We start from the raw sequence: 288358 nt of genomic DNA, 5'->3' as shown, positions 1-288358 counted from the left end.
GGTAATAATAACTTTCAAGGACCAGAAATTTGCACTACATTATTAAACGAGCTATATAAGTACAATACCTTGAACAAGATTAGAAATGTGTCTACAGTAAGTTCTAACAAGATCAATCTCAAATTTGCACCAATAAACAAAGATCCATATCAATGTAAAATATTTAAAACAAGCAGCTATTTTTAAAGGCAGACTCAATAATCTACCCTTCTATCCTATCATTTCTATATCCCCATTTTTTCTTTTCAGAAGGGACTCAATAATCTACCTTTTAATCCTATCATATTCACATCCTTCACTTTTTCTTTTCAAAACAAGAACCCTGACTCTAAATTCCTCTGCTCAGCTCTTTTTCTGACCATTGCGAAAAACAACTTGTAACCAACCCCTCTAAACAATGACAAATATCCATAACTCAATGAAAGACCAAAACCCATTTACCCCATCTTTTGGGAATCTGGGTATTATGTTCTTAAATTTACTTCCTGCTGTCTGTGGCCTGTGGCATCTTTAGGGGATTCGGAAAAGAAAAAAAAATTGGGTTAATTGTCAAGTCCTGGGAGAGGTAGCTGTATCATTTGTTGTTCAATCTCTGTGTAATGGGAGACTGCAGGACTTCTTTCAAGTCCTGACTAGAGTAATCTGTGACGCTGGATCATCTCAGCTAGCCCCCTCGAAATTGTCCTGAGAAGTTTGTAGTCCTAAGCCAATCTTTAGGTGATGTTTGCTTAGTGTTGCTATCACAGTCCTGGTGGAATCGTTGTTGTGGGACTCCGATCACAGTCCTGGTGGAATCGTTGTTGTGGGACTCTGATCACAGTCCTGGTGGAATCGTTTTTATGGGGCCCCATCCTCCTTTCATAGACTTCAGAGGTTGCTGTTAGGTATGGTCTTGGTTCACTGCAGAAAACTTAAACATTTTAAATGTCATATGTACCAGGTCTTAAAGAGGTTAAAGGATGGCACTTCTTTATGCACATCCAGAGTACAAAAACTTAGCTCCTAGTTACCTGACAGAGACTCAGACCTGAAATCATGTACAGGAAGCTAGATGAAGCCTTATTCTAGAATTAGTTATTACTCTATATGACATCATGATAAAAGTTTAAAAAATATACTAATCTTATAAGTTTTGAGTTAATATTTACTCCTTAAGAAAAATTTTAAAGAGTCAAAATAAAACCAAAAGATTGTGAGATTAGTGGCAATAAGTACTTCCTTAATTTTGTTTTTTCTTCTGTCCCATGTCAGGTGGCTCTTCTGACATGAAACAGAGATTTTGGGTTTTACTTTAACAAACATGCTTGGGTTTAAAGAAGGAGAAATTCACAGTTCAATTCCAAAGACAGCTTTAAATTTTAATTTGTACTGGGACTACAGAAAGATCATTTGCATTAAATGTCTGTGGAGAAGCTCAGAAATGAATGTTTGGGATGAGCTGTGGCTATTGAGTTCACATTGGATGGATGAAGGGGTCTAATGATGTGCACAGAGGATGAAGGGGTCTAATGATGTGCACAGAGGATGAAGGGGTCTGATGATGTGCACAGAGGATGAAGGGGTCTGATGATGTGCACAGAGCAGTGGTTTTCAACCTGTGGGTTGTGACCCCTTCGAGGTCATATATCAGATATTCTGCATGTCAGATAATTTTATTACAATTTACAAAGTATAGTTATGCAATAACAATGAAATAATTTTATGGTTGGGAGTCACCAGAACATGAGGGACTGTATTAAGTGGTCATAACATTAGGAAGGGTGAGAGCCACTGCTCTAGAAGGTTAATGTGCTCACAGACACTCCCAGAGGTGTGTCTCCTTTATGTTAAAATATTGTATTATTATTATTGCTTTATTATTATTATTTGTTTGTTTTGTGTGTGTATGTGTATGTGTGTGTGTGTGTGTGTGAGAGAGAGAGAGAGAGACAGAGACAGAGACAGAGACAGAGAGAGGCAGAGGTCATTAAGGAGGCAAGGACTTGTTTTGGCTGTGCTGTGCTGTGCATTCCAGGCTAGCTGGCCCCAGAGCTTCTGGGAGATTCTCTTGTGTCTGCCTCCCATCTTGCTGTAGAAATGCTGGGATTACAGATGTGTGCCACCCCATCTGACTTTTTTTTTGCGGGTTCTGGAGATGGACTCAGGTCATTAGATTTGCAGAGCAAACACTATTAAAATTACCCACTGAGCCACCTCACTGACTCTCTCGTACATAAGTCTAATCCTATCAAGTCGATGACCCCTAAAGATGTATATGACAATGGGATTTTATGGTCTTGGTGGCCCTACTCTTTGGGCTTAGGTTTAATTCATGGTGTATGGGGTACATAGAACTGGACACTTTTTCCTACTTTGGGCTCCGGAAAACTCAGTCTGATCAGCAAGCCAGGTCTTTGTGGTCAAGGGCCAAGTAACTCCACCAAACTGCGTGTGAGGCCAGAGAAGCACATCATTTGTGATTCATACACACCGTGTAACTACACACTGACCACCAGCTCTCGCTCCATCATCCCCCAAGGAGGGGACTCTGGCCCAGAGCAGTGTGACATTTAAATGAAGGGATGGCAGGGCCCTTACCACGATTCTTGCTGTCGTCAGCATTGGTTCCTCCTTGCTGAAGAGCTCGTGCTAACTGCTGACCAGTGTGGTCAGGTGGACCATTTCCCTCCTGTGTGTTCCCTGGGGTGTTCTATGACATCCTCCCTTGCTGGCTGAAGCTGCACTCAATTTCCCTGCCTGATCTTTTCTCCCTTCCTGCTAATAACTGGCAGCTCATTCTGTGTGGCTCTGAAGACAAAGGCTGGGGCTGCAGAGTGAAGAACTGGACCTGGGGTCTGTGGTGCTCCGCACTCCTAACTTCACTAGTCTCCATGGAGACACAGAGGGAACAGGCCTGGGGAGAGAGCAAGTCCTCTGTCTCCTGCCGCTCTCCTTCAAAGCTGCTTCCTTGCCTGTTTCTCCTCATCCACGGACAGAATCTCAGGCAGGATATCCCTTCCTGATCCTATTAATATACTATAAATATCCAATAAAATAATCAGAAAAGCTCAGGCTCCCATCAGCTTAGCGCCTCTCTGGGTTTTTGTGATGGGGTCTGAATGATGGCCCTGCTGGTCCTCCCCTCTGTGCTCCCCTCCTCCAGCCCCCTCACCTGCCTCGCTCCAGATGGCAGACAGAGTTTCCTTGTTTGGGAAGGCAGAAATCTGATCTTTGCAACTTCCAGGTGGAGGGAATTCTAAATGACATTCTGGTTGATTAGTGGGCACCAAAGTGACATTTACACAGGAGCCAAGGTGGAGAAGAGCGAGTATGTGGCTACATGATATGGCAACCGTGTACGATGACTGGGCTTCAGGGAGCTAGGGGAGCTGGGTGTGGTGGTGCATACCTTTAATCCCAGCAGGTGGCAGGTGGATCTCTGTGAGTTTGAGGTTAGCCTGGTCTACAGAGTGAGTTCCAGGACAGCCAGGGCTACACAGTGAGGCCCTGTCTCAGGAAAAGAAAAAAAAAAAAAGCTAGGAACAGGACTTGGAATATTTTCACTCCACAGATCTTTTAGCAGTTTAGAAACACCACGTGATTTTCTGCACACCTAAAGCACATGCACTTAAGAATGCTGACTCGGGAGACTGGGAGATGGCTTTGTCCAGCAGGAAAGTGCTTGCTGCCCCAGCATGAGCACCAGAGGTGGACACCCAGCCCCTAGGCGCAGCCGCAGTCCCTGCAGAGGGTGGGGGCAGCCGCAGGCGGATGCTCTGAGCTTTCAGGCTAGCCAGGGGAGCTGATCAGTGAGCTTCAGGCTTAGTTAGAGACTCTGTCTTAAAATGTAAACACATAAGGTGGAAAACAAGGATCTCTGGTCTACACGCACGCACATGTCCTGCCTGCATGATATTCATTTTTATAGGCACGGTTCTGTTTTCTTCTGGGTCCCTCCATTGTTGGGGGTGTGTCATGGGCAGTTCTCTTGTGTGTAACTGGTGCCTCTACTGGCCACCTCCTAGCCTCGTCCCCAAAGCCTACTGCCTGGTTATCCAACCGCCCGCTCCTCCACGTAGTCCTTATTGTACACTCTGGTAAATTAATTGAGAATAACTCCCTTCTGGGAGTGGCCAAATCTGCTCAATGACAAACTTTCACCCAGTTTCACATTTCTTTCCCTACAAAGGACAGGGGTGGTAACAACCTACCCTCTGGCACACTGCCACTGTTACGTATAAATCCATAAAAGAGGGACTCATTTCTAGGGCCAAAAGCGTCTTCAGTTCAGTCTCCCCTTCTATCCAGATGAGAGCTCTTTCTGAGGGCAGGGTCTGCAGCTGCCTGTGTCCTGCCGTTTCTCCTGTACCCATTAGCTTCTTCTTCATTTTGCTGTCCAGCACTGGGACACACCCAGAGGGGCCTGGGATCCCTCAGCTGTCTGGAGTCTATGGGGTGAGTTCCTGTCGGGTCTTATCTAGGGGTCGCTCTAGGCCTGGGGATAGGGCAGAGCCTTGATTGTCTCCTCTCCTCCCCTGTCACCCTCTCCTCATCTCTCCTGCCCTTCCTCTCTTCTCACGTGTGCTCACTCTCCACTAACTGCCCAGTCCTGTGTCCTTCTTGTTTGCTTGATCACCACTCCTTGGGGGTGACTCTCAGTACTGTTGAGCAAGTATTTCAAATGACTCGAGTCACTCTCATTCTCCTCTCCTCCTCTCTCTCCTCTCTCCCTAATTTCCACAAGGTCTCATGGAGCCCAGGCTGGTCTTGAACTTGAGGTCTTTCTGCCTAGAGGCTCTGGGATTCCAAGCACTGGGATTCCAGTTCAGGTTGATGCAGTGCTGAGGCTCAAACCCAGGGCCCTGTGTGTACGAGGCAAACACTCTACCAACTGGGACTTGTCCCCATGCCCCTGAGTCTTGTTTCCATTCTTGTTGGTCTTGCCCACACTCCATCTGCAAGCACAAGGCTAGCTCATCTTGAGAAGGGAAGAAATGGCCAAGCTGGCCCCTTCTCTGCCCTCCTCCAGAGGAAGTCTGAGAACCTCAGGAACATGGCAAGGGGAAACAGAAAAACGGGCACAGTCATCTCTTTTTTTAATCACAGTGATTTTTGATCTCTTGAGGTTTAGGCCGAGTTCCTCTTTGGTTAGAAAGAGCTGGTTTGCTTCTGAGAATGTTAAGAGAACTGGTGCCCTGACTGAAAGCCACAGTAGACATGTTGTTTCCTTAGTCTCCTCTTATGGAGGAAACCAGTAGCCAGCACGTAGGGGTCAGAAGATAGGTGCCTGCAGGTAAGGACCAGCAGGTAGGGCCAGCAGGTAGGGACAGTAGGTAGGGACAGGAGGTAGGGCCAGCAGGTAGGGACAGTAGGTAGGGACAGGAGGTAGGGCCAGCAGGTAGGAGACAGGAGGTAGGGGACAGGAGGTAGGGACAGCATGTAGGGGACGGCAGGTAGGGGACAGAAGGTAGGGCCAGCAGGTAGGAGACAGGAAATAGGGGACAGCAGGTAGGGTTAGCAGGTAGGAGTCAGGAGGTAGGGACAGCAGGTAGGGAACAGCAGCTAAGGGACAGGAGGTAGGGACAGGAGGTAGGGAACAGCAGCTAAGGGATAGGAGGTAGGGACAGGAGGTAGGGACAGGAGGTAGGGACAGCAGGTAAGGGACAGGAGGTAGGGACAGGAGGTAGGGACAGCAGGTAGGGGACAGGAGGTAGGGACAGCAGGTAGGGGACAGGAGGTAGGGACAGGAGGTAGGGACAGCAGGTAGGGGACAGGAGGTAGGGACAGGAGGTAGGGACAGTAGATAGGGGACAGGAGGTAGGGACAGGAGGTAGGGACAGGAGGTAGGGACAGGAGGTAGGGACAGCAGGTAGGGGACAGGAGGTAGGGACAGGAGGTAGGGGGCAGGAGGTTGGGGACAGGAGGTAGGGGCCAGCAGGTAGGGCTGCTCTGTGAATTCCAAAGGAAGAGGTCTTGCATTCATTCCTCTCCAAGGGACAAGTGGGAAATGGACCTTCAGTGGCCTGAAGCTCCATCTCCTGAAACCACAGGTGTCTCACTAGCCAAGATTCCCTGCTTCTTGGCATTTTCACACTGGTCAGTCTTTGGCTCAGAGATCAAGAGGACACTGCCTTGAACCTGTTTCCATTTGGACTAAATATCTGCACCCTACCCTTTCAATAAAGGGGCCTCTAGCCTGGTGGGACCCTTATTCTGTAGGTAAGGGCTCCCTGATGCCTACTAGGACCTCTGGGATCATCTTTAATGCAGAATTCAGATCTGCTTCCATCTGAGAAAGTCAATTTTTTTTATTTTTAATTTTTCTACTTTTGAGACAAGGTTTCACTGTGTAGCCTTGGTTACCCAGGTACTCAATATGTAAACCAAGCTGGCCTTGAACTCACAAAGATCTTCCTATCTTTGCCTCTTGAGTTTGAGGATTAAAGATCTGTGCCACTACGGCTAACAGAAAGTCGTCTTAAAGAAATTAAATTACATGGCTGGAGAGACAGTTCAGGAGTTAAGAGCATGGACTGCTCTTCCTGAAGGCCAGGGTTCAATTCCAAGCACCCACATGGCAGCTAACAACTGTCTCTGGCTCCAAGGATCTGACGCCTTCACACAGACATACATTCAGGCAAAACACCAATGTACATAAAATAAAAATTAATAAGTTGAAAAAGAAATCAAGTTACTTAAGCTTTTGCGTATGTGTGTATCCTATGTTGGGCATGTTCTCCTTGACCCCCCTGATGTAGGAGGGTCATCTGTCTATGTGTTACTTTCATTGGTTAATAAAAAAAACTGCCTTGCCTTTTGATAGTACAGCAGCTTAGATAGGTGGAGTAGACAGAACAGAATGTTGGGAAGAAGGCAGTGAGGTAGACGCCATGCTTCTCCTACCCAAGACAGACGGTGGTTAGAATCTTCCCGGTAAGCCACCACTTCATGGTGCTACACAGATTATTAAATATGGATTAAAACAAGATGTGAGAATTAGCCAATAAGAAACTGAAACTAATGGACCAGGCAGTGTTTAAGTGAATACAGTTTCCGTGTAATTATTTCGGGTGTAAACTAGCCAGGAGCTGGGCGGCAGGAACGCGGCCCACTACTCCTATTTACTACAGAGTGGTGCCCAACGTGTCGGCTAAATCCACTTAAAAACCTGAGAGGGCTTAAAAAGGAGAGAGAGAGAGTTTAACACAGCTTTGTGCTGTTTGTTGGCAGTGCTCCGCAGAGAAATTTCTCTGACTCAGCAGCCCTAGCAGGAAAAAAGCTGCACGGTTTTAAAACGCGGCTTCCTGGACTGAGCCGCCAGTGCGAACTCCAGCTATCAAGTATTTCAATGGCTTTCATGGCACTGGATGTTTGTGTTCCTGCTCGGGATCGGGAAGAAAGTACTCTGAGACCAGGCCAATGGCTCAGGGTTCCCCGCCTGTACCTGGGCAGACAGCAGAATCAGGCTTAGGCAGGCGGGAGAGCATGGCGGATTTCTGCCGCCATACAGAGAGATGTTTCCAGGCTGTGCAGTGCTCTGCCTGTCAGATTTGGCTGTAACCTGGATGAAAAGAGTTTCTGTGCTGCACGATCAGTCTCAGAGTTAAACTGCTGAGTGTGGTTCCTACCTGGCGGCCCCAGAGCTAGCAGAAAATGGTACATCCACCATTTTGAAATTGGAGAGAGGTGAAGCCAACATCCAGACCTGCCCAACCAAGCTACTCAGCATTTTAAAAGTTCTTCAAGACAGTAAAGAATTACAGATTCACAATAGGACAGATTCAGACATAAAAGACCTCTAAATGGGTCACAGTGTTGGATGACTGTACGTAGGCTTGGGAGAGAGAAGAAAAAGAACATAGAGAACAAAGTTAATGCCTTTAAAAAAAAGGGTAAAGTCTTTAAAGAGACAGAGTACAGATAGTTAAAGATTAAAAGAAATAAATAAAAATAAGCCACGTAAAAATGGAAAATTCACAGAGAGTCTGGATTACGTACATTGTGTTTTTTTTTAAAATTTTTGACTGTGAAGGAGCTAAGAATAGAGAGACATTTCATTATATGGGCTACCAAGCTAAACCAGAATGGATATTATAAGGGTATTATGACTTCAGAATTTGGATCTAAGGATATGATATTTTGGAAAAGAGATTCTTCTTTTGTTTTCACAGAGGATGAGATCCTGTGGATTGCTTCTATCCCAATATGGTATGACAGACCACGCCCTCCTGAAAGATTGCTGTGAACACCCTCAAAAATTACTTCACACAGGATACACCATAAAAGACCTGATTAACAATGCCCCTATACAGCAGGAAGACGTTTGGAAAGAAATAACTACGTCCATATTCCTAGATATTGTTTATAAATGTTCTTTTACATTTAAAGGGGGATATGATATAGATATAAATAATTTGCATTGGCATGGATTTTAAGGTCAATTTTGTTATATGTATATGTACTTCTGATCTTGATTAAGGTATTGTGATTGTGTAGTTCATTTAAAAATGTAATGTATAATTAGGAAATATAGGTTGTTGATGGAAAATCATCGATAATAGTTGTCTGTAGTCATGTTAATTAGATTTTCTAGGTATATAGAGTTATATTTCAGTTAAATAGGCATTCTTCATATCTTTCAAAGACTACAGAATATGGCATTTAATGTTTTAATAACTTAGGGCTTTTCATGACAACGAGACACGTCTGCTCCTGGCAGCACCAGCTACTTCAAGAGGAAGATGGGCATTGAAGAGGCTCCTTAAGGAGTTTGATAACCATTTGGGCGAGAAACTGCTCTTGCCTGGACTGTTGCATAAACTGGACACAGAGAACCCGCAGAGAGAGAACTGCTGAACTTACCTAACTGTGAGATAGTCTTTCGGGGTTCCTGATTCATGAAAGAGTCTGCGAGCCATTCTACAGAACACAGCAGATAGTGACTGAACTGCCTTTGAAATTTCTTGCTTCATGGAAATGTCTGCTGGATACTATGGGCCTGTAGGCTGAAGATGGATGTCCCAATGGTACAAAAGAACTTTGGGTGACTGTCCAGGCAATGAGATGTCTCTGTCATTTCTAGAGTTTTGGAAGTTGCTTACTTCTTGTTTACTTAGGTAATATTATATCCTTCTGGAGTCTTTGATGGAGTTGAAGAATGGTTAGTTATAGTTATAGTTTTCCTTAGTTATGATAAAAGATAAAATAGATATAGATATTGTAACTATAATTCTTGCTTTATAACTGTTTTGCTATATGTAATTTTACTATGTTAAAGTTAAAGCCTTCCTTTTTGTTTAAACAGAAAAAGGGGAAATGATGTAGGAGGGTCATCTGTCTATGTGTTACTTTCATTGGTTAATAAAGAAACTGCCTTGGCTTTTGATATGACAGCAGCTTAGATAGGCAGAGTAGACAGAACAGAATGCTGGGAAGAAGGCAGTGAAGCAGACGCCATGCTTCTCCTGCCCAAGATGAACATGGGTTAGAATCCTCCCAGTAAGCCTCAACCTCAAGGTGGTATACATATTATTAGATATGGGTTAGTCAAGATGTGAGAGTTAGCCAATAAGAGGCTGGAGATAATGGGCCAGGCAGTGTTTAAAAGAATACAGTTTCCATGTAATTATTTCGGGGGTAAGCTAGCTGGGATCCAGGCAGGAACACAACCTGCTGCTCCATTTGCAACAACCCCCCCCCAACCTTCTCTTTTCTTGTTCTTCTCACGTCCACTCATCCCCTTTGTTGGGAGCCAGACTGACAGACTCAAGTTTCTCAGCGGCCTTGAAGAAAGGACAAAGGGAATGTAAATTCTGTGTCCTTGTCCAGGAGTGGACTTAGCAAGTCCAGTGCACCTCACACAAGTCAAGGTTCCCAGAGATCCACATGCCTCTGCCTCCCGAGTGCTGGGATTAAAGGTGCACCACCACCGCCCGGCACTATGTGATTTTATATAACTATATAAAACCTAGGATCCATACATGGAGGAAGACATACATTTGTTTTTCTGCAACTAACCTAATTCATTTAATATGTTGCTTTCTCTAGTTGTATCCGTTTTCCTGCAATAAAATAATTTATTTTTTTAAATATTTAGTTTTTATTCATATGTCACTCTGTGTTTGTCTCTCTGTGTGTGCACAGGTGTCCTCTGGGGTCAGAAGAAGGTATTGGATCCCTTGGATCCTGACTTACAGGTGGTTGGAGCCACCTAATAAGAGTGCCAGGAACTGAACTCTGGTCCTCAACTACTGAACCATCTCTCTAGCCTTAATTTTATGCTTCTTCATGGCTGAAAAGAATTGTATTGTGTATACACACACCTTCCTCATCCATTTCTCTGTTGAAAAATCAATGTCTTGCTAGAGGAGAAAAGGACCAGATGTCCCACATGTTGTGTGGCAGCTTTTTTTTTTCCTCAAATGCCCTGGGATACCTGGGCCTTTCTGTCAGGGTCTGGTGCTATCTTCCACTTCCTGTCCCAGGGTCCGGGTTGTTAATGCGGGGCTGGGAGCAGAGGATAAGAGTGGTTTGACTTATATAGGGCACTGGGTTGTAGTTTCTTTTCTCACTGCTGACAAGAAGCAACTCAAGGGAGCTTATCATGGCTCTCAACCCAGTGGTACAGTCTACCCAGATGTATCAGGAGATGCTGGTTCCTGTCTGGAAGCAGAGGACTGCTTGCTCACCTCTTGGATCAGGAAGCAGAGAAAAGGGAAAGCCAGTTCTGTTGACTTTCTCTTTTCCCCCTTCTACTCCAAGTCTGTTTCTGCATCAGTGGGATGGTATCACCCACATTCAGAGAGGGTCTTTCCTCCTCAGTGAGTCCTTTCTGGAAGCTCCCTCACAGACCCACCCAAAAGAGTGCCTCACTACTGCCTTAGGCGGTTATTAATTCAACCCAATTGGCAATTAAAATTAACCATCACAGGTACCAGGCAAGGAGGATCAGAAAGGACATTCTCATCCTCATACACTTGACTGGAACCAAGGTAAGCAGCAGGAAGAGACAGGTCCATTCTTGAAAGTTCAGGGCAGTCTGGCTTCAATTCAGTTGACTTAGGGTGATGCTCCCACTAAAGGCTGAGCAGATGGAATGCTGGCGGCTACAGCCAGTGGATGCAGGATGACTGGAGACAGGCCTGGAAGAGCTCCATCTTTGCTTCCTAGCTTCCTTTCTAGAGCTGGAAGGTCAATCTTAGCATCCTATCTGTGTAACATGAGGGCCGGCTTGTTGGGGTTTCTGTTCCGCCCGGTACCCCACAGCTGGCAAGTCCCAGAGAATCAATCACACAGAGATCTCTATAAGCTATAAAGCTGATTGGCCCATTAGGTCAGGCTACTTATTAGTTCTTATGACTTATGTAACCCCATTATCCTTATCTATGTTAGCCACATGGCTCAGTACCTTTTCCAGTGGGGCAGCTTACATCTTTCCTCTCCGGTGGTCTGGGCAGAACTGCGGAGGCAGCTTCCTGCTTTCTAGAATACTCCCAGTCTCTTTGCTCCACCTCTACTTCCTGTCTGGCTTTCCTGCCTATACTGCCTGCCTGACCAATCAGCGTTTTATTAAAATATGATTGACAAAATACAGATAATTCTCCCGCACCATTTCCTTCTTTTTTTTTTTAAACAAAGGAAAATACCCATAGTTCATTTGTTGGGGATGTGGGCGTAGTATTTCAGGCTACTTCCAGCTGGTTGGGGGCGCTGATATTCTTATGGGGACCTAAAGAAAATTTAGAGTTATAATCAAGTCCTGACTGGAGTATCCTGGGAGTCTTGATCATCTCAGGCAGCAGTCTTGAATCTATTCTGGATGTAGAACTCTGTCATCTGGGTCATCTGTTCCTATCGGAAATTTCTCAGGAGGTCTTCCTTTATCGAACCTGATTTTTCTTAACTCAGGATGAATCCACAGCCTCTCATTTTCTGTGGAAACAAAAGCAAAATCTCTTCTCCAAAGTAACATACCTTTTGACTTCAGTTTTGAAGTCAGGGTATTTTCAAAATATCTATCTTGGATTAATTCAGCAGCATTTATAAGCAAATATCTTTTAGCAGCTGTTGCTCCTTTCTCAGCATTCAAACAATTCAAAGAGAGCATAATAGCATACAGTATCAAGATTCTCTGTGTATTTTCCATCTTTATGTGGCTTTACTTTAACCTCTATTTCTTATATTTTTACTTTTACTTTTAGAGACAGGTTCTCTGCATATTTTTGTCCTGGAATAACTATGTAGACCAGGCTGTCCTTGAACTCACAGACATCCCTCTGTCTCTGCCTACCCAGTGCTGGGATTAAAGGTGTGTGCTACAACACCTTGAACTCACAGAAATCTGTCTGTCTCTGCCTCCCAGGCCTTGGGATTAAAGGTGTGTGCTACCACACCTTGAAGTCACAGAGGTCAACCCACCTCTGCCTCCGGGGCATAGGGATTAAAGGTGTGTACTACCACACCCAATTACTCTCTTTCTTTTTTTTTACTTTAAGAACTTTTACTTTTACCTTGCATGTATTTTAAACACACTGTAAACCATTAAGAGGTCTTCTTCAACTTTGAATCTTTCTTTTACTATATATCTCTCTTTTTCTGACTACAGAAGTCTTTAAGGGGAGGATGAAAGCCGTGGCTTTGATGGCTGAATCCAGCCCATTCCTTAGCTTTCCAGCCTCATGGCAGAGGTACCGGCTGTAGCCATGTTTATCACCACAACTCTACAGTGTTTCAAGCATTCTGCTCACAGACCACACTCAGTTGGACTGCCTGCCTGAAAGAGTCAATGTTTGGCCTGGCAGGATAGCCCAGAAAGTCAGCATTTTAAGACAATGTGGCTTTTTTTCCTGCTACAGCTGAAAACCGAAAAGCATGCATTCAGCTTTTCATTGACACCGTTTAAGTGTTTTGTGGCAGGACCTCTTAAAAGAGCTGCAGGGTTTTGCAGCTAAAGCTGAGTCAGGAAGCCTCTCTTAGATGAGAGCATTTGCTTGCCTCTAGCAAGCAGAGCAGACCCGAGAAACTGCTGCTACCAAGAAAACATGCTTTATTCTTTTCTAAGCTTTCTCAAGCTTTCTGTGGATTCAGTTATCCACGTTGGGTGCCATATGTAACATGAGGGCTGGCTTGTTGGGGTTTCTGTTCCGCCCAGTACCCCACAACCAGCAAGTCCCAGAGAATCAATCACACAGAGATCTCTATAAGTTATAAAGCTGATTGGCCCTTTAGGTCAGGCTACTTATTAGTTCTTATGACTTATGTAACCCCATTATCCTTATCTATGTTAGCCACATAGCTCAGTACCTTTTCCAGCAGGGCAGTTTACATCTTTCCTCTCTGGTGGTCTGGGCAGAACTGCGGAGGCAGCTTCCTGCTTTCTAGAATACTCCCAGTCTCTTTGCTCCACCTCTACTTCCTGTCTGGCTTTCCTGCCTATACTGCCTGCCTGACCAATCAGCGTTTTATTAAAATATGATTGACAGAATACAGATAATTCTCCTGCACCATATCTGGGTTTCCCACCCAGAGACTCAGCTCTAGGATGAGCTCAGCCAGCCAGCTCTTGCCCAGTGGCTTATGTTTGCCACAGAGAAAGTAAATTCCATGTGTAGTTTCTTTGATGCCCATTATTTTGTCTGAAGTAGAATGGTGATGACAGGAGCAGACGTGCCTCATTGTCTTAGAAGAGCCTATGTTATTAAAACATCTTAAATGTCATATTCTGTAGATCTCTGAGATTTTTGAAGAGGACCTGTCTATCTATAATGTATCTTTGTTTGACCTTGAAAACATACCTAATATGCTACAAGTTTGATTATAAAAGGTGACTAATTACTAACCTGCATTTCTTTATTATCCTAAACAGGTGGTAATAATAACTTTCAAAGTCTAGAAATTTGCATTATGTTGTATAATAGAAATGTATGTACAGTATATTCTAACAAAATTAGTCTCAAATTTGTATCAATATACAAAATTTGTATACAATATATCAAAGACCAATCAAATGTAAAACATTTAAAACTAGTAGTTGCTTTCTAAAAGTAGATTCAATAATCTACTTCTTTATCTTATATCTATATCCTCCCTTTTTTCTTTTCAGAGTAGATTCAATAATCTAACCTCTTATCCTATCATATCTATAGACCCCTTTTTTCTTTTCAGAAAGACAGATTCAGATGGAAAAGAGAAGCCTCTAAACAGTTTATAGTGTGTTTAAAAATATACACAGGCTTGGTCGATAAAAGAAAAAGGATGGAGAAAGTCATTTAAAAATTAGAAATAGAGTAGCCAGGTGTAGTGGCTCATGCCTTTAATCCCAGCACTCGGGAGGCAGAGGCAGGAGGAACTCTGTGAGTTCAAGGACAGCCTGGCCTACAGAGTTAGTTCCAGGACAGCCAAAGATACACAGAAAACCCTGCCTCAAAAAGTCAAACATTAAAAAATAAAAATAAAAGAAATAGAATAAGAAAAAAAGCCACGTAAAGATGGAAAATATACAGAGAATCTGGATACTGTATGTTATTGTGTTGTCTTTGAATTGTTTGGCTGTTAAGGAAGGAGCAACAGCTGTTAAAAGACATTTGAATATAATTGATGCTGGATTAATCCAACCTCTATATTTTGAAAATGCCTTGACTTCAAAATTTAAGTCAAAAGATATGTTACTTTGGAGAAGAGGTTTTGCTTTTGTTTCCATAGGAAATGAGAAGCTATGGATTCATTCTGGGTGAAGAAAAATCAGATTTGATCAAGGAAGATCCCATGAGAAATCTTCGATAGGAGTGGCCAGATGATCCAATGTTTTAGAGTATCTCTGTTGCATTTTTCTCTGAGTTCTGCATCCAGAACAGATTCAAGACTGCTGATTGAGATGATCCAGCTTCACCGAAAACTCCAGTAAGAACTTGACAATAATACTAAATTTTCTTTGGGTCCCCGTAAGATTATCAGTGTCCCCAATCAGTAGGAAGAAGGCTAGAAAACTACACCCACATTCCCAAAAATGGATTATGGATGTTTGTCTTTGTTTACAAGACTTGTTTGGTTACAAGTTGTTATGCATAATGGTCAGGAAAAAAGCTAAACAAATAAGATTAAATTCAAGGTCTTGTTTTGAAAAGATAAAAAGGAAAATTGTCATGGGATACTCTTGTACGCTGTAAAGATTCATCACTCTTATTGGTTTAATAAAATGCTGATTGGCCAGTAGCCAGGCAGGAAGTATAGGTGAGACAACAAAACTAAGAAAATTCTGGAAAAAGGAAAGGTACACAGTCACAAGTCAAATGCAGAGGATGCAAGATGAAAATGCCTTACTGAGAAAAGGTACCAAGCCATGTGGCTAAACATAGACAAGAATTGTGGGTTAATTCAATTTGTAAGAAGTAGTTAATAATAAGCCTGAGTTAATAGGCCAAACATTTTATAATTAATATAAGCCTCTGTGTGTTTCTTTGGTACTGAATGACTGTGGGACTGAGTGGGACAGCCAACAAAGGTAGCAAGAGCTTTGGGTACCAAGGGATGCTGAGCAAGAAGGCTGGCTGCTTCCAATTAGGGAATCCCCCTGTAACAGTAGACAGCGATTTCCTTGGCCTGCTGATTAGCCTGCCACCCTAGATTTTGATATTACACTGTTACTGAGCCTCAATACTCAGGGAGGCTAGGGCAGCATTCCAGCCCTGTGGCCAGAGCTTTTATTAGATTCTCAGTAAGGTATTAGCCAGATCTCTTTAAGTCTTTCCCTTACAAAAGAGAACTGGATTCAGTGGTGAGAAGTGGAAACTTCTAGAAAACAGATTCCTGGCTATTGACTGTGGAGAGTTCTGAACAATTATCAGATCACCCATTCATTTATCATCTATTCATTCATCCACCTATTCTCTATTGCTGCTCCATCCATATCCATCCACTCTCTGATCGTCTATCCACCTACTCATTCATTGTTTTACAATTCATCGATCCGTTGATTTCCATTCATCTTTTCATACATTGTCCATCCATTTGCTGATCATCTGTCCAACCATTGATCTATTTACATTTTTCCATTCATAAAACCATCTGCTTCTCTCCTACTCATTCATTCTGCTGCTTATCTTTCACCCATCCATCCACTCATCCATCTGTCATCCATCTATCCATCCATCATCCATCCATCATCAATTTATCCATCCATCCATCCATCCATCCATCCATCCACCCATCCAATCATCCATCCATCCACCCATCCAATTATCTGTGCCAACTCCTTAATTTTCTTCTTGTTCTTTTTTTCTTTCCTCTTCACCTTCTCTCTTTCCTACTTTCTGAGAAATATTTGTCTAGAGTCCACTATGTAGCATGGTTTTAGATTTAGCAGGCTTCTTCAAAGCATGAGGAGCTTCTCAGGAGAAAAGTTACTCTCACTGAACCTAAATTGGCTCCTCTGTACCCTAAGTTTCTCCTCTGTAGGGAACTCTGTTCATGATTCCAGGGGAGTAGAAAGGAGCAGAATAGAGCAGAGAGGAGAGAGAAAAGAGCAGTTTGAGACAACTGCTGCAGAGCCATCCTACTTTATGTGAGATACCCAAGCTTCAAGCAGCACGGAGGAGAGCCAAAGCCTCACACCTAACAATGTTAATCTCTATGTTGCATTTTATAAAATTTCATAATTGTATATGAGAATGTTTTATTGCAGTGGTCTCCTAATCAGTCTCTCTGCTTCCAGACTCCTTTACCCAAGTCTATGCTCTTAACCATGGTCAGAGGGATCTTTTTTTTTGTATATACACACAAATAAATATATACATATATATTTGTGTGTGTATGTGGTTACATATGTATGCATATGTCATATGTGTGTGCATGCTTTTAGGGGCCAGAGGTCAATGTCCAGTGGCTTTGTCGACCAATTTCCACCTTATTTTTAAATCATGGTCTCTTAGTGAACTTAGAGTTCTCATTACCAGACTGATTAGCCAGGGATCTCCATGGATCCTCCTGTCTCTGCCTCCTTAGCCTGGGGATATAGGTGCCTACTGGTGTACCTGGACTTTACATGGGTGCTGGAGATATGAACTCATGCTTAGATGTGGCAAGCACTTATCTCCCTACTCCCTCAGAGTGCTTTTCCTAACCGCTTTCCTGCCTGAAGTCCTCTTTCTGAACCCACAGGAAGGAGGTAAAACTCCTTAAGATGATGCAAAAGGACCTCATCATCTGACTAGATGCCTCTTTAGACCCACGCCCACCCCTGCCATATACGTCACATGCACATAGAACCAGAGCTATCCACAGTTCCCCTAGCATCCTATTAGTCTTGATTCTCAGACACTAAGTGTGCCCGTCCCTCAATCAGCACCCCAGTCACTCTGCTCCCTGAATGTTCTTTGTTCCCCAGACACTGAGTGTACCCGTCCCTCAATCAGCACCCCCATCACTCTGCTCCCTGTATGTTCTTTGACAGTGCATATCCATCTTCTGCCATGTTTCCCACCTCAGATTCTAATTTACTAGTTCAGGTTATTTTTTTGGTCAGGTTGCAAGCTTCCTGAGTTAGAAAACTGAATAGTTCATCTTTGGGGTCCTGGGTTGGGCTCTGAGAAGTCTCTCAGTGTGTCTTTGTAGGGTGGGTGAATAGATGTTGGATGAATGATAGATGAGAGACTTTTTTACAAGAGAAATATAAGAGCCGTCAGAATAGATGATTAAAAAGTCTGTGTTCTAGGGAAGAAGTCAAGTGTCTGCCCCACAAAAGCCCAGATATTTGAGGAGGGAATGAAGCTGTGGCCTCAGCCAGGCAGTGTCTAAGTCAAGAACAGGGAACTTGGGCATGACATAGTTACCTGCTCTGTGACTCATTTCCTGTTTCCTTCTGGATAAAATGCCCCTGGGGAGACAAACAGCCAGAAGCTCCTGCACTCGAGGTGGAGATGAAGGAGAAGGAGGTCCCCGATGCACACTTCACCGTGGACAAGCAGAACATCTCCCTCTGGCCTCAAGGCAAGTGCCAGCGACTGCTGCACGCCCAGTTGGTGCTTATACCAGTCACCACTCTTCAGTGATCCTCTACAACCCTCTGTGTCTCCTTCCAGAGCCTTCTCCCAAGTCGGATCTGTCTCAAGTCCTGAGGAAAACTCTCAACCTCCGCGTGGCCTTCATCTGTCTGTCACTGGTGCTGGTCGCCTCGATTGTGTTTCAAGCTGTCTTCTGTAAGTCACCTGGTCCCTGGAGACCCAAATGTTTTTTTTCTATTTTCCTTGGTGTTTTCAGTGTATGATGTTTCTGGAAGTTTCCTGATGCTTCTGGAAGCTGACCTGCTGCTCCTCCTATCCCCGAGTTCTTGGATTTTTGACTGGCATTAGGAAATGTCTTCTCATACTCTTCAGGCTTGAGGAAAGAGTCACCAATCTTTTTATGTCTGCCTTTGACTCCCTTAGCATCCTGTCACTCACAACTCCAATGCCCTTGGATTCAAAGCCTTGTGGGCAACTCTAACAGTGAGAGTGATGTCTCCTGACCCTACTAGGGACCAATTCTCCCCTGAGCAGAGAGAGAACTTGGCCAAGCCAGCAAATCTCCCAGATGATCTCCTCACTCTCTTGTATGTCCATACCTGGAGCCTTCTTATTCCTCTTCTAGAAGCTTCTTGGTTTCTACTGTGATCACACCCTTCTCCCTTCTGACACATCTTTAGAAAGTATAGGGAAGGAATATCTTCTCTTTTCATGGCCTATATGTGTGGTCTCAGATTCTTGGCCACACCCTTCCAGGTCCCTAACATGGACCTTGACCATATCCTGGACTCCTCTTCTCTTCTCTTCTCTTCTCTTCTCTTCTCTTCTCTTCTCTTCTCTTCTCTTCTCTTCTCTTCTCTTCTCTTCTCTTCTCTCTTCTCGCCCATTTCTCTCTCTCTCTCTCTCTCTCTCTCTCTCTCTCTCTCTCTCTCTCTCTCCCTCTATCTGTCTCTCATAGCCCTGGCTTTCTTGGAACTCAGTAGATCAGGCCTGATCTACTGAGATCTGCCTGTCTCTGCTGGAATTAAAGTTGTGTGATACCATGCCTGGCTGTTCCTGGCTTCTAGCAATGCCTTTTTTTTTTATAGGATTCTTTTTGGAAAAATCTCACGTTTTATTTTATTTTGTTTTATGTATGCAAGTGTTTTGCTTGCATGCATGTTTACTGCATGCCTAGAATACTTTGCTTGCTTGCTTGTACACCACAAGCCCTGGTGTCCAAAGATAGAAGAGGGCATTGGGTCCCCCTGGAACGGAGGTTATAGATGGTTATGAGCTGCCACATTGTTCTGGGGAGTAAAGCAGGGTTTTCTGCAAGAAACAGCTTCCTGTGGAGCTGTTTTCAGTCCCACGGGAGTTTTGATAGTTATTGGTTAGTTTTTGCTCACATGCCTGTGATCTTGGTAGAGTATGGAAGATGGGGCCAGGGAAGGGCAGAAATAGCTTTAATGCCCTTCCCATGTGTCCTGGAGTCTGCATGAATATGCCCCTGCCCATGGCCATAGAGCAGCTTGTGAACAGACAAGGGAGGAGTGTGCTGCCCTAGCTGGTGGTCGTGTCTTTAACAGGAGATGGCTAGGGACTAACTCATAGGCTCAGAGGGGGCTCGGTGATGGAGTGATGAGGGGGTGACTAAGAGCGTCCCTTTACCGAGTTCACTCTGACCACACTAAGACATTTCAGGGCTGGGCTCTCCCTCTGCTTGTTCACGAGGCACCTTGGTCTCTTCCCTGCCTGTGCCAACCAGCGTTCCTGACACACAGTGGCACATGGTGTACACATGTGTATGCTAGTGAACGAGTGGAGGGTAGGTGGCAGCTCCTTGGACGTCCTGGTCCTTTGGGATCTTGGTCCTGCAGTTTTCCCTTCCTTGGGACAGCACCCTACCTCTGTGGCTAAAACCCCTCAGCTGACCTCCTGACTTTCTCAAATCCAGACCCCAGGATGATGGGCAAAATCTTGGAAGTGAAGAGTGATGCCCAGATGTTGAGAGGTCGTGTGGACAACGTCAGCACCCTGCGTTCTGATCTCGAGAAGGACAGAGGCCGTGTGGAGGAGGCTGAAGTTCAGATGCAGATGCTGAACACCAGCCTCACCCGGGTGCGTTCTCAGATCCTGACTTTGAGGAACAACATGGAGGTATTCGGAGCCCAGATCACTATGTTAACAGGAAGCTGGGAGGAGGTTGGCAACCTCAATGCCAAAATCCCAGAGCTGCAAAGAGATCTGGATAAAGCCAGTGCCTTGAATGCAAAGGTCCGAGGACTGCAAAACAGCCTGGAGAATGTCAATAAGTTGCTCCAAAAACAGAGTAAGTAAACGAGAAGATCATCCTGCAGGCAGAACAGTGGCCACAAAACCCTACCTGTCTCAAACAGGCAGCAGGCTGGCTTGTGGGTGGGCAGGAGAAAGGGAAGTGGGTGGACTGGAAAGTTAACAAGGAAGATGTCCTCGTTAGGGCTTACTAAGGCTGTCCATGGCAACTCCTATAAAAAAAACATTTAACTGAGGGTGTCTCACAATTTCAGAGGTCCAGTCCATTATCATCATGATGGGGACCATGGCAGCATGTAGGTAGACATGCTGGAGCAACTTAGAGACCAACATCTTGATAGGCGGGCAGCAGGAAGTCACTTGACTGTCACACTCAGAGAAGCTTGAGGAGAAGCTTCTCAAGCCTGTCCTCACAGTGACACACTTCCTGTTAATAGTGCCACTCCCTTTGGGGGCATTTTATTTCCAGCCACCACATAAAGTCTATTGGTCTGAGAGGACTTGGGGCAGTGAGGAGAGAAAACACCAGGCCTAACTTGGGTCTCTACACTAAGGTGCAGAGTATAGAAGCATTTGGGGGTATCCTGGCGTTCTGTATGGTCTGGAAAATATATGTATTTTGGGTTTTGAGTGAGTGAGTTTATTTTTAAAAAATATTTATTTATTTATTTATCTATTATGTATACAATATTCTGTCTGTGTGTATGCCTGAAGGCCAGAAGAGGGCACCAGACCTCATTATAGATGGTTGTGAGCCACCATGTGGTTGCTGGGAATTGAACTCAGGACCTTTGGAAAAGCAGGCAATGCTCTTAACCTCTGAGCCATCTCTCCAGCCCCGAGTGAGTGAGTTTAAAAGTATATAATGAACTAAAAATAAAAGAATGAATGACAAATGATATATGGATAGATAATTGATAGGCAGATAGACTGATATATAAGTGATAGCAAAACATAAAATTGGACACTCAAAACATTCAGCAGAAATCACCTGGGGAAGCTTTGCTGAAGCCGTCTGCTGGAGTTTCTGTTAGAGGGTCCCTCAGGAGCAGAGGGTCCCCGAGGAGCAGAGGGTCCCTGGGAGCAGAGGGTCTCCAAGGAGCAGAGGGTCCCCGAGGAGCAGAGGGTCCCCGAGGAGCAGAGGGTCCCCGAGGAGCAGAGGGTCCCCGAGGAGCAGAGGGTCCCTGGGAGCAGAGGGTCTCCAAGGAGCAGAGGGTCCCTGGGAGCAGAGGGTCCCCGAGAAGTAGAGGGCCCCTGGGAGCAGATGGTCCCCAAGGAGCAGAGGGTCCCCGAGAAGTAGAGGGTCCCTGGGAGCAGATGGTCCCCAAGGTGCAGAGGGTCCCCGAGAAGTAGAGGGTCCCCGAGAAGTAGAGGGTCCCTGGGAGCAGAGGGTCCCCAAGGAGCAGAGGGTCCCCGAGGATAAGGCTTTCAAGAAAAGGAACAAATTGCAGCTGGAAGGTGACACCATCCAATCCAGAGCTACAGCGTCCAGCAGAAACATGCTGGGGAAGTCGAAGCAGTCAGCTGGAGTTCCAAGTTGAACTTTCTCTCCTTAGATGGCACTTTGAGACAATCATATTTGGATTTGAAATCGGGAGGAGTGAGCATACCCTGTCCAGGACCAGCTTCTCGTTGAGCTCACATAGTGATATTTTATTAATAGAATATGTTACACATGGCCTGTATCTTGACCTTTACCATGAAGTTCATTACTGTGAGCCAGGTCCTAGGACCTCTGTGTTCCTCTAATATTCTCCCCTCCCTGCCACTGTACCTTTTCTGGCTTCAGGTGGTCTGTCCACAAATCTCAGACCTTTAGGGTTCCAATAGAATCCTTTAGGTGTCCCCAAACCCCAACTCCAGGAACCCAAGGACTCTTAGATCTGGATCCATTCACTGCTGTCCCCAGGATCTCACTGAACAAACATCCCCAGTCAGGATGCAGTGGAACCAGGAGCATGGCAGTTACCTCAGGCCCTGTTTCCAGGTGACATTCTGGAGATGGTGTCCCGAGGCTGGAAGTACTTCAGGGGGAACTTCTATTACTTTTCACACACCGTAAAGACCTGGTACAGCGCGGAGCAGTTCTGCATTTCTAAAGATGCTCATCTGACCTCAGTGACCTCAGAATCAGAGCAAGTGAGTACAGTCATCACTGACTCTGTGAACAGCATGCCAGAAAGGCTGGGCAGGAGTTTGCTGCAGTAACAGAATTCCTCTACTATCCATGAACTAACAATGAAGGCTTATTTTTTTTCTGTGCATGTGTACATCTCTCTCTCTCTCTCTCTCTCTCTCTCTCTCTCTCTCTCTGCGTGTGTGTGTGTGTGTGTGTGTGTGTGTGTGTGTGTGTGTGTGTTGGGGGGTATATGAATGTGTGTATGTGCAAGAGCATGCATCCGTGCATGTGTGGAGGACATCAAATGTACTGTTCTATCACTGTCTCATTCCCTGAACACTGACTGGTAGCTAGCCAAGTAAGTCCCAACAATCCTCTGCCTCTACCTTCCACAGGGCTGGAGTTGTATGGATGCCGGGGATTTGAACTCAGAAACTCATGCTTGTGTAGCAAGTTCTCCTACCCACTGGGTCATCTAGCTTCCAAAGATCCTGATCCAAAGGTTTATTTCTCTTGAATATTACACATCTCGCAGGGGACAGAAGAGGTTCTGTTCATTGTGGGTAACAAAGTCCTAAACCAAGAGGCTTTATTTCAACATACACCCACAGTTTCTGAAGCAGCAAGGAGACACTGCCAGCTTCATTGGCTGTTAAAGCTCCTGCCCTCAATTAACATGTCATTTCTACTTACATGTCCCCAGCAAGAGCCAATCACACAATCCTGCTAGCTTCAAGGAGGACAGCAAGGGGGCACTCTTTCCACATGCTAGAACATAGAAATATTTGTGAACAGCATTAATGATACCCCGGCACCCAGGAAGCCTCCTTCCTGGTGGCAGAGTGTAGACTGGGCTCATTGATCTGGGAGGTGGAGAAGTGAAGCAGATGAGGGCCCAGATCTGTACTAGCTGATGTCACTATCTGCCACCAACCTTGTCCTGGAGCCTTGGGGAGATGGCTTTCTTCCCTAGGCATTACCTTAGTGAATTGATGAAATCGTGCTTGCCCTGGAGGGTAAAGGAGGGAAGGAGGCACAACACACCTTCCAGGGGCCGGCACAATTTTGGTCTCCTGTAATTTAGGTATTTCCACTCAGGCCTTTCCCTTGATGTCCCTTGTCTGTAGTTTAGCTGATTTTCCATCTTTCCAATCCTTCTTTCCTTCCGTTCTGTTATTCATTTGTTTTTAAGACAGGATCTCAGTATGTAACTCAGGATGGCCTTGAATTCTCAATCTTCTGCAGACGCCAAAGTGCTGGGATCACAGGCCTCCGCTGCCACGCCCGGCAGGTTGCGTCCCCCTGTTCTCCAGCACCTCACTTAAAAGCACAAGCTCCAAGTTTGTTAGCTGATAAGCAACAGGCAGTTAGGATGTGGAAGTGGGCTCTGAGCTCCAGGCCTGGGCATGGAGGCACTGAGGGAGGATGCTGTACCTGTGAGTCTACAAGTCTCATGGGGCATCATCGTTAAGTTCAGGGGCCGCCGCTGTGCACAGGTAAGGAGTAGCCAACAGGTAGGTACCAAAAGGTGTGGCAGTGGCTGGGCCTTCGCTCACTTCCTCTGTGCTCCCCACAGGAGTTTCTCTACAAGACGGCAGATGGCCTTCCATTCTGGATTGGTCTCACCAAGGCAGGGACTAATGGGGATTGGTTCTGGGTGGATGAGACCCCATTCAGCATGGAGCAAAGCAAAAGGTGAGTGGTCAGCTGTAGCCTCCTTCCCAGCCTGGCTTACTGTGGGGTGAGTTCCTGTGAACACAGTGGCAGCCCTGGAGGGGACATCCAGCTAAATGCTGCTGCTGCTCATTGGGTGGTACCTGGGGCCGCGTGTCCCATGCGGCTGGGCAGCAAGACCTTCTGCCCTGCTGGGGTGAGGGTCTGACCTTACAGGCCTGTGCAGTAAGGGGGTGTGAGGGCCCTGAGAGGAGCGGGGTGGGGGCACAGCAAGAGGCTTAGAGTTCAAGGTCTACTCATCTTCTTAGGTTCTCACCAGGGACGAAAACTGATCAACACTGCATTGAAACTCAATTTTGGGATTGAATTAACTCATCAAAATTATTTATTTATTTATTTATTTATTTATTTATTTTCTTGTGTGTGTACATGATGCATATATGAGAACCTGGGGCACATGTGTGTAGAGGTCAGAGGACGACTTGTCTGAGTCTGTTCTTTCCTGGCATACGGGTCCTGGGGATTAGACTCAGGCCATCTGGTTTGGTTGCAGGTGCCCTAACCCACAGAGCTATCTTTCTAGCCTCTAAAATAGCTAATTTTAAAGGCAGCATTTCAGGTATCCCAGGTTGGCTCAGGACTTGCTATAGAGCCTAGGATGACCTTGAACTTCTGGTCCTCCTGCCTCATCCTCCTGAGTGCTGGGATACAGGCGGTGGTATCCCAGGCCATGGCTCTGAGGCAGAGCTTCCTGCTGGCTAGGCAAGCATTCTGACAGGGGCATAAAGTGTCTTTGTTTTCTCCCTTGATAGGTTCTGGATTCCGGGCGAACCCAACAATACAGGGAACAATGAACACTGTGCCAATATCAGGGTGCCCTTCCCGCAAGCCTGGAATGATGCGTCCTGTGATAGTAAGCTCCCTTTCGTCTGCAAGCGGCCCCACATCTAGACAATCCCACGACAGGCCTGGCCCCGCGCTCAGCATTTGTGTTGCAGCAGTGACCCAGATTGAAGCCATGTCGCTCTCTCTGACACTCCAAGACTGCTCTGTGCCTTAGCGTTTGTTGCTTGAATATTGTCCCAAACACATCCCGGGGTCCATCTGGGTTGGCTGAAATTCTCTGCCCTGGAGGGACTGCAAGGGGGTTGAGTTTAATGGGCAAAACCATGCAGAGGATGTAGAAGTCCCCACTGCCCAGGTGAGGCAGGTGAGTACCTGTCACCTGCAGATCATTTTGTCTGTGTTTGCCTGACCCTTCTCAGAAGCCTTGGATGACCACATGAAAGCTACATTCGCATGTGACCAGTGCTGGAGGAGACAGGCATGTTTAGCTCAGTTTCAATACTTTATAATTTATACATGCATTAGAACAGCACCTGGTACTATCAAAATGTGTAACTATTTCATGTTTTCATGTATCCATTGCAAATACATTTAAAGACATTTTTTTTTCACACGTATGTGTGGGTGATCCCAGAGTTCAGAAGAGGGTGTCGAATCCCCTGTAGCTGGAGTTACAACTGTTTATGAACAACCTGATATGGGTGCTGACATCCAAACTCTGGCCTTCTGATAGAGTAGCAAGTGCCCTTAACTGATGAGCCATCTCTTTAGTCCTGTAAATTTAAATTATAAAAAGAGGTGAAAAATATAAAAACATATGTCAGAATGCTGGAGGTGTGGCTCAGGGGATAGAGTGCTCCTCTGGCACTGGTGACTCTGAGTCTGACCAGCAGGACCACACAAACAGGTGTGGTCATGCACCCCTGTGATCCCAGCAGCGAGGAGGTGGAAGGAGGAGGATCAGAAGTTCAAGGTCATCCTCAACTACATAGTTACATTTGAGGCCAGCCTGCTATGCAAGATCCTGTTTTGGGAGAGGGGACAATTTGCTTCAGGATACTAAGCAATTCTTCCCGTATTTCTATGAGACTCTCTCTAGTTGTCTGTTTAGGAGCACTGACGGGGCCTCTGGCTGTTTTCCATGGGAATAGCTGTTCTTAGCCACCCTGTCCCCACCAGGTTCCATCACCTCCTTATCCACATTCTTTGAGGTCGGAATCCCCAGTTCTCAGAGTGAGATAACTCAGTGCAGGCTGGGGCTGGCAGGTCCTCTGCCTTCATTTGAGCTGCTTGGTTCAGCTCCCCCTCCTCCTGCCCCCAGGCCATCACAGGCCCAGTACTCCCCCACCACAGCAGCCTGGGTCTCCCACCTCTCCTCTACATGGGGTTCCCTCTCTTACTAAGCCCTGTGCAGACAAAGTTCTCTTCTACTCTAAACATCTCTTGGCTCAAAGCTTCCTTGGAGTGCCTGTTTCCATTCCCAGGGCCACTGTGACCCTAAAGAACATGCAACTTGGGGTACATTCAGTTAGAGGGCAGAAAGAATAGGGGCTTTTGTTTGAACATAGTCCCTTCCTGGAGTTCCTTGGTAGTCAGCCTTCTGTTCGTTAGCTCTGTTCCCAGGGGAACCTTGTTTAGGTACTCATTCTTCACAGAGGCTGGGTTTCCAGATCCAAGCTGGACTATAACCTGGAGACTAAGGCCTGAAAACAAGGGATCACCAGCAGGGGGCAGCAGAGAGAGTGCAGGCGGTGTGAGCTGGCCTCCGTGGAGAGTTCCCAGGAGAGGCATGGTCTTCTTACATGGGCAGTCATTATGGTACTGGGGAGTGAGAAGGAGAGCAGGCTTGTTGTTGCTTTCTGTTGTTTTGTTTGTTTGTTTTTTTTTTGTTTTGACACGGGCTTTCTATGGGGTCCTGCTTGACCTTTTGAGTGCTGGAACAAAAAGCGTCACCACACCAGGATATAGGCTTGTGTATAGTGTCAAGACATCTTAGATCCTCCCAAGGCCCCAAAGACCTCAGCTTGAGGTTCCTTGCTTTTACCAGTAGTCCCCACATTCTGAAGGTTCCCCTTCTGGCTAGCGTACCCCCACCATGGGACCAACTGCCTTCCATTCCGTTTTCAATGTGATAGCTAAAGAAACTCCATTTTTGTGCTTGGCATCCATCTGGGTACCTAACAGCCATTTTGTCACTGACACAAACTCCTGGAAGTTAAGTTTCCTGCAACCTCGACTCCTTGACCTCCACCCAGAAGTGTATGTCCATGATGTGACTGTCTGCTTGTTATGATATGACTAACTGCTAAATTTTGGCTTCTGTAACCTGCTTAGTCAGACATTCAAGGGCTGTTTTTAAGGTCATCTTGATCACTTAATCTTGGCCAAGCAGAACAGCTCTTGTGGTTTTTGCCTTTAAAAGCCCTTCTTCATCTGCCTCTGGGTGGCGTGGCTCTGATTTGGGTTAGAGACTGCAGGCCTGCTAGCAATTTTAATAAATTTGGCTAATTACAATCTGAATTGAGTCTGGTGGCCTTTCTCCAGTAGTCTCAAGCTCCACAACATCTGGAGGCCCCAGAAAGATCCTGGGAGAACACAGATTCAGGACCCGGGGTCCAGGATAGGTTCTAGTGGGGGCAAGTCTGGGGTGGATGTGGAGGCTCCAGGAAGCCTGAGACCATGACTGACACAAATTAAAGAATCACTAGTTAGGGAGGTCAGGTCCTTAATGGGGTCAAGTAACACAACTTAGAAGCCCCTGGAGTGAGCAGTCCTGGTTGGGGGCAAGCACATTTGTGAACTTGGAAGACTGGGGCTGCCCCAGCCTGTGACCCCTGCAAATTTGCAAAATAGAATCAAAACAAAAGAATTTCTAGCTTAAAACAGGACTGATCATGAGTTTTTCTAGATGTCTGGACATTTGGGGACTCAGAGGGGAGATGAGAAGTGACCATAGACCCGGTCTCCAGACTCAGAGTATGAGATATGCTTCTGGTGTACTTCTAAGTTTTCTTGTAGGAACTGAGCACAGCCAAGTTGCCATCGAATTGCATGCTGATTGCAGAACTTGAGGGAGCTCTGCAAGGCAGACTACAGAGCTAAGATGTGACCTAGACAGCTCCTCACTCTCTGTGAACTAGAATGGCCCCCTTTTGATGTGGGATGGCCAGATGAGGGCCATTTGACCTTCGAAGTGCCAAGGAAGCCTCGCACATAGTCACAGGAACCCAGGCTACCTGGACAGTCCTCTCACATTGACGGCTTCTCTTCCTCCTTTTCAATCCCCTCCTTGGCAGAAAGGTCATAAACTTTAAACAAGGCTCCTTAGCTTTAGTCACCAAGTCAGAGTTGGAGTCAGAGTAAAACAGTCAACGAAATGCCTGGACACTCTGTGGTGGTCCTGGAAGGAGGAAGAGGAGGAAGAGGAGGAGGAGGAGGAGGAGGAAGAGGAGGAGGAGGAGGAATAAGATGAGGAGAAGGAGGAGGAGGAAGAAGAGGCAGTGGCAGCAGAGATTCTCTCACCTTACAGTCCCCTCATCCAGCCAGTCCAGAACCTGACTGTCTGTAGGGGATGATGCATGTGCAGTCCCATGAATCTATCCTCACCCATACTTACTTCCACACCCCAGGAGAGAACCGGCTTATGCTCCAGTCCAGCTGAGCCTGACCCCTGCTGCTCTCTCTCCTAGAGAAGCACCCTTAATGGGCACCCATCCTTGCCAGAGTAAGGGACTGATGGGGAGCAGAGGCCCAGACCTTTTTTTTTCTAGTTTATGTCCTTTTTGGACCACTGATTTGTGTAACTGGAGACTCAGAACACTCCCTTCTCTGAGAAGCCTCATGTTATCATCAGCCTCTTGGAAACGGTTTTCTCTACCCATCAACTCACCTCGGCTGATGGTCAGAAGTTTCTCGGTACCCTTTTGACTGCATAGGTGAAGAATTGAATAATGACTGGAGCTAGCAAGGCTACAAAGGGTCCTAAGGTGAGCGGGGTAGATGCCAAAAGAAGAGCTGAGGAAATATTGTCTTCCACTCTGCCAAACTGGAATCCCGACACTGATCAATGTAAGGGAGCACTAGACACCTATTGCTGGGGCCTCCTGAACAGGATGAGAGCAGCAGTTAGAAACCAACTAATCTTAATGGTGTCTGAGGTAACTCAGGGAAATCAGGAATCTCCTGTTGGATTCCTGGATCATCTTCAAGAGATTTATTGGGTATTTACCCGCATTGATCTGACTGCTGCAGAAAACCTTCAGGCCGTCTATATTGGTCTTGTCATCCAGTTGACCCCAGATACACTTAGAAAGTTACAGAGACTTGAAGAAGTCAAGGGAGTGAATAGGTCAGAGTTGGTAGAAATAACTCAAATGACTTTTAACAATGGGGATCTAGGTGAGAAGAAAGACAAGAATGTGACTAGAATATTGGTGGCCATTGTCTTAGTTAGGGTTTCTATTGCTGTGATGGGACACCATTACAAAATTCAAGTTGGGGAGAAACTTATTAGGCTTACACTTCAGCATGGCTGTTCATTATTGTAAGATGTCAGGACAGGAACTAAAAGAGGGCAGGATCCTGGAGGCAGGAGCTGATGTAGAGGCCTTGAAGGGGAGATGCTTGCTGGCTTGCTTCCCCCCTGGTTGCTTAACCTATTTTCTTATAGAATCCAAGACCACCTGCCCAGGGATGGCACCACCCATCGTGGGCTGGGCTCTCCCTCAGTGAATATTAAATGAGAAAATTCTTTTTAGCTAGATATAGAAGGATACTGCTCTTTTGTTTCCCAGTTATCCAGACCTGAATAATCACACAGAAACTATATTAATTACAACACTGTTTGGCCTACTAGCTCAGGCTTCTTCATGGACAGCTCTTATATCTCAAAATAACCCATTTCTATTATTTCTGTGTATTGCCTTACCAAGTAAGGTTCCAGCGACTGTCTCCTTTGGCAGTTACATGACAGCTCCTTGACTCCTCTTACTCTCTTTCTATATCTCTATTCAGATTTCCTGCCTGGCTTTACTCTGCTAGGCCATTGGCCCAAACAGCTTTATTCATTAACCAATAAAAGCAACATATATACAGAACTTCCCATATCAGATGGATCATGGAGGTATTTTCTCAACTGAGGCTCTTTCCTCTGTGATGACTTCTTTTGTGTTGACTCACAAAACCAGCCAGGTCAGCCAAGTTCAGAAAAGAGACGAATAGAGTCCAAAAGTACACCAGGTGACCAAATCCACCTTGAGCCTGGCTGGAGAAAGACCAATGTGCATATTGGAAAGAAAAAGGACATTGGAAGAATGAGTGCCCATAATGCAGACAGGAGAAAGAAAGACAAGTCCTCAATCAGCAGACACTAAGGAGCCTCAGGAGCCATGGTCAGCGGAAAAGTTTGGGGCATAACACTGTGATTTCTGATGGATCTGGGTGCATTCCATTCAGTTCTAATCCAACCTTTGGAACCCTTTATTAAGAAAAAGACCACCATTCAAGGGACCATAGGGACTGGAATCTATGCTTAGACCACCAACCAAGAATTGGACCTTGGAAAAGGTGCTTGACTCATTCTTTCCTTGTTATACCAGATTGTTCATAAGTCCTGATTGGTAGAGACTTGTAGAGAAAACATGGTGTCAGCATCAGGTTCAGTGAGAATAAAGCCACCTTGGACCTAGGGAGTCCATACTTAGCCATCCTGGTCACTTGTCCCTTGTTAGAAGAATATCTGTATAAGGTTTTCTGTTGCTGTGAAGAGACACCATGACCATGGTAACTTTTATAAAGAAAATATTTAATTGAGGTGACTCACTTACAGTTTAGAGGTTCAGTCCATTATCATCATGGTGGGACATGATGTTGTATAGGCAGACATAGTGCTGAAGAAGGGGTTTCTATATGTTAACTCAAAGGCAACAGGAAATGGACTGAGCCACTGGGTGGTATATTGCCCATGTGTGGGACTTCAAAGCCAGCATTAACAGTTAGATCTCCAACAAGGTCACACCCCCAATCGAGACACTCCCTAAGAGATTATGGGAGGCAATTATATTCAAACTACCACAATATCAAATGACAGAAAGGAATACTAAAAAACTTGGAGGGGATATCTTACTTTAACAGAATTAATGCTAAAATTTCCTGGAGTATGGGCAGAGACTAATTCCTCTGGACTGGCCTCACGTTGGCCACCAGCTGTTGTTCAGGTCTCTAGCACAGCCTTGCCTTTAAGGGTTGAAGGGTACCTATCTCAAGAGCAGCTAAGGTGGAGATTAGAAAGCACATCAGCTGCCTTAGGATGCAGGAATTTTGGTCCCCTGCCACTCACCTGGACCACTCTTACTCCCTGTTTTAAGCCTGGCACTACAGACTATCATTCTGTTCATGACTTAAGGAAGTAAATAAGAGAATGGAAATTTTCTCCCCATCTGTGCCAAACAACTGCACATTGGCTAGCCTATTGGATTCAGTAAAATCCTGTATACACCTGAAAGATACCATTTTCTCTCTTCTCCAGGACCCTGTGTGCCAACCGATATTTGCTTTATAATGGACAGATCTGTTGACTGAGTTTTCTGTCCTGCCTGATTCCTGCAGTTGTTAGGTCCCAAAGAAATCTCACAGAGGTCTACATTAGTTATAAACTAATTGGTCTAGTAGACCAGACTTCTTTTTTTTTTGTTTAAATATTTATTTATTTATTTATGTATACAATATTCTGTCTGTGTGTATGCCTGCAGGCCAGAAGAGGGCACCAGGCCTCATTACAGATGGTTGTGAGCCACCATGTGGTTGCTGGGAATTGAACTCAGGACCTTTGGAAGAGCAGGCAATGCTCTTAATCACTGAGCCATCTCTCCAGCCCCTAGCTCAGACTTCTTATTAACTCTTATAACTTATATTAGCCCATTATTCTTGTCTGTGTTAGCCACGTGGCTCGGTACCTTTTTCGGCAAGGCAGTCACATCTTGCTTCCTCTGCAGTTGGGTAAAGACTGAGGACCGAGCTTTCCTCTTCCCAGAATTCTCTTGTTCTCATTGACCTGCCTCTGCTTCCTATCTGGTTGTCTCCTGCCTAGCTACTGCCCAATCAGCATTTATTTAAAATATAATTGACAGAATACAGACCATTGTCCCACACCACAGACCTAAGTCAGGGTTTAATGACCTACTGATCTGAACTTAACTACCACAGGGGTTTAGGAATCCATTACTCTGTTTAATGAAGCCCGCAGTGCAAACCTGCGTGAGTACCACCAAGGGCACCCTAATGTTGCACTCTTCCAGTATTTGGATGATCTTCTCATCACTGCACACACTCTGAATGAGTGCCAAAATCTATTGAGGGACTGCTTAAAATGCTCCAGCAGCTCAGCTAATGCATGTCTGCCTAAAAGGCCCAATGTGCTTCTGTAAGGAAACTTATCTGCCATATTGCTCAGAGGGTAGCATCAGGATTCTGTCCTTGAGCAGACTCCAAGCTATCTTAAACGTCCCAAGCCACAAAATAAAAGTCATGCGAATTCTTGGGTACAGTTGAATATTGCAGATGATACCCAAACTTGCAGAAATATCAAAGCCATTATGCCAGGGCTTAGGAGAAAATGACCTCCTGAACTGGAAAAACAAAGACAGGGAGACATTCTAAAAACTCAAGGAGGCTTTGATGTCAGCCCCAGCACTTAGGCTACCTGGCATTACTAAGTCTTTCTACTGTATGTGAATGAATGGCATAGGGTGGCCAAAGGTATACTGACCCAAACTTTGTAACCCTGGAAAAGGCCTGTGGCCCATTTATCTAAATGTCTAGACCCTGCAGGATGACCACCTGTATCCAGACCATTGCCACCACAGCACTATTGCTAAAGGAAACTGAGAAACCGACCACGGGACAGGAGCTGGTTGTCACCACTCCTCCCTCCATTACAATGCTCCTCTGAGCTTCTGAGAGCTGGATGTGGAACACGTGCCTCACCCTTTATCAAGCTCTCCTTTTCGATGCACGCAGGATCAGTTTCTCACCTTCTGCAGTGTTGGACCCAGACGTCTTCCTTCCTGACCCTGAAGAACAGCTTTTTGGCTTCGATAACTTCTTTATACAGATACTCAAGGACTTGTGGTTTTTGCCTTTAAAGCCCTTGCCTCAGCTGCCTCTGGGTGACTCATTTGTGATTTGGGTTAGAGACTACAGGCTTGCTATCAGTTTTAATAAATTTGGTTAATTACAATCTGAATTGTGTCTGGTTGTCTTTTCCTGGTGGTTTTGACCACCATAACAGCAACTTCAGGGGTTCCCTTGTTAGTCTGGGAAGTCCTCCAGCATTCCAGGGTCATCTTGGGTTGGGGGTCACTCTGTCCTCCCTGTAATGCCTCCCTGCTCCACCCCAAGCCTTGCTGGTGGCTGTGCTCCTCTATGCTACTCTGTGGAACTCTGCAGACTCTGTTGAGAAGCGTCCTTCTCCCCCAGACTGTGAGTACGTGTGACTGGTCAGCCTCTGCTGGTCTATCTGTTCTGTGTCAGGTGTGGTTTGCCGAGTGAACATGGCTACACTGACCACTGGGAGAAAGAAGGGGCCGACAAGGGTCTGTGGTTGCTCCTAATGAGCAGGGATGAGCTAGGGGAATCAGATAGTTTCTCTGGGAAAAGAAACTGAACCAGAAAGTACCAAGGGGATGAGTGAGGCCACCAACGGGGGAAGATATGCTGGAGGACCTTGTATTAGAGCAAAGTTGGAGGCATCACGGAGACCCAGCAACAGAACATCACAGCCCTGCACCTTCACATTCTGAAGCCCTCACAGCTCTGAGTTCCCATAGTCCTGAAGCCCTCAAAGCATTCAGGGAAGGGCTTCTCTTTTCTAATGGTTCTGACAAAAACTCAGGGCTGGGTCACATGCTGGTCTCTGAAGCCATGCAGAAGCAAGGGCAAGGGGTGCTGTAGGTCAGCCCAGTTTTCACTCCTGGTGCTGGCTCTTGACCCTGCTGTGGTTACGTGTGTTAGACTCATGATGCAGAAAGGCTGTTGCCAAGGTAAGCCCTAAGCATGCAAACCTGGAGCTGGGAGCCATGCCAGCATGCATGGGCACCTGTGGGCATCTTGCTTGGGTTTTTCCCCTTCATCAACCGTTGACCAAGCCACCAGTAGACCAACTCTCAAGTTCTGGGGTGTTATGTTTTGACATCGTCAATGTTTCAGCAGCATACCTATAGTTGATGAACTCAGCCATCTCTGAGACCGGATGTGTGTCTCAGTAGTAGAATAATTGCTTACTATGCATAAGTTCTGGATTTAGTCCCTAGCATTGCTGGAGACAGGCAGACAAACAAACAAACGATAAACACAACAAACACTCGAGAACCTTTAAGAGTAAGCCCCTGGGAATGTGTAGGAGGAGCAGAAAAGTAAATGTGTGGATGACATTCTTCATGCTCATGTGCAAAAGGCCGCTTCACTTTTCCTTGTCTGAGAGTAGAGAAACCTCTAAGTGAGGACAGAACAGTATCCTAGATCCCTTGCCTGCGGATGGTGTTTCTGGGGGAAACACAGCGGGACCCTGGAGAGGAGGAGTGAACAGGAAAGGCGAGCAAACCCGACACCTGGTGATCACAGCCTGGGGGATGATGCTCCTCTCCTGCCCGGACTCTGCCCTTCTGCTGACCAAGGGATCCCCAAAGTTCTTCTTTCCAGGTCCTTTCAGCTTCTCAGGATGTCCGGGGAAATAGTTCCTGAGTTGAGTCGTGCTTGACCCTTCTTGTATTTGGGGAAATAGAAACCAAGACCAGCCCTTTTCTCTCTCTGTGATGGCTGGGAAAGTATTGGAAGGCTCCCAATCCCACAGAGAGAGGGACTTGGCAGACCCTGCTGGGGTACCAGAAGGGCTTCTGACTGACTTAGAAGGGGTGCCTTCCTCGCCCCCACACCAGTCCAGCATTCAATAGACAAGAGAAAAAAGGTCAGTAGTCAGTGGTTTGAGCTTTGTATTCTGTCTTCTGTTTTTCCCTGAACAGTTACACAACACACACACACGCACGCATGCACGCATGCACGTGCGTGCGCACACACACACACCAAGAGTTGAATGAAGGCCACTTATTTCTTTTCTATCCAGCATATCCACCTCCACAGGGCTAATTCCCACTGAGTGGACGGCAGCACAGCTCCATGACACAGGCTCCTCCTTGCCTAACAGGGCCATTGCTAGTCCCTGCCAGAAAGGCTTCTCTGTTACTGGATTTACAGGATTCCCAGTCACTGCCCATAGGCCTATGGGAGGGTGGCTCCAAGATTTTGGGGAAAGACATGGGAATGAGATATGGGAACTAAGTATGAAAACTGCACATGGTATGTATGGGACAAGGCGTCTGCAAGCTTGTGATTGACACCTCCTGAGAGCGGCTGTGAGACTGGCCGCCCACTGTCACCAAGACTGTAAGTGCCCTGAGGCAGGGGTAGGGGAGCAGGGGATTAGAATCTTCCAGGCTCCTCCGACTTTGGAGGGATGTCTTGGTTAGCAATATTAGCTCTACTCCTGGTTCTGGCTCCCTCAGTGTGGTGGGAACACTACCCTGAAGAATGCCATATTCTGTCTGTCCCCCGGAGGCTTTCCTTCTCATCCTATGCCCAATGAGCAGCAGGAGGCCCTACAGCAGTATTTGTTTTCATGTCTTTGTTTTGTTTTTTTGGGACAGGTAGCTCACTCTGTAGTCCAGGTTAGCCTCAGACTCACTATGCAGCCCAGGTTGGACTCTAGCTTGGTGATCTTCCTGCCTCGGCCTCCTGAATGCTGGGATTGCAGACCTGTGTTATCATGTGTCTTAGTTATTTTTCCACTGCTGTGATAAGACACCGTGGCCAAAGAAATTTATGAAAAAAGACATTATTTGGGGCCTCACGGTTGCAGAGGGCTAGAGTCCGTGATCACCATGGTGGGGAGCACAGCAGCAGACAGCAGCCGTGGTGCTGGAGCAGTACCTGAGAGCTGGATTCCTAGGCATAGGGAGGGAGAGCTGGCTGGGAACTGCATGGGCTTTTGGAATCTCAAAGCCCATTGCCAGTGACACCTCTTCCAACAAAGCCACACCTCCTTCCTTCCCAAACTGTTTTACCAACTGGAAACCAAACTTTCAAATATACGAGCCTATGGGGACTGTTCCTACTCAAACCGCTGCACCATGTGAGCTCCAAATCAGTGTTTGTTCTCCTGGAAGAAGTGTTACGGGTCTCATTTAAAGCAACAGAACATGTCAGTCCTGAGCCTTCGCATTCTGAAGCCCTCACAGCTCTGAGTTTTCATAGTCCTGAAGCCCTCAAGGCATTCAGGGAAGGGCTTCTCTTTTCCAATAGTCCTGACAAAAGCTCAGGGCTGGGTCACATGCTCGTCTCTGATGCCAGGCGGAAGCAGTACTTTGGGCCCAGTCTCATCTGTTTCTTTTAAATTCATTCTGGAAACCCCAGAGACATCACCAACATGGATTCGATTGCTAATGAAGGTTTTATAGGTCATTCTCAACCTGTGGGTCATGACCCTTTTGATAAACCTCTATCTCTGAAAAATATTTCCAATTTGTAACAGTAACAAAATTATACTTATGAAGTAGTAACAAAAATAATTTCATGGTGGGAGGCACCACGACATGAAGAACTAAAGGGTCGCTTATTAGGAAGGTTGAGAACCACCGGCTTAGACGAAGGTGGATCCTACTTCATATTCTCTGACAGCTCTTCTGATATTGTTGTCTTTGCCATCAGCCCCTTTCCAACACCATTTGTGAACCCATCATTTGATTTCTCTGATGTTAACTTCTTTTATTATTTTATTAATAATAAAATGGTCGTGAGTCAGGTATTAGGACACAACCTAATAGTTCCACAGAGTGACGGAGAAAAAGATCAGTGACTTCTACTCTCCATGCTTCCGCCAACCGTGCTGGTGCATCTCCTTTGGCCCCTCCTTATTCCTCTTGTGTGTCTGTCTATCTATCTCCTCTGAGTCCTCCAGAAAGCTCTATGGTCTACTCCGGTCTGCTGAATGTGGACCCAGTCCTCCCTCCGACTTTGGTGGTGGTTTCTGAGCAAGAGCACAGACAAATCTCCTGCAACACTAACTCCCCAAGGTAGCAGAGACCTCCCAGTCTGAGAACTCTAACCCACACGTCTGCCCCCACTTCAGAAACTTGGGACTGTTGGGTTGCCAAGGGACTCACTCTTCTGCCTGTCTTATAGCCAGTGTCATTCTCTCGGTTTTGATGGTTCCCTAGAACAAACCATAGAACTATATAAACACTAGGTAGATTATTAGAGTTTATGGAAAGACCTGGGTTAAGGTTTAGCAGGTCCTGAGCACCGAACTTCTGTGTCTGAGGAGTCAGGGTGGGATTGATCCTTCCTGTACTTTCTTTCTTTCTTTCTTATTTATTTATTTATAATATTCTGTCTGTGTGTCTGTCTGCAGGCCAGAAGAGGGCACCAGACCTCATTACAGATGGTTGTGAGCCACCATGTGGTTGCTGGGAATTGAACTCAGGACCTTTGGAAGAGCAGGCAATGCTCTTAACCACTGAGCCATCTCTCAACCCCTCTTTCCTCTATTTTCTTGTTCAAGCTTTTTGTTTGTTTTAGACAGGGTCTCCTGTGTCCCAGGCTGGTCTCAATGTCACTATGCAGCTGAGAGTGACTCTGAACTTCCGATCCTTTCCTGTCGCTGTTTCCTGAGTTGTTTGATCTTTGGCATGAACCCCAACACCCTTTTAAAGGCAGCTTGGAATGGAAGTCAGGGCCTTATGTGTGTCAGACAGTGCTTTACCAACAGAGCCACAGCCTGAGCCCTACATTATATTAGGTATTAGAATTCTTGTGTCTCCTTTTGAAGTGCCTCTCACAGGGATGTCTGAGAGTAGGGGAGGAGGATGAAGGTTTCTAACCACATATGGTCTTTCTGGGATCAGTGGCTATCTAGAGAGAGCCTGAATCATTTCATCAATGTGAACTCAGGTGTGCTCAGAGGAAGCTCAGTATGAATATCCAGGGGCATTCCTGTCACTCAGGAGTCAGGGTTGCAGGAACTCTGAACCAGGACTCAGTCAGAGACCAACTACAAAGCATCTCAGGGCTTTTCCTCTGCTCCATCTGCAAAGTTCTAGAGTTCTGGGGGGGGCAGTCACCTACACTGTCCTGCCACAAATCCCCCCCACCTCATGCACTGACTGTTATTTGTTTTTGAGATGGGGTCTAGCTATGTGACCCTGGCTGCCCTGGAACTCACCTATGTAGACCGGGTTGGCCTCGAACTCACAGAGATCCTCCTGCCTCTGCCTCCCCAGTGCTACCTTAAGCCTAACGGAAATCAGAGGTCAATATGGGCTGTCTTCCCTATTCTCTTTCCACCTTTATTGAAAACGAATTTCTCGCTGAACCCGGTGTTCACTGATTCAAGTAGGCAGGCTGACTAGAAAGTACTAAGAATCTTCCTGCATCTGCCTTCCCAGTCCCATGACTACAGGCACATGCTGCCATGTGGGTGCTGGGTAGCCAAACTCTGGTCGGCATGCTTGTGTGGCAAGCGCTTCACTGACTGGGCATCTCCTCAGCTCCAGAAGGATGTTCCTCTGTAAGCTCCCCTTCCTTGGTGTCTGTCCCAGACCCCACTGAAGAGGATGGGGAGGGGTATGTGACTCTGAGGCGCACTGAGTGGGGAGGGGCAGAGAGGAAGAGGGCTGCTGGGCTCTTGGCCTCTGGTCCTCCAGGAGGAGAGGGCAGGGGTGACACAGGGTTTCTGCAGAGTCAGAAGGAAGGAGGCAGGGCTGGGGAGTGGTCATGACCTTCTCAGGAAAACATAAACCAGTTGTCTCAGCTCCCACTGCTGCTGGCTCACAGGACAGGCCTTTGGGGACCAGTGACAGGAGCAGCGCCAGAGGATGAAGGAGGCTGAGTTGAACGGAGATGTGGCTCGATTCTGCAAAGACAACCAGTATGTCTCCCTACAGCCCGGAGGTGAGGACACTTAGGGTTCCCGCCTGTACCCTGCCCTCTGACTCCATCCTTGCCAGTCCAGAAACTCTTCTCATCCCCACGTTGGTCAGGGCGAAATAAATGGGTCAACAGATGCCCAACTCTGAGAGCCCGGGCCTCTGTATGGAACCTTCAGGAGCCCCTCTACTGGGTACAGTAACCCGAAGGAAGAAAGGGGCTCACTTAAAGGTCAGATGGCCTGGTTTTGAATCCCAGCTTTGAATACTGCCTACCCCCGTGTCCTCTGGGGCGGGTGGTTTCTGAGGTCATTTGTGGGTGCATCCTTGCCCCTTAACCGCAGTGCTAAGAAGGCAAGGGCCCTGTGACAACAGTTGAAGTTCTGTGGGAGGCTCCCGGAATGCGACCATCCATCCCAGGGGCTACCCTGCTTCTTTTAGTCAGGTTTGTTAACAAAACCGGGACCTGGAGGTCTAGGCCCCTGACGTGGAACTCCTTTTCATTCCCCCCTCACTTTCTTCTTTCTTTCTGATCATACTTCTGTATCCATGCCCTCTGGGGCAGGTTTTCTGTCTAGGACACCACTACAGCTTCTACGTGGTGTGGGCTGCTGATCTTTGCCTTGTCCACTACAGCTTTCTGTGAGGTGTGAGCCCCTGATCGTTGGCTGTTGCCCTGTCCACTGAGAATGCTTCCTTTTCCTGTCTGTAGCTCCACTGTGAGAAGTATGGTGGCTGTTCTCCTCTCTAATGGACAAGCCAGAGGACTGTGCCAGAGAGTGGCGGTCCTAGCCCGCCCAGCACGTACCCCCACAGGCCTTGTCTTCTCCCCTGCAGGGCGGGACCCTGTACCAGCTGTTTCCGTGGCGTCCAGGATGCTGAGGCTTGTCCAGGCCTTCTTGACACTCATGGCTGTGTTTTTCTCTCTCCTGGCTCTTTTTCTGGTGGGTAAGTTCTCAGGTGACCTGAGCCACCACAGATTTTCCTTTCTGTGCAAAGGTCCCAAGAGACCCACAGGGCAGGCCTCTGGGCCCTTATGCTCTCTGAAGCAACAATTTACCACCTGTCTCAGCCCAGACCTGGAGCCCACTGTGCTTTGAAATGACTCAAGAGAATGGAGCCTTTCCAGGGAAGCTGTGTGGGGTGGTCCTTGGTGCCCCTCCCTCTTTCTGGTCCCTAGCTGGCGTGGGGCAGCCTGTTGTGCCAGGGCTGTGGATTGAGCTGACCCAGGAATGGCTATCTCAGCTTTACAGACTTGGAGACCCAAGCAGAATGAAGATCCTTCCTTCCAAGCCTTGAGAAACTCTACTATAGAGGAGCCCGACAGTGAGTAGTCACAATGAGAACAGGTCTGGGAGCTGGGCATGGGGGAGCACGGGACCCGGGTCCAGCTTCTATTGTCACATCCTAGTTCTGCCTCCTGCTTTCCTCCTTTAAAGAACATCCTTTGAACTCATTTGTATTTTTGATACAAGGTCCCATGCAGTCCAGGTTGACTTCAAATAAAAAAGCTAAGGATGAAATCAAACTTCTGATCCTTCTGCCTCCACCTCTCTAATCCTGGAATTACAGGTGTATGGCACCATGCCCAGATTTTGTGGTGCTGGGGGACTGAACCCATAACCTTGTGCAAACTAAGCAAGTATTCTCTCAAATGAGCTATAGCCCCAAATTGTTCTGTTTTATGCACAGCTTTATTGAGGTATTGTAGCTGTAAATGTTGGGCAAATTCTTAAAACCTACACTCTGATAAATCCTGGTGAAGAAGGGTGTTCCTGAAACCATCTCTATGGTCAAGGCGAGGAGCCAGTTCACCGTCACTGTTCCCATCCCCACCTCCCCGAGTTTACTTGTAGCCTTGCTGATCCTTCCGATTCTCTCCTGACTTCACCCTCAAGTAGCCCCTGCTTGTCGAGACTAAAGAGTAGTTTAGTTACAGGGTTTCATGCAAAAAAGGGATAAAAAAAATCATGTTCTTTCTCTTTGTAGTCCTTTTTCAGTTCTGTGATCATGAGTAGTGCTGGGAATTAAAGCCAGGCCAGAACTTCAATTTTTCCTATTCCTTCGTGTGCGTGCAGCAGCCAGCCCTCTCTCCATCCACCTTGTTTTTAGAGCTGGTTTTAGATGGATCTGGTAATCCATCCCCAGAGTCTAGGAAGCTGCAGGAACCCGTGGGCCGCCCTAGGAACACTTAGAGATGTGTCTGGAGGTTTATCTAATGGATCCAATGTGTCTGCTATCTAATGAACCTTCTATCCAATGTATCTGCTCCAACACACACGTTACAAACGCAGCTTAGGGAGGAGTTTGTCTTAGCTTACAGTTTGAAGGACAGTTCATCACGGCCAGAAGGTGGAAGGCATGGACGCAGGAGTTGATCACATTTGCATCAACAGTCAGGAAGGAGAGAGCTATGACACTGGCGCTCAGCTCTTGCTCTTTTCTATTCAGTCTAGGACCCTCCTCACCCAAGTCCATGGATTGGTACAACCCACATTCAGGGTGGGTCTTCACATCTCAGTCCAACCTTTCTGGAAACTATCTTATAGACACAACCAGAAGTTTGTCTTCTAGGTGATTCTAGATCCTTTCAATTTGACAGTATTAACGTATAACCCAGAACATTCTGGGACATTCTGATTGGCCATATGAACTTCCCTACATAATGGGCTTCAATGGTACCCCTTGTTTCCTCTTTTCAGATCATCTCCACTCTGGCACGGTGGCAGAAATGCAAGAGGCTACCCAGAGGGTTAGGGACTATGTTGAGAATTCTAACACTTGGTACGAGGAGATACAGATGCTGAAGTACCGAATGGAGAACGTTAGTTCTCAGGTCAAGTTGCTCGGGGACCACCTGGAGGATGCCAGTGCTGACATCCAGCAGGCAAAAGGTGTGCTGAAGGACTCAGGTTCCTTGGCTTTGGAGACCCAGGCACTGAGAATTTCCTTGGAGTCGGCCAGTGCTGACATCCACAGTCTGAGAGGAGATTTGGAAAAGGCAAATGCTATGACTTTCCAGACCCAAGGTCTCTTAAAGAGCAACACAGAAAACACCAGCGCTGAACTCCAGATCCTGGGCAAAGGCCTGGAGGAAGCCCAGACTGAGATCCAGGCATTGAGCAGAAGTCTACAGAGTTCCAAGGACCTCAGCTCCCAGACTCAGAGCTTTCTCCAGCGCAGTGTCGACAACACTAGTGCTGAGATTCAGGCCATGAGAGATCATCTGGAGAGGGCTGGTGATGAAATGAGTTCATTAAGGAAGGATCTGCAAACAGTCACTGCTCAGACACAAAAGGCAAGCAGCCACCTGGAGCAGACAGATGCCCAGATCCAGGTGTTAAAAGCTGAGCTGGAAAGCACCAGCTCCGTTACCTCCCACATCGAGGCGGTCAGTGATCAGCTGAAGGATGCCAGCAAAGAGTTACAGACCCTGAAAGGAGACCTGGCGGATGTCGAGGCTCTGAAATCCAAGATCCAAATGCTTCAGAGCAATCTGCAGAAGGCAAAGGCAGACTTGCAGAGTTTGAAAACAGATCTGGAGGCTACCAAAACTCTCACTGCCAAGATTCAGGAGGAACAGAGTCACCTAGGAGCCCTGCAGAAAGCTGTGGGTTCACAGGAGCAGGTGCAGAAAACTCAGAGTAAGTGAGAAAAGTGTGTGTGTGTGTGTGTGTGTGTGTGTGTGTGTGTGTGTGTGCGTGTGTGTGTAAGAGAGAGACAGAGACACAGAGAGAGAGAAAATAAATCTGGGGAGGTGTAGCCTCTGGGGCGGATGATGGCCTTTGACCCTTTAGCCTCTTCGTTTACCTCAAAATCTTGGGAGGAAGATCAGTACTTTAGGAAAATCTAATAAGTGAATCTAGTAGAAGAAGTCAGGCTGACAGCCATGTCTTCAACTTTCCTCCTCTTCCTCGTCAGTGTGTGTAATGTATGGACACATTACATATGAGTGCACATGAATATAGATGTCAGATTATCTTCCTTAGTCTTTTCCCACTCAATCTGTCTTATATAGCTTATCTATCTATCTATCTATCTATCTATCTATCTATCTATCTATCTATCATCTGTCTATCTATCTATCTATCATCTGTCTATGTATGTATGTATGTATGTATGTATGTATGTATGTATCTATCTATCTATCTATCTATCTATCTATCTATCTATCTATCTATTTTTCCTTCCATCCTTGAGATAGTCTCTTATTCCTAAGACTGTCTTTAAGTTTTGCTATCTAACCATGGATGACCTTGAATTTCTTATCCTCCTTCCTTCACCTCCATGACTTTTGGGACTACAGAAGTGCCCTACTATGCCTGGTTTATGCAGTTCTGTGGCCAGAACTAAGTGCTTTCTGTAAAATAAACTAGCACTCTATGCAGTGAGCTACATCCATAGCCCTCCTTGCCTTATTTTTGGAGACAATGTTTCTGACCAATTCCATTAAGCTGATTGGCCAATGAGCTTAAGAGTCTCACCTGTCTTCACCTCTGAACACTGAGACTATAGGCACACTAAGTCCCACACTGGACTTTTATGTGGGTGCTGGGAGTTGAACTAGGTCCCCATGCTTGTGCAACAGCCACATCATTGATCAAGCCATCTCCCAAAACTTGAACTTTCTCTTTAAGTGAAAACAGAGAGCATTTTTAGGCTTCTGCGTTCTAAGGTCTCTGTCTAACTGCTTCTGGCTACCATATTGAGGAAGCAGCCACAGAAACCGCAGGGCTGGGCTCCGGTAAGACTTTTGGAGAAGAGGCTGCTGGGTACAGTTTGCCTATCTCCGTTTCAACCTCAGATCTCAGAAAAATGCAAGAATCACCCACAGAGCAGGCACAGCCTTGCGTGCATGGTGTGTGCTACAGGGCATTCGGGAGTTGAGCAGAGAAGAAGCATGCATCTCAGCCAGTTTCCTGATGCTGCTGGCTCAGCCAGGCTGGGACCATATGTTGCGAATCCCCGTTTCACACACTCACCCTCTTTCATGGAGACTTCCGTTCTTGTGCTATCATTGATGTTTTCGCCTGATTAAAAGTGCCTTCTTCCTGGGTGGGCCAGGGGGCTCAGCAGGTAAAGCGCTTGTTACCAAGACTGGTAACCTAAGTTTGATCCTCAGAGCCCACACAGTGGGAAGGGAGGACTGCTTCCTGCAAGCTGTCTCCTGGCTTCCACATGCGTGCTGGGTCACATACATGTGACACTCTTCTAATAAATAAATTAAAACAGTGTAAGCTCTGTCTTCATCCTGTGTTGTCTTCTCCAGTTTGAACATTCTTCTAGAGAATGTGGGGCTGTGTTAGAGTCAGTGGGTGGGGATGAAGTCAGGAAGTGAAAAAGGATAACTTGTGGGTTGCAGGACTGGAAGCGGACTGACCGGGCCTGTGACAGTTAGGAGTGGGAGAGCATTGCATACCAGAAAGCAGCCATCTGCGAGAGCGTTGATGTCTGACAAAGCTGAGAGAGAGAGACACCTAGGTGTCTTGGAAGATGGCTTTTAGGATAGGGCCATGGGACTGGGGTATGGCATCCCAACCCTGCTCCTGGAGCACGGAGCATTGGGAATTGCCAAGGCTTGTGGCCATCCAAGGTCAGACCTGATACAGTAGAGGCTGACTTTGGGGCATCTCTGTCTGCTTCTGATCTTCACCCTCCCTCTCCTGACCTTCGTTCTAGATCAGATTCTCCAGCTGATCCTGCAGGGCTGGACGGCCTTCCATGGAAGCTTGTATTACTTTTCTCAGGAGAAGAAGTCGTGGCATCAGGCGGAGAATTTCTGCGTGTCCCAAGGAGCGCACCTGGCATCAGTGACCTCTCAGGAAGAGAAGGTCAGAGCTGCAGGCTTGGGGCAGGCTAAAGGGTGGTCAATGTTTAGGGACACACAAACTTAGCCATTTGTCCTCCCAGTGGGTGGTGAGGAAGAACTAGTTACTGGACTCCTAAGAGAACTCTGTCCTGAGGTGAAAGCACAGGCAGCTACTGCCACCTGCACAGAGAAGAACAACGACCTTCTGGGAAGGACCAGGGCCCAGCAGATACCATCAGGAGGGAAAGGAAAAGATGTTTGTCCCACTCTTCAATTTAAGGGATGAGCCTCTCTTGCTTTCCTTCAGCTCCTGCCAGCCTTCCCCTCTGGGCAGCAGTCTGCATGGATATACCCAGTGGCTGATAGAGGAGACTGTGACTCTGGGAGCTTGGCTCACTCCTAACCTTCTGGGGACTCTCAAAAGAAACACTGTCCTTAGAGGGCCTTCTGCTCAGGGCCTGGAAGGGGCTCACTACGCTAGCAGTTCACTTTAGTTCAACTTGCAGAACTGTCCCTTCCTTGCCGCTCTCCCAGGACTTGTTACAGTACTGCTCAGAATAAACTATGAGTAGAACTTTCGTCCCAGCAAAGCCACACCCCTTCTCAGGGGTGAGAATTATTGAAAACAGTCAATATGGGGAAGCTGTTCTTCCAGAAGGATGTTCCTGCTATCCTAGATAGTAGATAAACCATGGAAGGTTCTGGAAGCCCCTGCACTGAGAAGGGCCTCCTGCTCAGGAGTCAGGGAAGGGATGGCCCAGAGAGTCAGCTCCTCACAGCCTTGTCTCCTTTGTGCAGGCATTCCTGGAAAAGATCACAAGTAAGGAGTACCATTGGATCGGGCTCAGTGACCAAGCTAGGGAGGGCGACTGGCGCTGGGTGGATGGGACACCGTTCAACCATGGCCAGAGCAATGGGTGAGTCTAACCTCTGTCTAGCACTGTTTGGGAACTGTCTTGTGGTATGGGAAGTCCTTCTGTATATGTGTTGCTTCTATTGGTTAATGAATAAAGAGGCTGCTTTTGGCCAATGGCTTAGCAGAATATAGGCAGGCTGGAAGAGATATAGATAGAGAGAGTAGGTGGAGTCAGGAGAAGCCATGGAACCGCTGCCGCAGACTGGGCAGGCTTTACTGTCCTATGTGTGTGGTCCTGTCCACTGAGTGTTAGTTTTGGGTGTGCTTGTGTGACATATGGAGTGTATTTGTGATGTGTGCATGTAGCATATATGTGTGTTTTTCTATGTGATATATGTGGTGTGAGTGATGGGTGTGACATGTGTGATGTGCAATGTCTGTGGTGTGTGATATGACATGTGGTATGTGGCCCTACGAGACCAACAGAAGAGCATCAGGAAAGGACAGGCCCTGGGGCTTTCAGACCACTTGTCTTCTTGTTTTTCTGTTTCATTTGTTCATTTGTTTCCTGCTTACTTGGCCCTTGTCCAGCGATGGAGCCGAGAGCCTCTGAGAGCCTCCAAGAGCCTCCGAGAGCCTCCGAGAGCCTCCGAGAGCTCCCGAGAGCCTCTGAGGCTCCGAGCCTGAGTTCTGTAGAGGATGGTCCTGCAGAGTCTGGATCAGAGAGAGGGCAGTTTCAGCAGGGTCACTCTGCAGGCTCCTCTGTTCTGAGGTCTCTCTTTATGCATGGGAAGGAATCCTGCCTTCTCTAGCAGAGTAAAGCCATTTTCTTCCAGGTTTTGGGGACAAAACCAGCCCGACAACTGGAGACATTCAAGCGGAGAGGTTGAAGACTGCGTCCACATGAAGCAACTGTGGAATGACATGGTCTGTGGGGCTGCCTACCCCTGGGTGTGCGAGAAGTCCACAGGTCAGGCTGCGGCCTGAATGGGCCAGAGCTGAGACTTTCCTTCTCGAGACTCCCAGAGCCTTGGACTCACTGCTGACTCTTGTCCTGCTCTGCCGCGTTGTTTAATCATGTGAAACAGGCTTGCCTCCTGTGGCCCCTTCAGCGAGATGACTTCTTAAAGATAAACCCTGCATGTTCGTGTCCCCTCAGTGCCCCACACGCTTGCCCAGTCAGGTCTTCAATAAACACTCCCAGAATGGACGAAAACTTGGTACTCATTCGTCCCTGTGGGTGCCTTCACACTCCTGTCTCTCGGTCACACTCCTGTCTCTTGGGACTGGCCCTCCTCCCGTCTGGGTCTTTCTGTTCCTACAGGCACACTTTCCCACAGGCTTTGCTGTGACTGTGCAGACAGCAGTAGGGGGCTAACAAGAACTCCAGGGCCTTCTTAGGTCTCCCCAGTGTTCCATGGGTTTCTTCCGGGTGCGGATGGGGTCCTGTTTCTCTCCCTTGTCTTCTAGGGTGTGTGGTCTCTGCTCCATCCCCTCATTCATCTCTCTAATCTTTACAGGGATTCTACATTCTGCTCACCTTAGGATGAGCCCCACAGTAGCTCTCTGTTGGTGCCTGTGGAGCACTCTGTCCATGCACAAGGAATCTCATGCAGGTTTCTGCATCTCTGTCTGTCTGTCTGTCTGTCTTCTGATCTCTTCATACTCTGCCTACAGTTGCAGTAAGTTCTCTTTCCCCAGCATGGGTAGAATGCCATGCCTTGGTTAATACTATCTTCCCTGTTCTGTGGAAGAACCTTTAGAAAGAAAGCCATGGGGGCTACAGGCTCTCCATTTGCTTCCCAGCTCCATAACTTGGCCCAAAGTTTTAGTCAGCCTGTGGTTCAGTATCTGGAAAGAGTGGTTTCCTGCATGTATGAGCCTTTTAGTTGTTTACAGCCAAAGGGCTCCTCCAGCTGTGTCCAGAAGTGAAAGTTTGGGGGATGGAGAAATGGCTCTGTGGCTGAGTGAGTGCTGCTCTTGTGGAGGATACTAGCTCAGCTCAGCACTCTTGTTTGGAAGCCAGTAACTGCAGCTCCAGGGTCTGACTCCCTCTCCTGGCCTCGTGGGCACCTGCACTCATGTGCACAGTTTGATGCACATACCTATAATTAAAATAAATATTATAAGAGAAGTGGAATATGTTAGATCTGTTATATTTTTGGCTGAACAGAACTTTGTTTTGTTCATACTTGTTCTTTGCATCTTTTTTGTTGATTTCCTCCTCCTTTTGTTAGTGTGTGTTAGTAACCATAGAAGCCAAGTGACTCCATGTTTTATCTTATTATTACTGAAAATTCATACAACATATTCTGTTTCCCTTCCCCCATCTCCTCCCAGATTGTTCCCATATTTCCACATATCCAGCTATATGCCTTCTCTCTCTCTCTCTTTCCTTCTCTCTTTCTTTTATATACATCATTTATTTGAAATGTCAGTTATACGTAGGATAAAGTCAGTGTTACATTCTTACCAGTAACAGCAGAAAAATAGAACCGGTGAAAACCTCTGTACAACTGTTAGTACTCAAAAGAAAAATGTATCGTTTACAGCGCTTCACACAGATGAGTTCAAGTTTGGAGGTACCTAAATAAAAATACTATATATTTCTTTTAAAAACACTATGTACAATCAAAGAGTAACCAAATTTACAAAGTGCTGGTTTGTATGTGCCAGTTGTGGCACATACATGACAGGGGGAACTCGGGTTTTCAGCCCTCCTCCCCCATCTAAGAGCAGAATTCCCTAGGGCCTACTCAGATAACCTGGACAGTCATGTGCAGGTCACTTGAGGACTCTCCCAGAGCATATGTGATCTCAGCGCTCACACAAACACACAGATAACCTGGACAGTCATGTGTAGGTATACCAGCGGACTCTTTCAGAGCGTGTCTTATCTCAGTGCTCACACAAATACATAAGTAGGAAAAGATATTCCCAAGACGTGAACTTGCAAACAGTCATTCTATAGAAATGGCCACGGTAATATAGTATTCTGAATACGACAGATTGGTACAGTCATGAATATATTTTTTAGGGAAAACAAAATCAAAAGTCTTGCCCAGACAATAACCACATGAAAACTAGGACAACTGATGGAACAGGAAACTCACACTTCACAGAGCACTGTTCACACAGCAGAGTTGAGAGAAGATTGTAAAACACCTCTAGTGCGTGAAGAATAGCTCTTAGCAAGATTATCTGAATAAGTCTCGAAAGTACCCACATGGTAGACACTGTGAACCACTGCAGACCCGGGACTAGCACCCATCACAGCCGCATTAACAGTTTATTGGCTACACAGAGCCTAACTCAGCCCTGAGAAACACGTGAATGCCTTATCATTGTAAAACAATGGCCTTATACAAATTTCGTAAAGTGTTATTTTCCCTTGAAAGGAAAGTTCAGTATTCTGAAGACATGTCCCCTTCATTGTAGACACTGGGAGTGTCACTCCTCCAGCTCCAGAGAATGCGCCTATGGTCAGCCTCGGCTAGCTGACGCCACATGGCATTCACCGGCTTCCATTGTGGTCTGTAGCATCAGCTTCATTCAGAAGTACAAGGGTTGTGCCCATTGCGAGAACTTCAACAAGTCAGGAAAGAAGAGGCAACACAGGATGACAAATGTTTAAAACAAAACAAAACACCCCCAAACCACAGAGGACAGCCAATGAGGAAGCAGAAATCAAGAGTCAGGTTTAGTTACATAAGAGGTACAGAAAGGTAAATAGCATCAACACAGTGTCGCGAATATTTCGGCATGGGTGTGGGGTGCATGTGCGTCCATGACATGAAGACTCAGAGACACAGGAGGATGAACTTTGCCTCTGTGGCTGCAGCGGGATCAGTCTCAGTGAACTGAAGTCTTCCCTTCACCTCCCAGCATCCTTATTTTTCCCCATATTTACAGTTAGCTAGTAGATTTCCATATCTCAAAACAAACTGATAGAAGCTTCTGACAGTCCAATGCCAGCTGTAAATTCCTGATTCATGAGGTTCCAAGATTTGCATAGGCTTTGTATACACGGGAAACTCTCAGTCAAGATTCATATAAGACAACAAAATGTATTTGTAACACAAAGGAAGGCCTAGGGGCTGTGTGGAAACTTCCCAGCCAGGCCTGGTATAACCCTGGCTAGTGGAGGCTGCTTGCTATCTCTCTGGTGCCAGGTCAGTGGGACATTATACCACATTAGTGACCTGTTGAGCCCTAAAAGGTCAACAGGTCACTAAAATGCTAGACCATCTTGGGCCTAGGGACTGCATTCAGAAATAAAGTCAGTGGGTGTTTAGGGGAATTTAAGGATCTGTGTTTTGGATGATTTTTTTTAATCCTTATGAGCCACAGTCTTTAAGTGCAAGTTATTTTTCAAAACTAAAACAACAATCAAGAAAAGGATCAACAGCATCCTGATAACCTAAGCAACAATTCTCCAGCCTCAGCACTCGGCTGAACTGCAATGGTAACTGTCCAAATGGCCTGATTGTCCCTGGTTTGGTTCTTATTAAATCACTATACTAAGAAAAATTCCAGTTCCTGTGGCCTAAATTTTTTTTCTTTCGAGACAGGGTTTCTCTGTTGCTTTGGAGCCTTTCCTGAAACTATCTCTTGTAGACCAGGTTGGCCTCGAACTCACAGAGATCCGCCTGCCTCTGCCTCCCAAGTGCTGGAATTAAAGGCCTGTGCCACCACCACCTGACTCTAAATTTTATAATATGCATAAATACTTTTCTTTGAGACCAGCTCTACCCAGACTTCACATTCGTTAAATACAGCTTTAAAAATCTTCATAGGTGGGTTCACACAGAGGCACACAGTCTACTCCATCCCACTAACCCTAGGTGGGTTCACACAGAGGCACACAGTCTACTCCATCCACTAACACTACCCTGTCACAGAAAACCACATCTATCTTATCTTCTCAAAGTCACACTAGTTCATAATGTTATGGTTCTAAAAACGGTGGGTGTACTGAGCGGGGGGCGGGGGCAGCAGCAGGTGACCCAGAGGTTACCCAAGTAGCAGAGGTTCCCTGAGGGCCAGTGTTGGCCACGAGGGGTGTTGAGTCCCAGGTGGGGGAAGGCCGGTCCTACAAGGAGCCGTGGAGGCCTCTGTGGGTGAGAGGAGGTAGACATGCCATGCAGAGAGAGTTTGGGTATAGTTTATTAGTGGGCTATGGAAAGGAAGAGGGAGAGGGAGAGAGAGAGAGAAGCAGCTACTTCTTCAGAAGTGGACCTCCTCAGGTTGCTGCAGGTGACTGTGGCACTGTGCTTCTGTCTCTTCTGCTATTGACGTTATTTTAACACAACAGGCAGAATTGGTCATTATTGACAGATGAGGTATCATTGAAGTGTTGAATATTCAAGATTTTTTTTTCTTTTTCATTCGAGCCTGGCTTCAACCTTTTTCTGCCTCTGCCTCCTTTGTACTGGGATTAAAGACATGTGCCCTAACACCTGGCTGTGGTATCTCTTAAATATTTTTCTAGTTTTAATTTCTAATAGTTCATCTGTCTTTATCTCATATCTGCAGCCATAGTAAGATGGCTTGTTTGTCTGTCTCTGTACACATAATGGCTTACAATGGTATTTTAATTAAAAACTAATTAGTCACAATTTCATAATATGTATATTTCTATGTAAAATATTTTGATCATATTCTTCCTCTTCCATTACCCTTTCCTACTTGGCAACTCTTTCTCGTCTCCTCCTAATTTTGTGTTATTAATTTAGGATTGCTTGCATGTGTGTTTTTGCCCTGGATCATGGACCACTAACCAGTAGTTACACCCCTGAAGAACAATGGCCTCCAATTCTCCAGCAGCCATTAGCTACCAAGAGCTCCTTAGCAATGGGCGGGCATCAGGATCACCTTTCCCATCCACACTAGAGGCTGGATGGCTTGATCCTGTGTTGATTTTGTGCAAATAACCATGGCTGTCAATTCACAAGGACAATGGTCTTGACAACTCCAGAAGACAGCATTTCACAGCCCCACCCCATTCTCTGACCCCTAGATTCTCTTCAGCCCTATGTTCCCCAAGCCTTGCTGGGGTTGAGGGTGGTGATACGAATGTTTGGTTTAGGCCTGACCTCTCAATAGTCACTTCTTCTCAGTAACTGTTATATTTTCCTTATATGTACTTTTATTCTTTATTTTAGGACTTTCCTAGCTTTGTAGCTTCAGAAGCCAGAATTAAATAATGTCCTGTTTTGAGGAAATTTTCTGAGCATAAAACAATTTTTATAGATGTACTAGGAGCACATTGTATAGATTCATTTTATTATGCAAATATCCTACACTATTTATGCTTTCTCAACTCAAGTTAGGAATTTATGTGAATTAAAAAAGGTTCATTTATTTTTTCAGTTTATGTGTATGTATTTGGTGTGGTTATGTGCCCATTTGAGGAATATTCACTGTGTGTTCTCTGTGGGCCATGTACTTTCCCTAAATTCTAAGAACTCAACTGTGAACCAGTATCACAAGCCCAGCTCTCCCAGTGCCAGTGCTCTGATAGGGAGGAGAGGAGAGGGAGTCGGGACATTCGCTCATAGGAAAGACCCTGTGGGCTAGAGAACCTGTGGGCTGCTATTCCTGATCCTTTAATCCCAGGACTCAGGAGGCAGAGGCAGCAGACTTCTGTGAGTTCGTAGCCAGCCTGGTCTACACAGTGAGTTCCGGTACAGCCAGGGTTACGTTTTAAAGAAAAAGGACAAGGGGGTGGAAGGAAGACAGGATTGTTGCTAACTCCCCAGGGTCGCTCACGTCCAGGCTGCCGACTTCTCCTCCAAGGGTGACAGAGGCAGGGGGTGAAGTTCTCCACAGACTGGCTGGAGCCATCTGAGTAGACGGAGATCCTCAGCTGGTTTGGAGGAAGTGGCCAGCCTGTCACCCTGGAGTGCTTGTCCACCCTGTCTGTCCTATAGAACTTCACACAGTTGCTGTCTGTGACATGGATTGCTTGGGGTACTGCTGGCAATGCCAAGCAGATGTGTTGCTCTGTTGGTATCCCAGGGCTCCAAGTCTGAAGCTTACAATAGACAGATGTTGGGGGTCTACAAATAGCTGGGAAAAGCATGACTCTAAAAGACACTGTAGACTTCATAGTTGGTTTTCTTGGGGATGAAGAGCTGTTTCAGAGAGAGAGAGAGAGAGAGAGAGAGAGAGAGAGAGAGAGAGAGAGAGAGAGAGCGCACATTCTGAAGGAAAATATCTCAGCATTAAATAAAAAAAATATTCTTGTGTGTGTTGCTATGCCCATAGTGGACAAAGGACAACTCTGTGAAATGGGTTTTCTCTTTCCTTTTACATGGGTCCCAGGAATTGAACTCAGGTCAAGATTGCACAGCAAGTGCCTTTGCCCATCTCTGAGCCATTTCTCCAGCTTTGTGTCACGTGATGAGGAAGGCCAGCCGACAGAAGAAAGGATGAAGCAACTCAGCCCTCCAGGAAGTCATCCCCACAGTGTGTGCCGCAGAGTTGTGTACTCAGTGTCCAGTCCTGACATAGGTCCCGAACTGCTCCTGCCTGAGTGCTGGGTGGACAACACACCCGTTAGAGGGGTCTTCCCTCTCCACACCCTACAGGTATAACAACCAGTATTAGTGATTCTTCAGTGGGCAGCTCCTGATGCAGTTCAAATGCCACCAACCCCCGAGACCCAATCCAAGATCTGATACTCAGTGAGAGTCAGAGAGGAGAGCCTGGGCTGCCTGTGGGAGATGGTGAGGAGGCCACAACTCTCCTGCTGTAGAACTAGGCTGTGATCTGCAGTGTTAACGGCACAGTTCTGTCTCCCCATTACACCTCTGTCCCCAGTTTGCATTTGCGTGGGCATGGGTGCACATGTGCATGGAATGCAGATGTGGAGGTCATGAGATAACCATAGGCGTCAATCCTCAGGCATCTTCCACCTTTTGTTTGAGACAGCCATGTGGGTCAGACTGAAAGCTCCAGGTGCCCTTCTGTCTCTGCCCTCATCTTCCCATTTTGGGACTGAAGAAATGGAACCTGACTTTTCTGTGAACTTCAGAGATCTAAACCGATATCTCCAGGCTCCTGAGTACTTTACCGACTGAGCCTTCTCCTCTGCTTCCTATTGCCTTCCGAGCCTCCCCAAAGTCCTGCCTTTCTTGCCACCTTTCCTCTTAGCTCTCCTATAGACCCCGGGACTGGCAGTCTAGGCCCTTCTCAGGGTGGCCCTTATGTCTTTTTCATCAACCACTGAGAACGTCACCTGACCTGAGTCATGCAATTCCCCTCCATGCCGGGAGAGCCTTCTGCACCTGTGCCCTGGCCGCCTTCCGCCTGGGCCCTCTCCATCTGCCTGGACAATAGCACAGCTTCTGCGTTGTCTTGTTAGAGTCTGTCTTTGCTGTCAGAGCCTCAATTTACCTCCTGGGCTGTGCCAGGCAAGAGGGATGGGTGCAGCTCCACCTTAGCCTTTGTAGCTGGGAGAACAACACCCTATGTCTCTTTCCTCCTCTATGGAATGGCAGTAGCTAGAGAAGACCCTCTTGGGGCTAATGTGGGAGATGGAACCACTGCATAGAACCCTGCTGGAGTACATGCCTGTGATTCCCCACTTGGGAGGTGGAGGCAGAAGGACCAGGAGTTCAAAGTCATCCTTCATGATAGCAAGTTAAAGGCCAGCCTGAACTGCATGAGATCCCCTCTACAAAAGACAAGTTACTGTATAGGATGAATTTAGAATTGAGTTTTCCACATAGATCCCACCATCCACGTGAGCAGTGCTCAGTGTTTTCCACATAGATCCCACCATCCACGTGTGCAGTGCTCACGGTGTTTTCCACATAGATCCCACCGTCCACGTGTGCAGTGCTCACGGTGTTTTCCACATAGATCCCACTGTCCACATGTGCAGTGCTCACTGTGTTGAAGATGTGCTTTCTGACTCCCTACTCACTCTAAGGAGAGTTCTCTCTAGCCCGGCCCTCAGCAGATGGGAAGACGATGCTTCAGAGCTTTAGAATGTGCACAAAGTTTATTCCAGGCTTACCTGGCCCTACCTTCCACTGTGACTCCCGGTCCTGCTTGAATGGCAGCTCCTCTGTGGCCAAAACACACATGGATCTGTGCATTGGCATTGTCTTGTGACTCGTGGCTCTGAAAGACCACATGGAAAACAGGAAGGGTCTGTCCTGAGGGTTCTTGTGAGAAAATTATCTCTGGCTGTTCCCAAGGGAGTAAACTGGGGCCAGCGCCTGTGTGTCTGTTCCCCTTCTCTGTCTCTGCTGGAGATGCACTTTTGACTACTGTGAAGCCTGCTGGTGGTGTGGCCAAGAGTCACCCCAGCTTGCACGTGGTGAAGGTGCAGGAAGGGAGCCAGGGAGGGCAGAAGATCGACTCTTTACTGCCTTCCTTCTCACTCCCCAAGTAAACAAACAGTTTTCCTAATTTTATCTCATTTTTTATTACTTTCTCCAGAGGTGTGGGTTGACCTGTCTGTGACTCCAGTACACTAGAGCCTGAGGCAGGAGGATGACTTGTGCCTAGAAATTCAGACCTATTCTTTGCAGTGTAGGATGAAATCTCAAATAAAAAAAATTAAATAGTAAAATTATAGTACCAATATTAGCTTAAAGCAGAAAATTCAGGAGCAAAGACAAGCCCTACCGCACAATGACAATGTTCAGTTATGCCAATAAACTAAACAGAAAGAGAGGTGAAACATCCAGAGGCACAGGAAGCAGCTCTGCGGCTTTAGGCCAGTCTGTGATTGACAGTGAGACCCTGTCCCGAAAAAGACCCCATGCAATAAAATGCACACAGAAGGATAGAACCAGGGTCGCCCCAGCTATATAAGATGTGCAGCAAAGAAACAGGCAGCATATTGAAATGCAGTCACCATCAACAGTGACGCTACACTTTCACTGCCCTTTCTTTAAAAAGTCCTTTGTTGGGCTTGCTATGAACTTCCTGCTGTGAACAGCAGAACCTGAGGACTAACGGGATGGGGAAATGGTGTTTGTGCTGTCTAAAGCCCGGGGAAAGAGTCCACAGAAGCCAGCAGTTCTCACTCGGTGTGATTCACTCACTCAGCACGGAGCGTCTAGGAATCGGAGGTCATTAGGGTTAGGGCTGGGGCGGAGGGGAGGTGATGGGAATGGGAAGAACAGTGTTTCATGATTACAGGGTAGACTTGAGGAGGAGGAAGAACCATATTTAGGCACAATGAGTAAACACTGCAGTTCCATTCCTGTCTCTTCTGTCTCTTGTTTGTGTCTCATGATCCTGTGGGTACACACATGTAAAGGCCGAGGGTCAACCTTGAGCATCCTTCCTCAGGAGCCAACCAACTTGCTTTTTGAGATAAGTGTCTCTGACTGACCTGGACCTCCCTGAACAGGTAAAGAACTTTATTGACTTAGTTATTGCCCCAGTCCTCCTCCTTTCTTTCCCCCAAATGGTTTCATTACGTAGCCTAGGCTGGCTTTAAAGTCATTATCCTCCTGCCTCAGTCTCAAAATCCCAACCTCCATTTGAGATAGCAAGTAAAAAACATATAACTAGGAAACTCCTGCCAAAGATCACCCATGGGGGGGAAAACCAGATTTCACATTAGTACAAGATGGAAACCAATGAATTCTCAAAGAAATGAATATTTAAAATACTAAAACAGAGTTCTGGGGATGAAGAGAAGTCTGGGTGTTCCAGAGAATTCGCTATGCAAGGATGCAGACCAGAGTTAAGCTACCAGCAGCTCCTTAACAATCCCAGTGTCCTATGTGCACCTGTAAGCCCAGCCCTGACCAAGACGGAGACAGAAGTGTTGTGAGTCTTGTTGAGCTCTGGCTTAGCAGAAAGGCCTGTGAACTCCAAGATCCAGGAGAGATCCTGCCTCAAAGGAGGATTTTCAAAGGAACAGGGAAAGAGTGATAGAGATGGACATGTAATGACCTCTGCTAGTCCACGTAAGTGCACAGGCAGACCTGCAGTCATGCACACACTACACTCAGATAAGACAAGTACACCAAAAACTCCACCAACATTCTTAGAAAACAAGTGTTCTGCTGAACTCTGTTTTATGACAGCATTTAGTACATGTCAAATTAATCCTCAAATCTTATTAAAATTCTCTGATTTTGTTAAAAGAATCCAAAGGAGAAAAGCATTCTTTCGGAACAAGCTCCACTTTAAACTTCTCTTAGGGCATGAAATAAGAGAGAATAAGCATGTGTTCCAAATCCTCCACTGCATCGTGTTGTTCTTCCAGCCCCATGAGATGGGCACACAATGAGGCCCATAAAACGGGCAGGCTCCTCTCTTATGGAAGCCCCATCACAATCTCTCTTCCATGCTGGGAAGAGAGAAAATGCACATTCAGATATATGTGAATGTCTTGTGTAGCTTGGGGGAGTTTATATGTGTCATAGAAGCACATATATGGGTGCACACAGTCATTCCCATGTGTGTAGAGGGCAGACAGGATGTCGGGTGTCTCCCTCTACCGCTCTCTATCTATGGCCTTGAGAAAGCTTCAAGGAAAGCTGGTCAGCCAAATCACTTTGGCTAGTCTGGCTGGTCAGCAAGCTCTCAGAATCTTCCTGACTTCCGCTCACCCTCTAAGCTGGGATCACAGGAACAAGCAGCCACGCCTGGCTCTTTAGCCAGGTGCTCGATATTCAAACCAAGCTCCTCACGCTTGCACAGCAAAGCTCTCTTACGCCCATGCTTTCTCCAAACCCTCATTTTGGAGTCTTTGAAACATTTTTCTGTAGCCCATGTTGGTCAGGAACTTGTTTAGAAGATCAGGCAGGCTTAGATATCGTGATCTCCTCTGACCTGCCTTCAAGTGCTGCAATTACACTCTTAAAACACAATGCGTGCTGTGATACACATACACACATGGAAACATATATTCACCTATGTATTTCTGTGCTCATTTGTGTCCCACTCTTGAATGTGTTTAGAATATGAATATTAATACACGAAAGAATTCCTATTTATCTATTCTTGAGCAAATAACTCCATTTCACAAATGTTCATAACATTTTGTTCCCTGGAACCTTCATTTTCATGAGATTCCAGTAGTAAGCACCTTAGTATCTTAGGGAATACTATACTATTTATGCTTCCAGTGTAGTCAACCCAACACAGTCACACATTGAAACACATTTTCATAAATTTGGTTTAATCTTTATATCATAGTTAGGGTATTACATTTAAGGCCTTTCCTTAAAATTATATGAAAGAAGGTCATATTGATCAGTGAGTTTCATTTCTGGTTAGCAAATTAATATACAGTCACCTTACTGTAAGAAAGGCAAATGGAGAGTAGCCTGGTTGAGAGCTGGTATTCTCCGTGGGAATTGAGGGTTCTGAAAGAATCCTGAGGTAACTTTCACTTACCTTTCACAAAGGAACTTGGAAATCAGCAAAATGGGTCCAGGCTTGTGCACTGGAGGTACTCTTTCTACCTGTGACATGGGCTTGTGGTTGGCCAGTTTGCTTGCTGCTCTCATCTTTTTCATTGAATGAAGGCGCCTTTAAGATGGGCGGCCAAGCCCACATGGCATGTCCCTTCTCTCGGCTCTGCCTTTTAGCACACAGCTCTTCTAATAACAGCCTATACTTTCCTCCTCCTTCTTCCTTTGTCTTGAAAATAGATACAAGGCAACAAAACAGTGCAGGGGGCTCCACCAATAGGCAATACCCCAAATCAGGGATGGGCAGAACTTCTGTATCCCTGATAAAACTCAGCCTGGCATCCAATACTAAGGTGGTATAAATAGCATGATAGGAAAAGGTGATTTTGTCAGAGGAAGAAAGGGTCTAAAAGGAGGGGAGGGGCAACGAGAGATGGAGCTGGGGACAAAGGAAAGGCAAGTAGCAGTGGTTTCTGACACTTAGAATTTAAATTTATACACATACACTACACATATATGCATACACATATATAGGAATGAACATTTAAAATTGGGGGAGGGGAATCAGTGAGACGTGCAAAGGACACAGAGGAGAGCAGCGGGGGAGTTAATGTAGGCAAAGTGCAATGATCGTGTGCATGAGAATGTAACGAAACCTTGTGTCTCGTATGCTAACTAAACTTTCAGTGGAAATGCTAAGGAGTGGTGATGCGCACATTCACCCCAGCTGGAAGAGCCAAATTCTATCCTTTCACGTTAGTATTTTTAGTCTCCACACAACTGACACCAATTCAAGCTGCAGAAAACTCCAAATTCTGTTATGAATAGACAACTTCCACCATGCAGGAGGTCAGCATGGTGGAGACAGAGCTGAGGCAGTTTATGTCCATGAATCACAGTAAGCAGGGCTCGTTCAGTATAGTGAAGATCAGCAAAGTGAGGACTGAGTGCAAGAGGCCAGGCTGGAGATCGAGGACCTGCGATTGGTAGAACTTAGAGTCATAATCCATGACAAGGAGTTGATTATTAATTTGTGAAAAATGTAAGGTCTTGGAGCTGTCTTCCAGCTTGACTTCAATTTTAAGTAATTCACCATATTTAGGCTTTCTTGTGCAAAAATGTACAGAGGAAAGCGAGACTAGATAACCTGACACACACAGGGCTCTTCTGCCTGGGTTAGGTAACATCTACACTGGGATCCTCAAAGAGGGAAGCTGCCAGACTCTAGAGACATTCAGAAGATAAAATAAACGTGTTAGCAAACTCTGGGAAGGGGAAGCAGAGAGTTGTTGGAAGTAAAGGGGTCACCAGCACCAGTGGTTAAAAAGCCATAAAACCATCCACAGACGACAATGTCAGGGGAAACTCCCTCAAATGACACCCCAGCCTCCAGAGTCCTGGAAGTGACAGAACATTCTCAGTTGGTCCCTAGCACAGGGGGTCTCTAACTCAGACTGGATCTTTCAAGCTCTCTGTGTCTAAATAGCAACCTGAGGACTGCGGGTCCCTGTGATGAAGGGGCGATTCAATACCGTCAGCCTTGTCCACAAGGCGCCCTTCGGTGCTGGACCAAGCTCCACCGACAGATCTGAAACCCCAGAAAGCAGGGCGGCGCGAATAACTCTGGGAAGCCGAAGGGACCGAAAGTCACGGAGATCATTGAGACCTTAGGCCAAGACTGGAATAGAGCGCCTTCCCATTTCGGGATGTGGTTCTGCACCTGTTCTACGGTGTGGCACAGCCAGCTTCATCTAGCACCCACCAAGGCCACTGTGGCCGTGATGTCATCCAGGATCACGTGGGCGACATGACACCGCCCACTCCACCGCGGGGCGGTCACCAACCGTCAGAGCAACGGTCTCAGGAGCAGGTTCTACAATAACCGCACAACAAGGCACTACTGGTCTTGTTCCTTTCCAGTGTGCCTGCCGCCTGGCCAGCTCTGCTAACCTCGGGACATGGATGAAAAAGAGCTGGATTTGCCAACAGCCCTTGCGGACCACAGCGCCCTCTGTAGCTCAAGTCCGGTAGGGCAGGTATGGAAGATAGAGCTCTCATCTGCTAAACTCCATTTGCTCAGGATAGGAACAAAAATTCAGTTCTCCTCCCACCCTGCCCCAGAACAATTTTGTATATTGCTCAGGTGTTTACTTTCACATATACATATCCTCTTTCTAGTCAAAGCAAACACTATACATCTACAACGTTTTCCTCCTCTGTTCTAGCCCATGGTTGATTTTGCAATTGTATTTACAGGTACTAGTGACCCCTTTACTTCTTGTGAATGTCTTCAGTAAGGCCGTTATCTTCTGAACATCTATGCAATATGTTTGTGTATAATTACATACATTTTTATGCCTGTTCTAGTTTTAAAAGCCTCAAGGGATTTCACTGATTATAATTAATACAACTAAAAGTACCAAATTCATTTAGCCTGTCCAAACAGGCATGCCTCTGCCTGTTTGGGAGTGAGTTTGTTTGCTTGTTTGTTTTGGTTGTGAATTTGATCTCCTGCTACAGAAAATGCTGAGGCTTTATGAACATCTTATGACTCTAGCAGTTTTCTAAATTCAGAGACATGGAGGGAATGAAGGAAACACATGCTAACTTTTTAACAATCCCATCTGATTGCCAAAAAAATGGCATCAATACATCCATCCACTGAGAGCCAGCTTTACCGGTGTCACACGGCAGGTGCCATGACAGCTGTGCACAGCACGGCTCTATTCTAGCAAACACCAGAGAGACCAGAGAAGAGGAACTTGAGTGCAAGATTCCTACAGCTCCTGGGCCCGCTACAGAATCTCTGATTCACCTACAAGTGGAACCAAAGGACAGGGCATCTGATGTCAGGGCAGTGGAGTGAGTCCCAGAGCAGACTGGGCAAAATTATGCTCGCCATTAGCAAGAACATTGACCTTAGTTTGTAATTTCTGAAAGTGTCTTCCATCCACTCATGGGTGATATTCCCAGCAAACTTAGGTCAGTGTTAGCAGACAGAAAAGCCAAAGGTAGAATGAATGAATGAATGAATGAATGAATGAATGAATGAGCAAGCAGTCACTAGGCAAATCCTTTGGGGAAAGTCACATTTTAGTCAATTTTAAATCCACATGCATTCACCAGTCTGAAAATCCCCATATAATGAAAAGCAGGTCAATATCAGTCCGTTACTAACTGGAAAGGCAAAAGCCGTAAATTAACAGAACAAAGTTTGTTTACAACTGAAGAGACTGTAAATATAAATTAGGCACATTCCAAATTGACATTAACTGATAAAATAGTTGGTTATGTGCAGAAAGTATGAGCCTTCAGAAAACTCAGTCCTAAATGGGATGTCTTCATCAAACCCTTCCCCAGGGCTCAGTTAGCAACTTGGCAGAGGAGGCAGAAAGGTTGTAAGACCAGCACTTTGGAAATTATGAAAAATTATTTGTATGTGACCTAAAGAACAAATAAGAGAAATGCTATTGTTATGGTAGTAATATGCAAATATCTAAATTTATAAGGAACTACTAGAGCCAGATTAGTCTTTGTTATGTGACACAGTTTTCTTGGGGAGACTCAAATAACTCTCTCTCTCTCTCTCTCTCTCTCTCTCTCTCTCTCTCTCTCTCTCCTTCTCTCTCTCCCTCTCTGTCCTACTCACCCCAGATAGGGACCCCATGACAGACCTAAGTATTGATACCTCTAAACTCCAACTTGGTGAACAAATGAGTTCTATTGGGGTTACTCACAGGAATGAGTGTGAGGGTTACTCACAGGAATGAGTGTGAGGGTTACTTACAGGAGTGAGTGTGAGGATTACTTACAGGAGTGAGTGTAAGGGTTACTCACAGGAATGAGTGTGAGGATTACTTACAGGAGTGAGTGTAAGGGTTACTCACAGGAATGAGTGTGAGGATTACTCACAGGAATGTATTAACGAATCAATCCCACACCAGTTATGTTTTAAGGGGTTATTTATTTGGCGGGGGGTAAAACTTACATACACCATAAACCGTCAGGAAGGGAGCCTAGTCGCTGGAGCAGGAGCCGGGAGCAGCAGCCGAGACCGAGCACCGGAACCAAGAGCCGGAACCAAGAGAGACCTTATCCGGAACTGCTTCTCTTTTTAAAAGAGAAATATACCACGCCCCAGTGGGCTGGTATTTCAGCAGCTATTGGCTGACGGAGCGGAAGTCGCTCCCCGCTGCACTGTGGGCTCCTGCTTCAGTGATTATTGGTTGAGGCAGCGGAAGTTACTCCCACAACACCTCCCCCTTTTGTTTAAGTAAGAGAGTTCTGAGCCTACTACGAAATTATATACAGTAAGTACAAACCTACACAATTATATACAATAAATACAAATATCCTATTCTAACTAGCTTAAGTCTTATATAAGAAATAACTTGGCCACGTCATAAAAGGAAAGTAATTACGTTTATATAATCTTCAATCCCATCAAAGATCTGAGAAGGGAAATAATGTTACCTAAGTAATTAGGAAGTGCAATCAAACTTCCAGAACATGTAACAAATCACAGAGACAACTGGCTACCTGGGCAAACACCCAAAATCACGTTTGCAGCGTTGAAGCAACCAACTTTGGCTAAGGCCTAACGTAACTGACATACCATTTTCAAAGGCAAGGAACTTTTCAAAACTATCTTATCCTGTCTTGGCAGGATATGACAGTCCTGTTTTATCCATTTACGGATACTCTGTAACTCTGTCAGTAGTTGAGGCATGGGCATTTCTTTACCCAAAGGCCAATTCTACCAAGAAGAAAGGCTCCAGGTGGAGTGTCTTTGGTGCTCAACATTCTCTTGGGAATAGATCAGTGTTGCCAGGAAGGATTGTGTCTCCCTACCACAGAACTCTGAGTTAGATTAAAGGCCGTTTTCTGCAGCTCTTTGAAGAGGTTGAAGATTATCTATCTATACTGAATATAATCTCTATGTATCTAAAGAACCTGATTAGTCTAATTATAAATGACAAACTTAGATGACTATTGATCTATATTATTCTCAATATCTATCTAACTTAAAGACTGAAATAGTAAACAACTGTGCAATAAATGGGGACAATATGACCTCCAAATATAAACAATGTGCAAGTATACATTGCAATATGGTAAATATATATATCAATACATAAACTATATATAAGTATCTTAATCAAAGGTAGAAGTGTACAATGCAATATGGTAAAATATACATATATCAATACAATATATATATATGTCAATACATAAAAATGTTTTAAACAGAGGTAGAAGCATGTATGCATAAAATAGTCAACATAATTTAACTTTGTATCAATATATAAGAATCAATACCAATACATTTGTCAAAAACAATAACTCACAAGTACAAAGCTATTATCCCATAATCCAATTATCCCTTTTTTTTTTTTAGATTCCTGCACTTATAAAATTCCTCCCCCAACCCTCAACCCTATACTAATTATAACCAACCCCTAAATGATGTCCCTAAACCCAAGGACAAACTTTACTGGGAGAGGGGACGTCGTTCTCTAGAATTACTTCCAGCTGTCATGGGGGCGACGTTCTTTCTGGGGGATCCTGTGAAAGTAAAATGATGGTTAAATTTCAAGATCAATGTCTTTTAAAATTGCAAATAGTCTCTGAGTATTTTGTGGAGGTCTGGCCAGAATGTTGTACAAGATGTGCATCATTTCAGCTAACCACGTTGGCATCGTCTTGTGCATCTGGTACCCAAAACAGGTCTTGTAGTAGCGCTATCAGTATCATGATGTCATCTCAACCAGGTGGAGTTGTTGTTATGGGGCCCCATCTTCTTCCTGGAAACTTCAAATGTCACTGCAGGAAAAACTTATTGTTCATTGTGGAAAAATTAAACATTAATCATATATATTAATCGTATATTAATATCATATATTATATGATTATAATAATATATAATCGTATATCAATCATATAGACATATACAGACATACATATATTCAATGAAAGACATGATAGATATATTCACTGAAAGGTATGATAGATATGAAGAAAAGTAAAAATGTTTTCTAAACTCATATTTCTTTCTGTCCCATATCATGGCTCTTGACATGAGACAGAAACTCCAGAAATTCTGGGTTTTTCTTTTAACAACAGGCTTGGAATTAGAGAGGGACTGAGCCAGAGTCCAACTCTAAAACCAGCTCTATAAATTTAGAAATATGATTTAGTATATTTTACTTACAGAACCTATTCAGTTTTCTTGATAGTCCTTATTGTGCCATTATTTTCCATCTGTCAGTATTCAGATATCCAGGGTCCCTTGAACTTTTCAAAAATCAGTGTTTTCCTGTGGAGATAAGAACAGAACCCTGCCCCCATTCTATATGTTTTTCTTACCAACTGTATGAATATCATCATTGTGGATGAGCTGTCATTTCTCCTTTCCAAGAGGTTTCTCCTCTTCAAATCGAACCTTTATTAATTTTGATGGTATCCACAATTTTTCTTCTCCTGTGGAAACAAGAGCAAAACCCCTTCCCCAACGTAGCACATCTCCTGGCCTCCATTGAGAGGTCAGCACGTCTTTGAAATAAACAGGTTGGTTTAGTTCAGAAGTTTTTTCCATTATCCAATGCCTCTCTGCTGCTGTTGTTCCTTTCTCATTAGCATTAAGAAAATTCAAGGTTAATAAAGCATTATGCAATCTATTTCTGGGGGTATCTTTCGTCCCTTTCTGTTTGTTTAGCATATCCTTTATAGTACGATTTGATCTTTCTATAACTGCTTGACCTGTAGGATTGTATGGTATACCTGTAACATGCTTAATATTATAATAAGCAAAAAATCGTTTCATTTTCCTAGATACATAAGCTGGACCATTATCTGTTTTTATTTGTGCAGGTATACCCATAATGGCCATAACTTCTAATAAATGTGTGATTACTGAGTCAGCTTTTTCTGAGCTTAAAGCGGTTGCCCACTGAAAGCCTGAATAAGTGTCAATGGTGTGATGTACATATTTTAACTTGCCAAATTCTGGAAAGTGAAACACATCCATCTGCCAAATTTCATTCCTTTTAATACCCTTTGGATTAGTCCCTGCAGGCAATGGTGTTTGGTTATAAAAAGAGCAAGTAGGGCATTTCTTTACAATCTCCTTAGCTTGTTGCCATGTAATAGAAACTCCTTTTTCAAGCCTTTGCTATTGACATGATGTTTTTTATGAAATTCAGATGCCTCCAGCACACTACCAATCAATAATTGATCAATATCTGCATTACCTTGTGCTAGAGGACCTGGCAGACCTGTATGGGATCGGATATGCGTTATATACATAGGGCAGAGCCTGTTTCTGATCATGTCTTGTACCTGGATAAACAATGAGGTCAGTTCTGTATCATCAGGTATAAATTCAGCAGTTTCAATATGCAAAATAACTCTTTCTGCATATTGTGAGTCAGTAATTATATTAAGAGGTTCTTTAAAATCCCTAAGCACCATAAGGATGGCATATAATTCTGCTTTCTGGACAGAATCATAAGGACTTTGTTCCACTTTACTCAATTCTTCTGATTTGTAACCTGCTTTCCCTGATTTATTAGCATTGGTATAAAATGTATGGGCTCCGGTTATTGGAGCATCACGGACAATTCGAGGGAGGATCCAAGAAGTTCTCTTTATAAAGTTAAGTCTCTTGCTTTTTGGGTAATTGTTATTGATTTCTCCCAAAAAATTAGCACAAGCTCTTTGCCATGGTTCATTGTCTTCCCACAACTTTTTTATCTCATCAGCAGTGAAAGGCACTATAATTTCTGATGGGTCTATACCTGCTAATTGACGAAGTCTCAATTTTCCTTTTATAATCAATTCAGAGACTTTTTCCACATAAGTTTTTAATTTTTTACTTGGTTTGTGTGGTAAAAAAATCCATTCTAAAATAGTATCTTCCCTCTGCATTAAAATTCCTGTAGGAGAAATTCTGGAAGGCAATATAACTAGAACGCAACTAAAATTTGGATCCACCCTATCTACATGTGCCTCCTGTAATTTTTCCTCAACCATCATCAGTTCCTTTTCTGCTTCAGCTGTTAACTCTCTGGGACTATTCAAATCTTTGTCACCATCTAAGGTTTTGTTTAAATGAATTATTAGATCAGGTGTTATCCCAACAGCTGGTCGTAGACTGGAAATGTCTCCTAATAATCTTTGAAAGTCGTTAAGCGTTCGTAACTGGTCTCTCCTGATTTGTGCCTTTTGAGTCTTAATTCTTTGTAAGCCTATTTTATAACCTAAATAATTAACAGAATCTCTTCTCTGAATTTTTTCAGGAGCAATTTGCAATCCCCATTTAGGTAATACTAGTTTTACTTCTTCAAACAGCCTTTCTAAGGTATCTTTGTTTTGATCAGATATCAGGATATCATCCATATAGTGGTATATTATGGACTTAGGAAATTGTTTGCGTATAATTTTCAATGGTTGGCTTACAAAATATTGGCACAGGGTGGGAGAGTTCAACATTCCCTGTGGGAGGACGGTCCACTGGTACCTCCTTGCAGGCTGAGAGTTATTATAGGTAGGCACTGTGAAGGCAAACTTTTCTCTATCTTTTTCTTGTAATGGTATAGTGAAGAAACAATCTTTCAGATCAATAACTATAAGAGGCCATCCCTTTGGTAACAGGGAGGGCAGAGGAATTCCAGATTGCAGAGGGCCCATAGGTTGAATAACCTTGTTGATAACTCTAAGATCTGTCACCATTCTCCATTTACCAGATTTTTTCTTAACAACAAACACAGGAGAGTTCCAAGGGCTGGTAGATTCTTCTATATGTCCAGCATCTAATTGCTCTTGTACCAGCTGTTCTAAAGCCTGTAACTTTTCCTCAGCTAAAGGCCACTGTTTAGTCCATATTGATTTCTCAGTCAACCATTGTAGAGGCATGGCTGTTGGTACCTCTGAAGAGCCATCAATTGTGTTGTGTTCTTGTATAGCTCTAATGGCTGGTTTCTGCCATCTGTAATATCTTGTAATATTGTCCTCAGAAATATGGGCTCTGGAAGCAGCAGGAATGTTAATTTGGGTATTCCATTGATGCAATAGGTCACGGCCCCATAAATTCACTGCAATATTTGCTACATATGGCCTTAGTTTTCCTATTTGTCTGTCTGGACCTATACAATTGACCCATCTCGTGCTTTGTCTTACTCGAGATAGGGTTCCAATTCCTAAGAACTGAATATCTACCTCCTGAAGAGGCCAATGCGGATGCCAAGACTCTGGTGTAATGATACTTACATCCGCACCTGTGTCCAGTAAGCCAGTAATAAGTTTGCCATTTACACACACTCTTAGCTGTGGCCTTTGTTCATTTATAGAAGTCTGCCAGAATATTCGTTTACTTTGTCCTCTTAGATTTCTTGATTCATTCACCACATTTAACTCATCCTTCAGGCCGTTATTGCTTTTAACAGCAGGCATGGGGCATTCTAATTTCCCTGAAGAGGCATGTTCTCTGCAGTGATCGGAAATGACTGGACCACATTTGCCATGGGGGCCTTCGAGAGGCCCCCTATTGAGTTTCCCGATGGCAACGGGTTGCCCTGTTTATCTCTTGTTGACCTACACTCATTCGTCCAATGCCTGCCCTTTCCACATCTCCTACATAAACCTGAAGGCTGAGTCCTCCTATTCCTGTTATTCCTATAAGAGGCATTATTCCTGGACTTCCATTGTCTGCAGTCCCTTTTCATGTGTCCCATTTTGCCACAATGAAAGCATTTTGTAATCTGATGTCTTCTTTTACCTTTGGAAATTGCTTCTTGTACCCATGTTTCATTTCCATAATCAAATGTATCAACATTCATTGTATGTAAAACCCATTCGTCCAAAGGCGCTGATCTGAGCTTTAAAGGCCCCAGGATCCTTTTGCATTCTACATTGGCATTCTCATAAGCCAAAGACTCAATTACTATATTTCTTGCTTCTGGATCAGGTATCCCTATTTGTACAGCCTTAGTTAGTCGTTGCAAAAAGTCACTAAAGGGTTCTCTCTGACCCTGTTTGACCCTGACATACGATTCTACTCTCTGACCTGAGTCTTGAACCCTGTCCCAGGCCCTTAGAGCTGCTGTAGCACATATGGATAAAATGTTTTCATCATAAAGAGCTTGTTCCTGAGGATCAGAGTAAGGTCCTTCCCCTAGAATTTGATCTAGAGAAACCTCAATTCCTTTCGCTGATTCTTGTTGTTGTAAAAGTCTGGCCTCTTGTTTGAATAGGCATTTGAAATGTCATAAAGGTCCGTTCTCAAGGACAGCTGATGTGAGCTGGTTCCAATCTTTAGGGGTGGCCCTGTTGCTCAGAGCCCAGGATTTTAACATCTCCCTAACAAAGGATGAATGTAGTCCATAATTCACAATTGCTTGTTTAAATTCTTTCAGATCATTCATACGTATAGGCTCCCATGTATGTTCTTTAACGACCTTAGGGTTTTTGGAGCCAGTTATCTTTTCTGATGTTATTACTGGAAAGGCAGGTATAACTCTATGTAGACTGAGAGTTTTTTGAGGTGAAGGTTGCCTTTCTACCTTTTGCTCCTGTTCATCAGAGTCTATGATTTCCTCAATCTTATTAAATCTGCTCACCATTGCCTTCTGTAAGTCCTGAATCTCCTGTCCAGTATTATGCTCCAAAGCCTTCATTAACGATTCTAAGGCATGGAGCTTGTCCGTCAGAGACACGATATCCTCCTTGGACATAATCCTCATGGCATGTACTGTGCCTTCTTGTATGGAAATCCTGTCAATTAATCTATCATACCCTTTTGATAAAGTACGATTTTCACATTCAATGGTTATAATCCTCTCAGCTAATGTTTCAGCACTTACAGTCATGGACTGGAGGTTATGCGTCATTTTGGTTGTCCCCTCCTCCAGGGCAGTGACGCTCCCTTCTAAAGAAGCAATATCAGACTGTACCTTCTTGATATTTTGGCCAGTTGACCGAGTCATATCAAACAAAGATCTATTCTCCTCCTTGAGAACTCCAAACTCTGATCTAGTCTCCTGTTTGAAAACTCCAAACTCTGATCTAGTTTCCTCCTTGAAATCTCCAAACTCTTTTTTGAGGAGGTTGGTATCAGTCTGAATTGTTCTTAAGGTTTTAATCTCTGCCCTCAGCATTGTAGATTCAGTCTGTAAGGACTGTATCTTTCTTATAAAATAGCCAAACACCAGAAAAGCAACAGATCCCAGGAATAACAAAGTAAGAGGAATATCTGAGACATCCTTCAGAATATCCTCCATAGCGCAACTGAAAAAACCATTGAACTTTTGGATAGTAATATTTTCCGACATTTTCAATCAAAGGAAATTGTACTTGTATGTATGTATGTATGTATGTATTTATTTATTTTCAACCGAAAAGAAAAATCTTACCTGTAATGACCGTTGCCTGCCAGTAGGAGGTGGGGGCGCACCTGAATCCACGTGGCAGTGGTGTTGATTGAGGAAGTAAACTCTAGAATATATACACTCAAATCCAGAGGTTAAATCCACAGATCACAAAAGGTCAGAGAGCTTCTAGTGGCCAATAAACAAGGCAATAAACAAGGCCCTGCTGCTCTGTTCAACCGGATGCAGAGGGTCGTGACACAGCCACTGCGCTGTTGCTAAAGAGGCCTAGTGCTTTGGGCCCCGTGTCCCTGTGCTGGGATTAAGGGTCAAGCTGCTTTCAGCACTCCTAATCAGTTATGGGTTTCAAACAGCTTGCTGGAACTTCAAAGGGAGCTTGCGCTGTGAGCTCTTTGACTCACGTTGCAAGGAGAAATTTAAAAATCCGTGCCGAACAGGGCAAAGTAAGCTGGCAGAGACTGTCCGGACCTGTGTATCCTGGGAGGCCGAGCTGGGGGTGGGGGGGTGGGGCGGTTCTTAAACCAAACGCTGGGCGCCAATTATTAACGAATCAATCCCACACCAGTTATGTTTTAAGGGGTTATTTATTTGGCGGGGGGTAAAACTTACATACACCATAAACCGTCAGGAAGGGAGCCTAGTCGCTGGAGCAGGAGCCGGGAGCAGCAGCCGAGACCGAGCACCGGAACCAAGAGCCGGAACCAAGAGAGACCTTATCCGGAACTGCTTCTCTTTTTAAAAGAGAAATATACCACGCCCCAGTGGGCTGGTATTTCAGCAGCTATTGGCTGACGGAGCGGAAGTCGCTCCCCGCTGCACTGTGGGCTCCTGCTTCAGTAATTATTGGTTGAGGCAGCGGAAGTTACTCCCACAACAGGAATGAGTGTGAGGGTTACTTACAGGAATGAGTGTGAGGGTTACTTACAGGAGCAGAAATTACTCCAAGACTGCTGCGTTGCTGAAGCATACCTCGGCATGGTGATTGCTCACAAAAGCTGAAAATCTGGTGCACACACACTGCACAGCCTGCAGGCAGCTCAATATATGGAAAAGTGTCCTTTCCTGGTGGCTCAGCTGGTCTCATCTTTTCCTGGCAGCTCCACTGGTTTCTGCTTTTCCCGGCAGTCGATCTGGTCACATGCTCCTTTGCAGCTTGCCATCCAAGAGCTACAGCGGTCTTTGTTGTTTACTATTGGGAGGAAGGGACTTAGTGAATCTGGTCAGTTTAGGGACTCCCTGAAGCTATTTGGGGTTGTTATGTTTCTGTCTAAAGGATCTTTCTGGCAGGATGGAATTATCTTAGTTTTGGAGTAAACTGCTACACGGCAGCATTTTACTTCAAATATTCCAGAACCTCCCCAGTTGAGGGTGAGAAAAACTCATCCTACAATGGCCCAAGAAAATCAAACTTGCTGATAACAGAGATGTAAAAAATTGTTCATAAACATACTTGCAAATGGAATTCTACAAAGCATCAAAACAGTAATTCGCCACAATGAAGTCGTCTTCATCCCAGAATTGCAGGGATGATTTTAAATATGCTAGTTAATTAATGTAATATGTCAAATAAATGACCTCAAAGGCAGAAGTCACATGGTCACTCCAGTTCGGGTACTAAAAGCTTTTTCATGGTGAAAGCCTAGGAGATACTTGGAATATAAGGAATAGGTCTCAACATAGTAATAGGTATAAATTGGTATGTGACAAACCAAGAGCCAAAATTAGACCAAATAGGAAAAAAAATCAAGCCATTGTCACTAAATATTGTTGTGAAAAATTCTCTTGTACACTGTGAAGATTTGTTGCTGTGATTGGTTTAATAAATAAGCTGACTGGCCAATAGCTGAATAGGATAAAGTTAGGCAGGAAAGCCAAACTGAGAAGGATAGGAAGAAGAAGAGCGGAGTCAGAGGAATCATCAGTCAGATGCAGAGGGAGCAGGAAAATGAATGTGCCATGCTAATAAAGATATCAAGCCACATGGCAAAGTATAGTTAGAAATATATACTAAGTGTAAGAGTTAGCTGGTAACAAGCCTGAGCTATCAACTGAGCACTTTATAAGTAGTATCCAGCCTTTGAGTTTGTTATTTGGGACTGGGCAGACGGGAGAGAAACGTCCATTTATCAAACATGGACGAAATGAGGATGCTCACTTTCTTCACTCTCATTCAGTGTTCCACCTGAAGTCTGCGCTGCAGAAAGAAGATGAGGAAAAGAGATGAAAGGGAAACAAGTGAGAATGGAAGGGGTGGATCCAAGATTTGCAGAGGGTGTGATGCTATGTGTGTCATCTAAAGACTCCATCAGAAAACTCTTGGGCATGATAAAAAAAACCCCAGCAGAACACAAAATTAACATAAGAGAGTAAACACAGAGAGTGTAAGCTAGAATTAAGTGTTGGAACTATGGATAGAAAATGTTATAGATGCTTATTGTAGAAGCTAAGGACCAGGGAAGGGCACACAGCAATTATCTACATGGAACTGAGCATAGCAATGTGATAGTCACATGTGTAAACATCAAATTCCCATGAAAATGGCCCCTATGGATGCTATATTTGGATCAGGAATACTTCTACAGCTCCATGTAGTTCAGGATTAGTCCCCAGCTGAGTTCTATTAGAAGGTGATGGGTCCTTTGGGAGTGATATAGGCATCTGTCCATTGAGGGCATGCCCTTCAAGGGATAAGGTGCTCCAGCCTACCCCCTCTCTCCTCTCTCACTCCCTATATGGTTAAACATAGGTCTCTTGTAACTCCATCAGCCTTAAACTTATTATGTAGCAGGGATGTCCACGGACTTCTGATCCTCCTGCCTCCACAAACACTGGGGTTTTGGGTATGTATCACCATACCAAGTATCATAGGGTGTTGGAGGTGGAACAAAGGGCTTTGTGCAAGCTAGGCAAGTCACTGCAGTACATCCTCAGTGCCCTCTTTCTCTTGTTTGTCCAGTCTATGGAGGAGAAACTTGCTCTACTGAGTGCTCCTTGCCATGACAACCCTCCCTTAACACAGGACAAAAATCCCCAGGACCAAATGACTGTGGACTGAAGCCTCCAGCACTGAGTCAAGATAAGCCTTTTCTCTTTATAGTAGGCTCTCTGGAGTTTACACGACAGAAAGCTCACTACCGTACCACCTTCCTCTCGATCTTCCTATCATACCACCTTTCCCTGTTCGCGACGCATCTTCTCCCCGAGGGCTCGTGTCTCGCCTTTTGTCTCTTGCATCTACAGTGTGCTCACAGCAAAAGTATCAATACTGTTAAGACAATGCATCACACTTCTCACAGACACACCCACTCCCCAGCAGAGTTCAATACTGGCATGCGCAGTGTTGTGGTACAGGGAGCTCACAGCTCTCAAAGATTTCTTTCCCTCTGCTGCTTCTCAGCCCTAGTCCCTGGAGTCCTTAAACAAGGTTTTCCTTACAGTCCCTGGAGTGTGGCTACAGACTTGAGTAGGATAGATACTTACTAAATTAATGAGGTCACCCAGCCTTGACACCGTTTGCTTCTAGCTGTGATTATACTGTAGTAGGCATGAGTTGGGATCCTGTCCAGCTGAGTTGCCCTCTATAGCCTTGGTGACACCAGGAAAAGCCCATGTTTGGTGACTGCAGGGTTTATATTTATACACAACCCCTCAACGTGTGTCTTACTCATAGCTACTTAGTCTTCTAGTGATAATCTTAATATCGAGACTGTTCATAATATCACTTCTAAGTTTTACTCAAGAGCTACTCTATTCTACGTTCTCAAGTGACGCAGCCATCCCTGGTGCCCACCCCACCCCTCTGCTTCCTTACTATTAATGTCCCCAGCTGGATTTGTTCACTAAATTTATTTGAGTAGTCACTGCATCAGTGTTTTATCTGCTCTGATATTTTGAGAAGAGGTTTGTAATATTCACATATTCTGTGCTATACCACTGGAATGGCTGCTGCAGAACTTAGATGTTATCTCCCCCTCTCTCTTTTGTCTCAGAATGACCCCATCTCTGTCTCCTGCCACAAGAGTGAATGAAGAACTTACCCACGAACTTGGCCACAAAATCGAATTCAACCAAGGCCTTTCTTGTGCTCGCCATGTTAGCTGTGGAAACACCATCATCTGCATGGCGTCAGCCCATAAAGGGCAATGCGGACGAGGACTTCCCCTTATAGGACACATTTTAACGTGAGAACCTGCAGTTTTCATCCCTTCCTGTGACTGGTCCCTCACTCCTCTTGCCCTCCTGAAAATGCTTCTCACCTTTGCGGACAGTATGGAACTTGACAATGTCATTTTTTAATCAGATTTCTGGCTGCTCACACACATGCTTGTCCTTATTCAAAGACATGAGGACCAAAGGTGGTGTTGTCATGACCCAGGAATTTCACGAGTAGGAGACTTGGTTGTGTCTGTGCCCACATGGCCCAGCTGTGAGACCAAGCAGTCGGCAGGTAAGCAGGGTGGGTCCGCACTGGTGAGTGTTTTCACTGCCCTTTCTCTGCTCAGGCGACCAGTTAGAGGCTTGTCACTGGTGTGTGACAGAGCCCAGCTCCCTCCTCTCCTCTTCCTGTAATAGGAAAGGGATTTCCTTCTTAGGCTTCACTGTAGTCACACAGTCACCAGGTGACTATGGACCAATCGCTGTCTGTGTGGATCGCCACAGTAAGACCGTTCCTGACCTGTTCATCACCTTCGGGGAGGCATACACGTATGACATTTCAGAGCTGTCACAGGGAGTGAGCCCCGAAGCCGTAGCGAAGACTGCGTGGTATCGGTGACAACAGCGCTCACAATCCCAGTCTCTCCCGACTTTACCCAGAGCTATCTGAGGGGGAGTGTAACATGCCCAATTACTGTATGAGCAGAGATCCATTCTGTGACTCGAGAGTGGCGGAAAGGGACAGATGTCTTTATTTTCTGTTTTGAAGTGACGAGTGTGGACTGTTCCCTCTAGTTCTCGTGGCCCACAGCCTCCACCCACAGCATCCACCCACAGCCTCCACCCACAGCCTCCCGAGCACTGAAATGACAGGCGCGAATCATTCAGATGCTGGAGCCCGATTTTAGGGAGGACCAGAGGCCTCTCTCTTTAGGCACGGCGAGGAGAGGGACAAGGGCATCCAGAGTGTGCCTCTTCTCACTTCAGTGACCTCTGGAAACCTTCGTTCAGGGGCCAAGTCTCTTCGGGGCATCTGCACATTTTCTGTGCACCTTAGTCATCCTGGTCTCTTCCTTAGACTATAGAGAAATTGCTTAATGTTACAGATATTGATCATCTGCCACCACCGCAGCAACAAAGAACATCCTCAGGGTGGTTCTTCATTGTCACTGTGTTCCACCTGAAGTCTGCAGAGTGGAACAGAGTACCTGAGACCAAAGCCACAGACCCTGAACATGGCAGTGGAGGGTGGGGTGGCGGGGTGGTAGTGGGAGGAGCTAATGCTGTCTCTCCATAGGGATGAGCATGGTATGACAGGGCAGGGGTTCACATCCTGTGGGAGACACTGACGCCTCACCTCTGTCTTCTTTTCCTTCCAGCTGACAATAGAACTCTTCTGATCCTTCGTTTCTGCTTTGTATCACAGACTCTAAATACAATCATCTTTCCTGAAGCTGAGCAGCTGAAGTCCCAGTGCCCACGAAGGAGTATGATTGGCATGTGTCAGACAAGGTCAGTGTGAGCAGCACAGAGACATGAGGGCAGTGCTGGCTTCCCAGAATGGCCCTGGCTTGTGCTGTGCAACACCAGTAAAGGTTTATATTTAGTGGGAAAGTTCATTTGGGAGCTCAAAGGCCAGTTGCTCACTAAATTGCTCACTAAGTGGGGATACGGAGATTCCAACAGTTTGAGCCTCTGTGCCCAAGAGGGTGACTGGAGGGCAGACACTGTGACCCATCTGCCACATCAAAAGCAAGAAATCTGACCACAGTGACCATGGTCACCAGAGTATAAGGCGTTTCAGATCTCAGGAGTGGGAAGTTTGGGTCATGCACTTATCCCTAAAGCTTGGTGTAGTCACTGGCTTTCCAGTGGCATGCTTTAACTAAATCTCTTTCTAATTATGAATAAGACTTAAGATTCAAAGGCTGGGGTGAAAACCTGCTAGCTCACAGAGGGTGAGTACCAGCTTGCTGGCATCCACAGAAGACCCATGCTTCAGCTTTGCCAAACTAGAAAAACTGGCATCACTCCAAACACCACCCTACTACTTCCTGTATTTCTCTTTCCCGGATGCCCTCTGAGACTCAATGATTACTTTCTGGCAACTAGTGGCTAACACAGCCTCCTGACTGAAGGTTAATTTTATTTAATTAACACAAATGCAGAATTGGAGTTCACTGGGTGACCAAATATCCCCCAACAATGCAGACAGTGTGGAGGCATAGGGAAATTCTGCATTAAATTTTGTTACCATACATTGGACTTGGCCCAGATAGATCTGGGGTTATGATTTTGGGCAGAGCATTTCCACTCTCACTAAATAGATCTCCACCTTCCACCATGGAATAACAGGGAGACTCTGCCCTGCACTCACTGGGGTAGCGAGTGTTTAGGAGCACAGAATAGAAGGAACCCAGGGCCTCCCAGAGCACCTCAGCAGAAGCAGAGAAAGAGCTGTGTATAGATAGGCACCCTCAGAGCATCTTGGGATGCTTCACTGCAGTGGCAGCCCCCACTCAGTTCTCCTCAGCAGCATTTCCAGGTTAGCGCTGCTCCACAGTGGCGCTGGGTGTGAGGGGAATTGGCTGCCACATCTGTCACCCCTCCATGAGCAGGGGTTGCCTTGGCTGGCGTGGATGGAGAGGCAGCTGTGTCCTACTCAGGGCTCAGTGTGCGACCCTCCTGGACCTGGGGTTTACAGTTAGAACTGGACCTTCAGGAGAGAGAAGGGACTGTGTTTGATGTCTCGGGAACAGGGGTGACCGTGTTCCCTGCTGTGAGCCTCCAGACAGACTCTAAAGTAGTGCCAGTGCCAGGACTGTGTTCAGGTGTGTCACCTCAGCACTTGGGGGCTGAAGTAGCTGGGTCACCACTACTTCATGGCAGACCTGTTTCATAATGAGCTCCTGGCAAGCACACTCTTTAAAGTAGAATTCTGTTGTGTTTTAAAGGAATCTCTTCTTCAGGTTAAAATTCCTTGTAAATTTGTGTTAAAAAAGGCATTGATTAAATCCCATTTTTTAAAAAATTAAACTTGTTTTTAAGAGTTGTCACTCTGCAATGCTGGTGTGACTCCCCTCCTGCTCAGCCGAGGAACTGCAGGTCAACAAGCCTGGATCTCCATGTCCATAGTCATCATTACTTTAGCAATGTCCACATTAAAATCAATGAACATAAGTTCCCAGACAAGCAAAGGAACTTGCTTTCCTAACTACCTGTTTATCTGGTGACAGGCAGTAGCCTTATTAAAATCCGGAGCTCAGACCACCAGAACCCTCAAGTACTGCAGAGTGTCTGACAGCTGGAGCTTCAAATGGGCTGAATCTCACTAGAGTTAAAAAGAGAGGCAATTTGCATGCAACCATTTGTGGCAAGTTTAAAGGCCCCAGTGCCCTTTTCTGTGTTTAATCTAGTTAATGCCACATTTTTTTTTTTCATCCAAGAGTTCATGTCTCACTTTTTCTTTCTTTGCCAGTGGGGTCAGAGCAAACAGGTCAACACTGTGGCCAGCTTGCCGTCAGAGTGCACCACACTCTTACAATAAAACACCTGACTCCTGAGCAGTGTTCGGGACAGGCTTGTGCAGAGCTCTGGGGCACGGTCTCATCTGTGGTCTCAGAGGAGCGCTCCCTTCTCCTGCCTCCCAGCCCTGGACCTAGATAGCCTTAGACAACAGGGACTGAGTCTGCCTTCCTCACTGTCCCTCAAGTGTGCCTGCCGACGTCAGCTCGATAGACACTGAGTTGATGAGCACTGCCTGCCATCACAATGCCCGAGTCCCTACTCTAGCACCTTACGACCCCAGTGAGACTATCCCAGGCTGAGTTTGTTCACCAAATTTGTCGAGTTGAACCTTCCCATGTGGTTTTGTTTGCTCTAATTTCTTTAGGGAGAGGTCTGTCACACACACACACATACACACACACACACACACACACTAAACTGCTGGAATGGCAGGATGGCAGGAGATGAGTTTTGATGTTCCCTGCCTTTTCTTTTCTCTCTTAGAACAGCTCCACTTTTAGACATGAAGATGTCAGTCTCCTGCCCCTAGAGTGATTCCAAATTTTATATGCTCTTGACTAGACTGTCGAAAGAAACAACAAATTATCCTGGGCCTCCAGCATTGTCCTGGGAATGGCAGCAGCCCAGCACTAACATGGACATCTAAAGAAGCCTTCATGCTGCATCACAAATTTCTAACATGAGAACCTGCGCTTTCATCTCCTTTCCCGTGACTGGTCCCTCACTCGACCTGCCCTCCTGTTCATGCTTCACCTTTGCAGATAGTACGGAACTTGACAATGCCATCGTATTAATCAGGTTTCTGGCAGCTCATACACGTGCTTTTCCTTGCTACCCAAAGGCACAGGAACCAAAAGGGATGGTATCACAAATAAGGAATTTTATGAGTAGGAGACTTGGGTCTGTCTGTGTCTACCTGGCCCAGCTATTAGGCAAAGAGTTGTCAGGAAAGGTGTAAGCTGGGTGTGTCCACACTGGTGAGTACCTGCCCTTTCTCTGCTCAAGCAACCAGTCACAGGCTTAACACTGGTGTGTGGCAGAGCCCAGATTCCTCTTCTCTTCATCCTTTAGGTCACTGAGTGTTATAGGAAAGAGGTTAGCCTTCCCTGTAGCCACCAAGTCATTAGAGGACTGTGAAATATCAGTCCCTCGGCTGTTCATCATACTTGGGTATGCAGAATAAATACAAGATTACAGAACTGTCCCCAGACAATGACTCTTATAGCTCCAATGACAAGAGTGCTTGTATTTGGTGAAGGGAATAAATGGTCTAGGTGTCACTGGTCATGTCTATACCTGAGTTTGGTAAAACAGAACCCGAGGAACTCAGGCCCTGGGGAAGGGTTTCCTGGGCATGACGTCACTGATCGTCACAAGGCTGTGTATGCTGAGTAGGCGCGTCACCTTCCTGTTCCATAGAGGGGGAGCAAACTCAGGTTCAGGAAAGAGTTCAGGTCCCACACTCTCCATTTCCCAGGTTGTGCAGTTCCTATATCAGGGGTCATCTAGAACATGGGTTCTTCTTGTTTTCCATTTTTCATATTCTGTAAGGTGAAGGCATTCACTCAAGATCATAAAAAACTCCCTCATGTCCTCCCCACTCCAAAGACAAGTCAGTCTTAGCAGGAACTCACGGGTCCTCCCAGACACCTGTTTGTCACACGGAGCTTCTGAGCACACCCTCCTCTGAAGCAGTTTGTGACACAGTCGTGAATCCTTCCTGGTTCTTGGACTGATGTGTTGATGCAGGTTAGCAGCATCCCTGGGTCCAGCATCCCACTAGGGTCACCAGGGCACACGGCCTCATACCTCTGAGCACCCCTGGTGACTCCTGTCATCATCACTTGATCTCTAAGGTGAGGCTGTGTCCTGATGAGAAACAAACACCAAGGTGCTGCATCAGCAAAGTTCCATATTGTTATTGGGAGTGGAAGAAAGAGGCCGCTGTTTTGATTTCCTGTTTTGAAGTTGAGCAGTATAGCCTGTTTCTTCGAGGTTCTAAGGATCACTAACTCTTTCCTCAGTCTCCTGAGTGCTGGGATGACAAGCAAGCACCATGTCAGCTTAGCTATACTTCTTGATAGCTGCTGTTTGCCGAATGTGCTGGTTGGCTGAAGAGTGCGAATCTTTCTGCGGGAATGAGGATGGAAGGGAGTTGGGATTTCAGGGTGTGCCTCCTCTCACTCTAGGTGTCTCTGAAACCCCGTGTGCAGAGACCACACTTCCTCGGGGCCTCATTTAGGCATTTGGAAATTTTCTGTACATCGTAGTCACTCTGTTCTGTTCCCTTAGGCACTTTGTTGAGAAACTGAAAAAAAGGCCTTGAATATGGGAACACTGTTACCTCTGGTAGAAGAAACAACATCCTCAAGGTAGGTCTTCCTTGCCTCTGTGGCCAACCTAAAATCTCCACAGCAGCTGAGAGCTGCTGAGAGGAAAGCCACAGATCCTGACTGTGGATGGGAGGGAGCTGACGCTGCCTCTGGTGAGCAGTACAGAGGCGTGGGATGGCAGGGAATGGGGCTCCAGTCATGCCTAAGACACGGCTGCCTCTCCTGACCTGTCTTCTTTCTCTTTTCTGTCATTAGAACTGTTCTAATTCTGTACTTTGGTTTTTTTTTCCTCAAAGTTTATTAAAATACAAAAGTCTCCATTTCCGCCCCTCCTCCCAACCCCCTCCCACTCCCCCCACTCCCTCTCCTCCTCCCTCTCCATCCCCAAGAGCAGTCAGGGTCTCCCACCCTGTGTGCAGTTCAAGCTCCTCCCCCCTCTCTCCAGGTCCAGGAAGGTGAGCATCCAAACAGACTGGATCCCAGAAATCCAGTATAAGCAGAGGAAACAAGTCCCAGTGTCATTGTCAATGGCTTTTCAGAAAGACTCCGGGCCAGCCACATTCAGAGAATCCGGCCTCATTCAGAGAATCTGGCCTCATTCAGAGAATCTGGCTGGGTCACGTGCTCGCTCAGTCCCAGTCACTGGCCTTGGTGAACTCTCATTAGATCAGTGCCCTTGTATCAGTGGGTGATCGCACCCCTCGCGGTCCTGATTTCCTTTTTCATGTTCTTCCTCCTTCTGCTCCTCATTTGGACCTTGGGGGACTCCGTCCGGTGCTCCATTGTGGGTCTCCGTCTGTATCGCCATCCATCCTCGGATGAAGGTTCCCTCTGATCGTGCCTTCCTTGCTCACATTCTCTTTCCTTCTGCTTCTCATTTGGACCTAGGGAGTTAAGTCCAGTGTTCCAATGTGGGTCTCCGTCTCCATCTCCATCCATCGCCAGATGAAGGATCTATGGTGATAAGCAAAATATTCATCAGTATGGTTATGGGCCAAGGCCAGTTCAGGCACCCTCTCCTCTGTCCAGAGAAGAATCTGGGGAATCTCTCCTTGGACCTGGGATCCCATTTATAATCAAGGCTCTAGTAAACCCTAAACTGACTCCCTTAGTTGAGATATATTCTTCCCTGATCCCATATCTATCCTTCTTCCCTCCTCCCCTCCCAGTCCCCTCCCCCTCCCCCCAGCATTCCCCATTCCTCCCCTGCTCCCTTCTCTCTAACCCTCTCCCCTTCCAACAACCCTCCTACCGCCCCATGCACCCAAGGTTACCTGGGACTCTTGTCTATTTCCAATCTCCAGGAGGAAAACTACCCGAATTTTCTTCAGGTTCACCCTCCTATCCAGCTTCTCTAGGATCACAAATAATAGGCTCAAAGACCTTTAATTATGGCTAGAATCCATTTATGAGTGAATACATATCAAATTCCTCTTTTTGGGTCTGGCTTACCTGACTCAGTAAAGCGTTTTCTTTTCTTTTCTTTTTTAAATTTCTTTAATTATTATTTTTTATTTTTTTATTTTTTATTTAATTTTTACTGGGAACCCCTCCAGAATCAAGTCTCTTGCAAACCCTAAAATGGCTCCCTTAGCTGAGATATAAACCTCCCTGCTCCCGCAACCATCCTTCCTCCCTCCTCCCCCCTCCCATTCCCCCAAGCCTTCCCCAATCCTCCCCCCTCCCCTCTCCCTGACCATCTTCCCTTACTTCCACCCCCCACCCCCCATACACCGAGTTTACCTGGCAATCTTGCCTAGTTCCACTATCCAGGAGGATAACGATATGATTTTCTTCAGGTTCACCTTCTTATTTAGCTTCTCTAGGATCACAAATTATAGACTCAAAGACCTTTAACTATGGCTAGAATCCACTTATGAGTGAGTACATACCATATTCCTCTTTTTTGGTCTGGGTTACCTCACTCAGTAAAGCGTTTTCTATTTCCATCTATTTGCATGCAAAATTCAAGATGTCATTGTTTTTTACCGCTGAGTAAAACTCTAATGTATATATGTTCCACACATTCTTTAACCATTCTTCTATTGAGGGGCACCTAGGTTGTTTCCATGTTCTGGCTATTACAAATAGTGCAGCTATGAACATAGTTGAACAAATACTTTTGTAGTATGATAGTGCATCTCTTGGGTATATTCCCAAGAGTGGAATTGCTGGGTCCTGAGGGAGGTTGACTCCCAGTTTCCTGAGAAACCGCCACACTGATTTCCATAGTGGCTGCACAAGTTTGCATTCCCACCAACAATGGATGAGTGTTCCCTTCACTCCACATCCTCTCCAGCATAGGCTATCATTGGTGTTTTTGACTTTAGCTATTCTGACAGGTGTAAGATGGTATCTCAAAGTGGTTTTGATTTGCATTTCCCTGATTGCTAAGGAGGTTGAGCATGACCTTAAGTGTCTTCTGGCCATTCGAAGTTCATCTGTTGTGAATTCTCTGTTCAGTTCAGTACCCCATTTTTTAATTGTGTTAATTAGAGTTTTAGTGCCTAGTTTCTTGAGTTCTTTGTATATTTTGGAGATCAGACCTTTGTCTGATGAGGGGTTTGTGAAGATCTTCTCCCAGTCCGAAGGCAGCCTTTTTGTCTTACTGACAGTGTCCTTTGCTTTACGAAAGCTTCTCAGTTTCAGTAGGACCCATTTATTCATTGTTTCTCTTATTGTCTGTGCTACTGGGGTCCTACTTAGGAAGTGACCTCCTGTGCCTATATCTTGTAGACTACTTCCCACTTTCTCTTCTATCAGGTTCAAAGTGGACAGATTAATGTCGATGTCTTTAATCCATTTGGATTTGAGTTTTGTGCATGGTGATAGATATGGATCTACTTTCATTCTTCTACAGGTTGACATCCAGTTATGCCAGCACCATTTGTTGAAGATGCTTTCCTTCTTCCATTGTATACCTTTAGCTCCCTTGTCGAAAATTAGGTGTTCATAGGTTTGTGGGTTAATATCCGGGTCTTCTATTCGATTCCATAGGTCGACTTCTCTGTTCTTATGCCACTACCAAGCTGTTTTCAATACTGTAGCTCTGTAATGCCTCCAGAAGTTCCTTTATTGTATAAGATTGTTTTGGCTATCCTGGGTTTTTTGTTTTGCCATATAAACTTGATTATTGTTCTCTCAAGGTCTGTGAAGAAGTTTGATGGGATTTTGATGGGGATTGCATTGAATCTATAGATTGCTTTTGGTAGAATTGCCATTTTTACTATGTTGATTCTCCCAGTCCAAGAGCAGGGGAGGTCTTTCCATTTTCTGGTATCCTCCTCAATTTCTTTCTTCAAAGACTTAAAGTTCTTGTCAAATAGGTCTTTCACTTCCTTGGTTAGAGTAACCCCAAGATATTTTATGCTATTTGTGGCTATCGTGAAAGGTGATGTTTCTCTGACTTCTCTCTCTGTTTCTTCATCCTTTGTGTATAGGAGGGCAACTGATTTTTTGGAGTTGATCTTGTATCCTGCCACATTACTAAAGGTGTTTATCAGCTGTAGGAGTTCTTTGGTAGAGTTTTTGGGGTCGCTTATGTACACTATCATATCGTCAGCAAATAACGAAAGTTTAATTTCATCCTTTCCAATTCGAATCCCCTTGATCTCCTTATGTTGTCTTATTGCTATTGCTAGAACTTCAAGCACTATATTGAAGAGGTATGGAGAGGGTGGACAGCCTTGTCGTGTTCCTGATTTTAGTGGAAAGGCTTTGAGTTTCTCTCCATTCAATTTGATGTTAGCTGTTGGCTTGCTGTATATTGCTTTTATTATATTTAGGTATGATCCTTGTATCCCCAGTCTCTCCAACACCTTTATCATAAATGGGTGTTGAATTTTGTCAAATGCTTTTTCAGCATCCAATGAAATGATCATATGGTTTTTTTCTTTCAGTTTATTTATATGATGGATTACATTGATAGATTTGCGTATGTTGAACCAGCCCTGCATCTCTGGGATGAAGCCTACTTGATCATAATGGATAATTTTTCTAATGTGTTCTTGGATTTGGTTTGCCAGTACTTTATTGAGAATTTTCGCGTCGATGTTCATGAGTGAGATTGGCCTGTAATTCCCTTTCTTGGTTGTGTCTTTGTGTGGTTTTGGTATCAGGGTAACTGTAGCTTCATAAAAGGAGTTTGGCAATGATTCTTCTGTTTCTATATTGTGGAATACATTAAGGAGTATAGGTATTAGCTCTTCCTGGAAGTTCTGGTAGAATTCTGCATTGAAACCATCTGGTCCTGGGCTTTTTTTAGTAGGGAGATTTTTGATAACAGCTTCTAATTCTTCATGACTAACAGGTCTATTGTTCACCTGTTCTTGGTTCAACTTTGGTATATGGTACTTATCTAAAAAATGTCCATTTCTTTTACATTTTCCAACTTTGTGGCATATAAACTTTCGTAGTAAGATCTGATGATTCTCTGAATTTCCTTTGTGTCTGTGGTTATGTCCCCCTTTTCATTTCTGATCTTATTAATTTGCATGTTCTCTCTCTGCCGTTTGATTAGTTTGGATAGGGGTTTGTTGATCTTGTTGATTTTCTCCAAGAACCAGCTTTTTGTTTCATTGATTCTTTGGATTGTTTTCTGTGTTTCTATTTTGTTGATTTCAGCCCTCAGTTTGATTATTTCCAGTCTTCTACTCCTCCTGGGTGAATCAGCTTCTTTATTTTCTAGAGCTTTCAAGTGTGCTGTTAAGTCTCCAATGTGTGCTTTCTCCGTTTTCTTTAATTGGGCACTTAGTGCTATGAACTTTCCTCTTAGCACTGCTTTCATAGTGTCCCATAGGTTTGAGTATGTTGTGTCTTTATTTTCATTAAATTCAAGGAAGACTTTAATTTCTTTCTTTATTTCTTCCTTGACCCAGGGGTGATTTAATAGTTGACAGTTCAACTTCCATGAATTTGTTGGCTTCCTGGGGGTAGCATTGTTGTTGAATTCTAACTTTAATCCATGGTGATCTGACAAGACACAGGTGGTTACTAATATTTTTTTGTATCTGTGGAAGTTTGCTTTGTTACCAAGTATGTGGTCAATTTTTGAGAAGGTTCCATGGGCAGCAGAGAAGAAGGTATATTATTTCCTATTTGGGTGGAATGTTCTATAGATATCTGTTAAGTTCATTTGATTCAATACCTCCAATAATTCTCTTATTTCTCTGTTGGGTTTCTGTCTGATTGATCTGTCCATTGGTGAGAGAGATGTGTTGAAGTCTCCTACTATTAGTGTGTGTGGTTTGATGACTGCCTTGAGTTCTAGAAGTGTTTCTTTTACATAAGTGGGTGCCTTTATATTAGGGGCATAGATATTCAGGATTGAGACTTCCTCCTGATGAATTGTTTCTGTTATGAGTATGAAATGTCCATCTCTATCTCTTCTAATAGATTTTAGTTTGAAGTCAATTTTGTTAGATATTAGAATGGCCACACCTGCTTGTTTCTTAGGTCCGTTTGCTTGGAAAACCTTTTCCCAGCCCTTTACTCTGAGTAGATGTCTGTCTTTGTGGTTGAGGTGTGTTTCTTGTAAACAGCAGAATGTTGGATCCTGTTTTCGGATCCAATCTCTAAGTCTGTGCCTTTTTATAGGTGAATTGAGTCCATTGATTACTAAGTGATATTAATGACCAGTGGTTGTTGACTCCGGTTATTTTTTTTGGGGGGGGTAGTGGAGTGTATGTTTTTCCCTTCTTTGAGTTCTGCTTGTGAAGGGTCACTAGATGCCTGAGTTATTGTAGGCGGTGTTAGGAATGTTGGATTCCTTGGGTTGTGATTTGCCTTCTAATACTTTCTGTAAGGCTGGATTTGTAGCGACGTATTGTTTAAATTTGTTTTTATCCTGGAATATTTTGTTTTCTCCGTTGATAGTGAACGATAGCTTGGCTGGGTAAAGTAGTCTGGGCTTGCATCCATGGTCTCTTAGTTTCTGCAGTACCTCTATCCAGGACCTTCTAGCTTTCATGGTTTCCATAGAGAAGTCTGGTGTAAGTCTGATAGGTTTACCTTTATAAGTTACTTGATCTTTTTCCTTTGCAGCTCTTAATATTCTCTCTTTAATCTGAATGTTTTGTGTTTTGATTATTATATGGCGAGGGGACTTTTTTTTGATCCAGTCTATTCTGTGTTCTGTATGCTTCTTGAACCTTCATAGGGATATCGTTCTTCAGGTTGGGGAAGTTTTCTTCTATAATTTTGTTGAATACATTTTCTGGACCTTTGATCTGCAATTCTTCTCCTTCTTCTACCCCTATTATTCTTAGATTTGGTTTTTTTTATTGTGCCCCACATTTTCTGAATGTTTTGTGATGAGAATTTGTTGGATTTGCTGTTTTCTTTTGTCAGAGCGTTTAATTTCTCTATGGTGTCCTCAGAGTCTGAGATTCTTTCTTCTATCTCTTGTATTCTGTTGGTTATGCTTGATTCTGAAGTCTCTGTTCGTTTACTTAGATTTTCCATAGCCAGCCGGCCCTCGGCTTGTGATTTCTTCATTGACTCCATTTCAGTTTTCAAATCTTGAACTGTTTCCATTACCTGTTTGATTGTTTTTTCTTGGTTTCCCAGAATTTCATTTACGGATTTACTCATTTCTTCAAACCTTTTGGTATATTTCTCTTCCATTTCTTTACTCATTTCCTCAATCTTTTTGTTATACTTATCTTCCATTTCTTTACAGCTGATTTTCACCTCCTGTTTAAGTTCCTCTATTATTTTCATAAAGATCCACTTAGAGTCGATTTCTTCTATTTCTTCTGGAGTAGGGTGTTCAATTCTTCGTTTCGTGATCCCTGGATTCTGGAGATGTCATGTTGCCTTTCAGGTTGTTGGAGGAATTCTTGCATTGGCACCTGCCCATCTCCTACTCTCTGGATGAAACTCCTCAGCACTCTCTGGATGGAACTCCTCAGCACTCTCTGGATAGAACTCCTCAGCACTGCAGCAGGGATAGCTGGTATTTCCAGGACCCAGAAGAAAAAAGGGCAGCAGCAGTGGGAGCAGGGAGGGGTCCCGTGGAACACCGAAGACCCTGTTGCAGAAGCTGAGGGGGGAGGGGCTGTGCTCTCTTCTGGGACAGAGAGCCCAGGCGAGCACCCACTCACCTCTCTGGATAGAACTTCTCAGCACTGCAGCAGGGCTAGCTGGTATTTCCAGGACCCAGGAGACAAAAAGGCAGCAGCAGTGGGGGCAGGGAGTGGTCCGGTGGAACACTGAAGACCCTGCCACAGAAGCTGAGGGGGGAGGGGCTGTGCTCTCTTCTGGGACAGAGAGCCCAGGCGAGCACCCACTCACCTCTCTGGATAGAACTTCTCTGCACTTTGGTTTTGTATTGCAGATTGTAAATCTTATTTTAGATAGGACTGAGAACCTACAGTGCCAGTTCCTAGAGGTACACCATGGAACATGAACAACACCTGGCAGATAAGGTCAGTGAGTGGAGAGCGCAGAGACAGGAGGATTGTGTGTTGACCACTCAACCTGTGCCCTGGGACTGTGCTGGGCTACACCAATGGAGTCTGTGATTCAGTAGATCGGCTCATTTGCACACACGTGAATAAGCAGCCATAGAAGCCCTCCAACTGCTCCCAGCAAAGTGCAGTGGGCTACTGAGAATATTGGGACTTAGATGTTGTTGAAGACATCCATATAGCAACTGAGTAAGGGGTGGCAGGTATGTTATGGAGGGGTGCATGGACTTTATGCTGAGATGTCAGACCTGAACAGAAATACACTTGTCATCTCTGCAATGCCAAGGCTTTTTCTTCTGAGAGTTGAAGTATTAGTGTCTTAGTTATGGTTTCTAGAGACACCATGACCATGGAACTCTTATAAAGGAAAACATTGAATTATAATGACTTATAGTTTCAGAGATTTAGTCCATTATCGTCATGGCAGCACATGGCGGCATGTAAGCAGATAAGGTGCTGGAAAGAAGCTGAAAATTCTACATCTTAATTGGCAGGCAATAGCAAATGAACTATGTCACTGGGTGTAGCTTGAGCATAGGAGACTTCAAAGTCCATCCCCCGCAGTGACAAACTTCTTCCAATAAGGTCATACCTACTCAAATGAAGCCACACTTCCTAGTAGTATCGCTCCCTATGGGGGATATTTTCTTTCAAACCACCACAATTAGCCTAAATCCTTTTCCCTGTCTGTAGACGGAAAAAGAAGAGGAAGTCGGACAGAATGCTGCCTTCCGGGAAGACATAAGCATTTTATAAAAATCCTAAGAATTTGCCAAGAGGGTCTCTGCTCCAGCTGGGTCAGTGGATGGTGGTGAAGAAAGTAAGAGTGAGATGGTGGACCCGGTGCAGCATGGTCATCTCCAACGGCTGAGGCCTCTTCTGTAGGAACCACACCTTTCAAGCCAGCACTGGTATGGCCTAGAGGAAGCCTCTGACGAGTTAGTCCCCAGCACACCAGCATCACCCACTCAGTCTCGGGAAAATATGGCGTTAACAAAGCCAGGTAAGTCACCACATGTTCCTGACTTGGAAAAGACTTGTGTAGAAGTGGTCCCCATTGCATCCGGGTCAGCCACACAGGAGTGAGACTGGAGGTCACTGGCAGGGTAAGGCAGTGCTGGAGGACAGGTGTCTGAAGTCTGGAGCCCTGAGCACCACAGGGAATGCTGTGCCCCCTTGTCTGTGTCCTCAGGCTTTTGCTTAAGGGTCCCTCTTACTCTGCTGCGGTAACAGAACCTCCTGTGATGAGTGTTGTAAGGAGACCGCTTGTTCGTTCCTGGCTGCCCAGAACCGAAATAATCACACAGAAACTTTAGTATTTAAAACACTGCTTGTCCAATGACTCTAACATATTCCTAGCAAGCTCTTACATGTTAAACTAACACATTTCTATTAGTTTATATTTACCATACAGCTTGTGGCCTACCAGCAAAGATTCAGTGTGTCTGTCTCTGATGGTGCTACATGGTGTCTCTCCTAGGCCCATCAGTGTTTTATTAAACCAATACAACAGACAGATCTTTACAGGGTACAAGATCATTGTCCCGCAGCAGTTGAGTGCTGTGTTTGCATCTTCCGCCACCCTGACTGTCTTAGAAAAATGGCCTTTAACTTTTAAGCCAGTTCAGTTTCTTCAAAACTTGTTGGAATTTGGTTAAGCCAGTTCAGTTTCTTTAAAACTTGTTGGAATTCAGATACTCATGTTTTAAGAGCTCTGTGGAGATGTGAAGAATCACGTTAAGCTCATTAAGAAAACAGAGTCGTCTGTCATGAGGAATGTGTTGTGCTGCACTGCTGTTCTTGTTGGCCTCTCAGATGATCTCATGGCACAACAGAGGGAAGGTAAAGAGGATTTCGCCTGCATGAGACTGTTTTCAGCATTTGGTAGACCCTCGTAGGAAATACTCAAGAATAGCCAGGGAGATGAAGACTCACTCCGTGGATGAAGCATGGGCCGTGACTGTGCTAGGGCCTGGGACAGAACCCCCAAAAGGCATACAAACCCCAGGTAGGGCTGGTCACCTCTGCATACAGAGTGCTCTTCAGGTGAGGGGATGTGGGGACAGGAGGAGCCCTGGCTTCTGACGGCACAGCTACCCGAGCAGACACAGCAGCACAGAAGAGACTGCTTGACCAAAAGCCCAGCAAAGGAGAGCATTTCCGGCAGTCTGCTCACCTCTGCAGGTGTGCTGAAGCACCTGCGTGTGCTTGCTCACACATGAACATGCATTTTCGAAATCCACACACTTGCATAATGGAGTAAGCTGTTCAGTTCCTATTGGTCTGGGAGAAATAATCCGGAAAGGGGTGGCTGTTTCCAGCTGAGCTGACAACCCTGGCCCCATGGCTTTGCTGGGTTTAGCGCACCATCTTCACTGCTTGGGCTGCAGTTTTTCCAGGCTACGTGAGCATAAAGATCACCCTGAAGTTCTGGGGTCTCAAGGGTCTCCCCCATTCCTAAAACATTCTCCTACCGGGGACAGTCTGTGGTAGTCTGGCCTCAAGACAAGCTTCTGTGTGTATTTCCAAGCTGTCTGCAATCACAATCTTGTGGGGTTTCTCGTGGACTCACAGCTCTTGGGGAAAATGATCTGCATGGCCGAGCATGCCCACAACAGGCTTTCTGCAGGTGGACGCTCAGGATACTGGTAGTTTGGCTCAGTCTGAAAAACACAGAACATGGAAGCCACTTGTGTGAGTTTCAGTCTGAGGCAAGAGTCTGGGCGACCCAGGGAAGCACAAGCCCACACCTCAGAGTCCCAGTGGCCAGAAGACCTAGAGATCTGAGGACAAATGTCTGTCCCAGGAGACACACAGTGGAAGTTTACCTTTTCTCTGCCTGTTTGTCCTGTTTAGCTCCCAGATGGCTTCATGTTACCCACCTGAGTTGAGACCCCTCTCAACTTTGCCCACTGAGTCCGTGAACCCCACAGAAATGCTTTACAATCACCTCACGGTCACGTTCAGAAAGGCTGCCCTGTTCACTCACGCGGACAGGGAAGTCCTTTGTCACAACTCCCAGTCAGCTATGGCCAGAACTTGGAGAAAAAGAAACCTTCCTGCCCACTTTGTGGTTCCTTCCTGGGGAGGTAGACCATATTTATGGAGAGAATCCCCGGGATTTTGCATTGTTATTCCAGGCTACCAGGCTGAGTTCTGCTCAGGAATACCAGACTCTGTGTCCTCAGACTTTTCTCTCTTGTCCACTGCAGTTCAGAACCTCAAAGCCTGTGATATGCAGTCATTCTGCAAGATTTGTGTGACCAGTTCTTCTATTCTGCGCCAAAGCACACCAAGAAAAAGGATAGACACACGGTGTCCTGTGTGGTACACTGATAAAGGCATGAACGCTCTTTCCTGATCTATGACTGTTTCTTCCTCCTTGACTGCCCGTGACTCTCCAGATGCATATCCAGAGTCTGAGTCTATACAAATCCCTCTACAGAATGAGCAGTGGGTAGAAAGGTCTGGGCCCTTTGAATTTGACAACTTCATACTTGGTTGCTTTTTAGAGTCCCTTGAACAAATTGTTTCAGTGTGATAGAAATATTCATTCTACTGTTAGATAATGACAATATTCCCAGACCTTTGCAAACCAAGGCTGGAAGTTTCCTACAAGGTCAAGGCCAGCTTCGGATAGAGAGTGAGGCGTTGTCGCCCAGGAAAAGAAGGCAGGCAAGCAGGCAGACAGGCTGGCGTGAGGCAGGGAGGCTGCCCCGCTGACTAATTCTTAAGAGAGGACTCTGTCCCCTTGTGTCCTCTTCTGAGCTCCCCCTGAGCGATGGGCCCGGAAATGGGAATCATCTAAGGTCTTTGTATGTGTCCATAAGGTGTGCGGTCCTTTGCAGAGATGGAAGGGACCCTGGGATAGAGAGCGCTGAGCAGTGTGTCCACGAGGAGATGTAGTAACTGTGAGGAAGGTGAGGCCACTGAGAGAGAGCTTGAACCCATACCTCACTTCCAAACAAGCCTGTGGGTGATGGGAAGCAACCTCACCAAGGCCTTAATGAGGAGGCTGGAACAGGGAAGCTGCTTTAGGCAGACAATAGGGTGGGGCTCTTTCCAGAGCACCCCAGGAACCCTGAACAGGCCAGCTAGGCCTAGCATGTGCTAGGGGACATCTCAGGTTTATCTCGGCATCTGTGACTTAATGCAGTACCCCAGTAAAGCAGAATTGCCAAGGCTGTGAAGCACTGAAGTGAGGGAGGAAGATGAGAGCCATTCACTGTGTGTGTGTGTGTGTGTGTGTGTGTGTGTGTGTGTGTGTGTGTGTGTGTGTGACATATGCTAAGAGAGAGCGGGACTAGGAGCCCCAGGGAAATATTGTGACAAGTTGTTTTCTCTTGGCAGGCGAGAAAGGAGTAAATGACAACACATGTGATTGTCCCAGGGCAGAGCACAGGCCTGAGCATTGTTACAAAGAGAATAAGGAAGAACTTGTCTTCGTTCAAGAGGAACTGGTGCTGCTCTCTAGGCTGGATCCACATAAATCTGACCTTCTTGATGGCGGCTCCTCCTACTCCTAGAAAGAAATACTCTGGCCAAGCAGTTCTCTGAGCAGAGTCAATCCATTCCGGATCACCTGTCCTGAGCACAGGCAGTCATTAGTGTTCCAGTGTTGAGGCAAAGGAGTACTTGTCTAATTTCATCTGTCACAAAAAGTCATTCTTCAAAGTTCCAATTCCTTTTGAGTCTGGGTGGTGACAAGCAGCTTGCCTAGGATGTATGCGAACCATGTTCTGTACAAGTGAAACTATTTTAAATAACTCTGGGGAGTTCTTTCTCTGATGGTCGCATTTCATTTTTATGAAGCAGCACCTGCCTTTGTGCACCCCCAAAGTGTTCTGACATGAACATTTTCACGTGTTTGTACAGGCCATGTATTGTTTGGTATTCCCGCAAGCATTATGGCCAACAGGAAAACAATCCAGGCAAGGTAAACTGAAATTTGGGTTCATCTTGGCTTTTGCTAGCCAGCAATGAGCCAAAACTTCTGGAGTTTGACATCAAACAATTTGTTTCTTACACATTTAAACACAGTAAAACTTTGGGCAGAAGTTTCCATGTGACGGGTCTCACCGCAGAGCTTTATGGCCGCCCCGCAGACACGGCAGATCAGTTAGTAGTCTAGCTCTCACTTTTGTCTGTTTTTGTTTAAACAATCCCAAGGAGAAAAGCATTCTTCAGGACAAGCTGCACTTCAAATTTCTGTCAAAGCATGAGGTAGAAGAGCACAAACGAGCTTAAAGTCCCTGACCACGTTATGTGGTTCTTCCAGCCCCAACGACATTGCAGAAAAGGGCAGATTTCCCTCTTCCGGGAGATCTATTACGATCTCTCTTCTGGTGCTAGGAAAAAAGAAAATTCACTGTCAGATGCCTGTGAACGTCTTGTATAGCTTCAGGGAGTTTGTATGTATGTTGCCTGCACATGTACGGGTGCACAATATTGTCCATGTGTGCAGAGGGCGGGGCAGAAGGTCAGACGTCTCCCTCCACAGCTCTCCGTCTATGGCTTTGAGATAGGATCTCCCACTAAAAGGAAAGCTCATTTTGGCTAGGCAGGCTGGCCAGCAAGCTCTCAGAATCTGCCTGTCCTCCTCAACCTCTGAACTGGGGTTACAGGGACATGCAGCCACGCCTGGATAATTACACAGGTGCCAGATTTTCAAACTGAGCTCCCCACACTTGCATAGAAAGAATTCTTACCTCTGTTACTTCTATCTAGGGGACCAGCCTCCAACAGCACAGGACTTTGAGAGGAATCCACAGAGTCAGCGAGGTTAAACTTTTCTGAGGGAGGTTAAGGAAAAAAGCAAGCACAAACTCTCTTGACATTTTATTTTTTCTTTTATTCTCATGTTGCTTTACAGCTTTTAAACCCCAACAGAACCTTCCAGGCAGTGCAAGAGTCAAAACAGTTGCATTCCATTTCTCAAGTGAATGATTATAGGTGAAAATATGATTTCCATATCCCTCACATGATTAAACATTTTATGTATTACAGGTGAAAAATTATCCCAAGGACCCACATGCATTCATACCCAAGCAGCTTGTTATAGACTAGCCGTGTGGGCAAGCAAGGTGTTCTTGTCAGGTCTTTTACAGGCAGGCTGCATTTTGCAGTTACAGAGAAAGGGCCAATTACTTATCTTGAAAGGTAATCTTTGAAAAGTCATAAATCTAAACTTTTTATATGAAAAAGAATCAGTCAGCTCTACTTTAAATCTTTAGAGTACATATTCATTAATAGTTCTTTATGTCAGGAGATTGAGAGCAGAAATGGGTATAAGGAATTAATCATCACCTTTGGTCATCAACCAAACCAAGCAGAGAGAGTACCTCAGCTGGTAATAATTGGGCTGCTTTGTCTTGTTCCCTGACCTTAAAGAGTTCCACATTCAACTGTGTGCCTTTCTGAAACTTTAGAAAGTTGTTGTCTTCTTGGGTTTTTCACCTCCGAGTTATTTAACAAAAACATGTTAGCCTAACTTTGTTATTTCCAAAGCTTTATTTCAGCTGTAAGGCACTCTGAGACCTGTGAAGATATTTCTCAACATTAAGGTTAAAAGTATTTAAACTAGCTGGGCTATTGGGACTCAATTGTTATTAACTTGAGCTACAATCCATGCAGCTCTGTAGGTGAGACTCACAGGCCCTGGCTGTGAAACATATCCTTGTATTTATTTTTATTTATCAAAACTATAAGCTATCATCAAATTAGATAGTACAGCTTGAGGGGGGTGTCATCTTCTTGATCAGTAGAACAGGATGCTTCCAAGATATAAACACTATTACAGGCAGTGGAGATCTCCGCATGTTCACTCATACCATCCTGGATACCAAAGAAAGAGAGCTGCAGCAAACATGTCAAAACACAGCAGAAACAAAATACATTCCATGTCTGCAGTCACGTGGCCTCGCTTCAATAAGATTGACCCATGAGAGGATTCCCTTCTGGGCTGACACCTGAACTTCAACTGCAACTCGCTGTTCCCCTGGCATGGCCCACGGTACTCCGTGCTATCTCCAAACCCTAATTTTGGATTCTTTGAACCACTTTTCTGTAGTTCACATTGGTCCAGAACTTGCTAACCTGCCTTCAAAGTGCTGGGATTACACACACATAGCACAATACCTGCCGTGGTGCACACACACACATGCAGACATATAACCTGCAGTGTCTTGAGCAATAATATTACAATCCAGTTCTGGAATGCAACCAGCAGCAGAAACAAACTTTATGATTTGTGTGGCTTCAGGGACTTCCCTGGGCAGCAGCTCCCAGGGAGGTAGTCCACCTTTGGGGTTGGGAGCTTCATTCAATGACTTTGCAACCCATTGGCAGTATCCTTTCCACCCATGTAGGGGACATTTTTTAAATGTAGACTCTTGTTTTTTTACAAACCCCTTTTCAACTCAGTCCTAAATGGGATAAGCTGTTTATTTATTTATTTTTTTTACAGTCACTGAGGTGGAACCAGTTAAGGACTCCACCTTCCACAATGCTTTAATATCTCTCACAGTTGCTGGTCTAGTGCTGTGTAAGGTGCTCCTTCCCATGACTGGGAATAAAACCTTATAGAACCGATTGCTCAGGTTGCTTTTGCTCTAGCAGGCAGCAGTAGCCTCCTGAACTTTTGTTGACTTCTCACAGAAAAGAACACTGGGTAGTGGGGCACACAGCAGTTTAACATGGCCTGAAAGGATCTTGACCTGATAAAAGAATCTTGAGTATTTCTATGCCAATACCACATAGCAGCCTTCTTCAAGTTATACAGAGAATATGTAGCTTTGGAAAGATGGGCTGCTAATATTCCAAGAGCCCCAAATAATTCTAACTCTTTTATGTTTATAGATATGAGCTGTTGTAGGATTTTCTCAACAACATTGTCATATACATATCTTCATCATTCATGTATGCCCCAGCAATACTTAAACATGTGTGTGTTGTCATCGTACCCAAGGCTCCACAGCCTTCCTTTATGCTGTCTGTCTAGTGTTTTTTGGACCTTCTTCTCTGCCTTATTCCGTGAACTCCTCCAAGCAGTGCTGTCTTTAGGTGTCTGCTGTTATTCATTCTCATAACATGGCTGAAGTATCTCAAGTGCCATTGCTGTATCCTGTAGTTGACTTCCCTCTGTAGATGGAGATGTTTCTTACGCCATTGTTGCACAGCCTGTCTCCTTGTGTGATTTCTAGAATCCTCCTGAGACCTGCTATCTCAGACATGTTCAGCCGCTGTTCTGAGGAGCATTTCATTGTCCAGGTCTATCAAACCACAAAAGCCCATGAATTTTAGAACTGTATCTGGGCCCTGCACCTTGTGTAGATCTCATACTCTTCTTCCTTTAGATATGTCTGTATTTCTCTCCGATGACTTTCCAAATCTGCAAAACACTCAAGTGAGCATCGTGTCACTTATATAAGAAAACTTTCTCCAGATGATGGGCATGCCAAGACAACATCCTGAACCACCATCCCACAAACAATAGCACAGTTACAAAGATAACCTTGGTAAAGGACTGAAAGCCCATTAGCAAGGATTCTGAGCAAGTGTCAGGTGATCCCAAACATGTGCAACTCAGAAGATACTAGAATCCAACATAAGCAAGGCCTAAGACAGTGCAAAGTTTCCATCCACTTCTATCGATTGCTTCCTCTGCAGATCAAGGTTGGATACAAAAGCACGGAAAGGAGGTGCTAACATAATTAGCTCTCTGTACTCCTCAGTCATTCTGACCATTATATTTCATATCCTAGAGATTGTCTATGGCATCTCCATTTCTCCACCCCTGATTAATTCAGTGTCTGACTGAATTTTCTTAGACTCCCCAGGGACAGGAGGGAACATGGGTCTGCTCTCCCCGCTGCACCCGCTAGATCCCTGGGTTCAAAAGGCCCTAGTTTGGCACTGTAGCTGTAGCCGCTGCCTTGCCATTCACCAGGGCATGGCTGGACAAAATATCTCCAACCCTAGCATTGCCTATCATGGGAAAGGAATATCCTCTCTCCAGTCTGGGAAGGAAGATTACCCATTCCTGGAAAGGCTTGGCTGTCCTCACCTGGACTGCTCCATCGTGGACATCTGTGAAGTCCTGCTTGGGCTTTCAAGGCTCCCAGGAGCTCCTTAGCCTAGGAGTTAGCTCTCAGTTTTCTTCATAGGAACTCTGGATCCAAACCAAAATAGGCACATTTGTCTTCAAGTAAGGAACCCAGACTCTTTCTCTGGTTTACCCTTTTCTTTTCTCCTCTTGGTTTCTCCCTTTACAGACACTTTAGATGCTCGTTTAAGTCACCAAGATCTGAAAAAAGCCTCTACCATTTTATAAAGATCCTGTCCCTTCAAAGGGCTCAGAAAAGTTACAAAAGCTCTGTATCACCCTTGAGGTCTCTGCTGGATCAAAGTTTTCTTTAACTTTGTGAACATAGCTCTATCTGCCTTGTGAAGTGGGGCTCAAATAATAGCTTCTGTGCCCAGTTTGCTCCATAGCACCTGCTCCTCCTCTCTGGTCCTCCAACCCCTGGCATTTATGTAGACCTCAGCTGGAGATCACCAAGTGTTCCTAAGGGCTCTAATAAACAAGTCTGTCAGGGAAGGATTCCTCTCATATTGTCTCACTTTGTGCAGCCTTTCCCTTCAGGGGAGATGGGTAGTTATGACGCTCAGTTCTTCTGCCTCCACAGCAGTCAGATTAATCCCCTTCATTCCTGTGTCCCAGAGCCTCACAAGCCAAGCTGTGACAAGTCTTTCATGGCTCATTTAAAAGTCTGTTCTAATCCCAGCAGTACAAGTGCTGGGTATTTCTCTAGTTTCTTGTTCAGGGCTATTGTTAAGGTCCCGATCTGTATTGGAACACACATTTTCCCCTTTGTCTATTAGAGGCCCGAAGGGCATCTTCCATCGCTTTCACCATCGCTCTCCTACCCTCTTGCTTGTCTAACTTCCTTGTCCTATTGGAGGCTAACATGGAGGATGCTAGTTGCATCTCCCTCTCATTGTAATCCCCCCTTTACACAGTTTCCTGTGTGGCCACCCTGTTGACTGAGTTTTCTGTCCTGCCCAGTTCCCGCAGTTGTTAAATCCCAAAGAAATCACACAGAGGTCTACATTAGTTGTAAACTGATTGCCTCATTAGCTCAATCTTCTTAATAACTCTTATATGTTAGCCCATTATTCTTGTTTATATTAGCTGCATGACTCAGTACCTTTTTCAGCGAGGCAGTCACGTCTTGCTTCTTCTGGGGCGGGATCACAACTGCTGAGGAATGGGCTTCCTTCTTCTCAGAATTCTCTTGTTCTCCTGACCCACCTCTGCTTCCCATCTGGTTGTTCTGCCTATACTTCCTGCCTGGCTACTGGCCAATCGATGTTTATTTAAAATATAATTGACAGAATACAGGCCATTCTCCCACACCACCACCCTCTTAGCCTCAGAGTGGACAGGCAACCTCTGCCACTACTTGCCTCAAACTCTACCCTAGTGTTCAAATCTCAAAGACTCCAAAATTTCTAAGTCCGTAATTTTTTCTGGGCATCTCTGTATACACATGGTGAACTCTACTTATCAAGCAGTCTTGCCACCTCCTACTACATAGATGAGGACTGACATGCTGTGAGTCCTCCTATAGACATTCCTAATCATGACAGCTCAGCCTCAGTTGCACGTCTCACTCCACATATCCAGAAACAAGCAATTGCTACCATAGCAAAAAGGAAGACAGATATATCATACAGGAAAAGTCATGGTGGAATTTCCTCCACTGATGCTCCTGACAGGCTTCTCAGCATCATTTGTGTGCCTTGCTCCCCATAGCCAGTGTAGGGTGACAGACAGTGGAAAATCATCCTGCCCCCACCTTCCGCCACCCTCATGACTCAGGGTTAATGGCCACGCAAGAGCTGTAGCCATGCTGTGCTTTCCACTCACTGCCCATGCTCCAAAAGACCCTGTAAAAGCCTGTCCCTCTGCCAGGCCTGCTGTTGTCTCTATTCCCACTCATAGACACCTGCCATTCTATATTTCTCCCCAATAAATCTCCTGAGTGAGGTTTGCTGTGTGGTGTGATTTTGTGGTATTCCTTCGCTTCTGGTTGCTAAGATACGCTTAGGCCGAAACCCTTTCATTGGTGCTGTGACTGGGACAGGCTCACTGGTGCCTGTGTTTCCTTTCGGGGGTCAGAGCTACACTTGGACCCGTCCTTCTTCTCCAATCTGTCTGCAATAGGCTCACCACTTGGGGCTTATAAAAACTCCTTTTGGTGGAATTTGTTTTGCTATCCTTTCTCTCTTCCTCCATGAACTCAAGGTGCAGGAGAATTGTATTCTGTCAATCATGTTTTAAATAAACGCTGATTGGCCATGCAGGAAATATAGGTGGGACAACCAGGTAGGAAGTAAAGGTGGGCAATGAGAACAGGAGAATGCTGGGAAGGAGGAATCCCATTCCTCCCCAGTCCTGCCCAGACCACTAAAGAAGCAGGATGTGACCTACCCCCCTGTAACTAGAAAGAACTTGACCTCAGCACAGCCCAATGATCAAAACTGGCATGCCCAATTTTCAAATTTTTGCATATGGTAACACCTGTCATTGCACAAATGATCTGAAAAATCTCTTGTATCTAAACTTGCTTTCTTTTCCTCTATTTCTTCCTATCTACATGAGTCTGGAGTAGCCCTTATATATGGATATTTAATGTTCAAGAGACTTCTCACCTCTACCAGCCCATCCTAATGGGTTTGGAAAACTGCTCTATAGCAGGCTGTCATAGGCTCATCCAGTTTCCTACAACTCCTTTATCTACATCTGCTTCACAGGGATTACCCACTATGCTGTTATGGAGGTTGGTCCCACCACTACCAAGAAACAAATCTGGGTTGTCTTTACATTGACATCCTTCTCATCTTTATATTGAGGTAAAGATGAGCACCATATGCTTCCAGATACTGGTGAGAGCATCGACTTTCTCCAGCTGTGAGCCTGTGCACTGGCCAATCTACACACTTGCAAGATACAGTGGAGGTTCAGGAGAAAGATGCCCAGTTCCATTTCAGAAGGGAGAAATAAGCAAGAAAGGAGTGACCAGCCCCAACTAACTCCAAAGCTCTGTCTACTGGAACTACTATGACTTTGCTGGGCTCAGTCCGCCAGATGGAGTCTCTTACAAGTGGATGTTCTTACAAGTGGAGGACTGCAGTGCATCCAGGCTACGGGTACGCATTGACTAACCTGTAGTTTCAGGTTCTCCAAGGGTTACCACACTCTTTGTGGAGATCTGCTCTGGATACAGGTGTGATTGTTAGCCCACAGACTGACCACAGCATCCTCTGAAATCTAAGTGAAGTTCCTTAGGCTTCCATAGCTCTTAAAATTGTTTTTATTTTAAGTTACTGGAGACAGAGCCAAGGGCTTTGTACACACGAGGCAAGCACACCACCAACTGAACTTCACACCCAGGCCCCTCTTTCTCTTGTTTGTCCAGGCTGTGGAGAAGGGACTTGCTCCACTGAGTGTCTCTTGCATTTGACACCCTCCCTTGTCACAGGACAAAAATGCACAGGACCAAGTGATTGTGAGGCAACAAACCTTGCTTGTTCTAAGATCTCTCAGGTGTTTTCATGACAGAGCTGACTGTCACACCACACTGAGTTGGGTCTTACTATTCCACCCACCCTGACTGGGCATCTGTGCATTCTCCTGATCTCCATGAGAACACAGGAAATAGAGATGACTCTGACTCACAGAGACATCTCATAAAGGAGGGTGTGTTCTCACATGCCTCTAATCCCAGCACCCAAAAGCCAGGAGCAGGTGAAGACCTGTGTGAGTTCAAACCCGCCTGGGCTACGTGGAAACTTTGTGGGTTTTAGCTGCAGGCATCTGAAGTATGGCGCTGAGCTAAAAATAAAAACATAGTTTGGAATTATCACAGCGCTTCAGGCCTTATACTGTGCTGCCAGCTCGCCACATACAAACACTAGGATTCCTACTTCACGATCAGCACGAGAAACCTAACTAGAGCAGACAGATGAGGGTCTACACATGCAGTACTCATCTTCATGGGCCCGTCCGTGAGTACGCAAAGCATGCAAATCAAGACTTAGCCATGGAACAAATGCTACAGTTAGGCAGAAAAAGAGAAATGATAAGAAACAGATGTGGGGATGGCCTGATCCGGCCCAGCCAAGTAAGGCAGGGCTCAAGGAGAAGAAAGAAGAGACCTGCAGACTGGAGGCTTGGACCCTGGACAGCCACATCTAGGGAACTTCTCTCTGCTCAGCTGAGCTCCCAAAGGAGCTCCCCCACCCCTTTCTCTGTATTTTTCACACAGATACGGATGCGGGCCATGTGGGTCTGGAGTCTGAAAGGACTAGAAGGGGCCTGGTGTTGTCTGAAAGGGCTACAAGGGGGCATTGGATCCTTTGGGACTGGAGTCACGTATGGATGTAGCTAATAAATGGTGGTTGGGAAAGGAGCCCAGGTGGCATGGAGGAGCAGTCTATGCTTTTAACTGCTGAGCTACTACTTGGACCACAAAAGGAGTTTTTTGAACATGTCCTCTGGTTCATAAAAGTCATTGTTAGTTTAAAAATCAGATTGACCCAACATAACCCCAACTGCCCTTGCTCTCTTTGTTACACACCCGTGGTGGAAGCCTCCTACTCCACCAGAGGCCAGGCCAGTACGCAGAACCCCAGGAAAGACTGCTCCCCACCCTGCCTGTGCCCACCCAGCATAACTCCAACTGTTCCTCATCACCATATCCCGGCCCACACCTTTGGTGGAAGTCTCCTACCCCACTAGACCCAGGCCAGTGTCCTGAACCCCAGAGGCCAGACCAGCATCCTGAATCACAGAGACCAGGCCAACTCCCTAAAAATCAGGCAGAAGCCTTCTATCCCATCAGAAGTCATATCAGCCTCCTGAACCACAGAGAACTCCCCTGCCAGATCAGAGGTCAAGCACATAGCCAGAACTACAGCTACAAACTTGGACAGCAAACCCCTGCTGGACCAGAGGTCCACAAGCCATCAGCTATCCAGGTCCCAACTCAACTGGAGACCCCCTACTCAACTACAGGCCTCTGCAGCCAGAAGACCATAGAGGAAACAGAAACCAAGGAAGAAAACACCCACCTAACAAAGATAAATCCGGAAATAGGCACCTAGACATATAATTACTCCAAACCCAGATGTCTAGACACCAGTGTAAAAATATGGTCAACAACAGCCAGGGCAATATGTCACCACCAGAGCCCAGCCATCCCACTATAGCAAACCCTGAATATGCTAACGCAGCTGAAGCACAAGAAAATGATCTTAAAACCAATTTTATAAAGATTAAAGAGGTCCTTAAAGAGGAAATGACAGTCAAAAAATTGAAGGAAATCAATCAGTCCCTTAATGAATGTCAAGAAAGCCAAGAAAAACAAATAGTTGAAGGAAATGAATAATACTATTCAAGACTTGAAAATGGAAATAGAAGCAATAAAGAAAACACAAACTGAGGGAATTCTAGAAAAGGAAAATCTAGGTAAGCAATCAGGAACTAAAGATGCAAGCATCACTAACAGAATGCAAGAGATGGAAGAGAGAATCTTAGACATCAAAGAAACTATAAAAGAAATAGATACATTGGCCAAAGAAAATGTTAAATTAAAAAAATTCCTGACAAGTTCAGGAAATCTGGGACACAATGAAAATACCAGACCAAAGAATAATAGGAATAGATAAAGATTTACAGTTCAAAGTCTCAGAAAATATTTAGGGGAAAAATTTTTCTAACCTAAAGAAGGATGTGAAAGATACAAAAAGCTTACAGAACACCAAATAGATTGGACTAGAAAAGAAAGAGCCCTTACCACATAATAATCAAAACACTAAACACACAGAACAAAGAATATTAAAAGTTTCAAGAGAAAAAGGCCAAATAACATATAAAGGCAGATCTAGTAGAATTACACCTGACTTTTAAATGGAGACTCTAAAAGCCAGAATGGCTTGGACAGATAGATGTGCTGCAGACTCTAAGAGAGCACAGATGCCAGCCAAGACTACTATAACCAGAAAATCTTTCCATCGTCGTAGATGAAAAAAGATAGTCCATGACAAAGTCAAATTTAAGCAAACTTTTTCACAAATCCAGCCCTACAGATACTAGAAGGTGAATCCTATCCAAAGAAGTTAACTACACTAAACAAAAACACAGACAATAGGTAATTTCACACCAGAATAACCCAAAGAAGGAAATACACACACACACACACACACACACACACACACACACACACACACACACACTACCGCCACCACCAACTACAACAAAATAACACGAAATAACAATTACTGGTCACTAATATCTCGAAATACCAATGAACTCCAGTCACCAATAAAAAGACACAGGCTAACAGAAGAGATGTGAAAACAGGATCCCTCCTTCTGCTGCATACAAGAAGCACACCTCAACATCAAAGATAGACATTACCTCAGAGTAAAGGGTTGGAAAAAGATTATCCAAGCAAATGTTCCAAAGAAACAAGCTATTCTAACATCTAGCAAAATAGACCCTAAACCAAAATTAACCAGAAAAGATAGGAAGAGCACTTCATACTCATTAAAGGAAAAATCCATCAAGATGACATCTCTGTTCTCAACATCTATGCCACAAACTCAAAGGCACCCACAATTTTAAAGGAAACACTACTAAAACTTAAATCACACATTGGCCCCCACACATTGATAGTGGCAGACGATTCCACTCCCCAATATTTCTCTATTTAGTTTTTGTCTGGATGATCTGTCCATTGGTGAGAGTGGGAGGGATATTAAAGTCTGCCACTAGCAGACATTATAAACCAAATGGACCTAACAGGTATCTACAGAGCATTTCACGCAAACACAAAAGAGTATACTTTCTTCTCAGCACCTCACAGAATCTTCTCCAAAATTGACCACGTACTTGGTCACAAAGAAAGTCTCAACAGATACAAGAAAACTGAAATACACCCTTGCATCCTATCAGATCACCATGGGTTACAACAGCAACAACAGAAAGTCTACATACTCATGGAAACTGAATAACTCTGTTGAATGGCTACTGTGTCAAGGAGGAAATAAAGAAAGAAATGAAAGAATTCAATGAAAATGAATGCCCAAACTTACGGGACACAGTAAAAGCGGTGCTAAGAGAAAAGTTCATAGCACTAAGTGCCTTCATAATGAATTTGGTGAGATCTCAGACTTGCAAGTTAACAGCACACCTGAAAGCTTTTGAATGAAAAGAAGAAAACACACACAAGAGGAATAGACAGCAGTAAATAATCAAACCAAGGACTGAAATTATTAAAAATAGAATTAAACAGAATAATACAATCAATGAAACAAAAAGTTGTTGTTTTTTTTTAAAAGAAAATCAACAAGATAGACAAACTCTTATTTGAATTAACTAAACGGTAGAGAGAATATCTAAATTAACAAAATCAGAACCAAAAAGGGGAACATAACAATAGACACTGGGGAAATCCAGAGAATCATTAGGTCATACTTCAAAAACCTGGTGTGGTAGTTTGAAAGAAAATGGTTCCCAAAGGGAATGGCATTATTGGAAGGTGTAGCTTTGTAGGTATGGCCTTGTTGGAGGAAGGCTTTGAGGTCTCATACATACTCAAGTCACACCCAGTATCTCAGACCACTTCTTGTTGCCTGCACAAGTTGTAGACTCCCAGCTACCTCTCCAGCACCACACCTACCTGCACACCACCATGTCCCAACATGATAATAATGGACTGAACCTCTGAAGTGTGAGCCACCCAATTAAACGGTTTCCTTTACATGTAAAGACATATGGTCATGGTGTCTCTTCACAGCATTAGAAACTCTAACACACCTTACTTCACAAAATTGGAAAATCTAAAAGAAACGGACAAATTTCTTGAAAGATATCAGTTACTAAAGTTAGACCAAGACCAGATAAATAATTTAAATATACATATAACCCTTAAGAAAATAGAAGCAATAATTAAAAGTCTCCCACCAAAAAAAAAAAGCAAGCCTAGGACCAGACAGCTTTAGTGCAGAATTCTATGAGAGAGCTAATACCAATAGTCCTCAAATTTTTCCACAAAATAGAAACAGAAGGAACATTACCAAATTCATTTTGTGAGGCCTCAGTGACCCTAATACCTAAACCACACAAAGACTCAAAAAAGAAAGAGAATTACAGACCAATATTTCTTGTGAACATTGATGCAAAAATACTCAATAAAATACTCACAAACTGAATCCAAGAACACATCAAAAATATTCACCATGATCATGAGGGCTTCATCATAGAGATGGAGGATAGTTTAACAAACAAAAATCTGTCAATCTAATCCACCATATAAATAAACTGAAAGAAAAAACCCACATAGTCATCTCATTAGATGCTGAAAAGGCCTCTGATCAAATCCAACATCCCTTCATGATAAAAGTACTAAAGAAATTAGGAATATAAAGGACATTACATAAACATAATAAAGACAATATACAGCAAGCTGACAGCCCACATCAAATTAAATAGAGAGACTCAAAGCAATTCCACTAAAATCAGAAACAAAACAAGGCTGTCCACTCTCTCCATATCTATTCAATATAGTTCTTGAAGTTCTAGCTAGAGCAATAAAACAACCAAAGGAGACCAAGGCAACACTAATTGGAAAAGAAGTCAAAGTAGCACTATTTTCAGAAGATATGACAGTATACATAAGTAACTCCAGGGAACTCCTACAGCTGATAAACACCTTCAGCGAAGTAGATGGATACAAGATTAACTCAAAAAAAAAATAGTCGTTCTCCTATATACAAACGATAAAGGGGCAGAGAAGGAAATCAGGGAAGCATCACACTTCACAATAGCCACAATAGCATAAATTTTCTTGGTGAAATTCCAACCAAGCAAGTGAATATATGATAAAATCTTCAAGTATTTGAAGATAGAAATTGGAGAATATATCAGAAGATGGAAAGATCTCCCAAGCTCATGGATCAGTAGGATTAACATAATAAAAATGGCCATTTTACCGAAAGCAATCTACATATTCAGAAAAGTCCTATTAAAATCCCAACACAATTCTTTACAGACCTTGACAGAACAAAACTCAATTTCATATGAAAAAATAAAAAACTCAGGATAGCTAAAACAATCCTGTGCAATAAAAGATCTTCTGGAACTATTACCATCCCCAATTTCAAGCTCTACTACAGAGCTATAGTAATAAAAAATGCATGAAACCCCGGCAGAGGATTAGAATTCAGGAGGCAGAGGCAGGTGGATCTCTGTGAGTTCAAGGTCAGACTGGTCAGCAGAACAACCAGGACTATTACACAAAGAAACCCTGTCTCAAAAAGCCAAAACAAGACCAAAACAAAACAAAAGCAAACAAAAAACCTCAAATGGGTTTGGCATAAAAACAGACAGGTGAATCAACAGAATTGAATTGAAGACCCTGATATAAATCCATATACCTATGGACACCTGATGTTTGAGAAAGAACAAAAATTGTACAATAAAAAAGAGTGCATCTTCAACAAATGGTTTTGGTCTAACTGGATGTCAGCATGTATAAGAATGCAAACAGATACATATCTATAACCCTGCACAAAACTCAAGTCCAAGAGGATTAAAGATCTCAACATAGATCCATATACACTGAACCTTATAGAAGAGAAAGTGGGGGATAGCCTTGAACATTGAACATTGGCACAGTAGACAACTTCCTAAATAGAGCACTAATAGCACAGATACTAAGCTTGACAATTAATAAATGGGTATTCATGAAACTGAAAAGCTTCTGCAAGGCAAAGGACACTGTCAATAGGACAAAACAGTCTCCTACAGAATTGGTAAAGATCTTCACCAACCCCACATCTGAGAGAGGGCTAACTTCCAAAATATATAAAGAACTCAAGAAACTAGGCATGAAAAAACCAAGTAATCCAAATAAAATTGGAGTACACATCTAAACAGAGTTCTCAATGGAAGAATCTCAAATTCCTGAGAAACACTTTATGTTCAACATCCTTATCCATTGGGGAAATACAAATCAAAATGACTCTAAGATTCCATCTTACATCTGTCAGAATGACCAAGATAAAAAAACACAAGTAACAGCTTTTTCTGGCGAGTATGTGGAATAAAGGGAACACTTCTCCATTGCTGGTGGGAGTGCAAACTTGTACAGTCAGTTTGGAAATCAGTATGGTGGTTTCTCAGAAAATTGGAAATCAACTTACCTCAAGACCCAGCTATACCACTCTTAGGCATATACTGAAAGAATGCTCAATCATACCTCAAGGAACTTGCTCTACTATGTTCTTAGCAGCTTAATTTATAATAGCCAGAACCTGGAAACAACCTAGATGTCCTTCAACCAAAGAATGAATAAGAAAAATGTGGTACATTTACACAATGGAGTATTACTCAGCTGTTAAAGAAAGCATCATGAAATTTTCTGGCAAATGGATGGAACTAGAAAAAAAAATCATTCTGAGTGAGGTAACCCAGATCCAGAAAGAAAAAGATGGTATGTACTCACTTATAAATGGATATTATCTGTAAAGTCAAGGATAACCATGCTAAAGTCCACAGATCCAGAGAGGCTATGTCACAAGGAGGGCTCAGTGGTGAGTGCTTGGATCTTGCTGAGAAGGAGAAATAGAATAGATTTCGTGGGTGAACTTGGGGTGGGTGGGAATGGGAACATGAAGGATCAGGTGTGGGGGTGGATGGAGGAGGAGAGTACTGAGAGATGACTGGAAAAGGGAGGCATTTCAGGGTCAGGTAGAAACCTAGTGTAAGGGAAACTCCCAGGAATCTATAAGGATGACCCCAGCTAAGACTCCTAGCAATACAGGATACATAGCCTGAACCAGCCATCACCTGTGACCAAGCAAGACTTCCATTGGAGGGATTGGGACACCAATTCAGCCACGTAACCTTTGACCTTCTGTGTTGTGGAATATTATTTGAAGATGTGTTACATTTGTTTATGCTGTGGAACATGTGTTCAATGAAGCAAAGATGTTTTGTATTTTCTTACAATGCCTTTGTTTAATTCTGTGAAGCTGTATTAATTTGTCTGTGTAAAACACCTGATTGGTCTAATAAAGAGCTGACTATCCAATGGCAGGAGAAAGGATAGGAGGGGCTTGTGGGCTGTCCCGCGCTACCGTCTCGCCAGCAAGAACGACGCGGGGCACTTAGGATACTTCTGCAGTAAAGCTTTAATGCCTCTTGAGAGGGAGAGCATCAGCTTCCAAAGCGGAGACCCCGAATGAGGGGAACCCAGCCCTTATAAAGGAAACAGTCCTCGCTTCTGACGTGTCACTCTTGGATAGGTCCACTGCCCATTATCCCAGATGATGCCTCGGGAGTAGGCAGGGACGCAGCGGTAGAGAGTTACAAAGCACGTGCGCTGGGATTAAAGGCGTGTGCTACATCACCTTGAACTCACAGAGATCTGCTTGTCTCTGCCTCCCAGGCATTGGGACCAAAGGCGTATACTACCACGCCTTGAGGTCACAGAGGTCAATCTGCCTCTGCCGCCCAGGCATCAGGACTAAAGGCGTGTGCCGCCACACCTTGGGGTCACAGAGGTCAATCTCTACCTTTGTTCCTAGAAGCAATGGAGAATGTGGTCCGGCCCTCCACAGTGGGCAGAGACAACAAACAGGAGAAATCTGGAAGCAAGAGGGAAGGAGCAAGAAAAAGAGGAGGAGGACTCCAGGAGCCAGCCACCCAGCTACACAGCAAGCAATGGAAAAAGAAGTAAAGAAAGGTATGCAGAAACAGAGAAAGATAAAAGCCCAGAGGAATAAGATAGGATAATTTAGATAAGAAAATTTGACTAGAAACATTCAAACTAAGGCTGGGCATTTATAAGAAAGAATCTAGGAGCTGATTGGTGTGCCCAAAAGAGCAAAGAATAAAAACAACCAACAGCACCATTGTCTGTCCTGCCTATGGAACGTTCTAGGGGTACGGGTGGTGCAGAGATTACGGAGTGGTCAACCAAGGACTACTGGTCAAGCCCTATACCCAGCCACAAGAGGGAGCCCACCCCTGACACTGCCTGGAGCACCATTGCTGGATGGTGCAGAGACCATCGCTACTGGAAAAAATGATAATATAATGGCCTCTAATGATATACTGATATATTCATGAATTGTGCCTAACCCTGCTGTCAACTGAGAGGCTTCATCTAGTAACTGGTGGAAACAGATCCAGACCCATACCCAAACATTAGGTGGAGCTCAAGGAATCCTGAGGGAGAAGTGGAAGAAAGATCGTAGGAACCAGAGGGGTCAAGGACATAACACTAACACACACACACACACACACACACACACACACACACACACACACACACACACACAAAACCCATAGAATCAACTAACCTGGGCTCACAGAGACTGAACTGACAACCAGGGAGCTTGCATGGGACTGACCTATGCAGTCTGCACATATGTTACAGTTGTGTAGCCTGGTCTTCTTGTGGGATTCCTGACAGCGGAAGCGGGGGCTGTCTCTGACTCCTGTGCTGGCTTTTGGGACCTACTCCTTGTACTGGATTGCCTCGTCAGCCTTAATACAAAGGGGGTACTTACTCTTACTGCAGCTTGATATGCCATGTTTTATTGATATCCACAGTAAGCCTTTCCTTTTATGATTAGAAATGGAGGAGGAGGGGTGGGATGGGCAGAAAGGAGGTGGAGGAGAGGAACTGGGAGGAGAGGAGGGAGAGGAAACTGGTCAGGATATAAAATAAAGAAAAAGAAAAAAAAGAAACTTAACATGGGTCTTTATAAATACAGAAAAACAAACAGGGATTTTTGTTACAAATTTATTTCTGCTAAATAACGATATATTAATTATTTAAAAATAATGTGTACAAGGAATTCTGACTTTTAACATAAAATCTTATTAAAATAAAATTTACTTATAAAAATCAGATTGAATGACAAGCTTTCAGAATGGCTGTTTTTACTCCAACTGTGTGAATTTACAGACCAATTATAGGCCCTTTCTCAGAAAAAATAAGGTAGCCCCATCTGAAGAGGACACCAAAAATCTGTAGCTAAGCTCCACACTCCTGCATATGCATGCATACAAGTCATCATGTACACAGACGACACAGACATGATACACATACACACACACATGAAGTCGGGGCCTGAGAAGGTTGAGACTTAGCAGTTACTGAAGCCATCCATATAGCAACTGAATAAGGGGTAGTGGCTGTGATCTACAGCACCAGGTTTATGGAGGGGCACATGGACTCTATGCTGAGATGTCAGGCCTAAACAGAACTACACTTTGGTCATCTCTGTGCTGACAAGGCTTTTTCTTCCAAGATTTGAAATATTAGCCTAAATCCTTTTCCCTTTCTGTAGAAAAAAAAATGGCACAGAATGCCGCCTTCCAGGAAGACATCAAAAGCATTTTAGAAAAATCCTCAGGATTTGCCAAGGGGGTCTCTGGTCCAGCTGGGCCAGTGGATGGTGGTGAAGAAAGTAAGAGTGGGGAGGTGGACTCTGGGGCAGCATGGTCATCTCCAATGGCTGAGGTCTCTTCTGTAGGAACCACACCTGACAAAACACTGCTGGTGCATGGCCTAGAGGAAGCCTCTGACGAGTTAGTCCCCAGCACATCGGCATCAGCCACTCGGTCTTGGGAAAATATGGCGTTAACAAGACCAGGTAAGTCACCACATGTTCCTGACTTGGAAAAGACTTGTGTAGAAGTGGTCCCCATTGCATCCAGGTCAGCCACACAGGAGTGAGACTGGAGCTCACTGACAGGGTAAGACAGTGCTGGAGGACAGGTGTCTGAAGTCTGGAGCCCCAAGCACTACAGAGAATGCTGTGCCCCTTGTCTGTGTCCTCAGGCTTTTGCTGCCACGGTCCCACTTACTCTGCCGTGGTAACAGAACCCCGTGTGATGAGTGCTGTGTTTGCGTGTCCTGCCACCCTGACTGTCGTGTAAAAATGGCCTTTAACTATCATGAGTCAAAACTTCTTGATGAGGAAGATCTTCAAACTGCCATGCTCTTTCTCAATTAGAAACCAGTGAGTGAGTCAGCCTCCCCAGCTGTGAGACTGTGCAGTCAGGGACCGGCCACTTCCTGACACAGGTGAGACAGTCATCCTTCCCCAGGAATGCAGGACCCCAGTAAAGCAGAACAGCCAAGGCTGTGAAGCACTGAGGTGAGGGAGGAAGATGAGAACCATTCACTGTGTGTGTGTGTGTGGTGGGGTTGACGTATGCTAAGAGAGAGCGGAACTGAGAGCCCCAGGGAAATGTGAAGATTTGTCTTCTCTTAGCAGGTGAAAGAGGAGAAAATCACAACACATGTGACTGCCCCAGGGCAGAACAGAAGGCCTGAGTATCATCATGTGAAGAGTGAGGAAGAGCCATTTTTATACAGGAAGAAATGGGGCTGGATCCATGTAAGCAAATGTAACCTTTCTGAGATCAAGCCTTCTCTTCTCCACATCTTAGAAGGACTGGCTGAGTCTTTCCCTCAGCAGAGTCAAGCCATTCCATCTCTTTTGTCTCTGAGCACACAGGACATATTTTGTGTCCCAATGTTGAGGACTTTAGAAACATTCCTAAACTTTATGTTATTAAAAGTAATTCTTCAGAGTTTCAGTTCCTTTTGAGGCTGGGGTGAAAATCAGCCGTCATACCACAGATGCAGACATGCTTTAGAGACCACGGGTCTAAAAGCTGTATATATGAAGAGTTAGAATGAGTCGAGAGAGTTCATTTTGATGGCTGCATTTTTTCATTCATGGAGCAGCACTTGACTTTGTGCACACCCAGAGAGCTCCTCCATCATATTTTCAAGTGTTTGCACACGCCGTGCACACTTACGATGATCTTCAAAGAAATGCAGTTCCTTCCCTAGAGAGTACTTCTGAATGATTTTCTTGTTTCAAGGCCTGAAGTGATGGTGGAGGTCACAAAATAATCCTATGCTAGTTCAGAATTATGTATAATAAAGGGTTATTGATTTAGGGGAGACTTACAGATCACTGTCCTAGATCACAGTCCTCTGCACAAACAGGGAACAGGAATAGAGTCTAGCAGCTGGAAGCAAGAGAGTGAGTGAAGGCTTTACAACTGCATTTATAGTATAAGAGACCACACCCAAGTGGACTGGTATCTGAAAGGCTATTGGCTGAACGAGCCGAAGAAGTTCCTACAGCACTGAAGCTCACAGAGAAGTTTTTTTCTTGGGATGTGACAGATGCAGCTACAATCAGATGGTTATTTCTCCATTTGAAGAGATCACAGACACCTGAACTCAGATCTCGGGAAGTGCTGACGGGTGAGGCAGGCTCCTGTGCCTTCATCCTTTTCTGTTCAACTCTATAAATCCTTACGGTTGGCAGCTGTTCCTGGGGACACAAATGGGAGATCACACAGAAAGTGAGCTCCTGTTCACGTGAGACAGCGTGTACTATGTTTCTCAGGAGGCAAGGACAGGGCACTGTGGGGCTCAGAGGAAGAGGGGTCACACTTAAGGTGATAAGGTGACTTGTAAAGAGGGACCAATGGGACTTTCATGGGGGAGGGGTCAGCACTGGACAAGTGCACTGCACTCCTGCATCCGTGAGCAGTCCTGTTGGCTGGGATTTGTGGTTGGCATCAGAAAAGGATGCAGATATCTGTTAACATGACCCATCAGAGTCAAGGCCTCCATTGTCAGGTGTGGGCAGGAAGAATAGTGGGGCTTCTGAGTAAAGGGAGTCCTCTTCAGGTTATTTTATTTTGGGTAAAGCAGACTCCAGAGGTCAGAATGAAGGCGTTGCAAAGCTGGTTGAGGTGGGGATGTCAGGTAAGGTTTGAAGTTGCTAACTTCCAATGATGATGAGAGGGTGATGGCTCTGTGTGTGGGAATGTGGGATTCAGAGATTCTTTTATCATAACTAAGGAAAACTATAACTATAACTATCTATCTATTTTTCAACTCCATCAAAGACTCCAGAAGGATATAATATTACCTAAGTAAACAGGAAGTGCATTATAAGCAACTTCCAAAACTCTAGAAATGACAGAGACATCTTGCTGTCTGGACAAAGTTCATCTGTACTGTTGGGGCATCTATCTTCAGCCTACAGGCCCATAGTATAGTATCCAGCAGACTTTTCCACGAAGCAGGAAATTTCAAAGACAGTTCCGCCCATATTGGCAGTTCTCAGTCACTTCCTTCTGTGTCCTGCAGAATATCTGGCAGACTCTTTCATGAAGCAGGAACCCTGAATGATCATCTCACCTTTAGGCATGTTCAGCAATCATTTCTCTGCAGATCCTGCATGTCCAGGCAAGAGCAGGTTCTTGCTCAAATGGTTAACCAACTCCATAAGGAGCATCTTCGATGACAATTTTCCTCTTGAAGTAGATTGGTGCTGCCAGGAGCAGATGTGTCTCTTTGTCATGAAAAGTTCTAAATTTTTAAAACATTTAAATGCCATATTCTAAAGGTCTCTGAAAGATTTGAAGAATATCTAACTAACTGAAATATGACTCTATACATCTAGAAAATATAACTAACATGACTACAATCTTGACTATTATAGATGATTATCTATTAACCTATATTTCTTGATTATACATTACATTTTTAAATGAACTACACAATCACAATACCTTAATCAAGATCAGAAATACATATAACAAAATTGACCTTAAATTTGTATCAATAAGCCAAGATTCATACCAATGCAAATTATTAATATCTATATCATATCCCCTTTTAAATGTAAACAAACAATTATAAACAATATTTGGGAATGTGGGTGTAGTTTTGTCCATACTGATTCCTGCTGTTTGGGGGTGCTGTTATTTCATGGTGCATCCTGTGTGCTAGGTTCATCTCAGTCAGCAGTTGGGCAAAGTACTTTTTGAGGGTGTTTACGGTGACCTTTCATGAGGCCTTGGTCCATGAAATCATATTCACCTGGAAGCAATCCACAAGTTCTCATCTTCTGTGAAAACAAAAGAAGAACCTCTTTTCTCAAGCAACATGTTCTTAGACCAAAATTCTGAAGTCAAGATACTTTTATAATATACATACTGGTTTAGCTTAGCAGCACATACAATGAAATGTCTCTGTACTGAGTTCCATCACAATCAAAAAATTCAAAGAAAACACAATAATATACACAATCCAGACTCTGTGTGAATTTTCCATTTTTATGTGGTTTGTTTTTCTTTACTCCTTTTAATCTATGACTATCTGTACTCTGTCTCTTTAAAGACTTTTTAAAAATGATTTACTTCTTTTTCAACTCTCTATACTCTTTTTCTTCTCTCTCCCAAGCCTACATACATTTATCCAACACTGTGACCCATTTAGAGTTCTTTTATGTCTGAATTTGTCCTATTGTGAATCTATAATTCTTTACTGTCTTGAAGAGCTTTGAAAACGGTAAGCAGCTTGGTTGTGCTGCTCTGGATACTGACTTTGCCTCTCTCTCCACTTTTAAAACGGTGGAAGCACCACCAGTGCTAGCTCTGGGGCTGCCAGGCAGGAGCTGCACTCAGCACCCCAATCCCGAGAATGAGTGTGCAGCACATAAACCCTTTTTATCTGAGTAGCAGCCAAATCTGCCATGCAGAGCACTGCATAGCCTGGAAACATCTCTGTGTATGGTGGCAGGAATCTGCCATGCTCTCCTGCTTGTGCACATCTAGTAGACATGATCCAGCCACCTGCCCAGATGGGGAGTGCTGAGCCATGGGCATGATCTCAGTGACTTCCCTCCCAACTCTGAGCGAGCACACAAACACTTGGGCCCACAAATGCCATCAAAGTGCTTCATAGCCAGTGGCACAGCCCTGGAAGCCACATTTTAAAACCACACAGCTTTTTTTTCTGCTACAGTTGAATCATAAAAATCTCTCCCAAAGGAGCCATGCCTCTGCCCACCTCTAGCAAACAGAGCACACCCAAGAAAATGCTGCTACCAAACCATGCTCAACTCTGTTCTTTTATCCTTTTTAAACTTTCTCAGGGTTTACGTGGATTTAGTTGGCTACGTGGGTGCCAATCTGTAGGAGGAGGGCCAGGCCACTTGTTCATCCCAGCTTCCCAGATAGCTTAGCCCCGAAATAACCACACAGAAACTGTATTAATTAAATCACTGCTTGGCCCATTAGCTCTAACTTCTTATTGACTAACTCTTACATCTTAGTTTAACATATTTCTATTAATCTGTGTGTCGCCATGTGGCAGTGGCTTACCGGGTAAATTTCCCCTCATCTGTCTCTGGTGGCAGATCCATAGCATCTCTCTGACTCTGCTTTCTTCCTCCCAGAATTCAGTTCTGTCTTCTCCGCCTGCCTAAGTTCTGCCCTATCAGGCCAAGGCAGTTTCTTTATTCATTAACCAATACAAGCAACACACAGAGGGGACTCCACATCAGGGCTTTTCTTCACATAGAGAGAAATCACACAGGTCTCAGAGTCAAGATTGAAGATGGAGCTGCAGATCCCGGGAGATTGTTGCACTGATATTTAAAGAAGTCATGGAAACTCTTGGTGAAGTTGGAATCAAAGTCTGCTGTGAGCAGGAGGGAAGCAGAGGAGTTAGAGGCTGGAGAACAAAGCTTGGAAGGTTAGTGTTAGACATCAGGGGTAACTAAGCATGGATGGATAGAGGGATCTCATCCTCAGGGAGGGACCAGCTAGGAAGAAACTGAGGGAAGCTCATCTCATCTTATTTTGAGCTCCATGCATTAGGAGGACGAAGCAGATTGTCCCTCTTCTTCTCCACTCCAATTCTTGCGCTTTCTGGATCATCCTACACCTGCTCCCTTCATCCAACAGTGGCTAACTGGTGAGATTTCCCTTATCAGCCATCCTAAATATTCCCTCAATATGTGTGGTGTGTAACTGGGAAAAGTTATTTGTGCTTGTGGAGAAACACATGGGGCAGTGCTCCCTAGCTGGGCAGGAACACACACTGCAGGAACACACTGATTTACAGCTGTCTGCTGAGATGTTCTGTAAACTGGTGTTGACAGTCAGTACAGGGATGAACAGCTCTGCATCATAGACCTCTAAAAACCACGTGAGCTTATCAGTTAGTCTTTTGTGCTATTTTAAAATGTCACTGAATTCAGGTGATCTTCAGAAACAAAATTGGAGGCTTTATTATGGATTCAAATTCACTAGAGACTGCCGATCAGCAGGGGTTACGTTTACTGCCAGCCTTGCCTGGGATAGAGCATACACATGTCAGCACAGCTACAGACGGAACTGAAGATGACAGGTTATCAGAGACGATGATGGAGGGGCACCAAGACTTCAGGAAAGAATAAAATGCAGGCCTGAGAGACCCTCAGTCCATAAAGTGCTTTCCAGGCAGCATGAGGACCTGACCTCTATTTCCTGAACTCAAGTATCAATAATGACAATATAATACAGTAGAAGGGTGGTGCACATTTGTAATCCTCACACTGGGGTATGTTGTGGAATATTAGTTGAAGATGTGTTGCCTTTGTTTATGCTGTGGAACATTTGTATAATGATGGCAAAGATGTGTTGCATTCTTTTGTGTTGCATTTGTTAACTTGATAAAGCTGTGTTACTTTGCCTGTCTAACAGCCTGATTGGTCTAATAGAGAGTTGAACAGCCAATATCTAGGCAGGAGAAAGGCTAGGCAGGGCTGGCTGGAAGAGAAAATAAATAGGAGAAATCTGGGAAGAGAAGATGGAGAAGTAAGAAAAGGAATAGGAGAGAGGACACCAGGGGTCAGCCACCCAACTACACAGTATGCCATGGAGTAAGAAGTTAAGTAAGGTATATAGAATAGAGAAACATAAAAGTCCAGAGGCAAAAAGAGACAAAATAATTTAAGAAAAGTTGGCTAGAAACAAGCCAAGCTAAGGCTGGGCGTTCATAAGAATAAGCCTCTGTGTGGTTTATTTGGGAGCTGGGTGGCAGACCCCCAAAGATAAGAGACAAAAGAATAAGAAAACAAAATAAGACAACCCCCCCAAACAATTACAGGGATGGAAGATACAGGATGATCCCTAGTGCTTGCTACCTATCGAGCATCAACAAAAAGTTGACTTTCAGTACCAATGAAAGTTTCTCTCCACAGAAAATAAGCTAACCCCCCTCCCAGAGACATATACCTAAAGCCGACTATAGAGCCCCACAATCATATATATATATATATATATATATATATATATATATATATATATATATATATATATATATATATCCACGCACCTACACCCATAAACATATGAGCACACACAAGACACAAAAGTGCTGTGGGGCACTGGGGATAGTGAGAACTCAGTGTAATTCAGTAAGGGTGTGGCAGCTGTGCTCCATGGCTCTCAGGGTAGGCAGGAGAGCATGGATTCTTTGCCAGCAAATCACTCCTAACAAAAGGAAACTTCGAACATCTCCCAACAAAAGGAAGCTTCTAACATCTCCATGCTGAAAAGAGTGTTTTTCCTGACATGTGAACTATGAGCATAATTATTTCTCTCTCTCTGAAGAAGAATAAAAAGGCATCAAAGAATGTTGCCTTCTGATATTAATTGACAAAAAAATTGTAAAAAACAAACCAGTTGCCCAAAGCCAGATGGTGGTGGTGCACACCTTTAATCCCAGAAATCTTCCCAGATTTCTTCTTCTATTTATTCTTTCTGGGAGCCAGAGGCAGCCTGTACTACAGAGTGAGTTCCAGGACAGGCTCCAAAGCTACAAAGAGAAACCCTGTCTTGAAAAGAAAACAAAACAAAACAAGACCCAAACCCCCAAAACCAAACCAACCAACCAACTAACCAAACAAACAAAACAGTTGTCTAGAATTTAACAAGGTGAACTCTGGTCCAATTTGGCCACTAGTTGCTGATGCAGAAAATCCCTGTGAGCAGGTGTGTTTACCGCATTATGGTCATTCACTAATCTGAAGCTCCCTATATAGGAAACACCCCCAGCAAACCACTGGTGTAGAAGATGCCTGTGAAGATGTAGCTCAGGCTAGGGAAAGCACTATTCAAAAGATGTGGGCCTAGTATATAAGCATCATCACCCTTTCAGGCTGGAGAAGTATTCTAAATGTGTCACCCCAGCATATCGACACCAGCCACTTGGGCTAGAGAACACAGTTATAAGCAGCCCATGTAAGTCACCACTGGTGCCTGGCTTGAAAAGCTTTGTGTAAGGTGGTCCTCATTGCATCTGTAAGCCTGTGCAGTCAGCAATCCCCACACTTCCAGATACAGGTGAGTCCTTCTTCCCCAGAAGTGAGGCTATGCACTGGACAATCTGCATGCTTGCTAAATACAATGGAGGTTCAGGGAAAGGTGCTCAGGTCCATAAGAATAAGCAAGAAAGGTGTGGGTCCCAATTAAGTCTGGAGCTTCATCTACAATGACTCTTCTCGGTTGAGTCCAGCAGCTGCTCTCACGGTTGGAGTCTCAGGACTGCAGCTTTTCTGGCCTAGAGGTGCACACTGATCACTCTTCAGTTACAGGTTCTCAAGAGACTGACATGCTCCTATGCTTTGTCTTAGAGGAGGCCTGCTGTGGGAGCCTGCTCTTGAGAAAAGTCTCTGTGTTAGTCCTTAGGATGACCACAGTATCCTTGGAATTCTAAGAGGAATTTCCCATGGTCGCATGGGTCTTAGGGGAATTGGCCTACATGGCTGGGTATCTCCACAACAGGATTTCTGCAAGTGGAAGTTCTGGAATACTGGTAGATGGGCTCAGTCTATGTCTGAAGGGCACAGACCAGGGAAGCCCCCTGTGTGAGTCTCAGTCGGTGACGAGAGACCTGAGAACCCAACACACATTCACAACCCAGAGTCCAGATCTTAGTAGACCTGGAGTCTAAGGACAGAGGAAGAGCATGCATATCCCGCCAGTGACCATGTCAAAGAATCAGCAGGTGGCAATTGAAGTTCAAGGTGTCAACCCATCGGGAAAAATCCCCCTGATTGCCCAGACTTGGTTAGGCAAGGCCACAAGACCACAGACCCCGAAACACATTTTGCTTCTGCTGTGCCTCTGCATGTTCGCTGCTGTGTTCTTTCTCTGGCATATAGCATGGTGTGAATGGGTGTGGAGAGATCTCCACTGCCTGTAATGTAGTATGCTTATTTCATGGAAACATTCTATTCTACTGGGCATTTTTACCTGTGGATCGTCATAAAGACGAATTCCCCCCTGCCCAAGCTGTACTGTCTAATTGATAATAATAATAATGTTAACTTACACAGAGTTTTGATGTATGAAAATAAATACAAGGAAATGCGACACAGCCAGGTCCTATGAGCTCCACCTAAGTATCTGCATAGGCTATAGCTGAAGTTAATGATTAGGAAAAATAATTGAGTCCCCAGGAGTCAGGCTGAATCTAATTCTCTTAATGCTTCAAGATGCAATCACAGATTTTGGTGTGCATCATTATCTGAAACAAAGCTCTAAAATAACTTCGTGTTAGATCAGATGTTTTGATAGTAGCTTTGAGATGAAAAAACCTTAGAAAACAATCTAAAGTTCACAAGGATGCATAGCTGAGGTCAAAAACACAAAGCAGCTCAATTGCTACTGGCTGACACACTTTCCTTGCTAGGGTAGGTTGATGATCAAAGGTGACAATTAATTCCTTATAGCCATTTTCTACCCTCAATCTCCTGATATAAACAACTATTAATGAATATGTACCCCAAAGATTTAAAGTAGAGCTGACTGATTCTTTTTCATATATAAAAGTTTAGGTTTATGACTTTTTAAAGATTCCTTATAAGATTACCTTTCAAGATAAGTAATAAAGTAATTGACCCTTTTCTTTGTAACTGCAAAATGCATTCTGCCAGCAAAAAAACCTGTCAAGAACACCTGGCTTGTCACATGGTTAATCTATAACAAGATTTTTGGGTATGAGTGTACATGGGTAATTTGTTTTTCATCTGTAATGCATAAAATGTTTAATCATGTGAGGGATATGGAAAATTTGCTATTTTTTACTGCTTGTTTTGTATTCATTGTAATCATTGTAATCAGACAGAATGTAACCACACTGTAATTTTTATATTGCTTGAAAGATTTTGCTGGGGTATATAAGCTATAAGGGAAAAATATAGATAGAGTTAAAATGGGCTAGAAGGAAACATCAAGAATGAGAGAGTTAGAAAAAACGAGAAGGGAGACATCAAGAATATAGAGAGTTAGAAGGAAAACATTAATGAGAATAGGAAATTGAAGTATGATTAATAAAAACTCAGGGACAGAAATTGGGATTCAATCTGAAGAGTCAAAAAACAAAGTAGTCAGCCACTGTCTTTTACCCTAACTTCAGTTCAAAATGGCAATCCTGCCTCCAGGAATCTCAGAATGAGACTGATACTGAGCACTGTCTCCTCCTGTTTTATAACCTCTCTAGGGCTTGTATTAAAGGCATGCAATGCCCGGTTTCTAAGGCAACTACTGTAACTACTGGGATTAAATGTGTGTGTTACCACTGTCTGGTCTCTAAGGTTGACCAGTGTGGCTGTTTTACTCTCTGATCTTCAGGCAAGCTTTATTTATTGAAATATAAATGAATTGTCACTACAGAAAATCACCAGGCAAATAGAGAATGCAAAAGAAGAACAAAGAAAAGTTCTGAAGGAAACCATCAGGAAAGTGTGTGTCTTTTTCCCTAATCCACTCAGATAGAAAAGTCTAGTATATGCTAATGCTGTGGATTCCTTTCAAGCCCTGTGCTGTCTGGAAGCTAGATCCCCCAGACAGCAATAATGTCCCAGGAGAGACACAGAAAAAAAAATCTTTTCTCTGTTCCCTGCAGTTCCCATCTGGCTGTATGCTGTCCACCCGTATTGAGAGTGGGCCTTGCCCACATAGCCCAGGCACCCACATACAGTTTCCTTAGAAATTCCTCATGGTCACATCCAGAAATAATGCTCCTCCAGTCAGGTGGACACTAAATTCTATGACCATACTCTCTAGTCAGTGTGGTCAGAGGAGAAGTCAGTGTGGTCAGAGGAGAAGTCAGTGTGGTCAGAGGAGAAGTCAGTGTGGTCAGAGGAGAAGTCAGTGTGGTCAGAGGAGAAGTCAGTGTAGTCCCCTTTGCGGTCATTAGGAAGAGGGCATCACAGGAGGAATCCCAATGATTTTGCATTTTTATCATGTTTTCATTTCATCGTTAGACTTCTTAAACTAACAACATATGACTTCAGGAAATATTTTTCTGCCCATGAAGATTATTCCATCCACATAAACACAGCATAATTCTCTTCTCCATGCATACCAATATAAAAGAAATATAGGCCAAGGTTGCAGCCAAGACATAGAGATGATGATTGAATTGCCTATCCTCAATGGAGGCAAGAAAGATTATGTTTAGGGTGCTGAATATCCCTTAGGGCACATCTTGGTGCTGCCATATTGTGGTGGTTTGAAAGAAAATGGTCCCCAAGGGAATACCACTATTGGGAGGTGTGTCTTTATTGGAGTAGGTATGACCTTGTTAGAGGAAGTGTGTCTCTGTGTGGTGGTCTTTGAAGTTTCCTATGCTCTGAATACCGCCCAGTGTCTCAGTCACTTCCTGTTGCCTGCAAGATGTTGGATTCTCAACTACTCCAGTCTGCCTTCATGCCTGTCATGATGATAATGGACTGGACCTCTGAAACTATAAGAGAGCCACCCCAACTAAATGTTTTCTTTGTAAGGATTGCCATGGTCATGGTGTCTCTTCATAGAAATAAAAATCCTAAGAGTAAAGTCAATGGAAAATTACAAATGCCTAATCCAGGCAGGATGGCAAAGGGCACAGAGGCTTCAGGAATGAATTTATTGGTCGCTCCTTCAGGAAAAGAGCCAAGGCCTGCTGAGGGCTTGCTGAGGGCGAAAGGAATATAGAAGGGGTAGCAGAGGAAGGTAGTTCTAAATACCAGCTGGGGTCACGTGACCAGTTACAGAAGCAAGGACTATAATTGACATGTGTGTTTCTGCCTTATTTGGTTAAAGTGTGCTTGTACAGATATTTGTGTTTTCCTTCCTCAGTTTTTATGATATCATTTAATATCAATTAAAAGTGTATCAGTGGTTTTCTTATGCAACTTGAGATTCTAAAAGGATGTCCCTCGATGGACATGGACCCCTATTATAAATTTATAATACATTGCAGTTATACAAAGTATAGTTTTATCATATTAGGCATAATTAAAACCTGGTTATTGTTTTCATTTGGAAATTAAGTAAGACAGAAGGAGATATGATTGCCAAGTTGAACAGGGTAGACATGTGATGACTATTCTTTGTTGTCAACTTGACTACAGCTAAATTAACTAAAACCCAAATGTCTGGGCACACCTATGAGGGTGTATCCTTAATTAAATTCTTTGACATTGGAAGACCCAATTCTAACCCAGATCTTTGAGGTAGGAATATACACTACAATCCAGATCTTTTGAGCTGGGAAGCCGTACCTTTCAACTGGACCACACCTTCTGCTGGCAGTCTATTCAAAAGACATAGAAGGCAGAAGCACTCTATTTGCCTACTCAATCTTACACTCGCTAGCAAATCCATTGCTTCACAAGTATTAGAGTCTACTTCTTCAAGATTCTGAGGGTATACTCAAGACCACCTGAAACATCCCACCTTGTGGACTGAGCAACACCTGGATTCTTGGACGTTCTGCTGGTAGACAGACATTGTTGAAATAGTTGGACCACAGCCAGAAAGTCATTCTAATAAATCCATTTAGATAGATAGATAGATAGATAGACAGATAGACAGATAGATAGATATAGATTCTTTCTATGTGATCTGTTTCTTTTACTACTACAGTGTGTGTATGTCTGTGTGTGTGTGTGCATGAACGTGTGCGTGAACATGCACTTGGATGCTCATTTGTGTTCCACACCTGAGTAAGTTCAGAATGTCAACATTAGAATAAGAATAAAAAATTACTCCACATATGTTGGCCTTAGAACCTAAATCAATTTCATAAATGGTCTTAAATTTTTCTTCCTCACACTTCTAATTTTCAATGACTTTCCAGTAGTGAATGCCCTCTTGAGTCAGTGAGTCATGTCCTGTTTATGTTTCTAGTGTAGTCAAGCCTGTGCATCCACAGCCTAAAAGACATTAGCATAAATTCAGTTTGTTCCTTATGTTTCTGTTTGGTCATCACAATGATGTCTTTTTCTAAAATTACATGAAAGTAGATTATATTGATCTGTGAGTTTCAATTCTGGTTAGTAAAGTAATAGACCACAGTTATTTTAGTATAAAAAGGACAAATGGGGAGTGACCTGGTTGAGAACAGGCATTCTGCATGGGGAATTGAGATTTTTGAAAGAATCCTGAATTAACTTCTGCTTACCTTTCCCAAAGGAACTTTGAAATCAGCAAGAGGAGCCCAGTCATCCACTGTGCACTGGGCACAGTCTTCCCACCTGTGACAAGGGACTGTGGTTAGTGGATTGCATGTTACCTGTGTCCCCTCGGGGTTTGAAGGTGTCTTTATGATGGACAGCCAAGCACTCCTGGCATGCCCTTTCTCTCTGCTCTGCCTTTTGCTGCTCAATCTGTCCATTTCCTTCTAATAGCCATCTCTACGCTCCTTCTTCCTGGTTCCATATCTTGAAATAGATATACAAGTCAGTGATCTCCACCAATATGCTAAACTAGGGATGGACAAAACCTCTGTATCTCCGATAAAACTAAGCCTGATGTCAAACACTAACTAAGGTGACGTAAAGGACAAGAGTTCAGAGGGGGATTATATCAGAGGAAGAAAGGGTCTAAAAGTAGTGGTGGGGGCAGCAAGGGATGCTGTTGGAGATGCAAGCAAGGCAAGTAATATTTTCTCACACGTGGGATCTAAATTTATATATATATATAATATACACACATAGCTAAATACAAATACACAGTGTGACATGGATGTATAAGGCGAATGAATGAGGGGAAGGAAGTCAGAGGGAGGTGCAAAGGAAGAGAGAAGTGGGTGTGTGAAAGTGAGCAAAGTATAAGGATTGCGTGCATGAAAACACAAGCAACCCCTGCGTTTCCTACGCTAACTGAAATATAAATGAAAACGTGCTGTCACAATGAATGCATGCTCCCTCTCTGAGAACACTCAGAGTCAATACTTTCACCACACACTGGTTTTAGTCGTCACACAAATGACGTCACAGCGTGGAGAATGAGAGCTGAGCTGGTTTTTCATTGAGTGTGCCTGAAGCATAGAAGTGAGGACTGAGTGCCAAGGACCAGGCTGGACTCCAGAGAAACCTGGGTCAGTAGAACCTAGTGTCACCGGCCATGACAAGGTGTTGGCTTTTCATTTAAAATATTTTTAAAGTCTTTGGGCTGTCTCCCCGCTCTGTTTCAGCTTTTAAGAATTCACCATATTTAGGGTTTCCTGTGTAGAAAATGCCACGCAGGGAACTGAGAGTAGATAATTGGACACATGTAGACCTCTTCTGCACCAGCACAGGCAAGATCTGCACTGGGATGCTGAAGGCTCGAGCGAAGCTGCCAGTTTCTGGGGGATATCCAGGAGATACAGCGCCGGCCCGAGTGGGGAGGGCGTAGGGCATAGGACAGTCGTGTTGTGTCTGTCCCTAGACTCCGCTCATTGGTGAAGCTGAAAGGAAATGCTCACTCAAGTCTGGGAAAGCTGCCTTTAGGGATTGCTTGTTCGTGGACACAAAACTAAGTGAGGACTTGATGAATTCTGGGATGGGACGAGTCCAGTCTGGCCACGCCTGGCTCCAGCGACTCCTTCTTTGTGGAGACAGAACTACGGACTTTTGAAATTTGGGAAGGGGAGCAGACAGTCGCAAGAAGGGGGTCACCAACACCTGTGAGCAAAGTCGCAAAACCATCCAGAGGTAATGACAGTAGAAACTCCTTCCAGTATCTCTGATTCCGGCGTCCTCGAAGTGACAGAACATCTCCAGCTGGTATCTAGGGCTAGGTGTTTTCAAATCAGTCCGGATCCCTCACACCTTCAGCTCCCAGATAACGACCTGCAGACTGCTTGCTGAGCTTGAGCCTTCCGCGCACCGACTTGGCGCGAAGTCATTGAAAAGCTGCAGAAGAGCTCTTTTTCCACAGACTTTTGTCTCCGCAGCGCCCTCTGCAGCTCGAGGCAGGTAGTGCAGTTGTGCTCGGTGGAGCCGAACTCCAATTCTGCAGAGTTCTGTGCTCCCCCCTGCGCTGTCACACCTGTCTCTGTGGTCTTTGTGCACATTTTTGTACATTTCTCATAGTATTTAGTTTCACACACGTATATTCTCTTTCTGGACAAAAGTAAACGCAATAATTTACAACATGTCCCCAAATGACGTGCACGTATATATTTATATCCATTCTCGCTATAAAAAGCCTCAGAGAAGTTCACTGATTATAGTCAATACAACTAAAAGTGATACCGCTTATTTAACCGTCCAATAGTGACAGACATATTACTGTCTGGGACGTGTTTGTGTTGGATTTGGATGGGGTTTTCATCTTCCCTTACAGAAAATCTCTTTCCTCGAACATCATGAGAAGTGAAGATGTTAACGTTTCTAACAATCCCATCGAATTGTCAATAATGGTAGCAACCCACTCTTCTGTTGAGAGCCAGTTTTACTGTTCACAGACCTGGCGTCATGATAGCCGTGCACAGCAAGGCCTCACATTCCAGCACACACCAGAGAGAACAGAGAGCGGAACTCAAGGGCAAGATTTCCACAGCCTTGAGCAGAGGTTCTGTCTCTCCTAGGAAGCCTCTGAATTCACCTACTCGAGGGCCCAAAGGACAGGACATCTGATGTCAGAGCAGTGGGCCAGGTCCAGAGCAGATTGAAGAAACACTCAGGTGGTTTCTAACTAATAAAAATGTTTACCTTAATTTGTAATTTCTGAAGGTTCCTCACATCCACTTATGGTAAGATTCACTGCACAAGCTGAAGGAAAGTTCAGAGTTATTTTTAAAAACGAGTGAATGGATGGGCAGATGGCTGTTAGGTAAGCTTTGGGGTAATAGTCATATTTTAGTCCATTTTAAATCCACGTGTGCTTATGATAATGAAAATCCTCCCATAATAAAAAACAGATCAACATCAGTATATTGCTAATTGGAAAGGTAAAAGGCATGAGTGAACCGAAGAAAGTTTGTTTACAACTGAAAGATTGTAAGCACATTCCATAGAGACACTAGCTTATGAAATAGTCCTTTGGAAATTATAGAAGACAGTCCTGCGTGAGTGGGAGCTCCGCTGTGGCCAAAGCACCCACGGGGCTCTGCACTGGCATTGTCTTGTGACTCGTGGCTCTGAAGGCCCACGTGGAAAACAGGAAGGATCTGTCCTGAGGGTTCTTGTGAGGAAATGATCTCTGGCTGTTCCCTAGGGAGGAACCATGGCCAGCGCCTGTGTGTCTGGTCCCCTTCTCTGTCTCTGCTGGAGATGCAACTTTTGACCACTGTGGAGCCTGCTGGTGGTGTGGCCAAGACAGTCACCCCAGCTTGCACGTGGTGAAGGTGCAGGAAGGGAGCCAGGGAGGGCAGAAATTTGACTCTACTGCCTTCCTTCTCACTCCAGAGTGAACAAGTAGGTTCCCTAATTTTATTTCTTTTTTTTTTTTTTTTAAATCTTCCCCTGCTGCCCAGATGTAGATGGACATGCCTGTGACTCCAGTATTCTGGAAATTGAGGCAGGAGGATGACTTGTGCTCAGAAATTCAGGCCTACTCTCAACAGTGCAGGATGAAATCTCAAATACAAAGCAAACAAATAAAATAGTTAAAATAGCTTGGAAAAATAATGCAAGTGGTAAGTCAGAGGGAGAAAGAAGTTGCAGCAAGTAGCAAGTGAAGCCTGGACAAAGGGAACTTGTTGTGGGCTCAGGGGCTCTCGCTGTTGTGCTGGGAACTTTGTCCGCAGGCTGGTAGTGTGTGCCGGGGCTGGAACCCAGGACTTCACCAACGCTGGGCAAGCATTTTGTCTGTGCTACCTTTTGGCAGCTTTGTTTTAAAAACTGTTTTCACAGAACGTCAAAGCGTGTTCATACCAATGTGTATACATTAGTACGCATCCAGGAACTCAGACTCATGAAATCAGAACTTTGGGCACAGGCACCTCAGTATGTACGTGTGAAAGAAAACCAAGCTCACCCAGTGTTCACAATCGGCCCCCGATGGGTATCAGAGAGCGCCCTCTCTCTGGGGAGCCAGGCTGCCCAGGGCCACAACACTTTGGGCAGTGCAGGCAGACAGGGAAGCATTTCTCCCACTCTGCACGCTCAGGACTATTGTCAAAGTCTCTTGACCACAGACTTCCACTCCTCCCCACTGGAGCCTGACATGCAGGAGTCCTGAGGTGAGCCAGGTAAAAAGCTCTTCAACTGTGGTCCTCCACGGAGCGGCCTAGTCCCACGCCTCCATCCTGCATGTGGGAGAGGTGGAGAAAATGCAGGACCCGTTGAGCAGAAACTTTTTATGGCCCCACCTTCTGTTCTCCCTGTCCTGGAGTCCAGGGACTCGGGCATTAAAGGTGTAGATCCCCCCCCTTTTTTTATCAACTTTTTTTTTATTTAATTAACACTCTTTTCATTTATTTTACACACTGAGTGCGGTTTGAATGGCAGACTTCTGTGAGAGTTATGCGCGCGTTCTGTGCCTCTCAGGTCCTTACCTGGTCCTCGGGCAACCCAGGTGAGGCGGCTTAAGGTCACCATGATCTGCTTGAGGCTGACACCCCTCCACCGAGTCCCAGATACCCTATCCTGCCTCCACACAGCTGTCAAGCTTTTGGATCAGAAATCTCTGCAGGACCCACTCAGAGCTGACCCACCACAATGTCCTTTCTTGTGCCCCCCCAAATCCCCTCCTCCCTGAGCCTCGTGTTCCCTAGTGAACCAGGCATAAAGTACATAGACCATGGCTCTGTCACCCTTGCGATTCCACAAACGCACCCAGAGCTCAAGGTAGGGCAGGTACAAGGCCTTTCCCCCTTCGCTATTTATTTTGCCTGTGTGCGTATATGTGGGGGGTGGGGTTGCATTGCCACAGCACGTGAGTGGAAGTCAGCGGACTCTTGGGAGTCAATTCTTGCCTTCCACCAAGTGCGTTTCAAGGAGGGAATTCGGAGCCATCACGTTTCTATGTACCAGCCCCGTCCTTTCCTTGTGGGCAAAGGTAAGACCCCTTTCACCATGGCCGCTCAAGGGGCTCTTCACTCTCCACCTGGTCCCCGCAGCCCCGCCCTGGCCCCTCTTTGCGCAGCTCAAGGTGGTGCAACAGGTGTAAAGCCTTTTGACCCTAACCCGAGCATGCCGCCCCTCCCTCTTCCTCAAGCTCTCAGGCCCTCTACAAGCTCCGCCCATCCGAGGCTCCGCCCCCACCACAACCCGCCTCACACACCCAGGTGTGAAGTGTGCCGGGGTAAGGTCTTGGCCCATGGGCCTTTGCGCGCCTGCCCCACCCTCACCTCGTGCTCCCCGCGTGCCCCGCCCTCCGAGGCTGGGCGCACCTGAGGCGCAGCTGCTGTAAGGCCCTCAGCAGCCCGTGGCCTCGACGTGCCACCATGGACGCGTCGCCTGCGCCCCCAGAGCCCTTGCTGGTTGTCCCGCAGCCTGAGGTGCTGGAAGAGCTGCAGCAGGCACAGCTAGGGCCCCTACCCCGGCTCGCCGCCATCTGTAGGCTCAAGCGGCTGCCCTCAGGCGGCTACTCCACCACAGACGACCTGCATCTGGTGCTTGAGCGCAGGCGCGTGGCCAATGCCAAAGAGCGTGAGCGGGTGAGGGGCCGGGGCTACCTTCCTCCTGCCACCGTGCTAGCGGGTGTTCCACACCCAGCACCCGCGCAGTCCCTTGCAGCCCTCCTGGGTGACTTCGCCTCAGCGAGGCTTGGCCCGGGTCCCCAGGGACCTGCATGCAGGTGTGCTGTTAAGGGTCGCGGGAGCGGCAACCTCACCTGCTAGCCCTCATGGATGGCGAGGGAGCAGAGGGAGCCCCTTGCCAATTTCAGAGCCGGCACCAGGACAGCTGCTTTACAAACGGTGCCCCGGAGCCTTGGTCCCACATCTGGATGTGCAGCTTGGGTGCTAATGGGGTCCTCTGAGTCCTTTGACCTGCCTCAAATAAAGGGTGGGTGGGGGCCTCTCGAGGAAGTTACTTATTCCTTTTTCAAAAAAAAATGTAAAATTCATCTGTTTATATCTTGTGTGAGCGTTTTGCCTGCATACATGTATGTGCATCGTGTGTGTACCTGGTGCCCAAGGACGTCAGAAAGAAGGGGGCTGGGTTTCCTGGAACTAGAGCTACAGACAGTTGTGAGTTGTCATGTGGTTGTGGGGAATTGAACCCAGGTCGTCTGCAAGAGCAAGTGCTCTTTAACTACTAAGTCATCTCTCCAGTCCAAGTTACTGTGTTTTTTTTTTTTAAAATTCTTATTCAATTATGTGTACGTGCACCTAGCTATAGGGACCTGGAGAGGGTCCTGGAGCTGGAGTAATAAACAGGTGTGAACCGACTGATGTTGGCACTGGAAACTGAACTCTCGGGACTTCTGCGAGAGCAACACATGCTCTTAATCTCTGAACTGTCTTTCCGACCCTCGTGCAGGCAGGCTACTTTAAGGTGTTTTTGTTTGTGTTTGTTGTTATGGGGTAGTGCATTTGTGAAGTGTGGAGGTCAGAGTACACTTTCATGGAGTGGGTTCTCTCCTTCGATCTTCATATGGGATTTGGGAATCAAATTCAGGCTGCCAGGTTTTGTGGCAAGAGCTTTTACCCACAGAACCATCTCCCTGGCACCACCCCGCATTGTAAGTAAAGAAAAATGGAGTATCTTAACCGCCTCGAAGCTGTGTTGTAGTGGCCTGTGTTTAGAGCGGCATCTGCTGGTAGATTCTAGTATCTCAGGCAAAGCTTGGCCCCACGGAAGTCAAGGCTTGGGCTCCTTTTTGCTTTGGGTTTGACAGGAGCAAAGGTGACCCTGGAGCAGGAAAGAGTGCTCACCTTTAGGCCTACTACTTATTCCTAAACTTCTCAGCCAAGCGCTTCAGAAATGAACTTCCGGAAACGCAGTAAGGGAAGGACCATGGGAGGCGGAAGACATCCCAGAAGTTGGGGAAGGATGCTTTTGCCAGGAGAGTACCTGTTGTGATTTCAAGGTCACCGTACTTTTTAATTTTCATTTAGAGCACAGTGGGAGGTCACTCACATCCCTCTTCTGTGGCTTGGGGAAATGTCTGTGCGAGGTAATGTATCAGTGTATCACTGTGGCTTTTTGCTTTCTAGATAAAAAATCTCAACCGTGGCTTTGCCAAACTGAAGGCGATGGTGCCGTTTCTGCCACAGAGCCGGAAGCCCAGCAAAGTGGACATCCTGAAAGGTGCGACGGAATACATACAGGTGCTCGGCTGTGTTCTGGGAGAAGCAAAGGCCTCGGAGGTATGAATGTTTAAAAATTTGAAATAAACCTGGGTGTGGAGGGTCTTATGTCTGGGAGACTGAGGCAGGAGGACTGCCATGAGTTCAAAGCCTTTCTATACTACAGAAGAAGACCTTGTCTCAAATAAAGTTAGTAATTTTAGAACAGTAGTGGCCACCATTTTTTGAGCCATTTCTACAGGCCAGGTACCATACTAGGAAACTTGCAGAAAACAGTTGACATTTGTTTTATTGAAACGCACTTGGAGGGAATCAAAACATAGATCATGGCCATTTAGGTAAGTGTCAGGGCTGACTTTGAACCCTGGCATGGTCATCTACCTATAGCCTGCCTGGCACTGTCCAGGACACCTGCCTGGCACTGTCTAGGACACCTGTCTGCTGACTGCTGGATCTTAGTGCTCTGATAGCTGGAGCACCAGGATAGCCTCCATCAAAGCTCTCTGTGGTAGCTGTTTCCTGCCAGATTAGCCGCTAGACAGGGCAGAAAGGGCTATGTGACTATCTGCTGACCATGCTTTAGAAACCACAAGGCACTGGAGTGTCACTAATATCAGAATGTTCAGTCAGCTCAGAAGGTTCCTGTAGGCAGGAGGTGGTTCTGCCTCGCTTGTGGTTTGTGTCCTGGAAAGTGGACCTGTCACCAGAGAGGCAAGATAATTCTGAGACAAAGGGCTTTACACTGAGAGGAAAAGGACCCAGGAGCACAAAACAGGGGTCACAAAGCTGAGGAGAGGCTCTTAGAAAATGAGGGTGGAGGGTGTTGAAGATACTACAGAGATGGGGGGAAGGCTAAGGTGGGGAGAAGCCGGGAAGGGGGAAAGGAAGTGAGTTGGAAGTCAGCTTGTGGTGGGACCGGGGGGCAGTGTAAGTAAGTATTTGGGTTCAAGCAAACTTCAAATCCATCTGTCCTATAGTTTGAGGACAGAAAGAAGGGATTGTCGGAATAAAGAAAGCAAACAGATCAAGTGGAAGCCTTTTCTGAGTGCAGAAGAGGAGAGGCACATAGATGGGAGGAACATTCTAGAAACTTAAATATAGTAGAATTAGAAGGTTTTGTGGGGTTTTGTTTGGGGTTCACATGTCCTACTCACGTGTCTGCTGGGAAGGAAGACCCTTTGGTACCACAGAAGTGGTCATTCCGTTGGCCAGCATACTAGCTGAAGCACACTGACAGTGTTTGTGCAATGTGCTGTTGGCTTTTTTTCCAATGACACAAGCTGGAGTCCTCTGAGAAGAGGGACTCTCACTTAAGATCTTCCATAACATCAGACAATAGGCAAGTCTGTGAAGGCAATTTCTTGATTGATCATTGATGTGGTATGGTTGATTGATCAGCCCACTGTGGGCAATGACCACAAAAACCCAGGCAAGGGTTTCCAGAGTATGTAAGAAAGCAGGCTGAGCAAGTTAAGCAATGATCCTCCATGGCTCCTGCTTTGGTTCTTGCCCTGACTTCCCTCACTGAGTGTGACCTGAGATTTAGAGACTCTCTTCCTCACCAAGTTGCCTTTGATTACCATGTTTTATCGCATAGCATCAGAAACCCTAAGACAGGAACACACTGGTTGCTATCTGAATTTTTACTGGTGTGGGTTTTTTTGTTTTGTTTTGTTTTTTTGTTTTGCTTTGTCTTTGAGACAGGCTAGCCTCAGCCTCTGGCATGCTGGGATAGCAGGCATAGGCCACCATGACTATTTCTCCCTTGTGTGTTAACTGCATAACTGAAGTGCTGCATTCCTTACAAACTATGGGCTCTGTTCATACATGGTGCTAAATACACTTTACCATTCATGCATGGTGCCAAATGCACTTTACTATTGCACAGCACAGGGGGCTAGAGAGCACTGCAGCCCTTTGGGCCTCTTCCCTGCATATCCACGAAATGAAACCTTCAGATTTAGGAGTTTGGAATGTGTTTGTTTAAATCTTAAAGTGAATGACTGACATGCTATACTGTTTGACAATCACTATGGTCTCTAGAAACAAGGCCCCGAGGAGCAGACCCACAGTAGCAGACCCTCTGACCCTCATGTGTCCTCGACTAGAGAGCTCTTGGGAAAAGCTACCCAGCCTACCAGCTGTGCAAGTAACTTCAAGAAAGAAGAAGAGGGGCCTTGGGCATATGGTGGCCATAGTGGGCCATTGTACACCTATCATCAGAGCACGGTCCCCGGGACAAGTAGATACTTCATACATCAAGAGTCTGATGAAAAATTCCTGCTAAAATAGTCATGTGTAAGTTGAAAAACTCCAAAAGATTTACCGAGATGGTTATTTTCCATGTAAAACATGATTAAAATGAGATGATCTGGGAAGGAATTTGTTGGTCTGGAGATGATTGTGTTCCCATTTAATCAGTAGACACATGGGGAGAGGGGCTTCCTCCAGAGTCACACAGCCCACATGGAAGGTTTTGTTCCTTCTTTTGTTAAAGGTATGTGTTTGTGGGGGGGGGGGGTGAGGGCCTGGGTGTGTACAATACCCACAGAGACCAGAAGAGGGTGACAGATATCCTCAAGCTAGAGTTGTGGTGGTGGTGGTGGTGGTGGTGGTGGTGGTGGTGGTGGTGGTGGTGGTGGTGAGCTGCCTAAAGTGAGTGCTGAAATCTGAACTTGGGTCCTCTGGAAGAACAGCAAACTGTTCTAACTGCTGAGACACTTCTCTGGGCCCTGTAGCTTATTTCTTTCATGCCCTTGTTTAATACAACGAAAGTCTTTATGGATTCTTCTGGTCTCCAGAAAAAGAAATATATAGTTTGCCATGCCCCTTAGGTGATATTGGTTGGTTGTTTTGTTTTTGTTTTGTTTGGGGGGGGGCTATAAGGTCACATTTTCTAAGTAATAAGTGTGACTTCTCTGAGTTCAAGGGGACAGCTTTTGTTTGTGTTATAGACCATCTAACCCATGTGATGTAGCAGATATTACTGAAATAAGAAAGGTTTGACATTGAGCCAAGCCTACGGTCACCAGCATGCTGCTTGCTCACTGACATGCAGGGGTGCAGAAGTGGCGGGGTGTCATGGGAATCAGTCAAATGGCAGTTGAAAGTAAGCCTAGAGGCAGACTGCTAAGATTCAAACACTTGTTTTGCCATTTGCTAGCTGCATGACCTTGCACAAGATACTGAACCTTGGGTTCCTAGTTACTCTACATGTAGAATGGGAATAATTGTGCCTATCTTGTATATAGACTAACAGGAAGATTCAGGTGATGTAGTGTGTCTGGCACAGTACTTGGCAGGTTAGTGTTCACTTAGATGGTCTTTTTTGCTCCATCAAGCCACAGGAAGTTCAGCTCTGTAGGAAGAGCCAGCGCTCTGTTCTAAAGGTGTCCAAGGTCTTCCATCTACCCAACTGATTGACTTTCTAAAGACTTCCTGACTCCATGCTTAGCCTAGATGGTCCCAGTATGGCCACTTGAAATAAAAACTGTCTCATGGAGCTAGAGAAGTTGTTCAGTGGTTATAGCACTGGCTGCTCTTCCAGAGGTCCTGGGTTCAATTCCCACCACCCATGTGGTGATTCACAAGCACATATAACTCCATTTCTGGGGATCTGATGCCTTCTTATGGTCTCCACAGGCGCTACATGCACACAATACACATACATAACATGCAGGCAAGCACTCATACACAGACAATAAAAAAAACCTTCTTGCAAGTCCATGACAGGTGACAGTTCCTGTTTTCCTGTATGAGTGGATGGGCAAGGCTGAGCCTGACAGAGGGACTCCCACCCCCTGCTAGATTTTCCCTACCCACCTAAGCTAACAAGCACCATGCTCCCCAGGTGCAATGAACTCATGTTCATTCCTCATTGGCCCTTGTTAGGTGGGGGTCATTCTGACATTCTCACACCATTTTCCTGTCCATTGAGCCTGGGTCAGACAGGAGTCTGGGTAGTGGTGGAGCAGCTTGGGCTCAGCAGCACCTCAGCAAATGTATATGGATGAGGTCCTTATTTTCCAAGGACAACAGGTACTGAATTTGTTTCAGAAAAAGGAAAAATATTTATTTTTTCTGGGTTTTTCATTAGTTTTGTTGGTTGGTTTTTGTTTTGTTTGAGGTAAGGTCTTGTAGTGTAGCCCAGGCTGGCCTCAGACTCGTGATCCTCCTGTTGCAGCCTCTTGAGTTCTGTGATTCCAGATGCATGTCGTCATGCCTAGCACTGTTTGGTCTTTTTAGCAAGCCAAGAGCATGGCACTTCTGCGAATAAAGAACATAGTGCATATTTGAGATTTTCACTCACTGAGCATGTGGCTGCTGTCAGGGATGACTTCTGAGTTAGGCTGTAGGTAGCACTATTTCTGTGCAGGTACATTCTAGGATTCCATTAATTTAATTAAGAATTTTGTATGCACTGAAGCTTAAAAAGAGTTCCTTGCTTGATTGCTTGCTTTCTTGTTTTTAGACAAGATCTCAGGTAGCCCACATTGTCCTTGAACTTCTGATAGCCTTCCTTCATTATCTCAGTACTGGCATTACAGAATATGCCACCACATCCAGCTTATGTGACACCAGAGCTCAAACTCAAAACTTTTTTTAATTAATTAATTTATTTATTAAAAATTTCCACCTCCTCCCCACCTCCCCCTCCCTCTCTAGTCCAAAGAGCAGTCAGGGTTCCCTGCCCCATGGAAAGTCCAAGGTCCTTCCCCCTCCAGCCAGGTCTATAAAGGTAAGCATCCAAGCAAACCAGGCTCCCACAAAGTTAGTCCATGCAGTAGAATCAAAACCCAGTGCAAGGTAGGCAAACACTGTTCTGTGAGCTCTCATCAGTCTGCCTGTCTTCACCCACTAATGCTGGGTACGGGGACTCTAAATCAAGCTCACCTGTTTACAAGGTGAGCACTCTTTCTCACTGGGTCACCTCCCCAGCCCCTTTGAGCTAGCTCTTATTTGACCACAGGATTCTTAGGTTTCAGCCCAGGTTACCTAGAGGGGTAACTGTATAGGGTTCCAGAATACTCCCTGGGTACCTGACTGAACACACTTGCTGGCAGTTATCACGGCTCTCTAGACTGAAGTATCCTTCCAGAGGCTCAGGAGGTAGGTGGTGGCCTTGCCAGCTTTGCTTTGCACAGGTAGCACTCCTCCTTTTGCCTTCAGAGAGGATCTGGTGAATTGGAATTCCTGGGACTGGCAGAGATGGCATTTGGAAGGATTTAGAGAGGGAGTCAGAATGGGCTGGGCAAGCCTAGCAACATTCCTGGCAGACAGGATCAGAATGAAACCCATGACCATCTGCTGAGGCAGGCATGGGGGTCACATTGTTAGCTTCTGGGATGGAGTAGGTTCCCTGGTGACTAGAGCTATGTGTTTATTGATGGAGATTGGGCATGATCCTTGAGAAGCCATGTACCTAGTCTGAGAAGGAATGAGATCATTTCAAGGTTTGGGAGAGATTTATTTAAACAGTTTCTGGTATAGTTCTTTTTCTTGTGTTAAGGTTGGCATTGCATTGATGGTGGTGTGGCAGCTGTCCTGCCATTGTTTGTTATTGGTGACTAGTTGAGAATCTTACAGCATACAGGGCTCCAAGTCACATTCAGACTTGGCCTACAAAACTATGGAGATTATATCTCAGGAAAATGCCTGCCTTCAATTTTGGTGTGTAGCAACAAATTTCTTTAGCAGTATATGGTTGTATCTGAGCATAAACTGAGACAAGCTCACGAACCCCCACAGGGGAGGAAGAGGAGCAAGCCCTGAGAGATTGGTGCCAAGCGGGTGACTGCTATGGGGCAGACGGCTGACAGAGTGTAGAAGGTGCCTCTTGGGGTCTTTCCAATACTCAGAAGGGGCTAATCTCAAGGAGCTGACCCCTCCAGCATGTCCTGAAGAAGGCTTCTAGACACCAAGTTGGGGGGCAGTAGATGTGGACTCTGCAGTGGTTACCCGTTCTCATGTGGGTGACAAAGTATCACACTTAGAGCAACACATTAAATTCCTCACAGTTTCTGAGGGTTGGGAATTGAGTGTGAATGTGGTCTCACTTGGTCCTCTGCCTCCAGGTCTCTCATGAAGGCTCCACTGTGGAAGGGCCTGCCTTTACACACATGGTTGTTGGCAGAATTCATTTCCTATAGGGCTTTGGGACCAAGGGTCTGCCTCTAGCAGCTGGTGTTACCCTCAGCTTTCTTCCATGCAGGCTTTCCCAGTATGTTTATCTAACAAAAGCGCATGCTAGGAAGGCAACCAAGAAGAGTACCACAGGAGAAGACTCTTATGTCTGGAACCACAGATGTTGTCTGAGCTGGTTGGTATTTTGTCAACTTGACACAAGCTAGGGTCATTTGGGATGAAGAGCCCTCAGTTGAGAAAATGTCCTCACCAGATTGGCATGTGGGCCATTTTCCTGATTAATGAGTGATGTGGGAGGGCTCAGCTCACTGGTGATGGTGCCACCTCTGAGCAGGTGGTCCTGAGTGGTGTAAGAAAGGTTGAGTAAGCCATGAAGAGCAAGCCGGTAAGCAGTACGCATCCATGACCTTGCACTGGATTCTGCCTTCAGAGTTGCATCCTGCCTTCAGGTTTCTACCTTGAGCTCCTGCCTTGACTTCCCTGGCTGATGGACTGTAAGCTTGGTAAAGGTGTTTGGTCCTGCCACAACTCAGGGAGGAATCCTAGAGGATAGGGATCATTGAGGCCATCTTAGAAGCTACATATCAAAGTGCCATGTACATGCTGCACTGCCATCTCCTCTCCCTAAGGCTACTGTTGACAGACATTAGAAAGACTTGGAGCTGAGAAATTATCTTAATGAAAATATGTCAAAAATCAAACTTTAAAGTGCATCTGGCCCCCAGGTCTGACCTAGTGTCCCAGAGCTCTTTTGTCCCTGGTCAAAAAGGGCCAGGCACGTTGGGGTCTCAGGTTGCTTCTGTGACAGCTGGCACCAACAACATTTCTATGTAATGGGTTTCAACATGACTTTGTATTTGAAAATGCCCACAATATCAGTAGAGATTTCAGGCTGCTGATGCAAAATTGAAGCAATTCCTGCTTCCTGTCATACATTTGAACAAGTCCTGAAGCCTTAGGAGAGGAACGACATTTTATTTCCTGCTTTGAAAATGCTGTGATGGCTTGGGAAGGAGGATCTCTTTCCGTGAGTGGGGAGAGCAGTCACCATGTTGTTCCAGTTCTGCCTTTTGGAGAGGTGCAGGGTCTCACTGTGTGGCCTTGAACTTCATATGGTGCTCAGGCTGGTTTCAAATTTGTGGCTTCAAACTTTTAGTAATCCTCCTGCCTCTGCCTCTTAACTGCCTGGGTTATAGACATAATCTATGACGGCCAGCTTCTAGTTCAGTTTCAGAAAGCCTGTTCTTGTTCCTGTTGGGAAGTAGAGGCCATCACAAGCTCTGGGGCAGTGTGCTTGGTTTAAAATTCTGGCTCTGCCTTGTACTAGCTGTGTGGTCTTGGCTATGTTACCTGTCTACTCTGCCTCAGTTTCTTCAGTGAAGAGGCAATCCTCCAGACAGTGCTGGGAGCCAGGGGGTCCTGCTGTTAATTTGAGAAAACCAGTGTCCCAAAAAGAGAGATTTCGGTGTAACAGAGATGGCTGGGAGGGTTTGGGAAATGTCCCTTGTTCCCTGTTGAGAGTCTGTTCAGGAAGGGAGCCTGCTTTACCTTTCATTTCATGGAATTCTAAAAAGGTGCTCCCGGATTCCCTGGAGTTCTCATGGGGTGCATTACTTCATACTACCCTGGTGGTAGAGCTTTGGACATAGGTACCAGAGAGGGGAGAGCTCACCCTTGTGGCTTCTTCTGTTGTTGGGATTCAGTGCAGAGAAATATCAACATGAAAATGTATGAGAAGCTGTGGAGGTGGAGGAGGTGTGGGGACCAGAGGTGTTGTGTGTGGGTTTAGGGAGAAATGTAGAGAAACAGTTATCCTGAGATCTGAATCACAAGCCTGCAGGCTGTCCTGGGTTGTCATGGGTCTCTTCACATTGCCTCAATCTCTGTATTGCCAAGTACTGGAACTTCGGACCTCATGTGTCCCAAGCAAGCACTCTGCTACTGGACACTAGCACTCTGTCCTAGCCCTAGAATGCCCATACCTATACCTGAATGCAAGGGAATCATCAGAGGACTTGTAGGTGAGGGAGACAGCTTGGTAAATGTTCTAGTTTCATTGTATTGCTATGACATGCATCATGACCAAAAGCAACTTGGGGGAAAAGGATTTATTTGGTCTTCACTTTCAGATTGCAATCTATTGAGAGAAGCCAGGAGAGGAACTCAAGCAAGAACCTAAAGGAGAAACCATGGAGAAATATTGCTGGCTGGTTCATTCAGCCAGCTAGCTTTCTTATATAGTCCAGGACCACCTGGCAAGGGAATTGTGTTGCCTACAGTGGGCTGAGCCTTCCTACACCAACTAACAACCAAGAAATCACCCCATAGACATGTCCACAGGCCATGGATCTGGGTAGTCCTTCAGTTGAGTATTTTTTTCTCAAAGGACTCTGGAACAGTAGTTCTCAACATGGGGGTCACATGTCAGTTATCCTGCACATCAGATAATTGTTATTACTATTCATAACAGTAACAAAACTATAGTTATGGTTGTGGAGGTCACCATAACATGAGGAACTGCCTTAAAAAGTCGCAGCATTCATAAGGTTGAGAAACTATGTCAAGCTAACATGTCAGTAGGACAGTGGGAATGGGTAGGTAACATGCTTACTGAGCAAGCATGAGAACCTGAGACCTGATCCCCCACATCGAAGTAAAAGCCAAATATGACACCATGTGTTACCATGTTTGTGCTACTGGTTGGCCAGTCTCGCCAAGACAGCAACTTCCAAATCCAATGAAAGATGCTGTAAAATAAGGTGGTCTGTGATAGAAACCACCTGAGGCCAACCTCCAGCCTTCATATATGCATACGCACCTGCACAAATGCCCATTCCTGGGCACTGCCTAACTCTGCAGGGATCCTGAGGTTGCTGTTGGGAACTTCAGAAGCAAGGGACTGACCCAGCCTGGTTTGACATCAGCGACCAGAGGTTTTTCTGGAGGCTGATCATTTTGATAGGCACGTTTCTAAAAGCTTTGGAAGTGAATAGCATTTAGGGGGTTTGGGAGGAAGCAGGGTGGAGGTGTAAGACCCCGACTGCCTGTGACATCCTACTTTCCAATCCTGCTACAAGCATTAGAAAAGGCATAGGTGACAAATACCTTAGATTCGGGTCACTTTCTAGCAGCTCACAGAGTTGGATGGGATCCTCAAGGTCACAATGCTGAGAAGTGGCAGATCTAAAGGCTTCCCACTCAGCCTCTGGGGTCTCTCCAGGGAGGAGATAGGGAGGCATGCAAGGGACCAAAGGAGGTAGAGGAAGTGCATGTTGCAGGAGTGAGCCCCCAGTTTAGTTGAAGATGGGGTCAGAATTAGAATCTGGGATAATCTGGTTAGGAATTCAGTGATCCAATTGTCACTAGCTAGCAACACTGAAAGTTACTTTCCAAAGGCAAGCTGTCCTTCTGAGACCCTAAATAAAAATAAAATATGCCCCGAGTGTGAGACAAACGTGGCTTGTTTGGGGCTTCTCCAGAGTGGCAGGCTCTGCTTTGGGCCCAGGCTGCTGCAGGGCGCGGGCGGGCGGGGATGCTGCAGTGAGCCGGGCTCTGGAGGGGGCGCTGCGCACTCGTCCGGCCCTTTGTCAGCGCGCACTGCTGAGAGCTCGCACTTCTTCCAGCCTCCTGCGGGCTCTGGACTTGACTCTGACTGCAGCGCTGGCCACAGGGACGCGGATCTAGGGCCTTTGTCCGGAGCTGCAGGATGTGCGGGAAGCACCAAGCAACAGAGTAGCTGTGCGCGAGGGAAGCAGGTCTCAGAGCCGAGGAACGCCGCCCAGCAGTGCTGGGGGCAGCTGGGGATGGATGCGAGGCTGCCGCGTGCGAGGTAGGGCACCAAAGAAGGAGCAGGGTGGGCACCACGGCGGGCGGATCCCCAGGATGTTGGAGCCACAGAATGACGGCGAGCTCCGCTGCAGCCAGGGAGTGGCTGCGCCCGCGCAGGAGCAGGCGCCTGGGTACACCTGCCGCTCTGCGGATCTGTCACACTGAGCTCTGGAGACAGGCCTGCATGCGGACATAGGGTATTCCTGGGTCCGTGATGCCTGTTGGTGTAGCGTTCTCCAAGGGCCTCCCGGGCCGCCGCCCTGCCGGATTCAGGGAGGATGCGCGCCTGCTCAGCTGAGCGCACTGGGATCCAGATTCACAAGATGCACCTGCCTGCCTGCCTGCCTGCCTGCCTGCAATGAGACTGGCAGGGCAGATGCAGAGGATGGGAGATTGACACCTGGACGCTTAGGGTTTGGGTTTTTATGTTGTCCCAAAGCTTTGGGGGCGGAGTAGGGGAGGCCACTGTCCCTGTGGAGGTGCTAGCTACTAATCTGTAGCGCCCACCTTTCCTTTCTCTCGTGTTTCCACCTCTTCTCCTCTTCTGCACCCCAGGGAGAAACAGAGAAGGCCACTCTGGGTCCAGGAGCCAGTAGTTACTTGTTTTGAAATCACAACCACAGCCTGCCAGGTGTTGGGGGAAGGGAGGACAGGGTAGGGCAGAGCGACTGCTTTAGGATGCCAGTCAGGCCTGCAACTGGTCTATTGTCTGGCTTTTCAGGCTCCTTTCCTTTTCTACCCTTACTCGCCATCCCCTGTCAGAAGTGGATAGACAAACATAGGAAAAGCAAGTCACAGCCCACACTCTGTCAAATTCTTTTAAAAATTGTCTTCATGACACACAAATCATTACCACCCCTCTCTTCATGCCCACTCCTCCTCTGGCAGTTTGTCATCAGGAGTGAAGTGTCTCAAATGAGCTTATGAATAATAGAACATCTTATGTTCCTGTGTGGAGATTTTTGACTACAGGCAAGGAAGGACTGGTTCTTCATCCTTGCTGGAGCAAAGGGACAGGGAGATGGTGGCTCAGGTCCTTTCACTGCATTGGAGCCGGTTGGGGCTCTCATGTGCCTAACTTGTGCTTTGAGCGGTATTTGCACAAATGGTATTTAAAAGTTATGTTTCTCTTATGGAAAGAATACCTGGCCAATACTCAGAGCTAAGGTGCTTTAAATGATTTATGGCCGTAGAAAGCAGCCAACATGTCAGACTTGAAGCACCCCTCCCTATTAGCACAGGGATTACATGTCAGAAATTATAGCTGGGGCTAGGGGGTGGACTATTGAATAGTTTTTGTTCTTTTCAAAACACTACTTTGTGGTGCTGGGGATGGAACCCCTGGACACAGTAAGCAATGCTCTACCACTGAGCTACACCCCCAGCCCAGTGTGTCTGCCTTCTGTCCTACATTATGTAAAGTGCACAGATGTCTCTCTCTGCCTAGCACCTTCTCTCTTCCCTACCTAGGGTACAAGTAGTGCAAAAGCTCTTCGCTGTGAAGAGGGCACCATACATTGTAAAAGCCCACAGATCAATCATTCTTTGATCCAAAATCTATGACAGTTTCATTGTAAGCCCTATGTTCTTGTCCATCAAATCACCCAGTATGATTAGAAGTGGGCTTGTCCCATATGTATTACTGAACCATGTATTATGCTCATGGGTCCTGGGTCTGGGGTAGAGTTCACTTTAAACATTACTATATTGTTGGAGATAGCAAAGCTCAGATCCTTAAAAAATATTCTTTGGATAAGTTCTCAATATGTGCCCTAGGCTGGCCACAAACTCACCATCCTTTTGCCTCAGTTTTCCAAGTGATGGGATGACAGGCTTGCACCATGAGGCTCAGACAAACCACAGCTATTTTAAAAGTGTACAGATGGTAGTGTGTGTGTGTGTGTGTGTGTGTGTGTGTGTGTGTGTGTGTGTGTTGGCAGAGGATTTATGCAAGGTTTAAAAAATATATATGTGACATTGAAAAATATATTTCTTTAACTCCTACCTTGTTTCACAAGGGATTTGAGACAGTTTACAAGGATTCATAAAACATAACAAGGTGGCCTAGCATAGGAAAAAGGAAGCAAGATAGAATTAAAGGCAGCTGAGAAAACTTCCAGGAACTCAGCGGGAAGGTAGCTGACCACCCACATGTCTGTGCTTTATTTGTAAACATATCCACTCATTATTTATTCAGTGAACATTCATAAGAACCTACTAGACCCCTAGTTGGATGAGAAGGCCTAGAAACAAAGAGGTGACATAGATGACCATGGACCCCACCCTAATAGCATTTCAGGACATATGCAAGAAAGCATAATCACAAAGAAATATCTCAAACGCATCATTACAAATTGTGATAAGCGTTGTCCTGGATAAACACAAAACATTACTCCTCCGGAGTATAAAACAGGAGAACTTCTTAAGACGGGCAGGGGAGCAGGGTCATTCTGTATTCTAGGACCAGGAAGGTCCCATTCCCAGACACAGCATGTGAGACGAGGTGCTCCATTCTCTCCTTGGCAGGCACAGGGAGAACTTGGTCTGACCTCTGGTTTCTGAGGCTATATACATTTCCAGGACCTATGTATTCTCTAAAACAAATTGCTTTGTCCTAGTGATAATCTTAGATAATTTGTAATGAGAAATGTGTTTCAGATTGTCTTGGGGCCAGGCTTTGGTTGTATGTTCTGTTAGAGCAGGGCACAGGCCTGATGAATCAGTCACAGCATAGGTGAAGGGAGGGGCATTTGAATAGAATGTACAGGGAGAAAGAGGCTTGTCTGCAGAGGCCATACATAGGTCGGCCAGGCTCAGAGGAACCGCTCCTGATGGTGACTGCCACTGGTAAGGAATGAGAAGGTCTTGCCAAATGCACCTTCCCATGAGCCAACGTGGAGCCATTTATTAGCAGCAACTGACAAAGTGAAACTGTGCTGTAGCACTCGCACCTGTTGATTTTTGAATAACTGGGCTGATTTCCATTACTGCAGATGGATTGACTCTCCTTGGGTACCTCACACGCAGGCTAGTGGGTCGGATGGTGACGTGGGGCTCAACTACCCGGCAGTTGTATTTACTAGCTGTGAGAATTTGAACAAGTTAATTTGCCTCTCTGATGACAACAAGAGACTAAGTGTATGATGCCGCTTTCCCAAGAACTGCTGAGTTTTACACATGGGAATCTTGCGACACAGAGTGACACTCCTTAGACATTAGCAGTGACTATTTTTGTTATTGTAAAATGAAACGGCAGTCAGTTTATGTAGACACTCCAGGGTGACTTGGTGGCAGAATTTTAAATTATCTCTGATTATCTTCAAGTGGCTGTGTGTTCAGGGGCTATTAGCATTGTTTTGTAGGCATGCTGAGAGCTGGGTCTGTATTGCTACTGTCAAAGTCAAGTGCAGAAAATGACAGTGAGGACAGAAATGACCCGAGGCATCATTTCCCCATTGTTTTGCTTTTGAGACAGCAACCTTGTAGTACTAGACCACACCTGCTGCTGGCCTAGAACTACTATGTAGCCCAGGTTGACCTCAAACAATCCTTCTGCAGCATGGGATTACAGGCTTGAACCACCACGCCCACCATTGTTAAAATCGGAATGTTTAGTTTTCATCAAGACTCTATTACTCATTTCAGTAAATCAGATTGTGTGTGAGACAGCTTAAAATTTAATTGTCATATTATTTTGTTCATTTACTTATTTGCTTTTGTTTTTGAGACACAGTTACCCCACATTATAGGCTAGGCTGGTCTGCCTCACTCACTTGGGCAGCAGCAGGATGATCTCAATTTGTAGCAATCCTCCAGGTTCAGCTTCCCAAATATAGGGATTGCAGACATAAACCTTCATCCCTTGTTTGTTTTGGCTTTAAATGTTTATTACATATGCTTTTAGTGCATGTGTTAGTGTATGTATCTGTATACATATATGCCACCGTCCACGTTTATAGGTCAGAGAGCAGCTAGTGGGGGTCGGTTCTCTTTTTTCAACACGTGGGCCCAAGGATGGAATTCAGGTCATCACAATTGTTGCTTGGCAAGTGCCCTTACCAACTGAGCCATCTCACAGACCCTACTGGCATTTTAGTTACTTAAGAATTGTGAGAATATGCATATTCAAGTTATATTTTTCTGAGAGTGCCAAAGTTCAACTGGACTGTCCCTTGAGTCCCTGAGAAGCATTGTTTCCCTTCAAGAGGGATTTCTGTCTCTTTGAAGCCTTCTGAACTATGTTCCAGGACACAGCTAGGATTGCTGAGGTACAATTATGACTCTAAAATCCATTTCAATGCCAGTGTTTGACCTGTCTGCTGAAGAATTAGCTTGAACAAATTTTCAGATGAAAGCATCAAAAAGGACTGCTGTCTTCAACCGCCACACCCAAGTCCCTCACACTCAGGTACCCATGGAACGGCAAGGGAGGCCAGAGTTACCCTGGCCTTGATTCTCAGATGAACCACGTGGGAAAAGCTTGCAGAAAGTAAAAACAACACACAAAATTCAATGGTATTGATTAAAACTAATTTATCAACAATCTTATCTATCTATCTAGATTTCAAAATCATTAATTATATTAAGTTATGGAGTGTGGTGCAGTGAATTGCTCTATATATGGAGTGAATAATTATTGAATCAACATAGTTGATGTGTTCCCTTCCTGAGAGGCCTTTCAGCTTTGGTCATCTTGCACTAGCACGTTTCTTTGTGGGCTCACTGTGGGGTTCCCACACATGCCTACAATGTGTTATGACAAAACAAAGGCACTTACTGCTTCCACCCTCTCATGACTTTACATTTGCAGTCTTCTAGCTCTGTCTTTCAGCTACTCGTGAGACTTGGAATAGGTTGCTACAAGCTGTCATCCCCTCATGGTGCCATGGAAACCAGAGCCTACTCCTTGTGTCAATTGTGTATGAGTATCTGTTTCCTAACCTCCTTCTAGTCCTCTCCAAGTCACACATTCCAGTCTCTGAAAGTCACTAGTATGCATTCTAACTGTCTTTTCTTAAAGACACCAAGGGTTGGGGAAGTGGCTCGGTGGCAGGGTCCTTGCCTAACAAGCATGAAACTGGACTTCATCATCAACACTGCATAGACCAGGTGTGGGCTGATACATGCCTGCAATCCCAGCATTAGGCAGACAGAGGCAGAAGGATCAGTAGTTCAAGGTCATCTCAACTACATAGTCTAAGGCTGAGACTATGTAATCTGGGCTACATGAGGCACTGTCTCAAAATAACAAAAACAGAAGAAAAAGATGACAATAGCCTCATGAGGCGCCTGAGAGAACATGTGGGACTTTCTGAGTCTTGCTTACTTCACTTTACATGATGCCTTTAGTTCTGTCTGTTTAGCAGCAGACGATAGGACGCCATTCCTTTTCGTGGCTGAATAATACCCCATAGTGTGTGCATGTAGCATTTTCTTTAACCATTCATCTGTGCTTGGGCATCTAGGTTGGCTCATATGTTGGCCACTGTGAAGAGCACTGTGATGGATGTGGGTGGAAGGAGTCTTTGTTATGATGGATGTTATGTTATGTTTTCTTTGGATCTGTACCCACAGCAAGACAGCTGTCTTGTGTGTTAGAGGCTATGTGGGACACTGGCCGCCCAGCCTGGGGTGCTGTGTGGAACACTGACTGCCCAGCCTGGGACTTCTTGAAAGAAGGCTTTCAGGGCTAAATCCATACAGCTCCAGGAACCTAATTTTCTTGACACAAAACTTGTGATTCTCCTGTCTCATTGTAGACTGAATCTTTATCCCAAAGGTCCTTTTTTCATTGTATGCTTCATTTTGTCTTAAATTTTACTGTGTGATAATGAATACAAGACCCTGCCTTAAAAAATTATTTCCCCAGTATGTTATTTGCTATTTTAATCTTAAAAATTTCTTCTCCCATGTTATTTTTGGGGCTGTTTTTAGTTTTGCTAGCCCAGGCTGACTTTGAGCTAGCACACCCCCACCTCAGCCTTCTGGATGCTGGGGTGACAGGTGTGAGCTGTCATACCTGACCTTTCCATGTCATTTTGATTTTTGCCTTTTGTGTTTTCTTTCATGCTTAGCAATGAACCCTGGACCTCATCCATGTTCAGTACATTCACTTGCACAGAACTGCACCTTAGCTCTTATCTATTTTAAAACAGCATAATTGGATTTTTCTGGCCAATATGAGTAAACATTAATATTTATTGCATGTGGCAGATTTGTTGTCCTTAAATTTTATGTTATACTAAAAAAAATACAGACTCATTTCTTCACTATCTCGTCCCTAATGCAGCCTCAGGCCTCCTTGTTCTTGGAATCAAAAAGGCTGCATCTCTACAGTTAGTTTTCTGCTAGTCTTACTTGAAATTTTGTGTGTATGTGTGTTCTGTATCAAACAATGAGAGATTTACTACTTTAATTTCTTTTCGGCTTCCCTCACACTCGCTTAACTCCTCACCTTAGGAAGTTCTTGGCTTTATAGCTAGCTGACATCTGCTTGCCTTTTAATCCCATGTGCATCTAGCCATACTGACCTTCTGACTGTGCTCACGATATCTGGACTGAGTTATACAGACGTCTGTGCTCACTCTCTTACTTATACACAATCTTTACTTCTACTTCTTTTTTGGATTTTTTTCAGACAATGTAACGTATTGCTACTTGCTTGTGTAGGAATTTATGTTTTCTTCATATAGTAATACTTTCGTAATTTCTCATCAAACTCTTTTCACCTCAGTATTCTATATATTTTTTTTCATCTTCTAGGGTTCTAGAAACTTCTGAATTATGGAAGATATGTTTGCTGTCTGCAGCAAAAAATAAAACAGAACAAACTTGGGGTTGGGTTGAGATGGATCAGTGGATAAAGCCCTTTCCACATAAGCATAAGAGTTGGAGTTTGGATCCCGAGAACCCACATAAATGCCTAGTGGCCCACCTGTAAATTCAGAACTGGGAAGGGGATCTTAAGAGCAAAGCAGCTAGCCAGAGTAGCTGCATCAGAGAACTCTGGTTTCACCTGAAAGACTGTGCCTCAGTTAACAAGGCAGTGAGCCATGGAAGACTCCCAACATTGGCCTCATGCACCTGTACATACATGTATGGCCACACACATGAAAACATTCATACACATTACACACACATGCCAAAGAAAAAAACACTACTAGGAAGTCCAGGAAATTGTTAGTTCTTTTCCCCAAACAATGACTAATTATCAGATTGCTTTTTGCAGTGCTGGGCACTAGGCAAACATTCTACTGCTGCTATGTCCCTAGTTCTTCAGTGATTACTTATACCAAAAAGGATTAAAAGTTAGAGCACATGGCATCTGGAGAGATGGCTTAGTAGTTAAGAGTATTTACTGGTCTTGTAGAAGACCCAAGTTCAGTTCCCAGCACCTACATAGGGTGGTTCACATCCACCTATAACTCCAGCTCCAGGGGATCTGATGCTCTCTTCTGACCTCCATGGTCATGATTCTTACATGCACATACCCACATGCAGACATACACACTTATACACATAATTATAAAAGAAAAATAAACCTTGAAACATTGAAAAGTACATGGACTAAGGTACAACTTAACAGTCCTAAAATGAATGCTGAGTGACCACTATGCAGATCAACAATGGGCATTGCTAGCCATGAGTGCTGTGATCCTACTGATCCTATTTCCTCCTCCTTCCTGTATTTTATAGGAACTACTTACTTGTTTTCTTCTGTACACTGAGATCCCCAAGTAAAGCAAACTTACTACTGCTCTTACGTTTTCATAGTTGCCCCATTCTTATCTTCCTAGACTGCAGTATCTGTACCACCTGGATGGCTCCTTTTAATATCATGGCATGAGGTATTAGTTTCTGGTTGGGCATGTTAGGAAGGTTCTCTCATAATGAGATATTTCTCCAGTTTCATGATTTTTGCTTGTGGGTGTCTTTTCCATGGTATGGAGGTCAGATGTCAACTTGAAATTTTGTTATTCATGAATGTCTCATCTTGTCTTTTGAGACAAGAAGTGTTACTGGCTTGGAACTCCTCAAGTAGGCTAGGCTGGCTGGTCAGTGAACCCCAAGTATCATTCTCCTTCCGAGTGCAGGGATTGAAAGCATGTTTCAGCACATCTAGCATTCGTATGGGTTCTGAGCATTTAACACAGGTCCTTCTGTTGCATGGGATGGGGGAGAAGTGTAATTGACTTCTAGAGCAATCCACAGATTCAGTGCTTGGTGTGGCACAGTCAGTGGGTCAAGGGTGAGGGTAGAAGTCACAAAACTTTACTAGCTCTTTAGAGTGGATCGGTGGACCCATGTTTTGATGATCAGAGAGAGTTACAGCTTGCTGAGTTGTAACCTAGCAGCTGTGAATAAGGTCAATGGTTATCAGCTGAGGCAGCTAAAAATAACTATTCACTAACAAATGATACTTGGTGCAGGAGTAAACATGGCTGTCTTAGGGTCTCTATTGCTGTGAAGAGAAACCATGACCACAACAACTCTTATAAGGAAAACATTTGAGAGTGCTCACTCACAGGTTCAGAGGTTAGGTTAATTATCATCACGGCAGGGGGCATGGTGTGCAGGCAGATGTGGTGCTGGAGGAGAGGCTGAGTGTCCTACATCTTGAAGGCAACAGGAAGTTGACTGAGACACTGGGCAGTATCTCGAGCATAGGGGAACTTCAAAACCTGCCACCATAGTTCCTCACTTCCTGCAACAAGGCCATACCCACTCCAACAAAGCCACACTTTCTAATAGTGCCACTCCTTATGAGATTATGGGGTCCAATTCCATTCAAACTATCACAATGACTGACACACTGGGTCTGACATAGACCTTTGTCCCACAAGCTTCACAGTTAGAATGTAGCTGCCTTAAAGAAAAGTTCACTTAATACCTCCACAGTCTTCCCTGAGCCCAGCCTGGAAGTGTCTAGAAAATCTTACTAGGCCAGATAGCAAATCCCTCCGGCTTTTCTCAGTGACAGTTCTGAGGGCTGCTTGACACGCTGCATCATATCTGCTATGCTCACAGAAGACCAGTCAGGGCTTGTGGTCTTTCTTGGGCCTTTCACAAAGAGGGAGCAATTCAGATGATAGAGAGGACGCATTGCAGCCTGGACAGAGAGATCGTAGGTTTCCTCCCGCCCCATAATGCTGGTCCACAGGGAAAACTCTTGGCTCCCAGAAGTGACTCCAAGAAATCCAGCTAGACTCTAGTTTCTATGCCAACAAGGTTGCGTCCATCTCTCTTGGCATGCTGGCCGGGGTCTCTTTGGGTCTCATTGGCTCCTGATACTCTTAGCTGGAGCATGGAAAGCTCAGGGTGTTCTCCCGGCCTGCCTCAACCCCACCACCAACTCAACCTCCCTAGGTCTACAATTGATCTTTGAAATACAAAGGGACTCTCTCCATTCCCACATTCAGGCAATGTACCTGGCTGCCTTCTCCCCCACTCTGCACCCACATCTGTACCTTTCCTGAGGTCTCCCTCTTCCTCCTCACAGTCCCTCCCCGACTTTGTGTCTAGCAAGTTCTTTCAGAAAGTCAGGAAAATACACAAACTTTTGGCAAGGCTAATTAAGACAAAAAGGTGCAAATTCGAAATGCTGGAGGCAGCATATGGAACAATAGGGAGAGGGTTAAAAATAGCAGGTGTGTTGAGTTATTTGATTCCATGTGCAAGCTCCTGACAAAATGGGCAGTTTTCACAGAAAATGTGAACTACCAATATTGACTTAAGAAACAGAATGTGGTGTTCCTGGGTGGGAGGAACCATGTTGCAAAGATGTCAGTCCCCCACAGTTCCTGCCTCGCTTCCTGGTAACCCGAAGGGATGTGAGTTTGTTCCTATTTTTACATTCCTTTAGCAGTTTATGTGGTGCTCAGAAAGGGGAGTTAAATATCTATGCTCCACTGTGAATCTTTTCATTGAAGGGAAAAAAATCCATTCAGCGCATTTGAATGTCACCAATAAATTGTTTTTCTCAAAGAATGGAGACTTCATGAAGACAATTTTATTTAGCTATGGGCTATTTTTTCTCTAATTATTTTATGAGTTTAATTTTCAGCAATCTTGCACTCTTTATTCAACATGGGGCCCCAGAAATATTTTTTTTAATTTAAAAGCTCTACAGTGATCCTGGGTGTTTACCCAAAGGACTCCATCTCCTACCATAGAGACACTTGCACACCCACGTTTATTGTTGCTCCAGTCACAATAGCCAGGAAATGGAACCAGCCCAGATGTCCATCAGCATGCGGGTGGGTTATGAAAATGTGGTACATACACACAATGGGAACTATTCGGCAGTGAAGAAAAATGAAATATGCAGGAAACGGATGGATGTGAAAAGTGTACTGTTAAGCAAGGTGGCCCAAACTCAGAAAAGACAAAAACTGTCTGTTTTCCCTCATCTGTGGATCTGGCCCTTTACAGTGTATGTGTATATATGCAAGCAAGTATAAATGTAAGTAAGGTCTAGAAACCTAGGAAGGAGACCAAGAGTGAGAGGAAGGATGGGGTGGGGCCTAGGTTCCCATGGGACATGAAAGAGGAAAACAATGTGTGAGCAGTGCTACAAGCAGGGTGCAGTAGCAGGGAGTGAAGGAGGTAGGGAAGGAAGAAGACCTACAAATGCACTTGGCTCAACAACACCACAATGGTGTCTAGTACCTTGTATGACTATTTAAAAATAAAAACATTAAAAATATCTGAAACTGGGCATGGTGGTACATACCTTAAATCCCAGCACGCAGAAGTTAGAGGTCAGTAGTTCTCTGTGAGTTCAAGGCCAGACTAGTCTACACAACAAGTTCCAGACTAGCCAGAGTTAGTCGTTGAAACCCTGTCTCAAAAAACAAAACAAAACAACAACAACAACAAACAGAAAAAGGAAAAAAAGATGGAAGGAGAACAGTTGAAGAAAACAGTACAGTGAAAGAGTCCAGGACCCTCAGGAGGCTGGGCTCTTTCCTTCACATGGCTCTCAACAGCACCGGTGCTGGTAATCTCAACACCCCCTTATTTAGAATCTGTTCATCTTCTCTCCTAACACCACATTTTCCCAACACTATCACATGTGTGCTAAATCAGCTACATCTGTTGCCATAGCAACACAGCAACACCTTAACCCTTTGATGCCATGTTTCCTTTCTGTTACTTTAAAAATAGACATTTTTCTTTCTTCTTAGCCTGTCCACTCAATGTTTTTGTTTGTTTGCTTGCTTGTTTGTTTTGCTTTGCTTTTTGAGATAGAGCCTCACTCTGTAAATCAGCCTGGCAGCAAACTCCCAATCTTCCTACTTCCTGAGGGCTGGGATTAAAGGCATAACTTACTATTCCTGGTACATATGTGCACAAGTCAAACAAGAGTAATGGTGTTATAATATATGGGTCAGCTGTGCCTGCTCACCCCAAGTCCTTAATCAAGGGACCTTTGCTGTGGTTTTAATTCTGCTGTTAGCATCTTAAAACAATACACATCTACTTTTGAGTTTCTCTCCTCCCACAATTATAAAGTAGTTTTCTGTCATGAATGTTCAGGATGAAGTTTATCTATGCCTCTCCTCAGTTCCTTAAGGCTGTAGACAAGTCTATAGCGCATTTCTTAACATAGCTATTGATGGGAAAGAACCCAGCCTATTGGGTTTAGGAAACTAAACAACAGTTTCCTGCTGTTTAGTACTCCATTGTGTAAGTGTACCACATTTTTCTTATCCATTCAGTTCTAGAAGAAAGCAGAGTAACTAAACCATGGGGAGTCAGTCTGTAAGCAGCACTCCTCCATGATCTCTGCATAAGCCTCTGCCTCCAGGTTCCTGCCCTGCTTGAGTTTCTATCTTGACTTCCTTCAGTGATGGACTGCAGTGTGAAGGTGTAAACCAAATAAAACCTTTCCTCCCCAAATTGATTTTGGTCATGGTGTTTCATCATAGCAATAGCAGTAGTAATCCTAACTAGGATAGCACATTAAAACTGCTTTGCAATTTTGTGTTCCTCTAGTTAGGACCTGCAAAAGTTTAAAAAACATGACCTTATGCCTAGTAAGGATGTAAGGAAGAAAGAACCCTTGCAACTGGTGGGAGTGCAAGCCAGTGTAGCCGTTAGGAAAGTCTAAAAAGATGGAAACTCGAACTACCATAAGACCCAGGTACTCTGCCTGTGGTGTAAACTCAAAGGACTCTATGTCCTAGCACAGAGACACTTGCTCGCCCATGGTCAGTTCCTGTTTGAAGTGCTGGGAAATGGGAGCAGCCTATCCACTGATCAATGGGCACTGAAAATGAGGTCCACAGATACAGCTGTCAGAAGAATGAAATCATGATGGATCTAAAAGTGTTATAGTAATTGATATGGCCCAGATGCAGACAAAAATCGTGTTTGCTCTCATACACAGATCCTATCTTTTAATGTTTGTGTGTGTGTGTGAATAGGGCATATGAGGGTTTCTACATGTATTTCTCCATTATACCTGGAAACTGGCAGAGGCGGCACTAGGATGGGCCACAAGAATGCAGCCTGCCTTTTCAAGATGTCAGCCATTTTTTTCTGCTGATCAAAAGGCCCAGGTGGCTGTGAATTTGACACGTGGTCCTGTGAGTGCTGTTCAAGGTGAGATTCTGGGTGACAGGTTCTCAAGACTTCCAGATACAAGGCTGGGCTTCCAGCAGGGCTCTGCGGCACATGCTGGTTCTGGTGCCACTGCAGTGTGCCTGGATGCCTGTACTCCAAAAGCACTTTGTTCCTCTGCTCTGTTGCTAACTATAAAGACTCCTGTACTATAGATACCATCTTTGTAATTTACATGCCTGGGCTTATGTCAGATTTTATCTTCCTTGGGTTCTGTGAATCTTACAAACACCTAGAGTAAATTAACTGCCACTTCAATCAAGATTCTTCTGTCTCCTCCATTTCATCATAGGAACACGGGAGTTACACATATAACCACTACATCCAGCTTTATGTAGGTCCTGGGGATCTGAACTCAGGCATCATGCTTGCGTGGCAAGCTGTGTACCTACTGAGCCATCTCCTTAGCCTGCTGACAGTTATTGTTTGTTCAGCAATATACCTTTAGATAGAATTGCCACAGTTTCTTAGATATGCATCCATTAAAGGTCATATGGCCTGGGCAGAGAGGTGTATGTCCCTAATTCCCGAATTTGTGAGGCTGAGGAAGGAGCTGGTTCATTTCAGACCAGCTTGGGCTACACAGTGAGAGACTGTCTCCAAAACAAAAGAATAAAAGGAACTTGGGTAATCTTCATTTTGGTGTGGGTATGAGGCACATGTGAACCTGAGACCCCAGCTGTCTGGGTAAACACCTTGAGGCAAGTATGCGTATTCTACTCTTTTTTATTAATTTTTAATATTGTTTTTATTTTTTTTTATTTCATTGATCTTTATTGAGCTCTACATTTTTCTCTGCTCCCCTTCCTGCCTCTCCCGTCCTCTTCAGTCCTCCCCCAAAGTTCCCATGTTCCCAATTTACTCAGGAGATTTTGTTTTTTTCTACTTCCTATGTAGATTAGATCTATGTATGTCTCTCTTAGGGTCCTCATTGTCTAGGTTCTCTGGGATTGTGATTTGTGGGCTTGTTTTCTTTGCTTTTTGTTTAAAAATCACTTATAAGTGAGTACACGCGATACTTGTCTTTCTGTGTCTGGGTTACCTCACTCAAAATGATGTTTTCTAGCTCCATCCATTTTCCTGCAAAATTCAAGATGTTGTTATTTTTTTTCCTGCTGTTTAGTACTCCATTGTGTAAGTGTACCACATTTTTCTTATCCATTCTTCGGTCAAGGGGCATTTAGGTTATTTCCAGGTCTGGCTATGACAAACAATGCTGCTATGAACATAGTTGAGCACATGTCCTTGTGGTACGATTGAACATCCTTTGGATATATACCCCAAAGTAGTATTACTGGGTCTTGAGGAAGGTTGTTTCCTAATTTTCTGAGAAATTGCCACCACATTGACATCCAAAGGTGCTGTACCAGCTTGCATTCCCACCAGCAATGCAGAAGTGTTACCTTTCTCCCACAATCTCTCCAACATAAGTTGTCACCAGTGTTTTTTATTTTGGCCATCAACATGTAAAAGAATGAAAATAGACTCATATCTATCACCATGCACAAAACTCAAGTCCAAATGGATCAAAGATCTCAACATAAAGCCAGCCACGCTGAACCTCTTAGAAGAGAAAGTGGGAAGTACACTTGAATGCATTGGCACAGGAGATCACTTCCTAAATATAACCTCAGCAGCACAGACACTGAGAGAAACAATTAATAAATGGAACCTCCTGAAACCTCCTGTAAAGCTTTCTGTAGAGAAAACGACAGCCTACAGAATGGGAAAAGATTTTCATTAATCCTACATCAGACAGAGGGCTGATCTCCAAAATATACAGAGAACTCAAGAAATTGGTCATCAAAAAACAAAAACAAAAACAAACAAAAAAACAAAACAAAACAAATAATCCATTAAAAAAAATGGAGTACAGACCTAAGCAGAGAACTCGGAACAGAGGAATCTAAAATGGCTGAAAGACACTTAAGGAAATGTTCAACATTCTTAGTCATCAGAGAAATGCAAATCAAAACAACGCTGAGATTCCATCTTACACCTGTAAGAATGGCATATTCAACTCTTACCACAAATAGTTTCCAAAATGACAGTGCCATTTGGCATGACTGTATATTTGGTTTTGTTCTCTCTCTCTCTCTCTCTCTCTCTCTCTCTCTCTCTCTCTCTCTCTCTCTCTCTGTGTGTGTGTGTGTGTGTGTGTGTGTGTGTGTGTGTGTGTGTGTAAATTTTAGCTATAATTCACGTCCTAACAAACAGAAATACTGAGTGTCTTTCTGAATGTTTAAGCAACACATGCTGGCTTTCATAGGTCATCAGGCTCAGGAAAGCTGGTGCATTTCTTAGTTTCAAAGGAGCAGCAGGAGCTTGACAGGAGACACCAAGGGAGGATATAGAGAGTAGCCTTAGAGGAAAGTGGCACTCAGACCAAGAGCTGATCTGGGGTTTCTGGTCCTTTCTCTGTGTAGGCTGCTAGGGGTGAGATCCTTACTCTGTTGGCAATGGACTCTGCTTTAGTTTACCCCAAGTTCTGTTTTTTATAGTTTTGGCTGAATAAATGTCTTTAGAAATATGTATCATGGCTGGGTACACATATCATACCTCTGGGTTCAGGGCCATCCTGGTCTACATAGCTCAATAGTTAAAGAGCTATGCTGTGGCCGAGGATCCAGGTTCTGCTCCCAGAACCCACTTGGTGACTCAAAAGTATCTGTAACTCCAGAGAAACCCTGTCCTGAAAAAATAAAAACCAACCAAACAAAAAAAGTATCAGTAACTCTAGCTACAAGGGTTTTGATTCCATCTTCTGACTTCTGAGGGTACTGGACACACATGTAGTATGTGTGCATATGTGCAGTAATTCACATGTTCTCATAAAAATAAATCTTAAGAAAAATAAAGAAGATCTTTGGCTCTGAGAGCAGTCCTTGATTGACTTTTTGATTTTTACAGAGAGGGGAAAGGGGGCATGCATGAAAGATGGCCAAGAAAATGAGCATTTAAATTTGGTTGAGATGCACTAACAACAATAAATGATTTGTCATTGTGGCTTGGCTGTGCATATCCATCAGCCAGTCGGTGTGTGTTCACTGGGCCCTGTGTGCAGCTGTTGCCACAGATGTGGGATTGTCTGGCAGAACCAGGTTTCACATGCCAGCCAGGAGAGAGCCAGCTCAATCTGGAAACAGCAGGTGAACAGCACCGGAACTTCTGCTGAATAGATATTGAGGCAGAACAGGGGAGTAACAAGAGAAGGCTGCTCTTGGCCAGGTAGCTAGGTTGTCCCATGCTGAGAGGATGAGGGGCTGACTCAGATGGTTGATGGGGAAGTGTTGACCACAGTCATTTGGGTGACTTTATAGGATTAGAGTGTGGTGAGGAAGGTGTGGGGATCTGGAGAGCTGATCAGAGGGAGCTGATCTTTTCGGAGTGTCTATACTGGGAAGACAGGCTGCATGGAGTGGTAAGGCAGCGTCAGAAAGGGATGGAGGAGATTCTGAAGCCAGCCTCCTCTGTGCAGTTGGGGACAAGGGTCAGCTGCTCAAGGAAAGATCAGTAGGAAGGTCACAGAAGGCTTCAGCCAAGGGCAGGGTTCTGCTGCGTAAGAAGAATGGCCACTGGAGGTGCTGCACTGGGAGGCTAACTTGGCTAGAGAAGAGAGTGGGAAGAGTAGAGCAATGAAGGAATAGGACACTGGCCTCCATGCTGAATGGCCTTACTGGTGATGTGAAATGCAGGTCACCATGGGAAAGGGAGCCTGCATATGGGAGGAAAGAAAGAGGGCTGAGCCAGAGATGGTGGAGACGGGAGACAGTGTGGGGTGGCTCACACGAACGGTGAAAATGATGCCCATACTAACCAACATAATGAAAATTCTTTGCTCTATCTTACTGGACCGGTTGGCAGCACTGGTACAGCTGCCCTCTTTCTAGAATGTTCACTTATGTGGCCACCAGTCTCCCCAAGTTTTCCTTCTTTCCTGTGCAGTTCCACCTTCCTGAGGAAGTTGAAATGTGAGTTAGCTGTGGGGCTGTGCCTAGTACCCAGTCTTCCCTGCCAAGAGCTCACCCAGGTCTTGGTCTTTAGCCCTATCTATAAGGTCATGGAGTTCACAGTCTCCATCTCCCCAGAAGGCTGGCTCACTGTTACCTATGGATTCCTTGGGGAAATTGCTCCAATGTGGATTTTGATTCCCTAAGTCTGAGTGTGGCCTGCAGCTCCATATGTCTCACTCCTAAGCTCTCAAATGACCTGGTGTTTTGGATCTTTGCATACAAAGCAGTAGCCCCACACACATACCTGCCCTTTCCTGGGCCTTTCTACACTGTTTCTTCCAGGCATCTCAGACCTAACCTAACAGTGTCCTGGTAGAGTGCATGGCTGCTGCTTAGTCAGTTTCTCTGTTTCCTCTTGTCATCCTACCAGCTGCTGGAGCCAGAAAAGTTGGGGCTGTCCATGGTTTCTGTTTCTTTTCTTTTCTTTTCATCCAGCCTGCCAGTAATACTGTGACCTTAGTCCTCCCAAACATACCCTGAATCCTCCCACACGGCCCCATGAAGACAGCAGAACTGGAGCTTTCATGAGGTACCTCCCACACGCTGGTCCCTGTTCATGCCATGTGCCTGCATTTTATGCACTGAAAATGTTATCATCACACAGCAGCTCCTTACGGGGAATATGATATTAGCATCTTGTTTTCCAGACAAGAAAAATGGGTCCATAGCTGAGTAAAGTAATAAACACAGTAGCTAAGGAGCTCCTTGTAGACCTTCAAGTTTATAACTTTATAAACCAAATTCAGTCTGAGGAGAAACTTGGGGTAATGATGCTTGCTGCCAAGCCTGGCTACCTGAGTTTAATTCCCCAGAACCTATGTGATGGAAGAAGAGAACTGACTCCCACAAGTTGCCATCCAACCTCCACATGTGTGCTGTGGTGCATGCAAGTACTCCACCCCCAAATCTTTAAAAAACAACAACCCAACTCATGTTTTATTTTTCTTGCATGTAGCAGTTAATAATACTGTTGGTATACTTAGGGAATTAGGGAGACAGTGTGTTCTGGTAAAGATGCTGTGTCCTTGCTGGGCACAAATTACTTTGCAAATGTCCACAGGTGGATGTCTGAAGGGTTGGAGCATCACAGAACTGATGGTTTCTTTAGCTTCATCAAACCACTTTTGACAGGGTTTCATGCATTTAAGGCTCCAGAGCTTCTTGTGTGATAACTGTAGTGACTTCCCCCACTGAGGCCTGGTGCCTCAGGCCTCTTTGGCAGGAATGGGAAGCTGGGTGGGGGTGGGAAATTACACCTGAGCTCTGGAACAATTTCCTTCCCTCAAACAGATTAGTTTGAGAGTGGCCTGCTCTGTGATGCTCGGTAGGATTACAGAGTTTCCGGGTTTGCTGTCTGTTGCTATGATACCATAATCAGGAGCCTCTTGGGGAGGAAAGGACTTACTTCATCTTCACTTTGTAGACCAGAGAGGGAAGTCAAGGGAGCAACTGAAGCAGAAGCCATGGAGAAACACTGCTAACTGGCCTCCTCAGTCTGCTTTCTTGTACAACCTAGGACCCCTGCGGTGGTGGGTCAGCTCTCAGTGGGCTGGGACCTCCCACATCAATTAGCAATTAAGAAAATGCCTCATAAGTCCACAGGCCAATCTGATAGAGGCAATTCCCCTTTCCTAGTTATGTCTAAGCTCTTCATGTTGACAGCTGATGCTAACTAGAACACAGAGTATGTTAGGAAATGGTTAGGTTCAAACCAAAGCAACCTACATGATCACAGTGCAGGGCCCAACTCAGACAGCAAGAAACTCTCGAGGAACTTGGATTTTTCAGATTGGAGAACTTGCGTTAAAGGAGATCATTAGTGAACTTTTTCATCAAATAAAGATATTTTGCAAATATAGAAACAAAACAAAACAAAACCTGGCTTTATAGGTGAACATTTCCTTAAGATTGGGAAAGGAAGACATACTCATTTTTGCCCTGCTAATGCCTGTGGAGAGCTCTGTAAAAAATCCAAGCCCTTCTCAGAACTTTCATTATGCCACAGCAAATATATCCGCAAGTACTCCCGCATCCCTTCCCCCGGTGCAGTCCTAAGAGCCCTCTCAAGAAGGAAGACTCTATGACCTAACAATGAGTCATGAGATTTTTTTTTAACTTTATGATGGTGCAGTTTGGTAGGATCTATACTTTGAATTTTGTTCTTTTCCAAAGCTAGAGATAATGCAACATTCTCCTAAGATGTTGGACAGTGGCAGTAAGCTGCAGTTCTTACTCAACTGTGTGATCACAGCAGCCAACAGCCCTCCAGTGTGTGAGGTCAGTAGTATGAGCTGGCCAATACTCTTATTAAACAGATTTCATGTGCTAGGGTACTGCTCCAATAGTTCTCCAATAGTAGGCTAATGGAAGTGTTCTGAGCACATTGGAGGAGGGTGATTCAAAGCATTTTCACCTTAATGGCTCATGATGAGTCTATCGGGGACACAACCTTGTTGTGAGCTTTGGCAAGCCTGCACAAATGAACTCAGTAAAGCTCAAAGGAGCCCTAAGTATCCCCAAAGATTTCTACATCTGATGTTACATCACAGCCAGCCCTGCCCATCTTTATGGTCAATGCAACATGCTTCAGTTGTCATACATATGACACATTTCCACCAGGACTCCACGATGTCAGAGTGAGAGGAACCACAAAGAGGGGCTTTCCAACCCTTACCAAGATGAGCTGACAGGCAACAAGAGCGAGAAAACCCTTGCTGGTCAAGCAGGGGTCAGTATTCATGACACCTATTTAAATAGCTTCCTCTCCTCCATTCCCCCTCCCCCATCAATCTCACCTCCCTCTCTGCCTCCATCTTCCTCCCTCCCCCTCCATGCCGCCTCCCTCTGCACCCCTCCCTTTCTTTCTGATATGTTCTCACTGTATTGCCCTGGCTGGCCTGGAACTGTGTAGACCAGGCTGACCTCAAACTCACATAGTTCTGCCTCTGCTTCCCAGGTGCTGGGATTAAAGGTGTGTGCCACCTCACCTGCCTAACTTCCTCTTCTTTGATGTGAATCCTTAAGAATCTATTTGATCTCAAGGAAGACTGACAGAAGGCAGGCGCGCACCCATTTCTTACAAGCAGCTAACGGTGGTGGGGAGGTAGACTCTTTAGCCTACTGGGTTTTTGTTTTTGTTTTTTGAGTTTGTTTATTGAGACAGGGTTTCTCTGTAGTTTTGAAGCCTGTCCTGGCACTAGCTCTTGTGGACCAGGCTGGCCTCGAACTCACAGAGATCCACCTGCCTCTGCCTCCCTACTGCTGGGATTAAAGGCGTGTGCCACTACTGCCCGGCTTAACCCACTGAGTTTTAATGCTAATTCTCAGTGCTTCTCCCTGGAAACAGGAAAATATTGTAGTGATTTACCAGGGTAATTTGTTCCCCAGAGTCATTTCAACTGGGTCCTACAGAGTTTGTTGGCTTCCAGGTCTGAGGTCAAGCTGCTGCAGAGCAAGGACTCTCCCAAGGGCTCTGGGGGAAGATTCTTCTGTCTTTTCCTGCTTTGCTGCCTGACCAGTGACCTTTGTCCTTTCTTGACCTTTGACCTTACCCTTGCATCATACCAGTCTCTACTGCCATTATCACACATTCTTCTTCCTATGTGTACATCTCCTCTGTGACTTTGGTCATTTGATTTAGGACTCACTCTTACCCACTATGACCTTATGTTACCTTGAGTGTGTATCCACCTTACTTCTAAGTAAAGGCATATTTGACAGTTTGAGATGAATTTGAATTCTTAATAGACATATTAATATGTATGTCAAGTTACAATGGCTTTTAATTTCAACTTTTGCTGAGGATTTATGTTTGTATATCCGAGGAGGATGTGCTGTTTCCCTAGTTCAGGACTGGGGGAGGGGGCTGACAGTCAACAACACATTTGGAACGCTTGGCCAAGCACTGTTCCCCAGAGAGGACAGAGAGGACAGAAAAGGCTCTGTGGTCATCAGGATTTGAGAAGCCACACCCCAGCCTTCTCTGCCACGCAGCTAGAGTAGATGCAGTTCGGAAGACCCTGTGTTCGCTCTGCGGATCCCAGAGCTGTCGGCCTGGGAACTGTTCATCTGCATTATGCTCTCTATTGGCATGGGCTTTTCTCCAGCCCTATGAGACAGGAACTCAGCCACTGAGGCTTAGCCAAATAGGGTTTCTTCTCTGACTAGGAGGCCAGAGCTTAGAAAACAGACCCACTCCTCACAATGGCTCTGACGTGCCAGGCCAGTCTTTGTGCCCTGCTCAGCATGTGATGGCCTTTCCCCTACACCACCAAACTAAGCCCTCTCCAGCCTTTTGTCTGCCTTGCAGACAGGGAGGAGAGGCCATGTGAGAGAAAGCCAGTGGTATGTCATCAAGAAATTAGACGTTCAGATCTGTTTGTGCTTTATTGAACCAGTACCATTGTTAGTTGTTGCTTCTGACTTTAGGGTGCATGGTGTGTGCAGTTTCTAAGTGGGCACATTTTTCTCTGGTCTGGACAAGATAGATTCTACTGGAGAGGCAGAAGTCAAGGTGAATACTATGAGGTAGCGGCACACAGGCAGACATTTCACTAACCAGAAGAAGTGGGTGGTACCAGCCACCCTTCTCCGGCGCAGGCCTCCTCTGTGGCTTGCAGATTCCTAGCATCATCTGTCAGGCTTGACACTGCCAAACATTTTAACTGAGCACATCTCAGGCAGTCTGAGTGCTTCTCTGAGAGCTCTCTGAATTATTTAATGGCTTGATATGTGCTTATGCTCCAAAGCTCCTTTCTAATGTGGTTTAATGGAATTTGGAACTTACCTCTCCAGAAACTCCCATCCCCCACCACAGCTCCTTAGTTTACTCCCACCATGTTGAATGTGGTTTGCTCAGAATACATCTGAGCAGCCAGGCTGTCTATTCAGGACAGCATTTAAGGCAATGGAAAGACATCGGTGTCACTTGCTCAGACAGCAGGTGCTGCAGAATGGCTTCCAGACCTTGCTTGTGAGAGGGTCTTCAGTGTCCAAATATCCCAGAGGAATCAAAGAGCAAATCATTGTTCCCAGGCAGGAAATACCTTGTCATGTATCCAGGGTGGCCTGCCACGAGAGCCTGCTGTAGTAAGGGCAGTGGACATGAAGCTTCCTGATTTCTGGCTCCCTCTCCCTTGTTTAAAAACACATGACCAGGAGGGAGGACAGCAGTGTTTGCAGCACCTCATTTTGCTCCGACAAGTCACAGTGTCAAGGATGATTTCGAGATATCACAGATTCCAAGAGAATCCCCTTTACATCAGTGCTTGATCAAGTGACACTTTAAATTCTCTGGAGACTCGGGGTGAAGAGGAGGGCTGGACCTGCATTGATAAGATCATCATGCCTTCAAACAAATCAGAAATATTCTTTATAAGTGAGGCATGGTGCCATTTTCCATGGCTGATCTTCCTGAGGTCCAGGGACAAGAAAACCACGATTTCTCTGTCGGGAATATCATGTTAAGATTTTTAAAGAACTACTCCAATCTTGTGTTATTATACATTTTCAAGAAAACACAGGATGCCCAGATACGCCGCCTCTCAAGGAAGCTGTTGCAAGAAACTGTGCTTACCCATCTGGATAGAAAGAAAAACTGAACATCAAATGTCAATACTCCTGAACACAAAGGAAGCATTATTACCAAGTAGTGCTTCAGTCTGAAATTATGAGTCATTCCCAGGCCACTGATGCAGAGAGAGATACTGACGCTGGAACGCAAAATGTGTGCAGAGAATAGACGAGAGGGTAGTGACTTAGTGGAGGGCGGACAGGATGAGAGTAAGATGCCTAAAAAAGTTCATCTAGAGCTTTGCTCACAGCTGCTGGGCAGTGGCTGGGAGTCCAGGAGAGGACCGGGCTGCCAGTAAGGTGGGTAAGAGTAGACACTGGTGAAGAATGAGGATATTAAAAATCAGGGGGTTTGACAAGTGTCCTAGGGTATCAGCTACCAAATAGAGACCTGACTTCCTGGCCACTGCTCCCAATCCTTCTCTGGAAATGACAGAGCCAGGCTACCTGAGTCAGAATCTGTGTTGTTCCTAGTTACTAGTCGGCGTGATGGACAGTGTCCTCGACTCTCTTGAGCTCCCCTCCTCTTGGTGTCCTGCTTCCTCAAGGGCATGGTGAGGATTAATGCTCCACATTTGGGATGCCTGCCCCATACAGCGGCTTGGTGTATCAGCAGCTGCCAGTGTAGCCCAGCCAACACAATCCTCCTTAAGCTCCAGAGTGAAAAGGAAGCTAAGCTGAGCAGCTTGTAGATGCAGCAACCAAGACGCTCCCCCGCCCCCGCCAAAAGTCACCTCTACAAAGTATTCCCGCCATCAAGAGCTTTGGAACACAGGGGAAAGAGGCTTGTTAATTCTGCCCCTCAGAAAAAAATGCCTCAAAGGAGAGGACACTGAAACAGGGGCAGACAAATCAAGATGAATGTTCCTTCCTTTCCATTCCTACTCCCAAGACTCCTTTCAAGTGCAAAACCTTTATTCGGATCCTTGATACACAGGCAACTTCATACCTGCATGCACACTAGCTTGTTATAATTTGAGTTCTGAAAAGAGAATGTCTCATATTTACAGCTTTCCCCAACATTTACATTTTATATAACCTGTAGTGAGCATCACAGTACATTGAGATTAAAATAGACTTTTCTTAGCAACAGCAACCAACAAGAGAGTCTTGCGTGATATATACAGCCTCGGTGTGGAAAGTGTCTATGGTGCTTTCTCAGGGAAGGGTCAGGCTACACAGCTGCTCTCCCTAAGGCACTGGGAGGCTGGCTGGCTCCTGACAGGGTCTTCCCCTCCCTCATCTGAGGATGAGGCTTTGTGCTAGGACTTAGAAATGCAGCCCCTCCTTCACATAAGACACAAGGTCTCTAGTTCTGTTCTTTGTAAAACAAAGAAAATAAGAACAAATCCCACAACTTTACACACAATAGGGTGGGTGGGGGATGGGGCGTGGGGCTGGGGACAGGGTGAGATGTCTCAAGGAGTTCACTTTGAAATCTCTTCTTTCCCTCAGAGTTTGGTTCCCCCCCCCGTCCCATTTCATTTTTATTTTATTTTGGGGGGGGGGGAGACAAAGTTTCACTATGTAGCCCTGACTGGCGGGAAACTCACAGAGATCCATCTGTCTCTTCCTCCTGAGTGCTGGCATTAAAGACATGCACCACCATAGCTGGCTCCCTCCAAGAGGTGTTTATCCTGATTTGGATGTAAGATGTAGGGAGCAAGCTCTGAGACGTTTTTAGACTCAGACCCAGAATACTCATGCTAGCACCCGGAGCAGTGCTGGACACACAGGGTATCCTAAATGTTTGATTGGCAGATGAGTGAGTGCACGACTGAGTGACCAGCACAGTAGGCTCCCTGTGTCACCACTGCTGGCCTCCCCAGGCTCCTTGCTCCACCGTTAATACTCTAGCTTTCTATTATAGTTTAATTTCTATTGCTATGATAAAACACTCTGACCAAAGCAACTTAGGGGAGGGAAAGACTTATTTGGTCTGTACTTCCAGGTCACACTCCATCACTGAGGGAAGTCAGAGCAGGAACTTGAATGCTACTTGCTGGCTCACTCTTAGACTCAGGCATAGCTAGCTTTCTTATACAGCTCAGCACCGTCTGCCCAGGGAATAGTGCCATGCCACCCAGAGTGGGCTGGGCCCTCCTGCATCAGTGGACAATCAAAACCTTAGCCGGCAGTGGTGGCACACGCCTTTAATCCCAGCACTCGGGAGGCAGAGGCAGATGGATCTCTGTGAGTTCGAAGCCAGCCTGGTCTACAAGAGCTAGTTCTAGGATAGGCTCCAAAGTTACAGAGAAACCCTGTCTCAAAAAACAAACAAAAAAACAAGCAAGCAAGCAAACAAACAAACACCCCACATACTTACCAGAGGCCAGTCTGATCTGGGCAATTCCTCAATAGAAATCTTCCTCTCACATGACTCTAAACTGTGCCAAGTTGATAATTAATGGTGACTCATGTTCACCACGCTCCAACCCAGCACAGGGTCTTTGCACATGAAGATGCCTGGGCCAGCTCTTTTCTCTGCTTCACTGTTGATTCTTCCTATAAGATCAGCTCACCGGCCACTTCCTCAAGGAAGCTGTCTGCCTGCTTTAAAGAGGAGGCCAAATTCTCTAAGTGCACAGCAACACTTAGGTTAGTAGGTAGACCACGCACAGTGACACGGTGACAAGGTCTGGGTAAGCAGCAGGCTGCGTTATTGAGTTCATGTTTATATACTTGGTGGTGTCTGCACAGTGATGTCATTACCCAGCGACAGGCTTCTCAGAACATGTTCCCACTGCAGGATTCAGGCATGGTAACACATGCCTATTGATCCCAGCCCACTGGAGGACCATGAGTTTGAGGCCAGCTTGAGCTACATGCTGAGACCCTCCCTCCAAAACCAAAAGCAAGGGCAGTGAGGTGGCTCATCAGGTAAGGGCACTTGGCACTGAGCTTTCCCATCTGAGTTTGAACCACGAGACCCACATGGTAGAACAGGAGAACTGACTCCCACAAGCAGTCCTCTGACCTCTACACGTGCACCATGCATGTTCACAGTGTGTGCGTGCGTGCACACACTTGGAGAGAAGGACAGGGAGAACAAGGCACACACCTGCCTTGTTGATAACCCTGCTACTTTATTGATGTACTGAGCACTGTCGCCCAAACTAAATGAACTTCTGCATTCGCTGGGATGTTACCCAGCTTGTTCCCTATGGTAGCTTTGCCAGCTGATTTTTTTCCTCCTCAGTAAGTAACTGCCAACATCTGGTAACAGAGTTTATTTCTTTAATATAAATGTTCTGTTGTAGATTGAACAAGTTTCTCTGCCAATTAAGACATGTTTGGAAGAAATTCTTCACAATGTGTTTTTCACACTGGGAAACGTTCAGCAGCGGTGTTAAAATTTTCCTCAGCTTTCACCTCTGTCAGCCACCAGAGTTTTATAATCACCTAAAGTATTTTTGCTTGGACTATTAAGTGTGATTATTTTCATTTTCAATGCTCCATGAATTTATAAACAGGAATATTATGATCCTAAATTGCCAAGTTAAGGATTATTTGATATAGTAAAGATACCCCAAAGATACACAAACTAGGTCACTCTTGTTATGTCTCATGGGTATTTAATTAAAGTTTCTCATCAGAGAAACAAGAGAGCCTTCTTGTCTCATTGAAACAAACTGTCTTAACACTTTGCCTTGAAACAACCAACAATTTTATACTAAAAAATAACCAAAGATGGGGCTGACTAGGTGGCCCAGAGGGTAAAGGTACCTGCTGCCAAGGCTGATGACCTGGGTTAAAAGGGAACAACTTGGTGGAAGGAGAAAACCAACATCTGCAAGTTGACCTCTGACCTCCACATGTGTAGATCTTTGTACACCTGCACCTACACACATAAACACTAAATAAATATATATGTACACGTGCATATAAAAGAGTCCTGCTCTAAAACAAGCAACAGCAACAAAAATATCCTAATTCTAGGATTCACTGCCCAAAGTATGATGTGTTATTTAAAACTAATATCTCAATTTCCTTGGCAAGTTAAACCTTGCCTTGAAGAGCCTTGCAAGCCTCCCGAGTGTCCACGCTTACCCTTTAGTGCCACGCAGATATAACTTCTGGGAGACCAGCGCTCTCGGATTGCTTCTTTATTCAGAGATTTGACATTGTTTTTGAAATGTCCCATACTTCCTGAGAAAGAACAAGCCATTGTCTTCTCTTCATGTCAGCTTCAGTACTCTGAAGCCACTTTCCCCTTGTGACGGCTAATCCACATGTGTGAGGTAGCAGCAGCTTTGCTCTGCCACATCTGAGGCTGTTCACCCAGCAAGGTGGAATGGAAATGCGCCTCAGTCTCTCTGGCCCGTGTCCTTCCATGTGTCGGACATTCTAGAGCCACTTGTGGTGAGTATGAGACCACACCCCACTGTCCACACCTTTAAGATGGTCAGTGGGTAGTTCTGACTCATAGTTCTCATTGGTCTGCTGCATGCAGGTCTCTATCTTGTCTTAAGATGTCATTTTGCTGCGACGTTTTGATCAGCTTAGCTGAGTCAGCGTCACAGCCCTGACTCTCAGGTGGATTGCACTGCCCATAGTATTTCAGCTGTTTGCTTCTTTACAAAACCTTGAATGTTTCACCTGCATGCGTGTATGTGACCATGTGTGCGCCTGTCAGACCCCCTGGAACTGGGTTATTGATAGTCGTGAGCCATCATATGGGGTCTGGGAATTGAACCTGGGTCCTCTTCAAGAGCAACAAGTGCTCTTAGTCTCCGTGCCACCGCTCCTGCCCTGGTAGCAGGCTTCTTTATCACACTGTAACTGTGCCTGTGGAAAGGCTCCCCGTGTGGGAAAAGTTCCAGGTATATTGGCAAACCTGAACAATAGTGCATGACCATGGTTTTGCTCTATTTTAGCCAACAGCCTCATGGGGGGGGGGCTTAAAGCAGTTTAGGTGATGTTTGGTGGTAGGGCACCCAAAATTTGTTAGCCAGGTTTCCTCAGACAGGGGTTGCAGTGGGTTTACTACCTGGAAGAAGCGGAAGCTCAGGAGACATATGGTGGCCACTGCATTTTCTTCACTGTTTTAGCCTCTGTCACAGGACAGATTCCCACTTTCCTGTTTTATGTCTGCTGCTTCCTTACTAAGTTGCTGTGTCTGTATTCCTTACTTTCCCTGTTGCCCTGAAATTACACCACGACAAAGCAACTTAATGGAGAGGAGGAACTTGAGGCTGCTTCCGGTCAGGAAGCAGAGAAGAATGGAAGCTGTGGCTCCGCCCCTTTCTCTCTTACGTAGTCAGACTCTCAGCCAGAGAATGGTGTCACCCACTGTGGATAGGTCTTCCCACCTCGAAGAAAGGAACCAGGATAACCCCCCTCCACCCTGTCCATTCACTCATTCCAGAGGCCCACCTTCCAGGAGATTCTAGATCATCAAGTCGGAGGTCAATACTAACCTCCAGAGTCCAACTCTACTCAAAACCAGCTCTTGGATTTCTCCGTTTTCTCCTTTGCCTTTTCAATGATTTCCTTTGTTGCTGGTTCTGTTTTAAGACCTGATCTCACTTTGGAACTCAGACTGGCCTGGAACTGACTCTGCTACCTAGGCTGCACTTGAAGTTGCAGTCAATCCTCCTGCTTTGTTCTCCTGAGCACTGGGTTGTAAGGCATGAGCCAATAAGCTCACCAATTTTCATTAGTGTATATGATTCCAATTTATTCATTTCTTTCTCCTCAAGTTTGTTCTATTCTTTTTAATATACAAAGTATTTTAGATAGTTAATTTTTTTTTGCAATACTAGAAATTAAACTCAGGATTTTGTACATGCTAGGCAAATGTTATACCATCAAACTACATCCCTAGCCCTTATTTTACTTTTTAATTTTCAGACAGGGTCTCATTATGTGCTGCCCAGCCTGGCCTTGAACTCCTGAATGTAGTTAATTCTCCCTATCTCAGCTCCCAAGTGGCTGAATAACTAGGACTACAGATGTGGCAAGAGGCCTGGCTTATGTTTCCAACAGTGTGTAATTGTTCCTGCTAACTGTGACCCCGCTCAGGCAGTTCATGCCACCCTGGGATCTCCGTGGTGCTTGGGTTCAGCAAGTGAGGATGAAGGGGGAGGGGTGTCCTGTTGGAGAGGGGCGTCCTGTCCCAAGTCTTCTTTACCGAGTCTTAGCAGATGACTTTTCTCCATCCAGAAGTCACTAGCAGCTGTAGCAGGAGGAAGAGCTCTGAGGTGCTTCTTCCCAGCAGAATTCACATTTGTACACGTGTGTGTATCATGTGTGCAGAGCCCATGAGGTCAGAAGAGGCAGCAGATCCTCTGGGATGATTATGAGCTGCTGCGTGGGTGCCAGGAACCAAACCTGGGTTCTCTGGCGCAGCAGACAGTGCTCTTGACTGCTGAACCTATCTCTCCATTCCTTTGTGTTTATGTTTCATTGATGGCAATTGGAAAGGACGGGGGACTTTGATCCTCTCCTGCAGGAGAAAGTAGATACATGCTGGGCACACAGGCCTGTGATGACACACTGGCTGTTCCGAACACTATCCTTTCTCCCCCTCAGCTAGGTTCTTCTGCATGTTAGTCTTTTAATCTCAGGAGGTAAGTTGATGGCTTAGAACTATAATGCTTACATTCAATGTCAAATATCTTAAGTCTCAAAATTGGCCAATTATTCTCTGTACCAGGAGAATAGGGCACTGGAACTTTCTTGGTGGCCCTACCTACCCTTATATCTCCTGTTGCAGTTAGGTTGCCATTTAACTTTTTGTTGTTGTTGTTGTTAATTTTTCTGAAGGATGAAGTATCCCTTTGATGTTGCTCCTATTTGAGGCAGGGTCTCACTTAGCTGGGAGCTGGCCTCAAATTTGCTATGTGGCGCTGGGTGACCTTGAACTCTGATCTTTGGTCTACACCTCCTAAATGGTGTGATTCCAGACTTGTCCGGCACACCTGGTTAATGCAGTGGTATGAATGGAACCCATTTCTTTAATACCTTATAGGTCAAGGCTGGTGATGGCTTACAAAGGAGGCAGGAACTTCCTGCATTAATATAAGGGCAAAAAAACCCCAATAAACAAAAACTCCTTAGACCAAAACAAATTGTCAAAACAAAAACCTCACTCTCTTCCTCAGACAAGTACATTTTCTAGAATGAAAGCAGGATTATTGAAGTGTTAGTTTTAGCATTTGGTTCAGCTGTGTGTTGGAATTCTTGCTCTAATGTTAATATTCCACTATGCGTCTTGCTAAGCAGTCTGTCAGCTGTCTGACTTTGTCCTGTGACAATGAGATAATGGGGAGTGCCTTTAGGTCTACTAATCCTCACTGTCCCCTTCCCCCAAGCTGTGTAATCCTTGAAGGACTCACAAGCATATTAATGTGGTCAGTTATCTGTGATTTTATTTTCCCCCCTGATTTTCCAGTGTGGGCTTATATACATGTCCCAACACTAAGTTATTTGATATATAATTATTCAATATTTGTTACTGGATTTATTTTCTTTGGGGAGCAGGGTTACACTTTGTCACACAGCAGTCCTCTGCCTCAGCCTCCTTATTCCAGGGATTAGAGGTATGAACCATCTGGCTCCTTTTGTCTTTTTCAAGACAGAATTCTACTGTCTAGCCCAGACTGACTTTGAACTAGAACTATTGCTGTTTCTCCTGATTGCTGGGAAGACAGGCCTGTGCCACCATGCCCAATCAATGTTGTAGCTCAGTCTTTAGCTCCACATTCATCCAGCTGATCATTTATAATCGCATGCTATGACTTCACTGTGCTCGCTGTGGGCTTTGCCTCTCACACCCTCCTTGTCATGGGCGCTTCTCATGAATACCTTCAAAGCTGCGGCTGCAGTACCGCCTTGGAGACCCAGCTCCACTGGGTCCTGGTCCTGGCGAGGGAGGGGTGTGAGAGATAGACACAGCAGAAACCACTCTGGCCTTTTGATGAGTGGCTGCCTCATCATGGCGGGAAGGTGGCTGAGGGAAGAGGACGGCTCTCCCTCCCGGTCAGGAGTTGTGTCTTTGCTGAGTGAAGAAAGACAAATGCTTTCTCAGATGCTGCTGCTGCCCCCCTTTCCGTCTCCTGTGTCTTGTGGTAGGATCCTCTGTTTGTCATTTGGCTCTGAGTTAAAGACCAGCCCTTACTCTTGGAGTTTTGATGAGTTGTGCTCTCAGTGGGTTTTGACTGAAAAATCTATGCAAAGGGGGTGGGTCATGGACTGTCATCCAGACCCCATCCTACCTGGAGTTTCTTGGACCATTTGAGAGAGTCTACCTCTGTGTTCTCACATATTGGAAGGGTCTCTAAGCAATACTTATTTTGTTTTTAATTTTTTATTTTATTTTATTTCTAGTTACATGTATGTCTATGTGTGGGTATGTGCACGTGTGTCTTGGTGCAACTGGAGGTCAGAGCTGTCATATTCCCCTGGAGCTGGAGTCACAAGTGATTTTTCACCCACCTGATGTGGATGCTAGAATTGAACTCGAATTCTCTGCAAGAATGTTCAAGCTCTTAACCACTGAGCCATCTCTCCACCCCCTGCAGTGTTTATCCTTTTCAAAGTTAAGTTACAGAAACAACTGAATCAGAGACAGAGCTTTGCACTTGGGTGTGTCAGTCCCCGGGGTTCAGAGCTGCTACTTCCTGGCTATGCACCTGATTGAGCTTTTGAAAGTCTGGGCATGGGCCTTAGTTTCCTTGAGTTCCATCCAAAGACCTCTATTCCAGCAAAGCTGGGATTCTTGACTTTGCCACAGAAGAAAATTTCAGGGTGAACCATTTTGAGTAGAGTTGGAGTTCCTTAAGAGATTCTCAACATGAACTTAATTACAGGTGTGAGGGAGAGAGGTCCTTAAGGAAAGGACAGTACACACCCGACTGTGGGTGTGGGCTTCAAAGGATTTCTAAGGTCCTCATCCTAATTTTATCTCCTTTTCTACCCTTTCAATAAGTGAGGTTTTAGAGTGACCCTGGAGATCCCCTGGATAAGACTGCAATTTGATAAGACAAAACCATGGGTCACAGGTCTGGAGATGAGTCTCGGTGGTTAGAGCATGTAATGCTTTTGCACAGGACCTGAATTCAGTTCCCAGGACTCACGTTGGGCAGCTCACAAATGCCTGTAACCTCAGTTTCAGGGAGATCGTAAGCCTCTGGCCTCCATGGGCATCTACTTACATATTCATACCATCCCTCCACATACACAAAGTTTAAAATAAAATTAATCTAAAAAAATAAGAATTCATGGGTCACATGGGTTGCATGGGGGAGGAGGTAAGATATGTCATTTACTATAAACTGATCCCTGTGATACTGACACGGAGGGGGACACTACTGGAGGGCCATGCATACTTAGGCCTTAAGCATGGTTCATATATGAACATTCTTTGAATGAAGCATCTGCATGCGAAGGCATTTTGTATCCAGCAATCTTCACAGCGTATGTTGATGGTGCTGGAGTTTTTGACTCAACTGGAGACTGAGGAGCTCTTTTCCCTGCTCTGTTCCCCTTAATACTCTCCTCATCTTTCTCTCTGAATATAGCTGTCTAAACACAGAAGAAAACATGAAGGAACAATAAAGACTGGCGGTAAGGATAGAGACAACCTTGGACTGGCTAGCTGGGACCTGATATCTTTGAGACTGGAGAAGTTAGGAGTTGTAGCCAGGATCCTCAGGGAGAAAGAATCAGAGCAGGGGACTTTGGGAAGTGCATGCCCTGGGTAGTTTTATGTCGACTTACCACAAATTAAAGTAATCCAAGAGGAAGGAACCTTAAGAAAATGCCTCCCAGAGATCAGGTTGTACACAAGCCTGAAAGGTGTTTCCTTAATTTGTGATTGATGGGAGAGAGCTCATCCTTTTGGGTTCTGCCATTCCTGGACTGGTGGTCCTGAATTCCACAAGGAAGCAGGCTAAGCAAGTCATGTAGAACAAGCCCATAAGCAGTATTCCTCTATGGCCTCTGCATCAGCTCCTGCCTCCAGGTTCCTGCCCTCAGTGCTTTTGATGATAAACAGAGATGTGGAACTATGAATGAAATATAAACTCTTTGCTCCTAACTTGCTTTTGGTCATGGTGTTTCATTACAGCAATAGTAGCCCTAGGATAGCCATCCTAGGAGACTATTGACCCTGTGCACCCTCAAAGTCATGTTATTTAAGTAGTCGCATGTGTGTGGGAGGGCAGGAGTCTGTCTCAGGCAGTCCCCACTTTTTATTTATTGTGGCAGGGTCTGTGACTGAATCTGGAGCTCACTAGTTGCAGCTAGCCTGGCTGGCTGGTTTGCCCAGGGATTTACCCGTTCCTGTTTCCCAAGTTCTGGGATTAGAGACTGCCACTGCTCTAGGATCTGAAGTTCAGGTCTCGTGCTTGCAGGGCTAATGCTCATATACAGAGACATTCCACAGCCCTCACATTTTTTAAAAAGTAAAGAATATTTATATCTACTTTATCTTTTATTATAACTAAGGAAAACTATAACTATCTATTTATTCTTCAACTCTATCAAAGACTCCAGAAGGATATAAAATTACCTAAGTAAACAAGAGGTAAGCAAATTCCAAAACTCTAGAAATGACAGAGACATCTTGCTGCAAGGACAGTCACCCAAAGTTCCTCTGTACCACTGGGGCATCCATCTTCAGCCTTCAGGCCCATAGTATCCAGCAGACTTTTCCATGAAGCAGGAAATTTCAAAGGCAGTTCAGTCACTATCTGCTGTGTCCTGCAGAATGTCTCAAAAAAAAAAAAAAAAGAGCCATGGGTGAAGGAAATGGTGTCTTCCAGACACAATTATCATGATCAAGTACTCCTTATATTATTCTGAATTTCTTTAGTGTATGTTCTAATGTTTCTCTGTTCATTTCTTGTTCTGTTAATTTGAATTGTTTCTGGGCCAGAGGTCTGTTAATAATATTTGTTTTCACAAATAAATGCATTAATTGAAAAAAATATAGCAAAGTAGATTTTTGAAAATAAAGACTGCATTAATAAGATTTTCATAACTGGGCAACTTCTAGAAGGTATACAGTAGGCACAGTGGTCTTTAGAAACGCCGTGTGAATGTGGCAGCAGACTTCAGAAAACTGCCATGCTTGCATCATAAAGCCAGAAGGACGTTTTGCAAAGATGCTTAAAGAGATGCTGGGCTGGCCCAGGCAAGTGGCATTTCTCTGTCTTCTTGGCTGGCGCTATACATAACGTAATATGTGAGGGAGCCCCAGGGAAATGGCTGTTGTCTTGTTTGTTCAGTCACTCTGCACCCCCCACCAGGCCTCTGCCCTCTGACTCTCTGTTCATGCTTTCCTACTGTCCACTTCCTTGCCACCAGAGGCCCTCAGCATCTGTTTGAATATTCTCCATCTCCAATCACTACCCCTGGCTATTTGGACACTTACTTGGCTTTATCCCCTGTGCCCTGAGCAGGCCCCACCTGCTGGGGGAGGAGGGCCATGCCTGTCTTGTGTGGTGGAAAGTGGGAGAGTTGAGAGAAGACAGGGAGGGGAGGTGGCTAGGGAAAGGAGAAACCGGGTGAGTTCTTAACCTCTGCTTCCCTGTACTAAGGTTGCCAGGATGAGCAAGTGAGAAAGGGAGGAGAAGGGAGGTAGGGACAGGCCCCAGGTTGGACACAGGGCTTGGAAGAGGGTTAAAGCTGGGGGAAGGCCTGTGGAATGACTCAAGTGAGAAATGAAAAGAGGGTTTTTGAAAGCCCTGCCTGTCTTCTGTTCCTTGGGGGTATTGTAACTGTTTTAGCAAAGAATTCAAGTCTTTAAAATTTGGGATTGCAGAAACTGTGTTCCCATGACAACACCATCCTCTCAGGATTGATCCAGGTGCATGTCTGTCTAATTAAAGTCTAGTCCTACTAGACAAAGAGTCATTTTCTTTTCCATTAATCATTATGTAAATTTCTTCCCAAAGCCCTGCTGCCAACAGGAAGACCCCTCCTTTCCCTGCCCAGGTGTCTCTCTGACTTCTTGGCGCTGTCAAAAAAAGTGATCTGTACTGTCCTTATTAGGAAGAGAAAGAAAGTAGCTATGGTATGCGACAAATACGCTTGAGATTCCAGAGATGAATCTTCTAACTCTCTCTCAGGATCACTTCAAAATTCTGAATCAACTCTCCTCCCCACCTTTTTTTACGATCTCATGAAGCCCCAACAAGCTTTTTTTTTTTTTAGGTTTTTGAGACTGGGTCTTTCTATGCAGCTTTGACAGGACTAGAATTTGATATGTAGACCAAGCTAGCCTAGAACTCACAGAGATCCTGCTGCCTCTGCCTGGAGAGTCTGGAGAGTTCTGGGATTAGAGGTAAGCCTCACCGTGCCAGGCTATACCTAAACTTTTTTTTTTTGATGTAGCTGATAATGATCTTGAACTTCTGATCTTCTGCCTCTACTTCTCTGGTACTGGGATTATAGGCATGTGCCACCACATCAAATTTGTGTGACATTCTAGGGTCTAATCCCAGCACTTCATGGATTTTAGGCAAGCACTCTACCAACTGATCTACACCCCTAACTACAAATTCTGAACACTTTTGCAGACAATTTCTCATTGTCTAAAATAATATTTGATCCATTCATGGATCCTAGACAAACTCAATCAGCCCCTAGTTACTAAGCTGTAACACAGGCTATTCTTCCAAGGCTGCATAGTGTGGAAAATGAGTTGGCCTGGGATTCTTCAGAGTTCTTGCCCTGAAAAGGAAGGTGCCATATGTTTCAAAATGGTCCTGATGCAGGACTGAGAGTCTGAAAGTGAGAGACGCATGCACTGACTCTGGATATTGAAGGTCAAGTACAGATACATGCCACTTAATGATGGAGGATGTTTTAGTACTGAACACACAGTGCTGAGTAGCTGTATCTCTAGACCATGTCTAAGCATAGACCCTCCAATCCTGACGTTGGTCACTGATGGAAATGTACTTATATGGTAAAGCACTGTGGATGCCCCTAGGGTTCATTGTATGAAGCCAAGACCTGACGAGGCACCTCTCACAGCCACCTTTAATGTCTTCCCTGCGCCTGCAGTCACGCACATCCCCGCTCCTGGCTGCCAGCAGCTGGCCGACTGCTGCCTTGCCCTCCATCCTTTCCGTTCTGCCTCTCCCTCACTTGTTATTAATGACATTGGGTTTTCTCTCCTTTCCTCTTATATCTTCCGTTACTCCTGAGTCTCTGAGAATCTCTCATAGGGGAGTGTTTTGATCCCAAAGATCACTCCCAGCCACACCCTCCCTCCCACGCAGCAGTGGGTTCAGCCCACTGGTGGATGCTGTGGCTAAGGCTCCCATTTGGGAAGTGTGAGGCAGGTGTTCTGGAGCAAGAGAGCGCTGGGTCAGCACTTCCTGGTAACATAGGTCAAGTTATTGTCCTTGTTTCCAGACTCTTGCCTTTCTGTGTAAAGACATTCGTTTCCCCATGGGCTTATCTGTGTGCAGCCTATGTGCATGACTGCTGGTTGGCTTGGGCTGTCACGGGAGCTCCTGTTCCAGCAATATGCCAGGGCTTTGCTAGAGAAAGGGTCTCAGAGTACAGGGTGTGCTGGGAAAGAGATGGCGGGCTCCATCAGGAGGGGTGGGTGGCGGCTCTGTGGAGGCCAGGCCCAGGCTTTCTAATTCTAGAGCTAAGAGCAGACTGGTTTCCTTGACAACGGAGCCGAAGTCTGCTCATCTGCTGCTTGTGGTAGGCTTTTGTGTGTCTACTATGGAAAGCTCTGGGACTTGGGGACAAGAAAGGCAATCCTTTCTTATTCGTTCAGTCAGCCATTTCTGGAGATGTGCCAAGCCTTTTGTATTAACAATATTTAAACCCTTCCCAGGTGGCCCAGGGACATCAGTTATATAATCTGCTCATTGGGAGTCGAGGCATAGACTTTTGTTTCTTCCTAGCACATTGCCTCTGATCCTTACTGTTTTGTTTTTGTTTTGTTTTTACCATGTCAGCCATACCTTTTGGTACCATGCTTTTCAATGCCACTCAAATAAACTAACCTCTCCCTGCCACGCTCAACACTAAGCCAAGAGCACCTTTCTCTTCCTGGGCGGACAATAGTATGTGTGACCAACATTCGGCAAGCTGGCATAGGCTCACACCTGCACTTGTCAGAGGGTAATCCTCAGACAAGGCTTAGGGGGCCAAACCTTCCTTTTGATACAAGCCAGAAGTGCAGGCACAATGCTAACCCATCAGCTTAGTGTGGAGGCAGGGCAGCGTGGGGGCCGCACGTCTTGGGTAGTGACTTGGTGTTTAATTCATGGGTGCCTTCCCTTCCTATGCATTATTAAATCCTCTTTCAGAAACATTCAGGGATCACAGGAGGAGGCAGCCCACAGAGATTTCATATTGCCTACAATAGCAGCATCTGCTTCGGGGAAATATTCCGCAGACTGAGAGCCCGTGGCAAGTCTCGAGGAGACGGCCCCAGGCCCCAGGCTCAGACCCCGCTTGTCTCTGCATGTCACGTTTCTCTGCATCTGTGTCAGCACACTGGGCTTTTGAATGCTAAATAACATAGATGGGAACTGTGGACGGGTGTGACTGTGACAAAATGGGAAGTCATTAGTGGGAGACAGTGGCTTCAGATAAATGTGTCAGCCGCAGTGTGCACACCAGACCAGAACACTGGTCCACTCAGAGACGCTTGCTTCTTGTGACAGTCACAGCTCCAGAGCTCAAGTGTGGTTCCTACATTGCTAGGGGGTTGGATGATAGGCACCTAAAACCCCTCACGCACAATTCCTTTGTCTCCCTCACATTCCAGAGAGCCGCTGACTTTCCCAGACAAACACTGGACTTATTAACCTAGAGGGGGCTTTAGTTGGCAGAACTCTCTGTCTGGAGATCTCTCAACCCTGGGGCTCTGCTGCTCTGTCTAGACAGGATCCTGCTCCCTTTCCCTCCTCCACCTCCCCAGGGCCATCTGAGGATGACTCTATCAGGTAATCAGGGACCTGGTTCCCAGTTGCCCATATGCCCCAAGCTTTTCCCCTTGACACAAGCCCCCAGTTGCCTGCTTGGCGCCCTGGATCTGCGAGGCACATGTATACCCAGGGACCGGAGAGCGTTTTCAGGTTCAGGAGTCGGAGGCCTCCACTGGTTCAGCTCCTTGTCAAATCCTATGCCTCTCAGCTAGACTTGTGGTGGTACTGGAAACTGTACAGATTTGCGTGCTAGTGGTTCCTGGATAAACCTGCAAGCAAATGTTTTTGAAAACTGTAAAGACCCAAAGGCTTCACTTTGCATGTGTGTGTATGTCCTGGTTCAGAACAAGGTTACACATACTACCCCGTTCTCCTGTCCTACAGAACTATGATTGCCTCTTTCTGCGGCCTGCATCTTGTCAAGCTCTGGGCCCTGTGAGACAGAAGGAGGAACAAGACAGAAAATATCAATTCAGGGTATTGACCTAACAAAATATGAGCAGTTTCATTTGGCCTATGTTGATTCAAAAATGAGGAGTCGAGAACCTTCCAAGGAGGTTTGCGCTATGTCTCTCAGTGTGGAATCTCTGAAACTTAAGGCTGGTGGTGCCTAGGGAAGGCGTTCACACTGCCCACCAGGACACATGTCAACTGGCCACTGAGCAGACACTGCCTAATAAAGAGAGCCACTCAGGACAGCAGAATAAGCTCAGCAGATCCTGTCTGTGGGTCTTCCTGCAGAGGCCCATCCATAACTCCAGCAAGAGAGACTACAAATGTATGAACGCATGGACGGGTGATCTGGGTTCAGCAATATGATCAGAGGGGCCTCAAGACACCCCTTCCTAATCTGTACCGTCAGGTCATTTCCCAGTGAGCACACTCTGGTGCAGCAGACCTGAAGACGCTGTGGGGATCAATGCCAGGTGTGCTCTGCTCCCTGAGAACTTCTAGTCTAAACTCAGTGACAGCCTGTCTCTTTCTCAGCTGCATTAGGATTTCCAGTGCAGATGTTCCTGCTGCATTCTCATGTTTGCATCTGTATCCTGCCTCCTGCCCAGATCTCCTCCCACGAGGAGCTCTGTTGAAATGAGAGTAGGTGTGGGTAGTCGCAGCCTGTCCCAGTAGGTGAAGGAGACGAAACCCTCATCCTTGGTGCTCATCAACTTCTAATGAGCCCATTTTCTCCAGGGTCCCCTGTTCTACTACAGTAAGAAGGCCTTTATCCCCCTCCATGTGTCTCTCTAGCTATGACCTGCTCAATATGGGTCTCCTGTCACCCTGACCTCATCAGAACCTTAGGAAGAACACTATATAATTGGGTCACATTGATGTCAGATGGGTGAGCAAATGTCTGGCCAAGTCTCCCTAGGGCACTGGCTGCTACAGGAAGGAGCTGTGTTAGCCAAATAAAGCTCTTCATGCTCAAACCTCAGGCAGAGGAGAAGAGGTTGTAGTGACTTCATGACCCGCACAGGAGTAGGGCCTGAGGCGACACAGATTCACGCTTCACTTGCTGCCCCCTGGGGAGTTTTGTTGAGGGGCTTTCACTCTGGGCATGCTTGACCTTGCCCTGCTGCTGGAAAGAACTTCAGGAGGAGTCAGCACGAAGCAAACTTGTAGTTCATTAAGAAGAGATTTTAACAGAAATTTAAGTGTGGGGGGTAAATAGAGAGGTGCCCAGGAAAGGCTGAGACACGCTCCAGTGTGCGGGGGCTTCTCAAGAGTCTTCTACAGTAGCCGAACAATATCCCTGGAGACAATTCTGGTGACTTCCAAAGTTACGCTGTTCAGTGTATGTCTCAGAAGCTTTTCTCCACCACCTCCCCTTCCGCCTCCCCCTCTCCATCCACCACCTCCTCCACCTCCTTCACCTCCTCCTCCACCTCCTCCTCCACCCCTTCTCCATCTCCTCCATCTCCTCCTTTTAATAAATGATATTACAGGATGATTCCTGATGTACATTCGATAGGATTATAATCTGAGAGGGTAAAAACAAGGGTCACAGGGGCTGCACAGGTTTACCATAAATAAGGATTCTCATCTTGCTTGTCAGACTCGAAAATTATAGGTTTATGTCTGAGAGAGGAGTAGGCTATACTGAAGGTCACAGATGCTTAGGCCTTAAGCATGCTCACTGCTGCTTTAATGTTCTTATTTAAAATACCTTTCTGTAAAGGGAATACTTTCTCTGTGTAGGAGCCCTTCACAGCAAAGTTTGTTAACTGGGTCCTAGGATCATTGCCTCTCTGTGGAGAGGTTGTTTCATCCAGATTTTAGCGTCAAAAGCTCCTTTCCCTTCCCGTATCCCTTCCTTTCCCCCAGCCTTTAATCCTGCCTCTGGAGGATGGTTTGGATGAGAAAGGTCCGTTCCCTCTCACCACCCCGTAGACAAAGGTATCTGAACACTTGATCCCCTGTTGGTGGCACTGTTTGTGTCTGTTCAGGAGATGTCACCTTCCTAGAGGAAGTACTTTTCTGGGGCTGAGGAGGACTTTGAGAGTCTCATGCTGTTTCCCATTTATTCTCTGCTCCCTGCTTGAGTTTGAGGATGCGACTTCTCAGGTTCTTGCTCCAGCCATCATTCCTGCCATGCTCCCCTGCCATGGCAGACTCTTAGCCCTCTGGAATTGTGTGCCCAAGTAAGCCTTTCCTTCTTTATGTGGGCTTTAGTCATGGTGTTTATCACTCCAACAGAAAGTAACCAAGACACTCAATGAGATTTGGAAATGATGCTCACTACTGCCTTCTGGACCTGTGGTCAGCTTGCCTGACTGAGCCATGATGCCTTCTGCCCACAGTGTATGTGTGTGCTCCTGTGTGCGTGCATGTGCATATGTTTGTGCATGTGTGTACTTGTTCTCATTAGTGGCTGTTTAACTTACACATATTCTTATGGTTTTCTTGACTATGGTACCACAGTGGGGGCCTGCCTTGAAGAGCATCTGTGTCCAAGGACTTACATGTCACCCACAACTTCAGGGAATCACACTTGACTTTGCACATTGCTTTGCTCACATAATAGGGAGCACTGAGGTATTTCACATTTTCCACCCCAGGGCTGCTATTCAGAAAAGAAAAAAGTTTTTTTTTGACACTCTCTTCCACTGGTTACAAATGGTAGCTATTGCCTGTGGGACTCTTGAGAAATTATGAAGTGTTAATTAGCAGAAGCACTGTGTATTTAAAATGCACAGGATTTTTAAATAACTATGGAATCAAACCTACTTTGCCACATTCTAAAACCATCTGGTCTGAAAATCTGAGAACTTAAATTCTGCTGCATATATTAAGAAATATATCTGGGGCCTTCTGGAAATGGTTGTTTTATAGCATTTTTTTTTACTTCTCTAGATGTGGAAACAGGCCTGGCAGTTGGCCATGGACTGGTGATGGTTATGTCCTGGCAAGCTTGACTCTCTGCTCGTGTCTGGAAGCCTATTTAGAGGACTAAATGACAGGGATCCTGGCTGAGACAGTGCAGGATGGATTAGCATGATGTTGTCATGGGAGGCTCTGTCCCAGGAGGTCACACTGACACCACCGCTGTGGATTTTTAAAGATGTGCATGAGTGACTAGAGAAACTCATGGCAGCAAGTGAAGGTCTTGTCTTTTTTGAATATGAAATGGGAAATGTAGGATTTCTTATACATCTATTTTTTTTTCTTATTTTCAAAACGCATTACATGGATAAAATGTGTCTTGGTCATATTCACCCCTATTCCCTCGCTCCAACTCTCCTCTGCCTCCCAACACATCTCCCTCACAACTTCATGTCCTTTTTTTTTAAAAAAAAAATAATAACCCATTGAGTCCTATTTGTTGATGCTCGTATGCACATAGGTATAGACTCATCCACTGGAGTATGGCCGACCTATCAGTGGACACCCCACAATGAAAGAGAATCTCCCTCCCCTTGCAGCCATCAACTGCTGATAGCCCCTCAGCTAGTGGTGGGCCTTGGGAGCCCTTTCATGATCAGTGTTGGATTTTTAACTAGGTTAGTCTTGGTCAGGTGACCACAGCTGCTGTGAACTGATGCATATAACATCAATGTTGTATCTAGAAGACATCCCACAGCTCACCTCCTGTCCTCCAGATCTGACATTCTTTTCATCTCCTCTGCCATAAACGAGCTGTGGTGTAGGAGTTAATACAGATGTTCCAGCTATGACTGAGCACTCAACAGTCTCGTCCTCAGCAAGTCTGAGGTTTGTGAGTCTGCGTTAACCACTGCACACCGTTGAGAGTTGAGTCTGCATTAACCACTGCCCACTGTTGAGAGTTGAGTCTGCATTAACCACTGCCCACTGTTGAGAGTTGAGTCTGCATTAACCACTGCCCACTGTTGAGAGTTGAGCCTGCATTAACCACTGCCCACTGTTGAGAGTTGAGTCTGCATTAACCACTACACACTGTTAAGAGTTGAGTCTGCATTAACCACTGCCCACTGCAGGAAGAAGCTTCTCTGACCCAGGTAGAGAGGCACATAAATCATAAATATTTAGAAGATAGTTTGACAATGTGAATATTTAGCAAAAGACATCAATAAGTTCTGTCCTAGAGCCTATGACTTCCCTGGCCATGGTTTTTTGACCATATTTGCAATGCCAGGCATAAATACCCTCTTTAGGATGATGGCTCCCAGTGGATGAGAGCTGGCCCCTGTTCTATCTGCTTTGTGGTCATCTTGGCTACGGATGGTGAAACATTCTAGACGACTTTTGTGAAGCATTTGAGAGATATCACCATGTGTGTGGAAGGGCCTGGGAGGATTGGAGGAAACAGTCCAGGGGAAAGTGAGCCATGCAGGTCTGCACCACTGCCCATTCCTGTTCCCACTTTCAAAGAGTAAAGCACAAACTATGACAAGGCTGAGGCTGCTCGCTCCACCTCACCCTGCAGCCCGTATATTGGGGGCGGGCCTCCCCATCCATCACGCGTGCCTAGATGTCTGACAGGCCAAGGTACAGTTCTAGTTTTCTGGGATCAAGCACTTTGCTTATTTGTTCTCTTTTTTAAAGTTATATTTGTTTATTTGTGTGTGTTCCTGAAGGTGTGTGGGGCGTGTGGGCCCAGAGGCTAACTTGCTGGAGTCCATTCTCTCCTGCCACCCTTTGGGTCCTGGGGATTGAATTCAGGTCATCAGGCTCTAGGTGACAGCTGCCTTGACCTGCTGAGACATCTCAGTGGACCAAGTACTTTCACTTTACAAAACATTAAAATAATTGATTTAATAATGGTTTATGGATCAGATCAAGTTCATCCGAATTAGTAACATAGGCTCCTAATTCTCCCAGGAATTCCTCAGGCCTCCAAGAACCAGGGACACGGAAGTTCTTTTAAATTTTTTTTCTATAAAAACCAAAATTAAGCCTAGTGAGAGTATAAAAGCCTAAGCAGGGTGCCACACTTCAGGATGGCTGTTCTAACTGTATAGAGTGCCACACTTCAGGATGACCGTTCTCACTGTACAGAGTACCATACTTCAGGATGACCATCTCACTGTACAGAGTACCATACTTCAGGATGACCGTTCTCACTGTACAGAGTACCACACTTCAGGATGACCATCTCACTGTACAGAGTGCCACACTTCAGGATGACCATCTCACTGTACAGAGTGCCACACTTCAGGATGACCATTCTCACTGTACAGAGTGCCACACTTCAGGATGACCATCTCACTGTACAGAGTACCACACTTCAGGATGACCGTTCTCACTGTACAGAGTGCCACACTTCAGGATGACCATCTCACTGTACAGAGTGCCACACTTCAGGATGACCATCTCACTGTACAGAGTGCCACACTTCAGGATGACCATCTCACTGTACAGAGTGCCACACTTCAGGATGACCATCTCACTTTAAAGAGTGACATGCTTCAGTATGACTGTTCTAACTTTATAGACATTTGCTGAGATGTATAGAGTTTGGAATGGGCACGCGTTTGAATAGCTTCCTTCCTCTTGCCGTGTGATGTTTTCATCTGTGAGTTCATTACGGCCAAGTGATTTTATATAAAAGAAAGGAAAAGAACAAGCTGGCTCTTGACTGACCTGCTCAAGGGTGATGAACTAGAGCTGTCAGGACCCATTAGCACCGCCTGGGTGAGCTGCTATTCAGTTCAGAAACACTGACTGAGCCCAGGGACAAGTGCCACAAAGGTCAGCAACTTTTATCCACTGCTAAAGCCAGAGCTTCCATGCGCTGAAACCGTGGCCCAGAATCGTGGTTGTTTAGATCTGTAGTGGTGCTAAGTCTTCATGTTCTCTGCTGTAGTGGCACTCTGGTCTACTTCACTGGCACCAGGAAGTACACCGGCTTTGTGCGTGTGCATGCCCACAGCAGCACTCTGCCAAGGTGTCTCTTACTTTTCTCTTTGCTGTGACGGAACCCACGAAGGAAAGGTAAGGTTTACTCTGACTCACAGTCTGTCAGGGGCAGGGAAGTCATGTGGCAAGGACCTGAAGCTGCTGGCCATATTGTGTCACAGTCGGGGAGCAGAAGAGGGCTGGTGCTCACTCCTCTCTCCTTTTTATACAACCTGGCACCCCAGGCCATAGAATGGTGCCGTTCAGTTAGAGTGGGTCTTCCCAGCTCATTAACATAAGCTAAGACCCACACAGTCTTTCTCCTTAGCAGTTCTAAATCCAGTCAAGTTAGTAATCAATACTGATGATTACAGCCTCCGTGGTCTCATGACCTTTTCCTCTCAGTGTAAAATAGCTCCCCACTAAGGATTCCAGTGATGGTATTTTTAGGGTCCAGCTCAGTAATTAAGAGTAATCTTATCACAAGACTTTTAACTTAATTGCTAAGACTTTACCATATGAGGCGATGTTCACAGCACTGGATGAGCCCACAAATGCTGTGTACGAATGTAAGAGTCAGGGAGGCAGCAGACACAGGCGTCTTGACAATGCACCGCTTGATTGGAAAGCTGGCAGCTAATTCTCTTTTTCCTTATGAAGAAGACTGTGTACCACACTGGGCATAACTTGAACGTATGAGGCCTCAAAGCCCACACCCACAGTGACACACTTTCTCCAGCAATGCCACGCCTGCTCCAGCAAGGCCACACCTCCTAATAGTGCCATTCCCTATGGGCTTATGGAGACCATTTTCTTTCAAACCACCACAGGCCGCTAATGTGTGTCTGTCTCTTGGCTAATCCTTCCCATCTATGCTGTACTTCATGCTAACACACTTCATTTGTGTCTACTACTGTGTGTAACCCTTCCCTGAATTTATCTCACAAGCTCTACCCTCCTTTTGTATGGTGAGAGATGGGGTCTACTTCCCTAGTCCTCTCTTTTTCAACCCCACAAAAGTCTCAGGCTTTGTTTACCATTTACACTTTTGTTTTTCTCATGCTTAAAAATCTCACCCCTCACTTGTGTGTTCCATACTTGACTCCAAAGAGTCAGGAGTCCCAGGGCACAAATGTGTCAGGAGCTGGGTGGACATAGCCTTTTATACCTACAGTGTGTCCAGGCTATAGGGACAGGGATGAGCTAGAAGCCCCACAGCATTGCCGCTGGCCCCATCTTCAGCTACTCTGACAGAATTTTGGAGGCTGGGTCATTTATGAAGAATAGAGGTTGTGATACTTAATAATGATTGTCAGCTTGACAGGATGTAGACAGGCCTTGCGCGTGCCTGTGGAGACTTATCTGGCTGGGCTAACTGAAGTGGGAAGACTCACCTAAAGCCAGCAACAAGGATTCCCTAGACTGGGTTTCCTGTACTGCATAAAAAGGAGGTAGCAAGCTGGAGCCCAGCTCTCTCTCTCTCTGCTTCCTGAGTTTGGATGCCATGTGACCAGCTGCCTCAAGCTCCTGCCATCATGCCTTTCCCACCATTGTGGACTGTACCCTCACACTGTGAGCCAAAGCAAACCCACCCTTTCTTCAGGAGCTTTGGTCGGGTATTTATCACGGCAACAGGAACTAGGTACTACAGAGGATTCTATAGCTGGTGGTTCTAGCGGCAAAGTCAATGGACTTCCTACACCAAGGAAGCACACACAGGCAGGCAGAGCAGCCTAGCACATCCTTTGGATCAGAACCAGCTTGGAGATCATGACCTAAACAAAGCCAGTCATGAGCATCTTGCCTTCCTGACCCAATAATCTCCTGAAGGCCAAGCCTCTTAATACTATTGCCATGGCAATTAAGTCTTAACACGGGAAAGGGACATTCTGACAACAGCACATCTCAGAAGGGAAGGGGGAAGACCATTAAGATGCACTACAGCCCCAAATCTGATACAAAAGTTTGGGCAGTGATTTATTTTATATTTTAAATAGTTAAATTGTCGTTAATCTTCACTAGGGATGATTTAACAGTAGCCTCTAGACTTAAGTTTTGTTGAGTCCATAGTTGTTAGGCTCTGTGCAAAGCCAGAGCTTTCTGTATAATAGTATGAGGACTGTCCCTGTCCATAGTGTACAAATGAAGAAACTGAGGTTAGGAAAAGTAAGCCATTTGGGCCAGTGAACTGTCTCAGTGGACAAAAGCATTTGTCACCAATTCTAATGACCTGACTTTGTCCCACAGAATCCATATGGTGGAAGGAGAGAACTGACTCTCCTACTGACCTCCACACATGGCGCACGTGTGCGCGCGCACGCGCGCGCACACACACACACACACACACACACACGCACAGGGAGGGAGAGAGGGAGGGAGGGAAAGTGATGGAAAGAGAGGGAGAGAAGAACTGAGACTTGATACTGAAGTTAGCTATTATTTCCAGGGTTGTTAGGGTCAGAGCCTAGGCCCCGGGAGCCCTAACAAGTCAGACTCGGCCACTTGGCCTCAGTAAGTTGTCAACCTTAGACAAGTTGTAGTCCGTTGCATAAATGGCCCATCATAGTCTGCCTCAGTTTCTCCTACAAGGGAATCTGACAAGTTGTAGGCATGGTGCAAACTCCCTTTCCAGAGGATAAACTCCTCTGGCTGACTTCATCCAACCTTTTCCTTTTTACAACATGATGTTCTTGGGGAAATGCCAATTTCTTGGGGACCATTGCTTCAACAGTCTTCTAGCCAAAGAGAAGGTCTCCAGAGTATCCTCAGGATGGTCACACTGTCACACTGGTGCCAACAGGCAGACCCAGTGTCTGGAATACTTCAGAATTGTTTACTGCCTTCCCCTCTAGTGCTCCTCATTTTCTTTGTTCTTTCCCCAAAGTTGGGAATATGCAGGCCAGAAATGAATCCTAGAGAAATTTGGAATATTAATTGCTCCTATTGAACATCTGCTACGTGCTGGTCTCCCCTCTACCCCACCCCCATTTCTGTGTCTGTCTATTTCTCTCTCCCTCCCTCCCCACTCTCGTGTGTGTGTGTGTGTGTGTGTGTGTGTGTGTGTGTGTGAGAGAGAGAGAGAGAGAGAGAGAGAGGAAGGGAGGGAGGGAGCAAGGGAGGAAGGGAGGGAGAGAACCCAGGGCCCTACGCATTCCAGGGAGCTGTATCTCTAGCCCCTTTAGCGTTTCCATCAGCTCATCAAATCAGAGATCAGGGTGGTGGTGAAGTCTCCTCTTCCATCTCGCACTAGGCTCTCCTCACCTGTGACGTTGTGGTGCTGTTTTATAGAAGAGGAAGTGGCTTTCTCATCAGAAAACAGATAAACAAAACCTGTGTGGGAGCTGGAACATTAAGCCTGATCATGTCCTTGACTTCAGGATGCAGTATTAGGCAGAAGCAGGCATTGACAGAGAGGCACCCGTGCATGCTTGTGAGGCTGCTCAGGCCTCGTGGGCTGTTTCCTTTTTTGGCATCTCTTAATTTGTTCACCTGGCAAGGACATGCTCCCTACCATGGGGATATGATGACAATTTCTTTTTAGTGTATGTGTTTGCACATGTGTAGGTATGTGTGAGAATGCTCAAGAGGCCCAGTGCTGATGTTGGAAACTATCCTTAATCGCTCTTCCACCTCATTTATTGAAACAGGATCACATAGTCAAATGTAGAGCTCACTGATATGGCTTCTCACGATAGCCAGCTTGCTTTGGAGAATTTGTCTTTGTCTTCCAAGGTTTGAATTACATGTGGCTGGCCACCCCACAAACACTAACATTTACTGGAATCTGGGAGTCCGAACATTGGTTTTCATGCTTGGGAGGCAAGCACTTTTAACTCCCGAGCCATCTCCACAGCTCCAGCAACACTGACTTATAACTTGGGTTCCCATACTTTATCTATTCTAAGACACACTTCCCTTCATTTAAATAATCTGAGAATTGGGATGTGTCTTCTAACCAAAGGTAATTTATAACCCAGGGTGTTTCCTCTTTTAGGCTGTGGTTTAGATGAACATGGTGGTGCTGATGGTTATTTTTAGAGCTTATCCTAATACCAGATTTAATACCTCCCCTACATCCCATCCCTACCTCCAACCCCCGCTTCGGAGACTAACTTCTGTGCCCGCCTGTGTGACTCACTCCTCCTGTGTCATCCTCTCAAACAGGAGGTGTCCTGAGAGCGAGGCTGACTGGATCACAGCATCTGCACTTGGTCCTCCTATCATGACCTCTCACTTCTTCCTTTTGTCAGTAGTTTTATGGCCTTTGGGGAAGTTATGATGAAAGATGAAAGATCATATTTTAAGATTTGTGACTTCAACTGATTGTTTATTCCCTTGAATCTGCTGTTAGGAGCTCAATCCCCCCCCCCATCACTATAAATGAGCTCAGTTGAATTAAAGTTTTTAAGCTAGGAGAGGGGTGGGCTAGCTCACTCACACTTAAGCTTTAAAGTCTCTAACCCAAGGTAGACTTGTTAGAGTAGAAATTGCCTGAGAGGTGGAAGGTTGAGATAATTGTGAACATCACATTCATTCCCAGAAGGGAAAGGTTGAGATAATTATGTGAATATCACACTCATACCCAGAAGTCACGTGGTTTCCTGATAACATTTTCTAGAAGCTATTTTCCCCCAGGGTTGCCTTAGGGAACTTGATTTTACCTTATCTGAAATTATAGTAAAGGGAAAGCAAAAGTATCTTGAGGGGCATTGAGATGACTGGGAAAATATCAGTGCCACAACCAGGAAGAGGACAAACAAGGACAGAGATCCTACACTTTAGTGTCCTAAAGGGACCCCACAGTCAGGCACTGGTGGCGCATGCCTTTAATCCCAGCACTCAGGAGGCAGAGCCAGACAGATCTTTGAGAGTTCGAGGTCAGCCTGGACTACAAGAGCTAGTTCCAGGACAGGCACCAAAGCAGCACAGAGAAATCCTGTCTCAAAAACAAAAACAAAAACAAAAAAAAGAAAAGAAAAAAAAGGGACCCTACAGTCAGTGCAGTGGGATGGAAGCTGAAGCCTAGATTTTACTGGCAATAGTCTCAGAGAAATAAAGGGAATTATATGAGAGTGTTGTAAGAGAAGGATGCCTGCTGAAACCAGCTCAGAAACTCTAATCAGTTGCTCTGAGGTCTGCCTTCCAATAGTGGGCTACCTCCATTGCCCAGACTGTTTCCTCTGGTCCTCTGCATCCTGCAAGGAAGACTATTATTGAGAAAGGATAAGGATGACACACCTGGATGCTTCGTAAGTGTTAGGCAGGTTGAAAACGAGAACAAATAATTTTGGTCACCGTTGTCAAGGATTTATTCAATGGCTGAATGGTCCCATTACTTTGCGGCTGTGACAACAGGGTACACCATGGTATGAGCCCACGATGAAGGAGACCGCCCACTTTATGGCTGGGTGTAAAAAAGAGGACAATCCTCTTTAAGAGCACACCCCCATGATCTTAAAACCTTTCACCTCTTAAAGGTGTTTATATAATTTTCCCTTGTGCCCAATTGGTGAAGACAAAACATCACCCATTGACACACCCTAATAAAAAAATAATTTACCTCATGTATTCATTTAATACTCATTTAGTGCTTATTTCTACCTCTGGTGGCCAAGGGTGTTTGCTGTGTCCATGGTAGAAGACATCCCAGGCGGCTGCTCCTGGGAACTCTTGGCTGGGAGCAGGAGGACACGAGGCAGGACCTCAGACAGCACTGTCACCTTAGACCAAACATAAGAATGTTGGGATGTTTGCACTCAGTCAGGCTGAATGTTTTGAAGGTGTACTTCACTGGGCTTTAGCACTCATGCCTGAATGCGAAGGACAGACAGGGTGACTGCCTCCTAGGGCCTGGTGGATGGCCAGACAGCAGAGGTGAGAAAGGATGATTCAGAGGGCATTGCCTCTGTAGTTATCTGCATAGTTCCCAAGGTAGCAGAGCTTTTCCCGGAAGGGATCCTGGGTAGAAAGTCAGACCCAGCCAGTCTGCGCGCTCCTCCCAGTCTCTGCAAACCCAGAGCTTCCTACATGCCCCTTTTTCCCCTCATAAACACATGGAAACCTCTTGGTTTGGGGCTCAGTAGCAGAGCTACCTGTCATGTGTGTTAAAAGCCCAGTGTTGAAGCCTCACTGTTGGCAATTGCATAGCTTCCATGCTGAGAACTGTTCTCTTTCACACCACTGAGGATGTAATGGCCCTCACCCTGAGATCTTTTGAGAGCAGGGATTGGGGATTCTGTTACTCACATTTCCAGCAGTGGGACAGGGTCTGGCACATGGCGGGTATTCTGTGAGAGGAGCTGTCTTTGAGTCCAGGACCAGCAGAGCCCAGAGCTACTTTAGTGACCCAGTAGGCACGATAGCATGTGTAGGTGATCTATGGCCACCTGCCACCCTGCAGCCCAGCTTGCCAAAGTGAATACCAGAGCTGCCTCCCTGACCCCTGCCTCCTAATGGCCACTTCTTCCTATGCTGGGGCCAGCTCAGTTCTGAGTCTGTTTGCCAGGAGCAGGAATCAGACCCTCCTTCCCAGACTGGATGCTTATGGATACAAAGCCTGGGCATTGGACTGGGGCCACTGGCTGATTACCATGTTCCTGTCACACCACCACCACCATTCTAGTTGGCCTGTGGCATCTGCTCACCTTCATTTGAGGCAGGGAGTGGTGTAGCAAAGAGACAACAAGTTGTCAATCAGATGTTTGAGAAACCCGTGCCCTGTTCTTGACCAGCTTCGAGCCCCAAAACTAGCCCCAAGGCCTCAGTTCCCTGCCTGGAAAACCAAAGTGCTGGCTCTTCCTTGTGCTGGGGAGAAGGCAGCAGCTGCTGAATTTCCCAGCTCTGTGCACTGAATGATGTCTGTCATTAAAATCTAAGTCAAGACCTCAGTTCTCATAAATGTGAACCCAAAGGTCCTGCACTCTGTCTCTAGAAGCACTGACCAAGGTCTGTTTCAGGTCAGGCCTGGCCTTCATTTCCAGGCCTTGAATCAAGACGACCAGTTGACTATGTGTCTGCACACACGTCTGTGTTTCACTGTGTTATATGCACCCTCATCTTCAATGAACAGAGCCTGACTATGGCTCCCTGGATGGCTGGGAGATATCTCTCTCCCCCAGGTATCTTGTTCTGGTATCAGTTCCAGTTCCTGCTCACCCCGGCCCCTGAAGCTCACAACCAGTCCAAATGCAGTGAGAAGACACAAAGTGAGTCTGCCCCATGGCTGTCATTCACAGCAATGGGTTGATGGGAGCTGTCATTTAGAGCAATGGGTGGATGGGAAACTTACCTACTAGCCTCTTAGGGGTGAAGTCCTAAGCCATAAGCTTTTAATGTTCTCCTGGGCCTCTCTAGAAAGAGCATGCATCAGGACCACCAGGAATCAGTACTTGGATGCTCCCACGGCAGGCAGCAGCAAAGAGCTTCTTCCAGCCAGCAGGGTTTCAGGAGACCAACATCAATTTTACCACCTTTTCCCTTCCTCCTCTTTTTCTTCTTTTTAAAGTCCTTTGGTCCTAAGTGACCACAGTGGTTATTATATGAGGCAGAACATGGAAGAATGTGGAATCATGTGGTGTGAGGCATGCTGATAAGTGTCCCCATGATCCTGCCTTTATCTGAACATGGCAGGCAGGGTGTGGCTGAGTCTCTTATTTAACTGCCCACATCTATTCTGTATAACAGCAGCAAGGCCGCGGCTGCTGCCTCTTCCACTTTTGGGAGTCAAGGATGGAGGATAGGTGAGTGTGGGTTCTGATGCCATGTGTGAGGCTTGCAGCAAGAGCCTGTGGCTGCCTTGCCTGTAACTGACCTGGAAGAGGGCAGGGCTGAGCTTTCAGGCATCTGAGCCTGTGGTAGAGGTGAGCAGCCGGGTGAGGGCAGCTCATGACTGTTTAGGTTCTGTGTGCCAAGCATATGATTGACTGTTCCGACCTGGAGACACCCCACTGAAGTGGCAGGAGACTGTCACCCACCTCTCATGGCACACAAAACTTAATCTTTGGATTTTAGCAATGTCTTGCTATGTGTGTTCTCCCTGTGTCTGTTTTGTTTTTTCCAGCCTCAGGGAGCCAGTGCACCCTCCAGGGACCTCTGGGATTTGCTCTTAGTGAGACAGGGAGGAAAATGCCCTTGGCAGTGACTTGCAGCACAGTTGTGACTCCACCCTCCTGGGGCCTGGAGCTGTGGAGGGCAAAGATCTTTCTGCAGCGGGAGGGGCATCCTGGGCTCCAGGGCTTCCTGTGCAGACAGCAAGGGTCCTATGGGAGACAAAACTGGGGTAAGGGGCTGTTGGAAAGTGAGAGGACTGTACGTTGTGACGTAGTGTGTGGTGTGGACATTACCTGCTTTTTGGACCCCTGGGGTCAGTGTGACATGTGAACTTGGGCTTTTTTGGCAGAATTAAGGAAATGCTATTATCAGTTCTGATGTCACACCTGAGACTTACATCAACTGCCTGTGGCTGGCCTTGCTCAGAGCTGACCTGGGATTCCAGGCAGCTGGGCCTGTGGCAGGGATGACCAGCAGGGGAAGGACAGCTCATGACTATTTAGGCCATGCGTACAAAGCATACGACTGACTGTTCTGGTCCAGAGACACCCACTGAAGTGGCAGGAAATCTGCTGGAGTCTGTTCCAGACTGGCCTGAGGGTCAGCCTCTGGGCTGTACGTCAAAAGAGCACAATGTTTCTAAGGTTGTGACTTAGTTCTCAGGGTACCTGTCGCCTTTCTCTGTAAGGACCTGTCTGGCTTCTGTCTTTCCACTGTGTGCTGTGAGCTCCCCTCAGGCCTTCCTTGTCCTTGGGGCCTGGAGGCCTGGATGAACCTGGTGATGCTTTGTTGAACTGACCCTGCTTCCCAGTGCGCCATTAGTCAAATGTTTGCTGAGTCACTTAGCATTTATCCAGCACTTACTTTACATCAGTCCTGTGCAACACCTAGAACAGAGAGACATCAAAAATACAACGCCTTCCACCCACCAGGAACTCTGGGCAATGGCTGCCGCTGTTGGGTGGTCAGATGAATGAAAGCAGTAAGTGACAGCTGGATTGGGCCGATTCCCCAGAAGGAAGACACTGGAGTCTCAGGAGGAGATAGAGGAGAAGATGTTCCCAGAAGGCCACTGTCCCCAAGGATTATGAGCGGCTTCAGAGCGTGATGGGAATGGAGGGTTTTGCAGGAGTGACTCCTCTGTGTCTGCTGGATGTCAGCAGCTTTCCCTTTAGATGGTCCACCTGTCCAGTCCTGACTCGCCCCATTCCTCCTTTGCATTCTAGGGTGAAGTTATTTCCAGTCCTAGGCTCCCCCACTTTCCTGGGGTGTGGTGTCTTTCAGGCTGTTTCTGTCTCTGGGGAGGGATCCTCAGATTCCTCCCCTTAGCACCTGTCACAGTTAGTGGAGCATTTGAGGAGGTCTTGGGCAGGAGTCCTTTCTCCTGGCACCCCACTCTGTTTCTCCCACTCCCAGAGCAACTGTAGTTGCTACCTCCTCTTCCTTCTCCCTCTCTTCCCTCTGCCTCTTCCTTCTCCTTTCTTACCTCTCCCCTTCCTCCTCTCCCAGTCTTTCTTGTCCCCTACTCCTTTTCTCCTTTCTTCTCTCTCCACTCTCCCTCCCCCTCTTTCTTCCTCTTCTCTTTAGATCTTCCTTCCTCCCTTCCTTCTTTCTTGTGTGCTTTGCCTCCTTCCTTTCTTCCCTTCTCCCTCAACCTGCACCCAGAAAATGGGGTCTTAAAGAAAGTTTTATTCCAGTTATAAAGGCAACAGGAGCCTTCTAACCTGTTCATAGCCATGCTTAGCTTTAAAACAATCATCTCCAGATCCTTTTTAAGTGGATCCTAGCATCTGTGGCTAAGTCAGGCGAAGAGCCTCAGTGGTGTTAAGTGTGGCATGGGGCTGATGTCTGCCCTTTTGTTTGCAGTTCCCACTTGGCTGTGTGACGTGTGACTGTGGCAGCCCTCCTAGTTGTGAAGACCCGGTACTGAAGACAGACATTGGACAGGCCTGGTTCAGCCCACTGGTAAGTGGTCGGTGGCTTTTGGAGGCCAGGGTGGAAGTTGACTGAGGGTGATGCCCTAGACACTCAAGTCTTTCCTCTGAACTCCCCTATCTGACTAGGAACTCCATAGAATATTGTCAGCTCCACACCAGGTCCCATCCCTCGTAGTGCAGAAGCCCTCTGCTGTATCCAGAGACACTAACTCTGGGGAAACAATGTCAGTCAGTGCCCCCTCCTCCTTTATCAGCTGCTCCTGATGGTGGGACATCCTTTCTCATGCTCCCATGAAAATCTGAGTGTCTGCAGTCTCCCACTGCCCACTTGGCACTCTTCTGCCCCAGCATACAGAGGGAGCTTAGTGCAAAGACGTGGATCATTTGTCTTTTAATGGGACCCAACCTGTAGGAGGAAGGGAGAACCAGGGGTAGAGAGAATGAAAACATGAATATGAGAATGTGCATGCATGTTTATGGTATGGAGCAGAAGCTCTTAACTTCTAATTGTGCCCCATGTCTATTCTTTCGGGGTGACCAGACTCTCCTGGGAGCTCTCTGAGAGCTCAGAGCACTCACCTTTTTTAAAGCACAAATTCTGGTTTCCTTGAAAGGAGCATGTGATGAGTAACAAAAAAATCTTTGGGACATTTAGCAAATTCCAGAGGAGTTTTGAATCTTGGGGCAGGAACTGGGGCAGCATCCCAGAAGCTTGCCTCCATCACGGCTGGCCCAGTGATCTCTGGGCTGATGCATCATTTTCCTTTCTATGTGCCCTGTGTTAATAGAGGTCAACACTGAATTGGCTTCTTGGACTGAAACACATCATTATGGTTACTCAGTGTGTACCTGCTTACAAATAAATCCCTGCCTTTCCTCAGGAAGGTCCTAATGAGAGATTACACCCCCTCAGAGACACCCAGAGGGACTAAAGACTTGATCACAATGGGCATGTGCCATGTCTTAAGTGTTCACATAACAAGCTTTACTATCCCTTAACTGATGCTCAGTGGTTAGGTGAACTGGCCAAAGACCACACAGCTTCTAAGTGACATTGCTGAGATTTGAACCCAGACGGTTTTGTTTCAGCATTGCTACCTTTACCCACTGAGCCATCTTCAGGTACCTGGTCACCACCAGCACTGTGGAAGGGGATTGCAGAAAAGGTGCCCCACTTTCACCGAATCCCAGTTCCCTGGGGGCAGAGTTAGAGCCATCCTCACGGGAGCACATCTGGATCCATGGGCTGAGCCCTGATCAGGGAAGATAGCCAGCGAGCCGCCAGCCGTGGCAGGGCAGCTGCTCTGCAGTGGAGATGAGAGGACCGGTGTCTTTCTGCTAGACAGAATGGATCAAAGTCAGGAGAGCTGTGCTGGGCCACAGCACCCCAAGCCCAGATAAGCGGGAAGCTTGATGTTTCTGGAACTGGTGGCCTAGAGTCCTAGGTGTGTTGGGGTATATGTAATTCACATGTCCATGATCATATCAGGGGTATCCATGGGGCAGAGGTGCTTGCTTCTACTTTGAAAGCACCCAAGGCTCAGGGCTTTGAAAGTGCTATGGAGATTGGTTTGCTACAGTGGTACCAGGTAGTGCAGTGGCAGCCGAGTGGGCAGAATTTCTGGATACAACCCAGAAAATCTGCTGCCCTATGCAAGTCTTCGGATGGGAAGTGTCCTCTGCACATGTTTTCCTGTTCTTTCTTCCCTGCAAGGCCCAGGGATGTGCTGGATGGGAGCAGAATGGAGGCACAGTGACTTCTAGGGCTGGATAGGCAGGAATTCCCTTATCCCAGGACATCCAGCTCCTCTATCCTTCCGTCTCTTCTACACGGATCTGCCTCCACCTTCCACAACCACGTATGGTCTGAGCTGGAAAAGAGACCAATGGTCATTCTGCTCTCCCCTCAATGAGAAATGGATAAAGTGAGGCAAAGAGGAAAAGAGACCCCTGTGCCCACACAGGTTTCAAGGGTCAGAGCTCTTCAAAGTACACATGTCGGGCTTTAGTCCAGACCTGCTCGCCAGAAATGGCCCCAGCCCCAGGACCCTCTCTCCATTTAAAGTATAAATGAGGCTCAGAACAGCTATGGACAGGCCCAGTACAAAGTCATAAATTTATTTAAAACACTGTGAGATTTTATTTATTTATTTATTTATTTATTTATTTATTTATTTGGTGTAACTCAGTTGTGATAGTCTCAAGTTTGAAGTTTGTAGATGACCGTGGCTTAGAAAAGGCCAAGGTGAGACAGTCCTGACTCAGGTGAGATGGACAAATCTGCCCAGACATCCCCAAGGACTCTGCGCTTGACTTGCACTCTACCAACTCTGTTTTAGAATTTTAAGATTTTTCTCTCCTCTCTCCCTTCCTTCTCCTCTCCATTCTTTCCTAATCCCAGTCCTTCATCCTAACCCTAGTCATTCATCCCCATCTCTTGTTACCAAACATCTGCCCAGTAGGAACAGTCAGATGGTACCCATTGCAGGGCTTTTTAAAAAACAGGGTCTTATGTATCCCAGGATGGACTTGAACTCTCTGTATATAAGTAATGATTACTTTGATGCCTGAGTCTCCTGTTTCCACCTTCTGAATACTGGGATTGTGTGTAGGTATGTGCCCCCATACCCTGATTATTTGTTTGTAGGAAAGGGGAAGAATCCACCTCCTGGAGCATGCTAGGCAAGAAATCTCCCAGCTGAGCTATATCCTGGTTTCTGGCAGTAGTGTTCTTTTGTGAATTTCTCGACCATAGCTTTTGAAGAGACCTACAAAAAATTATTTATATAATTTGTCCAAGATGCTGGGTGAAGAGCCCAGCCAGTGCCTAGATGTGCAAGGCAAGTGCTGTTCACTGTAAACCACACTCCCGCCCACTACAGTGAGGTCAGCCTTTTACTGAAGTGCCATGGGTACCACCACAGCTTCTGCCCTACTCTGTAAGGGCTCAACACAGAAGGATTCTGAAAGGTTTGCAGGCTATATTTCCACTCCACCCGGGAAGTCTCCTCTAACACACTCTGGTGTGACCAGTTCAGCTGGACGCCGATTTGCACAGCACCTGACAGTGCATTAGCAGCCCCTATGGGTCATCATCCCAGGAGGCAGCCTGCCTTCTCACCGGGAACTAGCCACAGGGCATGGTGATCACACCCTTTGCCTCTGAAACCAGCTGGCCACGAGGAGTACAGTCTGTGCTCACCCTGCCCCTCTTCTACAGGGTTCCAGGAGGAAGTTGAAGCCCTCGCAGGAACATGAGTGAGGACACAGTCCCCGAGGCGGCTTCGCCTCCACCCTCCCAAGGGCAGCACTACTTTGACCGGTTCTCTGAGGGTGACCCTGAATACCTGCGCCTTCGCAACCGTGCGGCTGACCTGCGGCAGGACTTCAACCTGATGGAGCAGAAGAAGAGGGTCACCATGATCCTGCAGAGCCCTGTGAGTGGGCAGGGCCTGGAGAGCTGGTTTCCCCAGTGGCTCCTCTTCCCTCATTCAGGGTCTTGCCAGCTTAGGCCTGCTGAACAAGATGGGCCTGGCCATGTGGGTGTTAGATTGCCTCCCTAACCACTGGCCAAGGACAAACTTGGGGGCATTCATAAACTCTGCTTCAGGGCGTGGCAGAGATAAGACCCTTGCCCCAGTTTCCTCTGCCACATCTGAGCTTCTGTTTCCAGTCCTCCTTTCCTGCAACAGGCAGCAGATAGGAATATGTAAACTGAAAGATGGGTCATCATAGGGCTGACCTAGAGTACCCTTGGCTGAGTAGCATAGAGTATCCTGCTCACTGTAGGGAGAGTAGAGTCTGAATGTCCAGCCAGGGTTGAGGAAGGGAGTTAAGAGAAAAAAATGGGATAGGAGCCAAGCTGACCTAGATGCCTCTGAGTCTAGAGACCTAGGTGGATGGGTGCCAGGCTGCAGGGCCCCAGAGCTCATTCCCCAGGCAGGCGATACACTGAAAGATGCATGGCTGAGGAGGTAAGAGTGCTACTGGCCTTGGGATGGGAAAGAAGAGCAGGAGAGTGGGGAGGATAGGACACAGGCTGGGAAGTCCAAGGAGGAAACTGACTTCTCCAGGGCCTTTTGGAACAGGGCATTCCATAGTCTGTGGGTAGTTTTCACCAGGAGCGCACAGACTGCTCGGAGGAATGGGAAGGAATGAGCCTAGGGTGTTTGTGACACTGTGTCAGGATCCTGGAGGAAGACATCAGGTTCTTAAAGACTTTGGCGTGTGGCAAGCCCCAGACATGCAGAGAGTCACCAGGAGGGGTGGCAGAGTAGAGCATCACTAGCCCTGGCTGGTGGGTGAGGCAGGATATGGGGATGCAGGAGCCTTGCTTCCTGGCCCCTGTTCAGAGAATCCTCAGTATCATACATTCTGTTCCTCCCATGGTTCCTCCTACCACCTGGCCAGCAGCTAAGAAGTTCCCAGTGTAGTGAACTGAACCTGAGCTTAGCATAGTCCATCACAGTGGAGGCACTGCAGAAATCCTCCAGTCCTACTCCATCTCCTCCTATCCAAGCACTAAGAATGCCGAGAAACTGAGATGTGTGAGGGGAGCCCTGGATGTGCTAAAGGGGAAGGAGGGTGATATACTTTCTCATTCAGTTAATTCTATCTAAAGTGAAGTCCTACCATGCCTGGTATGGCCTTGGCCATCACTCATATAGAAGGGAGCTGGAATCTGGATGACCCCCACAGAAAACGAGGGCTTAGATCCACCCCAAGAGCCTCCTTAATAACCTATACAGTAACGCTAGGGCCTAGTGAACTTGCTTCTGGGGAACCTTCGGGGTTCTTAGCCCTTACTGAGGAGCTGGAAGACCAGCTCCCTGGAGGCCTACAGGAGCTGTTCCCTTGTGAGAAACTACAGGACAGGAGTGGGCTAAGATCATCCCCTGTGAAGTGTTCAGGGACCAGCCCCCCAGGGGTTTCTGTGCTCTCAGCTTCTAGGGATCAGGATGGGTCCTCAGTCCTCCTGTGAGGAGCTGGGCACTAATCCCTAGGGATCTGTTGGGCCCACAGCCTCTTGTGAGGACCTGCTGGGCCCTCAGCTCTCCATGAGGACTGGGCTCCAACCCCTCTGCTTGCTGCAGTCTTTCAGGGAAGAGTTGGAAGGTCTCATCCAGGAACAGATGAAGAAAGGCAACAATTCCTCCAACATCTGGGCGCTACGACAGATCGCGGACTTCATGGCCAGCACCTCCCACGCAGTCTTCCCAGCTTCTTCCATGAGTATGTGGGTGTCCGGGTATCTGCCAGGAGTGGGGGAGGAGGGATGAGGTAGGGAATGGAGAAGGAAGCACCAGAAGCTGCTTGGTTGCTAGGCAATGGCCAAGCTGCCATTGCATTAGCAGGTCTGGGCAGAGAGATACTTGGCTCTACTTCTGACGTTCCTGTGAATTAAAGACCCACAGGAGAATCGTCTGTGATGCCAGGAATGGTAAGGGTAGAGGTGACTTCAGGGGATGAGAAGAGATGAGTGGAGCCAGGAGACCAGCCAGAATGGTGGCTATTGGGCAGTAGAGGAGGTACTATGGCTATGTGTGGGCTCCCTTCTTGGATTGTGCAGCTCTGCCCACAGCCTCGAAGCTGCCCTCACTCCATATGACTCAGATGTATAGGGTGATGGCTGGAGCTAAGGAAAACATTAGAGAAAGAGAAGCTAAAAGCCACTCGGCTGTGTTTTGAGAACTCCAAAATCACTGTTAGCAATATTTTGATGTATCTTTCCAACTTTTTCTTTTAATATAAATCTTATTGAAAGAAAGAATGCAATCATATTACACATATAATTTTAATGGCATATCAACTCAATTTTTGCATCATAAATATGGTTCTGTAATATTTTTTGTGGTTGCAAGCCATTGAGTTGATTGTTCCCTATTAGACTTTTAGATTGTGTTCAGCTTTTTGATATTATGAACTACACTGTGGTAAACATACTGGTAAATAAATTTGGTGCTATATGCACAACTATCTTTTAAAGATAAATTATAATGAGAAAGTGATGAAATAGCTGAGCTGTCTTCCAAAGACAAATTTTAAGAATTGCTAGAGGAATGAAAATATGTGTTTGAAGACATTATGCATAATGCAGATTGTGTCCCTTGGCCATCCTGGAGAAAGAGGTTGTACCAGCCTTGCTCTCAACAGAATGTGGTTGGCATTGCCCGTCCTCAACCTCATCTTGGACTGCTACCACTTCCTTTCTCCTGAGACAGGCTGTAACAAAAACTTCATCTGTAGTTTTTTTTAATTATAATAAAATGTTTATCTCATACCTTTCCAATTTTCCTATTACTATATCTTGTATAAGTTTTCAAATCTTTATAAATTAATGCTGCTTCCCTATGACATGTCAAATATATTAGATTTTTTTCTAGTTTCTCCTTTGCCTTTTAACTTCGATCACAGCATTTTTCATGTTGTGTAGAGTATTTTCTCACAGAGCAGAGCCCTCTGCTTTCCTTTCTGTCTTCTGCTCCTGGCCCCGCGCCTCGACAATAAGACAGAGGGCTGTAATTAGTCACCAATTATCTTAACCTCTTGTACAAATGTAGTCTATAAAGTAATTTTGGAGTTATTTTGTCAAGCTCTATTCTCCTATATCTTAAAATAATCCTTTGGTTATTTTGGTTGGGACTGATTTGGTAGAGGGATTGAAATTCTTAATTTTTATTTTAGAATATAGCCTCCATGGGGGAGATGTGTGTGGTTGGTTCTTAGAACACTGTACCTAGCATGTGGGAGGCAATTTAACAACATTTTCAAGAATTGAATTAGGGTCTTCAGAAACAAGGTATGTTTTCTGCTGGTTCTATAATATCTACCAGGAAATCTTACTAGTTATTTCTATACAATCTGTGTCTTAAGTCCATCAAGGAAATAATATATAACTTCATTGTCATAAATGACTTTTCAATTTTTTCTTGAGTACACATACATATTCTCCTGCTTTTAAAAGCATGTTATTTATTCATTGTGTGTGTGTGTGTGTGTGTGTGTGTGTGTACAAACATGTATTGTGTGAGTATTTATATGCTATAGCATGAGTATGGCGGTCAGAAGGCCACCTACAGGAGTTGATTCTCTCCCCCTACATTGTGAGGCCCTTGGTGGCAAGCATTTTTACCCATTGAACCATCTGACTGGCCTTGCATTTTGAATATAGACAATCAAATAATCTCCAAACATTGTCATTTTGCCTCCATCTACCAGAATTTTGCCCTTGGCCTTATTTTTTCTAGTTTTCTGGTTTTATCCTCTCAGGCTTTAGAATGGTATTTAATAATTTAGAGAATGGGCATCCTTGTCTCACATCTGACTTTACTGGAATTCTTTAACCACAAAGTTTGAGATCATTATTCTTTATCATGTTGAGAAAATGTCTTTTACTTCTAGCCCATCATAGAGCTTTCTCAGAAATAGAATTTGAGTTTTATAAAATGCATTTGGGGCATTGATTCCTCCCTCCTTCCCTTGAACAACTGTCACAATCAGTTATAGTGATAGATCTCTAAATATTGGGCTCTTTTGAAATACATGAAATAAATCATCCCTGATCTCTGGTGTGTGTGTGTGTGTGTGTGTGTGTGTGTGTGTGTGTATACAAGTTCCCATGTAAGCACACATGCCTGTGAAGACCAGAGTTTAACCTTAGGATTTGGTCTTCGGGAGTAGCTCACCACATCTTTGGGGCAGGGTCTCTCACTAGCCTAAGTCAGCTAGGCTAGCCGCTCTTCTCTGGTGCTCTTCCTCTCTCCACTCCCCAGAGCTGGGATTACACATGTGTCCCAACATACTTGCCTTTAAAAAAAAAAAAAGTGGGTTCTAGTGACGAGCAGAGGTCCTCCTGTTTGGGTGGCAAGGGCTTACCGACTAAGCCATCTCCTTGACCCTAATTTCTTCCTCTGATGCATTGTTTTAGAAATACTCTCCTGAGTTTTATTGTTAGAATTCTGTTAAGGATTTATGTACACATATTCTCATGTGAGGTTGAGCAGTCCACTTCCAAGGCATTTAGCCATGACTTTATAATACAAACCAGGGAGATCCACCTTTGTCCTTCCCTGGTGGAGTTTAAACAAGGCAGGAAAATCACCCTTGAAGGTCTGCAGCTCACTTGCAAAGTCGCCCAGATCTGGAAAATTTTCAGAGATTCTTGACGTTTACCTCCAATTTAGGGAATTTTAAATTTTTATTTTGCTGCTGTGTCATTAAATTTTGATCATATATTTTATATGAAATTATCTATTTCAATGAATTCTCTTTAAAACCAAGTGATTTACAATATTCCTTTCACTGCTGGCTTTTTGAGATGGCAGCTGCTTGGCTTCTGCAGCAGTGTGCTCTCAGTTTGTCTTATTGAGCAACTTACATTTGTTTACTCATAGGTCTTATACACTAGTTCTTGGAATTACTTATTGGTCCTAAAAATTTTCCTGATAACTAATTTCTTTTCCAACCCTGGGGATCAAATCCTTTGTATGTTCTATGTAATCACTGCACCATCAAGCTATGTCCCAGCCTTTTGTGGGAAGAAGTGGGGCAGCATCTAGTCACGTAGTTCTGACTGGTCAAGAGTTCTTTCCTCTCGCCTTCACCTCACAAGCACTGGGATTACAGGTGGACATTACCACGTCTGGCATACTTTAGTTTTGTACTTAATATTTCTCAACATTTCTGTCCTGGTTTCTTTCTATTGCTGTGATAAACATCACAGCCAAAAGCATTGGAGAGGAAAGGCTTTATTTGGCTTACATGTCAGTTCTTCATTGATGGAAGTCAAGGTACGAACTCAAGCAGGGCAGGAACGTGGAAATATGAACTGAAGCAGAGACCACGAAGGAGTGTTGCTTACTGGTTTGCTCAGCCTGCTTTATTGAACAACCCAAGCACACCAGCCCAGGGGTGGCCCCACCCACAATGGGCTGGGCCCTCCCACATCAATTATTAAGCAAGAAAATGTGCCCACAGATTGCCTGTAGGTCAGTCTAATGGATACAATTCTCCAGATAAGGTTCCCTCTTTCTAGATATGTCTAGATTTGTATCTGGTGGACAAGAGCTAACCAGACCTTTTCCGATGACTAATTTTTGTGGTTTTTTTCTATGATAAAATTAATTTGGTATATTTTCATATTTAGCTCAGTGCTGAAGACACCTGAGGCTGTGAACTTCTGAGCATTGCTTGTCTTCATGCAATGGACAGTTTGCAGCTGCTGCTTTGGTCCTGTTCATATGTGATAGTGCTTGGCAGTGAACCACAGCTGTACCCACGTCAAGCACACACTGAGCAGCATCCCCAACTGACCTGATTTTTATCCCGTGAGCTGTCTTTTCTCATTGCTAAGAAGTTGAATGCTTGATCGTCTATAGATCTGTTATTGTCAGGCTTCATTGAATTAGAAACCATGTCCTGCTTAAGTTCCATGCCAAGGATTTAGTGAGAGCTTTTTGCAACCTAATATAATTATTTTCAAATGATGTATGGGTAAGGGCAATCTCCAAGACACTCTATTTAATCTATATTTCCATTTTCATTAGATTTTGTCAAAAGTGTAGGTTGACTCATCCATTTTATTGCTGTTTGTTTCTCCTTGTACTCAGGATATATTTTACTTCATGTTTTGTTTGTTCTGAGATGGGGGTCTCATCGGGTAGCCTAGGCTGGCCTTGACTGTCCCACCTCAACATCCTGAGAGCTAGAATTACAGAAGTGTGTCACCATACCCATCCAGTCTTTGAAAAATAACACTCATAATATAAACATCCACTGTTACTGTAACTTCACTGTATAACCTTAACTTCATAAAAAAATGACCTGAAATGGCTCTCTTTGCCCAAGAGAATATTATTTTTTCAACTTCTAGTTGGATAATAACAATAAGACCTTTACAATTTTTATTTAACCAGTGTATTTTTAAAAAGAAAATTTGATGTGTGTTCATGCATGTGTGCGTGTGTGTACATGTACACACCTCACACGGGTGCTGGGAATTGAGCTCTAGTCCCTGCAAGAGCAGTGTGCTCTCAACAGCTGATCTCTCCAGACCCTTAACTTGTATGCCTTCCTCTGCCTCTATCCCCCGGGGCTCACAGGCAGTAACCATCATGGTTAAGGTGCAGACTGGCCATCAGCTTCTACATCAGGGGTGCCCTGGGGACAAGATTTTTAAGCCCCTTGGGTCCATTTCCAAATCTCCCAGTCATTCCCTCAAATTCCTAGAAAAAGCAGCGTATGACCATGTGACTGCCTGCCCTAACAGAGACAGATGTGTGCTTCCGGACACTGCAGCTGTCTGCCAGCCTTGGCTGGGGCCGGGCGAGTTGAGAACATTTCTTCCTTGCTGATGTGGCCTTCTATGTGTCTGTTTCCAAGTCAGGGTCCCTCAGAGCAGGGTGGCAGCCTTCTAAGTTGTAGCTTCTCTCCTAAAGCTAGCGCTCACATCTCTGCACATCCCCACTCAGAAACTTTACCCTACGTTTACCCAGTGCCCCTGTTTAGGGTTTATGGCAACTTTGAAATTCCAAGTATACCTTGTTCGTGGCTTTGTGGTTTTTGTTTGTTTTGTTTTTTGTTGTTGTCATTGTTTGCTTGTTTGTTTCCTTGAGACAAAGTTTCATATCGCCCAGGCTGATCTTAAATTTAAACAAGATTTTCCTTGTAGCCCAGGATAATCTTGAGCTTCTGGTCCTCCTGCCTCCAGCTCCCAAGTGAATGCTAAGATTACAGATACGTACCATCATATTTTATGTGATGCTAGTGATCAAACCTAGAGATGGGTGCGTGCCAGGCAAGTGCTGTACCAGCCAAGGTATATCCCCAGTCCTTGGCATGGCTTTCTGCCCAAAGCAGCACCAGCTTCAGTCAGCTGAGCAGCAGGCTCTGTGAGCCACAAACAGCCAATCTACAACCTTTCTTCCTCTAGGTGGGGGTTGAGGACTGTCTGATCCTCTGGCAGGGAGTGTTTTGTGCACAGTGGCAGCATCAGTCAGTGGGATCTAAGGGGGCATGGGACAAGTACCAAGCTGGCTGGTAGCGACTCCTGTCCTCAGGGAGATGTGCTGTCCTTTCCGTCCCTGCAGACTTCTCCATGATGACGCCCATTAACGACCTCCACACTGCTGACTCCCTGAACCTGGCCAAGGGGGAGAGGCTTATGCGGTGCAAGATCAGCAGTGTCTACCGCCTCCTGGACCTCTATGGCTGGGCACAGCTCAGCGACACCTATGTCACGGTGAGGAGCAGGTACCCTGTGCCCAGCCCCCTACCCCCACAAAACCTGAGAGAAAGTTCCTGACCCTCAGCGTGGCCAAGCACTGTTAGTGGCCCTTGGTTAAAATCCACTCACTTCTTCCAAGATTGCTCATCACTGTGATCAACAGAATAAGCAACCTGCCCAGTGGGTACCCCTTTGGATGGGAGCCAGCTCCTGTATCCAGGGCTGTCCCTAATTTTTGTGAACTTCCTCTGGAAGTTCCCTTTGCACAGCTTTAGTAAAGAGAAGACCTCTTTATCTCTCAGTGGAGGAGGGTTCACGGGAGAAAGCCTTGATGCAGTGAGTTCAGGGAGATGGGGATTTAAGCAGTGTCCTTAGAAGCATCTCTTCTTCCTCTCTGCTTGGCCCTGAGTTTCTTATCTGTCTTCCCCCAGATGAGAGTGAGCAAGGAGCAAGATCACTTCCTGATCAGCCCCAAAGGGGTTTCCTGCAGTGAGGTCACGGCATCTAGCCTGGTAAGTATAGACAGCATCTCAGTGCTGACTCTTACTAAGATGACAGGACCCATGTGACCCTGGAGGGACAAGTTCATCTCCGAATCAGAGCCTACTGTCCTATTCCTTGTGGAACTCACACTCTCCCTGGGCAAAGAAGACATGGAGACACAGTGGGTGCCTCAGGCATGATGGGATGGGGTGCAGGCAACAAACACAGTGGAGGGAGGAGGCAATGGGAGGTGACCCGAGTCCTGGGTAGAGGTTAGAGCACATGTCCTGAGGAAAGCGTCCTTGGATGGGAACACATTGGAACAAGAGACTTGCAGTCTGGCTCAGCATTTGGAATCTGAAGGTGGAGGAAAGATAGTTTGTTTCCTTTGTTCATGGATTGCCCTGACAGATGTGGAGGCCAGCAGACATCAGGACAAATGCTCGGTGCTTTTTCTGTGACCTGTGAAAGAAATTCTGGGTGTGCATGTTTAGTGGGCCTGTGATCAGCTGGGCTGGCGACTGGTGTGAAGTATGAGTGTAGTCAGAGGCTGCTCATTCATTTCCCGGCCACCTAGACCCTAAATAATTACACAGAAACTATATTAATTACAACACTGCTTGGCCAATTAGCTCATACATATTTCTAGCTAACTCTTACATCTTGAATTAACCCATTTCTACTAACCTATGTATCACCACGAGGCTTATGGTTTACCAGTAAGGTTCTTTGGCGTCTGTCCGTCAGCAGCTACATGGCATCTCTCTGACTCTCTGCCTGCTTCTCTCCTCTGCTTGGAATTCCCACTTTTCTCTATTCTGCCCTGCTATAAGTCAAAGCGGCTTTATTCATTAACCAAAAGCAACACATATAGAGAAGAACTTCCCACACCATGTGAGGCGCTGGGAGAGTGGGCACTGTCCCTGAGACAGAGAGGCAGTTGGCATTTGGCTGTGGTAGGTACAGAAAGGGTCTGACCCCAAGATGCAGGTTTGAGGGGGAATCATAGGCAGAAGGTGATCTGGGGTATGGGCAGTCTTGTGGGGGTCACCAGCAGGCTGAGGTGATCTGGGGTATAGGTAGACTACGGATGACTGTGTATGGATGTGCAACTTCTACCTCCAAAGGAGAATGTGATTGCTGAGGCAGAAAGGAGAGGTGAAATCATCTGAGCTCCACTCCCTGCAGCTGGCATCTTTTGTAAATTTGCATAGCAGCAGAGTCCAAAGCCAAGCCTGTGTCTCTGAGGCAGTCCTCAGAGTCCTTGCTTTCTGATCTGGACGGAGGCACTGGATGGGCTGCTCACTGGTGTAACATGAAGGCTGGCTTGTTGGGGTTTCCCACAACCGGCAACTCCCAAAGAGAATCACACACAGGACTCCATAAGATTATAAACTGGTTGTCTCATTAGCTCAGTCTTCTTATTAACTAATTCTTACATCTTACGGTAACCCATAATTTTTGTCTATGTTAGCCATATGGCTTGGTACCTTTTCCAGCTGTCAGCTCACATGTTGCTTCTTCGGTGATCTGGGCAGGAATGGCGGAGGGAGCTTCCTGCTTCCTAGAATACTCCCAGTCTCTTTTCTCCACCTCTACTTCCTGTCTGGCTTTCCTGCCTATACTGCCTGCCTGGCCAATCAGCATTTTATTAAAATATGATTGACAGAATACAGATAATTCTCACGCACCACACTGGTCTATTGTGCTGTGGAGATTCCTCTGACACAAACCACAGGTCCAGCAATGAGATAGCAATGAGCCAGAGAGGGCCTTCCCAGAGAGGGAAGTCTGACTGGGCCTCTTTGAGGAACTGGGGCATCAGATTGAGCACAAGCCACAAGCATGAGCTGCGGGGAAATGCTGTCACACCTAGCCAGCACCAGGCCACTCCAAACCAGTCCCGTTCTGTAACACTCCCTCCGTAGAGAGGTCTGCAGTGGTGGTCTGTTGGATGCTGCTCCCGTGCAGCTAAGCACATGACACCAATAATGAACCCCTCCCCACACCAAGATGTCACTGTTCTTTGATTCCCTCTTCTGTCTGTGGATTTTTGGGAATGGGGCATGGGGCCATTGGTGGACCTGCTTTGTGTGTTAGACTTGGGATGTCATAGGTGCTTCTACTTAGAGGGTCAAAGTTACAGTGGTTTCTCTTTTTAGTTTTTCAAGACAGCATTTCTCTGTGTAGCCCTAGCTGTTCTGGAATTATCTCTGTAGACCAAGTTAGCTTCAAAGTCACAGAGATCCACTTGCCTCTGTTTCCTGAGTGCTGGGGTTAAATGTGTGCACCACCACTGCCTGGTGATTTTTTTTAAAGAAACTAAAATCTAGCTTGTTAGTGAACAAGGTAGAATTGTAATCAAGTGAACTTAGGGACACAGGGTGCCTGGGGACCAGACCACTAAGGTGTTAGGACTGAGGTTCTCAACCTGTGGGGCACAGCCCCTTTGCAGGGAGGGGGGTCGCATATCAGATATCCTGCATATCAGATATTTACATTACAACTCACAACAGTAGCAAAATAATTTATGGTTGGGGATCACCACAACATGAGAAACTGTATTAAAGGGTCACACAGTGAGGAAGGTTGAGAATTATTATGTTAGAGAACCTTGCCTCAGAATTTGTGTTGTGCTAGGTGATTTGCATCTTTGAGGAGTGGGCTTTGCAATGTGCTGGGAGGGTTGGCAGGGGCACTTTGAGGATGAAGCATCTTCCCTTTTCTACTCAGGAGGCCACTTGTCTCATCAGTCACAAAAAGCCTTCCCTGACGTTGATGCTTTGTGAATCCATAGTTAAGTAGGAACACCATAGCCATTCACAAGCATTATTTTTGATGTGTTTGTGTGCATACACACACATGTATGTATGTGCTCTTTCTCCCACCAACACTCACTATGTGTGTCTCTGTCTCTCTCCCTGTTTCTCTCTCCCTCGTTCTCCCTTGCCACCTCCTTTACACACATACTATATGTAACGGTTTTTAGCCAAGCCACCTGCTAGTAGAGGGTAGAGAGCAGGCTAAGAAAGTGACTTCTTCCCATTGGTCCCTTAAATACTTCCCTTTTCCATGACTGGTAAAAGGTGTTCAGTATACCGTTCTCCTTACCTTTGTGTACATTACGATGTTTCAAAAATGAGATGGCTCAGCTTAGACAGGACTTCCTCCAGGAAGGTTTCTGTTGGCATCCAAGAGTCCTCTTAGCTGCTTCTAGAGGATTCTATCACTGACTCTCTTCTAGCTCCTAATTGGAGTGGGGTTTGTGGGCCACAGCCTGGACACCATTTAGGAAAATGCTAAGCGTACTGAGTCCTCTCTGTGTTTAGATTCTACATTGGCAGTTCCTGGAGTAGCGCATGACAAAGTCTGAGAAACTGCCCCACCACTTCCCCTACAGAATCACCACCACCTACCACCCCTGGAGATTCACTGCAAGCAGGCCTCCATGTTGCTGTCCCCCAACACCAAGGCCAGCTATTACGCCTGTTATCCTGGGTGGACACAGGCAGGGGACACACTGGGTCTGCCACTCTGAGTCTCTCTTCTTTCCTGACCAGATCAAGGTGAACATTCTGGGAGAGGTGGTAGAGAAGGGCAGCAGTTGCTTCCCAGTGGACACCACGGGCTTCAGTCTGCACTCAGCCATCTATGCCGCCAGGCCCGACGTGCGGTGCGCCATCCACCTGCATACGCCTGCCACAGCCGCGGTGAGTGGGGCCTCCCAACCCTGGAGCTCCACCCAGTGCCAGGCTCGCTGTGTCAGCCGGCCCAGAGCGCCTGTTTCTCCCTGGGGAGATCATCATCTGGGATATAGCAATATCATCATTGAAAAATTCTGCAAAGGGGCAGAGAGACAGCTCAGGGCTTAAGAGCACTGGCCACTCTTTCGGGGGACCTGGGTTTCATTCTCAGCACCCACACAGCCACTCACAATTATCTGTAACCCTAGTCCCAGGGAGTTCGACACCCACTGCTCTGACCTCTGTAGGTACTGTGAGCATGTGATGCACAGACAGACATAAAGGCAAAACACACCATACATATGAAATAAAAAATAAAATAATGATAAAAATATAGATTCTGGAATGATCTGGACCTCAGATCGAGAGTGAATTCTCGTATGGGATCTTCATTCCAACCTCCCTTTCCCTCACCAGGGTCTTGGTGAGAGGCGAGGGTGAAGGCGAGGAAAGTGCTTTAACAGACTCCCCCTCTCGGCTGTAGCCTACAGCAGCAGCTGGGCACTCAGCCAGGTAGCCGCACCTCTCAAGTGTCTGCCCAAGTCAGTGTTGTTGGGCTTCACGCTGCCCTGGGCCCCACATGACCCAGACCTTCAGAGGAGAGACCTTGGCACAGAAGAGTAAGCTGATGGGAACTGAGTCTGCAGACTTTTCCATAGCTCAGGGCAGCTGAGATCTGGGGAAGGGTCCAATAAACCGGGGCAGAGTAGAGGGAACAATCACAGATCACAAATAATATCGAGGCCATCTCTCCACGTGTACAGAGGACACTGCAGTGTCACAGAGAAATGGCAGACACTGGGCATTGCCTTGGCCATCATCCTTTCCCGCTGACACCAGACCACATACCTGTAGGACAAATCACACGACACCAGCCTGTTGAGACTTCCTAGAATCAGGACCAAGACTTGATGCTGTGTGTGTGCTGAAGGTCTCTGCAGTCTTGGGCTGATTTAGGGGAGTGGGGCAAGATAGTAGGCCCTTCTACACCTCACTGTGCTTTGTTTTCAAGGAGAAATGGAGTAGGAGGTTGCATTAGTTTACTTTTCTGGTGCTGTGATAGCATACCATAGCCAGATAACACACCATAGCCAGATAGCACACCATAGCCAGATAGCACACCATAGCCAGATAGCACACCATAGCCAGATAGCACACCATAGCCAGATAGCATACCACAGCCAGATAGTGCACCATAGCCAGATAGCCTACCACAGCCAGATAGCACACCATAGCCAGATAACAACACACCATAACCAGTAACACACCATAGCCAGATAGCCTACCACAGCCAGATAGCACACCATAGCCAGATAACAACACACCATAGCCAGAAAACCCACTACAGCCAGATAACACACCATAGCCAGATAACACACCATAGCCAGATGATAATACACCATAGCTAGAATCAACAGGGAGGAATGGGTTTGTTTCATCTTTCAACCTGTAATTCATCATGCAGCGAAGTCAGGCAGGAGCCCGAAGGAAGAACCTGGAAGTGGGAGCTGGTACAGAGGTTATGGAGGAGCTCTGCTTATTGACTTGCTCCACGTGGCTTGCCCAGTCTACTTTCTTTGTAGCAGTCAGGGCCACCAACCTAGGGGCAGCACCACCCACCACCCACAGTGATCTGGGTCCTCCTATATTAATCACCAATCAAGAAATATCCCAGGATTGTTCAAAAGCCAATCTGGTAGGAGAATTTTCTCAATTAATGTCCCCTCTTCTAAAATGGCTCCAGCTTGTGTTAAGAGTTGATATAAGACTAGCCAGCCCAGGAACCAACAGGTTTTAGCCCTCAGTCCTTGTACTCATACTGTCCCAGGGCCATACTATGGGGGAAAACACATCCACCACTCCTGCCTCCTCCCAGAGACACAGACGACAGAGCTGGGCTGAGTGGCAGGGTCCCCCGTGGACGTGCTTGCCCACAGTCCTCAGAGCTGCCGGAGTGTGTGCAAGTGTGACGGAAAGGCCATAGCTCGCACTGAGAAAGCAGGCCTGGGTGGTGCACAGTCTTCCCCCTGTGAGCAGGCCTGGCCTGCTGTGCTCTAAGGAGAGAGGGCCGGTGCACCCTGTGGCCTACTAGGTAACTATTGTTTCCCTGTAGGTGTCAGCTATGAAGTGTGGCCTCCTGCCTGTCTCCCATAATGCCCTGCTGGTGGGGGACATGGCCTACTATGACTTCAATGGGGAAATGGAGCAGGAAGCAGATCGAATCAATTTGCAGAAGTGCCTTGGACCGACCTGCAAGGTTTGTTCCTGGGAGGGGGCTGCGGAGTGGTACTGACAAAAGTTGACATCACAAGACCAGGGAGATGATTCAGAACGGTCAAGAGTTGGCTGTACAAGGACCTGTGTTCCATCCGCAGTATCTACATAAAAAGCTGGGTGTGGCCATTATGTACCTATAACCCCAGTGCTGGCAGGTGGACTCCTGGGACTTCTGTGGCCAGTTTAACTGAATCAATGAGCTCCAGATTTAATGCAACACCGTGTCTCAAAAAAAAAAATCAGGTGGAGAAGACTTGAGGAAGATGCCCAGTGTTCACCTCTGATGTGCTCGGTCTCTCTCTCCCTCTCTCCCTCTTTCTCCCCTCTGTCACACAGACAGACAGAATTAACATCACAAAAGCAAGATGTACTCATTGGAGAACATTTGTTCTGTAGATAATTTTTAAGATTTGTGTGTGCGTGTATGTGGAGGCCAGAAGGGGTCATCAGATCCCCTGGAGCAGGATTGTGAGCAGCCTGCTAGAAGTACTCAGACCTGATCCTGGGTCCTCTGCAAAAGCAGGAGCACACTTAGCCACTGGGCCGTCTCTCCAGCCTCCAAGTTTCATAGAATTTATTTTTTTTTTAGAAAGAAAAGAACTAAAATCAAAAAACCCACTTCTCCCACATAGCTCTGAGATGTTGTTGCGTTCTGTAAGGCTGTTCACGTATATTTACAAAACTGCAACCAGGAAACCAATTCTCCTTCCCCTTAGCAAAGCACACTAAATGCCTTTTTATGTGACTGTTTCCTCCATCACTCAGATTATTAAATCATACCTCATTGTACGAAAAGCTGTAATTTACCTGAGCAGGCCTCTGTGGTTGAACCTTACAGGGGGTACTTTCCTTCCTACATCCTAGGTTCCTCTTAATAAAAACAGCACCAAGAGGGTATCCTTCCTGCTAATCCTCTGAGTTTAAGGAGGCTCGCTTAGACATTTCTAGGGGACATACTTGATAAGTCTGGTTTCATATTGCCTGATTGCTTCCCACAAAGGTTGTCCCTTCTGCCCCTTTCCTCACATCTAATATATAGGCTATCTCTCTAAGTCTCCCCAAGCTGAGTGACTATGTTAATTCATTAGTTACCAACTGGATCGAAGAGAGAAGTGTGTTGTTGCCTGGCTTAAGTCTAAAACACTGTCTTCTGCTAGCGAAGAGCTGTGGTGCCATCTCAGACCAGAACAGAGACGGAGTCTGAGCTGGCGGCTGTGTCACTTCTCCCAAGTCCCTGCCTCCTCATCTCCACCTTGGGGGAGGAGCCTGCTACTCTTCCCAGCAACCCCAGGGTATCCTCAGCAGTGTGTGGCTATGGCAATCGAAGAGAAGGTGTTCCACATGCTTCTGTTTCTGAGCTTGAGCACTGAGCTCTTTCTTGGGCATAGAGAGGAGAGAACTCCAGCTGATCCTAGCAAGAGAGGACAAGATGCTCTGATCCCCGAGGCCTCAGCCCTCGGCAGGGACCAAATGCATAAAACCAACCATGAGTATCTCTTTCGGGGAGGGAAGGGAAGCCTTAATTGTGATCTAAACCTATGTCTGGTCTCTTCACTCCCTTCACTCACGTTCCTGCCAAATCAGAAATGGTTTCACCAGTGAGAGCCCCAAGTTCTAGTCCAGAGTCTGCCTCCAGTAGCCAGAGACTCTCCATTTCTCTGAACTTCTTGTTCCTCATTTGAAAAACTGACTAGAAGTGAACTGTAGATGTCAGGGCCAAGTCTGTGGAGCAAAAGCCCGAGGTCCAGAGAGATAGCATGAGGCTGCCCGTTCCTGCACAGTCACCAAGAGTGTTATCCTCTTGGATTTGACCAAAGTTGACCAAGTCACAGGGCAGAAGGTCACCGTTGAGGCCCAAGCGCTATACCGAGCATCAGATGATTTTGCTCACCTAAAATTCATACTGCCTTTTCGGGCTTCTGAATTCTCTAAGGCCCAAACCATAGCAGCGCCCCCGCAAAATCACTGGAGCTGCACAGAATTCGTTTCAAATGCCCTTTTCTATTTCCTGCAGTTGGGTACACTTGACTTGAACCACACTTAGGTTGGCAGTGAGGTTCCTGATTACAGGGGAAAAGTGGGGGGTTGGGAGAGGGGCTCCAGGCTGGGTATAGACTTGATCTTGGTAAGATGAAAGTCTCTTAGGAGGGAAGCTTTTTTAAGGTTGATTTTATTATACAGTTTTATTTGCTCATTTTAGTTTGTGTGCGTGGGACAGTGGGGTGGGGGATTAGTTCAAGCCTCCACGACTCACACGGAATCCAGAGGAAGATCTGCGGTAGTCTATTCTCTCCTTCTGCCATGTCGTCCCAGGGACTGAGCGAAGGTTTTCAGACTTGATGAGTGGTACCTTTCCCCCTGGAGCCATCTTGCTGGCCCAGAGAGGGAGTTCCAGAGGCTCGGACTTAATGGGTTCTTTCCTCCTCCACAGATCCTGGTGCTGAGAAACCATGGCATGGTCGCTCTGGGTGACACCGTGGAGGAGGCTTTCTATAAGGTCTTCCACCTGCAGGCTGCGTGTGAGGTACAGGTACGCAAGGCGCTCTGGGAAGTAGGCTCAGGATCTGGCCTTGATGGGGTCCCTGGGAACTGTGGGCCTGCTGGCTGTCATTTGGGGTCCTGTGAACCTGACTTCCTGAGACTCTGTCACTCTGCCAGTCACCACTTCCGCTCCTAGAGTTTCCTGCTGACAATGGGGTCCACATCCTGGAAAAATCCATCACACCATCTGACTGGTACTACTCATATCTAGGGGACCTGAGACCGGGATGGGGAAACCATCACAGGCACACAAAAGCCCTACCACACCTGTGTCACCTAGGGTGGCTGGTACACGAAGCTGTACTGGGGGACACAGAAAAAGGTTGTTCTTGTTTTGCCAGGGAGAAGGATAGAATGGGGTTGGCTGTACATGGGCCAGGAGTGTGGTCAGGCATGGAAAGAGGAGTGGACAGAGAGACAGTCAGTGTTGTCATAGCAACCAGAACAGCCAAGATACCCCCAAGGGTATGTAAGGAGCAGTTCTCCCAGTCCCCTCACTGGGAAGGGACAGCTAGGTGGAGGTGTCAATGATAACGGTGCCTCTAGAGCAGCAGGGATGCTGGTACGGTAGTCGTACGGTGCAGGTCAGTCAAGAGCATGCACTCTGTGGTGGACACATTGGTGGGGGTGGGGCTTACCCCAGCCCTCTGCACAGGTGGAGAATTCCTGCTGCATCCCCTACAGGTCCATAGTGGAGAGGCCTTCAGTTCAGACTCAGAAGTGACCCCTTTGCAGTTTAACCTTCTGACCTGCAGCCATAGGTCAGAGCTGTTAGTCCTGGTCCCTAACAGCCTCCTGGCTGGTGTCACTTTCTGCACAGGTCTGGCTTGATGTGCCTTTGACTACCACATCCCTCTGGCAACCAACCCAGGAAAGTACCGGTGACTCTTTGTCAGTGTCAGGGATGGAGAGGCTTCTAGAAGGAGGGAGGAGGGATGGTCTAGACGTGGAAGAGCAAAAGCAGAGGATAAGGCACAAACGAGTGCAGAAGCCACGGCCTGCAGCTACTGCAGGCTTGCACTCGGGCAGCCAGCTCTGGAGCTGTGTCCACTGTGGGCCCGGTGACCTTGGTGAACAGGTGAACGTGATTATGGACTATGAACGTGTCTGTGGTCCAAGCCCAAGCCCCTTCTCAGATCTGGGCCCGGTGTTCTCTTTGCCTATCGGTTTGGAGTTCTAGAAAAGTGGGTCACTGCTCGCTGAGAGGCAGATGGGAAGCACAGGCAGTTCTTCTCCATCTGTTACCCATCGCCATGGAAACTGCTGGAGGAAGAGATGGAAGGAGGCAGCTTGGGCAAGGCTGTGGGTGCTCTCTCCCTCCTTCTTCCTCCATTAACAGTCAGTCCCAGGGGAGGCCGCCTCTCATCCTCTGTTAACTTAGCAACAGCATCCATGTAGTGCTCCTGAGGCTCCAGAACATTCCAAATACTTTACCGTATTACCTTAAAAGACTCCTCATGAGGTCGCTAGGGCACTGCCATTTTTACTTGACAGAGGTGGAAGCTGAAGCCCAAATATGGTAAACAGCTGCCCGCAGTCACATTGTGAGAAGGTGATGTAACACACCAGGCAGCATGGTACCCACACAGGCCTCCTCTTCAACACCCTAGCACTGCCTCTCCAGAGCAGCAGGGGACAGTGGGGACAGTAAAAGACGTGCAGTCATATATCTTGAGTAAAAAGGCACTGGAAAGTGTTGTGACGTCCTCCTCGCCCACGGAGATATGGCTCATCTGAGGGAGTCTGAGGAGCTCGCCTCCAAGAAGTAGTTTGGCGTCATCTATTGGTGCAGGAGAATGCCAGGAACTCAAGGTGCTGCCTAGATACCTAGAGGCCTAGATGCCTGCAGCTCATGTGCCTGCGTTTGTCAATAAACTAAATGGACCACAGCCCAGACTCCCAACCCATCCTGAAACATCAGGCACTGCAGGCTAGATCATCAGAGTGGAAGCTCTGGTAAGCGAGCTTATGTGGGGACAGCCTTCTTGGATGTGAGTGTGTTTACACACTCCTGTAGTGATACATCTCAGATGTCCCTCTCCCTGCCGAAAGTCAAGCCTAAGAACATCTGAATGGCAGGGATGCGGGGCTCATGAGACTGTACCACTAGATAAGTATGAGATGGGAAAGACAGAGGCTGATCAAGTGTATGGAGGCTTTGAAGATTAGTCTAAACTGCCTATTCTATATGTGTACCTCTGTGCTAATAGGTATGCTGCCTGAGGCCACTTGCTCTGCTCTTTCCCCATGGAGCTTTAACAGTGGGACAGCTCTAGGACCCTGAGGGGAGCTGTCTGACACTGTAACACCTGACTGTGCCATGTTGACACTGGACCTGGTGACTGATCACCCCAGCATGGGTGTATGAATAACAAGACTGTAGAAAAGTCTTCTGGCTTCTCCTCTGCCCAGGGCATTCTTCTGTAGATCTATGGCCCCTGCAATAGGTTACAGCCTAAAGGCCATTGGTCTAAGTATAATTAGCAGGTGTTAGCGAAAGAGAGATCTATGTTTCACACTGTCTTAGTTTACTTTTCATTGCTGTGATAAAACACTGTAATCAAAAGCAACTTGGGGAGGAAAAAATTTATTTCATCTTACAGCTCTCAGGTCACACATCACCAAGAGACATCAGGGCAGGAACTCAAGTCAGGATCCTGGAGGCAGGAACTGAAGCAGAGGCCCTGGAGGGTGCAACTTACTGGCTTATCCCCTCTCTTGCTCAGCCTGCTTTCTTATACACCCCAGGACCACCTGCCCACGGTTCCCACTGCCTCAGTGACCTGTGCCCTCCCACGTCAATCATCAATTAAGAAAGTGCTCCACAGACTTGCCTGCAGCTCAATCTAATTGAGCTGAGTCATTTTCAAAATTGAGGTTCCCTCTTCCCAGAAGACTCTGACTTATATATCATGTTGACTTAAAACTAACTGTCACACACATACACATGAGAAAATAAAGAGAGTAAGGTGCTGACACTGCCCCTCAGGTTTCACAAGTATTTGTGGCCATTTGCTTTAGATATTTTCCTCTTGAAGAAATAACATATTACAGGCAATAATTGAAGTTCCTGCAGGACACCGTGGCAGACATCTTTAATTCTTCTTGAATAAATAGGATATTAGAAATAATGGTTGAAGATCCAGATTGACATGATAGCAGACATCTTTAATCTTGGTAGGTAGATGTGGCGCCTGCACCACCCAGAACCATGATCAGGCAAGGGTCTAGGGATTAAAAAACACACAGAGACATGGGTCACTCTTGTAAAAAGAACGCCCATTTTATTGTGTTCCAGGGCAGCTTATATAGGGTTTTCCTTGACTAATGGCCATGCCTTAGCTCTCAGGATTTTTCAGCTACAAACCCACCAGAAACCACTCCCCTGACATCAGAAACTCATGAGGGTCTCATGCTCAGAGCAGCTTCAAGCACAGGAAAATAAGCTGTTTACTCAGGTAAGCAAGGAGTCATAGAAAATTCAGGGTCTGAGGGTCCGCAGTCCCCAACAGGTAGAAGCAGGAAAATCAGATTTTCGGGGCCAGCCTAGACTACATAGCAAGTTCAAGGCCATATTGGACTACATGAGTCCTTGTCTATAAACCAAGGAATAGTCCCCCTTTGGAGCCTTTTCTAGCATTGTCTTCTCCAGAAATAATTACAATTCTGCAGTGCATCTTGGGTACCATTCCTTCTTCCCTGAGACATTATGTCCTAGGTGCTGTTTAGTTCTTTGGGATGCTATATCCTAGGTACCTGTTTTGGTACCTAGGTGTGCTATATCCCAGATACAAGTTCAGTCCCCTGTGTGGTTTTATTTCTGGAGTTTAACACTTGTTATTTCTTCCACTCTGGGTTCTCTAAGAACTGAACCTGAGGACGAATTACTTAAACTTTGATCCATGACAGTGAGTGCACGCCCGACAAGTGTCCAGCTATTTCCTCCAGCTCCCTGGACCTTTCTGGGTCCTGAATTCTCCTTTGTTGCCCCATTGCTTCCTTGTGCAAACCACAGCAGTTTGGGGGGCTTCATTCCCCTGTGATTAAGTGTTCTGATCTCTCTGTAGGTGTCAGCTCTGTCCAGTGCTGGAGGAACTGAGAACCTTATCCTCCTAGAACAAGAGAAACACCGACCACATGAGGTGGGCTCTGTGCAGTGGGCAGGCAGCACCTTTGGACCCATGCAGAAGAGCCGGCTGGGAGAACATGAATTTGAAGCCCTCATGAGGATGCTGGACAACTTAGTGAGTGTCTTGGTGCTGTCCTTCAGACCACTCCGTGGAGGCTGAGCCCCCAGAACCTGACAGCTCAAAACACTAGGACATACAAGAACTGCCTCTGTCATGGTTTGGTTGGTGAAAGCCTCCGAGTTTCTTCATTTGAACAATAGTTTTTTTTTCAGTACTCGCCTTTCTTCTCTGTGCTAAGCACTGAGACATCCTCATGTCTGTCTGCGTTCTGCATGGGAGACAGCAGGTCAGCCAAGCCAGTGCGTCTCCTCACCGCCACAGGCCGTCACCACCGTCATTTCCATTACCCTCGCCTCTGCTGGAGTTGGTGCAGCTCCATCCCTACTGTCACAGCTCTAGTGCTGAAAGCCCACCACACGACCAGCTTCCTTATTCCAGGCAGTAGCTTTACTGTACTTTGTTGCAGTGAATGAATGAACCATTTTCATAAGGAATTAGATGGGATGCTTCATTAAAGGGTTCAAACGGACAGCATCCCCCTTGCAGGAGCTAATGACTGAGCTGATGATATGGAAAATCAGAGGAAACACTTCAGGCACGAGAGGGAGGGGTCAGTGGAGAGTTGGGACTGTTGAGAGGGGTGAGGAATGAAAGCCATCTGTCCATCAGAATATTCCTGTTCAGCTCACCTTCCTCACCCTCAAGGCCGCTTGACTTTATCATGTCAAGGTCATTGCAATAATGAATCCTTTCCCTCCCATGATCCCTCCACGTCCTTTTGCTAGGCTGACCTGAGGGAGCCTTTATAACGATGAAGTGTGCCTTTGGTGATGGAATTCCTGGCAACATCTATGTGCTGAATCATTGCCCCTAGAGGAAGCACCAGGACTTTGTGAGTGGCTTCCTACAGGAATCCTTTAGAAGCTTTGAGAAGCAGAAGATTCCATTTGAAGTTTCAGAGAAGAGAGAAGGAGGGTACTAGGGCAGTCAGATTTCCCTGTGGATGTTAAAGAAAGGTGCTTTGAGTGACCGAGAAACTTCAACCCGCTCTGTACAATGATCAAGCTGGGGCTTGTTCCTACCGTTCAAGGGAAATTTACTATCATAATTATTTTGACATTATTTTAAGTTAATATTTAAGATTAGCATACAAAGTAATGAGTTTCAACATGGCATCTACCTACATATGTATCATCTTACACTGCTCTCATTTCTCCCACCTGGCTACCGTCCCCACCCATTATCCCCGTTATTCCTCTTCCTTCCCTCAGCTCCCACTTCTGCTTTCCTGTGACATATATACACAACTCTCTGCACCTCGCTCCCTTAAGACCTCCTTATCACTCATGATCCCCTTTCCAGTTCTATGACCTGCAAACACACACCTACACACAAGAACACATGCACATACATATAATTTTAAATATAAGTTATTTTATCTTCATTTTAGCTACTTTGGAAACATTGGATACTGAGGGTATAACTTGTTATAGAGTGAGTGTCTGGTTTGGCATGACAAAATTAGACCCAGCACTGCAAAATTATACAGTATTATTATTATTATTATTATTACACTAGTAGAAAGCAATACTACTTAAAAAATCAGCAAAATGAAGAGGATTTAAGCAGGACTCATCGTTTTGTTAATTTTTTTGTATGCTAGAGATCAAACGCAGGCTGTCACGTGTGTCAAGCCAGCGCTCTACCGTGGAGCTACACCCCCAGCCCTTTTGTCCACGCTTTATCTTGAAGCAGAGCATCACTACATTACCTAACTGGTCTTGAGCTTGCTCTGTGGTCCAGGCAGGCCTTGAACTTGTCGTGCCCCTGCCTCAGCTTCCTGAGCAACTGGAATGAAAAGCCTGAATGACCAGGCCCATCTCAATTTAAAATCCCTGTGACCTTAGCCTGGCTTCTCGGGTGTCTGGTGGGCATTTGGGTGTGGACCTCTCACCTCTACAACACCTGGTTCTGGTTCTGTCCTCTCAGGGCTACAGAACAGGCTACACATATCGCCACCCCTTTGTCCAAGAGAAAACCAAACACAAAAGTGAAGTGGAGATCCCAGCCACAGTCACTGCCTTTGTGTTTGAAGAGGACGGTGCCCCAGTCCCTGCCCTGCGCCAGCATGCCCAGAAGCAGCAGAAGGAGAAGACCCGTTGGCTTAACACGCCCAACACCTACCTGCGGGTGAATGTGGCTGACGAGGTGCAGAGGAATATGGGCAGTCCCCGGCCCAAGACCACGGTGAGAGGAGAGGTCAGGCTGGTCTGGGTGGGATGAGTTGGATTTGAAGGGAAGCAAGTTGTGTAATTTTCTTCCTGGTTCGTGTAGGCTGTGCTCAGGCCCTAGACCCCTTAACACAACTTTCTTGCATCCCTGTATTGAGATTTTGGGTGTGAGGGGCAGATTTCTCCAGAGGGCAACAGGACTGGGCTACTTCCATAAGCACAGATTCAAGAGAAACTAGGTTTTGTGTTTCACCCCACAACCATTTGGGAAACTCCCAGGCAAGGTACCCAACACTGGGCCTGGGGTTTGACACAAAACAGGAGGAAGAGAAGTTGAGCCCTTTTCCCTCACTTCCACAGACCTCTACTTGATTTTTTCCTGTTTTTTATGGGTAAATGTGCTTTTTTTTTTTTTTGCATGCACATGGGTGCACATGTATGTGGCTCAAGGTTGATGTCTGGAATTAGTCTCTGTAACTCTTCTATATTATTCATTGAGATAGCCCTAGAGCTTGATGCTACAGTTAAACTTACTTGCTCTAGGAATCTCCCGTCTCTGCCTCTCACAGCTGCAGTTATGGGTGGACCCCGATTCCCACCCCTGAGGATGCAAATGCAGGCCCTTATGCTTTACCCACTGGGCAGTCCCTCCAGTTCCACTGTGTTTGATTTTTCATTAACAAAAAGTGGCCACAGCCAGTCAGCATAGTCTCCACCAGATACAAATTCAGCTACCTGGAACTGAAGCCCAGTGGTGGCCTGCCCAAGTTTCAGCTACTACTCTCTGAAGTTCGCTATGGCCCTCTGGCCTTCCTTGACATCTGGGTCATCTGTCACTCATCTTGGCTCTGACCCACAAAGAGAACAGCTCGGAGCAGCCTGCTGACCTTCCATGGTGGTGGGTGGGGCCCCCGCAGGCCTGTGGTCCGGCCTCCTTACTCCCGTGCCTTGTCTTGTCAGTGGATGAAAGCTGACGAGGTGGAGAAGTCCAGCAGTGGCATGCCCATACGGATCGAAAACCCAAACCAATTTGTGCCTCTCTACACTGACCCCCAAGAAGTGCTGGACATGAGGAACAAGGTGAGTCTGTTCTTCTCTCTTGCTTTTCTCAAGGGTTCTGGGGTCCTAGAAGCACAAGCCAAGTTTCTAGGTTGGGGGAACTCACCAGTACCCCTGATATGACACTGTATGAGCTACATCCTGGGCTCGGTGCTTTGTGTTGGACTTACAAGGTCCTGTGGTCCTTGTAACCCATTTATGAAGCAGGGCACTTGCTTTACACAGTAGGTAGGTCTGAAAGACTTGTCCACAGAGTGGCCTTTTATGAGTTCAGTTTATGAGTTTAGTGGCTTGGGACCAGGTATAGAGTCAGCTCTCAGGATGGGCAGATTGTATTAGAGCAAAGAGGACAGGCTACTGACCATAGAGTACCTTGTCAGACCTGTCCCAGGCCTCACTATTTACAGGAGTGCCCATCCATGCTCTGACCCCTTCCTCTCCCTTTCCACACAGATTCGAGAACAAAACCGACAGGACATAAAGTCTGCAGGGCCCCAGTCCCAACTCTTGGCCAGCGTCATCGCCGAGAAGAGCCGGAGCCCGGTACAGCAGACGCCACCCCCAACTGAGGGGGAAGCATATCTGCCTCCTGGGGCTGGGCAGTGGGACCCCTGAGTCCTCAGGCCCACTCACTCCGTGATCTTAGGTGCCGGGCTCTTGCTTCATAGTGAAGGGCCACTACACGGGTGGCTGTGAGATCTGGGAGGACAATGTTGGCTCACTCCTGGGTGCAGGGGATAGGGAGCAGCCCATCTGCTCATGGGAAGGCCGCTGGCCGGCCCCACACCTCCCGCCAATGGACTTCATGAGGTCCTCTCTGTGTCCTGCTGAGTTCTGGTGGACTCTGTTTCTGATCTCAGGATTTGATGTCATCTGACCAGAGCTTCAGGGCACAGTGAGAGAGGTGTGGACAGGACTGTTGTGCCTGTGGGGTGGGAAGGATAAGGAGTGTCCATACAAACCTAGTTAGAGTTAGAAAGCATGAAGTCGCTGTTTCTGTGTTTGAGATGGGATGGCATCTTGTCTAAGGCTTGGCAGCAGAGTGGCATTGCAATTCTGCCTTGTGCAGGTGGCATCATGGCTGTCTTTGGCTCTTGCAAAACAGTAGCAAGTGGGAAGTGCCAGGGCCCATTTCTCTCTGTAGAGCATGTTAATGTGATGTGGTTGCAGATCAGGCAGCAGCAAGTTATGCATTCACACCTGCTTCCCAACCCTCCCAACTCAGCCAAGTGGTGAACTCTGAAATCACCAAAGGGTCAAGGTTAGAAATGGCCTGTGATCCCAGAGGGGTGGAAGACCAGCACAGAGCAGGATTGTTCTAAAGCAGCTCTGCTTTTCTCAGCAAGAACTCTCATTAGAGTCTGCCCCTCTCCTTGGCATCTGTCTTAGACTCACTGTTGACTCTGAGACTCATTGTCTGCCTTGTGAGTGAAGCCTATAGCTGTGACTGCTCTGGCTCAGCTCCCCTGAGGCTTCACTCTGTGCTCCTCTTCCATGGAGAGCAAGCAATGCAATGCAATGGGCTGCAGAGAGGACACTGCAGGGAGAGGGCAGTGGGGTCTGTGGTTCAATCCTCCCCTTGAGCAAGAGGGACCAGATGATTCTTGGAACTTAAAAGTGTCTGGCTAGTCAGATCTCAAGTCAGGGACTGCACCGAGATGCAAAACAGAGGTTCTGCCAGTGCCCCTGCCAGGGCCTGCCGAGCAGGCAGCTGAAAGTCCTCGAGGAAGGATCTGGTCTCTTGGTCACTCTAACTCCAGGGCCCACTGCTTGGACTGGGAATGCTGCAGCCCCTGTGTCTTGTGTTTTCATGCTGTGTACTGTGGCTTGCACTGCTGTTGGGGGACAGAGAGGGGCAGCAGGGGTGGGGCCTGGCATGTTGCTTGCTCTAGCCAATGCTATGCTTGCTAGATTTTGTCTGACTGACTCTGGGCAATCAAATGTATGCACAGTCATGGCTTGGAAGTGTCCATAGATGGGATTGCAATAAAGATGTGTCTTCTGCTTGGGAGCATCTTTTGATTTCATTTCAAGGGCAAAGGGTAACCCCCTATATTCACCAGGACAGTTACAAAGTCTAAGTTGGGGAAGATATAGCAATGGGGAGAATGAGTGAACCCTATCCCAAGGCCCCCAAACTTGGTCCCAAGGAACTTCATGCCACTTCCCTAGCAAGACAGCTGACTGCCACCTGAGTGCGAGAGCAGCTCCAGCTTGGCCCCAGCACGGCGGGCAGAGAGCAACACACACTCTGGTTAACTTTCAGTCTACAGAGAGCCAGCTGATGTCCAAGGGCGACGCAGATACCAAAGACGAATCAGAGGAGACAGTGCCCAATCCCTTCAGCCAACTCACCGACCAGGAGCTGGAGGAGTACAAGAAGGAGGTGGAAAGGAAGAAACTAGAACAGGAGCAGGAAGGTAAACCTGTGCGAGCCTTGGCTGCAGGACCTGCCAGCCTAGAGAGGAGAGCTCAGACTCCTCAGTGTGGTCTCAGGTGCCAGTGAGGACCTTCTTGTCCCATCACCAAATAGCGCCATTAGCAGAATACAGCTAGATATGATCCACCATCTCACAGCGACAAGGACAGGCACCTTCGTGACTCCACTGACCCTGCTCCACTGAATGTGAAGGAGTTAGTACTTGTAAAGTTCTTAGAATTGTGCCTTTGATTAAGACAAAGGCCAGTAAACAACAGGCTGATGTTAGCTACAATGAGACAAGTGTGACAGTAGCCAGGATTCCATCAGCTGATGGCACTCTCCTTGCTTCAGAAGCTGGAGTCCAACCAGTACTTCTGTGTTGAAACTCCTGATGTTTTGACTTGCTGGGTCATGCTTTTGTTCCCATCTGGGCTAGCCTGAACCAAATCATCTGCCCCACAGGCTCTCCCTCAAATCCCTCTCTCACTAGAAGGCATTCTCTCACTCTCCCGCTCTGGGGAGCTGTTTCGCCTTCTTGCTTCAAGATCACCTGGGCCTGAAACCCACTTAAACTAAGGTGTAACTTCCCTGAGTGGGGGCCTCCACCACTGACTTCTTCTCACCCAGGATTAGACATCTTTTCACATACTACTTTTCCTCTTGCTTGGAGTTCAAATGTGCCATCTGGAAAAAGTAGAAAAAAAAATGTGCTCGGGACTGTTTGGAAGGAAGGTGTGAGTTAGCTGAGTTAGCTGGCAAGCTAGCTTTTGTGAACAACTCTGGGTGTTCCTAGGGAGAGCCAGTAGTTGTGGGGGCTCTGCTTCCGTCTGCAGATGTGTTCTGGGGCTGGCCCTTTTCAGCCACACCTGCAGAGTCGGATGCTGGACTGGCCCACGGCATTCTCCTGCCACCTTACTTCCTCACAGGAGCAGCCGTGTGCTAGACAAGATGAAGTATAACTCTGACAGCCCCCTTCTAGCCTCCCTGGGGACGGGCAGGGGTAAATCTGAGCTAAGGAGGGCCCAAACCTCTCCAGCCAGAAGTGACAAAGTAGAAAAGCACTGGGTTTCACACCCCCCACATGTCTCTCTGTGACTTCTGTGCTACCGTGGGTTTCTGTCGTTTTTCAGGGGAGAAGGACGCAGCCACGGAAGAGCCTGGATCACCTGTCAAATCCACACCTGCATCTCCAGGGCAGAGCCCGACGAAGGCCGGGACCAAGAGTTCAGCAGTTTCTCCTTCCAAGGCTTCGGAGGGTGAGTGGAACTGGCAGGCTTCAAAAGACACCTGTGAGGGGTGGTCGGGCACACACTGTGGAGAACTGTTGATCATTGGTAAGGGTTTTTAGGGCAGGGTGGCCTTGCTCCCACAGGAAATGCTTCCCCTCGGGCAGCTCTAAGCAATCTGGGCAAGATCCAGTTTGTCTTACTAGTGAGCTATGCTGATGCTACCAAAGCCCTTCTAGGCAGAGAGAAAAGACTGACCCACAGCCTGCCCCTCCCCCAGAAGGCTAGTTGTCCTATCTGGTCCTCGGGTGATGATGTGGTGAAGGATCTCTGTAAAATGAAAGCTCTGCTCTGTCAGGTCTGAGATGGGGCCCGAGATTCCGCATTTCTCGGGGCCACGACTTGATGGCGGCAGTGTCAGTCTTAAATGAGCATTCGGACCCCCTGGTGAACTTCGGTGGTTCTGTGGCCTGGAGCCCACCCTCAGCATTCGTCCAGAGCACTCGGAAATATGAAGCAGCTGAAAACAGTGTTATTAGAGAGACACAATTTTAGACAGTAGAATTCTAGGCCCAACCAAGCTGCTAATTTTAGTGGGTCGACCCACTCTGTGCCGTTTCCTTGCGTGTCCAATATTTTCCCATTACAGTTTTTTTCTGTCTAAAAGGAGTGTTGGTGACAGCATACTTTGAAGGAGTAAGGGAATAATTTGAACCTAGGACCTAACTGTGATTAAGGCATACTTGATAACAATGCTGTCGTGGTCCCTCACCCCCACCATGCTGCCCCACTGGGTGCCCTGAGAAACTCCACCAGAGAGGGCACCGTGCTATCCAGAGAATGGCCTCTGCTAGACTCCTGTGATCCCCTTCCTAAGTGACAGGTCACATATGTGATTCCGGTAGCACCTCCACCCTGAGCTTCCTCTCCCAGCCAACCACTGCCTTGCACACAGGCCCAGCCTTGTTGGAGAAAACCCATCTGCTTGAGGCCAGAGCCCCAAGTGGATGTCCCTCCCTCCTCTCTACTGGCTATATGTGTTCATTGTGTCTCATCGTGGTGTGTTGTCAACTTGTCCACAATGTCTTCCTTTCTCTTCCCACTTGTGCCTTCATCAAAGGACTTTCCTCCGAGTCTGAATACTTATCTCTGTAGTAAGTATAGAGAGGACACTTCCTAACTCACCTGGCACTCGCAACAGGGAGGGAGGAGCTTTTCACAGAAAAATCTGTTTCCCCCAAGGTTTTCTTGTTGTTGGTTCTCACAGTCCCACCTTTAGAAAGTCTCTTAGATGTAAAATTCATGACCAATTCTACCTGTGCTGTGTATGGACTAGGCTTCCTATAAGGGACTTGGATACACACACTCACACACACTCACACTCACACTCACACACACACACACAGAGAGAGAGAGAGAGAGAGAGAGAGAGAGAGAGAGAGAGAGAGAGAGAGAGAGGAGAGAGAAGAGAGGGGGGGAAGGGAACAAGTTCCATGAGTAATGGTCAACAGGAATTAATCCTTGACCCCACTGTAGAGGGCCCCACCTCTAAGGAGCCTCTTCTAGAATTTTGAGCAGAGCCTGGATTCTCTCAGGGTCTCAGATGCCTTGTAGATTTGTGCAGAGGACCTGACCAGTGTCTGTCTATTAGCATGTGTGCAGACTGCAGGAAGGAAATGCAGGGAGAGCCTGAGAAGGGCTCATGGCAGAAGGAGGACAAATCAAGAGATTCATCAGCTCCTGAGAGGGTTAGAAAACAGGAAGAGCATAGAACAGCCATCCATTGGGTACCACACTCACTGTGACAAGAGTTCTGGTTCTCTCTGGTCCAAATCTACCCACTTCATGGAATCCACTGCACTTGAGTTGTAGAATAATAAAAGTTATAGTTTTCTCTACAACTATAGCTATACTTGTAGAGTGACAAAAGTTACAGTTTTATGTCCCACAGACGACTCGGAGCCTTGCTACTGTACATAACATGGTGTAGATGTGAGCTGCAGTGTGGTGGGGCTGGGTGACCTGGACCAGCTCCTTGGAGCAGGCAGGATGGACTCTGGCACAGTAGCTGTGTCCCCACATGTGTCCCATCCATCAGATGAAGGGTAACTGTTTCCAGCCATCTGTCACTGTGCTCCAGGTCCTCTCCTGCTGCGTCTCCTAATGTCAGTCCTCATCTGTGTTCCGGAATCTGACTCTGTGCTGACTGCAGCCCCCATGGACTGCGCTGCAAGGAAATAACTCCTGTTTCATGCCTGATGTTCTCAGATTAATCCATTATTTCAAATAAACCACTCAAAACACTTCAAAGGGCTGGGGAAACAGCACAATGGATATAAGTGCTTGCTGCATAGCCATGTAAAACACAACCAGGCATGGCATTCCCTGGAATTCCAGAAGTCAAGAGGCAAAGGTAGGAAAGCCCCAGGATAAACTGACTAGTTGCTCTAGTCAATTGATGAGCTCTGGATTCAATTGAGAGACCCTGACTCAATAAATAAAATGAAGATCCATCAAAGAAGACAGCTGACATCAGCTGTAGGCCTCCAAGAGGGAGTGAGTGTGTGTTAGGAGAAAATGAGCAATTTTACAATGTGCTCACATAAATCCATTTTTATTAAGGATTGTGGTCTTTGATTTGTGAGAACTTACTAGTCCTTGATGTTGTCAGCCTCTGAGACTTGGGCAGGTTAATTCTGTAGCATCAGATCACTATGCAATCATGGTCCACAGTGAGCTAGTTCTTCTGTGCATTGACTGGGCTTAGCTCAATGGCTCTTCAGTCCTGTGTGACATCAGCCAAGACTGCACATAATCAGCTATGAGCATGAGTAGGCCAGGACTTCCAAGACAGTGTGCACACATGTCTGGTGCTTTGGTAGGTAATGAAAGAAGCAGGGCTCAGTGGGGGACACTGGGGTGACTGAATTAGGTCTCTGTCTCTGTGTCTCACTCTCGCTCTTCCTATCCTCCACATTTTCCATTGATGTCATTTGACTTTAACCACGGTGGCCTATGTCTCCCAAGGCTGTCAGGCAGAAGTTTCTAGACCCTCTTAGGTCTCTGGCTGAGCCCACCTCTGCAACACTTCCCTGCATTCTGATTGCTACAAGAGCTGTGGAGCCAACAGGGGCTGCATGAGTCTGTCAATACCAAGAGGCTCTGCACATTAGGATGTGAGCTATCACACATGCCAACAGGATATCTAGTCCTTGGAGGAACTTTGACTCTTAGCCAAGGTGAGCTAGCGAAAGGAGCATATTCTGAACCCAAGTGTCCCATTGTGCAGTCAATGGTCCTTTTATGTCACAATGGCCTGATGACTAGATAAAAACAGGGATTTAGAGAGGTGGGGATGTGGCTCAGTGGTAGAGTACTTACCTGACATGTGTGAGACACACACACACATGACACACACACACACACACACACACACACACACACACACACACACTGTACCTACCGTCTGCTCCAGGGCCAAACATGGAGACATACTGCATTTGCACAGCTGAGTCTGGATCATTCTTTCAGACACTGATGCTCTGGAATTTAAATGAGGGCAGAAACTGCCGGCCAGTCTCCTGCTCACAGAGCCTCGCAAGGCTGTTCTGTTTGCTTGCCCTCTGCTCCCTGCTCTGCAGTGTGAGTGCCTCATGGACCAGCATGGTACTCTGGCGCTGTGTCAGCACTGATCATGAGTGATACTCTTCCCGACCTTTAATGAGCCTTTCTTCGGTTTCTGCATGCAATGGTGAAGAACATATAAACCATGCATGGCAGTCACCAGTCCTGCATGCTCTGAGATATTGGCCAGTCTGGTTGACATTAAGTTTAGAAGCAAGCACCTTCCCAAACCCACTTCAGGCCATCCCCTTATCTCCCTTGTTGTTGCTGTCTAAGTGACAGGCCAGGCCAAAAGTCATGTGTCTGACCCAGGCTGGAAAGACAAGCATGTTCCTGAAGAGGCCAGGTATCCTCTATGGACCCTGCATCTGGCCTCACACAGAGAAAGGCTCAGTCATGCTGCTGATGATGTGGAGATGTCTGCACGGAAGTAAGAGAGAGTTTGTGTTCTGACAGCACGTGGCAGTGTAAATGAGTACCCGACATTGGGGTTAGAGGAAGATCAAGCATTCAAACAAATCTATTGTATAAGGTTAAGTCTGGGGGCACAGAGAGGAGAGAAGGGCCTTCCCCAGATAGTAGAACCTGGGTGACAGGGATGGGTCAAGGGACTGAGGGTGAAGAAGACCAAGTCAAAGGAAGAGAGAAAACAAGAGGGAAGAGAGAGAACCATGTGCCAACAGATGTATGGCACTGAGGCGCACTGCCGGGTCCAGCCCTGGGAACACACAAGGAGGTGAGGGGACTAGAGCTTGGGCTACAGGAGTCAGGGCTATGGATGTTGACAGACTCCAGTCTGGAAAGTGGAGCGAATGGACAGCAGCCGCCAGTCTCCAGTACGAAAAGGGAACCCACGCTCAGGCGGGTCTGGAAAGAACTTTGGCATGATGGATTGAGAAGGAACAAAAGGCCTCACTGTAAGATCTTGCCAGGTTGTTGAGCCACCCTGTTCTGACTGCCCCAAGCTCACCCCATCCACAGGCTGTAGTCACAAGACACTCTGCAGCGTGGACTCTACTTCTGCAGCCCGGTGTCGCCTTCCCTGTTGTTTACATTCCCATAGAGCAGAGCATGTGCCAGTTCTTCTGATGGTGATGCTCACACTTAGAGGTACCCAGGATCCCACCACACATACACACACACACACACACACACACACACACACACGCACGCGCGCACATATATACACAATCTACACCACACTCAAATGCTCACCTCTCACACACCTCCCAGCTATGCTCAGCAGACACAGTACATCTGTACACACACCAACAGGCCTCTCAAGCCATGGATGGGAAACATGTGAAGGCAGAAGCCAGGACCTGATCCCACACTGTGCACCTCACCCGTTCTGAGCTGTGAAATGGGGAGGAGGGAGCCAGACAGTCTCTAAGTCACCTTCTACATTTCAGGGTCCGCAGCATTATAGTTCCCCTCCTTCCTCTTTACACAGAGGTTTCAAAACCTACATAGTTGGGGAGAAGAGACAGCATGAGACCTTAGTACCTGGGGCTAAGCATGCTGCCTTTGAGTTTGGAGCCTAGTGATCCTGAGCCCTGGAAGCCACTAGAATGAAAGGACCCCTTTGAACTGTTGAGTGTATTGTGGAAATGCTGGATCCTTCCTGTTTCTCCTCTCTGCCCCCCGGGAAGACACCGGTTCCCTATGTTCCCTGCTGCTGTGAAGGTATGAAGACCTGTGATCATTAAATTTTGATTGGTACAGCTGGGCTGCTTATCACAATGCTTGCACTGAGACAACCAGGACATGCAGCCCACAGCTTCTCTCCTCCCTTGGGTGTGCCGCCTCATTCTCATTCAATGCCTGAATTAAATACTCTGAATTAAGTGCTTGTTCAGAAACCAACATGTGTTTCCATATGTAGACAAAAACCCAGAGTATCACCTGCCCAGGCTGTGTTCCCTGAGGCAGGTGGTATGAGGTGAGAATGACATCCCTCCTCTGTTCCAGGACCCTTACTCCCACCCCATGCCAGCCTGCCCACCCTTGACTCCAGACCTCCCCTAGAAGTGATTCTCTTGACCCATTGAACACTTGCCTTCATGAAATCTTACAGGCTGGATCTTCTGGTCTTTTCCTAGATGCCAAGAAGACAGAAGACAGTGAAGCCACCACGGAACCTGAGCCAACAAAACAGGAAGGGGTGGTGGTGAACGGGAAGGAGGAGGAGCCCAGTGCAGAGGAGGTCCTCAGCAAAGGACTGGGCCAGATGACCACCAATGCTGACACTGATGGTGACAGCTACAAGGACAAAACCGAGTCAGTTACGAGTGGCCCCTTGTCCCCAGAGGGCTCGCCCTCCAAATCACCCTCCAAAAAGAAAAAGAAATTCCGAACCCCCTCCTTCCTGAAGAAGAGCAAGAAGAAGGAGAAGGTGGAATCTTGATCTGTGGCTCCCGCTGCATCCCTGCCCTCCTTCCCTGCCCTTCTTCCAACTCTGCCCCTGGAGCACAGGGCCAACAAGGGACAGAGAAGGACCTGGGATCACACTCAGAGGGGAGCTTAGAGCCAGCCTTCCCAGAGCAGCCAGGTGTCTTGCCCACAGTCACAGTTGGTTGGTGGCAGAGCCTGCCCTAAAGTTGAGCTTCCTAACTCCCATGGTCGTGTTCTGTCCTCCGTTTAACACTGCCTAGTCCTGGGCTGCCTTTGTCAGGACACCGCCTGCCAGCCTGAGCCCAGGGCAGGAAAGCCGAGCACCAGGCATGGTTACAAATGCTCGCAGGCCAAGGCTTCCTCTGAGTAACTCCATCTCTTCCCAGGACACCTGCCTCTCGTTGATGGAGCTGTCTCCACAGCAAGAGGCCATGCTTCTTCTCTTCTATGTTGGGTCCCTTCCCCCTGCTCAAAGTGACCAGGCAAACTGAACTGCTCCCTCTCCTCCCAACAGAAATTAATCTTTGACCTCCAGGCTGATGGCTTAGCTTGTACTTTTCCAAACACTAATCCTGAGCTTTTGACATGGAACCCATTAAGTGATGGGTGGAAGTACCCTAAGAACCCTAAGACAGATAGAAGGCAAGCCAAGTCAGCTTAACGAGTGGACAGAGAGCCATCAATCTCAGAGCTAGGATCCTGGCCTGTCTATATTGTGCATCTCACGGGCTGCAAAATTAAACCCAACTGTAACATAAGAAAAAGTCTCATAGCAGAGCAGGAATTCAAGGACATCTAAATCTTGTGCTGGCATTGAGCTATTTGAGAAAGGACAAAAGCCGTTTTGGCTTTGCGTGATATGCAGGGCTGCACCTGGCAGTCAGGTGTCCATTGGCCTTCCCACATGCCCAAGAGCCCTTGCCCATAGACCAGAGCATCTTACTCTTGGCATCTTGACCTTGGTTCTTTGGGTCCCAACTCTGAGTCACAGAAGGTGCAGCAGAGGACAGTCAGAAATGAGTCTGTCTGGGTTAATTCTCTCACTGACTCTCAGAGACACGCCTGGCGTTCCCAACCCATCACTCTCTCGCATCCCAGACTTGGTGATAGGCACAGCTGTTATGTTAAAAGCCAACACTGGTTTTCCATATCCTCCCAAGGAGTCCTGTTGGCTAACGAGCACTTCCGACTCTAAGACAATCCATCTTCCTTAAAGCACAGCATCTTCAACGAGCATTTCTCCTTTTTGTCCTGATTACTGTAAAGGTATTTTTGAAATCCCTTGACTCCTCATTTTTCACTTTGCACACTAGCTGTCTACAGACACCATACAGACTTTACCCTCTGTCACCCCGATTCCTCCCTTTTTCTGATAAGGAAACTGAGCCCCTTCAGGGATAACTGACTTGCTGAGCAAGACCTGAAGGCTGGGTTTGAACACAGGTCAGTCTGAGCCGAGTGCTGGCTCTTCCAAGCTGTGGTGAGTGGACAGTGGCATTGACCCTTTAGCCATTTCTGCAACGTCTTGGCTGTGTGGTTTTAGCACTTGTGATGATGTTAAACCACCTGTTGTCCCCCTGCGTGATGCAGTCAGCTCCTGGTGACCAGGGATAGTGGTAAGATCTATGAACCCTATGGCTGCAGCAGGAAAACCCACCACACTTGACTGTCGTCTCTTGAGCAGATCTGAGAACCTAGTTCAGAACTGTGGTTGTTGCCCAGGTCCTGTGTTTGCTCTGCTTTCTGGCTGGGTCAAGTCTAATGATAGACAACCCAGTGCCCCTGCGTGAATGCTCAGAAGCTTCTATCTTCCTATAGGAGCTGCCTTCTTAGAAATAATTTTCCACATTTATTCATTCATTTTCTCTTTAGTCATTAACCATCCACTCATGTGAGACATTTTTAAAAAAAAGATGAGAGGCATCAACCCCACAGAGGTGGCATTTGTGTGAGCTGGTGCTCAGGATGACGTCTGTTATTTCTGCCCGACCTGCTCCCTCTCTTATCTTTATGACAGTGAGGTTTGCTAAGGTTAAAATGTCAGAGCTTTGCTGTAGTGCCATCATCGGAGTCAAAGTCATGGTTTAGCTCATACTCGCCCATCTGTTTATTCCTTGTACATTCAGAAAACACGCATCTATGAGCATCTGAGACATGTAGACAGGTTACAGAGCAGGCAGGGTAAGCAGTGAGCCAGGACAGCAGTGACTGACCATCTGATCTTCCCGGTGATGGGCGCAGGGAAGCCTTCTGGAAAATTGGTGGCTGAACTAGTTTTAAAATGAGAGGAATTTTGGGGGGGGTAAGTCAGCAGAGGTGGACAGATGTGGGAGCATGGGATTCCACATGCTGTCTTTCTGGGCCTCATGGTATTGTCAGGGTGTTACGTGAAAGGTGACAGAAGTGGTTACATCCCAGGTGGGCAAGGCTGGATCATAGGAAGACTTGTAGACAGTGTGGGAGATCTGGATTTTACCATGTCCTGGACTGAGGACTGTTAATTAGGGTAGAATCGTCAATAGAACTGCACCGTAGAGTCCCTTTGCTGGTTGCGTGGAGAGTGTGTGTGAGGCTGCTGGCTGACCCCATGTTGTGTTCTCCCCAACTGCTGCACTGAGTTTCTAGCTCAGAGTTCCTTTCATGGAATTCCTGGGGCAAAAACCCCTGACGTCTTTAGCAAGCTAATAATGCTGGGTTCACAGCCTCGAGCCCTATTTTGCTTTGGGGTGAGCTCGTGGGAGTATAAAGACATTTTGTCGATTTCCTTCTTCCCTTGTACATAAAGGATGTGACATGCACAGCTCTGAGACTGTAGGAACAGCTGTGCAGGCCAGACAGGGCATTTCCCTGGCTCTGTGTAAGGGTCAAGGTTCACTGATGAGAAGGGGTGTTTGTAAGCTCAGAGCTTACCGGGCATAGGCTGTTTCTCACTGCGCCACTAGAATTGCTTGCTCCTGAGAGGAGTGTTGGTGCTACCGTGTGACCAGCTGATGAGAAAAACAAAGCGACTTCTTGACCTGTTTCCATGTACAGGTGCACAGGCCTAGCACAGAGAGAGGCGACCCTGGCCCCTGTGATGTCACACACTGGGAGCGATTGTGATCTGTGAGGGCTCCCCATTCTGTGTGGCCATCCCCCAAACTGGGGCGGGAGGGAGACCTGCCCAGAGATGCTCTGGCTCCAGCCTGCATCTGGGCTCCTATCAGCTGACCCAAGGTCTGGTCCCTCTTGAGCCGTGGCAAGGGTCAGCTGCTACTTGGTAATGAGTGTGAAGTCCTTGCTCTGTGGACAGAGGATGTGAGGGACGTGGATGAGGACCACAAGTCTCTCACAAACCCTTTGTAAGGCACTGCTCTGAGCCCTCAATCATGGAGACCATACCTGAACCTAGCCCCTATGGGATGACAACATGGAAGATGCAGGCATCTGGCCTTGTGATAACAGGGCCACAGCTCCTGTCGGTGTGAGCAGAAAATGCTTTCATGGCTCTGAGAGAACCATTCACCCCTGAGTATCCAAGTTAGACCTCTGTTTGCTTAGGGACAGGGCATGACCCTGTGGAGGCCACTGTGCCAGGCCTTTTCATAAGTGTTAGTTTTATGTCTTAATTCTAGGCCAAAGGTAATGAGTTCTTGACAGCTGAATGGGACTATTGATACACTCACCCCTTGCTCACTTTACACATGTGGTCCCACAGATACCCCAGCTCTTGGCATAGTTACCATCCACTGTGGCCAAAGAGGGCCTAAGGCTTCTTACATTTCTTGCCACTAAGACCAATTAAACTCTCTATGATCCCCCTCCCCCACCCATATAATTCAGAAACTGTGAGAACTGAGTGAAATGCTAGATATCTGTCCTCTACGCCCATGGACAGGACAGGGCACCTCACAGCTTCTAGGACATGTAATCGGACATCATGCCTGAGCCATGAGTGGTCTGAAACATGTGATTTCATAGAGAACAAAGGGTCCAGAGGCAACTGAAGTTCTTGAGCACACCCATTTGTTTTCCATGTGCTCATCCTCTTCCTCCAAGGTAGAGAGGCAGCCGCAGTGACTGTGTCTGCCTGTGACTGTGTCCCAGGACCTTGTCCAACCAGGATGCGGTGCTCTTCTGTCAGAAATGAGGCCACATAGAGAGCTCTGTTCCCAAGGCTATTGACTCCCTTCTGCTCCTCCCTGGACAGCCACCTTGTCCAGAGGTCTGTGAGGATTTCCTTCAGCGGACAAAGCACCTTCCTTGTCTCTGCCCTGACAGTTAGCACGACTCAGTACCGGATGTCCCTAGAAAGCATGGAAGTCTTGTCCTACCTCTTTCACATATGGATGACATGAGGATTTGCCAAATTGGCTTTTGTAGCAGTTGTCTTCAGGATTCTCCCACAAGCTGAGTCATCCTCTTGAAGACTTGGGGCTAGTAATAAAGGGGGTTCATGATGCTGGGGGGGGGCTCAGATGCATGATAAGGCAGAATCTTCCATGGGCCCTCAGCTCCTTCCTCACCCTCTCTGTCCAAAGAACCTGGGTGAGGCTGGACCCTGAGGATACTTCCCTTGTCTCTTGGGCAGAGATGACATTACCAGAACTCAAGGAATGTTGAGAAGGACCTAAACTCTTCTTTCCTGAAAACCAACCTTTAACATGAATCAAAGTGGCAGCTGGACCTAAGCCAGGGGGTCCCACTTGGGAAACGTCACAGATCCTTCTATGATGACAATACATTTTGGGAAGCTCCAGGTCCCCATGTCAGTGCCATCTCGAGTCTGTGGGTCTTAGTGTTGGTGACTCATAGCACAAGATTGTCCTGTCTGTAAATTCCTTGAACTGCTAAAGGTCACGAGCCCAAGGGTTAAGCAAAGTGGGTGAAGCAGGCACCTAGCAGGACCCACGGGGTGCAGGGTCCCAGGAACCCAGGCCGGCCAGGGAGTGCAGTGTCTCGTGAGTGATGCTGTGGGTGGTGGTGGTGGTGGTGGTGAAGTGTCTGTTGGACAATCGTCACATGAGATTATGACTTGTTGTCTTCCCTTGTATATAGGCTGTCTGTGTTTGGCTTTTGCTAGTACTGTGAGGTGTTGAAGAGGGATTCCATGTAACACTCTGTGCTGTGACATGCTGCCCTCCCCCAAGATCACACATCATCCCCACAAACGGTTCTGCCTTTCTCTATGCTAACACATTGAGCCACTGATGTGCAGTTGGATGGTTAGGCTCTTGGGTTTTATTTTGCAATTTTATATATATAATATACATATATAATATATATTTATGGGTTGGTTTTATATGGTTTTCTGTTTGAATCTATGAGCAACAAAGCTTCCCTTTGATTTTCATGAGAACTTTCCAAAGGCCTTTTTCTGCTTTGGTATCTGACTGTGTTTGGGGTGGACTCTGCCCATGGGTTTCTCTGTGTGTGCTGTTATTTCACCTGCAGACCTTACCCTAGTAAACCAGATGTGCTTGACTTCCCAATGTGTGTGACCCATCTCTGTTGGTACTTGGGGCTCCTGGGAAGGTGGAAGTCAGAAAGGGAGCCCACGTATAGAAATGTGGACCACACAGGAAACTTTAGCCTTTTTCACATGTAGGAAGATGAACACGGTTTTGCTGAGTTCTGGTGAGAGAAAGTCAGGAAGCAGAGTCCTCTGCACAGAGATAGACTGGGTGGGGCCAGCATAGCTGCAGAGGCTGCATTGCAGCAGATAAGAGAGGCACAGCAGAGAAGGCTATCCCTGCATTTGCAGGCGTGGAGGCCAGAATGGAGGCAGATGTTAGACCAGCAGCAGCTTAGGGAGAGAGAAGTCACTCCAGAAGAGGAAAGGATGCGAGGCTGGGGTGGAGGGTGGAAGAGGAAAAGCCCCTTTTGCCCTCTCCTATCTCTGAATCAAAAAATTGTACAGAAGAGGGGCTCATGACGTGGGAGGTCCTTCTGTACATGTGTTGCTTTTTCTGGTTAAGGAATAGTGAAGCAGCTTTGGCCTGTGATAGGGCAGAGTAGAACTAGGCAAGAAAACTAAACTGAATGCTGGGAAAAAGTAGGCAGAGTCAGGGAGATGCCATGTAGCTGCCAGAGGCGAAAGACATGAACTGCCAGCTGGAACCTTGCCAGTAGGCCACAAACCTCATAGTAAAATATAAAATAATAGAAATGGGTTACTTTAAGATGTTAGAGCTAGCCAATAAGAAGCTAGTGGCCAAGCAGTGGTTTAATTAATATAGTTTCTGTGTGGTTATTTCAAATCTGGGTGACCAGGAATGAACAAGCATGAATCTACCAACAAACTGCGGAGATATCTCAGTCGGTAAAGTGCTCACTATACAAGAACAAGGGCCTGGGTATGGCTGGCTGTGCCTGGAACCCTAGCATTGGGAAGGAAGAGATGGATTACTGGGGCTTACTGGCCAGCCAGTCTAACTGAATCAGTGAGCTCCAGATTCAGTGAGGGACACTGTCTCAAAGAAAGAGAGAGAGAGAGAGAGAGAGAGAGAGAGAGAGAGAGAGAGAGAAGAAAAGTAGAAAGTGATTGAGGAATATGCCTGATGTCAACCTCTGAACTACACACACACACACACACACACACACACACACACACACGAATGCATGAATGCCACCCTACACCAGAGGAGGGTGGGAATCTCCTAGCCCTTACTGAACATCCATGCACATAGACCAGATACCTTGTGAGCATAACGTACAGACCATTTACAGATGAGGCCACGGGCTCTGAACAAAGGGACTTGTGAGGCCTTAAGTTCACACCTGGTGAAGTCCAGAAGCAAACAAGCCTTGTTCCCACTACATCCATGGTCCCAGGACCCCAAGTTATGCTCCACAAAAGATGCTTCCGTCCTCAGCCCAGGCCTCTACTCCAGGCAGGTCTACCCCACACCCAGCACTCACAGCCAGAGTCCCATCTTCCTCTGTTCCCATTCTGGTGTCTCCCCTCCACTGGCTCCTATGGACCTGAGAGGAAGGACACCCAAGCCCTCTCCTGATGCAAAGCTTCAAGTGCACCTGTGCTGAAATCAGCTGAGTGGGGAGAAGAGCGGGCACTCCTGTTCCTATAGCTATGTGCTTTGTTTAAGGCCAGCTGTCAGTGTGCCACTCCCCTTTGCTGTGGCTTAAGGATGATAGCAGGGCTAGGGAGAGGGCTGCGTGGTTAAGAGCACTTGCTCCTCCTCCAGAGGACTGAAATTTGGTTCCCAGACCCACATCAGGTAGCTCCCAATTGCCTGTAACTCCAGCTCCAGGGGATCTAATGCCCTCTTCTGCCCCTCTGTGGTTACCTGCCTTCATGTGCAGGTACCCATGCACACATGATTTAAAAATAAAAAATATTTAAAGACAGTGATAGAAGCCCTGTCCTCCTCATGTTTCCCCTGAAGTTACTAGACAGATGCAGAAGTGGGAGCAAAGTGCCCCCTGCTTACTAGAAATATGAAAGATGATGGGGCATCTCCAGAGAAAGCGGGGAGCTAAGGTCTACAGCACCTCACTAAGCCTTTGATTAAGATATCTACCATGGGTTTAAAGCAGACTGTGAAAAATGTAAGATAGGTCTAGACATGAGTCCCAGAGCCACCTAAGAATACCTGCCACTAGGAATCACATGATTGGAAAATCAGTATAAACAACCCAGTAATTAAAACAAGTTAGTGAGCAATTAAATATACATTCTAGTCTAATGTCTCATCTACAAACCAAATGCAAACGTTTTAAAAATAGTTATTGGAATAAACATAAATAATAACTCGGAGGAGAATAGAGGTAAGACATGCTAAATTTCTCATTGAAAAGAGAGATTTAATACATTGTTTCAGTTTTTAAATGGTTAGAAGAGCACTGGATTAATTCACTTCAATCTATAAATTTAGGAAGCACAAACTTAAGTCCATGGCAATGATCAGCTTAGAGTAACATAAAAATTTAAAAATGATGTTTTTTCTAAAAGACTATATAGCTTCCAAATCATAAAAGTAACCATGAAAAATGAATCAGTGTGCTAGGAAGAGGGCTCAGTGGTGAAGTGCCTGTCAGGCAGGCACTAAGATCTGAATCCAAGCCCCAGCACACACATTAAAAGCCAAGGGTGACAGTATACATCTGTAGCCCCAGTGCTAGGAGGTGGAGACTCATAGCAGCCTCACTGAGTCCGTGAGCTCCTGGTTCAGTGAGAGATCCTGTCTCAAAGAAATGTCTCATAAAGATGGGGTGATGAAGGAATACACCCAGTACACACTGCTGGACTCTCTGCACGCACATATGTACATACTCCACACATGCACACACACACACACACACACACACGCACACCACCAACAATAAACCCCCAGTATGTGCCTGGGAACAAAGAAGATAAGGGCCATTTCTTGTTGAAAACAAAGTCAGGGAGAAGACTGGAGCGACATCTTTAAAGGACAGGGACAAGCTCAGACCTAGAAGTTCACACCGATGTAAGCGCTCTCAGAACTAAAGGAGGAGGGGCTCAGTGGGCAGAGCCTCCTGCCTCCAAGACAAAGGAACTGAGTTCCATCCCCAAGACCCACATGGTGAGAGGAGAGAACAGGAGAGACTCCTGCAAGTTGTCTGACCTCATGTGCACTGTGGTCCTCCCGCCCAGAAAATAAACGAATGCCAAAAAGAAAGGTGATGGCTTTTATTTTTTACTGAAAATAAAATAAATGGGAATGTAAACAAATAGAGAATTCACAACTTTAAATGAGAGGTTCTGTGCCTCCTCACCCCCACACCAAGTAGATAAAAATATACATGAGTATGTACATAACACTTGCACACATGTGTGTCTGTATGTGCGTGTGTGAATATAGTAGGTTTGATTAATGTAACAATAAAAACATATTGGTTTTTATTTAAACATTTAGTGGACATGTAAATAGCCTATAAACAGAATACACATTCATTTTAAATAGCTGTGGAGTCATTATTAAAAAAAAAAAAAAGAAAAAGAAAAGAAAAGAAAAAAGACTAACCACCAGATAACAAACTACCTTGCTTGGCCACCAATCCTTTCAATTCATGACCATTACCCAAGGCGACCACCAGATGGCAGCAGCTCCTCGATTTCCCGGGGTTTTGTCCTTACTCAGCCACTTCCAGCTACACTGTAATGCTGTCCTGTACAGCTTTTCTTTTTTTCATTAGCAAAAGGACTAACTGAAAACAATGAGCTTCCTCACTCACCTAAGAACTCAGAACAGACCTGAACACCATACACTACTTGGTACCCACTTGGAGACAGTCACCCCAATGGCTCCAGCTCAATCTAGACATGGTACAGATCACACTACACAGGAGCCAGGACCACTCATGGTATGGGGTGAGCCCTTAGGTCACTTCCTCATCTGTACAATGGAGAAATAATACCTGGGGTAATCAGAACATGGGGGACCCAGGACAGAGACCCCATTGCTGCCCAAAGCCCTGGGGAGAGGCTAGGTCACCCTCTGAGAGTTCCCCAAAAGGCAGTCTTTCCAAAGCCTAACCACAGGCTTGCAAGGGAAATGTTTTGTCGAAAGGGGGGAAGAAAACAGTGTCCCCTGCCCTACGTGGTATAGGCCAGACAAACCAGCAGGACAAGATCAAAACCTGATGCTTAAATTGATCTACACATGCCAGGAGTCACAGCAGTGGACCTGGATCCTGGCCACAAACTTCATGTTGGGCCATCTGGATGGATTCTGCTACTGGCTGGGGGCGTGTGACCAGCACAGGTGGGGACGAGGCTGGCCCTTGACTGTGTTGTCACTGCCCTTCCGGTGCTTCTCCTTGGAGTGCCACGAAAGTGCCCATCACATCACCCGGGTGACCCAGCTCTCCGGTCCACTTTCTTTCCCACAGAGTGCATTTGGGGGTGCTACTTCTGGTGGCACAGAGGAAGATCCCGGCATCCTGCTGGTTGGCCACTGTGGTTGCTTCTGGGAGACTGTTGGGGGTAGGGTGGCAGTTTTCTCTCTCCCACTGTGGGCAGTAGTGTTTGCTAGCATGGCCTCTTGTTCTAGGCCTGAGGACTTGCTGTCCTGTCTGTGAATATCATCCAGACCCATCTACTCAGCTTGGAATACAGGTAAGATCTGGCCTCTTCTTTCTCTTCCTTCCTTCTTTCCTTTCTTTCTTGCTTTTTTTCCTTCCTTTTCTTTTACTTTTTTGTGTGATTGTTTTGCTTTTGTTTTCCAAGACGGGGCTTCTTTGTGTAGCCCTGGCTGTCCTGGAACTCACTCTGTAGACCAGGCTAACCTCAAAATCAGAAATCCACCTGCCTTTGCCTCTTGCGTACTAGGATTAAAGGTATGCACTACCGCTGCCCGGCTTTTTTTATTTCTTTATCTAGTCTTGAGTCAAACTCTGTCTGTGCAGCTCTAGCTGTCCTTGTTCCCCCCGCTCCGCTTCCTAAAAGCCAATGTTACAGGCACGTGCCTCCACATCCATCCTTGGCACCAGCATGAACAGCCTCAGAGCGGTGGAACAGAAGAGCTGGGGAGGGGGGCAGCAGAGCGTCGCTCACCCACTGCCCCTCCTCCAGCCTGCAGATGAGGTGCAGAGGTGTATGCTCCTCACCTTCATCCCTGATCCTAACTTCTGTAGGCTCTCAACCTTTTAGGATGAAGAAGGGGCAACATGCACATGTTCACAAATCCTGGCATGCCTACCCTCCTATGAGAGCCCTTCTGTGTTTGAGTACACATTGCTGTGAGGTGCCCACTGTCTCAGACATTATACATGGTGGGGGTAGGGAGTGCTCTCAGGGAAAGGCTGAGGGAGCTCTGGAGCCAAGCTGGATTCAAGTCATAGAACTGTCATCTACTGGCTACCTGGCTACGCAGTGTCCTCCCGTAAAGCAAAGCTAACAGAAGTTTGTAGCCAGAACTTTTTCTCTGTCTCACCTGGTCCCATTGGTCTGGTTTCTTTCCTTCCCACTGGTCCCGCAATTGCCTATAAAATAATCATTCAGAAGCTTAATGTTAATTATAATTGTTTAGCCAATGGCTCAGGCTTCTTACTGGCTAGCTCTTACATATAAATGAACCTATTTCTAATAATCTGGGTTTCACCATGTGGCTTTGTGGTGTTGCCTGTTCTCTGTTACATTGTGACTCCAGTGGTTCACTGGCATCTCTCTCAACCCCACCCTTCATCTGTATCTCTGTTTGGATTTCCCACCTAGCTATATTCTGTCCTGTCATAGGCCAAAACAGCTTTTATTCATCAACCAATAAAAGCAACACCTATTCACAGGGTACAGAAGGACATCCCACATCAGTGGTTCCATCTCACCGGATTCTACTCTACTGAACATACTGAGCTATTCTGAGCTCGCAGAACACAATGGGATAGGAAATAAATTAGCTATTGTTATTATCACCACAAGCACCCCTGGGTGTACATCAACAAGGACTTAAAAGAAAAATAAAGGAGTCGGAGAGCCCTGTTGATCATTAAGTTTCCCCTGTTCGAGTTTGGCCCCAACCCTGCACATTAACCACAAAACAACTTTTGAAAACCCGTGCTTCCTCTCTTCAATTCTCACTAGATACAGGGTATTCAATGGACAGCCATTTGTCTTCCAGAAAATTGGCAGGTGCTCCTATGCCCAGTGAAATGCACAAACTTTGAAACCATGCTCGGGAGAACATCTATGTCCTTCTAGGACTGCCTCCAGGGGGCACACTCACCCACCAATGCAGAAATGTCCCCCAAAGGACTGCTTGTTTTCACACCTCTCCCTGTGGCATGCCTTCCAAGGATATTTTTTAATCTGGCCTTAACTGCCTAGCAAGCTCCACTTCATGGGCTCAGAACATCATGCTGGGCCCAAACATCCTGTATTCCTATGTCCCATGCACCTACCCTTCACCTGACCCTCCAGTGCAACCAAGTCTCCATTGGAGCTGCCTCTTCCAAGTGACCCTGGAGGAGTAAGGAAGTCCCAGCTTCCTCACAGATTACTGTCCTTCTTTTCAACAGCAAAGGAAGGAAAGACTTCCATCCCATCCCACCTCCAACCCCTGAATAACAGTCCTCCATCCCTGGGGAGGGGCAGCAAGCAACACAGCAGAACAGTACTTTGAAAAGGACTGTTGTTGTCCCTGACCAGACTGAGGTTAGAATGAGTTGGATTTCCTAGACGGAAGGTTTCAGAAGCCATTGTGGGGTTTTCAAAAGGAACACGATAACATTTTAATCTAGGACAATCTATGCTGTTCCTCGCGTGCAATCAAATCCCCAGAAATCTTGACTAAGGCTTGTGTAAGCTAGTGACCAGGAAATGGGCTGTGGGAAGGTAGGATGGCCTCCAGGGACAGGAATTTTGCCTCCTCCCCCTCTTACAGTCTACTTCTGTGTGAGTGGACTCTCCAAGGGGCTCCTGCAATCTGCGCCATTAGATTTCCTTACCCATCTAGGAGCCCTGACTAGCAGCCTGCAGGCCAGCCAGCCTCCCTACCAGCTCACAGTGCCAATCATCAGGACTGCAAACTGGGTGGGTGCACACCAGGGCAGTCCTCACACACCTTCACCTACAGATACCTCACAAGGCACTAGATTTCACCGTTTACCTTTTTAAAAAAGATTTGTTTTTATTTTTGTGAGTGTCTGTGTTTATGTAGATGTGTGTACCTGTGCATTCATGGAGGCCAGAAGAAGACATCAGTGAGCTCCTGGGACATTGTCAGTCTTTCCCTATGAGGCAGGGTCTCTCTGAGCCTCAGCTGGGCTGGAAGCCCTGCCATCCTCCTCCCCCCACTTAGAGCTGGGGTTCAGGCTTTTAGGAGGATGCCCAGCTTGTTATGGAGATGCTGGGATCCAAGCCCCAATCCCCATGATTACGCAGCAGGAGTTTTTACCTGATGAACCCTTTCTCCAGCCCCCATTTCTCCTATTAAAAAAAAATGGTATGACACCTTCTTTATTTGGGGGGCAGAAGGAGCACATGCCTTGGTGCACATGTGGAGGTCAGAGGCCAACCTGCCAGAGCTGGTCCCCCTTTCAGCACGTGGGTCCTGAGGATAAATCTAAGGCTACCAGGTTTGAAGGAAAAGCGCCTTTACCCACTGGGCCATCTTGCCAGACCAAGTTTTATCATTTTTAACAGTGAATCCAGGTTCAGGAACTGAGCTAGGAACGCACTGACAGGGTTGCGGCTGGACCCCACGGAATGCCTAGTTCAGAGTCAGTGTTGGCTCCCAGGGAGCTGAGATGCCCTGCCATGGTGACGAGCATGGGTTCCTCCTTCTTGGGGGGTGTGTGTGTAATTACTGTATCTTGGAGATTCCAGATGTTTAGATGAAAGGCGGCTCAGTCTGTCATTACATGTCGTCTTCTTAGTGTGGCTTTTGAAGTCTATTTTTGTAGGACTTGATGGTTGGTCCTGAGATCTGACCACGGTGGCCACCCTCACCCTGGGTAGCCCTTAGGCTTCCCAGGTAAATTTTCCTTCAGGTAGCAGAGGGGGCTCTGGGAAGAAGCCAGCTGTCTGCATCCACCCTGAGCAGTTAGTGTGCGCTGTCTAGAGTCCTCTATGCTCTCCTTGGGGAAGACAGGCTTGGGTGCCTCCCATTGCAGCGCTCCTTAAGAATGAAGACCCTCAGGCAAGATGAGACCAGTTAGTACACAGGTGTGGACCATTGTTTTTGGAAGAACTGGTGTATCTTGTTGCAACTGAGGAAACAACGGTGGTTGGGGGAGGGGTCTCGAGACAAACTTCTCCTTCACAATTACAGGGCAAAGTGAGTCATTAAAAAATGATTCACGATGACTCCTGTGCCTTACAGATAAATACACGGGCCTGCGTGACCTCCTGCTCTTATCCCCAAAAGCCTCTGGGCATAAATAAATAATAACAACAACAGCAGCACTGCACAGTGCCACCCAGAAGACTGCGTCATTCCAACAATGAGACCACTGTCTCTTCCATGACAGGAAAGACATCCATGACTCTGGGCTTCTACCTCTGAGTCACTATGGGCTCAGGTTGGTCACTGTAGCAAAGGAAGAGGAACCAGTCATCGGATTTCTGGAAAAGCCAGGTCCAACTTGCCACAGCAGGTGAGCATTTCAGGCCTACAGTTGTCCCCAGCTTTCTGGCCATGATGGGAAGCTCTGGGGTACAGAGGAGGCTGAGGTGTGAGAAGAGCTTTTCAAACATGGAGTCTTCTCAGGGTGATGAGTGTTGCTACCCAGAATTCACTCCAACTCTTTCAGAGGCAGGATAGATGCTGTTACCCAGAATGTTTTTCCATTGTTCTCTAGAGATGTGGCAGTTGTTATTACCCAAAATGCACTCTGTGTTCTCGAAGGCATTGCCACCCAAAATGCCCTTGTCTGTGTCTTCCCAAAAGTGGAATGAAGACTGATATCCAGAATTCTCTGCGTTCTATCTGTGCTCATGAGGAGATGAATGAGATACCCAGATTCCAGGGAGGACTTTTTTGAATATTTCCCCTGCTGACTTTCGCCAAATTTAAAATTCTATCTTTCGTTCACCGTGTATCATTTAGTCCCTTCACCTAATTCTTGATGAAATCTGTTTCTTAAGACCTTTATTTAAGACCTATATGTGAGAGTGTATGTGTCTGTGAGCGCAGGTGTGGGCAGAGGTGTGGGCAGAGGGCGTTGGCTCCTCTAGAGCTGTAGTTACAGATCATTGTGAGCCACCAGACCTGGGTGCTGGGAACCAAACTTGGGTCTTCTGCAAAAGCAGCAAATGCTCTTCACCACTGAGCCATCTCTCTAGCCCTGACGTCTGATTTTTAAGAACCTCTTCTGATGTGCAGACTGACCTCCCGGCAGTCATGCCAAGTCCTCTTCCTAGGAGCTGGCTGGGAGACCCACCTGCAAGAAACTGGGTGGGGTCTGTACAAAGAATTGCGTGAGCCCTCCTGCCTGGAGAGGGGGCTTGTGGTGCCAGGGAGAGGTAAGCCTGTCAGGGCAAAGCCAGGACATCTGTTTGCCACACTTCAAAGCTGAATCGTTTCCCCTTCAAAAGGTCCATTTGAGTCTGAACTACTTCAGCCTATGGCCTGGTTTTCAGAGTCCTAGCAGATGCAGCTGAACAGAGCAACGTCGTGTGGGATACATGTGACCCTAATTTAGTAAGCAGTGGTGTCTGTAATACCCTGTGCAGCACAAGGGGAACACAGAGCCCACCAGACCCAGAAGAGAAGGCATGTGCAGGTGGGGGCAGAGCCAGGGTAGTGTCGGGAACTCCTGAAGCTGCTGGACAGGGAAAGAAGGGTCCTCTCTAGAGAATTTGTGGGGAGCACAACCATGTTAACCCTTGATTTTGGAGCACCATCCTCCAGAACTATCACCACAGCTCATTGTTTACAGCCACCCATGTTGTGGCTGTTATAACAAATTGAGGAAGTTTGCGGGGAACAGAGGTGCACACACACACACACACATACACATACACACACACACACATATACACACACACACACACACACATATACACACACATACACACTTCCACACCCTGCACAACTACTGGCTTCCATCTTGGAGTCCACAGATGAAATAGGGCACGGGGTCCTCTCAGTTTCGTGGATGAATGGTTCTGAGGTCAGGGAAGCAGCAAATTCATCCAGCTAATACCTGTTGGGTCCATCCTGTGCTGGGGTTGGGGAGATGAGCAGGACCCAGCTCTCAGGGAGGGGTGTCCATATCTCAAAGGCAAGATGGGCACAGGCTGAAGCCTGGAGTAGCAGATTCTAGGGCCACCTTTGGGCTGAGGGCTAGACTTGGAAGTCTAAAGGTTTCTCACCAAGTCAGAAAAGGCAATCAGCTACGTGACAAATAAGAGTGGTTGGTGTCTTGAGTGTTCCCCGGGGGCCCGTGTCCTAACGACTTGGCCATGGTGCTGGTGCAAAGTGGTAGAGTCTTCAAGCAGAGGGATCATTAGAGAAAGTTACGTCATTGGGATGTGTCATTGCTGGGGATGGTGGTAGCCAGGTCATCTTCATTCTCTCTTTTGGCTCCTGGACCATAACGAAGCAAACAGCCTTGTCTTTCGGCTACCTGCACTCTCACCATAATCTTCTGTGACACCAACAATGCCAAAGCAACCGGGCCAAGCAAGCATGACTAGACCTCGCAGGCTGAGCCGTGGGAAACGTCTTCCCTTATTAAGTCCGTGATGGTGGCTCTTCTGTCAATGTGGTGGAAGGCTGACGCACACAACATTTAGGCCGTTGTCTACCCTGCATGTGAGTGCTTTCTACCTGCTTGTAATTCCCTTGCCTATGGATCACTCTCTGTTTGCTGTAATGTTTAGTACAGGGCACCTACTATACTAAGATAAAATGTGATGGCATGTTTTAATACTTCTATAGAAAATTAGAGACTAGCTCGGGAAGAATTGCCGTTATTTTCTGTGCCATACATTAAGCCAAGGCCAAAGGCAGCAGGGCCTCAGAGGCAGACACTAAACGCCCTCTCCTTCGAGGAAATGAATCTTTTAGTCTTTCCAGTTAATTTTTGTTTTATTGGGGCACATTGTTTCAAACATCAAATCAGTCTGCTAAAATGAAATACCACTTCCTGCCCCACCTCTGCCTACTGCACGTGGTCCCGACCCTAGAGGCTGCCACTTTGAACTGCCATTTTCATGAGACCGCACATTTCTGTGTTTCTAACTAGTGTGTGAGGGCTGCATCTTCTCCTTGAGCCACAGACTTCCTGTGGGGGTAGATGGGAATCTGTCCCTCTTCTTCCATCTCGGTGTCTTCACTTCCTGTCCGCTCCCCTCCGTGTAATTACTACAGTCCTGGGCAGACCGGTGCTCTGTTTATGTCGTCATGACGAACAAACAGGAGTCACAGCCCAGCCTTGCTCAACGGCGAGGTTTCCTACTCCACGTTTATCTGTAGCTAATGATGGTCTTCCTTATTGACTTCATTGTTTGTACGCGTTTTAACCTTCTAGAAGTTACTCAGAACAATTTTTTATAAAAACTATGAGAAACATGAACCTTTTCTCTTTAGAGTTGCCCCCATGTATTTTGCCATAGTAACAGAAAGCTGACTGACGCAACTTTGTGTCTCTAGCACTGCTACTAAAAAGCGATTCAGATTCCTCTTCATTTTTATTCGGTGCCCTTTCTCTCGGCAAGTTTGCAGGATCTTTCTGTTGCCCTCACAGTTCTGAAATTGCACAATGGTGTATCTTCATCTGGTTTTACTTTTAATCAACCTGCTGAGTCTCAGAAGGCCCTGTGAGTCTGGAGAGTCATGTCCTCTGCTTCTGGGAAATTTCCCTAATATATTGTTGATTTTCTGTTCTTGTCAATCTTCTCTGCTCTCTTTTAAAGTGCTTCTGGTTGTATTTTGGGTCTCTTGATTTCTTCTGTTCGCCCTCTGGTGTTCGTTTGTTGTCTCTCCTTCCTGCTTTCTGTTTCCTTTGTTGTTTTCCAGAAAATTTCTTCCAAGGTGGTTTCAAGTGTTCCTTCTGAGTTCTTGTTTCTGCCATCATATTTTAAATTCATCTGTTGTTCTGTGGTTGTTGTGGTGATGTCCCTCACAACCGCCTATAAACCCAGGGAATCTGATGTCCTCTTCTGGTCTCCATGGTTACACACACACACACACACACACACACACACACTGAAAATATTTTTCTATACAAAAGATTCAGCTAATCTTCTAATTTTATTTTCCACTCCCCATTCCACTTTTCAGTTTCAACATTTTATAGTTTTTTAATCTTCTTATTCCTCCTACCCTTGTGAGTATTTTATTTCTTTTTAAAATCACGTTAAATTCTTATTTAACACGTACATGTTAAATAAGACATTCGATATATTATATTCAGTCAGACATCGTAAACCTGGAGGTCCTTGTATCTAATTTCCAACTCCAATTATATTGATCAATTAATTTGATCAATATAATTGATCAATTAATTTTTTAATGATTTGTTTTTATTTTAGTGTGCCACACACATACAGGCTCCCTTTGAGACCAGAAGAGGTCACCAGATGCCCTGGAACTGGAGTCACACGTAGTTGTGAGCCACCGCGTAGGTGCTGGGTTCTGAATCCTGGTCCTCTGCACTCTTAACTAAGCTGTCTCTCCAGTCCTTCATGTTGACTGTCGATTAGGATCCCAGCGTCATCCACCTGCTATCCCAACCACTTCAATCCTCATGCCAATCTCAGGAGGAAAGTACTGCGATTCGGTAGGGAAGCCATGGCAAGCAGAAGGCGTATCCTTGTACAAAGTCTTCCATCTAGGAAAGAAAGAAGAAACCTTGGGGTCTGAGCCTGGGAATTTAGCCCCACACCTGCACCGTCTCATCTAAGAAGTGTTATAATTCCTCTCTTTTCTTCTATTATTTGATTACCAAAAGGCAAAGAACCTGACAGGATTCCCTTCCGCACCTCTCATTCAGTCAAATACCATTGTTTAGCAGAGTCGCTGTGTGTCAGGGTCTACAGTTCCCATTCAACCCTCAGCATCTTTAGATGGTGGCTACTAATCACCACATTGGGCTGGCAAGATGGCTCAGTGGAGAAAGATGCTTGCTACCAAGCCTAATAACCTGAGTTCGATCCCTAAAACCTACTTGGTGGGTGGAGAGACCAGACTCTCAAACACTGTCTTGTTACATACACATCTGTGCTATGGGGTGCATCCATTCACCCCACTTCTCACACAGTAAACAACTGGGGTTTGTTTTTAATGGACATATTATCACCAAGGCTCAGGAGCCTTGAGGAGTTTGCCAAAGGTTCCTGCAGGAACTGGAGGAGACAAAATTCAAGTTCAAGACCATGTGACTTCAAAGCCAAGGAGATCCTGCACTATGCTCAGAATTTTGGGAAATGCTGATGAAAAGGGGCAGAGCAAAGTGTGTCTCTGGTCCATGTCTAAGCACTTATCAAAGGAACCACCTCATGGCTCTTCGCTCTGGCTTCCATCTTCAGGGATCCAATTACACACGGTAGAGGACCCTCCTTTGTCCGTGTCCACATCAGTGATCTTCTCTTTAACCCTTTTTAATACTTTAATATTTTAATTTAGGGCTGATATTCTCTCATTTTAATCTCTTATGTCATTCTCATTTATTCTTCATTTCTGCTATGCCATTTTAAAAGGTTTTTAAATTTGTGTGTATGTTTTTTGTGTATCTCTGTGTCTGCATGTATATTCATGTGAATTTATATCATGTGTATGCCGGTGTCCTTGGAGACCAGAAGAGAGTATTGGATCCCCTGGACATTGGGTTACAAATACTAGTGAGAAACCCAATATAGGTGCTGTGGACCAAACTCAGGTCCTCTGCAAGAGCGCCAAGTGCATCCCAGGAACACATCTAGGTATCTCTGCTGCATTCAGTCACTGGCTGGGAGTTGCAGGGAACAAATGTGTTGATGGATTTAGGGAACAGACTGGGGCCCATGTTCCAGCACACTGCCTGTGAGCAGAGACCCAAAGGATGCTTCTTGTGGAAGCCACACTTCCTGTGCTCTGCACTTCTAAAAAGACTGTATTTCGCCTGACATTTTTTGTTGATGATAATAGTTTAGCAGGATATAGAATTCTAGATTTAAATTAGATTTAAATTCTAGATTAAATTCCCTTAGAAACTTCAAGGGAATCCTTGCCTTGGGTTGGAGAGGTTGCTTAGTGGTTAAGAGTGTATATTGCTCTTGCAGAGGACCCAACTTCAGTTTCCAGCGTCCACACTGGGTGGCCCACAACTGCCTATATAATTCTGGTTCTGGGGGGATCTGACACACTCTTTTGACCTCCCACATAAGTGTACATATACACACAGGGACTCATACATATACACAATAAGTAAAAACTAATGTGTAAATCCACTCTCTTCTAGAATCCGGTTTCTGATAAGAGGTCTGGTATCAACCTGACTTCTGGTTTTTAAGGACTATCTGTGTGTGTCTTTTTTTCTGTCTGTCTGCTTTCAGATACACTCTACATTTCAACTGTAGAAGTATGTTAAAGATGTTTACGATTGGCAGAACTATTTGAACTTCCTGTGTGTGGCATGTGGAAGCCAGAGGACAATGCTGAGTGTCTGTTTTGTCACTCTCCCTGTCACCTGCTGGAGACAAGGTCTCTCGCCGAACCTGGAGCTTTCTGCTTTCTGGCTGGGTGGGCAGCCAGCAAGCCTCTGAGATCTTTCCGCCTCTGTTTCCCCAAACACTGTGGCTACAGGTGTGTGTGCCCACACCCAGCTCTAACATGGATGCTGGGATGCAAACGTGGGTCCTCATGCTTCTGTTGTGCACACTCACCTTCTTACCTCCCTGAGCCATCTCTCCAGCAGGGCTTTCTAAGTTGGAAAACTGATTTTCCATCCCTGGAAAGCGCTTCCCACTGCGCAGCTGATGCACTTCCTGTCTCCTTGCTGGGGATCTTAGTTGGATAACTGATTGTGTGGACCGATTCTTTAAGCTGTTCTTCTGTTCCCACGGGTCTCCCTGTGCCTTATGTGCTGGAATACCCTTCTGGCTTAATCTTTTAACTAGTCTTCTAATCTTTCTTATGAATGTCCCTGTTGTCCCATCTGTGGGCACTCTGCTCTTGTTTTTGTCCGGATCCTCACAACATCTCAACAGGATCCCAACCAAAGGCTTGGATTTCAGGTGTTTTGCTTGTGTTGCGAGGCCTCCTTCCATGCACCATGTTTGTGCACCTGTCATTTCGTTCACGAGGTGTTGGGCTCCTCCCTGTAGATTGTCCCGTCATCTGTAATGACAGAGGACAGTTTTGGTCCTCCTCCAGAGTCACCACAGGGTCCCTCCCTGGGAGTGTCTGTTTCGCTCCCCCAGGTTCTCCAGTGATGGGTATGCTGGCCAGGGAACCGCAGTGTTAGAGGGTAGGCAGGGAGCTGGCATGTGGATTGCCGGCCTGAGGCCGGGATTCCCCACATGTGTACACAAACAGCTTTGCTCTCAAGGGCTCCCCCTCTGGGAATCCTCTGGGCCTCAGATGTAAGTTCAGTGTCTCCTAAGAAGAGGCCTGCCGTGTGGGGGCCTGAGAGGACAGCTGGGCTCTCTCACACACCTCTCTCCTTTCTACCTGCCAATTGCGACCTGTGATGGAGACCTCTGCTTTCTCCTTTGCTGCTGTTTCCTTGTTCATCTTCCGGGATTGCTCCTCTGATGTGTGTGTCTGTATAGGAGTGTTAACCCTGCGGGCACATGTGGGGGCACAGTTCATCTGGGATAACTTAACTCCTCTAACGTGTGTGTCTGTATAGGAGTGTTAACCCTGCGGGCACATGTGGGGGGCCACAGTTCATCTGGGATAACTCCTCTAACGTGTGTGTCTGTATAGGACACCCTTGCAGGCACACATTGGGTGCCTATCTTTTCACTCTTCATCTTGGTCTCTCACCGACCCTGAGCTTCGCTGATTGGCTAGTACGGCTGGCCAGCAAGTGTGGGCCCATATTTCATACAAAATATTTACAGCCAGGCTCTCTGGCCATGCTTAATTTCCAAGGCAGCTGCAATCCTGCCAAACAAGCTAGCCACCTAACAAAGACTCAGGATATATGGCTCCTTCTCTTTTGTTAAAACGTAGAGCGCCTTGGGAGAGGTGTTGATTCCAAAGCGGGTGACTTAAGTTGCAGGTGTTTCGAGTAGTCCAGCGTCCCCCAGAAAGAGAATATTAATGAGTATCCTTGGTTTACCTGGGGGATAAAAGGTGTTTTGAATAATAAATGCAGGTAGATCTTCAGGAATGGAGGAAGCCTGAGATGCCCTTCCCATATGACTGTGTGAACTGTGTCTCGTTATTTCTTGCACCTCCGTACCGGTCGAGTTAGGGGAAAATAGTTTCTATGTTGGGATATGGATCCCGACAAGCAAGCCTCTGAGATCCACCTGTCTCCACCTCCCTAGAACATGGGTTGTGGACACATGCTGCCACACCTGGCCTTCGTCCAGCATAAAATAATCTCCCAGATATGAACTTGGGTCTTCACTTTACCCACTGAGCCACCTTCTCGGTCCCTACTCACATCCAACGCACTTCCTTTTCATCTCTAAGAAATGTTTTGAAGCCAGGCATACTGGCACACGCCTGCCATCCCAGCACTTGGGAGGTGGAGGCAGGAGGATCAGGAGTTCAAGGTCATCCTGACCTACAGAGCAAGTTCAAGACTTACTTGAATTACATGAGACCCTGTCTCAAAAACACCCAAGGCAACACAAAACCAACCAAAAAAGAACGAGAGCAAAGAAATATGTTGGACCCTCTCCCCTACCAATGGTCTCTTCCCCAGTTCTTCTATAGTACAAGTTTATTTGTGCTGTGATTTTCCTGGACTCTCGGGTGGAAAGGATAGGAACAGTCTGACACGCTGAACTCTACAGCCTGGCTCCATCCACAGAGCTGAGAGTGAGGCCCCTGCTGCCTCACAGGTGACAGACGTTCACACCCCTCTGTCCTCCTCTGAAGGCAGCTTCCTCTCTCTGGCACCCTGGCACACAGGTGTGAGGGGCTTTGTGCTCCCGGAGGCTGGTTTCAGACTGAACTTCCATCCCCATTCCTAGACTCTCACAACTCTACCCTTCACTCCTGCCACAGCATCACCTCCCCCGTAAACTGACTCCTCCGTGACCGTAAGCCCTTAGCTGCTGGCCCTCACTGTCTCCAGCACCCAGGGACTCAAGTATCATTCTCATTCCTAGACTCTCACGACTCTACCCTTCACTCCTGCCATGGCATCACCTCCCCCGTAAACTGACTCCTCCGTGACTGTAAGACCTTAGCTGCTGGCCCTCACTGTCTCCAGCACCCAGGGACTCAAGTCTTCACCTTGTCTTTTCCTGTGATCAGGGCCCTCGTGGTTACTCCTTCCTGGAGCCATACCCTTGATCTTGTCATTACCAACATTACCAATTTCAAGCACCCATTCTGATCATCCTGGGTAATCACTTCACTCCTGGAACCCAGACACCAGAAGTTCTGCCCAGCTCTGTGGTAGCGTATAACATACCGCGAAGAGAAGTCACACCATACAACAGGACTCACGAGGAGGTTTATCAGAAGAGGAGAGAGAAGGGGCAGAGAGGAGGGCAGAGAGAGGGTCCTGGAGACAAGAGTAACAGAAGAGAGACGGGGAGGGGAGGGAGAAGGAAAAGGAGAGGGAGGAAGACACCCACCTTTTAAAAACGGACCGCAGTGAATGTGCACAGGAGCCGCTCATAGTGTCTGCAACTGAGGATGGATCTTGTCAGGACCCCAAGGGCAGGCCGGTACAGATGCCTGAACACTAACAAGAGCGTCCTGGGTTTGGGGCACTCGGACTCACACCACGTGTGTCCTCACCGTCATTGCCATGCCTGCCGACATCAGCCAGTGGTCCGGGCCACTGAGCCTGCAGGAGGTGGACAATCGTCTCCAGCACGCGCACAGGTTCGCTACGCCAGGGTGGAGGTGGATGAACTGGGCAAAGTGCTGATGCCCACCCAGGTTAAAAATAGGCCCAGCAGCATTTCATGGGGTGGCCTTGACCCAGGGAGACTCTACACGCTGGTCCTCAACGATCGGATGCTCCCAGCAGGAAGGACTCCAAATTCAGGGAGTGGCACCATTTTCTGGTGGTCAGCATGAAGGGCCATGACATCGGCAGTGGCAAAGTCCTCTTAGATTATGAAGACTCTGCACCTCCCAGTGGCCCAGGCCCCCACTGCTATGTCTGGCTGATGTACAAACAGAACAAGCCACTGAACTGTGAAGAGCCCATCCTCAGCAACAGGTCAGGAGGTCCCTGCACAAGTTCAAGGTGGCAGCAAGAAGTATCACCTGGGAGCCGAGGTGGCAGGCACGTGCTATCAGGCAGCGTGGGACAACTATGTGCCCAAGCTGTATGAGGGGAGCCGTGGAGGCTGGCAGTTCTAGGGACCCCCACAGCATTGCTGAGTGCAATGTGTACAAAGTGTGTTGTTTCTCCCCCTTCCTTCCTGCCCCTTTGCAAGGAGTTCTGAACTGTGCTAGGATAGAGGTATAGGGTGATTGCCCGCTGCCCATCCTTACAATTCTAATCATCGCATCCTGGTTTATGTTTGTTCAAATTTAGGCTCCATCTAGGGGGCGTTTGGTGTTCTGATGGAGTCCTTGTATTGTTAATTTAAGATTCGCAACTCTGAAAAGTAAGACACTCTGCCAAGACCAGGTCCGCGTCAGGGTGAGGGCTTGTGTTGTCTGTATGTGGTTTGTCCTGTAACTAAAGAACAGGGCTACGGTGCTGAGGTGTGGCCATGGAGAGGGGCTAAGCCTTGCTTTTAAGAAGTGTGTGTTAGTGTTCAGGCATCTGTCCTGGCCTGCCCTTGGGGTCCTGACAGGATCCGTCCTGAGCTGCAGCCACTAAGTGCCGCTCTGTGCGCTTTCGCTATGTTTCCTTCCTCCCCATCTTTTTGTTTTTGTTTTGTTTTTGTTTTTTGAGACCGGGTTTCTCTGTAGCTTTGGAGCCTGTCCTGGATCTAGCTTTTGTAGATCCTCAAACTCACAGAGATCTGCCTCCCGAGTGCTACGAGCGTGCCACCACCGCCAGCTCTCAGCTCATGTTCCCTCCCTCCCCTCTTCCTGTTGTATGGTATGACTTCTCTTCACCAGACGCTTCCAGCCCATTGGTTCTACAACATTCCTACGGCTTTTGTTCTTGCTTTGTGTCTTGCCTGGTGACTTTCCTCTGGGCTGTGACCAAACACCTGATACAGTGCCCAGTGGGAAGAGTTTTGTCTGGGTTCATGATGTGGGGGGGATAGGCGTAGAGGAGGGAATCCATAGTAGTGGGAAAGTGTAGCAGGGACTTTTCCCTCAACCCTCTGTGGGACAGGAAGCAGAGACCAGGCAGGAAGTGGACTATACCCTCAAGGCCCACACATCAGTGACCTTCTAGCAAGGCTGGTATTATAGTTTCCTCAACCTCCCAAAACAGCGCCTGCAGCAGCCGAAGATGGAGCATGTGAGCCTGAGAGAGACATTTCATAGTTGAAACCTAACCGTTTCAAGTGGGAGATCCCATCTTACAACCTTCTTTACAATCCCCCTTTCCCTCTTCACAGCCCTTCACCAGAAAACAGAACAACAGCCACGACAAACCTAGCTCAATCCAATGCTCGCCTCCTCTGCCTGTGACCACACTAGGTGTGTGAGGTGGGTGACTCTAAGCAGGAAAAAAACACCAACTCAGTGGAAGGTCACAACTCTGATTCTTTCACCATTGCTGAAGTTTGTTCAATAACCCAGAATATGACAGCTGTACCCCAGAAAGTGGTTCTTTTTTTCACATTTAAAAAATCCTTTTTATTATTATTTTTATTGAGCTGTATATTTTTCTCTTCTCCCCTCCCTTCTTCTCCCCTCCCCTTTATCTTCTCCCATGACCTCCATTCCCCCAATTTACTCAGGAGATCTTGTCTTTTTCTCCTTCTTATGTACATTAGATTCATGTATGTCTCTCTTAGGGTCTTCTTTGTTATCTAGGTTCTGTGGCATTGTAAATTGTAGGCTGATTTTTGGGTTTTGGTTTGTTTGGGGTTTTTTTTGCTTTATGTTTAAAAGCCACTTATGAGTGAGTACATATTATATTTGTCTTTCTGGTTCTGGGTTACCTCCCTCAATATGATGCTTTCCAGATCCATCCATTAGTCTGAAAATTTCAAGATGTCATTATTTTTTTCTACTATGTAGTACTCTATTGTGTAAATGTACCACATTTTCCTTATCCATTCTTTGATCAAGGGACATTTAGGTTGTTTCCAGGTTCTGGCTATGACAAACAATGCTGCTGTGAACATAACTGAGCACATGTCCTTGTGGTACAATTGAGCATTCTTTGGGCTTATACCCAAAAGTGGTATTGCTGGGTCTTGAAAGAACTCAAGAAACTGATCATCAAAAGAACAAATAATCCAATAAAAAAATAGGATGCAGACCTAAACAGAGAACTCTCAACAGTTGAATCTAAAAGCATGAAAGACATTTTAGAAAATGTTTGATATCCTTAGCTATCAGAGAAATGCAAGTTGAAACAACTCTGAGATTCCATCTTGCACCTGTAAGAATGACCAAGATCAAAACCACAGATGACAACTTATGCTGGATAGGATGTGGGGAAAAGGGAACACTTCTGCATTGCTAGTGGGAGTGCAAGCTGGTACAGTCCCTTTGGATATCAGTATGGCAATTTCTCAGAAAATTAGGGAACAACCTACCTCAGAAAGTGTTTCTTGAACACTGGAGATGATCACATACATGTTCTTCTCCTTGTTCTGTGTCAGTGAGGTCACAGTGAACACTCTTGCCAATCAGGTCTGTTTGTCAATAGTGAAAGTGGGCTACAAAGCCTTCTACCGGATTTGTCTATTTCTCCTTCAGCGTTGGCAGCTTTCTGGAGTATGTTGTCAGGGGCACGCGTGTTCCTTAGTTATGTCTATGTGGAACTGAACACAGTGGGACACCAGCTCTTTGTGCATCTCTTTTCGTCCTTTGTTCTGTTCCATTGGAGGCTCTCATTTTAAAAGTGGGTTTCTTTGCAGATGCGGAGATCCACAGCCAGGCACTGGGCCAAGCTCCAGGAATCCTGTTGAAGAGAGGGAGGAAGGATTGTACCAGCCGGGGGGGGGGGGGTCAGGGTCATCACAAGGGAACCCACAGAAACAGCTAACCTGGGCCCATAGGAGCTCATGGACTCTGGACAGACAGCTAGGAAGCCGAGGACTCACCTAGGCCTTCTACATATGAGTAACAGCTGTGAAGCTTGGTCTACCTGTGGGACTCCTAGCAGGGAAAGCAGGGCCTGCCCCTGACACTTTGGCCAGCTTTGGGGAACCTATTCCTCAAACTGCATCGCCTTGCCCAGCCTTGATATCAGGGGGAGGAGCTTAGTCCTACCTCAATTTGATATGCCATGCTTTGTTGACACCCATGGGAAGCCTGCCCCTTTCTGAACAGAAACAGTGGATTGAGGGTGATGGGCAGAGGAGAGGTAGGAGAGGGGATGGGAGGAGAGGAGGGAGAGGAAACTGGTCAGGATGTAAAATCAGCAAATACATTTAATTAATTTTAAAAAAGAACAAAAACCAAAGCAAACAAAACAAGTGAGTTTCCCTGGAGCTGGAGAAGGTGGTTGCAGGCTTAAGGGAGCGGCTGCTCCTGCGGAAGTCCCGAGTTTCCAACACCCGTTACAAATTATGTTTATTTATAATATGTGGGAAGGTGTGTGGTGCTGCATGTGTGTGTGGGTACACTCATGCCAGAGGCCAGAGGGGACATCAGGTGTCCTGCTCTGTCTTCTGCCTTATCCCCTCCCCGCCCCCATTTTGTAAGGTAGTTTTGTCATTGTTGCTGTTTTGTTTTGTTTTCTGATGCAGAATTGCAGGTCAGTCGTTTTCGCCCAGCATTTGAATGACGTTGACCCACTGCCTACCTGACCCCTTTCCTGTGGTGCACCCTGCCCCCACCAACTCCCTTCAAAGGTTTTCTCTTTAATCTTGGCCTGCTTATCAGTTAGACCTGCTACGCATCTGCTGTGATTTTTCTTGGACCTGTTCACATTTTGATAGTGTATTAATAAGACCAACTAGAACTCGTGCACCAGCGGAGATATCTTGTTTGTGCTCTAGCAAATGAAGGTAGTGGTTATCACTTCGGGGTTTCTGAACTTTCTGAACCTATACTTTCATACGTCGTGCTGTTTTGATGGAATTCTTGACCCCACCCCTTAAAATATTTCTAGTGTCCAGTTCTTCCATGTTCGTCCATGACCTTTTCCATTTCTGAACCAGCAGGGGGCCTCTCTCCAGCTCTCCCTTCTCCTGTCTTCTGCTAAAGCCTATTGGAGGAGCCTGTGGAAAAGCCTGTGGGGGGAACCTGTGGGAGGAGCCGGTGGGGGCAGCCTGTGAGGGGAGCCTGTGGGAGGAGCCTGTGGGAAAGCCTGTGAGGGGAGCCTGTGGGAGGAGCCTGTGGGGGCAGCCTGTGGTGGAAACCTGTTGGGGGAGCCTGTGGTGGAAGCCTGTGGCAGGGAGCCTGTGGGGGAGCCTGTGAGCGTTCATACCCTGGGTCAGATCAAACCCACAGGCGGCTGCTGGCAGTTGGTTCTGCACTTTCCTAGTTTCTTCTTAACCACTTGCACCTGCTGTTTCGCTTCTGCCCCTGCTGTACCACAGGTGACTTGGTTAGTGAGCCCCAGTTCTGCTCTCAAAGGTTTCTCTCTTTTTGGAATTCGGGCAGCTTATTGCCTTGTGGCACCAACTCTTTATTTCAAGAAAAACAAACTGTGGCTATATAGCAGTTTAGGGTGTGATAATTTTCTTCCCTTTTTGTTTTGTTTTGTTATTTTTAGTTTTTGTTTTGGGACAGGGATTTGGTTACCTGGACTGACTTCCAACTCCCTAAATAACCTTACCTGACCCTGAACTTCTGATCTTCTTGCCTGCACCCCCCAAAGTGGTGGAATTATGGGCATGCACCACCACAGGTTTCTGGGTGCTGGGGATAGACCAGGCTGCCACCTGTTCTAATCAGGCTTTTGCCCAACTGATCAGCATCCCTGACTCCCATTCCTCTACTTCTTAGGTGGAAGTGGCATCTCCTCTGTGGACACCATCTTAAATTCACGATGCCAGGCAATCTTCTGTCTCCCTGGATGATGATTTTCAAACCTCCTGGACAGTGGTTACAATGGCCCTTCTCCTACCGCCTGCTCCCTGTCAACTGACAGCCTTCACCAGCCCTGCCATAACACCCACCCACCTGTGTGTGCCTGCCTCCTCCCTGACCTGGGATGCTGGCCACAATCTGAGGAGCAGCTCCGGCTCGCAGCCTTGTTTGTCCATCAGATTCCGGTCCCCTCTCCTTCCCCAGGACGTGCTGGGTAACTCCAACCTCATTGTCACTTGTTCATGTTTTCTCAATCATTCACCTTTGCTAATATTTATAAAATATCGTCAATCAAAAATGACCAGATGTTGCTTTCATATCTTCCTTAGCTGTTGTTTTCCTTACACCTATAGCAAAGCTCCTAAAAGAGTGGCCTCTTCACAGTCCTTCCATTGTTTCTCGAATTCAACCCAACCTGGCTAAACTCGGCCCTCTGACTCAACAGAACTACCTTCGGCCAGACAAACAGCGCCCCCTGAGTTGCTAAGTCATAGTTTAGCTCTCTGTCCTCATTTATGTCGGTCAGACATCTCAGCTTGCCCAGACAGCCCTGGTCTATATCCGTGTCCTTGCATAATTAAGGGTGCCTTTTGATCTCAGAAGTGTCGTATGTGTAGGAATTTTCGTTCACTGTCCCTAGCAAGTGATACATTTAACGGATTGATGATTGATTGACTGTTTTTGCATGTTGGGGTGCAAATGTGCCACAGCTTGTGGGTGAAGTCAGAAAACTTGGGGAACTTGGTTCATTCCTTCTAACGTGGGTCCAGGGGATTGAACCTGAGCTCAGCAGAAGCGTCTCTACCTACTGAACCATCTTACCCATGCAGCTCTGTCCTCATTGCACATTGCCTTCCATGTAGCCTCTCATCACTGCCTCCATCACTGTGAAACCACATAGACCATGGAGGTGCAGGGTGCGCCTCCTCCAGCCTCACCTTTTGATGGCATTGCCACTATGCTTAGTTCTGTGATTCCACGATTAATGTATTTGCCAACTGTCACCTCAATAGCAATACACAGCAAAGAGACTTAAAATTCCAGTGACTTTACAACCAGTGACTGACAGCCACAGTGATTTGTTTCTGCAGGCTGGGAAGGCTGGCCAGGCTGGGCAGGTTGATGTGCAGGCACCGGCTTGGGCTCAGGGCTGCTCTGCTCATCCCAGGCCGGATGGTCCTTGTTCATACTGCTCTGCACACTCTAGCCTTCCAGTCCTTCCTCATCAAGCCACAACATCCACGGTACCTGTGTTTTGCCACACCCTCTACCTTGCACACTTTTCCCGCAGATACCGGTGTGGCTCACCTCTGTGCCTCCCTCATTGACTGGGTGAGGATGCATTGTGTGTCAGCTGCTTTGCTCGACAAAATACCTTACAGAAGCAGCTATTTGGGGAAGAAAGGTTGAGTTTTGATTCACAGTTCAGAGGGCACAATCCTTCATAATGGAGAATGCATGGCATTTGGCATGCTGAGAGCTTATGGCAGGCTTGGTTTGCTTGAATCTTGCAGATAAGAGAGCAGAGGTCAGAACAGAAGCGGGGCTGGCCAAAACCCTCAAGGGCCCACCTTCAGTGACCACCTCCGGCATCCAGGCCTCCTGCCCCAAAGGTTCCACAAAACAGCACAGGACTGTATGTTCAAATATTACACAACGTTGGGGACAGTTCACACCCAACTGTGACAGTTTGATTCAGAGGCTAACTTATTTGTGCACACCTTGGCTAACGATGACAATGGGCTATTATCTATTTATTGTCTAGCCATGACCCCCTTCTTACATAGTGGATTGCACCTATCTTAATCTTACGGTTACACCATTGACTTCTTAGTCTCTTAGGGGTGACAGTGTACCCCCAAAATGTTTTCAAGCCACTAAATCAAATCTTGGTGAAAATAAAGGCAAGCATAAATATTTTTGTTTTTATTTATGTTTTTTTTTCAAGATAGGATTTCTTTGTATATCCCTGGCTATCCTGGAACTTCACTCCATGAAGAAATATCCATCTGGTGGGTGGAACAGGATGAAAATGGAGATGCCAACCAGGGGACATCATCACCTGCTGACAGGTCGTTAGCTGCAGAAGTGGCTTCTGTGTTCTTTTTCCAAACTATTCCAGGTAGACAGTGTATCAGAGGTCTATACAAGCTGTATATTTGGTGCTGGCGAGCTAGCTCAGCAGGTAAAAGCACTTGCCAAACTGATGATGTAAGTTTGGTCCCTAGAACCCACATAATAGAGTCAACTCCCACAAGTCGTCCTCTGACTTACATATATACCATAATGCAACACATACATGCATGTTCATGTGCACACATATAAAATAAACGTAAAAAAATTTAATTTGTATAATTTATATTCTCATAATAATGAAATTTAATTCTATTACCATTCATAGAAATAGGGGTGAGGGCTGGAGAGATGGCTCAGTGATTAAGAGCATTTGCTTCTTTTCCAAAGGACTCAGGTTTGATTCCCAGTACCCCTATGACAGCTCACAATTGTCTGTAACTCCAGTTCTACGGACTCTGGTGCCACCTTCTGGCCTCTGTGGACACCAAACACACAAACAGTGCATTTGTATACATGCAGGCAAAACATTCATATTTATAAATAAAAAATAACTTAAAACTATCAAAAGAGATGAAAGTGACCCTCACACATTTCCTCTGAGCCTTTCTTCTTCACCTCCCCAAGACTAGGGCTTGAACCTCGGGCTTCACACCAGGCAAGCCCTCTACCTGCTAAGCTGCATCCCCCAAACCCCTTGAGATTGACTTGTTCTCTCTGATTCTGTTCTTGCTGCCTTCTGGCCAGCAGATGGTGCCCTCCTCCTGCCAGATTCCACGGGGAACTAAGCTCAGTATTCTGGGGCGCTCTGATCTGGAAACTGGGGATCCTTTGTTCTGGGCTCTCCAAACAGTCACCTGATGGGCTGGCAATTTCCTGCCATGCCCTGGTGGTAGCAGATCTCTGTTGGCTGGGTTTGGATTAAAGGGAAGCTGCTTGCTTCATAATCAGGTATGCTGGACCTTAGAGGAGAGGAAGAGAAAAACAAGCTCTTGAGCAACCTGTACTAATAGGGTGTTAATTAGGAGAGCACACTTAACTTTTTCACTGCCAACCCAAACAGGCCAGCCTTGATTTTGGCTCTGTGCCATATAACTGCATCTCAAAACACTCCACAAACACTCATTAACCCCCGCTGTGCACCCAAATGCTGGGCACCGTCAAACCTTTTCCAAGATCTGGAAAACACATTTGCTTTAGATTTGCTAGTTCATGGCTTACTGAAAGCAAGGACCAACCTTTCCCAAGTCTCTCAAGCAAGTCACAGTCTGACTCCCAGACATCATGGTCAGTCTATTGGTCACCTGATCTCCCCCGCACACACACCCCCGTGTCATCAACCACAATACCTGCACTTCCTGCCATGGTTCACCTCAGTCGACTCTTTTTTGAGACAATCATTGTCCTGCATGCCTACTTCCGTTTGAGAAGATATGATCTCCCAGGTCATGTCATGCTTAGAATAACCCACTGGGTGAGCATCCCTCAGTAGCTGTTGAGTTGTAAGTGTCTTCCGCAGGTTGTTCCCTGTGGTAAGGGGAAGTCTTATCTTTTTATCACCATGACACCCAGGTTGTAAGTTACAGGGCTGGGTTGGGTGTGGATATGGGAAGAAATGTGAGGAAAAATAGGTTTCTCCCCTTCCTGTTTTCAGCGTATTTCTCATCCCCCCCCCAAAAAAAACACCAAAAAAACAGATGCCAAGAGACTCCCCAAGTGTTTGCCTGGCAAACCTCCTGCTCTGCCCTACCCGTGGAGCAATGGCTCATAGTAGGCCAGGCCACGTGTAGGGGAGGTATTGGAAACAGCTCCCTGCCAGCTGTCAAGTGAGACCCTCAGAACACACGTGCACCCCCACCACGGCCCCACACACTTCTTGCGGTGCAACCTAAAATCCTGAGATGCCTGTGGCTTTCTTCCTGGCTTCCACGGGTGACATCAGGCTGACCTGTCCAGCTCTGGCAGGAACCTGGGACCAAGCTAACCACTCCTGTCTGCTGAGTTAGCAGAATATCCCCAGAAGTGGTTTTCATGGTGTGTGAATCACCTGAGCCCAGGATGTGGCTGTGTTGCCTTCACACCTGGCTTTTCCTCCAGGACAGCACTCACTGGGAGCCCCTCCACCTCTCCATATCTGAATGAGGGGCAATGTCTGCACTCTCTAGGGATCACCCGCTGCTGCAGGGGCTGGGTAAGAGCTTCCAAGCTAGAGAAGAGCTGGAGATCGCCCATTCCTGTCCCTCCTTCTCACCTGCTTTTCTTACTCCAAAGTCGAGCAGAACCCCAGAAGTAATTAACCCCTGGCAAATTGAGTCACAAGACCTTAACTAGCGCAGGCTTGGCTCACGGGAAAGCAGCTACACTGGGAAAGTCCATTTCCTGGGTCACTGGCACCCAAGCAGGCGGTTGTGGGGGCTCTGCGGGGGCTTCTAGCCTGGCTAGAGGTGAGAGGTCGACCACACACTATCTACAGGGATGGACTAAGCTGGAATTTCCATGGAGATAATTGAGACTCATTCATAGACGAGACACTGAATATTTATGCCCCTCCACTCATGTGAAAATCGTTTCCTCCCTATGAGGCAGTAGGGCCTATAAGATTGACAGATCCTCAGAGTGAAACTCTCACAAATGGAGTTAGTGGTGGTGGTGGTAGTGGTGGTAGTGGTGTGTGTGTGTGTGTGTGTGTGTGTGTGTGTGTGTGTGTGTGTGTGAAGACAGCTGTCTTCTTCAATTTCTCTCCACCTTATTATTCGAAACAATGTCTCTCACTTAACCTGAAGCTCACTGATTCATCCAGTGAGACCCAGAGATTCCCCCCCACACCTTCTGCCTCTCCAGCACCGGGGTTACAAGCATGAGCCACAATCCTGGGTTTTTTCAGGCCCCCATGCTTGCACAAGTACTTATTGACTGAGACACCACCACCACCACCATCCCCCGCCAGATTAATGTTCTTCCACAAAAGAGTGCACAAGGCTGTCTCACTGGCTCCACCAACCAGTTAAGACACGGCAGAAGACAGCTGCTGAGGAAGTGGGTTCTTCACGGAGCCAGCACCTACTGGCGTCAAAGTCAGTTCTCCAGCCTTCAGAGCCCTGAGCAGCAAATCCCTTCTTATTCATGGATTATCTAGCTGAGGGCGTTTTGTTATTACAGTCCAAACAGACTAAGGCAGTAAGTAGAGTCCTTTTTGCTTGACACCTTCTGTGGGACACCTTAATAAAGGCAACGCCAGATCACCCCTCAGAGTTCAGTCTCAGTATAGCTCTTTTCTATCTGTGATACAACACCCCGAAAGAAGGTGACAAATGGAAGGGGATTATCCAGCTTTTTGGTTCCAGGCTATTGTCCGTGACTGTAGAGCAGTAAGGCAGGAGCTCGAAACATCACATCCACAATGAAGACCAGAAACAGAATAAACACACGGATCCTTGCTTGTTTGCTCTCTCTCTCTCTCTCTCTCTCTCTCTCTCTCTCTCTCTCTCTCTCTCTCTCTCTCTCTCTACTTACTTCCTCCTCTCTTATACTGTACTGGGAATGGGCTGCCCAGGGTCGGTGCTGCCCAGGGCAGGGGATGGTGCTGCCCAGGGCAGGGGACGATGCTGCCCAGGGAGTGGTGCCTCCTGAAATGGGCTCAGACTTCCTATATAAAGTAACAATCAAGACAACAATCCTCCACAGATGTGCCCACAGTCCGACCCAAGGTAGACCGTTTCCTAAGACTTCTCAGTGACTCTAGGTTGTGTTAAGTTGAGCACACTCCTAGGAAAATTAGACAATGCTGTTTGCTTCTGCAAGCTGTCTAATTTGTAGATTACTATTGTGGTGGACAGCTAATTGAAGCTAACAGTGAATGAAAATTCAAAACAATGGCCATCTTCTTTGTAGTAGACTAAGGTTTTTGCTTGACAAGCCCACGGTAATCACGTACAGCACCAAGAGCCACCCCAACTGACCAGAAGTTCTGAAAGGAGAGCGTTGATACTTGTCTGTCTCCTGTCCCCTTGCCCGCTAATGACTCCAAATGAGAAATAGTTCCAAATTCCCTAACATCTGTTTGTTATTTTTTCATCACTGTGATCAGATGCCTGACAAAAAGCAGCTCAAGGAAGGTAGAGGTTAGTTTGACTTACAGTTTGTAGTTATTTTTATACAATTCCCATCATAGCAGGGAAGTCATGGTGGCAGGAGAGACTCTCCCAGCTGTGGCAGCAGGTGTGTGAGGCTCTCCCAGCTGTGGCAGTAGGTGTGTGGTGCTCTCCCAGCGTGGCAGCAGGTGTGTGAGACTCTTCAAGCTCTGGCGGCAGATGTGTGAGGCTCTCCCAGCTGTGGCAGTAGGTGTGTGAGGCTCTCCCAGCTGTGGTAGCAGATGTGTGGTGCTCTCCAAGCCATGGCAGCAAGTGTGTGGTGCTCTCCCAGCTGTGGCAGCAGGTGTGTGGTGCTCTCCCAGCTGTAGCAGCAGATGTGTGGTGCTCTCCAAGTCATGGCAGCAAGTGTGTGGTGCTCTTCCAGCTGTGGCAGCAGGTGTATGAGACTCTTCAAGCTCTGGCGGCAGATGTGTGAGGCTCTCCCAGCTGTGGCGGCAGGTGTATGAGGCTGTCTGATCACCTCTCTGTGGAACAGGATGTAGGTAGGAAGCAGGGCCCTCTACCCAGTGACCTACTTCTAGTTAGTCTCCACCTCCCAAAGGCCCCTTAACCTTCCAAAATAACAGCACTTTCTGGGATCCAAGTCTTCCAACACATATGGAACACTTTGTGGTGGGGGGCACTTTACTTTCTAATCCTAACAGTTTCTAGGATTGTATGTATTCTCTGCCCTAGTATGAAATTGGTGTTGTCATCCTAAAAAAAAAAAAAATGAAAGATTGCTTTCTCTGCCCTTCCTCATGTCACTTCCTAAGCATTGCACAGTGCCTCACTCCTCATAGGATCTCCCATCCCTTCCTAACTCAAAGACACTGCTGTAAAAATGTGAGTCTTTAAATCAGAATTAGATACTTTAGGCATCGTGTGTGAACAAAAGAGCTGGGTGCATACCATGCACCACAGTCCTGGGTCATTGCTGTGATGGTGAATCGTGATGCCAACTTGCTGGTTTTATAGTCACATAAGAGACACACCACTGGCTATATAGGTGGCACTGGGGACTGAAGAGGCTGAATGCCCTATATGGCATCCCTCATCTGGTCGCCTGTCCATCTACAGGTTTTGAGACTCCCCTCTCCCCTACCTGCTGGTGTGATGAGTTAAAGATCTCACACGAAGCCTCACACAAGACTAGCTGCATCTCTGGTGGGCACTCACAGGACAAGTCAGGTCACAGGGGCTATCCAAGTTTTCACCACTGCTTCTTTCTTCCGGTCTCATAGCCAAGCCTTCTCATGTCAAAGAATCATCAGGTTGAGGATTTCTAACAGAGAGATATTAAACAAATGTGTATGCAATAAAAAATTACAGATATTCCATTTGGAATAAGAACAAAATGGTGTAATTCAGACCAAGATCTTCCCAAGACACCTAGAAAATCTCAGTGAAGCTTTAAATCCATAATCATAATCATATTAAAATAAAGTAAAATGAAATAAGACTAAAAATTCTCCTGGGGAATCAGTTTATTACTAAGGAAGCTAATAAACAATAGGAGCAGACGTTGGTCCTTCCTTTCTTCAACAAAGTTAGATAAGTAGTCACAAGGTAAAACTTTTTCCTTGAAATATTCCAGTTTAGAAGAAGCTGAAAAATGAAAAAAAAAAATAATTAGAATACTGTAATTTTGGTTGGTGCTAGTGAATTGGTAGATTATGTTAAAAGTCATGGGTGACCACAAGCATCGCAAAGGGGAAATAACCAAAGACCACGTGCTGCTGGATGAAAATGTGGACCACAGCTGATGTGGGAGAGCTGAGTACACGGGAGAGTAAAGGGGGTTAGGCCCTGAGAGCAAAGAGCACAAGGAACTGAGACCCTACTAAAAGAGAACTGACTTTTCTTCCAAACCCACCTAGCACTAACAGTTTGTCCCTGGAATGTGACGAGCACCAAATATCTTAACACCATAAGCACCTGAGGCACTGCCGAATGGTTTGAGTTGACAGTTGACTGAATTTAAAGTGAATAACTGAAAAATAGCATGTCCTTGTGATCCTTTAAAAATCTCCGTCATAGAGTCAGTATGCCTGCAGTCTAACACTTGAGAGGCCGCAGCAGAGGATCTTGAGTTCAAAGCCACCCTGGATAGTCTGGGCTAGCAAGAGACCCTGTCTAAAAAAGGGAAGGAGGGAGGAAGGGAAAGGAGCAAACTCTACAATATTCCTGAGAATCCAAAACATTATGCACATACACAAGAAGACTAGTGTAATGATATTTTATTTGTATTTTAATAAACAAAGTGCCTGAAGATCAGAATGCAAAGGTAAGCCGCTAGAAGCCAGGGAGTGGCGGCAGTACACAACTTTAATCCCAGGACTCAGGAGGCGGAGACAGAGGCAGAGGGATCTCTGTGAGTTCAAGGCTACTCTGGGCTACACAAGATCAATCCAGAAACAGATCCAGGTGATGGTGGTAAACAACTTTAATCCCAGTGTTTGGGAGTCACACACCTTTAATTCCAGCACTAGGGAGGTGGAGACAAGAGTGATATGGTTGGGTAGAGAGAGGAATATAAAGAGGAAAAGATAGAAACTTACTGGTGTGTGGAGTCTGAGGATTTATGGAAACAGGCTCTCACCCATTCAGTCTCAAGATTTGGGAGCGGTAAAAGGTCTCTCCAGTGGTTGGCTGCTTTGCTTTTCTGATCTTCAACTTGAACCCCAATATCTGTCTCTGAGTTTTTTTATTCATGCTACAGACTAGCAAACACTCTAAAGTCTCAACTCTGGTTGACTTCAGAGCTCTGCACAGGCAGGAATTGAAAGCTCAGGCAGGGTGGGCAGCTCTTTGGTGAAATAATAAAAATCATACCTCAACACTCACAGAGATCCTTGTCAAGACTAGAAGAAATGCTGGCTCTAGGTGGGGAAACGCAATCAGTCCAAAAGAATCTAGACATTGGACTTGCTAGACAAAGGCTTACATCATCTATTTACACCACAGCCCTAAAGGAGACCACAAAAATGAGGTCCTACTAAACAGAGAACATTAGTAAGCACCACAGAGGAATAACAAAAGAAAAGAGATGAAATGCACAATAACTGAAATGAAACAGTCTATAGAATTTCCTAGAAAGGGGAAACAGAGAACTTGGAATTAATTGGGTTAACTATGATTATTTCATTTGAAAATCACAAATAAAGACTAGAGAAAAATGAGCAGCATGTCATAGGCCTGTGAGACACCATCAACCATATCAACATATACACAGCAGAAATTCCAAAAGAAGAGGTGTTACAGAAAAGAACCAACAAAACATTTGAAGAAGTGATGTGCCCCAATTCTTCAACCTTACAGGATTATTCAACACATCCAAGAAGCTCAATGGTTTCCCAACAGAGTAAACTCAAAGAGATCCATGCTCAGATATAATTTGAAGAGATACATACTTAGATATAAGTGAAGGCACACACAAAAAAGTAATCTAGAAAGCACCAAGAGAGAAACAATTTGCCAAGTACCCAGAAACCTCAATAAGACTTCAGAAGGCTTCCCCCTCTGAAACTATGGACATCAGAAGACAGTGGAAGGTAATTCTCAAAATACCAAGGGGAAGGAGCTGGAAAGACGGCTTAGCATTAAGAGCACTTCATGCCCTTGTAAAGGATCTGAGTTTGGTTCCCATCATCCACATGGTGGCTCAAAATCACCTAATTTCTGGCCTCCATAGACACCTGTACTCCCACGCATAAATCTTCATAATATTATACACATTTTTTAAGTGCTGGAGGGAGGGGTTGTCAATCAAGAATTCTACAACTTCTGAAAGTATCTTTCAAAACCAGAGGAGCTATTAAGATAGTCTGATAAAATTAAAGAATTTATCACATGTATATTTTTCCTACCAGAAAAATTAAAGAAAATTCTTTAGAGTAAAAATATGCAAACTAACATAAAGAAATAGAGAGGGATGTGCCACCACTGCCTGGCTGAACTGGATTTTTAAAAAAGTGTCCTATCTCACTGCTATTTACAAGAGATTTGTTTTATGTTCAAAACCCAAAGAAACTGAAAGTAAAATGATAAGAAAAGTAATGTCACATTTACTAACTGAATCCAATAGGTCTCTAGGGTGACCAATATCTCACACAAAGTAGTCTCTGGTACAAAATTTGTTACCCAAGACAAAGAAGGGCATTCCATAATAATAAATGTATCACTTAATCAAGAAGATAAACATAAATACATATCATCTTAAAACTTAGACTTCAAATACATAAAACAAAGTTAAACAGAATTGAAGGAAGAATGATAATTTAGTCACAGTGTTTGGAGGCTTCAACGCCCACTTTCAGTAACAGATACAAGCGGAAAACAAATCAACAAGGGACTAGAAGGCTTGCATAGAACGCTGTCCACAACTCTAACTGAAACCCATAGACTTTCCACTCATGCTAGCAGAATTCGCATTCTTCTCAACTGTGCAGCAGGGTTTGGAATCCTGAGTCCTCTGATCGCAGAGGAATTAGAAGTAAACAGAAAGAAGGAATGTAGAAAGTCACAACTACATGCAAGCTAACAAATAGCCAACAGGAAAGAACACCTACAGTAACAGAGAAAACAAGACATGGAGCCAGGTTTGATAGCTCACAGCTATAATCCCTATCCAGCACTCGAGAGACAGAGAAGGGAGAACTGTGAGTTCGAAGCTACACAGAATGCACAGAAAAGAGGTGAGTGGAGGGAGGACCTAGGTCAGTCCCTAGAACCTATGTTAAAGGTGGCATCATGGTGCATGCTGGTAACCCCAGCATTAGGAGGCAGATCTGGGAGACTTGCTGACCAGCCTACTCTAGCCTCTTGGCAAGTTCCAAGCCAACAAGAAAATAGGTGTGTTGCAAAGAAGGACTGAATCCTGAGTGAAATGTGTATTTGATACAAGAACCACCATGTCAAGGACTCCAGCACTTCAGAACCACAGGGAGGGCAAAGCCTTCCACAGGTCAAACTCAAAGCCCTTGCCTGGTCTGAGTACAGATACTGATGGTGTGCAGACAGCATCCATCACAGCTTCCTCCTCCGGGATGGCTGCAGCCTGGGCCCTTTTTCCTAGAGAGATACCCTTCCCAAATTAGCTAACCCACCTCCTCAGTCAACTGTATAAAATAAACTCGCTGTGCTTCCAGGTTACTGGTGTGTCTTCATCAGAGTGCCTGTCTCCCCTATCCCAACTTTTCTGTATGTGTGTCTGTAGGTCTGTTCATTCCCTGTCATTCCAGTCAGGGCAATCCCAGGCAGTATAGGATCCCTGAAAAGACTGACCTCAATTCCCTGTTACATAAATGTGGTGGTAACTGGGCCCAGCCTCCGAGGATTCTCTGGGAAGGGCTGGATGTAAAATGGTGCACAAAAAAGCACGAGCTTCCCGCCTGGAAAGGTAAAAATGACCCCTCCTCTTGCTTAGGCCATCAGGAAGATGTTCAGGTGCCCTCTGAGGTCACTCAGGCTTGTCGCAAGGTATCTAAGTTCTCAGGATATCTAGATAGGCTCTCAGAACAGAAAACAGCACCAAGCATTTGCCTTGTGGAGTTTTTGAAAAGAGAGGAAAGGACACCAGTGGTTTCAGCTGCTATTTTAATGTGAAATATGGCCGCTTGATAGTCAGTTAGTTTAGAAAATGGGGGACCTCTTAGGAAATGGAGCCTCTCTGGGGGAAGCGAGTCCCTGGGGGTGGGTCTTGAGATTGAATTATCTGACCCCATTTTCAGTCCCCTCTCTGCTTCCTAAAGGTGGACACATTGAGACCAGCCGCCCCAGGCTCCCATCTGTGCCTTTCCAACCAAGACAGGCGGTGCTCCTTACACTGAGGGTCAAAATAAGTCCCTTTCTCCCTGAGTTGCTTCATGTCAGATACTCTGTCATAACAAGGAAAACCCAATGCAGTCTCGAGATCACAGGACCCAAGTAATTTTCTGTGATATGTGTGTGCTGGCTTTGCAGGTTGTGTGAATTAAAGAAGTCCCCCCTTTTCACATACGTACACATATGTGATATGCATATGTATGCACATGGGTATTTATATGTGTGGGGCCCTTGTATGCATGCAGGTGCATGTACACTTGTGCACTTATACATGTGGAGGCCAAAGGTTGATGTCAGGTGTCTTCCTAAAAAACTCTGCACCTTAGTATACACTGGGACAGGGTTTCACTTGAACCCAGAGCTCTCTGATCCAGTTGGTCCAGCTTGCTCCAGGATCCCCTGTCTCTGCCTCCTGAGTTCTGGAATTGTAAGTGGACTGCCACACCCACCTACCACTTACACAGGTTCTAGGGACCCAAACCCTGGTCTTCACAATTGTAAAGCAAGTGAGTGGCACACTAAGCCATCTCCCAGCCTTTCTGATCCTTCTTTACCAAAAGGAGAAGACACAGGCCCTCATGACGTTGCAGCAGGTTCTCGCACAGCCTGGACCTTCAGACCTTGCTGGGCTCCTGGGTTTCCCCTGATGAGCATTGCTTTAGTTAACTGTTCTCATGACTATGATCAAACAGCTGACAAGAAGCTCACATTTAAAGGAGACACAGTCCATTGTGGCAGCAGGAATGTGAGGCTTCTGATCACACTACATTCACAGTGAGAAAACAGGGAGATTCATGTTGGTCCCCCTGCCCCCACTTCATTCAGTTCAGGACACCAGCCCACAGGAAGATGTCATCCACACTCAGCGTGGGCTTCGCCCTCACTTAAGTCAACCTAGGAACTTTCTATAGACGTACTCAGAAGCTTATCTCCACGATGGAGCTAAGCCCCACCGAGCTGACCACAAGCTGGGTCAGGCCTTCTCTGAAACAGAACTGGGCAGTCCATTGCAGCCCCCAGCTTTGAATACACAATATGTCCCATTTTCTCGTCTCTCTGTAGCTCAGGGTTGCTGGTAGAAAGGGGTTGTAGTCCTCTGTAGCTCAGCAGCTCTTGGAGCAAGATGTCCACCTTGCCGTGTTGGGCCATTATGAAACTCGACCTTTCTAGGCAAGCTCCTAGTAAATGAATGAGTGAGACGTGGCTTTCCCTTGCTCCTCCAGCCCCGTGGAGAGTGGGCCGTCCATCTTGTCTCCACAGAAACTGTCATGGCCTGAACACAGCCTGCCTTCTCTGGACTCTCACCTCCTCCTGGGCTGACGTCAGCCTTGCCCTCCCTGGAGGTCCCCCATCCTGGAATCGTCAATGGCTGTGGTGTGGGGAGCAAGTAGCGGATGTGTCCGTAGCACTGGGCGTCTCTGATGATGTGGCCCCAGAACCCTTGGGTCACCAAGCCAAGTGCTGAGCTGGCTGGAGTCCGTGCAGTTGCAGAGGCCAGGCCTGGTGCCGCACAAAGGGGTCCATTGTCTGGGCAGCATGAGAGCTGTTTCTCTGGAGAAGGCTCCTAGTGGGGCTGCCTATTGTTACAGGGCCTCAGCTGACGCTGTGCCCAAACCGTGAACTACAGGCAATTCACGGAATTCCTTCCCTTCTTTCCACACGGTAATTACAGCTCTCAAGCCCTGCAAGCCTGCCACTAGTGTTTGCAAACAAGTGACTCACAGAGTGAGTCCTGTATCAAAATCATTCCCTTTGCACCAAGATACCATCGCCAAGATAGTTTCTCCTTGATGTCTTTTGCCAAGACCATACATCTACTCTGACTCCCATGTCACCAGTGACAATGTGGCTGAGATTGACTCCCGGTTCACGTGGAGAAAACGGAAAGATCCACGCATCCAGACTCAGCTGGGCCCTTCAGCTTGTCCACCATCAGCCTCTCCCCAGAGCCCTCATCACTCTCTCACACACTCAACCCTGAGCTGTGCCCAGCAGAGGCCAGAGGACCCTCCATCCACTGGAGTCAACCAGCAGAGATCTAAAAACTTTTCAATTGCAAAACTCTGATCCTCACTTCATAATAAAAGCACTGGAGACTCGGTAGCAGAAAGCTAAACAGTTTATTTCACAACCTTGCAAAGCTGGGTGTCAGCCTAGAGGGAAGGCAACATGGTTGACAGTCTGGTTTGGAGCCTTGTGGTGGTTTTGTTTGTTTACATGTTTTATGGTCCCTATCCCCTGAATTCCTCACTATCTGAGTTCTTTGGGGATTTACAATCTTTCCTCTTTCTAACATAGTCCCCAACCCAAATTCCTCATACTTCTGGGACTTGAGAGTCCTTTCTGAGGTGAGCGTCCAGTCAGGTGGCAGACTGCCTGTAACCTGTCAACCCTGAGAGTACCTAGACAAGACGCCACTGACTCCCAGCCAGGAAGACAAGAGGATGGGGCCTCCAGCTTGGTTGTGATCTTCTGATGAGCTCTGAGCTCACCTCATAAGAAACGTGGTCCTGCATGATTATTTCTGAACAACTTGCTACCTGAAGATGCATCCCGCCCCTCATCTCACCATCGTGCTGAGCCTGGAGGACCAACTGTCTGCACGTGCATCAAAGTCAGCCCCTTCCCTATCATCCCAACCAGGCACTTGGTTCTGCAGCCAGCTCCTCTCATTCTCTGTATCTTCAGTCTCCTCAAACTGCCTCTCCCTCTCGGCTCTTTCCCTTCCCCATAGCATACCAAAGTTTCTCATATCCAAAATATAGTGCAAATAGGAGCTCTCCCTCTCTCTCTCCCTCTCTCTCTCTCTCCCTCTCTCTCTCTCTCTCTCTCTCTCTCTCTCTCTCACACACACACACACACACACACACACACACACACACTCCCACACTCCTTGCCTAGCTTTCCTCTGGGCACTAAGATACAAGTTCATGTTATGTCTCTACTTACACATACACATACACCCGAGTCTTCCTCCACATCCAAACACTTCCTGGCACCATATGCCAGCGATTGTAGACAATTTCCCCCTAAGTTTCATGAAGGCCAATGCTTGGGGAGCCATTGTCCTCGGCTCACTGAGGCAACCTCTTCAGGATGCCTCAGTCTCCCCTTGCTGGCAAGTGGCCAGTGTTTCGTTAGGGTTCCTTGCTTTGAACAGTGCTCTAGACTTCCTAGCTCTCTCCCTCACCCCATTCCTGCTGGGGACCCTTTGAGCCAGCCCTGTTCCTCCACTGGTACCTTTACACAGCTGGCCAGGTGTCTAGCACTTGTCTCTCAAGCTCACGTGTGGTTCTTCCCACCACACCCCTCGCCTCTTCCTGCATCCCTAGCCTAACACACTCACCATTTTCAATCTAAAACCATAAATGACATCAGTGGGGGAGGAGGGTCTCCTTTGCTGCATTCCCCATACATAAAAACAAACCAAAGCCAGCTCTGGTCCTGTCAGTTTTGTCCCTGGATATTTCTAGAATGGAGCTTTTCCTAGCACTCTGTCTTTTTGTCTCTGTTGATAATGCTTAAATGAATTGATTTCATCTGGGCCAAAACGAATGGTTGTATTTCTCCTGGGATCGCATGACTCTTCTGTGTGGCAGATAGAGCCAGCAGTTAAGTGTAAGGTTTTTAAGTACTCGCCTGCCTTCTGCTTCTGGGGAAATGGGTGGCTGTGCTTCTCATTCCGCTATGGACAGCATTTGAAAAATAAAAAGATTGCGACACAGTGAGAGAAGACAACTGTGTGTTCATGGACTTGAAAGACTAGAAACAAAACAGGAGAGAAATTGTCACACTGTGTGGGGGAATGGACTGTGTTTAGAATAGACGGAGACCTCTCGGTACTGAATGGCAAAGAAGCAAACATTTCTAGTAGAAAGTCAGCAAAAGCCAGACTGCGGAGATGGCTTAGTGGCTAATGTGCCTGATGGTCTGGGGTCACCAGCGCTCACATAAAAGCTGGGCACGGTGGCACCCACTTGTACTGTACAGGCAGAGATGGGGGGATCTTGTGGGCTCCCTGATCAGTCGTTCTACTGAAATGGTAAACCCCGGATTCAGAGAGAAGCCATGTCTCCAAAGCTCGGGTAGACAGAAATAGAGGAAGACACCAAGGGTTGACCTCTGCCCTCTACTTATGCACATATAAGTGAGGATATCCACACAGTAGTATGCACACATAAGACAGAAAGAAGTGGGGGGTGTTCAAAATCCACAGAGATAAGGTCACCAAAGAGAATGCGCAGTATAAATGAGCACATAGAAAATATTTAGCATTGTGTCTCTCAAAGAAACACACACTGGAACCACAGTGAGCATCATGCACACCCAGCACAGTGGCTAAATAAGAAACACTGGCACTGCTAAGTAATTGCAAAGGTGTCAAGAACTGGGATTGTTCAGGCATGGGTGATGGAAGGAAGAAGATTCATCCAACCCAGAAAAATGTTGACTGTCTTCTTTCAGAATTAAGCATTGAAGTACCATGTTACCTGTCAGTTACACACCTGGGTGTTTGTCCCATGAATATTTCCATGAGATCACATTGGGAAGAGAGATGGAGATCCAGTGACACCCTGGGCCTAGCACCTTCTGCTTGTCTAACTTGGATGAACTCGAAACCCACCTCATGCTGAAAATGACCATAGTCATTTATTTCACACACACACACACACACACACATGCACACAAATATTCCCATAGGCTACATTGGAAATAAACCTCCTTTTTCTGCTTTCATTATTAATTTGGATTTTTTTTTTTTTTGGACAGACTTTCTCTGTGTAATCCTGGCTATCCTGGAACTCACTCTGCAGACCACGCTGGCCTCGAACTCACAAAGTCACAAAGATCCACCTGCTTCTGCCTCTCAAGTGCTGGGATTAAAGGTGTATACCACCACTACCCAGCCTAATTTGGCTTTTCTAATCAGCTTATTGAGATAGGTGGCCAAATTTGGTGTGTTGGCAAGCAGGCTGTGACCCTAAGTCCTTTAATAGGACCTTACATATAAGGTTTTTCGAAGCTAGACTAGGGGAGGCTAAGGAGGCACAGCATGTGTCTAGGCTGGGAGCTGGTATCCTGTCGAATCACCCTGTGTGGATGGATGCACAACCCCTACAGACAGTGGGAACCTCAGCGGTGAGTCGGTCAGAGTGGATGTGCCTTGGCACGTTCTGAATACCCTGCCTAACTGCAGACACCTGTGACCGTGCACGTCCAACCTGTGGTTAGACTCCGCTCCAACTTCAGTAGAAGATCCCAGAGGCTGGAAATCCAGGACGGAGAGAGGATGTGCAAGGCCCAACCTCAGTAATTACTGTCGGCACAGAGCCAATAAGAGCGGCTCTATGGCAGAATGCCCGCCAGGCCCACAGCTGAGTGGATACATGCTGAAATTCAGAGCTTTGCACGGCAGAGGGAAAGGCAGGCAGACAACAGCATGTGTAGTCGGAATTAGGGACCGCTGTGCCAGTTCATCCCAGGGCACAGCTGACAGCAGTGTGGAGAAGCAGGAAAAATGGTTCTGAACTGGGCATCCAGGAATAGTCATGCCCAGGAGTCTGGAAGCCAAATTTGTTCTGGCTGGGGACTGTCAATCAGAAGGAAGTCAAAAGATAGGGCCCTTGAGCTCCTCCCAGAAAACTGGGGCTGGAAGCAGGATGTAGACCTGGCCTCACAGTGATGATGCAGATGTGAGTCAGCCTGCTGAGGTCAGGGCCTGGCCAGACAGGTTCTGGAGGGAGGGGCTGACCTGATGGAGGCCAAGGGAGAGGTTGCTTTACAAGAGGAAATTCAGGAAGAAAGAAAAGTCAAGGAATGATGGGAGAGGGTGGAGACCCGAGCATCTGCTGGAAGTGAAGTCCATCATTGACCCATCTGGAGTAGGGCTCCCTCCGTGTGATTGCCCTGGATCGGCCACCAGGAAAGGTCAAATGCTTCAAGAAGGCTCAGCTCAGTACTGGAGATATAGCTTAGGGGTTAAGCACACTGGCTGCTCTTGCAGAGAACAGGAATTCACTGTCTGGCATGCACATGGGCAGCTCGCAACTGTCCTTGCCTCCAGTCCAGGGGGTCTAGCGCCATCTTCTGATCTCCTTGGACACTGCACGTACGTGGTACACATACATGTGTACAGGCAAAACTCCCAGACGTGTAAAATAAAAATAAATAAACAGCTTAAAAAAGAAGAAGGCTCCAGTCATTGGAGGCTTAAACAGAAAGTATTTTGTGTGTTCATGTATGTGTATGTGCTCACAGAGGTCAGAGGTCAACCTAAGGTGTTCTCCCTCTTGTCTTCCTAAGAAAGAGTTTCTTGCTGGTTTGGAGCTCACTGAGTATACTGAGCTGGCTGGCCACAAGTTCAAAGGTCTGTTTTTAGAACACGGGCCTCTGGGGACCCTGGAGGTCCCAGCTGCTCGATAATAACCCCTGGGTAGTGGGACTTGCTCTTTGCTGAATCAAGAGGGCAACCATTGTTTGAGGGGGGGGCCCTTCTTCAAGCCCTGCCATCTCCCCTGTCACTACTCCAGATGCCAGCAGGCTGAGAAACTCTCTGGACTCCTGAGTTCAGAGAGACAATCATCAGGCCTGACTTGGTGGGTCTAGGGTGTTTCCTGCTCCCCTTGGCCCCATCTCCTGGTCTTCTCTGCCTAAGGGTGGCCCCAACTACCTCTCCAGCCCCAGCCCCTTGGGTCCTGCCTGGTTCTTCATGTTCTGGTTTCAGCACATACGTGCGCTTCCTGTGCACTGGGGTTCTACAGAGCGAGGTACTCATGTCTCTTTGCTGCTCCCCAGGAACACGCTTCCCTGTTGAGGTCCTTCTCACACACACTGGCTCAAGAGGCCATGCTCTGCTCTAGGCAGGTCTTGCAAGCACTCAGCCCCAGTGTGTGTCTCTCTACTCAGACACAGCCCTGTGTGTGGCCAGTTCTCCCTCAGCTCCATCTTCAGTCAGTCTCCCCTAGCTGTGCCTGTGGCAGCTGTGCCTGTGGCAGCTGTGCCTGTGGCAGCTGATGACTTGCAGAGGGCATTGGGCACACGTCTGCTGATGAGACCAAGGGAGAAGAGATTCATTCTCTCCCTCTTCACAGTAAAGGACCAAGGAGACACACACTTCGTGTGGAGGTTCCAGAGTGAACAGAGTTCTCAGTTAAAGGAGTGAGCCACTGTGGAGTCTTAGTGGGACCTGAGACTGGCCTTTCAGGAAAGAAGGTCACCGGTTATATAAATGTTGGCCCCACAGCCCCCAAGCTCAAGGGTCCAGGTAGAAGGAAGTCCCACACAGCTCTGCAGTCAGGGGAGGAGAAGAGAGTCCTGGTGCTTCAGAAGGAGTCTTAGGTGTCACCTGGATCAGCCTCCTGTCACCTGCCCACTTCACTAGCCTGGTCTTCCAGGGTGGCCAGCAGTTCTCTTATGCACCATCTTAAGCTTCCTCTCAAAAAATCTTTTCGCTCAAATTAACAGAGAACTTTAACTGGCCAACAAGAACCCTGTACAAGATGTCTAGTGCATTAGTTGATAGAAATTTATGCTTATCCTTTGTGTGTGTGTGTGTGTGTGTGTGTGTGTGTGTGTGTGTGTGTGTGTGTATGTGTGTCCCCAGAAGGGTGTGTGTGTGGTTGGGGGTGCATGTGTATATAGTGTGTGTGATGTATGTGAGTGTGTGAGTGTATGAAGTATATGTGTAAATTTGTAGATGTTCATATTTTATCTAAGGATATAGTCTAAATATATCTATTCCATTAAAGTTAATTAATAGTAGAATAAGACTGGGTGTGAAACTTACAAACTATAAAAACGTAAATAAAAGTTAACCTGCAACCAAAAGAGCGCAAAGACAGGAGGTTTGCCAATTAGCCACACTGTCGGTGGCTGTGGTGGTTGTGACTACACCCCCAGTTTGAAAAAGGTCCTCAGAGTTCACAAGGTTGAACCCAGAACTATGTGACAGTTTGGGTAAAAATTAGGTTGGGTCGTTAAGGTACCTTCAAGGAAGCTTTGGCAAGTGGAGATGGTGAGGGTCATGTTCCTCCTGCTGGGATGGGAAACAGAGTCGGATAGATGGGACCATCTGCCTCTGTGTTAGGATCTGGCTCCAGCTTAGAGGGGCAGGAGGCTGACGGGCAGCCAAGGTGGCTTCCAATGCAGAATAGGTGCCCATCTCCTTGGCCTCCAGCCTCCCCAGTGACACGTCAGTACAATCCCATGTAAAACCCCTTCCCACTTGAGACAAACTCGGTAGTTTCTACAGAGGAAATATAAAATAAAGTGACCCAAAAAAAGTTTTTTAAAAGGAGACTCGGGGCTGGGGACGTGGCTGGAAGGGAGAAATGTTTGCCTTGCTAGCAAGAGGATTCAGTCTCCCCCTAGAACTATATCCAAAAAGACAGTTTGGTGATGTATGCTAGTAGCTCAGCACTGGGAGGTGGGGCAGAAGGGTCCCTGGGGCTTGTCAGCCAGCTTCCTATTTGAAGAGTTCTGGGAGAGTGAGAGACCCCTGCTCAAAAAGGAAGCATGGATGGTACCTAAGGAATACCTCCGTGGTTGACACATATGTGCTTGTGAACATACAGGAACACATACACAACACACAATAATAATAATAATAATAATAATAATTATTATTATTATTATTTTAAAGACTTCAAGAAGAAATGGGTGCATCTACTGAAAACAAAGGTACTCAGCAAGAGTTTCCTAATAAACACCAAAATTGTACTCCTTTAAAATGACTTTGGATTGACAGGCATAGAGAAGCACACATTTGATCCCAGAACTCAAGAAGCAGAGGCAATTGATCTCTGTAAGTTCAAGGTCAGCCTGGTCTAGGTAGTAAGTTCCAAGACTGCCAGAGCTACATTGAGACCCTGTTTGAAAGGAGGGAGGGAGGGAGGGAGAGATGGAGGGAGGGAGGGAGGGAGAGAGAGATACACACACAGAGAGATTTTGGATCAGTTCTGAACAAAAATTTTAAAAATGAAGCCATAAACAAAATATCAGTCAATTTTAAATTGTAAATTACCTTTGGCCATCATCTAACAACACAAAGAATCAGTGAGAAAAAGTATTAAATAGTAGAATTCCAATACCAGGAAGTTGGGCAATATCCTTTAGAGTAATTCTTGGGTAGGAAAGGAAGTGGGAACTGTCATTAGATGCTGTTTGGAAAATAACAATAATAACAACATAGATTTCAAAACCTCTGCTGGGTGACAAGGCCACATTCAGAAGGAAAATTGCACTCTGGGGTCTTTTATTATTTTAAAGGAAAAATAAAAATAAGTTAATTGCTCTTCTCAAGAAGAAATATTTTAAATGTAAAAGAAATGAAAGATAAAGTTGCTAAAAACATTAGTCTAATAAAAACAGAAAGTGATTAACCCTTTAAAAATGAGAAAAACACCATTAATAACCTACGATGGTTTTTATGAAAACAAAATGAAATAGAATCACTCACAACCCCTTAAAATATAGATTGCGCTAGGACTGTACTCAGGTAGTTAGAACACTTCTCTGCTGAACAGGAAACTCAGGGTTCCACCCCCAGCACCTTATAATTGGATTACAGGGGTGTACCACCATAATCCCAGTACTGCAGGTAGATCCAGGAGGATCAGAAGTTCAAGGTCATTCTTAGCTCCTCAGGAAGTCCCAGACCAGCCTGGGCTACCTGAGACCCTGTCTCAAAAACAGAAAACAAAACAAACAAAGGAAAAAACACAGAGCTGGAGAGGCACCGCATTGGAGGATTTGAGGCTTTTGATGAGATGGGCTGATCGTTAAAGGAACTGCTGTGTTATCAAACCAAACCCAGTGGGCCACGGAAAGCCTAATCCCAGCCTTTAAGGGCACCATAAAAAGATGAAAGAAAATTCTGCCTCCGTGTGGAATGTGGGATGCCATTTGGGCAGCAGGCTGGCCCTCCATTCTTCCCTCTCCCACAGCCACAGCCGAGGGTTCCGCTCAGTCCTGGAGCAGCCTCAGTGGTACCCACTGGCACAAGTGGCTTTGTCCACACCCAGGTTTCTGTGGCACTCTTTTTAAATACATACTTATAAGCTAAACATAAGATAAAATAAAAATTGTCCCAGAGAACATAAAAATAGAAATCTTTTTTAATTTATAAAATAAAACTTGATTATAAAAATAAAGCTAGCAATGTCAATGAAGGCAAACATGACAATAGAAATTGCAACCAGATTATTTTATCGACAGTGGGGAGATTTCTAAATAAAACACTAGAAAGCTAGGCAAGGTAGAACAGGGCTGTAGCCACAACACTTTGGAGGTGGAGGCAGAAAGATCAGGGGTTAGAGGTCATCCTGGGCTACCTAGTTCATAGCAGGCTACTTAAGACCTTGAAAGAGAAAGAAAGAAAGAAAGAAAGAAAGAAAGAAAGAAAGAAAGAAAGAAGGAAAGAAAGAAGACAAAGAAAATAGGAAGAAAGAAAAGGAAAGGAGGAAGGAATTTAGTGAATTTTTGAACTGTATGTACATATATAATTACACATAAAATATTTTAAAACATATATAAATAAGCCACATAGCGCATATTTTAAGGTTTTGTTCTAGAATGTGACTCTGGTCCAACAATAAATAGCAATTAAAATTTTTAAAATAACTACTTCAGAAAAATGACAAAAAAAAATTGAGCAATCCAATCGTGCCACTCAGCACGTGCTCGACTATGCTCACAGCAGCATTGTTTGCCATAGCCAGAACCTGGCAACAACCTAAATGCCCCTCAACTGAAGAATGGATAAATGTAATTGGTACATTTACACAACGGAGTACTACACAGCAGAAAAAATAATGGTATCTTGAAATTTGCAGGCAAATGGATGGATCTAGAAAACATCATATTGAGTGAGGTAACCCAGACCCAGAAAGACATATGTCATATGTACTCACTCATAAGTGGTTTTTAGACATAAAGCAAAGAAAACCAGCCTACAATTCACAATCCCAGAGAAACTAGAAAACAATGAGGACCCTAAGAGAGACATATATGGATCTAATCTACATGGGAAGTAGAAAAAGACAAGATCTCATGAGTAAATTGGGAGCATGGGGAGAGGGTTGAAGGGGAGGAAAGAGGCAGGGAGGGGAGTAGGAAAAAAATGTAGAGTTCAATATAATCAATTTTTTAAAAAATAAATTAGCAATCTTTTAAGATCTAGTTTTATGTGTGTGTGTTGGGGGTGTAAGTGCACGTGCTAGCAGGTGCCTGTGGAGGTCAGAAGAAGGTGTTGGAGCTCCTAGAACTGGAGAAACAAAGGGCTCAGCAGCTAGAGGCACTTCCCCTTAAGAGGACCTGGGTCCTAATGTCACCGAACTCACAACTCACAATTGCCCGTAGTTGGAGTTTCAAGGGAGCAGATGCCCTAATCTGGCCTCTTTGGACACCTATGTGCACGCAGGCACACATGAATACATATAAATAAATAAATCTGGTTACCGCTACAGGAATAGTCACGTGTTTAAAAAACTTCGCTGAATGGAGTCCAGTTGTTTTATCCAGATATTAGTGCTCTAAGTGAGGTTTGAATGACAAATGTCCCCACAGGCTCAGACATATGAGCACTTGGTCCCCAGCTGGTGGCACTGTTTAGGGGGTTCATACGGTACATCCTTGCTGGAGGAAGTACGTCTCCGGAAGTGGCCCTGGAAAGTCTGGAACACATCGCATTTACAACCTGGTCTCTGCTTGGTGCTTGCGAATCAAGAGGCGGATGCCCACTTTCTGCTCTGTGGTCATGCCTGACTGCTGCCACAGTTCCTGACCAGGAGGGACTCTAGAGTCGTAGCCAAACAAACTCTCTTACATAAGTTGCTTCTGGTCATGGTATTTATCATGGCAACAGAGAGGCAAGCTGAGACGATTTTACACAATCACTCATGTCATGATACATAGCCTTTGTTGAAATAATTCAAGGGCAGCATAGGCTAAGGCTCTCAGACAGAGGAAAAAGAAATGGAAGCCCAATACAAATTTAAAATAACATAGATTTTACTACATATAAAGGTAGCCCTTGAAATTAGTTACAGGAAAAATTAAATTTCAGATGGGGGGTGTGGTTTGAGTTTATAGAGTGCTTGCGTAGTGTGCATTAAAGCCCTGAATTTAATCCCCAGCACGTCACAAACCGGGTGTGGTGGTGCACGCCTGTAATTTGCTAGGGAGGTGAAGGCAGGAGGATCAGGAGTTCAAGGTCAACCTGGTTGGTGTGTTCAGTTCAAAGCCAGCCTTAGCTACTTGAGAACCTGCCTCAAAACAAACAAACAACTACAAAAATAGATTAACTTTCAATATCTGGCCCAATGGATAACCACTTGAAAAAAATGAAGATCCTACCTCACATAATAAGCCAATGTCAAGACCAAAGGACCAAAAATGTGAAAACTGAACTAAAAACCTGGCGAGATGGCGCTTCCCGCAAGGCTATCAACAGGAATTTGATTCCTAGGACCCACGTGGTGGAAGGAGAAAACCAAGTTGTCTCCATGTGTGCGCTGTGGAGAACACACACACACAGATGCACAGACACACACATGAACACACAACATACACTGTACTTCTGAGGGCAGAAGTTCTTAGAATCACACATAGGGCTGAATGAACCACAGAAGCATCCCTGGAGTGAGATCCTGTCTCAAAAAGCCAAATGAAAATAAAAAGCTAAACAAACAATGTTTGTGTATTTTGAAACAGAGATCCCATGTCTAGGATGGGACATTTCTACTATAAGTTTGTAGAAAATGCTGACCTTAACAATTTCATTTCAATAGGAGTTAGAAGCAACCTCCTGACCAGGAATGTGGTCTGTGATAGTGTTCACTGAGCAAGCATGTCTGTACTCAAGCCCCAGAACTACCAAATAGATAAATAGAAACAACCTGTCTACAATAGGAAGTGATTAACTATATTAATATGAACTTGCATCTTGATGTATAGTATATTAATCATATATGCTAATGTATGATGTACTAGCTAGCCCTCAAAATCAGCTGAGATAATATGTTAATTTTGTACATCTACATACTGTACACTGCAGTCCTACCTGCCTGTGATAGACACGTTTTCCAAGTATGCTTAGTGACTTGGAAAAACCAGGGATTATCGCCAAATTACAAATTAGGGTCAACACTTTTCTTTCCTTATAATTTCTTAGAAAAAAATTACAACTTTAGTATAATGAATTTGCAAAGAGAAGACAGCGCACATTGAAATGAACCAGATTCAAAGTTTTATTTCCTTTTCTAAAACAATATATTTCGATGTGACTGCAAAAGAAGACCATAGAGATTTACAGCAATCAAATACAATACACACTGTAAGAGCTTTGTACCGACAGTGACGGTCTCTGGTCTGTGTGTCACATTTCCTTTGTATTGTCTTTTGTTACTTTATGCCATTTTTATGTTCCATACAGGCAACAAGACATATGATAAAAAAAACACAGCATCATAGATGCTAAACAAATAAACCTTAAAACACTACTGTAACACTGCAGCCCAAAATGTCTAGAATCTTTTTCTGTTGGGTTTGTGAAGTGGCTGGAAGCAGAAATGGCAATAGGAAATACAGTGAGAGGTAATTATGCTTGTATTAATTACTGTTATCACGGAGGAGCAATTGTAGTCTGCCACTGAGTTCCTGTTATTCTTTTGCCAGAGTCTTTGGCAGTCTGGGCTCGGGCCTCTTGATCAGCAGATCTCACAGAGTCCTGCAAACATCCCCATCCTGTAATGTGGCAGGGCCACCGGGAGTTTCTGGATGGGGACAGAAACTTGCCACATCCTGAAGGCAGAAACTGTGAAATGGGCACAGTTACCTCTGGAGGCCTGGCCCGCTCAGTGTAGAGACCTGGGCACTGTTCCTGGTGGATCACCCAGCTGGAAAACAAGCAGGGAGCACAGGGAGCCTCCTACTCCCTGGGCCACTGTCACCAGAACGCAAAAGTCAGTTTGTGTGGGATTCCTGCCTGAAATCTGGTGAGAGAGAGCAAGACTTTCCTCCCTCCTAACATGCTCCAAACCCAGCCAGGCTGGCCAGAAGTGGACCCTGTGTCTATAATGCCAGCCAACTGCTCCCACAACCACCACCAAATTAACAACTTTATTGTCATGTCATTTACTTGACAAAATGATTATTAATGATTTCAATAGAGCTACAAACCATAAACGTAATTTAATTTAAAATGTTCTCACCCCCAAAGTGTCCTTCCACTACTGCAGATGTTTGTCCTTTCTGAACCCTTTGATTTTTTTTTTCCTGTAGACCCACAGGTACAGACTCTCTCAGAAAAAGAGAGAACGAGAGACAGAGAAGATGTGTTTGTGGAGGGGATGTACCTGTGTGTGTGTGTGTGTGTGTGTGTGTGTGTGTGTGTGTGTAGGTACACATGTACAAGCACACGTGTGAAAATTCATGTGGAAGCCAGAGTCACTGGGTGTCACAATTCACTTTGATCTTTGAGACAGAGTCTCTCAGTAAACCTGAATCCTGGTGTCCCTGCTCCCCCAGAACTGAGGTTACACGTGCACACCCGCTGTGCCCGAGTTCCTTTGTTTTGATTTTGGTTTATCCCACGTGGGTTCTGAGGACTTGAACTCAGGTCCTCATGCTTACACCTCATGCCCTTTACTAAGACTGAACTGTCTTGCTGGCCCTTGTGACTATTTTTGACTATAGCTTTCACTGTTGTCTCAGTTCCTTCCCCTTCCATCAGGTCAAATCCAGAAGCCCCTGGGAGTAGCCTCAGAAAGAGGTAGAAGGCCAGGCAAGTGCCACACCATCCCACAGGCCACTGCACTGGGCCTGGATCCTCCACACCCTTACAAGACACTTTTGAGCACAGTGTTCCACGAGTGATTTATTCAATTCCCCAGGGGTCATCAAAGCCCAGGGGAGGGTAGGACCCAGAACCTATCTCTGAACACTGATGATAGTTTTGGGGTTTTGTTGTTTGTTGGTTAGTTGGTTGGTTAGTTGGTTGGTTAGTTGGTTGGTTGGTTGGTTGGTTGGTTTGCTGGTTGGTTGGTTTTAATGAACCCCTGCCTATGCTTCTACCGTTGTAATCAGAGATGATGACTCAGTAGCTCAGTAGAACTTTCAGTCCAGGTCACACTGAGTCAGGAAGGAGCTGTGTGGCTGACAGAAGTCTGAAGTGCAGTATTTGGAGTCTAGGGAAATCTTCCCAAGTTCATGTCCAGGATGTCTGGAGATTCACTGAGGCAGAAAGAGTTCATCCTACAGAGACACAGCCTTTGGACTGAGTTCTGGAATTGAGGTGTGTGCCCTGGCCAACACACGCAAGTTGCTCCCTTGGGGCAGACAGCTGAAACATAAAGGAAGCAGGAGCCATACAGGGAGATGAGGAGAAACCTAGACCTGATTTCACAGTATGTCTCTAAGGACAGGACTTTAAACATTGAAAACACGTATGTAGCATGCTCATTAGTCAGGTGCTTTTAGAATCCATCCGGCTCGTCTTGTTTCCAGACTCATATGTTTCAAGTTAACGTCACCCAGCAAATCTATCATCAGTCTCTCGCACCTTCTCTTGTCTGCCCCCCGCATGTCTTCTGGTTCTGGCTTGAAATTGTCATTCTACAAATAATTGTGTCAAAACCGATGTTTCTGGTCTCATACAGTTCTTCTTGCTTGTTGAAAGATTTTTATCCCAAAACCCCAGTACCCAAGCTGCCCCGAGAACAAAACAAAATAAGAATGTTCCGTTCGTTGTTTGAGTGCTCCACAGTACCACCTTCCCTGGGGTGTCAGGTGCCCTTAGCTAGTATAGATGCTTTCATGCATCAAAGGTGTTACAGTGACCCAAGATGGGCCCAGCAAGACAGATGTAGCATGACCCTCCCTGTCCTGTGCCATATGGGGGTGGGGTGGCCATGCTGCTTTCACAACCATTCCAGCTGAACACACAGCCACAGCTTAGAGGTTTGTGGTATCTTGCCACTTGCTATGCTAATACCAGCCTAGACTAACTTGGAAGCAATTGTCTGTTTCTTTTGCTGCCTTCTTCATTGGCACCAACGGGTCACTCAGAGTGTGCCAGAACATTACCACCGGGGACAAAATAAAATGCTCAGAAAAGAATAAGAAAGAGGTGTTCAGAGGCAGTCTGGAGTCGGGCAGAACAGCCAGGCAGTGGTTTGTTATCTCAGTACTTGGGAGACTGAGGCGGCAGGATTACCTCAAGTTTGAAGCCAGCTTGGGTTATAGAGTAAGACCCTTCCTCATCAAAACAAAAGCAAGAATGGGCCAGAACAAAGTGACGCCCTCACAGAGTAAGGAACCCAAGGCATACTCCTGCAGAGACAAAACCAGCTTCCTGAGAAGCATGTTTGGACCAGGAGGAAAAGAAGAAACAAGAACCACCCAGTGGGTACTCTGAGGGGCTCGTCAGCCTCCCTGTGTCTTAATCATGTTATTTGTTTTTGGTTTGGCCCTCCCCACCCCCAACCATTAAAGCTGGCCACGAAGAGCACTGGTAGGGATGTGGGAAGTGGTTGCATTCCTGAGCCTCAGGTGGTCATTTCACTCCCTGGACTGCCAAGCTGCCATCTGGGTCGCTCTTAATTGCAAGCTACTGTTGTGTTCTGGAAACCCGAGTCTCTGCCTTCACTCCCGCGGCAGGCTCTCAAAGCCAGAGAGCTCAAGGCTGAAGCTGAATTCCCCACAGGCACATCCATCACTGCCACCACAGGCTGAGGGAGGGTCCTGGCCCTGACCTTGGCCCTTGTGATTGGTTTTCCTTAAAAAGGAAAGCAAAACAAAGTCCTAGAATAGGAGGATTCTATTAAAAACTTCACGGCTTGTTTCCCTGATGAGTCCACATCCTGTAGCAAGGGCTAGAGTCTCTAAGTGGCCCCAGAACATGCCGACTTCGGGGTGCTTTTCAACTTCAGTTATGTGAATGTGACCCAGGCAATGCATTAAGTCACGGCAAGATGTGTGTATGGATGTGTTCAAATGTGTGTGCATGTGTGTGTGTTTATTTGCTTGTTTTTTGCTTCTGTGTGTGTGCATGCATGGGTATGTGTGTATGAGTGTGTACAGGTGTGTGTATACCTGTATGCATATATGTGCCTGTGTGTGTGTGTATTTGCTTATTTTTGTTTGTGTGTGTGTGTATTTGCTTATTTTTGTTTGTGTGTGTGTGTGTGAGACCACTCCCATCAAGCAGGCCACAATGACTTAACTACAGCTCTAGGAGACCTGAAGCCCTCTTCTGACCTCTGTGGGCACTGACTTATGTGCACATACCCACCCCCCTCACACACATACATGTTCATATAATTAAAACTTAAATTAATCTTTTTTTAAAAAAGTCATAGTGCTAGATGAAAACTAGCCCAGGTCTTGATGAAATGACAGGCACCCAGCCTGGTCCCATCAGGTTCTCACGAAGGTCATGTGGCCACACTGACTTCTCTTTCACTGTTTCAGTCTCTGTGACCTACTTGTATCTACTTATCTATTTATTATTTATTCACATGGTGCTGGTGAGGAACCCCCTGCCTCTGGCACCCTGCCCCCCCATCTGTACAGGATACAATGCTTGTTGAACAAAAGTCAAGAGAAATAACGCTGATTTGATGTTTATACAGTCAAAAAGGAGATCTTAATGGTAGCAATTGC

At 46.1% G+C, this 288358-nt stretch overlaps 4 protein-coding genes, 1 long non-coding RNA gene and 1 pseudogene across 12 annotated transcripts; all 6 read left to right on the top strand.

Moving 5' to 3' along the window:
• Positions 1-17838: 17838 nt before the first annotated feature.
• Positions 17839-27408, top strand: Cd207 (CD207 molecule). Its single transcript, XM_048416376.3, has 6 exons — positions 17839-17961; positions 18054-18170; positions 19912-20286; positions 22237-22388; positions 23945-24063; positions 24855-27408. The coding sequence occupies exons 1-6, from the start codon at positions 17892-17894 to the stop codon at positions 24991-24993; spliced, it is 972 nt and encodes a 323-aa protein (XP_048272333.3). The 5' UTR covers positions 17839-17891; the 3' UTR covers positions 24994-27408.
• An 11291-nt stretch (positions 27409-38699) lies between these two features.
• On the top strand, positions 38700-46742 carry Clec4f (C-type lectin domain family 4 member F). Its single transcript, XM_048416569.3, has 7 exons — positions 38700-38886; positions 39699-39809; positions 40107-40187; positions 41564-42505; positions 44541-44692; positions 45469-45587; positions 46363-46742. The coding sequence occupies exons 1-7, from the start codon at positions 38811-38813 to the stop codon at positions 46511-46513; spliced, it is 1632 nt and encodes a 543-aa protein (XP_048272526.3). The 5' UTR covers positions 38700-38810; the 3' UTR covers positions 46514-46742.
• A 13016-nt stretch (positions 46743-59758) lies between these two features.
• LOC146894170 (uncharacterized) lies at positions 59759-91575 on the top strand. Of its 5 annotated transcripts, XR_015738078.1 has the most exons (9): positions 59764-59957; positions 73295-73752; positions 74887-74972; positions 79281-79360; positions 86145-86276; positions 86677-86748; positions 87484-87793; positions 88606-90131; positions 91141-91575. It is a non-coding gene; the product is annotated as an uncharacterized LOC146894170 (long non-coding RNA). The 5 variants fall into 5 exon arrangements; XR_015738080.1 differs by having other exon boundaries at positions 59761-59957; positions 86145-87793; positions 88606-88798; positions 90003-90131; XR_015738081.1 differs by having other exon boundaries at positions 59759-59957; positions 86145-87793; positions 88606-90255.
• Positions 91576-127385: 35810 nt separating this feature from the next.
• Positions 127386-131585, top strand: Figla (folliculogenesis specific bHLH transcription factor). Its single transcript, XM_048416673.2, has 3 exons — positions 127386-127607; positions 129111-129263; positions 131247-131585. Exons 1-3 carry the CDS (start codon positions 127395-127397, stop codon positions 131493-131495), a joined length of 615 nt encoding a protein of 204 aa, XP_048272630.1. The 5' UTR covers positions 127386-127394; the 3' UTR covers positions 131496-131585.
• A 7360-nt stretch (positions 131586-138945) lies between these two features.
• Positions 138946-235481, top strand: Add2 (adducin 2). Of its 4 annotated transcripts, none has more exons than XM_048416557.3 (16): positions 138946-139176; positions 192526-192624; positions 195817-196033; positions 197690-197828; positions 203684-203835; positions 204252-204332; positions 207864-208013; positions 210160-210303; positions 212755-212853; positions 216932-217108; positions 219044-219301; positions 220246-220365; positions 220798-220887; positions 222611-222764; positions 223897-224022; positions 229719-235481. In XM_048416557.3, the coding sequence occupies exons 3-16, from the start codon at positions 195851-195853 to the stop codon at positions 230021-230023; spliced, it is 2178 nt and encodes a 725-aa protein (XP_048272514.2). In that variant the 5' UTR covers positions 138946-139176; positions 192526-192624; positions 195817-195850; the 3' UTR covers positions 230024-235481. The 4 variants fall into 4 exon arrangements, with proteins under 4 accessions (XP_048272514.2, XP_048272513.2, XP_048272517.2 ...); XM_048416556.3 differs by lacking the exon at positions 138946-139176 and adding an exon at positions 190275-190349; XM_048416560.3 differs by lacking the exon at positions 138946-139176 and adding an exon at positions 190868-190888.
• A 17818-nt stretch (positions 235482-253299) lies between these two features.
• On the top strand, positions 253300-253904 carry LOC125388406 (phosphatidylethanolamine-binding protein 1-like; annotated as a pseudogene).
• The last annotated feature ends 34454 nt before the right edge of the window (positions 253905-288358 follow it).

Source organism: Myodes glareolus, chromosome 6, assembly GCF_982192425.1.
Source record: "Myodes glareolus chromosome 6, mMyoGla1.1, whole genome shotgun sequence".
Classification (NCBI taxonomy): Eukaryota; Metazoa; Chordata; class Mammalia; order Rodentia; family Cricetidae; genus Myodes; species Myodes glareolus.
The sequence above is the reverse complement of the archived record's forward strand: the minus strand, read 5'-3'. Positions and strand labels throughout refer to the sequence as shown.

What these genes read in the sequence shown, in the direction of transcription:
- Cd207 (XM_048416376.3), top strand. Translation starts at nt 17,892, where the DNA reads ATGAAGGAGAAGGAGGTCCCCGATGCACACTTCACCGTGGACAAGCAG. An exon ending in TAAGTTGCTCCAAAAACAGA is followed by an intron (nt 20,287 to 22,236) that starts GTAAGTAAACGA and finishes CCCTGTTTCCAG; the next exon opens with GTGACATTCTGGAGATGGTG. An exon ending in TGACCTCAGAATCAGAGCAA is followed by an intron (nt 22,389 to 23,944) that starts GTGAGTACAGTC and finishes TGCTCCCCACAG; the next exon opens with GAGTTTCTCTACAAGACGGC.
- Clec4f (XM_048416569.3), top strand. Translation starts at nt 38,811, where the DNA reads ATGAAGGAGGCTGAGTTGAACGGAGATGTGGCTCGATTCTGCAAAGAC. An exon ending in GCAGGTGCAGAAAACTCAGA is followed by an intron (nt 42,506 to 44,540) that starts GTAAGTGAGAAA and finishes CCTTCGTTCTAG; the next exon opens with ATCAGATTCTCCAGCTGATC. An exon ending in TGACCTCTCAGGAAGAGAAG is followed by an intron (nt 44,693 to 45,468) that starts GTCAGAGCTGCA and finishes TCCTTTGTGCAG; the next exon opens with GCATTCCTGGAAAAGATCAC.
- Figla (XM_048416673.2), top strand. Translation starts at nt 127,395, where the DNA reads ATGGACGCGTCGCCTGCGCCCCCAGAGCCCTTGCTGGTTGTCCCGCAG. An exon ending in ATGCCAAAGAGCGTGAGCGG is followed by an intron (nt 127,608 to 129,110) that starts GTGAGGGGCCGG and finishes TTTGCTTTCTAG; the next exon opens with ATAAAAAATCTCAACCGTGG. An exon ending in GAGAAGCAAAGGCCTCGGAG is followed by an intron (nt 129,264 to 131,246) that starts GTATGAATGTTT and finishes TATGGTCTCTAG; the next exon opens with AAACAAGGCCCCGAGGAGCA.
- Add2 (XM_048416557.3), top strand. Translation starts at nt 195,851, where the DNA reads ATGAGTGAGGACACAGTCCCCGAGGCGGCTTCGCCTCCACCCTCCCAA. An exon ending in ATACGCCTGCCACAGCCGCG is followed by an intron (nt 208,014 to 210,159) that starts GTGAGTGGGGCC and finishes GTTTCCCTGTAG; the next exon opens with GTGTCAGCTATGAAGTGTGG. An exon ending in CCGAGAAGAGCCGGAGCCCG is followed by an intron (nt 220,888 to 222,610) that starts GTACAGCAGACG and finishes GTTAACTTTCAG; the next exon opens with TCTACAGAGAGCCAGCTGAT.